Source organism: Telopea speciosissima, chromosome 1, assembly GCF_018873765.1.
Source record: "Telopea speciosissima isolate NSW1024214 ecotype Mountain lineage chromosome 1, Tspe_v1, whole genome shotgun sequence".
NCBI lineage: Eukaryota > Viridiplantae > Streptophyta > Magnoliopsida > Proteales > Proteaceae > Telopea > Telopea speciosissima.
In genome coordinates, this window is record NC_057916.1 from 34,681,303 (window position 1) to 34,969,660 (window position 288,358).

Genomic DNA, 288,358 nt, shown 5'->3' on the forward strand with positions numbered 1-288,358 from the left:
TTTCAGATCCGGATTGTAACCAAATTTTATTCGATTCGATTTGGCTTATTCATATTGACTCTGGTTTGAATTTTTTGTTCTGATTCCAATTCAACACCCTTAACTATGACTATCGATGCCCTGCCCTTGCATCTCTCTCTCTCTCTCTCTCTCTCTCTCTCTCTCTCTCTCATTGTGTCTTGAGAATGGTTCAGGTTCTCGTACAAGAACCTTTCTCATACGCCAGATGGCACACAAATATAATCCAAGAGACTGAGTGAATTCCATTTGTGCGTCATCTAACGTACAAGAATGGTTCTCGTACGAGAACCTGATCCAGCCTCTAGTGTCTTTGGTTCCCTTGTGTCTACATCTCCTAGTTTCTATTTATATTTTTCTAAACTTGGGTTTTTTTTTTTAAATACCTAAGAAATTGCCATGTGGCAAGCATGCAGTTTTTTTATGATAAAAGAGAAATAACTTATAAAAGAAGAGAGATTACATCATGTAATGTCCTAGAAGCAGATACTGATACCTTAGCTCTCATAGCCTTAGAGGCAAACATATGGGGAAAAAAAACTTTGTTGTCCACATCATTACGAAAAACACTGGTATGAACATAAAAAGAGATTTGTGAGAGACTATGAGTGGAGTTCTAAGGCCAGAGATTTGTAGATGGGGCCAGAATCATGTCCTACAAAGCCTGTGAAGCATTCTAAACACTAGTGAATGCTAGTCCATCTTAAATAATTTTTAAAACTTTAAGAAGGCTTCTAGCTTCAGCCTCAATGGAATTGTTTGTCAAGATATTATCCAACTCTATCAAAAGAACAAAAAAAAAAAAAAACCTCTGTAACAAAAGGCCATAATCCCATCCAAAAGTGTTTAGGGAGATATTAGAGTATCTTGCCTAGATCAAAATAGGATACCTTAAGAAGAGAACATCAAAATCCGACAAAAAAAAGATGGGAAATTTACACATACCACCCCTGAGGTTTGATGAAAGGATATTTTCACCCCCCAGTTTTGGAAAATTCTGTGTACCCCCTGAGGGTTGGCAAACAGTAACAAATAAGCCATTTTCGCCAGTTCATGACTGACACTGTTAAAAATTAGACTTGAACTGACGGAATTGCCCTTCTAAGAAGAACCCAAAAAAAAAAACAAAACAAAACTTGCAACTCATCTTGCCCAAAATCGATTGGGGAAGATGAGTTGCAACCATCCCAGCGCCCCATTGACTCGTTGCCACTCAATCACTCCTCTTCAACCTCTTTGCCTGAACCGAATCATCACCATCTTCACCGTCACTCTTTACTCCACCCTCAAACCCTAACCCTAAACTCTGATTTGTTCACCATCACTCCTGGAAATGGCGGAAACCAACTTTTGTGGAGCTCCTCTGATTCTTGTAAACTGGGGGACTGTCTCTACTCACAGGCTAGCTCCGTCCATTGTCGTCGATCTACTCAAGGAAAACAAGATACACAAAGTAAAACTTTTTTATGCAGACCCAGATGCTCTTTCTGCTCTCAAGGGAACTCAGATTGAGGTTATGGTGGGCATTCCGAATGAGTTCTTGTCCATCTTAAGTTCTTCACCGAATGTTGCAGATTTGTGGGTTCGTCAGAATATTTCCAAATACATAGTTAAAAGGCGGTGTTAATATCAGGTATGTTTTATAATAAATTTCTCTTTTTTTTAAAAAAAAATCTATTTACCATGTTAGATGATCAAATGGAGAACATTCTTGAGTATTCATAACTAAACCAGAGGTTGTAGTCATTCTCCAGTGTTTAAACCATAAGAAATACCGAAAATGAACTGGTTCTTCAATGCTTTCCTAAATTTCAGAATGAATTCAATACACATCCCAAGAATCAATACATATAATCCATTGTTGAATAACAGAGTATGAATTTAAAAGGGTCTATTAGCAATTAAAATGATCCATTAGTTGTGCTTTTAATGGCGCATCTCACTATGTCACAGATGGGCAAAATGTGTATTCTAATGCTTTTGATGGCAATTACGACACACTAGTTGCTGCTCTTAACAGAATTGGATATGGTCAGATGCCCATTTCCAGGAGTGATGGTGAACAAATCAGAGTTTAGGGTTAGGGTTTGAGAGTGGAGCAGAGAGTGATGGTGAAGATGGTGATGATGCGCTGGGATGGTTGCAACTCATCTTCCTCAATCGATTTTGGGGAAGATGAGTTGCAGGTTTTTTTTTTTTTTTTTTTTTTTTTTTTTGGGGGGGGTTCTTCTTAGAACTGCAATTCCCTCAGTTCAAGTCTAATTTTTAACAGTGTTAATCATGAACTGACGGAATGGGCTTATTTGTTATACCATTTGCAAACCTCAGGGGGGTATGTAGAATTTTCCAAAACTGGAGGGTGAAAATATCCTTTCGTCAAATCTCAGGGGTGGTATGTGTAAATTTCCAAAAAAGATTAGATTTTCCACTATGAATAATTAAAGGGGACAGATCCTCATTATTGAATGGGGATATTCTCAAGTCGACAATCCATCTGTTAACATTGTCCAGAATCAGCTTCAAAATAGTTGTAATATTATTTGTTCCTAAAAGCCGTTGGTCCATATTGGGCCGGGCCAAGAATCCAGGATGGACGGCCAGGTTGCGAGCCGTGTGGGGAAAGGTCACTTGAAACACAATCCCATCCCATCACCCAAAGGATGAGCCACGTGGCAGATGCTCAGAGGGCACTAACAGAGAGCGACGTCGCTCAAGGAACGTGAGAACGCAGGGCAAGATGGACCCCACCATGGCCGCAAGCGGTTGGGAGTAATGCAGGCTTGGTGGGGTATGTGGCAAGCACTGGTTGAGGCTGGGAATATGGGACCGAGAGAAGTGGATTGTGTGGGGAACAACTGCACGGACTGATAAGCAGAAGAGTCTCTCCTATATAAGGAGATCGACTAATCCAGAAAAGGACACACAAACACACCTGACAAAAATCAGAAGCTTTATTTTACTTTACTTTGCGCTTTTATTTGTCTTTCCTTTGCAATTTGCTGGTTTTTTGTCGTTTTCCTGGATTGAAAGGATGTATGTTCATGCATTTGGAGTGACGCAGATGAACTTGCAAAGTCCACACTCATATCTGGTATGATCGAAATATACATTCATTGTTTAATCTTGTTTATTCCTGTTTGTGTTCATTGGCGCAGTTCTTTCTGTTGGCAATCTGTTAGTTTATTCAGTTTGCGACCTACGTTGTTGGCTTAGTCCAAAAGACCTTAGAGCTACTCAGCCAAGAGGGAGACCGACTTGTCTGGTTAAGAATCAGATCAGGCTATTTCGGCCTCGTTTAAACCTGCGCAAAGGTTCTGACACGACGACGCTATTTGCACCACGTGCACATTCCCCTGTGTGTGAGTTGTTGCGATTTTTTTTCGCCAACAAATATCTGAAATAACAACTCGATTCCTATGCTTCTAGATAAAATAGAGAATGATAGAGATCACACTGAAAACCCACTTCTAAGTTAATTTGGAAGAGGACATAGAAGTGTAGGGATGTAAACGGATCGGATGTGATCGGAGCCGGATATTCCTTGGCCGAATACGGATACCTCTAAACGGATACGGATACGGATCGGATTCGGATTTTCGACCATCCGTTTACATATCGCCTTGTGTAACCCGGACCTTCCTCCCCTAGCGGATACAATTCTCTCTCAATCCATATCTCTTAGATCATGATTCTCTTTTCATCATATTCTAGAACTTGTTTAATCTTCAAAAACCCTAAAATCATTATTTACTTAATTTTTTATTATTAAGTATTCGGATTTTTTTCAGCAATTTTAATCGGAGTATTCGGATTATTTTCCGGATATCTCTAAACGAATACGGATGCCCCTAAACGAATACGGATGCGAATTCGGATTGATTTGGTATCCATTTACATCCCTACATAGAAGTTCAGATTAATAAAAAGACATCTAATTGAGAAGTGAGATAAAAGTTCAATTCTCAACCCCAAAGGTCTAGCAGCCCCAAATTCTTTTGGAGACCACAAGAAAATAAAATTGCAAATTGTTTCTTGATTGGTCTTACAGATCGGGAAGCAAGTATCGATATCCATTCATTTTCCCAAAGTGGCCCGAACAGGAAAAACTTTATGGATCACTCTCCAGTCTCCATAGGTGTAATTTAAAATTGAGTAAATTACTCCCCCCTCCCCTTGATTATACTCTAATGACAAACCCCTCCCCTGGGTTTTGAGTAATGACTCTCCCCTCCCCTGCATTCCCAAGATTCTATCAACCGTACCCATTCCGTTAAAATGGGCTGTTAAGTGATGACATCATCTATTTTTTTAAATCCCAAACTGCCCTTATATTTGTAATATTCCAATAATACCCCCTAACCATATCAAAACCCTAAAAATTTAGCCACCACTTCCGTAGCCACGATCACCACCATGGCTGTATCCACCACCGCTGCCCTCACGAGGTCCAAAATGAGACTGACGCCATTGATGGTGATGATGAGAAAGCTATGGGGATGCACAAAGGAAAGACACTAGAAGATCCACATTACACAGTTCAATATAGATGCAAGGAACGGATCAGGTTCGAAACCCTCCACTGCCTTCATCTTCCATATCTTGTATATGGTTAAAACAGGGAGAGATAGAGAGAGAGAGAGAGAGATGTGAAGAAGAGAGAAAATTCCAATTGAATGTAATAGTGGAAATCGAAGTTTAAAATGGAACCCTATAGTGACGGTAATGGCGATGGTCAAGAGGCAAACAGGAAGATCAAGTTACAATTTTAGAAGTAGAAGCTGCTTTTGCTGAGACAGCCAGAGAGTGAGATAGGGTTTCAAAAATTCTGTCTTTTTTGAGGTTTTGTTTGACGAAGAGGGAACAGATAGAACCTTTGTCTATATCTTCTTCAGATTAGGTGCGACTTCAGCATTAGAAACAAAATTGTCTTCCTATGTTGAGGGGTAAGCGATAACACATCGTCGATTTCAGAGGAGATCTGTAACCTTTACTCAACATGGGATTCATCCAAAACCATACTGCTCTAGACAGCGAAGAAGCTGAAGCGTAGAGGCTAACATTCAGGTCGCTCAATGAAGAAGGCTCTCCCAATATTTCATCTGGTTCCAACTCAGAAATTCGTTTCTCCTGTCGTCGTAATCCCTGTTGATCCTCTAATGGCGACGAGGAGAAGAAAAACAGATACAGGGATATTAACAATAATCAAACTTCTGAATATATCCTGTGTGTCTCCGTTATTCAATGAATAGAATATATATATATATATATATGTAGGTTACAAGGTTCAATCCTATTAATGTTGGGATGAGAATAAAGAAAGCTCCACTTACATGAAGGAGTGGAAAGAAACATAAAATAACAGATCCATTTACATAAGAAAGTGGAAAGAAAGATATAAAAACAGATCCACTTACATAAAGAATAGAAAGGAATATATGTGAGACGTGTGCTCCTTGTGTACCATGCGTTGAGAACGGTAATAAGCAATGAAGAACACATCGTCCGTTCTTAGCTCTGGTTCCTGTTTCCATTGAACAGAGCTCAGGCGACTGATAGCTGAAACAGAGAACAAGCAAACAATGGCGAAATTCGTGACCCAGTAAACTTGAAGCATCATTGGATGAGAAGCGGCCTGGAATCTCTTCTTGTGAAGGATTAAAATCGCAATACCTAGATGCATTGCAGTTTGTACTAGCGGTATTGAATTCAATTCTATACGATTTGGAGTTGCAGGAGGAGGATGAAGAAGAAGTGGGTCAGAGGGCAATATAGTCTTTTTCAACACTTAACAGCCCTTTTTAACGGAATGGGTACGGTTGATAGAATCTTGGGAATGCAGGGGAGGGGAGAGTCATTATTCAAAACCTAGGGGAGGGGTTTGTCATTAGAGCATAATCGAGGGGAGGGGGGAGTAATTTACTCTTTAAAATTTGGCTGAATGTTGAGTTTCTAAAAAAATGTCCACCGTTGGGAAGATGAAATAGGTAAAACTAATCCATTTGGGTGGGTTGAGGAGAAAAACATCTATCTCTAATTATGAAATTAGCAGCCAACTTGGTGGTAAAGTGGTGGGAGTTTAAAAGGTGGGACCACCATCGATCCATAGATTGTGATGAGAAAACCTTTATTATTTCACAAATAGAGGATGAAGAAAAGAAGAGAGAAAAAGTATTCAAATTCTATGAATTGGATGAAATAAAATCGCTAACCTTGACCAAATAAGGAGTCATGGTTGGATTGAAGTGGTAGAAAAGAGTCCACCAGCTGAGGGGGAAACCAAGGATCGGTCCAAAAAAAGGTAATCTATCTGGAACAGGATTCTCTGCAGTACCGACGGGGTGGTAGTGTACATCCGACAGCACAGCAGAGGCCAGGTGGCACCCATGGCACACATGGCCTCTGCTGTGCCGTCAGATGTGCACTGCCACCCCGCCGGTACTGCAGAGGATTTTAATACAATTTATCCAAATTGGATTTTTCGAGAAACCATTCGTTTAAGGAGGGGAACAATGCTCACAACACTATTCACAAATTCACAAGCAATACCCCAGGGATCATCAATCTTAACCCCCTCCCCAGAAAACAGGAATTTAATACGTCGCTTCCTCAGATTATGTTTAGCATGTAGAATGATAATATCTAGTATTTCTATCACCAGAAAAAATATGAGAATTACAAGACTTTTGCAACCAAAACGATTCCTCAACATAAAAAATTGATTGGAGATTAAATGAAAACGTAGAGAGATCATCGAAACTAACCCGGATAAATCCTAATCTTCCAAAATTAAAAAATTATCAAAATACTAGGATCTTAATAAATATATATTCCCAATTGATGGTTCCAGACGGAGTAAAATTAGTCATCAAATTATCATTACCTAACAAACTTGACGGTTCCATGTGAGTGGCCCTGATGGGTCTTGGACGACACTTGTATAAAGACATGATCCGATCTCATCTTTTTTCGATAGGAATTAATTCTTGGGTGATGAAACGAAGGACTCCATCCGTTGCCAGTCCCTACCTTTACACATCAAACGGATCCGGATCCTCTACTGCCGAGCTGCCTCAACTTCCCTATTGCATAGACACAGTAGAGCATGAAATGACTGCCTTACCCCTACTCAGGCAAGGCGCTCAAGTAGGGATAAGGCGGTCATTGCACGTCTCATTGTGTCTTACGCAATATGACGGAGTAGGGGTCGTTCAGTAGTAGAGGATCTAAATTGCACATCAAACACTTGTCATCTCTAGGTGCACCGCATCGTGATTGGTACGCTAAATCAGCACCCATCCGGTAAAGCGACAGATACTCTCTCCGCTTCTTTTATTGGCTTGTTATGTGTGGGGCGATGCGGTAGGTAAGAGACTGATCTAGAGAATCTGGGCTTCCCACTATATATACCCAAAAATAGTAAAAAAATGATATGAATCAAAGTGCGCTGACGCTTGACGCGTGTTAAGCACTTAATTCTGGGAAATATCCAAAGACGGTAGTGAGGGCAATTTTTGTTCCTGACACGTGTCTCTTTAAGATCGTTTATATTGTCCCTGTACGGTACCTTCCATGTTTTATGCAAAGAGTGAACCGTTCCACCTCTCATCAGACTCAATCAGAGAAGGGAGGTGGGAGTGTGGGACCACGTTGTACCTTCAATGTACCCTTCCGTAGGTCAAACGCAGCAGTTAAATAGCATTCCGTCCATACGATTTTATTTATTAAATTTTAATTAGTCAAAATCAAATTAAAAAATTTGACTACAAAGACCAATTAATTAAAATAAATAAATAAATAAAATGTTTGAAATGGGGTTAAATTCTTTTTTCGCTCTAAACGTGTATGATATTAAATATAAAATTAATAGAGTGTTATCTGATCATACGTAAGATGTGATGATTATGTATAAGTACAAAAAACACCTAAAAATAAGGTGATAATTTCTAAACGCCCAATGAACTTTTTGTGTTAAGGAGTAATCATCATACCTTGTGCAATTTTTCAATATATTGAGATATTATGTTAATTCTTTCCACAATCACTAAAGTTGGGAGAGAAGGAAAATCATTGGATGTCTAACATTGTTGCTTACAGCTTACGTGGGTCGAGATCATTGGTACTGTTTGATGATATGATCACAAGCCTCCAACATTGCATCAAACGATCGAGTGGTTATTCTCAATGACATTAGTCTTGTACTCTTTGTGGTGTATATTTAACAATTGATATAACAAATTCAATGGGAATTGAGAATTCATCTTTGAGATTACTTCTTCCTATGGAAGTTTTAAAGTTTGAAGGACTTACTCTTCCAATACTTTGGAAAAAGATGGAGGGTGGATCACATAGTAGAATCAATGTTTGGCCTTTGTCTATGGAGGTTATTTTATAAGAAATATGGTAAGTTCTGAGGTATCAATCCCTTAATTTTAATGAACAAGTATGAACCTAATTTTTTTTATTTTTTTTTGGTTGAAAAAAAAAAAAAAAAAACTTTAATTCTCATGTAGGGTTGCAAGTTTGGCCTTGACGATGGGATCCTACCTTGGCATGCCCTGAGCCAGAACAAGACCTAGGCTGATATACCCTAACAAGGGTAAGTCAAGATTGGGCCAGACCAAGGTTGGGGCCTCAGGTGGAGCCCGATCCAACCCTGTCTTCTTCTTTATCGTTGAATGAGGCATGCCAGTCTGGAATTTAAGTGAGTTGACTCAGAAACCCATGATATTTGATTTGAAGGAAGCCGGCCGGAACGACAAGAGTCACAAGAATCATAAAGCTATTGGTAATAAAGATTTCGTATCAACGCTACGTGTCTATTCCACGTGTATTCAGGGACCCACAACGCACTTACAGAGAATTCTCATGAGGTCCGTCCCTATCACCAACCCCAAACCAGCACTGAAGCGAGGAGGAGGAGGAGGAGGAGGAGGAAGAGGAAGAGGAAGATAGCAGTGAGAAGTGAGGTCACCACTCACCACACACCACTACTCTTTCCCTCTTTATAACCCCCAACTTCCCTCCTTCCTCTCCACTCAGTTTCTCTCACTCACACACACAGAAATCCTCTTCTCTTCTCTTCTCTTCTCTTCTCTTCTCTTTTCTTCCACGGTTATACTTACTTTTACGTCTCTGCATGTAACAGAGCCACCACGAGTTTGACAGAACCAACCACCACCGCAGTGATGAGCAACACCGATTACATGTTCCAATCATCGACGACAACGACGAACCACGTTGGCTGCGTGCATCGCGTGGCAATCCCACCTTCAAAACCCTTCTTCAAGTCACTCAAAGGCTCTCTAAAGGAGACTTTCTTCCCTGATGACCCACTTCGACAGTTCAAGAACCAGTCATCAACTCGGAAGTTTGTTTTAGCTTTGCAATACTTTCTACCAATCCTTGAATGGGCTCCTCGTTACAGTTTCCAGTTCTTCAAAGCTGATCTCATCGCTGGGTTTACAATTGCAAGCCTTGCTATTCCTCAGGGTATCAGTTATGCCAAGTTAGCCAATCTCCCTGCCATCCTTGGCCTATGTGAGTACTTTAATTTCTCCCTCCAAATCGAATTCCAATTCTGATAGATTATTATGAAATATGATTTGTTGAAATCTTTTTGAAATGGGTAATGCAGATTCGAGCTTTGTGCCACCTTTGGTATACGCAATGATGGGGAGTTCTAGGGATTTGGCGGTAGGGAGTGTGGCTGTTCCATCACTTCTCATGGGAACTATGCTAGGGAAAGAGGTGAATTTTCTTGAAGAACCAAAGCTGTACCTTCACCTCGCCTTCACTGCTACATTCTTTGCTGGAGTTTTCCAAGCTGCCTTGGGCTTCTTAAGGCTTGGGTTTATTGTGGATTTTCTTTCACATGCAACTATAGTTGGGTTCATGGGTGGAGCAGCTACAGTTGTTTGTCTACAGCAATTGAAAGGGATTCTGGGTTTGGCACACTTCACTCGTGGCACTGATCTTGTCTCAGTCATGCGTTCTGTCTTCACCCAGACACATCAGGTTCAATTCTCTCTTTCAGTCTCTCCTTTATTTCCCCTGTTTCTGAAAGCAAAAAATTTTCTGTAAAGTTTCAGTGCTCTCCCCTGTTTTTTCAAATTGATTCCATCAAACAGCAACAATCACGGGTGTTTGGCTTAAAAATAACATTAATGGGTTCATGGGTTTTGTTTGTTTCTCTTTGTTTTTCTCAAAAGTAACCAAAAAAAAAACAATTTTTAATAACTTCAACTCTGTTCCAATCTCAGTTCATTCAGGAAGTGGTGCTAATTTGTCGATGACTACTCTGCATTCTTTTCTATTTTTTATTTTTTATTTTTTGAAAAGATCACCCAAACTAAATTGTTTTTTTGGTAAATTGGACCACTAACAGTAGTGGTTTGTGATGGTTGCAGTGGCAATGGGAGAGTGGTGTATTGGGATGTGTCTTCCTCTTCTTTCTCATCCTCACCAAATACTTGGTAATTAAATCATCAAGGCTCTTCTTTTAGTGCTTAATTTGTTGTTAAATGTGGGGGATCTGGTGATATATTAATATTGTTTGATGAAAAGCAGAGTAAGAGAGGACCAAAGTTCTTCTGGATATCAGCAATGGCACCATTAACGTCTGTGATTCTTGGAAGCCTTCTTGTGTATCTCACTCACGCTGAAAAACACGGTGTTGCAGTGGTGAGCATCTCCATCACCTTTTTTTGTTTCCAACTTTTTTGGCGTTCCACTTCCAGCAGTGTTCTTCCATTTCTGTCTTTATCTAAATAAATAAATTATCATAAATCGCTTTTATCTAATTAAATAAATTATTATAAATCGTTGTTACTGCTTTACAGATTGGACCATTGAAGAAAGGGTTGAATCCACCATCTTGGACGAGTTTGGAATTTGGGTCAGAGCATCTGATGCTAGCCCTTAAAACCGGAATCATCACTAGTGTCATCGGTCTCGCCGTAAGTTACTACTCTGAAATCTATATTATATTAACATATGTCAGCCTTATTCCTCTGGTGGAGCCCTGCAAGGCAAAATCTAGTGTATTGAGCTTCTCTCCAAGGAGCCCAGCACGCTCAGGGAGTTTCTAGTTGTTGGGACTGTATTGCATATATATCTATGCATGCACCGAGATGTGTGCAATACAACCCAACCCTTGAAAACCCTCTGGGCACTTCCTGGATGCTGAACTCCCTGCAGAAGAGCCGGATCCAAATCTAGTAGCCCCGTGATCAGAGACATATTCACAACGTGTGATATTGTGATATTTCATAATGGATCTGGATCTGAATGTGGATCTGGTCCATAATACTGCAAATAATTGATCTTTAAAATAAAAAAAAAAATCAATAATGGACTAAAATAGGCCCAGTGTGGTTGGCGTTCCAACCATTCTAGCCTCACGTGGGTGACTTCTTGTCCACTGGAGACTGTAGCCAACCATGAATTGTTGTTGGTTGAATTACTGGTGTAGGTTTAAAATCAACTAGTGTAGGTTAGCTCAGTGCATGTTCTCATAGTTGTGCTTAGGGTGTCAAACCAAGATCGAGCTCCTCTCCAGGAAGCCCAACACCCAGGGAGTACTCAGGGTGCATCTAGTCGTTGGGTTGTATCGCATACATCCTAAGGGTTGAATGGACATGCATCGGGATGTGTGTGGCACAGTTCATCCATTGAATGTCTCCTTGGGCATTCCCTGGGTGTTGGGTCCCCTGAAGAGGAGCCAAATCCATCAAACCGGCCATCAGTTTGGTTTTAATCCAGGGTTTTAGGCATTGATTTCGGATTGGTCGTATAGATCGATCTGAATTGATAATACCGAGGCCTGATCGATACCTTACAGACAAAGGGTATAATTGTTAAAATATGGTATGATATCAATATCTTTGAGGACAAAACCATCCAATATGGCCAATAGGACCGATATGGATACCAGTACGCATTGGGCCGATACTGATACATATTGGTCTAACACATTCTGTTTCAATTCTTAATTGAGTTCTCTTTAAATGTCTCTTATCGGTTTGTAAGTTTATAATCAACTTAATTTCAGTCTTTCATATGTATAAAAGGAAAAGGCAAAAGGCTGGGCACACCGCCAATATAATGTACCATAAACTAACACTCATTGTATCTATCTCGATCTCTTCCCCCCTTTTAAATGATCCCCTCCCTCTATGCTACTTCCCATACCTCCATTGGTGCAGGTCACTAGCTTACTATACAATGATGGTGTGCCTATCCCTCTCCCCAAAAAAAAATTTGATAATATAAAATATTGATTTTTATTTTAGGCTTTTTCGGATTTCTATCCATTCATTTGGTTTCAATCAGTCTTAATTATTGGTCGATCACTCGATCCAATCAGTTTTGGTTTTTCTATCAATTTATAAAAATCAAAATCAATAAACTAATGCAGGAAGGAATAGCTGTGGGAAGGAGTTTCGCCATGTTGAAGGACTACCACATCGATGGCAACAAAGAGATGATCGCCTTTGGGTTCATGAACATCGCTGGCTCTTGCACTTCTTGCTACTTGACCGCAGGTCCTTCCTTGTATATCAATTTATAATTATTATTATTATTAGTATTATTTACCAAAATTCACTTCTCACTATCGAAATTACCACAATGTTCATATTAAAACTAGTAATTAATTATTAACTAATTAATGCTTGGCCGGAATCGGAAATTTCAGGGCCATTGTCGCGATCGGCGGTGAACTTCAATGCAGGATGCAAGACTGCAGTCTCAAACATTGTGATGGCAACTGCGGTGATGTTAACGTTGTTGTTCCTAACACCATTCTTCTACTACACTCCCCTCGTCGTTCTCGCTTCCATTATCACTGCTGCCATGGTCGGCTTGATCGACTACGAGGCCGCCATCCATCTTTGGAAGCTCGACAAGTTCGACTTCGTTGTGTGCATCAGTGCATATATCAGTGTAGTCTTGAGCAGTGTCGAGCTCGGCTTAATCGTAGCGGTATGTATGTGTTTTCTCATCACCCCCATTACATTTTGTTGGAGAATCTAACCCAAAACCTTAAGCATTAGGTACTTTATGACTCTCCAACATTTCAATACTCTACCTCACGTATAGTTTTGCCATGATCAGACCAAAAAATGGATCTAAGCTCTGATACCATGTTAGAGGGTTAAACCCAAAACCTTAAAGCCCCATTTATTTGGTGAGCAAAACCGGATGGGAAAGGAAAAGTCTATGGGTTCTACATATAATGGGGTCAAAGGACAGCAAAGGCAAGAAAAAGGAGAATGGACCTTCTGCACATACGTGTAGGTGCACATACATGTGAGAGGCAACCACATACACGTCCCTTTTATATTTACATAAATACCCCTCTTCACCTTGAAAATGACAATAATGAGACAGATGGTTGCCTCTTGCATTTATGTGCATCTAAATGTATGTGCGAAGGGCGATCAAGGGCTTGCCCTGTTGGTTCGTTGCTCCTTTGGAGAAACAGTGTCGGGAGCTAGATCGATGGTTCAAGTCTCCTCAACGACACCTAGTCCACATTTAATTGTTTTCCAAGAAGTGGAACCTATGGGTCCCCTCTTGCCTCCTTGTGGGGCCATGATGGCCTTTCGGCCCTTCAATTGCACCCCAAAAAAAAAAAAAACGTATGTGCAAAGAAACCGAATTGAAGAAAAAGATAGTAAAAATGAAGTGGACTAATAAAATAATAATAAAATCCATATCCCAACCTTTTCTCACAAAATCCTACCGAATATGGTAAGATTTTCAAGAAGTACTTTGATTTTTTAAATTTTATGGAAAACATTTAAAATATCCCACCCCCAACTTTTTATTCTCACTCCATTTTTCCATCAAATAAACAAACAAGCAAGCCCTAAAGTGTTAGGTGGGAAGAGTTTATTAGGTAAATATGAAGGCACCAAAAGCCTGAACAAACTAATGTAGGACTATAACTCTATATATGACTCCCAACATCTCAACACATTCCATGGAAATATGGAACTTGAGCTTAGACCTATTCGATAATAATTGATCTCTAATAGACTCAAATGCTTGTTGCAGGTCACATTATCCATGCTTAGGATGCTTCTATTCATAGCAAGGCCAAGAACTTTTGTCCTCGGCAACATCCCCAACTCCATGATATACAGAAACATCGATCAATACCCAGTTGCTAACACTGTTCCTGGAGTTCTTATACTTCAAATTGATGCTCCTATCTACTTTGCCAACGCAAGCTACTTGAGAGAGAGGTACTAATGAAAATGATAATTGAAAATTTATCTCTATCTGTACATTAACAACACAATTAATGCTAATTAGATTAAGTTGTTTTGTCGAATAGAATCTCGAGATGGATTAATGAAGAGGAAGACAGGCTAAAATCATCAGGAGAAGCCAGCTTACACTATGTCATACTAGACCTTGGCCGTAAGTAATCAAACCTATAAGGATTAAACTATGTGATTTTGTTCTATATAGCTTCATCTGTCTCGGCATAAAATTTTACGCAGTAAATTTTACATGTCAAAAAGTTTTCCATTGTTTGTTTCCATAAAAAAAACAAGCATTGGAAAACTTTTATACATGTAAAATTTTGTAAGTCAAATTTTCCAGGTAAAATTTTATGCTGAAAAAACAGAGCATAATGTTACGACTTCGATCTAACGTGGAAAAATCTTTGATGAACAGCGGTTGGTAGCATCGACACTAGTGGGATTAGCATGCTCGAAGAAGTTAAGAAGAACATAGACAGAAGAGGGCTTAAGGTATTAACTGTTGGACTCTGTAATTTCTTGTTTAATTAGTGATTATTATGTTATTTTTATGGTGGAAATCAAGTGATTTAATACTTGTTTGATCTTTGATGGGTCATCTTGTAGATGGTGTTGGCCAACCCTGGAAGTGAAGTGATGAAGAAGCTAGACATGTCCAAGTTCATAGAGAACATAGGCCAGGAACGGATATATCTAACAGTAGGAGAGGCTGTGGGAGCATGTAACTTCATGCTTCATACCTGCAAGTCAGGCCCAGTGACACTTGAAACAGTCCATGTGAATAATGTCTGAGCAAAGGCTATTTTAGATCTGGGTCCTACATGTCCACGTGGCAAGAAAATAGAGCACAACCAACCAAATTAGGGTTTCTTTTTGGGAGGGGGGTGTTTACAAAGTGAAATTAATTAACTCCACCTTATCAGTTAAATCTTGATGCTTTTCTCTTCTAAACTTTTTTATAACTTTGTAGAATATATGTATTAGGGTGCAATAATGTCAAGAGGGAATTTAGATTGTTGGTCGACCATCTATTTTATGTTTAATCGGTCCAGTGGTTATTTGTTCTCATTTGGCTGTTTACATATACACCTTATTGTACTTCGAATTCATTGTTTCCAATGTTTCAAAGTCCCTTTATATATTATCCACAAAATTATCCTTCTCTGTTTGTCTGTCCAAGATAAAGCATTTTGATTCATTAATCATATCTTAATTAGATCGAGCTCGTACCATTGGATGAAGCTTCTTCCAAGTGTTGACCTCTCAGAGCCGTGCACTGTAGTGCACCGCCAGATGCCCACAAGATTTTAATCCATGAAATTTTTAGTCTCATATGGATAGTAACATCCATGGGAGTATGGGACCATCACGTACATAATTTCATAGCAAGATTCTGTTTCAAAGAATTCGTATGCACTGACATGGAATCCAAGGCTTGGAATTAGCATAAACATGATTGAGATAGCATTTCTTAAAAGGAAAAGGAAGAATCGACATCCTCTACTTCCGCCTGCCCCTACTTCCGTGTGCACCCTACACACATCGAGGCACGCAAAGACCGCCTTATCCCCGCTCGGGCAAGGCGCTTGGGCAGGGGTAAGGTGATCTTTGAGCATCTCGATGTGTGTAGGGCTCACACGGAAGTAGGGGCAAGCGGAAGTAGAGGATGTGAACTCGAAAAGGAAGTACACGTTGTCAATCCCTCTCCAGTTTCCAAGGATTTTAAAATCTGAGGGTGAATCGGTCCCACAACTGTAGAATTGGTCCCTCAAATCTGAAACCTACGATATGGTCCAAAACCCTGGAATTGACTGCTTTGGAAAGACCTAAACGGACGAAGTTGGGATCGGTTATGGCCTATACTTGACCGATCCAATTCTGATTTTAAAACATTGACATTCTCACTCTCGATGTTAAAAATGCGGACTCATACACACTCCGAATCCTTCTCTCTCCCTCCCCACTATTGGTTTGGCTTGTAAGATACCAATATAAACAGACATGTTAATCCGGCCCTCTCCCTTCTTAATATAATCCCAAGATGAAGATAATTCACTAATCGATCTACTGTTTTTAAGTAGGAAATATCGGGAACAAAGAGCTCAAGACACCTTCAAGCAGGCTTGGAGGGGAAGGAGATGAAAACAAAACACAAAGGCAAGAATTATCTTATCCAAATCAAAATCTACAAAAACTACTCTAAACCACCAAGTAGTTGTAGATATTCACAAAGATGAGAGCTAAAACCATCAGACGGCTCTATTAAATCCCAACTCTCTCTCATAAAAGCAGACAAACCTCATACAAAGATTAAATCCCTAAACAATCATCCTTCCATGTACCATCTATTGGTGTGAGTCTATGTAGTGAAGGTGAAATAATTGATTCTGGGTTATCTATCCGCACGTATACGTACACGTGTGGTTAATTAGGTGGTGACATTAATATGTCGTCCCTTTTGCTTCCATAAATGCCTCTCCTTGTAGAGACCGAATCACCTACCCGTAAGTGTACATTAATTTTATCTGCAGGTGGGTGATGTCTTCTCTCCCACTACTGTCATTAAGAATACATGGAGGGGCATTTTTGAAAGCACAAAAGACAGATGTCATCATCTAGCTAACTGAACATTAAGCATATATGTATGGGTACCTAAAGAGTCGTTACACTCCACATATGGGGAGCTGATCCAAGCTACCTAGTTTCAAACTATTATCAGACTTTTCTACCCAAAAAAAAAAAAAAACCACTATTATCAGACTTTAACCTAATTGGTCTAAAGCCATTATTGACGTCTTCAAACTCCACAACCTATATATCTTCATCTAGTTGCTTATTTCTTAGAAGTTCCATTTTGAATATTCTAAAGGTTCCAGTCTCTTGCTTATTGCTCTGCCGGTGCTGGTAACATCAACTTGATAAAAATCAAATTTCTTCATTCAGAATCCTCTTCTCAGTCCAAACTCCCCACCATATCATACCTACCAGCTGTGACCACCATTGAAGAAGATAAGGTGAGGAAGGCTATTGCCTTTTTATTCCAACCAATCCTTAAAGACAAGGTCGTACCTATATCATATCTACAATGATAAAACAATTCTTTGTTGATGATATTTCAGATTCAGATCTCCCTTTTCAAGGTTCAAAATTTTAAAAAAATGGAGATGAAAAATGTTTTCATGGCCAGTTAATGGTGTTTGATGATGCTGGTCCTGATCATATATATCCAATACAAAAATATAATTGTGAATTTGTGACCCACTCATCACTTTTGATCAGCAAATAGGTTTCCGGCTATGTGGGTTCCCAATTCATTACGTAAACAAATCTACCAAAAAAAATGATTTACTAAACCAATTTGTAGATTTTTGTTTTTAGCAAAGCTTGGTACTGTAATTTGGATCCATTGATATCATTAACAATATATAGAATAATAATTATTGGTTAACCTTTATTAATCAACCTTTTGAAATTTTTTTCTATTAAAAATCAGGGAAGTGGGGAAAGAAGAGTATAAATTACCCACTCTAGAAAAGAATACCCAGAAATTAGAGAATCGTAATCCTCTCCTGCCGCCGCCTGACCGTGCAGCCTCACACAGGCAGGGGTGAAATGACTGTCCTAACCCACCAAGATAGGGTGCTCAGGCAATGCCTAGGGCGGTCATTTCGCCCCTACCTGTGTGAGGCTACACGCCAGCCGCACAAGCAGGCGGTAGCAGAGGATCCAAATTGAAAATTAAAGTGATCATATTGGAAATTAAAGTGATCGTGTTAAAGGCTCCAATCCAAAAGCTTAGACTATTAATGGAGATAGCTCCTTGAGTGTGAAGATATTAAAGACTTACAAATTCCAATGTGGGATCTCTTCATCTCCTTCTTTATTTATTTATTTATTTGGGGTTTACTTTTGTAATAAGACATGGGCTTTGGGCCCAATATGATCGCTCACATGAGGGGGGTAGATCGCAGACGCATAGGGAGGGACCGATCCCTTCCCCTCTTCTTTTCTTCTATTTTAGATTCCCAGAGGGAATCGGATTAGTGGGGGTGCCCAGGGGCCGGGTGTAGCCTATAAATAGGTTATTAGGCTCTAACCCTAGAGAGACATAACAGATTCAGATTCCTCTCCCTCCTCTTCAAGCACTGCATATTCCTAGGGTTTCCATTCGATTGCCTAAGGTTTTGCGATGTGGATTTCTCTCGTCAAAAAGCTTGTAGAGATCGTGAATTGCTAGTAACTATAAGCCGTGTTCGATCATCCCTTCCGTTGCGATTCCACTCTGTTCAAGTAAGATCTAAACTTCTGTATTTAATGGATTGGAATGCTCATAGGTTAACAACTTTCAACACTACCCTTCACAGATCAGCAAAATAAGACTGCATCAAACACGTATAAAAACACTGAGGTAAGAATAGGAATAATGGACAATACCCTAAGGGCTTGCATGATAACACTTATGTTTCTAGGTTATGTTTCTATTCCATAGATAACTTTTTTGTATTCGATTACTAGGTTAAATTTCTTGACCAAAAAAAAAGGGGGTTTGGTATCACATAGTAAATTTTATTTCTAGCTAGAAAAGAAATAGAAACGTGTTTGTTCCGCGTAGTCCAAGTGAAGCCTGAAAATTTTCAGACATCATTACCTGTGCCATGTCTGGTAGAATGGAGAATGTGGAAAGGGGAAGTGTAGTACTGGGGCACATGGAAATAGAGAAACTAACGGTTTTTTTTTATTGCACAAAGAACCTTCTAAACAAATTTGTGCGCTAGATACAGGCCCATTGGTTATACTGAAAATTTCCGAGGAATTCTGATATCTAAATTGCTGTCAATATTTTCCATTTATTCATCAATAGGACTACGAATGGATGTCGAAGTTCGTTCCCCATCTTACTGATCAGCTTGTTGATGACCTGCATCCTATTTTACTTCATTCTTTCCAATTTAAGTAATGTGCTTATTAGGATACTCAATCAAAAATTCCCCCCCCCCCTCATGTGGCATTTCCAGTCCTTCAGTACTCAGATTGCCTTCAATGGTAAGCAGCACTTGTCCAAGTATTCTCTAGGGTAAAAAGTAGATCTGGACATGTCCAAAAGAGTGATAAACGCAGCCTCTCACTTCACAAATTAAGAGCACGAAAAGTCTTTCGATCATTCCAAATCAGGATCAACATACAATAAAGCAAGATCCCAGAACTCCATTGAACTCTTTCTTTGAAACTGTTCTATCCATGAGGTGACCACCAATAACATTGCTCAATCTAGGAATATTCATAGTTGTATTCTCAAATATTTCTCCCAGTTTTCATTCAAAATGCCATAGGCAACAGACAATCTATGGTTTCATGCACCAAAATTAAAGACTCTTGTACCCAAAAGGAATCCATAGGCAAAGCAGAAACAATATCTTTGTATTCCTTGGCACAAAACCAACAATCAAAATCGAAAAAAGAAATAGGACAATACCAAAGTACCCACTGCATGAGAGATCAAAAGGTGAACTCCAGATTCTTGTTCCTTCCTACAAAGAACAATTATATTCGCTACCCTGTACACTATCCCTGTAGATGATCTAAAGTAGTACCTTCCTGTTGGGATAGTTTATCATCCTTCGCTGATAAACTCAGGAATCTTAGATCAGACCAAAACTTTAGTTGAATGGTCCATTCTACTAACAGAATTGGCCTGCAGAATTTGGGCCAAGTCTGATAACAGGTTATAGAAATCTAGAAGAATCCTAGTGCCACTAGGAGAACTAGAACTAGTATCAATCGGCCATAATTCTTAGAATTAATAACAGAACTTCAGAAAGCAATGTAACTGAATCGCAAACTTGAGTTTAAAGCCAAAACAGAACAGAATTGAACCTTGAACAAAATCAGATATCAATGAAAAACAAGGAAAATTATAGGAAAATTTAACAGATTTTCCTATCAAATAGAACTCTAGAAGTTCTTCTTTACCAACATAGGAAAAACAAGTAAAAGTTAAATAAAGAACATTACTTGGCTCCAATAGAGGGAAAAGAGCATCCTGTTAACCACTAAAACTATGAACAAACTGTTTTCTATTTAGATTTAAAACCTCCAAGCAAATATTAACCTCCATCACCCAGGATTGGGACATATAAAGCAACGCAATATGAAAAAAGTTCATGACCCGCTCATTACCCAAATCCACAAAAAACTGAAAGTTCATGACCATCTGGGCATCATTTTTCAATGATGTCCTCGCTATTTGACATATACAATTCCAATACCTTCGGCTTGTCTTCCTCACTTGCTTTCAAGAAGAGACTCGCTGAGTTCTTCCTTTCCATAAAAAATTGTTTCGCACGCCATCTCTTATTGAAATCAATACCTGGAATTGCATCAATTGCAACAGACAGTCTGTCGGCAAGACCATCTCGCGAGTCATTCCCAACTAGCTGAGTGATTGCGGTAGCTATTGCTTTTAAAGGACTTGATATCTTATCAGCTTCCCCCTTCTTTCTCTTCTCTCTACCACTTGTGACTGCTGAACCAGGCCTACCTCAACTACAACTGTTGCTTTCAATGGGAGTTGAAGGTACGCTTTCTTCAGCGTGAATCTTTTCTTGACCAGTAGCATCCATGTTTTCTAAACCCTCAATTGGCACAGAATTGTCACGTACATCTTCATTAGCTGCTACAGATGGGTGTGTAGCTTCCCCCTTCTTTCTCTTCTCTCTACCACTTGTGACTGCTGAACCAGGCCTACCTCGACTACGACTGTTGCTTTCAATGGGAGTTGAAGGTACGGTTTCTTCAGCGTGAATCTTTTCTTGACCAGAAGCATCCATGTTTTCTAAACCCTCAACTGGCACAGAATTGTCACGTACATCTTCATTAGCCGCTTCAGATGGGTGTGTAGCTTCGTTCCTTGTTCCAATCTCATTCCCCAACCAAATTGCAACTTCTAAGTGTATGGGAAGCACGCCATGCTCTCTCCAAAATTTTTGTTCCTTTTTCTGCCAAAAAGTTAAATAAAAAACAAAGTCAATTTGATACACTAAAGTAAAAGTAAAGAAGTTTTTTAATTGATTCAAGGTTAGAAAAAGGTTTTTACCTTAAATTCAGAAAAATGGTGGGGTGCATCGAACCTCATCTCATTTGCGTTCCAGCCTAACCCACTGTTCTTTTGTAGGTCACACAATGCTTTCAGCCTTAGTTTCCATACTCTATAGTGATTTCTACACTGTTCCCATTCATATGTCATTTTAAAACGTACTTTTATGGAATTGGAAATTGCTTGCCATTGGTCTTTCCTCAAGCAATTGTCTCCATTCCTCACACTTTTATGCCGTGTTATAAGACACTGTAGCATGAAATACGATATTTCACTGGGCCACGAAGCAATATCCCGTGACCTCGACAAGGAGGGGTCCGTTGTGTTCATGCTTTCAATGATTGTCTAATGGTAGAATAACAAATAATAAATAAGAAAAAACAATCAACCAAATATATCGACAGTGTCAATAAATAGAGCTTCTAGAAATATAATAGTGAAAATGGCTGAAACTGACTATATTTATATCCAACTCCAAACAAAATTAGAGAAAACAAAATACCAAATATATCGTTGTTGCCGAACTATAAGAAAAATCAAAACAAACCAAATAAAAATCTAGGTACCTAAGAATTTAGCTTCCAAACATTACAATAATTCCACATAAGCAATAAACTCAAACTAAAATAACATAACTCAATCTTCATCATCCACATCTTCATTATCCACAACTCCTACCATCCAATCATCCCACATTTTGTCAGTCATCTCCTCTCGGAATTGTTCCCAGTCAACATTCTCATCATCCTCCTCATCACTAACAACACCCTCATCTTCCAAATTTGATTCTTCATGTGTGGATTGGGTTGGGCACTAGAACTAGGTCCTTCATTCTCTTGAGCAAAAACACTGCTCCTCTTCATCAACACTATTTTGATCAAGAATATAATTATGTATAAGAACACATGCTAGGACAATCTTGGCTTACGTCTTGTAAAGGTACTTTGGCTGATTTTTCAATATCTTGAATCGTGACTTCAATAGAGCAAATGCACATTCAATTACATTTCGGAGTTGGGAATGTCACAAGTTAAACAACTCCTTTTTATCAACTGGTGATAGCTTGGAGTTCCACTACTCTTTCAGATGGTAACGAACATTATGGTATGGTTTCAAGAAGACCTTTTGGTTGGCAAACCCAACATCAATGAGATAGTATTTACCTCAAGGTACCACTATCTTTCCTTCTCCTTCACTATGGGGGGCATCATCTAGTATTCGAGAATCTGATGTGATCCTTCCCAACCAAAAAGTATATATGTAAACTGCATGTCGAAGTCGCAGGCAGCTAGGATATGTTGAGATATATTTCCCTTCCTATCGCGAAATCTCCGATGTTGGTCAACTGGTACCCACGCAGGGATATATGAAACATCTATGGCTCCAATGCAATCCTTGAAGTAAGGATAATATTTTGTTTGCTTATCTATTATTCAATGATGAGTTGTACTTGGAGGCTTCAATAATACTGGGTACAATTTAATTATCACACCTAATACAAGGTTAAAGCACCGACTTATAGTCTCACTAGAATGGCCAAAATTATGCAGAAGCACTCGGTTCTTAACATTGTGACCAATTGTATGTAAAAAGAAGACCATTTGTTCCTCCACTTGCAATGATCTGCTATCATACAGAAGGCCCCTCTCTCTCACCATATGACAAACTAAAAAATGCCACCTACTCATTCTTATTTGGCTTCGAGATGTGATGTCGAATACACCAATAATTCTCTGTCTCAATAAGAACACGGAGAGTCTCACCACAGTAAGGCTCTTTATCAAGAAGCAGTTTACTACAGTGCTCCACTCCTATAACAGCAAGAGCAGCAGTTGCTAAGATAATTACTTTCTTGCGCTTTTGGTAGGCATCATGATTCTCGTGTTGGGTATCCATGTATACGTGGATCTACATTACGAAACAATTATGATAACCGGTGGCTTGTAAACCACAAACAATCTTGAAAAGCGAGGAATCCTAAGAGAAAAAACATATGCCATAGACACTTATCCATCAACCCCAATTCCAATTCCAAGAAGGAAAGAGGAATAGAATATAATCTAGCAAAAAAAGGTAAGGGTATCTTCTATTACAAGAAGCTGCCTTTTCACCAAAAGAAATGTAGATATGTAAAAACACACAATTATGTTGGTAATAGGCCACACAACCCCAAATACACCCTAATAGCTTAAGAATTAGATTGGATAATTCAACATGGCATCAAAACCACCACCAAAAAGACCTTGATAGTACATCTCCTTTGAAGTCATTCATGTCAATAAAGAGTTAAAAGGGTTCCACACTCAGGGAGGCAAGTGTGTTGCTTTTCTGATCCGTAATGGATCAAGTATCAAAATGCAGGATTGCTGCACATAAACATGAAATAAAAAAACATTTCTTTTTCAGTAATCTGTTGAAATGAAAAATATCACCTAATTGAACTCTGTATAAAAAGAGTCGTAGAAGAGGCAACAATAGTCCTTTGCTATAATACCATCTTATATATCCAATAATCCAAAAGGAATGGCATCTTGAGACCATTTCCATTTCAATCAAGACTCAATCCCAGTAATCCTAGAGATGCCATCAGAGATAAATAGTTACACTTTAGGTAGGGGAGAAAAGAACTTCTATTAGCTATCAAAACAATCCCTCACAGGTCAGAGGAGGCAATTCAGAGCCATTCATCAGCCAAAGCTTGATTAGTTCATTATGATCCCTGCTGTAGAATTAATATGATCAACCATTTCTGGTGATATAAGTTTGTCCAATCAGGATTTGTACTGATCTGATTCATTAGATGTAGTGGCTTAACCAATCCACTGTCTATTTGGCGTTTCTACTTGGACAATCCAATAATTTTTTGGATGGTATGATCTAGAATGATCCGGATAGGTATTGCCTAACTAAATCCAATCCCAATACTGATCCTTAAACACTAGTTATGTAAAGATTTTCATTGATGATAGAATTTATAGATGTTCATCACAGCTTCAAATGGATATTCTAATAATGGTGATACAGTACATTGATGATAGAATTTATGGAATTGGGGCTTGACTGTTCTGTCAGGCCCACATGGAACCACCAGTGGATCTGGATGACCAGGTTATCTTGAAGAGGAGTTGAAATTGCTGCATTTATTTGATCAGTCATTAACTTTTGTTTCATATGGTTCACCTATGTTTCAGCCTGGTCTGATTCTGTTATTCTATAGCCCAGAGTATTTATTTACTGTTTACGTTAGTTTTACGGCATTTCCAGTGACAGCACTATTAAGTCAATTGGATGCTTTCAGGGTTTGGGTCATAATTCAATGACAAAATAGAAGTACCTAAGGTTGCAAAATGTTTTATATATAGCCTTCAAATTCCTTTGCTCAATTACTTGAGAAAAAGTGATTTCTTTCTCCTTGAATTTTTTTGCAGGTGTGTGTAGTAGTGAATGAATAAGTGCCCTGACAACTGAAGTTCTAGATTTTGGTCTAGTTAATAGAACACAATTTCTATGAATTTCTTCATTATGTTACCAATTTTCTAGAAGTTCCATACTTTACTGTTGTTGTTCATTGACCATTTACAGGCCATCCTTTAATCTCTATGTTTTCTTTAAACCCTACTACCCTAGTACTTAAATCATGAGATACTATTTATTGTTACAATTGATAAAACTAGTCATGAGTACAACATATTCACAAATAATTTCCCCATACTTAAACCTTAACATGTTCCATCACCCATGTTCAAACCCTACTCTATTCAATGACTTGAATGCTGAGTGATGTCAGGTCATTATGAAACAGGTACAACTTTGCTATCTTATGATCATTATGATCCCTTCTGTAGAACTAATAAGATCAACCATTTCTTGAAATATGACTTTCAAACCATATAAAACTTAATCCAATCAATCCTAGATCTCAATATCAAACTTCTCTAACATAAATTATAAGAAGAAATTTAGGTAACTCTTTAAAAATCCTCATATCCAGTCGGGTTTGTGATAAATATATCAAGAAAAAAACAGATTAAGGCCATCATTTGATAAATAGATCATCACCTTCTCATCAAACAACCAGCAAGGAAATAAATGCAAACTACAGCAAACCCATTTGGTAAATTTGTTCTATAAACATGCACTAAATAGGGATGGAGAGCTTCATCCCCTCCCATGAGAGGTCAGAGAGATTAACAAAAACACAAAAGCATACCTATAAATTGTAGCAGAACTCAACAGAAAACAAAATCATACCTATAAATCAGTCACAGTAGCAGGAAAAGAAGTGGAACTAGAGACCGCCTGGAAGAAAAACACAAAAACCAATGGATTATTCTAGAAACCAAACTCGGACAAAGAAGCAGGGGTATGTGAAATATACAAACTCAGACAGAGAAGCAGGGGTATGTGAAATATATATATATATATATACAGGGACAGAACAAGAGAGAGAGAGAGAGAGAGAGAGAGCAAAGAGGGACAGAATGAGAGAGAAAGAGATTTAGCAATGGGAGTGAGAACCATACCAGGTACAATGGCAACCTTCCACAAGGTGAGTAGTTCGACCTAGCGCAAGAAGGACAAGAAAACCCAAATAAAAAATTATTCTAAAATGGTTCAGGGTTTTTATATTATGGATGGAATTACATGATTTCATTTGGAAACTTAAGGTGAATTCCAAATCGGATTAATTTTCTACAGAGAACATAGTTCCATGGGTTCACATGATTCAAACTCGGATCAACTTAATTAGCAACCAAACGGTTAAAATAAATCAAATTTACGTATCTATAGAAATACTTCCTATAGAATTAGCGAACCAAATGAAACCATCTTGTTACTAAGGCTACGTTTGGTAACAATTCTGCTCTCAAAAAGTACTTTTCATTCATAAGTACTTTTTCTATTTCTGCTCACAGAGAGTAATTACAAGGAGTGGATTGGCATTTAGTAACCAGGAGAAATAAATGTTTCCACAAAAAAAAAAAAAAAAACATGTAGGCACCTTATAGAATCATTTCAACATTCATTATACTTACTAAAATAGCATTTTCACTTATATATTTATGAAAATGCCATTACCTCTAATATAACACTATTAAACCAATAATTGTAGGCATAATTATGAAAATGCCACTGAACTAAAATATCATTTTCACATAAATATTTTTTCTGTTTCTACTCATTTTGCATCTCTTCTAATAGATGAAAAGTTTTTCCCACAGCTTTTCTCTACTAAACCTATGAACCAAAGCTGTATATGAGGATACATCATTTATAAGTCTCTTCTTCAGAGAACATAACAATGCCAAAGCAGGACTCATTTGACCAGACTTGCATAAAGCCCAAAGAATCGAATTGCAACTGCAAAAAGAAGGGGAAAAGCCCTTGTTCGAAAGCACAAAGAGCACATAATACGCCACATGAATTCTTCCAACTCTGCCGAGGTCAGAAACCAACAAATTTGAAGTGGGTTTGGGTGGATAATTCTCCAATCTCAATTTGACAAAAAAAAAAATCAACAATATAGAGAAAAGACTGAATGATAGTATTGTTGAACAGTGATGGCCACTGAGAGGGGGGGTGAATCAGTGGACTATAAAAATCTTTTCCCTCAAGCAGGTTCACCTCCTAGATCACCTGTTGAGATCTTTAACACTCACCACAACCAACCACACATTCTTCTTAAAAGGCAATCAGGCACACAACCACACTCTAACTAGCAATCTTGACACAGTCACATACAACCACAATCACTGATACTGCTGCCAAGAGCTGCTATGTCAACTGTTGGAGATCCCTCACTCAAGCACACTGACTCAATCACAACTGGAGGATCTGAATATAACCACAAAGTCGTATACACACCCCAGCCTGACTCAAAGGCTCTACCAGGTGTGTACACCCATCCTGCAGAAATGCACTTCAAACTAAGGCAAGCAAGCATCCACAACACAGAATAATACGTGCTTCGGCAAATTGCCTACGTGCACGGAGTAATGGTCACTTGGACCTCAGCATCTACTCATCACTAATTTTCCCAGCATAAAACTGAGAGGTCGCACCCACGGCAGATGATGTTTTACTCACACCTATGACTCAGGACATCTAACCTGCTTCTATCCCTAAATATAGAGACAAGGGTGTTACTCCCAATGGTTTCTCCAGCACCCACTGGTAACCAACACTATGTCCAGATGCAACTGGACAACTCAATAAAAACAATTGGGCTTATACAAATGCCCTACAATGAAATCCACATAGCATAGGTCTATGGCAATATAACCTAGCTAGCATATGCAATGGAAATACAGTATATCAAACAAAACAGGCAATAAAGTGTAGAAAATCTCACAACCATGCACTGTCTCTGATCACTGATGTCCGGTGATGGAGTCTGGTAACTCTGGTGGCTTACTGGAATCTTCAATTTCTCCCAATTTGATGGAGAACTAGAATCTTCAAGTGTGCTCTGTCACTGGAGTCCTGAAATGGTTCCTGGCAGTGTGGGAAACCACTGTCTTCTTCCTTTTCTTTCTTTTCCTTCTATTTCCTTCCCTTTCTTTTCATTTCTCTTCTTTTCCTTTCCTTTCCTTTCTTTTCTTTTCTCTTCTTTTCCTTTCCTTTCCTTTTCCTTTTCTTTTTCTCTACCTTTTTTCTTTCCTTTCTTCTTTGTTTCCTCCACGGAATCTAAGATTTGGGGCTTAAGATGGGGCTTCAAACTTCCTTTTTTTCTTCTCTTCGTCTTTCTTTCTTCCTTCCTTCCTTCCTTCTTTTTTTTTCTTTCTCTTTTCCCCTTTCTTCCTTGGCTACAACCACAAAGGGAGGTGCTGAAACTATGATTTCAGACTATCAATGGCTTCTAGGGAGGCTGAACACATGAGATGGAGAGGGTGATTCAAGCCATGACTACACACATCACCTATTTAGGGCTGCAACCCTTTTCCGGCAACCTCTGCTACTCTTCTCTGTTCTCTCAGCACACCAATGGATAGAGCTCGAAAAATTACCCAAAATCAAAAAAAAGTTCACCTCATTTGGCCATTGGATGAGTGAGATATCGGGTTTAGAAGTTGGACCATTCGTGTAGCTTGAAATGGAATCTTGAGGGAGAGTACATGTGCACGCGCAAGTATCATATCGCCGCTTGATTCCATGTAGTGCCAGTGCATCAGCACCATTATCAACCTCCGTCAGATCTTAATTTTGAAATATACATGTTTTTCATACGTCAGATCGCTCAAGATCCCATCCGTCAGATCAATATCACGAGCTAAAGTCAATGTCAAAGGCTGACAGTGGCAGGTGACGTTTCACGCTCCTATTGGCTGTCTCGTACGGTGCCCTACAAGCCGTTAGATCTGTCGGTGAAGGAGGGAAAGATCTTAGACCGTTGGATCTTCATCATTTATATCTTGAATTAACAAGGCTCATGAGATCCTCCCAAAGAGAATCTTTCTAGCCACTTCTCTACACATGCGCTGCACTCAATCGGGGACCATAGGGTCTACAGATCTGAATTAACTGGACCGCACATTCAAATTTTAAAATCTCAGTTGAATGTTATCTTGTCGATCGGAATCTTCTGCATCTTCAACCAACCAAGGAGCCCGAAATGGAATCTAGGCCATAACTTCTTCGTTTTAGCTCCGATTTGAGTGCCGTTTGCGGCCACGTGTCCGTGACGATGAGCACTGCCAATCAAAATTATCCACATCAGCAAAATCCTTACTGATTTTCTCAGGAAACCCAAAAAGAGTTATGATTGACTAAAATGCCCTTCATTTTAAGTGACCAAACGGGAATTAATGTAACTTGGTCCGAACTCGGAATTGCACGATTCCAGTTGCATTTCGAAGAGGACTCGGCGAACCAAAATATTCATGTAGAATGCTCCACCTAGTTCCGTCATAATACCCTCCAAAAATACCGACGAACACACTGCCAGTGCGAAAACCTATGAAATCAACATTCTTAATGCACCTAGCCTTCACCCAAGGCTATTTAAAGCTTCCAAACACTGCAATGAACAATCTTATGCTGCCACAATTCCCGGATGCTCCAACATCATTGCCAATATGTCACAACACTGTCAAATGACCAAAATGCCCCTATGAGCTGTATCTGCACCAAGATGCATTGTGTTGACCACAACAACACACATGCACTGTGTTGACAACAATGACAACCAACACACAGTCACTGCCATCTGCACTGTGTTCAACAATCTCCCCCTATGGAATTGTTGTCAACACATCATGAGCAAAATATCATCAAAAGTCATCCATGCTCATGAGTCTCTCTCTCTCCCCCTTGACAATAATTGCAAAGGGCTGAAGTGGACTGCCTTCCACCTTCAATAGAGACTCCCTCCTTTGGACTCCCCCTAAGTCCAATCTCTACTCCATGTTACTGAGCACAACTGCCTGAGAATACTCCCCCTGCCTGGGATATCTCTGTGCCCAACTGGTGGTCTCTATCTCCTGTATATCTGAGAACACCATCTTTGACCTCAGTACCAAAGAATTCCATTTGACTCCACATGAGTCCAATCTGAAAGCAACAAAAAAATATAATCTCATAAATCCATCTGTTGCCTCTGTCAATCACATCACCTGAGCAATCTCTCCCAGTGTGGGATACAAGCACCTATAGGAGTGCCCACCACATCTTCCTATCCTATAGGTGTGAATTCTCAAACTACATAGGAGTGCCCATACGCATCTTCCATATCCTATGAGTTGAAAATTCAATTGCTCACCTCAAACTCATATCCACCCAACACTACTCAACAGAAAGAGTGTTGTCACAAGTGGATACATACTAACAAATCCATCTACAACTCACAACTGCAACACCACCACCAGCTGTCCAACATAAACCTCTGCATCTAGTCAAACCAACATATCACTCCCCCTGTCACAAGTGCTGAAACATCCAACTCTATCCAAGTCAGACAATCATCATACTCACTGAAGAACTGCACTCTGACAACTGTCTCTGAAAGTGATATCAACTGAAACTCTGACCCATATTGATGCACACAAAACTGACTGCTAGCTGCCACACTCATCAACTACAAACCTCTGACATCACCACTAACTGCTCTGTCCTATGACTGTCCTGAAACTGCTCATCTGATGACTGCCATATCCACCAAATGCAACAACACTGTCGAGAACTGCACTGTTTCAACTGATGTCTCCAATCCAAGCACTACTACAGGAACTCTACTGCAATAACCTGAGTCTTATTGGGGGCACTAATGAACATCTAGTGAGCTTCCCCTCTCTTGTGCACCTAAGTGCACCTAATGCACTGGGAGGTGTGCCCGCTCCCACACCAGTGAGTGGTGTGAGGGGTGGTGAGTGTAGGCCGCACCCCTCGGTGTGCCTCTCTCCAAACTCTCGACCAATTGCCTTGGTCTTACATGCAAACTTCTTCTCGAAGCTCTCTGCTCTCTTCTTTGCTCGTCGCACTCTCTATCTCTTTGTGCGTGCCTCTGTCTCACCGCCAGAACACGACCTCTCTGTTGCACTGCCCAACCGATGGTCTACTCTCTCTGAAGCCTGCCTGAACAACTGCTGAACTAACATCTGTCTTCTGTCCACAACTGTCCTGGCCCTCTGTCCGGTACGGCTAGGCGATGATTGTATCCTGTGTGCCTCGACTCTCCACATACTACTGAGGCCATCGAGAGGGTATTGGGCTGCGATGTTGATCTTTGTCTCTCTGTCTCTGTTCTTTGTCTACTCATCTGCTGTCTCCTAGAACCTCTTCTAGGTTTCACAGTTCTAGAGTGTAAATAATCTCTCTACTGTTGAGCAAGATGAGGGGAGAGAACAGTCCTACAATGCTTGGCCCAATGTCCAAGCTGGTGATATCCGAGACGCTCCATTGATGTCTGCTAGTGGTCTTATGAGAGTCCTCCCTCCATAGCTAGTGGATCCTACTCTCGAGTGCACTCTGCACTCCTGTGTCCATACCCACTGCACCTGTGACAATACCCATGAAAATGTGACTCTCACTAGGGGCTGCCTGTGCCAACCTGTAGGAACCATCTGCCTCTGAGGAAATCTACTGAACCTGCCATGCCCAACTAATCTCTGATATAACATGCTATATCTCCCTGTGTCACCATGTCTGCCCTGCCTCTGCTGGCCTCTGCCTCGAACTCTATACCTCTCCTCTGTATCTCTTGGGTGGTACCTGCGATTTGCCTCTGCTGAGGACTACCTCCACGCTAGCCCTGGTGTCTTTGGAGGTCTCATCGCCATGCCTCGATCTCTCTGTCTCTGTCTCCCTCGGGCTCTCTCTTGAGTCCTCCTGCGAGTGTGCTAGTGCTCGATCTCGTAGTGCACTCAGTCTGTCTCTGCAGCTCTCTTAGATGACTCACCCTGCTCTGTAATAGAATTAGAACTAATGATGGGTGGTCTCTGACAATCTACAGACTGAGCTGGCTGTCTATCAATACCTACAACCATAGATGGGATGGATGTCTGACTGCTCTGAAGCTCCTACAACTGTGTCTGCAATGCTATGACTTCGGCCTGAAGTCCTCTATATCTCTCCTCAAGCCGACTATCACATAGCTCCAGCACTGATGTCTCCAATAATGATCTCAGGATCGTGTCTTTGCCGACTGATCGTCTCACAATGTAAACATCTACTACTCTCAAGCTTTGTCAATCTGTGACCTCGAGTCGTAATCTCCACCTGCAGACTGCTATACATGACATCCCTCCTGATAACCTGAGCCTCAAGCTCCTCCACTATAACTGAGGACTCCCTCAACTGAGCTCTCAAGGACTGGATGGTCTCTCTGGCATCTGTGAGATCTCTGGAGATCTCCTGGTGTCTATCCCTCTTAAGTCTCAACTCACTGAGAGCAGATGTCAGCTCTCCTCTCTAGTCAATCTCTGCATCATCTACCACATCATCAGACTCCTCATGTGAACTCTGAACTGCCATGCTCTCTCTCTCATCAGAAACCATACATACTGGCCTATCCACCTCTGTCTCTGAATGAATAGAAGAACACTCTCCTGATGATCTGCTAGCTACCTCTGATGTTGACTCATCACTAGCTAACTGTACAACTGCTCTACATGGCTCACCAACATATAAGCTCTGAAGTCTATCCCACATAGACTCGGAAGAAGTGCATCCACTAACTTTGGCTCTAATGCTGTCAGTCAATCCATCAAGTATAAGAGCTTTGGCTTTGAAATCAAATTTCATTTGTTTCTTTGTCTTTCCACAACCCTTCTTGACTACCTGATACACATCATAGCCTCCTTCAGCTCCAATGTATGAGTCCATCCTGCATCTCCAAAAAACATAATCTACACCATAGAAGATAGGTGCTCCTGAATCAGAAAATCTGGGACGTCCAAGGCTATCGACTGCTGCCATCACTACCAAGATCACCCTAAGCTGCTGAAGCTAACTGCAGGGACCTTGCTCTGATACTAATTGTTGAACAGTAATGGCCACTGAGAGGGGGGGTGAATCAATGGACTATAAAAATCTTTTCCCTCAAGCAGGTTCACCTCCTAGATCACCTGTTGAGATCTTTAACACTCACCACAACCAACCACACATTCTTCTTAAAAGGCAATCAGGCACACAACCACACTCTAACTAGCAATCTCGACACGCCACATACAACCACAATCATCGACATCGGCCAGCAAGAGCCGCTAAACAAAGGTGCAGCAAGAGCTACTATGTCAACTGTTGGAGATCCCTCACTCAAGCGCACTGACTCAATCACAACTGGAGGATCTGAATATAACCACAAAGTCTTATACACACCCCAGCCTGACTTAAAGGCTCTACCAGGTGTGTACACCCATCCTGCAGAAATGCACTTCTAACTAAGGCAAGCAAGCATCCACAACACAGAGAAATACGTGCTCTGCCTACGTGCACGGAGTAATGGTCACTTGGACCTCAGCATCTACTCATCACTAATTTTCCTAGCATAAAACTGAGAGGCCGTACCCACAGCAGATGATGTTTTAATCACACCTATGACTCAGGACATCTGACCTGCTTCTATCCCTAAATATAGAGACAAGGGTGTTACCCCCAATGGTTTCTCCAGCACCCACTGGTAACCAACACTGTGTCCAGATGCAACTGGACAACTCAATAAAAACAATTGGGCTTATACAAATGCCCTACAATGAAATCCACATAGCATAGGTCTATGGCAATATAACCTAGCTAGCATATGCAATGGAAATACAGTATATCAAACAAAACAGGCAATAAAGTGTAGAAAATCTCACAACCATGCACTATCTCTGATCACTGATGTCCGGTGATGGAGTCTGGTAACTCTGGTGGCTTATTGGAATCTTCACTTTCTCCCAATTTGATGGAGAACTAGAATCTTCAAGTGTGCTCTGTCACTGGAGTCCTGAAATGGTTCCTGGCAGTGTGGGAAACCACTGTCTTCTTCCTTTTCTTTCTTTTCCTTCTATTTCCTTCCCTTTCTTTTCATTTCTCTTCTTTTCCTTTCCTTTCCTTTCCTTTCTTTTCTTTTCTCTTCTTTTCCTTTCCTTTCCTTTTCCTTTTCTTTTTCTCTACCTTTTTTCTTTCCTTTCTTCTTTGTTTCCCCCACAAAATCTAAGATTTGGGGCTTGAGATGGGGCTTCAAACTTCCTTTTTTTCTTCTCTTCTTCTTACTTTCTTCCTTCCTTCCTTCCTTCCTTCCTTCCTTCCTTCTTTTTTTTTCTTTCTCTTTTCCCCTTTCTTCCTTGGCTACAACCACAAAGGGAGGTGCTGAAACTATGATTTCAGACTATCAATGGCTTCTAGGGAGGCTGAACACATGAGATGGAGAGGGTGATTCAAGCCATGACTACACACATCACCTATTTAGGGCTGCAACCCTTTTCCAGCGACCTCTACTACTCTTCTCTGTTCTCTCAGCACACCAATGGATAGAGCTCGAAAAATTACCCAAAATCAAAAAAAAGTTCACCTCATTTGGCCATTGGATGGGTGAGATATCGGGTTTAGAAGTTGGACCATTCGTGTAGCTTGAAATGGAATCTTGAGGGAGAGTACATGTGCACGCGCAAGTATCATATCGCCGCTTGATTCCATGTAGCGCCAGTGCATCAGCACAATTATCAACCTCCGTCAGATCTTAATTTTGAAATATACATGTTTTTCATACGTCAGATCAGTATCACGAGCTAAAGTCAATGTCAAAGGCTAACAGTGGCAGGTGACGTTTCACGCTCCTATTGGCTGTCTCGTACAGTGCCCTACAAGCCGTTAGATCTGTCGGTGAAGGCGGGAAAGATCTTAGACCGTTGGATCTTCATCATTTATATCTTGAATTAACAAGACTCATGAGATCCTCCCAAAGAGAATCTTTCTAGCCACTTCTCTACACATGCGCTGCACTCAATCAGGGACCATAGGGTCTACAGATCTGAATTAATCTGGACCGCACATTCAAATTTTAAAATCTCAGTTGAATGTTATCTTGTCGATCGGAATCTTCTGCATCTTCAACCAACCAAGGAGCCCGAAATGGAATCTAGGCCATAACTTCTTCGTTTTAGCTCCGATTTGAGTGCCGTTTGCGGCCACGTGTCCGTGACGATGAGCACTGCCAATCAAAATTATCCACATCAGCAAAATCCTTACTGATTTTCTCAGGAAACCCAAAAATAGTTCGGATTGACTAAAATGCCCTTCATTTTAAGTGACCAAACGGGAATTAATGTAACTTCGCCGTCCGAACTCGGAATTGCACGATTCCAGTTGCATTTCGAAGAGGACTCGACGAACTAAAATATTCATGTAGAATGCTCCACCTAGTTCCGTCATAATACCCTCCAAAAATACCGACGAACACGCTGCCAGTGCGGAAACCTATGAAATCAACATTCTTAATGCACCTAGCCTTCACCCAAGGCTATTTAAAGCTTCCAAACACTGCAATGAACAATCTTATGCTGCCACAATTCCCGGATGCTCCAACATCATTGCCAACATGTCACAACACTATCAAATGACCAAAATGCCCCTATGAGTTGTATCTGCACCAAGATGCATTGTGTTGACCACAACAACACACATGCACTGTGTTGACAACAATGACAACCAACACACAGTCACTGCCATCTGCACTGTGTGTTCAACAAGTATATCATTTTTGTGCATCTCCTACGTGAAACAAAATGCTTACTCCAATACCCCTAAAGAGAGTAATCCACTCAAAAGAGTATTGTAAGTGAAGGCATATTCAGAGGTGGCCCAAATCTTCTCATCAAACATACACTTCAACAACATTTGTATCAAGGGCCTTTCTTGAATTCAGATAATAGTACATAAAGGAGATATAAGCATAACAGTTGGGTTGTGAACAAAAAAAAAATGCTTGTATGGCTGCATTTGTTAACACTCTCTGGATCTATTGAATCCTAAGCCTAGGATGATATTCTGAAAACCCATAGGGCAAATAACATCACAGTATACAAGCAATTATCTCAAAACCCATAGGCCAAACAAAAATTTCAGTATACAAGCCATACAAGCAGTACACACGCAATATTCTGAAAACCAATAGGCCGAACAAATATTTGCTTGATTATACAAGCAATCTAAATATTAAGTTACAACCAATAATCAGTATACAAGAATCTTAGTTTAAAAAAATTTGATCTTTCGGTATCGCATAGGCCAAACAATTGAAAGACAAACATAATTTACAGAACCCGCACAGCCACAAACGTGAAGGGAAATTCAGGGAAAGAAAAAGAAAAAGAAATAAAAAAAATGGTGATTCTGGAGAACACATTTTACTATTTGAGTGGCAGATGTTAAAGAAGGAATTGTTGCAATGGACTCTGAAAGGGGGGGGGGGAAATTAAGTAAACGGTTGAAGGGTGAGCTTATGCTCGATTAGAGATTTAATCTGTATGGTTCTAGGGTTTGGGATTGAAAACCCAAACCAATAATGGATTTGCAGACAAGCGAATGGAGCGGGAGATGCAGAAGACACACACACACAGAGAAATAGTGTGAGAAGGAGGTGGAGGATGAAGGCCATGGCCGAAAGCATACCTGGGTTCTTGCGTCTGCCTCCTGGATCGTGCGTCTCAGTCGAGAGAGAGAAAAGTGTGTGAGAGTCGAGTCGAGTAGAGGCCAATATATTCGAGGGAGTTTTGATTTTCGAGGGTGTTTTCGTTCGCGCAAATTTGTTCATGAGCGGCAAAAGCCAAAAAAAATTGCTATGTGGAAATTGTTCATTGACAGCACTTTTTGAATCAGAACTTGTTGAACGGACCGGCATGCCAAACGGTATTCTACTCACAATCTGCTAAGCTCCTGAAAAGCAAGAAATCAATGGAATCGTTTTCGATAAGTGTTACCAAACGCAGCCTGAATGGAACGGTTTTTTTTTTGCTTTTTTTCGTAAGAAAAATGGAACGGTTTTGAAAGTTGGTGGTTTTTGGGCTATTTAAATGAGAAACTAGGACCCGTGTAAGATATACATTTACTTATTTAGGATTATTTAATCCTGAAATACTTAATATTTATAACTTATATAAGGGTTATGTCATGATTATAAAGAAAAATTAAGGGAGCGTTTGTTTGCTAGAAAAAAAATGGGGTGGGCAAAAAGGAGTAGGATACTTGGGTAGTTCTCTACAAAATTTCAAAACATTAATTTGTTTGGTTGCACTGGGGTGGAGAACTTAATCGACTACTTGTATACTAGTCAGAAGTTGTTTGCTGACATGGCACATGATTTTTCCCACTCCATTCTTCTCAAAAGTCCTATCTTTTTCGGTGGGACTATGAGGAGAAAGAGGGGGGCTCTATACTCATCCTTGAAATCCTTAGACCAGAAGAAGAAGATGACATTGCCGTCGAAGCTAGGAAATCCTTCTCGAAAATGTCGGACGAATGAGCAACTTCAAGAGATATTGAATAAGACTGAGAATAGTGCGGCAGGGATAGATTTTTCTTCAGCTTATTCCATGTGCCGAACACATCCCGAAGCACGTCCAATCAGCTATCAGGATGTGTGCGACACAACCCAACGGCTGGATGCTGCCAACTTGGGCACTCCTTGGGCATTGGGCTCCCTGTAGAGGAGCCGGATTCACTGGATAGTCTTGGGACCGTTTAATAAAAGGATGATTCAGGGATTAACTCCCTTGGAACTGGAATGGGTAATAAACCATTACCATTATCCAAACTCCTCCCATTTGACACCTTGAGAAGGGTCCAAACCCAAAAGCCTAGACTATAAAGTGGAGATAGTTCCCTATGAAGGAAACATTGAAAACCCCTCTATGGACCATCATTAATCCACTTTTGTCTCTCTCCTTCTTCACTGAATATCCCTTCTTTCAATTTTTATTTTTTTTTTAAATTAATCCACTTATGTCTCTCCTCCTTCGCTAAATATCCTTCCTTTCAAGTGATCTCTATCTGCTTGGTTCAAAAATATTCAAAACTTGGACACAAAAATTGAAAAGAATCCATTGACAGTCCTAAAGCTTAATTAACTCTTTGAGTGTTGTTACTTCTTAGATTTGTATATCCAAGGGTGTGAAGATGCTTACCTCAGACACACCTAAATCTGTAGCGCGAAGGTCAGGACAGAATTGAAGCCCAAGGCCCCCTTCAAATATTAGGTCAACTCTGGGCTGAGACTGTAAGGCCGCAACACATTTCAATTGTTGGGCTTTTATGGCCCAAACCAACTTTCTAAATGCAGTAATTCAATAACAACAGAAAGAAAAAAAAAATAACAACAGCTGTCTAGCGCAATTGGTGAGCTTTGGTGTGCTTCATGCCCATGCTCATCAGGAGGTCCTGAGTTCGAATCTCCTGGTTGTTACCTTCCCCTTCCCCACTCCCCCCCCCCTTTCCTTAAAGAAAAATGTTAAAAAAAAATGCAGTAATTCATTCCATAAACGGGTGCCTCAAAATGCAATGTAATCTTTGGGCTACAACTTCAAAACCTACTCTTTTAATTTGGGATGTAAGAAACAAAATTTTTCGGTCATTCACAATATCAATAGATGGCTTAAGGACTTGAACATTCATCCCCCTTGTATACACCCATTACCTGACCATACCACTGAGCGCACACATCACCTTCCCATCTACAATTTATCATCTACTAACTGTAAACCACACTTACCTGGTTTAATGATCGCAGGAATTTTTGAACCCGCATCTAAATTAGCTCACTGGGCTGTTTAACTTTTGATAGATGGACATCGTATGCTAACAGATGCAGGTTGCTTACGAACAATTGATAGTCTGGAAGCAGGTCTCTATGGTCTTTCCAAGGAGTGGCAAATGGCGAAAGAGGAATCTGTCCAGTTGCAGAGCATATGGACTACCAACCAATGTCTTTATGATTTGCTTAATTTTCCTTTCTCTATCCCCTTCCCGTGGACTTCAATAGGTGTTTATTGTGACTTACTTGACCATTCCATGAACTTTTCTAGGATAGGTATCCATCACTTAACTTTAACACCGCACAGTCAATGCACAGGTAAAACTCCTTAGGCTATGTACTTTCCTTTTGCCTCTTGATATATTTTCTTTTCGCATAAAAAAAAACTTCAGAACCTACTCTTTGATGAAAGACGTTATACTCATAGATTTAGTTCATGGTATTAGTTGTCGTTGATATTGATGCAGATAACGATATGTGTCGGCCATGTTGGATTGTATAGGTACCGATTCCATATCAAGACACTGTTTTCCATTAAAAAAAAAAAAAAATACTACATCCATACTGTATTTGTCGATCTGTATCGATCAAGTAACAGTATTAATCAGTGTCAATATTGATACGAAAGGAAGGTGATATAGAAGGTGGTGTCTCTCAGAGGATTAGAGTAGTTTAGATGAAGTGGAGAGGTGCATCCGGAATGTTATGTGATCGATGGCTCCCTTTAAAGCTTAAAGTAAAATTTACAGGATAGTCATAAGATTGGCTATGATGCGTGGTGCAGAGTGTTGGGCTGTCAAGAAATGTCATATAGATAAGCTAAGTGTAGCGGAGATGAGGATGCTGATGGATGAGTGACAAATCTAAGAAGGATGAAATAATGACTGATATTATTAGAGCTGGCTTGGGAGTAGCCCCGATTCAAAATAAGCTACGAAAAAGTCGATTGAGGTGGCATGGCCATGTTCAACGGAGGCCTTTGGATGCCCTAGTTCAAAAGAGTGACTCAATTTTGATTGAAGGTTCTAAAAGAACTAGGGATAGACCTAAAATGACCCTAGGAGAACGGGTGAGGAAAGAAATGCTTAGTTTAGGTCTTGCTCCAAATATGACATCTAATAGAGATGTTTGGAGGGAAAGGATCTGCAATGCTGAGCCCAGTAATTGTGTATAAAACTGATTTGTTGTTGTATTGTTGTTGTGTTCCTTTCTTTTCCATTACCCTTTAATCTTGTCTTCGCTAGGATCCATGTAGTCGACCCCATTTAGTTGGGATAAGGCTGAGTTGTTGTTGTTTTAATACCGTTACAAAAGCCATTGTATCTACATACTACTTTGCTAAATTTGAGGAATATGTATCTCAAACATTAAGGTTGTGTTTGGTATGTATTTTTCGAATGCACTATTGAGTTGATAACACGTTTTGAGAACACCCCCCCCCCAAAAAAAATATTGTTATGCATGTATTATTGTCATCGATGTTAGAGAATTCGGCCCATTCTCGAATGCACTATCTAGCCCATTTTGCATTATGGTTGAGAATGAAAATAACCCGCTTCATAAATCATTATCATTATTTGTTAGGAATGCATTCTATATTATGATAATGTATTTCTATGAATGCATATCAAACCCAACCTTAAGTATCACTTATCAATTAAGAGTTGCACTATTTGAATAAATCAAATAAACTTTTACCCAACAAAAAAAATAAATCAAATGACATTATTAAAGCAAGAAATTACTGCAGAAAATCCATTTGAGAAGGAGCTTTTATGATCAAAGTATACTATCATACATGTTTATCAATATAGATATGTTGGTTGAATCGTGGGTCACTGTGGGTTAGAGAGAGGGAATGAAATAATAGAATGGCTTGTATTAATGAGAGAAATGCCCCTCTATTTATAATAGAGGGGAAGTTACAAATAATAGAAGCTAGGCGATGTGGGACTAAAACCCACATAGCCAACATAAGCTAATAACACTTGATAACATAAAAATAACCCCAAAAGGACTAGAATACCCCCATGGTATTCTGGTGTACATTATTCTAACACTCCCCCTCATGCTGGATTATACAAATATGAAAGAAGGAAGATCCAGCGTGGACTAAAGAAAAAAAACTCTCTGCTAAAGAAAAACTCTCTCCATAACAATGCTAACACTCCCCCTCAAGTTGGCACATACAAGGTACTAATGCCCAACTTGAATGAAAAATGGGAAAAATATGTTGTAGCAGAATCCAGCTCCAAAAGGAATGCAGCTCCCAAATAGACCTTCAAGAACTTGAAAAAAATAGACCTTCAAACTTGGGCAGACTTGATCAATTGTTACCAATCTTCAACAATTGTCCAGGGATGAATCTCTAACTGATAATCTTAAAGGTAAGTAACTAGGGCAGCAAGCAGATGAGTCAGGCAGCAATAAAGATCAAGCAGCGGAAACAACCAAACTGTAGGACCTCATATGGGCAGGCAATAACCAAATATCTTCAAAACTTTTAACACCAGACTCCCCCTTACGGCAAACGTAACCCAATAACAAGGTAGATACTTATTGGCAATGGTGAAACCTCTGACCTTCTATGTTTTGCACCAAGTGTCCCTGCATGTTCTGCTCTCTGCAATGGCTGCAGGTATACTGTATATAATCCCCCCTCACGTGTAGTGCACGTGGACATAAGAGAGATTAGGTTAGAGATAGGGCAAAACATAACATTCCATAATGGTTTAGTAGCTGCCAAGTATAATGGAAAAAACAAGACATGGTAAAGAAGAGAATACCATTAACTTCCAAGGGTGTTATGGGTAATGCCAAAGGTATGTTTTGGGAGGTGGTGAAGGAAAAACAACAGTGGGATAATGGAGTAGGATTAACTTGGGTAACATAGAAAGCTCCAACCATCGTCCATCAATTAAACAAACACTTTGAATGGAAACCCCTGCAGGGGAGAAACTCCTAACCCCAATATTCAGATCGACAAAATATACCAATCTGATTCAAAGTAAGGAAATGCTTCAATTGTCAAGGCTTATTCAATCTTCAAACAGGGAGGAGCAATTGTGCAAAAGATTCCATGGTAGAAACTCCCACATGCTAGACAGTACTAAGAAGAAATCTGGACAGCAATGAATGGAAGTAGCCTCAACAAAACTGGATCAGATCTGAATCTGTAACAACGCTAGTATGCAAGCTCCAAAGTATGTCGGATATTAACCAGAAAGGCTCCACATGACTGAATAGGTTCGTAGGTGCAACCAAAAAAATCGTGGAACACTGGAGTAATCCCAAATAGGTTGATCTCCAGGGTAGCAGATTCGAGTCTTCAATAATGAAAGAAATTCGATCTCCAATAAAAAGAAACTCAGTCATAATCATAAGGCAGCATGATTCCACATGAAGGCAGCAATAACACATCAACCAGTCATGCTTACAGAAGCCAATCAATAACACCAGCTAGGTAGGTAGTGAAGCTCAAAAAATTAACTAGCAAAATAAGATAAATAACCAGACACATCCATAGGCAGTTGAAGCAGCCAGCCATAGAGTAATAAGTAAGGGAAATAGGTTATAAATTGAAGAAACCAAGCCAACAGAATGAACCGTAATTTGTTTTTCTAAAAAACCTGATGTAAGATGCTGAATAATAGAATACTCCTCTGATATGTATAAGACTCTTCTCAAAATATGAGCTTGATAGGAAAACCCTAACCCTAAAATCGATTGTTGTTAGGGTTTTAGAAAACCCAGAAATTGAGATCGATTTAGGGAAAGGGGGCTGTAATTGCTGATGTAGACATGTAATAGAGGTTGACCAAGGCTGCTAGAATGGAACCTCCAAGGTGAACAATCCATCTCCAGTAAGAGTGAGACTTGATCTTCAAAGGGAAGAGACTCCAAAAAATCGCAGAAGTAGAGCAGGGCAACACCAGCATAAAGGACCTTCTTCAAGCCTTGAACTGATGAAGGAGAGTTCTCTTTTAATGTTAGAACCACCTCCAAAGCATTCGAACAACAGCAAACATCCCTAGCCCAAATCGATTTTTATCAGGGTTTTGGAAAACCTTAAAAATAAGAGATCGATTGGGGTAGGGGTCTTCAAAAAACTTGGATAGGTGCAATATTGAGGTCGATTGGTCTTTGAAGTGGGAGTAATCAGCCCTCCAAAAATTAGCAAAAACTGAAACCTGAAAGTCAGGGTTTTTGGCAGGTAACCAAATTAGTAGGCTAAGGAATTTTTGCTGTAGAAACAAATCCAGCCATCAGAAATGGTCCAAACTTAGGTCGAGTAGGGTTTGTAGTAATAGGGAATCACCCCCAAAAAATTAGCTGCATCTAAAAAGGGAAACCCTAAAATCGATTGGAGTCAGGGTTTTGAAAAACCCTGACAAGTTGAGATCGATTAGGGGATCTAGGCTGGAAAAAATAATATGGAGAGAAAGAAAAGAGGGAAGTTAGCTGTAGGAATAGGGTAACATAGGGCTAGAAAAAGGCTGCTTAGGGTGTTCCTCTTTAGATGATCAAGTTTATCGAGATCTGATCTCAAAGAAGGAGGAACCCCAAAATCGCAGAAGAGGCTTCCAGCTATTTTTTAATAAAAAATGATAGGAGAGAAAGGGGGCAGCACTAAATCATCGATATGATGTTTACCTCATTAGTGCTGCCCCTATTTTTGTGCTGAAAAGGAGAAAAACAGGAGCAGGAAAAAACGAGAAAAAAAGGGAGAAGAAGAGGAGAGATCGATTAGAGGAAAAGAAGGGAAAAAATAGGGTTTTTCTCTCTCTAACCTAGATCAGACCAGCTCTGATACCATGTTGGTTGAATCGTGGGTCAAAGAGAGGGAATGGAATAATAGAATGACTTGTATTAATGAGAGAAATACTCCTCTATTTATAATAGAGGGCAAGTTACAAATAATAGAAGCTAGGCGATGTGGGACTAAAACCCACATAGCCGACATAAGCTAATAACACTTAATAACATAAAAATAACCCCAAAAGGACCAGAATACCCCCACGGTATTCTGATGTACATTATTCTAACAAGATAATTCTCAATTAAGTCTATGCGAGCTCAATTTGAGATTAGGGGTGACATTTCAATATAACTGCTTGGTTACACTAAGATTAACCTTTTTCTCTTTTAAATGAGAATTTTATAGAATAAGCAAGAAGAAAAGGGGCAAAAAGCCCAAGTAGAAAGAAATGTCAAAGTCTTGCCAAAAGAACAAACAACAATGCTAATATACCCTTCCATGTACTTAGATGTGTACTTACTACACATTAGCCTAGCAACTTGGCTAATTTTGTTTTGGCCTGAATTTTGAAATAGGGAAAAAGAATGCTAACCGGTTGTGTAGCTCCTATGCCCAAACTAAGGAGTGCGCGAAGTTACCATTCCACCCCCCATTGAAATTAAAAATCCCATCCATTTTGATGCCCTTACACATACTTTCATTGGCCCCTTGCGGCTACACGCCTAGATATCTTCTCTTGCCCTTTGTAATATTGACAGAGGATCGTCCACTAAACTTCACCCCTATTTGACTTAACCATTCAGTATTTTCAATGGACGCTTGGTTGGTAATTATGTGTTTATTTGTTGCTTATTTTACTTTACTTCTGGCTATTTTTCACACACTTTACTTCTAAATAAATAGAAACTTAACTCATTACACCTTGATCAATCAGATTTGTTGAGATGTAGGGAGTTATAGAGTTATAGTTTTACATGAGTTTGGTTCGAACCTCGATGCCTTCATATTTGTGGAGTTATCTCCACCTAATAGCTTAGATATTGAGTTGGACCCTCCAACAATTGCCACCCATGTCAAACTCCCCGTTTTTTAGGCACCCTTCTCCATATAGTGTTTCATGTAGGGATGTAAACGGATCGGATTCGGCTCGGATAGTGCTATATCCGCATCTGATTATCTTTTGGACGGATTTGGATAGTGCTAAACAGATACGGACACGGATACAGATCAAATATTTTATCCGTTTACATGTAAATATAATTTTTTGATTAGCTATAGCCGATCCGTATCTGTATCCGTATCCGTATCCGTTTAGCTTTCGGACAGATTCAGATAGTGCCAAACGAATACGAACACGAATACGAAAACGGCTTTCGATTATTCATTTACATCCCTAGTTTCATGGGCCTCCATGAGTGCCCGTCAAAGAGCAAACACTATAGGAATATATGAGCTGCAAGTCGTTTGACCCATAGTTTAGTGAGATTAACAATTACCTGATGGCCTAATTAGATAGTCTAACGTATGATCTTCGTTTAAAAAAAATAGAATTGCCAAATAGATCATCTTATTATTCTTTCATTTTGTTATTCATAAGAGGCCTATAGTTTTGTGTTTTCTGGCAAGGGCAGCTGTTGATTTTAGGGTTTTCGAGACCTAATCACTGGACTTTCAGATTTGAGAGGCCGATTTTAGGGGTTTTGAGACCAGTTCTGGAATCGACACGGAACCGCAATCCGATTCCCAGTTTAAAATACTTGCCAAAAAGAAAAACAGATATCATCCAATAGGACATTGTATAAAGTGTTTGTTAAAATGTCTAAAAGAGGTCTTTCACATGGTTTAGTAAACAGTTTTCTAAGTAATCTTCTATGGTATTAAATTTGAGGAAAGATCTTCCCCTAGTAATATGTATTAACCGAACTGGTTTCCAAAGGTAAGGAAGACAGAGATGATGAGTGGTAGACTGAGGAGTGTGGCGGCGCAATGGAAGAGCATAGCAAGGGAAGCAGTGGATCGAACGCTGTTAGTTGCTAAATTTCTCTGTTTCCTGCATGTCACCAACACGTACGTCTGCACTCCTTGTCTCGTACGCTCCTTCTTCCCTTCTCGAAGCTCCTATCCATGATTCCTTATGGTTAATCTTTACTACTGGGTGGTGGTGGTGATGCAGGTGCACGGCCCTAGTATGCTTCCCACTTTGAACCTCACGGGCGATGTGATTTTGGTGGAACGAATATCGACCTGTTTAGAAAAGGTGGCTCCTGGAGACATTGTCCTCGTCCGCTCGCCTGAAAACCCTAGAAAGCTTGTTACAAAGCGGGTCTTGGGCATGGAAGGCGACCGTGTCACCTTCGTCGTCGACCCCAAGATCAGCGATAGATACGAGAGCGTCAATGTAAGTGTGATTCTGATTTCTGCTTACATTGTTATTCTCTTAATTTCGTCTTTGTTTGATTTGATGACCCTTCTAGGTATTGTTTTTACACCATTTCCAGGTTTGGTTTTCCCTAAAAAGTGTGAATTTTTCTTCAATCGATTATGGGTTTTTTGTTGTTGTAAACACTTATTCTTTTGTCCTATAGGTCTGGATGGCGGTTTTAGATTTTTGGATGATGTTTTATTAATTATTTGTATGCACCAAAACCTCCTCCCAGATGGTTTCTTTGTTTTTTAAGCTTCAGAATTTTGTTGGGCCTTTCTGGTTTTTAGTTTTATCATTTTGTAATCAGCTGCTCTCTTCATGGGTTCGTTGTCATGGGCTTTTCAATTTATTGGACTCGCCAGTCCCCATGCATGGTATTTGATTCGGAGATGACTTTTGATTGTGGTTGAGTAGGTGCCTAAGGGGCATGTTTGGGTTCAGGGAGATAACATATATGCCTCGCATGATTCACGGCAATTTGGGCCTGTTCCTTACGGTCTGCTCCTAGGCAAAGCGTTTTACAGGGTGAGTTATGTTTCTTTCTTAGCTTGTCTATTTTGGATTTTGAGACCCCCCCCCCCCCAACCCTCCACCCCAATGCTAATCACAGAGTTTTTTCTTTCACCATGGAAGTTAAGGCTCTCTATTCTTAATTTTTATGGATGTAAGTTTAAGATTATGCCACTCAATTACTTCTGAGCACAACTTGAGATCATCTTCATGTAATGAGAAATTAATTATTTGTCATTCTTTGGATTATTAATCCGCACAGCACTCAATTTTGTCACCTAGAAAATTGAGTGGTATGACAGTTGTTGATATACACAATGTTCTTGACTCTACCTTTCTTTTATTATATTGTTATTAGTAATTTTTTTTTTGGGAACTGGATAATTTGTGTTTTAAGATATTTGTATATTTGAAGATTTTACTGAGGATGTTTGGTCAAGAGTACATGGGTAATGACTAATGAGTAAATTAGCACCACTCCATGTTGAGTGTTTACTTAAATTACTGTTTGCTTCATCACAAAATTATACCCAAAGTGTCAATTTATACATGATAATCAACACATTGCAGCACTGGAACTGACAAACAGAGGATAGTGATCAACAGATAAGTTTATATCAAAACAATAAAATACAATCAGCCCCACATTTGACCAATCCAGAACTTTTTTTTGTTGAAAAAGGTTTGGGGTTTGATACTTTTTGGGTATATGATGCAACAACTTCTAATTTTTATTGTTTTAGTAGCTATTTGGCAATGGCAACTGTGTTTTTAAGTTACCCTATTCTTTTTTGGTTAATAAATTCTGCTCTCCTTATCCCCCCCCCCCCCTCCCAAAAAAAAAAAGAGTTAAGTTTATGTATTAAAGCTTATTCTATACTTTCTTTTATTGTCTTTAGATATGGCCACCTGATGGTTTTGGATCATTAGGACGAGGAGAGTAGCAGTTATGATACCTTGAAGGTATGCTTTAATAGCTTTCTTGTCAATTGTTTGGTTTTTAACTTTTAACATTTGTTTGAGAAGTCCCCAAACTCTTAATCCAGGTTTCTTTTTCTTCCAGAAAGGAAAAAGAAAAAATGTACCTTTTTTTTTTTTAAGGTAAAGTTCATGGCATTTTGAGTTGCTTGTTATGGTTGATTTTTGGTGTCCATAGAATTTTAGATATTCCCTGTTGTTGATGAGCCTACTTATTTGGTTCAGAACTTGTATCATGGTCAATTATGAATCATGCAGTTTGGAGAGTTTTTAAAATATAAAATAGATTTAGTGCTGCAGAAAATAGTGGTGAGAGTGAAATTTAAGTTTAAACATGCGCAATGGGGTTGCTTCAACTCTAGAAATCACATCCTACAGGTATATGGAAAAAAGATTTCGTAAGGTAGCCTGTGCCCTGCTATTATTTCATTTGAACAACTCAGAAGATGGCAAACCAACCTTGCAATGGTTCTATGTCCTTTCATAACACCACACTGGGGTAATCCCAGCCCATGGATTTAAACCCACTTTCTTCAATCTGGGTCCTTGGAACTTACAATAACAGGGAAAGCTGGTGGCCTTGTGTGAATTCTTTCAAGGCTAGGGGCAGCCTGATTCGTTCAGTAGATCCGGTCGGCTTGCCCATGGCCCAAAGGCACCACAAGCAGCTCCAATTTGGCAAGTACCACAATTTTAAGTGAAAAAGAAAATTAGTTATTGATGCCGATAACTCACTTAGAGGGCTTATTTTAGTGGAAATAAGCCTTGGGTTGGGTTAAGTATGCATTGGGCTTTGATTCCATGTGTTTTCTTTGTAATAGGCCACTTTAATGGGCTTAAAATGTAGTTACAGGGTAGGAATAATTAGTTGTTAGTTGTTTTTATTTTCAGCCAAGTTTTAAGCACTCCTATTCAGTAGGAGTATGTTGTAATATGGGTATAAGGGTATAATTGTCCATAGGGCATTATTGTATTTGTACTCATGTCTCAACTATTATAAAAAGGTGGGCTGGTGTCAGTTAGACACAAGTCATTATTCCCCAAATTAACATGGTATCAGGGTAGAGATCTCTCTCTGGGTGGTTCTGACCTAATGCTCTAACCCTAGCACCACCGCCTCTCTCCCTCTTGATCTCCTGTTCATCGTGACATTGTTCATCGTGGCACTATTCATCACAACACTGTTCTAGCTCCCGCATCTCACAACTCTCTCTTTCTCTTATTTTGGGCCGACAAGATCCCCACCCTCGGTGGTGAGTTTTTTCGCACCAGGGGTCTTCTTTGTGGTTTGATCCCTATGCCTTGAATCGGGGAACAAATCTCTATGAGTTTTTCAGATCTGGAAATTTCTTGTTTGTTTGTGGATTCCTTTTGAGATCGGCAGTCATGGCGACTTCAGATGTTCCACTACATCAACTATTTTGGACGGAGTGAGTCGTGGCCCTCATGGTGACTATCCTTTGTTGCTTGCTAGCTCCATCAAGTTAGATGGGAGCAATTACTTGATGTGGTCTAGATCTTGTTTTTTGTCAATCGATTCCTCTAGTTATTCTGGGTATCTCACAGGTGAAACTGGAAAGCTTGTGGCTGCTGGTTCTGTTAAGAGGAAGTGGAGTTCTGATAACTCCCTGGTTATGTCATTCCTGTTGAATTCGATGAACCCTAATATTTCTAGGGATTATCTCTTGATGGACACAACTGCCAAGATTTGGAAGGCAGCTAAGGATACCTATTCCCAAGTAGGGAACAATGCGCAGTTCTATGAGTTGAGGAAGAAGATTAATGAGACAAAGCAAAAAGAGCCGACACTGTCCCAATATTATTCTGAGTTGCGAGGGATGTGGAAGGAGCTGGATTTTTATGATGACTTTCAGGCTATTTGTTCTACTGATGCTACTGCTTTCAAGAAGCATGAAGATAAGCTCCGGTTGTATGATTTTCTGGCCGGTCTGAACATGGAGTTTGATCAGATACGGGCACATATCCTTAATCGTGACCCCTTCCCTTCACTAGAACATGCCTACTCTATGGTTCAGTCTGAAGATAGCCATCGTACTGCCATCTTGCATCCTGTTTCACAAGAATGGCCAGCCTTATATTCTGGTCGGGGCACTGGATCTCAGTCCCGTGGTGCTTATACTCAGTCTGGTGGTTGATCAACTGCCGAGAAAGAGCCTGTGCAGTATGATTATTGTGGTAAGGAGCTGCATACTGGAGACTTTTGTTGGAAACTTCATGGGCGGCCAGCCAATTCCAGGGGCCGTGGTCGCGGTCGTTCCAATCAGTTCCAGGCTAACCAGACTGAGACATATGCGACTTCTGATGCTGGTTTCCCCACTGGTGCTCCCTCTCATAGGATGTGCTGTCTCTTCCGCGATGCCTGATGACCAAGTTAGAGCCATCATCTTCATCTGCAGTCGTTGTTGCCTCTATGCTGTTACTTCTGAGTCCCAGTGTGCTCACTCAGGTATTTCTTTGGTGGTATTATGCATCTGTTTTATCCCATCCTTGGATAATTGACTGCGGTGCAACAATTCATATGACTAGTTCTCCTAATCATTTTTCTCAGTATTCCCCATCATCAGGTAAAACTAAAAGTAAGGGTTGCTGATGGTTCCCTCTCTGCTGTTTCCGAGATGGGGACTATTCAGTGCTCTCTTTTGTTATCCTCGTCTTCAGTGTCGCATGTCCCAAACTTCTCTACTGACTTGTTATCTATTAGTAGTATCACTTGAGACTTGAATTGCAAAGTTACCATTTTTCCTTCCCATTGTCTTTTTCAGGACTTGGTGACGGGGGCAACAATTGGCAGTGGTAAAGTGTGTGGTGGTCTCTACTTGCTCGACAGTGCACCTTCCACAGTTTCCTCGATTCAAGCTCATTACATCGATTCAGTGTTTGCATTATCAGAGTTATATTGGTGGCATCGCCGCTTAGGACATCCCCAAATGAAAACTTTATCTAGAATTTTTCCGGATTTATTTAAGCAGTGTAATCCAAACCATTTTTTTGTGATGCTTGTGTTTTTGCCAAGCAAACTAGAAGTGTTTATTCCATTTCAGGTAATAAAAGTATTGTTCCTTTCTACTTACGCATTATGATGTGTGGGGCCTTGCCCGTTGTGTATCTGTGTTTGGATATCGATGGTTTGTCACTTTTATGGACTGTCATACACAGCTTACTTGGATTTATTTACTGCGCCATAACAATGAAGTTTTTCACTACTTCTAGTTATTTCATTGCTTGGTTCAAAACCAGTATGATGCTAGAATTAAAATTTTGTGCACTGATAATGGTAAGGAGTATGTGGATGGTTCTTTACAATCTTATCTTCCTGCTCACAACATTGTCCATCAGACCAGTTGTGTTGATACCCCTACACAGAATGGAATGACTGAAAGGAAGAACATACACTTATTGGAAGTCGCTAGGTCTCTTATATTTGAGATGCATGTACCAGCGTATTACTAGAGTGAGGCAGTCCTTATTGCTGCATATCTTATTATTCGGATGCCGTCACGGGTGTTGGACTCCCGCTATCTCATTGAGATGCTCACTGGATCTATCTGTTTTGTGGTTCCTCCCAAGGTATTTGGCTGTGTTTGTTTTGCTCGTAATCATCACCTCTATGGCAAGATTCATCCTTTGGGTCTTCGGTGTATTTTTCTTAGATACTCTGCCACAAAAAAAGGGTACAAGTGTTATCACCCCTCTTCTCGTCGTCTGTTAGTAACGATGGATGTGGTGTTTCATGAGACGGAAGCCTATTATCTTGCGTTGGCACCTCTTTAGGGGGTGTCTGCTACTGTAAGAGAAGATGTGCCAATGGTTGTTTCCCTTGATTGCAGTCCTTTTTTTAGGAGGAGAACGTGGATGAGAAGGGGATGGTGACAGATAATTCTATTCAAGGGGAGCCGAAATCTACTCAGAAGGAACCATTACAAGTGTATTTTTATCGAAAGAAAAAAGAAACCACTACCACTGTGTCTGGCCAATTGCCCTCTGATCCAAAGTCCAACATCCTATCAGGTAACGTCTTCCCCTCTGATGTTAGTGATCCTTCTCTTGATCTCCCTATTGTTGTCTGTAAAGGAAATAGGACCTGCACACAACATCCTATTTCTAATGTCATTTCTTATAACTCCCTATCTCCCTCCTATTGCTTTGTTTTTTTTTTTGTCTTCTTTGTCCTCTATTTCTGTTCCTCAGAACTGGGAGAGACTTTTGCAGATCCATGGTGGAAAGATGCTATGGACGAAGAAATGAGGGTACTTGGGAAGAATGACACGTGAGACTTGGTAGCTCTTCCGCCACATAAAAAAGCTTGTGGGATGCAAATGGGTGTATACTGTCAAACAAAAGGCGAATGGAACTGTGGACAAGAACAAAGCTAGATTGGTTGCCAAGGGATTTACTCAGACTTATGGTATAGACTACCAGGAAACATTTGCCCTGGTTGCCAAGATGAATATTGTCTCCGTCATTACTTCTTGTGTAGTTAACTTAGGGTGGGAGCTACAACAACTCAATGTAAAAAATGCCTTCCTCCATGGTGAGCTTGAGGAACAACTGTACATGGACATTCCTCCAAGTTATTTTGGCAAGGAAACTCAAAGGAAGGTGTGTAAACTGAAGCGGGTTTTGTATGGGCTGAAGCAATCCCTCAAAGCATGGTTTGGCTGGTTTCACAGGGCTATGGTGTCAGTGGGATATAAACGGAGTAATGCTGATCATACCCTATTTATCAAGCGCGTTGGTGATTAGGTTACTATCCTTATTGTATATGGTGACGACATTGTCGTCATTGGAAGTGATCTTGTTGAAATAGCTAAATTGAAGGCTTACCTGATCAAGGAGTTTGTGATTTAAGATTTGGGTAAGTTGTGGTACTTCCTTGGTATTGAAGTGGTTCGTTCTACTAGAGGTGTATTTCTCTCTCAACGAAAGTACACACTAGATCTCCTTTCTAAGACTAGAATGTTAGGGTGCAAGCCAGTTGATACTCCCCTTGAAGCCAATACTCACCTCAAGAGCAAAGATGGCGAACCAGTTGATACGGGTCAATACCAGAGACTAGTTGGGCGACTTATCTACTCCCATGCTAGATCAGACATCGCCCGTGCTTTTAGTTTGGTGAGTTGGTACATGCATGATCCCTATTCTTCCCATATGGAGGCATTGTTCTGTATTCTACGCTACTTAAAGTTTGCTCTAGGGAAGGGCATTCTGTTCTCGTCTCATGATCATATGCGTGTAGATGCATATACCGATGCAAACTGAGCTAGTTCCCCATATGATCGACGGTCCACGTCGGGCTACTGTAATTTTGTTGGTAGCAACCTTGTAACATGGCGTAGCAAGAAGCAAGCTGTGGTGACCAAATCTAGCACAGAGGCTGAGTTCGAGCCATGGCACATGGCATTTGTGAGTTTGGCTTCAGGGCCTTCTTCTAACCCAATTCAGCATGATCTCACGAAGCATGTTGAGATTGACATGCATTTTATCAAAGAGAAGCTGGAGCAGGGTCTTAATTTCTTATATCATTTCTTTTGTAAGGTCTGGAGATCAATTAGCAGATGTCCTTACGAAATGCCTCAGTAGTAAGGTTTTTCATCTAATTTTGTGCAAGTTGGGCATGTGTGATATCCATGCACCAACTTGAGGGAGAATGTTGTAATATGGGTATAAAGGTAGAATTGTCCATAGCGGCATTATTGTACTTGTACTCACATCTCAATTATTATAAATAAAGGTGGCTGGTGTCAGTTAGACACAAGTCATTATTTCCCAAATCAACAGTATATCTTAGCCAGATATGTTTGAATGAATTAAAGCTATTGATTGCTGTTAGCATTGAGAATTTGTGAGTTAGATTGGGTGAGATGCCAAGACCTGTGAGAGGCTTCTTTCCCCCCCTCTTCCTCTGTTTCTACTGCCAACTACCTTCTGTTGGGGTTGCTGCTTGACATTGGTACTGATTGGGAGGATCTGGTACCTTGTTTCATCAAGGAACATTGTCCTTCAACTACCTATATATCTTCATCCACTTGCTTATTTCTTAGAAGTTCCATTTTGTATATTCTATAGGTTCCATTCTCTTGCTTATTGCTCTGCCGGTGCTGGTATCATCAACTTGGTAAAAATCAAATTTCTTCATTCATTCATAATCCTCTTCTCAATCCAAACTTCCCACCATATCTACCAGCTGTGGCCACCATTGAAGAAGATAAGGTGAGGAGGCTATTGCCTTTTTATTCCAACCAATGATAAAGACAAGGTTGTATATCATATCTGCAATGATAAAACAATTCTTTGTTGATGATATTCAGCTTCAGATATCCCTTTTCATGCATGTGTTATGCAGGCTTTCTTCAAGGTTCAAAATTTATAAAAATGGAGATGAAAACTGTTTTCATGGCCAGTTAATAGTGTTTGATGATGCTGGTCCTGATCATATCCAATACAATATATAATTGCGACCCACTGATCACTTTTGTTCAGCAAATAGGTTTCCGGCTATGTGGGTTCCCAATGCATTACGTAAACAAATCTACCAAAAAAATGATTTACTAAACCAATTTGTAGATTTTAGTTTTTAGCAAAGCTTGGTACTGTAATTTGGGCCTTGATATCATTAAGAACATGTAGAATAATAATTATTGGTTACACAATTCAAACGAAATAAATAAGATGAAGATCTGCACTTTTTAATCAACCTTTTGAATTTTTTTCTACTAAAAATCAGGGAAGTGGGGAAAGAAGAGTATAAATTACCCACTCTAGAAAAGAATACCCAGAAATTAAAGGATCATGATCCTCTGCTGCTGCCTCCCCGTGCGGCTGGCGTGCAGCCTCACATAGGCAGGGGGAAATGACCCCCGTACCCCACCCGGGCAGGATGCTTGGGCAGTGAGTAGGGCAGTCATTTTGCCCCTGCCTGTGTGAGGCTGCACATCGGCCGTAGGAGCAGGCGGCAACAGAGGATCCAAATTGGAAATTAAAGTGATCATGTTGAAGGGTCTAACCCAAAAGCTTAGACTATTAAATGGAGATAGCTCCTTGAGTGTATGAAGATATTAAAGACTTACAAATTCCAATTTTGGATTTCTCCTTCTTCTTTTATTTATTTATTTGGGGTTTCAACACTACCCTTCACATATCAGCGAAATAAGACTGCATCAAACACGTAGAAAAACGCTGAGGGAAGAATAGGAATAATGGACTCTGAGGGCCTGCATGATAACACTAATGTTTCTGGGCCATGTTTCTATTCCATAGATAACTTTTTGTATTTCTACTACTAGTTTTAAAATTTTTGGCCAAAAAAAAAGAGTGTTCGGTAATGTACAGTAAATTCTATTTCTGGGCTAGAAAAGAAATAGAAACGTGCTTGTTGTTATGCGTAGTCCAAGTGAAGCCTGAAGAATTTCAGACATCATTTCCTGTGCCATGTCTGGTAGAATAGAGAATGTGGAAAAGGTAAGTGTAGTACTGGGGCACATGGAAATAGAGAAACTCACCGTCTTTTTTATTGCACAAAGAACCTTCTAAACAAATTTGTGCACTGGATGCAGGCCCATTGGCTCTACTGAAAATTTCCAAAGAACTCTGATATCTAAATTGCTGTCACTATATTTTCCATTTATTAATCATAAACTTCATCAATAGGACTACAAATGGATGTCGAAGTTCGTTCCCCATCTTACTATTCAGCTTGTTGACGACCTGCATACTATTTTACTTCATTCTTTCCAATTTAAGTAAGGTGCTTATTAGGATACTCAAACAAAAGATGAAACTATCGCCCCCTCATGTGGCATTTCCAATCCTTAACTTCTTCAGTACTCAGATTGCCTTCAATGTTAAGCAGCACTTGTGCAAGTATTCTATCGGGTAAAAAGCAGACCTGGACATGCCCAAAAGAGTGGTGAACACAGCTTCTCACTTCAGAAATTAAGAGCAGGAGAAGTCTTTGGAGCATTCCAAACCAGATCAACATACAATACTAAAGCAAGATCCTAAAACTCCGTTGAACTCTTTCTTTGAAACTGTTCTATCCATGAGGTAACCACCAATAACATAGCTCAATCTAGGAATTTCATAGTTGTATTCTCAAATATTTCTCCCAGTTTCTTTTATTCAAAATGCCATAGGCAACAGTCTTTGGTTTCATGCACCAAAATAAAAGACCCTTGTACCCAAAAGGAATCTATAGGCAAAGCAGAAACAATATCTTTGTATTCCTTAGCACAAAACCAACAATCAAAATCGAATTTTTTTGACTTGGGATCCTATCCGGGAGGGTTTTAGAGTTCTTCCTACCTACCTCCCCCACCAGTTATAGTTATCATAACTTCTTATTAAAGCCCTTCTGTATTTATGCTTTTCTCATTTTTCTCCATATAAACTTGCTGCTGTTGCTGCGTCTACACTATTCGGTTGAATGGATTTTGGATGGAATTGGATCTTGCTAGATCACATTTTGATTGGGTCAAAGAAACCTAAACCATGCTTAAACCACATTGAGATTAGTCATCTAGAACCTAGCTTACTAATGTTAAAAGAAGGGTAACCAAAAGAAAAGGGTTGATTTTGTAAATGTCATGGCATCATAGTGCTAACCACCAAGACAATAATAACTTTGGTATTAGGGAGGAGCAATGTTAGAACCCCAAACTTCAATTACTAGAAGAGGGCTCCAAAGTCATTTTGCCAACACTTCTCCCCCATGGCCTTGATGGGATGTATCTCTGAGGGTTGTGGTACCATTGCTTTAAAGTTGTTCTACTCATCTTGAGAATTGGATAATTTATTGTGAAAGGATTTCACAAAAATTATTGGTTGAGCTTTTATCCAACTTGGCTGGCTTGAAGATTTGAATGCCCTTGAACAATCTGCCATCTTTGTGTGGCTGTTGAAAGTACCTTGGTTTTCTTCTATACTAACCAGCTAGCTCACTTGTTGCATCATCATAGTTAAGGGGTATCCCCTTCAACAAGCTAGCCTCCTTAATTTCTCCTTTAATTTCTGTGTCTATTCTACAATGTTTATCAGTTCTTTTATCATAAATTTATTACTTTTTTAAAGATTTATTTATCTTGAAGCCCATAAGTTTACATTCCTACCCCCCTAGAAATTTTAGAATCACAACCTTTCTGCTTGCAATCCAGGACCAAATATGCCACCAGACTGCATTTGGCCGAAACAGAAGTTTAATCCGCAGGAAGATATCCTCTTTTACTTATTTTCAGACCCCAGCAGGCAGAAGAAACAAGAGGAAGCTTTGTTTCGAGTGTACAAGAGTGGTGTTTGCAATGAAATTTTTGGGATTTCTCTTTGTTAGTACCTTTGCTGAAATTGAGTCAATACTCCAGTTGTTGCAGATTTTCCATGGTTCAATTTCATATACAATTCAATTCTTAAAGCTAAGACCCCCAGAATCCCCCAGACGGTTATACTTCGCTTTGATGTTGTAAGTATAATTTTGCAATATTTGAAGTTTCTTCTCTCCTATTTTGTCATTTTGTTGCTACAGAATTTTTGTACTTTGGCGTAAAATTGTTGAAACAATACTCATATGAATAAATTGCTTTTGTTGAATATGATTTGAAAGGTTACTTGGCCAGGTTGGACTTTCTGATACATGTTTTTTGGGCCAAGGAGAAGTCAGAGAAGTTGTTTGTTAAGTTGGCCTAACACAGCTTCCATCTGGTTTGGCTTGCCAGTGGTGGCTCTTAAGCGATCTAAACAAATGCAAAATGACATGCATGAGTATTGATTAGCTTGGTGCACAAGCCTAGTGCAGAATCATGTCAATGCAGATACGATCGATTGATCTCACTGTTGAAATTTATGGAAATAGAGAAGTAAAAGGTCCTGCACAGCCTGATTAAATGTTTGAAGGTAGAGTGAAGGGTCGATTATTGTGAGATAAGAGCATGCAGGAGCCAGGAGCATAATCACGGTTCTGGTTCAAACCTGGTCCAATTGATTGGATTATTTCTAATGTCTTGATTCAACGAATCTGGCCAGAACCGATCTCAGTTTTCTAAAAAACATGTAATCAGCAAAGAGACACAGATAAAACAAAGAACAAAAACAAAAAGGATTGATGGACAAAAACTTATTATATCACCAAACTGTGAATGAAAAAAATAAAAGGAGGTGATACCAGTATCGTATCATCAATTCCTTGAAGTATTCACTCTTTCTTTGTTTTTTTACTGAACTCTACTCTTGTATATAAGTTGGGTAGTAACCATTGTTCCCAAGCCAATTTTGGATCTTGACATGATGAGTAGAGGTGCCCAAATAAAATAAGGGTTTGTTGGATCAGCCCTCCTCTTTATTTTTATTTTTTTTTTTCATTCCCCAATCTGAGCCCAAAAAAAAAAAAAAAAAAAAAGAGAAAAAGGGTGAACCAGTTAGGGTTCATACCGCCAGACAGAACGAAGATCGAGTGTTTTTCCTTCTAGCAACTTGCAGGTTTGAATCCTAAAAACTCTCGAGGGTTTTTCCTTCTAGCACGGTCGCAGATTAAACTGAAGAACGCAAGGCCAAAGAAGAACTAATATTGTCCTAGAAATATAGAGATGAGAGTAAATGTAAAGAACGCCATTGTTGCGAAAAAATAAGCAGAGCTTCTGCTAATGAAAGAAGGAAGGCCTAATAAATACTCAAATGTAAAATAAAAAATGCAGAAAGTAGGTCTGGTGTGGCTCTCCAATCGTGGGAAGAAGGGAAGAAGATGAACCGAGAGAGGGAAATCTGCTATTTGAAAGCCTCTCCTTTCTGCGTTTTTTTACTCTGATTTTGAATTTACATTCTAATCGGGTTGATAGGATCCGAGTGCCAAAACGGGTAAATTTTTTTTTTTTTTTGGGTGAAAGAGCCAAAATGGATTGGGGATTCGTGAAATGGTGGAAAGCATTTTCCACCACACGATCAGTTTGTGTCATGCTGTGAAGGTACCACTGTACGAAACTACCAGATTAAAGAATTGAAGAGGATTTTTATCTGCTTAGTGGGGCTCAATTAAAATCACACCACCCACAGAAATAAAAATAGGGAAAATTGCATGATTGGTTATTTTTGGGTTTTCATTTACAAAACTGTCCACTCTATGTTTGAGTTAATAAAAATAGACAAAAACAAGTTTAGTTTTACAAAACTAGACAAAACAGTGACTCCCCTTCCTTCCTCGACAGTGGTTGGGACAAGGGTAGGGTTGCAGGGAACAGAGGATGCCTGGGCGAGAAGGCAATGACAGGGGTAAAAATGTCTAAAAAAGTGAGTGTGGGAGGGAGAAATACTATTTTGTCCAGTTTTGTAAATTTTAATTTGTTTTTGTCTATTTTTGTTAACTCAAACATAGGGTGGACAGTTTTATAAATGAAAACCCAAAAATAGCTAATCATGTAATTTTCCCATAAAAATATCACCTTGATTTATAGAAATGCCCCTTTACCTTTCCTTTTAGCCTAGGAAAGACTACTTACTAGAGTTGATATGACCAAATTTGCACAAAAACTACACGTGTAGATCATTTACCTAAGTAGCTAAATGAATGCCATCTATAAGAAGATTAAGGGCTTTTGATCATGTCGGCAGGAACGATACACACAGAGAGCTTACTGGAGCCAAAACTAAGCCTCTTGATATGACTCTTTTAGACTATTTAGGCATTACCTTTTGTTGATCATCCAATATTGATATGTGATGGCTGCATTGATAGCGCTACTGGCCTTGTTGGTTTGGCTGTGGTCTATTTCACTAATTCAGAATTTAGTTTTGTATCTATGAGTTGTGGTTATGCTGGGGATGAGCTGGCTCAAAAAACTGTTAATTAGCAAAGGGATTCCATAAAGTGAGTATTTAGGTGGATAATATTGAAATTGTGAACTCTTTTTTTTTTTTTTTTTTTGTCCATCAAAAAGCCTTGTGGCCCAAACAACTTTATTCAAAACAAGAAGCAAAGTCCCTCCTCTTGAGAAGAGAAGGATTTACAACAAAGGTAGGTGGTTTCATCCACCAAACAGTTAGAGAGAGACAACAAAGAAGCACCCCTAGCTAAAACATGGGCCTCTTTGTTAAGCATCCTAGGAATATACATGAAAGCTATGGAAGAAAAACACTCACCTAACCCTCTAATATCTGCCACAATCATTACAGATGCCCAATCTAAGGAAGATGGAGCATTATTCAAATGGGCAATTAGCGTTTTACAGTCGGAAAAGATAGCAACACAATCCAGCTTTATACTCCGAGCAAGAAGCATAGCATCTCTGATAGCCTCAGCTTCCATCGCCATAGCCGAATCACTGCACCCATGCTTACACTTTGCTGCCACAAACGATCCCTTGTGATTGCGAATCATCACCCCTCTTCCACCTAGACAAGAACCAGAATTCCAAGCTCCATCAGTGTAAATTTTATACCGATTAGGATTAGATATAGGACACACAATGTTTAAAGGAATTGGCATATCAAAGGTCTTAGTCTTCTGGTTGCATATTCCCAGCCTTCCTTCCTGAACACTTCGGAAGAAGCCCTGTATAGTGTCATTTAAAGAGAGGTTAGTATGTCGGAAAATAAATTGATTTCTCGATTTCCAAAACCAATTATCCTCTGTAGGTGAAATACATATCGGAATTCTTAGAATAGCCTGAACCTCAGTCTGACTAAAAGCCTGTTTTAACAAAGAAACATCCCATTGATAAGTGTGGGGAGAAATTAGATCAGACACATGCAGCATACTAGGGTTGACTGGGCTCATGATATGACCATTTATCAAAGATGGGACCCAAGGGTCCTTAAAAGTTTCAATGGTCCTACCATTCCCAACTCTCTTTCTTAGACCTTTTAACAAAAGATCACATCCCTTTAACACGCTCCTCCACCCCCAAGTGCTTATGTGCCCAGCCTTGGCATCCAAGAAGTTGCATAAAGGAAAATATTTTCCTTTTAGCACACGAACCCAAAGAGTTGTGGGGTTTTGAAGGACTCTCCAAGCTTGCCGAGCAAGTAGGGCCTGGTTAAAGCATCTGAAATCCCTAAACCCCAAACCACCCTCCTTTTTACTAGTGCAAAGATGATCCCATTTCCGCCAGAAAACCCCTCTCTCTTCACTATCCTTCCACCAAAACCTATTAACTAGCCTAGAGAACTTGGAATAGATGGACCCAGGTTGGCTAAACATAGACATTACATAAGTAGGTAGACTCGTGGCAACAACCTTAATGAGAATCTCTTTCCCTGCTAGGGATAAGAGGGAACTCTTCCACCCTGCCCATTTGGCCTGCAAACGATTCATAGCCTCAACAACTAGGGACTTCTTAGACCTGCCCAAGTTTGTGGGAATCCCTAGGTATTTCGCCAAGTCAGGTACCTCCATCAGATTAAACACTCCACAAGCCTCAGCCTGAGCTACAAGAGCAGTAGTAGAGCTAAAGGTAATACAAGATTTTCGAAAATTCACCTCTTGCCCAGATGCAATGCAATACCTCCTTAGAATATCCGAAATAACATGACAATCACCTACTTTAGCTCTAGCAAACAGTAAGCAATCATTAGCAAAGAATAAATGGGATATGCTAGGGCCATTCCTACTTACTTTCACTCCCAAGAGCTTATGAGTGGCTTCGGCTTGGGATATAGCACAAGACAAAGACTCTTGACACAAAATGAACAGGAAGGGACTTAGGGGACAACCCTGCCTCAACCCTTTAAAAGGCTTAAAATGACCAACCACTCCCCCATTAAACTTCACAAAATATTCTACAGTGGAAATGCATTGCATAACCCAATTAACCCAAGTACTATTGAACCCCAATCGAAACAGTAATTTCTCTAAGAAAATCCATTCAACTTTATCATAGGCTTTACTAAGGTCCAATTTCAGTGCCATAATTCCCTCCCTCCTCTTGGAATGCTTCATATGCAATAAAGTCTCATGAGCTACATAGATATTATCCGAGATAGCACGTGAGGGTATAAAAGCACTTTGAAAAGGACTTACTAAAGAGTTAAGGATGGGCTTAAGTCTATTCACCAAACATTTTGCTATTACCTTGTAGATAAAGGAACAAAGGCTGATGGGCCTAAATTGACTAGGTTCCTCAGGGCAGCTCTGCTTAGGTATGAGGACAATTGCAGTTTTATTGAATTCTCTAAGCATGAAACCAGTGTTAAAGAAATGTTGCATAGCCTTAATCACATCACTGCCAACAGTGTCCCAATTAGCTTGATAGAACCTCCCTGGCATACCATCAAGCCCAGGGGCCTTAAAAGCACCAATTTGGAAAACAACACTTCTAATCGCATAAACAGAAAATGGTGCACACAAGGCATTATTCTGTTCCACAGTAATACGGGGATAGGTGTGCTGCAGGAAGTCATCTATTTGAGAGGGTTGGGAGGAGGAGTAGACATCTCAAAAATAATTCACTACCAAAGCATGCATATCATTAGCCTCATTAATCCAAACTCCACTACTATCCTTAAGGCATACTATTCTATTAAAATGCCTTCTTCTAGCAGTAGCAGTATGAAAAAATGAAGTGTTTCTGTCCCCTGCAGTCAGCCACTTCACCTTTGACCTTTGGGCCCAATAGGACTCTTCCTGTTTCAACAGAGTTTCTAATTTATTGGACAAATGGGCTTCTTCCTTCCATAATGTGCCACGGTCTGGGTCATTTTGGATAGATTCTAATTCATTCCTTACCTTGCAAATTTCTAATCTAGCGTTACCAAAAACCCTCCTACTCCACCCCCTAAGATGGTCTCTACACTTCATCATTTTCTTGTACAGTTTAAAGGCATCAGATCCTGTGGAGGTGTACAACCAAGCCTTGCTAATAACACTCTTAAGGTTAGGGTGATCCTCCCATTTTGCCTCATACTTGAAGCAATAAGACTGTCTCCTAACATTAGACTGGAAATTAACAGAGACAAGTGTGTGGTCAGATCCCCCCATAGCATGTCGGTGCACACTTACATTATCAAAGTTGCAGGAAAACTCACTATTACCCAGGCATTTATCAATACTAGACATAATCAGGTCATTACCACTACGTTTATTAGACCAAGAGAAAGCAGGACCCGAGAAAGGTAATTCAGATAAGTTGCAATCAGCCACAGCATTAGAAAAATCAGCAAGTTGGGCAACAGTTTTAGGTAAACCTCCAACCTTCTCTTCTGGCTTAAGCACCTCAACAGTTCAGAATCAGATTGTGAACTGGATTCTGCTAGGAATGGAGGTTGGGTGGCCTTGAGATCTATTCCAAGTCTTACTATCTATTTTATTTTTTACCCAAAAGATGACTATTGATGTAATCTGTAAAGATCCTAATGTGGTTGTTGTAGCTCGTCAAGTTGTTTACAAAGCTATTATAACTAGGACTTCTACTTGTTACCCAAAAAACTAGGACTTCTACTATAGTGGATGCAAATGTTCATGAATTTATATTTCAATAACGGTTCTTTTATTTCTCATTAAAAAAGGTGGGGGGGGGGAAACTACATCTTGATTATGTCAAAAGAAGTAGATGATGTTTGTCCCTCGTAAGGTGAGACTTCTGCTCCACTCAACAAATCTATGTTTCTATAATGTGAACTTACATTGCCTCAAGACTTACATCTGGTATTCATTCAATTAAGTTAGATTATTGTGCAGTCGGAATGGTTCTTAATTGAATCTAGTCTCAAAGGAACAATCCTAGAATCGTCCTATTTATTAAGGTTGTGTTTGGTATGCATTCTTGGAGTGCATTTTAGGTTGATTTTGCATTCTCGGATGATGAAAATAGTAGTTATTATCATTCGAAAATGCGAAATCGACCTAGAATGCATACCAAACACAACCTAAAAGTTTTCAAAATTAGAATCTGGTCCCATTTGATAATGGGATAGTTTGATTCCAGTTCTTTAACGATTCTAGGCACTCAAACATTCAAATAATGTTCAAAATTGCTAAGTATACAAATAGTTTCTCAAATATAAAAATAATTGAATATATTCTTGAGTCTTAAATTTGTGGTTAGTTACCAATTCCCTATCCCCATTGTAGAAGAAAGAAGATGAAATTCCTTCCAAATAACCTCTTTTTTTTTGTTTTCTGGTAGAACCTTCCAAGTAACCTCAGACTTGGTCAAAATGAGCCACTCTCCATAAATACATAAACAATACAATAAAATCATTGAGAGATAACTAAAACCGTGTTTTGGTGAGATAGTAAGTCATAACTCAGCCTATTTCCTTCCTACTCCCTTAGAATATGGATCACATAAGTGATGTGGGTTCTCATCTTTACAATTAGCGACCATATAATTTCTAAACAAAATCCTCTAAGTCAATGAACACTTGGATGACCGTACCACAACCACCAATCTGATTTTGTATTCTACCTAATAATTTGGATTTAAATTATTCCAATAGGATCAAAACTTCTTTCATCCATGGTGAAAAGAGAGTCTCTTCAACCACTGGATCTGTCCTTTTGATTCGATTCAAAAAATGTATTTCAAACATTCATTAATAGGAAGCGGGAGTTAATGATAAGACCATGTCCTAAGAATCACTTCTACCAAAAAAAAATAATGTTCTAAGAATCACAATTAGATCTGTAGAACCAGCCGATTCATATCAGAATTGGCCGAGCCTGATCCCGATTCCTACCAATCTAGAATGGTCGATCCAGAGCAACAACCAAGTTGGATTTATAGGGTTCAAGTCGATCATTCTGTGCTGGATTTTACCAAGTTTTTTTTGTTTATGGTGAAAAGAGAATCTATTTAGCTATGGCTTCTGATTCGTTCTTCGTTAATAGGGTGTAGAGCTAATGATGAGACCACGGTTCTTAGAATCAGAATCAGATCAGCGGAATCAGTCGAGCCCCATCCTGATTCCTATCGATCTGAAGTCGCCGATCTATGCTAAATCTCTAGGGTTTAGGCCGAGTCCAATCGATTATTGCTGAATTAGAATCGGAATTGAAATTGAATGAGGCTAATCATGTTGCCGATTTTTACATATTTAAACCTTGGATGAGACACTCTATTTTAGGAGTTCAACCATAACATTAAATCTCCATGGGTGAAGAGAATCTCGCTTCATCTTGAATGACAAAAAACTTATGCCATTGCAATAAACCCAAGATGAAAGAATTTAGCTCGTCTCCAGGGGGCGTGCGCCCAGGGTGCTTCCAGGGTGCTTCCAGGGGGCATCTAGCAGTTGAGTTGTGTCGCACACATCTCGGCACACACCTAGGGATGCGTGCGACACAGCCCTATGGCTGGTAGCTCCTTGGGCGTTCCCTGCTCCCTGGAGACGATACTGATCAAAATGAAAAGCCACGCTAACTTCCTCATTTCTAATTTTCATATTTTAGAAGTAACAATGAGGTAAAGTCTTCTTCATCTTCTCCTTCGAATGAGCGTGGTGTGATCAGGTAGACTCTTCTCCCTTGACCTTACCACATTTATCATTTTGTAAACATTATCCTTAGAGAAGCCTTCACTATGGGTGAAGTAACCTCATTGGCCTCTTGGATCATCATTATGTTGTTGTCACCTATTGATAAAGTCGAAACTACCCTCCTCTATGGCCATGATAGTACTAATTCTTTTTTTTTGCTAAACATGATCGTACAAACTCTGTAGTGAAGGAGTTCATCCTTCGCCATGGATGAAGGGAAACTCGATCGTATTACTAAGGTCTGTTATATACTAATAGCAAAAGAAACCTCGTAAGGTAGGTATATCCACTTGAAAGGCTCTCAAGCCAAAGAAATTCATTATTAAGGGCTTATATTTGATTTCTAATTATGAAAATTTTTTTAACATCATTAGGAATAAATTATATCCATACAGGACACCTTCATTGCTTCCCTTAATACATATGTCGGTGATCAAAGCAAGAGAATGACAATGGAAGGCTCAAAACCTCATGGTCTCAAATGGTGGCGTAAGAATTTTTTGTTGAATTTTCAATCTTGGGAGTCTTTTTTTCTTTCCCTTCTCAACCAAACACACCACACGGTGCATGAATAAGTGAGAGGGTCATTTGACCTTCTCCAATCTTAACTTAAGTTCTCCTTTATTAAATGATTGAGTTTTCCTTCTAGGTGAAAGAGAATATCTCCGAACAAACCAGACAGATCTTTCCATTCTTAATAACTTTTTTTTTTTTGAGAGGGGGGGGGATATAAATCTTTATTGGGGAAAAAGATCTTTGCTTGTGGTGTTTCCAATACCCTCTCACAGGGCACTATGAGATGATGCCTCTATCTCCCTGGGTGGATATTCAGGCGTGTTCCCCCATTGGCCCAAACGCTTGTGTAGAGACCATGTGACCAAATAGAGATATCTTGCCCCTTTATCTTTATCTTCATAATTGAACACATTGCATGGAACATGAATGAGTGAAAGGATCATTTAACCACAAGTGTAAAAAATCAGGATTAGATTGGCTGAATCAGCCTGTTCGGATTGGTATCGATTAAGACTGTTCCCAATTTTGTCTAATCCAACTCAATAGATCCCCTTCCAAAAATTAGGGTTAGGGAATACTTGGGCCAATTGTTATTGGTTCATCACTGGTCATGAATTCATGATTGATTCCGATTTGATCTTGATTGGAATCTGATCAAATCGGAATCAACTGAGACCAATTTGGATCTTGATTCTGGATTTTAACTCCTAATTGACCTCCTCTTATTTTAGCTTTTTCTTTATTAAAGGATTGAGTTTTTTCGCTAGCCACGGTAAAAGAGAATTTCTTCATATATTAGTTTTGTTGGTTGGATGAGACTAATGAATTAGTGTCAAGGGCATTTTGGACTTTCAACAAGAGAGAGAGAGTAATTACGACATCTGTGTAGTAGAGTTCTCTTTGTCTGGTGAAGAGAAACTTCCTCCTGATCAAAGCAAAAGTTTCCTCATTGGCTGTGTGTCTCTTGTCTATACACTTAATCTTGCGACACAAAAGGATCAAATGATAAATTCCGACCATTGGATACCTACAAGATGATTTGGATAGACCACATATCAAAATTTAGATTTAAATTCAATCATTTATGCCCATGTACTGGCATCTATTTCCTGTTTATGTCCATCCACACCTATTGGTACTCTAATCAAATTTGATTTTTCAATGCTTCAGTTTCAAAATGGCGAATTGGGCTTGAACATGTGCTTAGAAAACCTAATCCCGTCACTAAAATAATCAAATGATAAATATTTTTTTTCCTTTGTTAAAAATGATAAATTCAACAAATTTTATTTCCTAGTAATAAGAAAAATCATTCATTAGACTTTCATGGAATACACAAAACTTTTTGAGCAACTAGTTCATGAAGTCAAGGAATGGAATACAGTCAATCTGTCTTACATGAACTTGACAATATTGCCTGTTTTTACTAACTCATCCGCAATACCATTGCATGCATGTCCTGGGAATACAAGAGAATAAAATTGACAGAAAAGAGGTCATTATAAAGATAATGTCCTGGATAAATTCAACAATTGGATACCTAAAGAAATTGTTAGAATAGATCAACATGTCAAAAATTTTTTTATGCAATATGTCTATCCACACTTACTGATACTTTTATTGACCTTAAATCTCTTTTAGACTAAAACTTTATACCTTCGGAGGAGGGGGAGGGGGGGGGGGGGTTGGACATGACGTGTGATTAGAAAACTTTGGGATGTATCTACCCACAAAATTTATTGAGTAAATTACTCAGGTCTTTCTTGTACCATGTCTTAATTACAGTTAGCATTCCTAAGTTCACAACAATTACTCTTATCCACATTCTGGGTTGATTAAATTACTTAGACCTCCTTTGTACTTTACTCTATTTCCAATCATCTCTCTTATATTTTTCACCAATTACAAGGGACTATTGACAGTTAAGGGTGTCAATTTAGAACAAAAAATGAAATCAACCATTTAAAAGCGAATCAGACCGATCTAAACTGAATAAAATTGGTTTTGATTGTTTTTTCTAAATCTGAAATATTTCATCAGTACTGTTCAATTTCGGTTTCATGATCAAAACCACCAAACCGAACCGAATTATATTTATTTTCAAATCAAATAAATCATATTTTTTAATGTTTTAATTAACATAGATGATAACTTTTATTCCATTTTAATGTTTGAAAACAGTTTAGAGGATTATGACTCTAACAAACAAAAGGATTCTTTTGTTGTAAAGATATTAAAAATTTGCCCAAACATCTATAATAGGGGCCAAACCAAATACGAAGACGAATAAAAACCTAACCATGTTGGTTTGATTCTAGTTTAGAAACATATGTTTCTATTCGATTTTTATTTCCACATGTTATATCTTGAATCGAACCAAAATCGGACCGTAAAACCGAAACAGAACATATTAACAAGGGACAGTTAAGTAGGAATATAATTGTTGTAAACTCAGGGGTGGGGTGTAGGGTGCTGATTGTAATTAAGGCACAGTACAGATGAGGGCTGAGTAATTTACTCAAATTTATTTAAGCCCACTCATGAGTGAGTGAGGCACCCGACCAACGCCTTTATCATGTGAACCGCCATGAATTTTTATCTGCTTTTTTTTTTTGGTACGAACCGCCATATAACAAAAACTTTTCTGTTTTCTAAAACTGAAATTTTCCTTTTCTTCTACCCAAAAAAAAATAAGAAGAAAATTTCCTTTAATTAATGAGCCATTAAAATTGCCCTCCTTTGCATCCTTTAAATGTCGATGCCAAAGTCCACATTCTAACACAGAAATCATCCTACAGTAAAAATGCCTCAACTTCTCTACAAAACGAAGAACTCATTCCCAAACCTCTCATCTACTTTCTGGTTCTTCTTCTCCCTCCTTATCGTTCTCAAACCTTCCTGTCAGGCCACCCAATCTCTTCCAAATTCCAGACTCCTCAACGCTTACAAAGCCCTCCAAGCATGGAAACATGCAATCATCTCAGACCCAAATAACATTACTTCCAACTGGTACGGCGAAAAAGTCTGCAACTACACTGGCGTCTTCTGTACATTCGCACTAGACGATCCTCACATAACAACAGTAGCTGGAATCGACTTGAACGGTAAAGACATCGCTGGTTCATTACCAGAAGAGCTTGGCCTTCTCACCGACATAGCTCTGTTCCACCTCAACTCTAACCGCTTCGGTGGAACAATCCCCAAAAGCTTTTTCAACCTTCATCTCCTCTATGAACTCGATATCAGCAACAATTGTTTCACTGGTAGCTTTCCTTCTGTGATTCTCTCTCTCCCTTCACTTAAATATCTCGACCTTCGATTTAACGAATTCGAAGGTTCTGTTCCTTCCACCCTCTTCGATTTGAAACTCGATGCCATCTTCCTCAACGACAATAAATTCCAATCCTCCATACCAAACAATATCGGTAACTCTCCAGCTTCTGTGATTGTGTTGGCGAATAATAAATTCACCGGTGGCATTCCCTGCAGTTTAGCTAAAATGGGAGGGACTCTGAATGAGATTAGTCTCATGAATATGAGTCTAAATGGGTGTTTGCCTCGGGAGATTGGGGAATTAACTAACTTAACGATTTTCGACGTCAGCTTTAACGATCTGGTTGGGCCGTTGCCGGAGATGACGGGAGGGATGAAGGATTTGGAGGAGTTCAACGTCGCTCATAATAAACTGTCCTGTAAGATTCCGGCGAGTTTATGTTCATTGCCGAGGTTAGCGAACTTGACGTACTCGTATAATTACATCAGCGGTGAATCGCCCAAATGTTACAATATAGCCGGTAAAGAAGATCGTCAGAATTGCATTCCGGGTCGGCCATGGCAAAGGTCTGCACAGGAATGCAAGTCCTTCGTAGCACACCCTCTGAACTGTGCAAATTTTGGCTATTCGGCAATAAGTCCATCACCATCTCCGGCGGTGGCTTCGCTGATGCTTTCACCGGTTTATTTGGACGATCAAGATGATCTTACGAATGTGATACATTGATCGAAAACCCTTGTGTTTTATGTTTTCATCTTTTTTAAATAATAAATTGATCATGATTAATTCACCCAACAAAAAAAATTTTGATCATGATTTCTCAGCAATGAAAGTCTGCTTCTGCATTTTATTATCGAGTCAATTTTGATTGTTCAACTGATTTGCATGGCAGTTAGGATGGAATGCGAAACACGTTGAGTGGTATGATGATGGGGCCAAACAAGCGTTGGTGGCCCTATAATTGAGAATGGATCATCTGCACGTACCAACAGCATGTACCAACATGTGAACACACTTGTGAGAGCCAACCATCTGTCCTATTTTTGCCACTTACAAGGGGAGGATGGGTTTTTATGGAAATAAAATTAAAATGTAATTGGCTCTCACATGTATGTTCACTTGTTGGTACATGGGAAGTAGTTTTCTGGTGTCTATCTCTCTCCTCCTCAAAACAAGGGGGTAAATATGTCTTTTCATATGAGGAGGAGAGAGATAGACTCATGGGAGTGCCGGCATAGGCCACACTCTCAGATAGAGAACTTTCTCCCTTTAATTTTTTATCTTCGAGTGTGGTGAATTGCCTATTGCACCACACTTGAGAATCCAACCGTACACCCAACACTTCAGAGGATAAAAAGACACCATTGCCCATGTTTGTACGGTTGGATTTGGTATTTTCATAAAGGGAGAAAAAGAGTGTGGATCTCTATTACAGGGATTTTATCCTCAGTGCAGTGTACTGCCCAGCAGCCCAGTGCATCACACTTAAGAATTTGACCATAAAAACATGAGCAGTGGCGTCTCTTTAACATAGTCAGTGTTGGGTGGACGGTTGGATTCTAAAGTGTGGTGCACTAGGTAGTGCACCGCACTTGAGAGGATAAATTTCCCCCTAGTGATCCAGTGCGTCCAGTGCGCATCGGACGGTTGAAGCTGTCTGATACGTGCCCTGAGGACAGTTCTAGCTGTCCAATACATGCTCTACTTTTTTTTTTTAACACACTAGTATGTTGGAGAGGATTTTCATGCGAGAAAAACACTACCAGGTCATTTGGTGCGGCCCAGCATCTGGCAATGGGTTGCGCACCGCAACAATTGGATGGCATTAGCTTTCTTTTTCTTAAATTTCTCTTGATGTTTTAGTGGACAAATGACCTTTTGTGTGTGTGTAAGGTCTTGTTTTTTTTTTTCAAATATTCAACAGTTTTTGTTTTCAGGATCTGTTGATAACTCAGTACTCTTGTAGATGGTCTTTTTCTTTCCATTAAAAAAAGGGAAGTAGTTTTCTGTCCAAGAGTGTGGCCTACGCCAGCACTCTCATGAGTCTCTCTCCTCCCCATATTAAAAGACACCTCTACCCCCTTGTTTTAAGGATGAGAGAGATAGACTCATGGAAGTGTTGGCATAAGCAACGTTCCTAGACAGAGTTCTTCTTCTCCCAACCCGAAAAAAAAAGAGGGAAAATTACATGATTAGCTACTTTTGGGTTTTCATCTATAAAACTGTCCGCCCTATGTTTGAGTTAACAAAAATAGACAAAATCAAATTAAGGTTTACAAAATTGGACAAAATAGTGTCTCTTCCTACCCCACTTACATTTTTAGACATTTTTACCCCTGTCATTGCCTTCTCGCCCAGGCATCCTCCGTTCCCTGCAACCCTACCCTTGTCCCAACCACCGCTATTCTCTGCTACTCCAAGTAACAGAGGAAAAAAAAGAGATTTTTCATAAGGGAGCTTCCGAGGAAGGAAGGAGAGTCACTCTTTTGTCTAGTTTTGTAAAACTAAACTTGTTTTTGTCTATTTTTGTTAACTCAAACAAAAAAGTGACTCTCCTTTCTTGAAAGTAGCTAATCATGTAAATGAAAACCCAAAAGTAGCTAATCATGTAATTTTCTCAAAAAAAAAACCGATTTGCATGATCACAATTGGTACTTGGTAGGAGTGATGGTTAAACAACTTGAAGGATGTTGACTGTAACTTTAGAATCATTTCTTAGACCGTTAGATTGGAATCTAAGAATAGTATAAGAAATACACAAATACCAGAAAAAAGAGCCAAATTTTCCGGTGCAACTTTATAGCGTTGCAGGTGCAATAAATCAGCATCCTTAAAGAAATGAGCCGTACATGTATGATCTCCAACACCACCAGCTAAGATTTCGAAGTTCTTTCGATGAACGATCGAGGCCGACGATTTTGTTGGTCACGCAATCCTAGGGGCTAGGGTCTATTTAAGATGATGGACCTCAACCTCGTAAAATACTATTACCCACGAGCCCACGATCTACGGGAAGTTCGGGATTTGTATTACAGTGGCGTACATGTGGGGCGGGAGAGGGTTGAGCATACCAGCATCCATTGCTTCACTCTCCGTGTCTGTGCTAAAACCCTGCAAACTAAAACCCTACAACTGTAACTATACCTTTACAGAAACCCTAGTAATGAAGACCGCCGAAGAAGCGGATGTTGGCATTAACTGTTACATCTCTCAGCTTCCTGGATTTCGCGGCGTATTGAAACAAAGGTTGTTTCCCGTCTCACTTCTGATTTATTTTCCTCCCTCCTCCACTCGGGTTTATTTCAGTTTGTGCTCAGGAGATGAGGACATCAAACGAGAAGTAAAATGAGCCAATTATCTTCTTTAGTAAGCCCTTTTTTTTTCCTGCAAAATTTTGTGTAGGTATTCTGATTTCATCGTTAACGAAGTGGATTCCGATGGAAATGTTGTTCATTTGACCTCTCTGCATGCCCCTCCGGAGGTAACATGATTCGCTATTACTTATTGTTTTCATTCTTCCATGGATGCATATCCTTAAGTTTTTCAAATTTTCCTTTCTTATGGTAGAGTAGTTCTCATTCATTTGATTTATCAGACTCTGGAGGAGAAGGAAAAGGAGAAAAGGAAAAGGAAAAGGAAACCTCTGATAAAAACGATAAAAGTTATGCCACTGAAATCGAATTGTTTAGATCCCTTGCTGGTGATTCTGATACCGAATCTTTGAAAGTTTTAATAGATCAAACCATAGCTGGTGGTGACAGTGACAATGGCCCGGTTACGCTTTCTCCGGATTCAGATAAAGCCCATAGGACGGCAAGTTTTGAATTCGACCTTTTTCTTTTATTAGAGTTCATTTTCTATGGTTTCAGGGATTCAAATTTTAGTTTTGATGCCTTGTCAGGCCGTTCATAATTTCTTCAAGGAGCATTTCAAATTCCTTGTCACAGACACAGTGGATGGACCAGATTCCACATCAAAATGCATTCGGGTGAGGTTGAGCTCAGGAGGGCAACATAACAGGGGCAACAATTCAAGGAAACGGAAAGATAGGAATGATAAGCCATTTGACAGTCGAGGTTCAAATGATTGGCCAGATCATGTTGGTAAATTCCTCAGGTAAACTGTTACATGACTCATCTTTGCCTCTGTTAAGTTTTTTGCTTATTTGCTTAACCATCTATTATAGCTCATTCTTCAAAGGAAACACATTACTATAAGGGAGACATGAAACACTGTTTTTGGCCTGTGGAGTTTCTTTCAGTTGACCAGTTTAATTGTGTCTTCAAGTCTTCAGAAGTGATAAATTTTACCCCTTTTTTATAGTATTTGTGTTTTCAATTGTTTCCACGTAAAGGACACAAGCTAAATAATTTCACGTTGGGCTGCAGATGCCATAGTTTCTTAGTGAGTTTGCACTCAGCAGCCTCATTTGCACTTCCGAGGAGAAGTAGAGATTAGCGATGTTTGCAAATACCAATGGCTTGTTACTAGAGTTGACAAAGAGATCTTCATATCTGATGTTGTTTGGTGATTTGGGAAGATTAGTGAATGGTTATTTGCTGCATGTCATTTGGGATGATTGGTCCTTGAACTCTAGCTCATCTTGTTAGGGATGTCCGCACTTTTGCATATTCTACAAACGTCCACTCTAAGAATCAGTGAACTCTCTGGTGGATGATGGAGCCTAGAGTGTTGATAGGTTTTTTATATACATTGGGAACAACAAGGTTTTATGATACGCTGTTGTAGGGGTTAGTTGCTTCATTTTGTTGTGTATTGTTCTATTTGCCTGCTAAATTCACTGTCATCGGCTTTCCAACTGAGCTTTGACCTCTACTTCATTTCAGTGTTTCCTATCATTTGGTCTGGTATAGCTTTTAGTTTTTTTGCTTATATCATTTCTACTCAGGTTTCATCTCTATAAGGAGAATAAGGACACACAAGAGGCTTTGGGGCTGATAGGAAAGATGCTCGGCATCCAGGTACGTTCTACATCACCATCTTTGCTCTATAGAAACTTTGTTTGGTTGTTTAGAACACATCTAAGAAAGCTTCTTCATGAGTACATCTTTACCTTTTCACAATCAGTTATACAATGTCGTACACCACCTCATAAAGGAAAAAAAAAACCATAGGTTGAGTAACACTTAACAGAGAACTTAAAAAAGATATTACAGTAGTAACACAACCCAAAAAATAAATAAATAAATGGATCAGTTCATTCTAATGCAAGAGTGGACCTCGAACCAGGGAAACCAGCGGGAGATCGATTGCAGCCAGGATCAACACAATAAGGATGAACAAATTGATTAACTGAAACTTTTATTGTTTTTTTTTTCCTTTCGGTTTACAAATGAAAGAAGAACATAGAAAAGTATAAGAAGAAGAAGAAGAGGATATAGAGAAGATAGAAGAAGAAGGGGATAGGGGAATGACTCTCTCAGCCTGGGTCTCTCACCTACAGCTACCCCAACTGTTGAAACAAGGAATTTCTCCCATAACCGATGGCAAGCTTGGCCACAAATTCTATTCTCCAAAATCTGTTTCTATTACAAGAGGGGTTGCCTATTTAATGGAATAGGTCAGCTAACAAAATTAGAAACTTAAGAAATAGTAACCTCTAAAAATAGAAACCTAATGAAAATAGAAACTAGGATTTATAGTTCAGCTCAACATGCAAGGACAAAATTAGAAACTAGTAAATATAGCAACTACTGAAAAAAAAGAAACAAAATTAGAAACTACTAGATACCTAGACTTAATAACTAAGAACCAAGTTAATAGCAACTCCTAATAGAATATTCCACAAACATCCAGCAGCTAATCTTCACACCAGCTGTCCATATCAACCCCCAAATCACTGTTCAATAACTAAGAAACTATTACAAAAATAGGAACCAAGTTAATAGCAGCTCCTAATAGAATATTCCACAAACATCCAGCAGCTAAGCCTCACACCAGCTGTCCATATCAACCCCCAAATCACTGTTCACACGGACAGTAATTTTTTTTATAAATTTCTATCTTGGTCTCTTATCTTCTTCATGCTTCTCTTTGGGCTGGGGCTGCCTTAGGTGATGCTCCATTGAACCAACAAAAACTTGCCACATCATCAGATCAGGCTGCCTCTCACAGCAGTCAAATCCCACAACCTTGCTGGGCGGATTTAGGGGCTTGTTCTTGCGGGTACATATGGACTTGTGATCTACATCACACTCACAGGCTTTGTACAGACAGTACAGTGGTGGGGTCACTCATGCCGTCAACCCAACTGCCTGAGGGAGTTTATCCCATCATCCGAATACTTGAACCCTTGACACAACAAAAGAAAGAAAAAGTGTCTAGTATATTTATATCTCCTAAAACCCCTCATTTTGACTCTATAAAGTGCCTTCCGGGTCCAGCTACTAAGGTAAAGGAGGGCGCTTTCCTGTGTTGCACTGATAAAAAGAGCACGACAGAAGAACTTGAAAAAAAGATGCTACGGGTGTAGTTGTAAGAGCCTATGAGCTTTTATGAGCAAAAGCCAGTTTCAGGATACTGTGATTAGTAGTTCCCTCATAGACTTTGTATGGTGGTTGGGTCACTCACGCCATCGGACCTACTTGAGGGAGTTTAGGTTTGTGAACCATTAAATGTGTTGAAACCAAATATATCTAGCTCTCTCCTGTTACAACTGCTTATCCCAAAAACTCAAGCTGTTAGGTAAGAGCTATAAAACAACACCCCTCGGCACACACACAATAAGGTGTAGGGGCACAATAAACTCCCTCAAATAGTTCGTCCGATGGCGTTTCACCATCACGTGTCACCAAGGGCATAGTTATCAAGGCATCGAGGCTCCTTGGTCGCCTAAGCAGGCGCCTTGCCGTCTTGTTGGTGTCGCCTTGATTTTGAACCCTCTCCAACGTCATGGTTGCCTTGCCGCCTTGATAACTATGACCGAGGGGCACAAGCCGTAGGGGCATAATAACACGCAAAAAAAACCCCTCGCACTTACCAGGGATCAAACACTTGACCTCTTGGCTCTGATACCATGTTACAATTGCTTATCCCAAAGCTTGAGCTGTTAGGTAAGGGCTACAACAGTGTCTATCAACAGACAACAATATCCCCCTCTTCCCCCCGTCCCAAAAAAAAAAAAAAAAAAAAAAAAAAAGACTAGGTGGGAAAATAATAAAATGATTGGATTGCAAGAAGGGTTGTTGGTCAAGGTCGCAAGGTGTTTTTCAGTCTCTAAGATATAAGGAGTTTAGAGGACACCTGCTTACTGTGGAGATTTGCATTATTGAAGAATAAAATCAAACTTCTTTAATGTACAGAATTCTAAAACTTGTACAATTTTGATGGCCAGGAGCATGGGTCATATGAAGATACAATGTATGCTATTGTCTATATCTCTTAGTTGTAAAAAACTCTTGGATAGGATCTTGTGTTTGATTTACATATGGTCCTCTATTTGTAGTGTTGCTTTGAAAGGTTTTTGAATTGGAATCTCTTTTTTGGGCTTGGACATTAATGAACTACTAGGTGATGCAGTATCCTGTCAGCAGAAAAAGAGGATGAAAATAAGTTCCCGAGGGTTGGGCTGGTTTGGTCCAGATCTGAACCTATTTTTGTTTTGGTCTGGTTCATTACTGAATCAATTTTTTTTTACCCCAAATCACCCCTTGCATATGGAGATATCTAGATTCCTTAAAATCAGTATTGTTGGGATTCAGTTGAAGGAAATCTATTGCTCACAGTACTGGAGTTCCTAAATTTTAGAAACGTTGTCACTATTGTAAATCTTGGGAGTCACTTAGGGGGTATATTTCTTCAGTTTTCAGTATCCTTATTCATTTGAGTTGTTCAGCTAGGGTATTTCTAACTTAACCTACGCAGGAGGGAAGTTCCTTTTTCTGTTTGTTTTCCTTTTATTGAAGTCACAGTCATGTTGCAGTCCATGCATGAAAATCCTTGTTAGTTTAAAGGGCGTACCCAGTGCACGAGGCTCCCGCCACTGTGGGATCTGGGGAGGGTCATAATGTATGCAGCCTTACCCCTGCTTTGCAGAGAGGCTGTTTCCAGAGACTCGAATCCGTGACCACTGGGTCACAATGGAGCAACCTAACCATTGCACCAAGGTCCACTCTCAGTTCTTGTTAGTTTCTGTTTTATTTTCATTATTAGAGTCTGTTTTATCCAAAACACTTCCTTGTTTGTTTCTGTTTTATTTTATTTTCATTGTTAGAGTCTGTTTTATCCAAAACACTTTGTTATATATATGTAAGAACTAAGAAGAGGCATTACCTACCTCACAATTTGATTAATGGGAATCAATTTAGTTTTATTTTGATAGTGAGGTTGTTGCTTGTTTCTCTCTCTCTCTCCCCGCCCCATGATTTTGGGGATTTCCTCTCTCTCCCTCACCATCTGGTTTCCTCCCCTTCTTTTTCATCCTACGATCTCTTTCTTCTCTTCCCCATTGTCTCTCTCTTTCCCACCATCAACAAACCCATCTACTCGATCTGATGAGGAGCACTTCCTTGGACTGGCCCAAACCTGTTGGGGAGCCTAGATGGAGATGAACCGGGTCCCAATCTAGTTTTGGTCCAATAGGATATTATAGTTTATTTATTTATTTAGATTTATTATTTGGATTTATCTTAAAATCTTTTGCTTTACTTTGAATAGGCTATGTAGTGGTAGAGTCCATTCCAATTTTAGGCTTAGAGTTTGATTTCCATTATAGTTTAGATTGGGATTAGGAGTCTTTTATAATTTTTTTTATATATGTAAGCAGTGTAACCAAGAACACAGATTTGATGAATGGAATATGAGTTGTTTGCCAGTAGCATACGTGGCTTAGTGCAGCTTGGTTGTTGTTTTCTTCTCCTTCCCCCTTCCTGCAATTCTGACCATTTCCTTTCTTAAGGTCAGCTCTTCCCCAACTTTCTTCTTCTTTTCTTTTCTATTCTCTATTTCTGTTTTAAACTCTTACTTGTGAGTACCCTGTTCTAGCAGTGGTCGTAGCTACCCACAACTTGAACCTAATCTCCTACATAGCGCACCTGTTCTCCCCAATATTTTGGGCAGTCCATCACCCTAGGGTGACCTAAATCTTAGTTTCCAGCCCTTGGTTTCATCCCTGCCATGAGATACCCATTTAGATCCACATCGGAACCTGCAACGTCCGCTGGTTCTTGTTTCAGAAACGCTCTATTAGCCTTTAAACTGTTGAAGCGATTGGTTGAATGCTGGAATCCATATGTGAGGGTTTGTAGCCTTATTTTGAAATTTCGAATCCATGGATGGTGATTTGAGGGAGTTCTTCTCTTGAGATCAAGTCTGGTCACCGGTTTAAGGTTGAAGGCTATACAGTCTTTCCACCCTTTCTTTTTATTGTTTTAGTTTCCAATAATACCCTTCCCTTTCTCTTTTATCCTCTTGTGTCCTTTCTTTTAACTTTGTTCCAAGTGTACTCTTATTCTATACTTCCTAATTCTCTGTGTGTCCTTTGCTTTATTCTAAGTGACCCTCTCTTATTAGGATAATTATGGGCCTGCCACTCTCCTTTAACTTTGAGATATTTACAATTCTGGCACTCCATTCTTGATTTGAGCTATTTGGTTGTTGGGTGGAGCCATAGGGAACCCAAATAAGGTTTTGTGACCTGGGTTCCACATCATGATCTGCATTAGACATCCATTATGTTAGAGAATGTATCTCTCGGTTGGACCTCCATAGATCTCCATACTGTGGGGTTTTCTGTCTTGGGTTGTTAGTTTGGTCGACATTCTTAGGACTCCTACTTTAATTGTAGTTTGTTAGTAGTTGTTGGGTTTCCTATTTTGTTTATAGTGTTAGCTAAGTAAGTTTCTCTTTCATATTGTAACTCTATGTCAAATTATACATAAATATAGTGGCTGGGTCAATGGAACTGATATCCATCATCTAGCCTTTTCTTCCTTCTCTCTCAATTCTGTCTTCTTCTTCTCACCGTCTTCTCTATCTCTCCTTTGTTTTTGGTTGTCTGGAGTGCTATCTAATTACATGGTATCAAAGCACATCTGATAACCTTGGGTAATACACAAATCCGGGTTTGAAGATCTCCAGGGTTTCTTGGTTGAAGGTTGCAGCAACCTATGCTGCTTGATTTCTTTTATAGGCCCTAGTTGATGATGATTCAGTGATAAACTAGGGTCTCTATTGTTATTTTGTTGGCTTACATGGAGGGAGCAATCGATTGAATGCAGTATATTTTTTTTCAGACTCGCAGCAGTCCTGGATTATAAGGATTTTGAAGAGATACAAGAGTCTCAATTCCTTTTGATCATACTAGCAGATTATTCTCAAATTATCATGTTTTATTCTCTCATACAAGAGGGTCACTCAATCCAAAATAGAAGATCAGCTTTGCTGATCATATATATCAGCTGCTCCCTTTTCCTCCTGGCGATACCCTGTTTTAGGGTAGATTTTCAATCACATAGTTTGGCTGATTAAACTTTATTGGTTCAGCAGATCCCATTAAGTTTTTGGGGTTTTGTTTACCTCATATAAAGGGCCCTTTGATCCTTGTTTGATGTTCTTTTAGGCCTTCTTATCTGACATTCAAAGGCTGGTTCTTCACACCAGCGGTACTCTATTATTCTAGGAAGATTTCAGAATTATTGATTTTGAAATTAATTCTCATCTGGTATTTTTTGCCTATATCTGTGGGGTTTTATTCCTCTACTATAAAAGGTCTCTCGACCTTCAATTGGTGTCAATCAGACATCTCTGGAGCTTGGTATTTGAAGTTACCTATTTCTGGTTTTCTAAGGTTTCTGATTTCTCATTGTACATGATGGCTGAGCCTAAGACTACCACGGACAATGTCAATGACCAAATTACTACGATTAAAGTCAATGGAGTTGGAAATTATCTGTTATGGGCTTAGGTAGTCAAGGTCTATATTAATGCAAAGGGCAAACTGAAGTATCTACTATCTGATCCCCCATCTGCTGATTCCAAAGACCCTGCTGATATAAAAATCTATGAGTGGATGCGTGAGAATGATACCCTCCTAATATGGTTATGGAACAACATGGATCAGGCCATTGCAACTAATGTCATGTTTCATTCCACTTCTAAAGGAGTGTGGGATGACCTGAAGTGCACATTCTCCCAAGAGAAGAATCTTACTAGGGTGTATGAGTTGTGTGAGAAACTTTTTACCTTCAAGCAGGGGGATAAATCCTTGAATCAATACTTCAACATTTTTACAGGCATATGGGAGGAGCTCAATATTCATTAGCCACTTACTACAAATCTGGAACAGTTACAACTTCAGCGTGAAGAGTTGTATCTTGCCAAGTTTATGGTTGGATTGAAGCAAGGTTCGAGAACTCGGAACTTGGTACCAACTTGACCCTTGGAAAAACCGAGTTGGTGCATTTTTTTTTTCCCGACTCGAAGCCTCAGCTCGTTGGGTTTTAGACCTAGTTTGGGTCTGAAACTTGATATTCAGCCTATTTTAGGCCATTTAAACACAATGGTACCATCAGATTTTTCAAAAACAAAGTCCAAATATGAGTTTCACTTCGGACCATAGTTTGGTAGGCGACGACATTCTAAAATACCCTACTCTACACATAGTTTAGTAATAGAAAATAATCAAAACATTCAATTCATGTAAAACAACTTAAATAAGCATTAGAAATGTTAAAGTGTACAATACATCAATCTTTAAACAAATGTTACATAAAATGTGATATGTTAATGTATTCAATCCCAACCATATCCACATAGAAATCCCATGTCATAGTGTTGTTGTAGTTTTGCACATAGTTTGCCGCAACACTCATATAAGTGTTGTCATCAACATATTCCAACTCCTCTATCCTAGGGTATAGAAGAGGCGGAGGCGGTTGGTTTGGCTGGTAGGCATCTTGTTGCCTAAAAATAGATGGATCCTGCTAAAAAATGGGATCTGAGGAATGTGCTCGTGGTCGGGTTGGGGGCCGTGGGATCTGTCTTGTATCAATGCTTCTCCTCCTCTCATCTTGTTGCGCTGGTGCAGCTGAGCCAGATCCACCAGCTCCTCTTGCTTGCTCATATCTTCTCATATTCTTATAATGCAAACTTTGTTTATTCTCTGCCAAAGTCTGCTAGTAAATTCTCCACTCAGCCTCTGATTCAAACTCACCAGGTGTAGGCCCATACTTAATATCATCTCCTCCATGGATCTCTACACCAGGCCTCTCTAACACTGCCTCATTAAACTCTATTTGTGGTCTTTCCCTCTCAGCTTTCTTTGCTCGTCCTCCACTCAATTGTTGGGCCATAGCCACTTTCACTCGGCTCGGAACATTTCTGCATGATGCAACGTCCTTACCTGTACCAGCCAAATGTTGTTTTAACCTAGTGGCTCCTCTAGATAGCAACTTTCCACAATAGTTACACTTGGACTTCTTTTTATCCTCTGACATCGGGACTCCATGTTGCCATGCTATATCAACACGGTCCCCCATTGTATACCAAATGTCTTACCCTTTACACTGTTACATAAAAAAACATGTATTAGTAACTATTAAAGACTTAAAGTATTGTATTCGTAACTATTAAACATAATGTTAAGCTACTAGATCAATCAAATAGCTAACTCTTATTTATTCCCTAACCTTAGTATCTATTAAACATAATGTTAAGCTACTAGAACAATCAAATAGCTATCTCTTATTTATCCCCTAACCTTAGTATTTATTTCTTAATTAAATAAAATTTAGAATTTTTATTAAAAATATTTATACCTTAAAGTATAAAATATTATAATGTAATGATGTATTTGACACCATTTGAAGTTGGACATTATGTACATATGTTGTGCATAATTTTCCAACAAAAACAGGTATTTTTTCTTAATATTATATAATTTTTTACAATTTTAATAATATATTTATTAATTCTGAAAAATAAAATTTTTTTTTTTATGGGTGAAAAAATAAAATGACTCCATGAGGTTGTAGAGCATCCAAAGTTGTCCAACATACATGAAAAACACTTCCAAACAATCACTATTCATCTTATTTTTTTCAATTTCTTTTTTCAAAAAAATCTTTTTTTCTTTTGGCAGAAAATATAATAAAAAAATAATAACAGAAAAAAAATTCGTGCTCCATAAAGTGATAGATCGTCCAAAGTTATGTAATATATTTTAAAATGACACGAATCTACCAAGGATTGAGCAATTTTTGTTTAAAAAAATAGATTTGGGGAAAAATAGTTTGCCTTTGAAAAATCCTTCATATTTGTGATGAATCTTGAAGATGTGTAGTTGAATCTTCAAATGTGCAGCTAAATCACCTGTCACGAAGTTCAAGTCTTGAAATCCACAGGTAAAATGAAGAAGGAGCTTCAAATGGGGAAGAAGAGAAGAGTTTTGAGAGCTTTGGACAGAACTTGACCGAGATATGTCGAGTTCTATCGATTTAGGTAAGTAAATAAAGTGGTAGATGGGTCATTTAATGGGTCAACCCGAGATCTCGACCCGATATCCGAGATCTCGGCGAGATCTTGTACTTCAAAGTATCGTATTCCATCTCGTCTCTGCTTCTCGAAAAACCTAGAAACTCGCCGAGATCTCGCCGAATTCTCGAACTATGGATTGAATCCAAATTATCAGTTTATTAAAGCTCAGTTACTGGCTGGGGAGAAGGTATCTACTCTCAATGAGTCCTTTGCAGGCCTTCAGCGTTTTTTCAGACCTCCACACCATGATACCTCCCCTAAAGATAGTTTTGCGTTCGTTTCTTGTCGTGGCTGTTGGTCTCATTCTTATGGGAGAGGTCGTGGCTCATAGGGAAGATGAGGCCGTGGTGGTCGTAGTATAGACGGACAACATGGTGACAGACTTGTTAGACAGTGTTCTTTTTTTTTTGTGGTAAGTTGAATCATACTATCGACACTTGCTAGGCAAAACATGGCAAACCAAATTGGGCTCTACAATCCACTATTACTGCTGCTTTTGATGGCAATTCCGAGAAGGTGTCTTCTGGTGACACCAATATGGCTTCCTCATCTACAACTCCAAAATCCAGTTTTGGATCTCGTGATGATTATAGTCAAATCCTTAAGCTCCTCTACAACCTTCAGTCTCCTACTGGTGCATCCTCTTCTATTGCTATATTGGCTTACACAGGTACATCTACCTTGCTCTTTACCATATCATCCATTCCTTGGATAATTGATTCAAGGGCCTCTACTGATATGATTGGTAGGTCTCATTCCTCACTTCACCTCAAAAGATTGCACATCCCTCTGGAGTTATACTTGTCGATAGTTCCTCCACTCATGTGATAGCTTCTGGGTCTATAACTTTACCTTCTTTTCCTTAGCTAACTCATGTTCTTCATGTTCTTGACTTACCTTTAGACCTTATATGTCTGTTAGTCAATTGACAAAATCCTTGAATTGCTCAGTCACTTTTTATCCTACCTATTATATTTTTTAGGATCTCCAGAAAAGAATGACGATTGGTGGAGGTCGTGGGAGGGATGGCCTCTACTATTTTGATGCCTCTACCACTATGGCTACTTCTGCTGCATCTCCACTTCATTGGCACTACTAGTTGGGACTTCTTTCCTTTTCCAAGCTTCAACAAATGGTCTCAGTTGCAAGAAGATTACTTATTGGGTGTGAAACTTATGAACTTTGAAATCTTCATCGTACCTCTTTCCGTACCTGTGATGCTCCTTATAGTTCTTTCTTGTTTTCTTTAGTTCACTTTGATGTGGGGGTTCTTGTCGTGTCAAGAGTTAGTTATTTTTTGTTTACTTTGTTAATTTTGTTGACGATTACTCTCGTCTGACTTGGTTATATTTCTTAAAGGATCGTTCTGAATTCTTGTATTTTTTAAAACAATTTTATTCTAAAATTAAAACTTAGTTTGATGTGTCCATTAAAGTTTTTCGGTCAGATAATGTGTTACAATATACCCAAAGTGAAATATCAAACTTTTGTATTGTACATGTGATGATACATCAAACTAGTTGTTCTTATACCCTCAACAGAATGGTGTAGCTGAACGAACTTGAAATTGCCCGTTCCATGATGTTCCGCATGAATGTTCCCAAATATTTGTGGAGTGATGTTGTTCTTAGTGCTTGCTATTTAATCAATCGTGTGCCTGTTGTTATTCTTGATAATAAGTCTCCATTCTCTCTTGTTTTTCCCGATGCTCATCGGTTTGGTTTGCCCCCACTTTTTCCTTGGCTATACAAGCACTCAAAAAGGTTACAAATGCTATGACCCTATTACCTGTCAATTTTTTGTCAGTGTTGACATAACCTTCTTGAGTCTATACCTTACACTTTTGTTGAGGGCCATCAGATTGATGCTGATTTTTTACTCCCTACACTACTTTCTGCCGTTATCCCTTTTATTGACCATACTTTTGATAATAGTGCTCTAGCTAAGAAATTACATGCATACAAGCGCCATAAAAAATCCACTATCACGGACCAGGCTGCTTCTTCATAACCGCCCTCTACTTCATTAGATCTTTTGCTTGACGATCCTTCATCTCCTGACTTATCCATTGCACTTCGTAAAGGTACTTGAACCTGTACACAAAAGTGATGCAGATCCTAGCCTTCTCGAATTGAAGAAGCCACCCTAAGCCTAGGGTTTTAGTAGGAGCCTTAGTTTAGTTATTTCTATACTTAGTTTTTTTGTGTTTTTAATTGAACCGGTTTAAATTGGTTGCATCCAATTGGTTCAATTGGTCTAATTTAAGTGAAGTGATCCTATTGGCTAAGAGGTTCTTATATCCTATTGGCTAGTAGAGAATCTTCTTTTATTTTAAGTAGTTTAAGTTGTTCTTCTTAAGTCATTAGGGGTAGATAAGTCTTTTTCTTTTAAGTTTTTAAGTTGTTTTTAAATTAGTCCACCTCTCCACGATTTAAGTGAGAGATTTGATTTGTAATAGATTTAGGAATAAGGCCCTTTGGCCTCTTATTTAATAAAAAACCGTGGGAGAGGCTCCCCCACCAAGTTATGTTTAAAAAAATCGTGCCTTTGCTGCTGCTGCTTCTCTTCTCAGAGAATTGCCTTGTGAGTAATATCAAGGTTCCCTTATGAGTCATATCAAGGGTGAGGGCTGGTGGACTCCGGCGACTCCTTGCATCTTGTAGATCGGGAGGTCCTTCTTCTTCTTCAATCAAGTTTCTTCAAGGTTGCTGCCATTGAAGTTCTTCCATTACAAGTAAGTTATTACAGAATTCTGCAAATACCCTTCTTCTTCTTATCCTCTAAACTAGACCCACATTCCCCAATCGATTCCCTACACCCTAGCTTCATCTACTGTCCATTAAACCTAATTCCCTCCATTAACTTCAACCTAGTTTCATCCACAGCTCCATTACCATCATCCCTACACTCGACAGCAGCCCCTGCTCCATTCCACTATTGCAACCATAATTCCCCTTAAACCCTAATAAAGCCCTACAGCCCTTAAACCAGTCTAGACCTAACCAGCCATCAAAACCCAATCAAACTTCAGTCGAACCACCCTCTCACAGCCTAGAACACTCGATCCAAAGCCCCTCTCCAAACTGTCATCCTAAACCCTAAATCCTCTACTTTCCTCCTAAAACCCGAAACCCTAAACCTAGAATTTCTGAAATTTAAAAACTTATTCAAATCTAACCAAACCTAGTTCATTATGACCTTTAAAACCTGCCTAGTTTAATCCTATAAACTATTTTCCCATTACCTTACCCTAACCTCAGAATTTTGACCTGAAACTACACTGCTGTCTTATTGTAACTGCTGAACCAGCAGCCCCCTTAGTTCCTTTTACTGTTGATCCTATTACCCTGGCTCCTAGTGGGATTACTCCTACCTAGGACTACATCAAAAAGTCTCAGATTGTTTATCCTGTGTCTAAATTTGTTAATGTGACACATTTTCGTCCTTTAATTTGTAAGTTTGTCCTGTCCTTGTCTACTATATCTGATCCTGCTAAGTACCAATATGCTTTGCTACACCCTTGTTGGAAGTGTGCTATGGATGTTGAGATGGATGCCCTATTGGATAGTCAGACTTGGACTCTTACAGACTTAACCTCTAGAAAGGAGATTATGAAATGTCGTTGGGTATACACAGTTAAATATATTCTTGATCGTTCAGTTAAGCATCTCAAGGCTCGGCTGGTTGCAAAAGGGTTTACTCAGACTTATGGTGTTGATTATTTGAGACTAATCTCCAGTGGCATGTCTTAACTGTGTACGAGTTCTTATCTATTTAGCAATGAATCTTGATTGGCCTCTGTTTCAGCTAGATATTTATAATGCTTTTCTAGTTTTCTTTATGGTGACCTTGATGAAGAAGTTTAAATGGATCATCCTCCAAGGTATGTTGCTCAGGGGGAGAATGCGTCCTAGCGTCCAAGGTATTTCATCTTCAAGCCTATATATGGGCTGAAACAGTCTCCACGTGCTTGATTCGATAAGTTCAGCAAAGTTGTTAGTGGATATGGCTTTATTCAATGTTTTCCTGATCACTCTGTGTTTGTGCATCATCAAGGAGACAAGGTTGTGATCTTAGTTGTATATGTTGATAATATCATAATCTTAGGTAATGATTCCTCTAGCATTGAAGAGGTCAAGCCATATCTACATTGGCATTTTTTGATGAAAGACTTAGAAGTACTCTGGTATTTTCTGGGTATTGATGTTGTTCGTTGCAAGAAAGATGTCAATTTATCTCAAAGGAAATATGTTCTGGATCTTCTATCTGAAACTGGTATGTTAGGGTGCAAACCGGTTGACAACCCTATTGATCAAAATCTGAAACTTGGGGTGAATGATGGAAAATACCTTGAGGATAAACATCAGTATAAAAGACTAGTTTGAAAATTTATGGAAAGCCCTAACCATGCTCATTGGGATGTTGCTTGTCATTTTCTAAGGTATCATAAAGGTGCTTGTGGCAAAGGTCTTATTTATCGTCTTCATGGTCACACTGAGTTTATAAGATATTTTGATGTTGATTGGGCTGGATCTACCAATGATCGTCGGTCGACCACTAGATATTGTACATTTGTCAATGGTAATCTTGTTTCTTGGCGGAGTAAGAAGCAGACTATTGTGGCTTGATCAAGTACAGAGGCCGAGTATAGAGCTATAGCTCATACTGCAACTGATTAGATGTGGTCGAAATCTCTCCTACAAGAATTGGGGTTCATGACTTCTGAACCAATGGAGATGTATTGTGATAATTAAGTTGCAATTTATATTGCTAGCAATCCTGTTTTTCATGAGAGGACTAAGCATATTGAGGTTGATTGTCACTTTGTCAAGAATGCGGTTATGCAAAGGATCATTTCAACTCCGTTTGTCAACACCGGCAATCAACTTGGTGATATATTCACAAAGGCGTTGTTTTGACCTGCATTTCTTCGTAGTTGTTTTTAGCTGGGTATGGGAGATATATACTCCAGCTTGAGGGGGAGCATTAGAGACTGTATCTCGGTAGGAGGTCTATGGACCTCCATAGACCTCTAACCGTGGGGTTTTCTGTCTTTGTTATTAGTTTGGTTGACATTCTTAAGTATCCTACTTTAATTGTAGTTTGGTAGTAGTTGTTAGTTTCCTATTGGTTTATAGTCTTAGCCAAGTAAGTTTCCTTTTCATATTGTAACTCTATCTCAGATTATACGTAAATATAGTGGCTGAGTTGATGGAACTGATATCCATTGTCTACCCTTTTCTTCTCTCTCTCTCTCTCACTTCTTCTTCGCACTGTCTTCTCTATCTCTCCTTTGTTTCTGGTTCACTCAAATGCTATCTAGTTACCATTCATTCCTTTGAATTTATGTCTATTTGCCCATATGGAGTCATTTTTCATGTTAATAATTTTCCCTTAGTTTTTTTTTTTTGGTATTTAACAATATTCTGCGAAGCAGGGGGTAAGGCTTTGTACATTTACCCCTTCCAGACCCTGTAGTAGCGGACTAGCGGGAGCCTCGTGCACTGGATTGTTCTTTTTTTATTTTATTATTAGACAATATTCGACTCCTGTTGAGAATCATATGAATTATTTAACATGAGACATGCCTTTTCCAATGATGCCAGACAAAGTGACAGCCTTCAGGTAATGGGACCAACTACGGATGTCATAAACAAAAATGCACCAAACTGAAGGAGGAGGTGGGGTATGAGAGAGAGAGAGAGAGAGAGAGAGAGAGAGAGAGAGAGTACTGAAGAGATGTATTCGTTGTTGTACTTATTGGACATTTTTCCTAATGAAGTTGTTTATCAAAATAATTAAAGAAAACCATAAACTGAAATAAATTTCTAAATTATCTGCAATTTTATGTCTACACTGCCCCCTTGTGTTTTTTAAGATTTTAACCGGTTCCCCAAATAAATGTATTTCTACTTAAGAAATAGACACCGAGTCAAACTCCTAAAATTCTGCATCCTAAAATAGAAATCCCTCCTTAATTTGGCACCCTATCAGGAAATGGTCATAACTGTCCCTATGCAACTGGGAGGCTAACATTAAATTCTTGTTGGAAAGGTAATTGAGTAAGCTTTCATAGCTCCAAAGCCATATTCAACAGATAAGTTTTGACCACATAAAAATATTCCAGAACGAAGGTGGCAAAACTAAATGGAAATTTACCTATGAAATTCTGGACATCTGTAACCTCTAATGAATTGAATATGGACTTTCCCAAGAAGAACCATCATTTCGAAGCTTGTGATTGTACTGCATCAGCCAATGTCTCTTCGGAAATACCTCTTTCCATCATCATATTTGATGTCTTGTCGGTCCCAAAAGAAAAATCATTACCCGTTCAAGAACATTAACTGTTTTCATGCACTGCCCTTGCTTTGCTTCCATGTAATTTGGTGCATGCTCGGGCATCAGAGTCAAAGTGCATGCATCTCATAGTAGTTTTGCAGATAAAGTGTATACAAAATTCTATTAAATACTAACAATGGTGGATAAAAATTCTGTATTTTTCAACTAGGAAGTCTGTGAATGATCGATAAAGTGTTCTGTATTTTTTGTTTGCGACTCTGATTTGAATGTGCTTTATTTTTTCTTTACAAGAATGTACAGATAATAAATAAATTATGAATTCATCCTGTTATGTTATGTGCTTTTGGAATGCCTACTTTCTTGACTTATTTCATGCATATATTTTTTGGCAGCAAAGATCATTTGGATTTGCAGGTACAAAAGATAAGCGCTCTGTGTCGACTCAAAGGGTAATTTTTTGCCCCCTCTTCTCGTTATGCTTTCTAGTACCTTGGTTGATGCGGGTGAGTAGTTATGAGCCCAGTACAAGAAAAAAAAGAATGTGGAGCACCCTGATGGAGCTGCTATTACATTATGGTAACCACAATGTGGTGTTTTGAAACTGGAATAAACAACTAGCTGATTGACTTTTCTACTGTTTTCTGGTCTTTATTGTTGTATCTTTTTTAAATACGTGTGCTTGCTATTGCAACTGTTTGATGAAATTCCCAAGCCAGTTTATTCTCAGTTGACTCCTAGCATGGTCAGTATGAAAATCTCTTCCCCAACCCGAATGCCTGAATTCGTTTTGTTTCCACATGCAGTTTTCAACCATGTTTCCCTTCCATTACCTTCCTGTGTAGATGACTTCCTTCCCTACCCCTCCACCCCAAAAGATAAAAAAGAAGAGCAGTGTCTGTTAGTTATCGTAAAGGGGTCAGAGTTCCTCTCATTTGAAATAGCCAGGAGATCATTGTGTACCTTTTTAGGTGTCAGGATAGTGGGACTGTCAGAGGTTTTGATTTCAAAGTGCTAGATTAGCTGATGTGATACCAGAGGGAGTTGAAGTTTGACATGCTATGCGGAAAATGCTAAACTATGTTTTAAGGATTTGCAAGTGTTATGATGATTTACTTTTCTTTTGGTATTACTGTTTGAGTTCCTGGGAACATTCTGCATATTACTTATGACAAAATGACAATCCTAATTTCATTTAGAATCCATGGATCTGGGTCCTCATAAAAGCAATTATTTTTTCCCTTTTGCAGGTAACGGTTTTTAAGCAACATGCAAGAAGATTAGCTGCTCTCAATGACCGGCTGATTGGTATCAAAGTTGGAGATTTTTGGTAGGACTTGAGTCTTGTGTCATTGGCCTTTTAGTTTATTTTATTTCATTTTTTTTATCATGGTTTGAAATTTCAATCAAAATGATCAAAATTCCATGAAATTTTTCGGTTTCGACCGAAATCGAAATTGCGGTGTTGAAATGGACTGAAGTTTCTTCGAAATATTTTGGTTTTGACAGATACCAGAATGGTGTCGAAATCCAAAATTTAAAGCTTTGTTTTTCTTATGCCCGATTATTGTCTTATTCAAGAATTCATTGTTGTCCAGCCACATCAGAGAAGGACTTCTTCTTGGTCAGCTCCTAGGGAATCGGTTCACTATTACATTGAGGTGAATGTGCTTCCCTAAATGCTAACCAATTCTTTTACTGGATTGCTTTCTTGTGTTACACACTCACTTACATATCTTCTCAGAGGAGTTGTTGCAGATTCTGAAGATACTATAAAAGCAGCTGCAGATGCTTTAGGAAAGAAGGGGTTCATAAATTACTTTGGTTTGCAAGTAATTCCTTTATTACTTTTAGATTCTCTATTTCACATTGAAGATTACTTCCTTCTCATCATGGATACTAGATGCAATCCTTATAATATTTTGTGGTAGACTTGTAAAGGGGTTAACCATCACATTGCAGGGTGTTTCACACCTAAGAGTTTGCTAAGGCTAATTTTTGATAGTCATCTACCTGATCTATTGCATTCATTTGGACCAAATACAAATGGAGGTTCTAAAGAAGCACAAGATTTGATGGTCATAAAAAAAAAGTGTATCCCGTCCCCTTTGCATGTTTGGTGCATTTAAGGCACAATGGCTCATGTAAGGAGGTTGTTTAAGATCCTATGATTTTGATGCTAGTCTGCCCTCTATTATATTATGACATTTGCAGCAGATTTTGCCTTGTTGTGGAGGTTACAGGTCCCCTCAAGACCTAAGTTTCACTGATTTTTTGTCACTGATGTTCTGAAGTTAACTTGTTGAACTGATCCGCGAATGGCTTTTCAGCGTTTTGGAAGTGGTTCTGTACCAACTCATCTCATCGGGGCAGCATTACTTCGTGGAGAGTGGAAAACTGCTGCAAGCATGATTCTTGATCCAAGAGAGGGGGATATCCTTTTTGAAAAGCAAATCTTGGTTTTTTGTTGAAACCGGAATGGTTTCTTGGATAAAATTTGATGCATGTAAACAGCTGAAGCCTTGTTTTCAGTAACTTAATCTTGAGAAAAACAACGTGAAGCCATCAGGAAGGTGCGTGAATTCTATAAGGAAAATGGGGATATTGAGGGGACCCTCAGGCAATTACCCCATCATTTGGTTGCTGAGAAGGCCATAGTAAGTTACTTTCTATGAATGTTTTCAACATGTATTTATGTTGTTTGGAGTACACCACCTATTTGTTAATGCTGTTTACTTGGCAGAGAATAAGGAATATTTGTTTTGCTGGATTTTCTATTATATCTTATTGATGTTCATGACTTTAATGGATATTTTTCTCCTAATTCTACTGTTTTGCCTTTGTATGATTTGGTGATTCTGTCTGTGAAACGATGAATCTTGAATACATATATGCTTGTGAACTTCATCTGTCTTTTAAGCATAGTTCGAGAACTCGCGAGATCTCGGCGCGCCGAGTTTCTTGGTATTTCGAAAATCCGAGATTAGATGGGGGTCGAGTTACAAAAGTACAATATCTCGCCGAGATCTCGGTTTGACATAGGAAAATGCCCATCTAGGTCCTTTATATGAGTGCCAGATCTCGAGATCTTACTGGAAATTCTTGGTATACAGACACCTATCTATGCCAGGAACTAAGACAGACAAGACAGACAAGACAGACATTTATTTTGTATTTCATTTACTCAAGATATTATTCATAAATAAGCAAATACCCCCTATTTGAATCCAATAAAAATAGTTAAAAAATCAGATTCCAAAAGGAAAAAAAGTCAACTCCCCAGTTCAAGAACAAAAACTAGATTTTCGGCGGTAGGTGCAATTTTCAACTTTCTAATACTAGGGTTTTTCTCAAATCAAAAAATTCCATAAATCTTATTATGGTAAAACATTGCTAAAAACCAAAAGTGCGGTAAAATATTCATTTGTTTTGATGTCCAAAAAACTATTTTCATTCAGAGAGATTTTGACAGCATTCACGCACACCGAATTAAGTTTGATTGGTATATAACTCTTTCAATATAAATCATATTTTAGCAATCTTGGACTTGTTGGAAAGCATTGCTTAAATCTGATTTATATTGAAGGAGTTATGTACCGGTCAAACTTATTTCGGTGTGCGCGAATGCTGTCAAAATCGCTCTAAATGAAAATAGTTTTTTGGACATCAAAACGAATGAATATTTTACCGCACTTTTGATTTTTAGCAATGTTTTACCATATTAAGATTTATGGAATTTTTTGATTTGAGAAAAACCCCAGCATTAGAAAGTTGAAAATTGCACTACCGCCGAAAATCCAGTTTTTGTTCTTGAACTGGGGGGTTGACTTTTTTTCTTTTGGAATTTGATTTTTAACTATTTTTATTGGATTCAAATAGGGGGGTATTTGCTTATTTATGAATAATATCTTAAGTAAATGCTTGCATTTACTTAAATGATATTAGGCATAAATAAGTGTGTTTGTCCTGTGTCTGTCTTAGTTTCTAGCATAAGTGTCTGTCCTGCTTTCCCACTAACTGAAACTCCTATTTGGACTTTGTTTTTGCAAAATCTGATAGTGTCATTGTGTTTAAATGGCCTAAAATAGGCTGAATATAAAGTTTTAGAACCAAACTAGGTCTAAAACCCATCGAGATGAGGCTTCGAGTCGAGAAAAAAAAAAGTGCACCAACTCAGTGAGATCTCGACTTGACTCGGTTTTTCAAGGGTCCGAGTTGGCACCGAGACCCGAGTTTTTGAACCTTGCTTTTAAGCAACCATCACCTTGTCATCCAAAGTGCCCCCATTGCTGTCATTAGTCTTTAAAGATCTTTATGGATTAGTAATGTCCAAAAAACTTCAAATTCTTTCTTTTGATGTTGGGGATTACTTGTTTCATAATCACCTTCACAAGTTTGATGCATCACATATTTCTCCAAGTTCATTCTACAGTGGTAGTGGGGTAATAAACCCCCTCATTCTGTGTCTGCTTCTGTATTTATTTACATTTAGTTCTTTTTTCCTTTTATGCTGTTCTCATAGTGTTGAGATGGGCTACTTTACCCGATAGGGGTAACTTAGTCCTTATTGTTTTAGATATTTTATTAGTTGTTTTATGCTTTATTTCTATTTCTGTTCTTTCCCCTCTATCCGATCTCTATTTTGGGATTCCTAGTTGTAGTAGGAATTCCTAATAGGAATAGGACTGGGGGGGCACTCCTACTTTGATTATGATTTGAGATTAATATAAATAAGGGGCTGGGTGATCGATTAGATCATTCAAGCACTCAATTCCTAAGGCTGTTAACATGGTATCAGAGCCAACTCTGATCTAAGAGCATCTTTTCAGGTTCTTCCCCCTTTCAGTTTCTGTTTTTTTCTTTTTTTCTTTTTCTCTCCACCACTCTCGGCCTCTTTCTCTCCATCAGGGCAGCAACTATGAGGTGATCTAATGCAAATTTAGCTGCTGCCCTCAATGTCACCTCATTGAAGATCGAAGAACTGTGGTGTGACCTAAATCTGCCGGCAGGATTTTTTCCATCCTTGGAGATCGAGCTATCCTTTCAACTGAAGTTTGATTTCTGCCTTTTTTGGAGAGTGATTCCTGCTCATATTGGTCTACACCAGCCCCTGTTTGAAGATTGCGGAATTGGTTTAGATCCAATCCCTGTTTGAAGACTGCAGAATTGATTCAACTCAGCAATTTTTTTGCAATCAGGTTTTTTCTTCCTAAATTTGTCAAAATTTAGGGCTTTTTATTGGCTCATGAGAAGGAGCTAATTTTTGGAGGATATCTTCCCTACTATTAGAGGGAAACTCGACCTAAGTTTCAGCCCATTCTGTCGGTTGGAAATTCTGCAATTTCAAAACCCATCATTCTCACGCGATTCAAGGTTTTTGAAGATCTGATTTTTCTGCTTGGCTGAATTATGTGTGACTCAGAGATGACTAATGCTACTTCTGGAGATGATCATACTAGGAATGACTTTGTTCCCTATGTTGCTGCAATTAAACTTGATGGTACGAACTATTTAATTTGGGCCAGATCATTATCCTTAACCGTAGCTGGTAGGGGACTTACTGGCCATCTTACTGGCACCACCAAGCAGCCTACTGAAGATGGTGCTGCATGTACTAAATGGGCTGCCAATGATGCTATGGTGATGTCATTTGTTTTGAACTCTATGACCACTGATCTTTCTAGTCAATATCTCCTCCTTGACACTGCTACTTAGATATGGACTGCTGTCAAGGGAACTTATGGTCCATCAGGAAGTGGTGCTCAAGTTTATGAAATCCGAAAGACACTCCAAAATACTACTCAGAAGGAGATGTTTGTCACTAAATACTATGCTGCCCTCAAGTGTTTATGGCAGCAATTGGATCATTATGCTCAGTTTCACCCTACTACTACTGCTGACATTAGTGCTTATCATTCTTATGTTGATCAGTTTCGAGTCTATGATTTCCTGGCTGGACTCAATAATGACTATGACCCTATTCGGGTGCAAGTCCTTGGTCGGGTTCCTTTCCCTACTTTAGAGGAAACTTTTTCTTATGGTCACAATGAAGAGACACGAAGGGCTACCATGATGATTACTCCCAAAGTTGAGAGATCAGCCTTACAGACTGCTAGCTCCACTCCTGTTACTTCTTCTGACAGTGTTGCTGCTACTACTACTACTACCAAAGAGCTTGTTAAGTGTGAGCATTGTCACAAACCTGATCACACTAAGGCTCAGTGTTGGAAATTACATGGGAAGCTAGCTGATTTTGAGGCCAAACGTGGTCGTGCTAAGTCTAAAAACAAAGCCAATCACACTGAAAGTGTAGCTCCAATTCCCACTGTTGACATCGGTTTCTGCCAGGAAGAACTCCAGGCTCTACGTCGTATGTTGAACTCATCCGCTGCCTCTACTACGTCTGCTGCCAATTCGGGTTCCTTCTTTGCCCGTACAGGTGTTTCCTTCGCTGGTCATTGTGCATCAGTAGTTTCCACTCCATGGATCATAGACTCCGGTGCTACTGATCACATAACAGGTTCTTCTAGCCTTTTTAATGCCTACTCTCCCGCTTCTGGTAAGGATAAAGTCAAAATTGCTGATGGGTCCCTCTCCTCCATCTCAGGGAAAGGATCCATTGGTTGTTCTCCTTCCCTTACCCTGTCCTCTGTGTTGCATATTCCCAAATTTACAACTAACCTTCTTTCCATTAGCAGGATCACTAAATCCCTGAATTGTAAAGTGACTTTTTTTCCCACTCACTGTGTTTTTCAGGAACTGGACTCGGGGAAGATGATTGGATCGGGTAAAGTGCATGACGGATTGTACCTGCTTGATGGCGATCCTACACCTACCCAGGCTTTACCTTCAGCATCTTTCTCTTCTGAATTACATAAATGACACTCTAGGCTAGGCCATCCCCCTTTAGGTACTTTATCACATTTATTTCCCGCATTAGTTAAAGACTGTAATAAGGAAGACTTTTTTTGTGTGCCTTGTATCTTGGCTAAACAGACACGTTCAACTTATCCTATTTCTAATAACAGATCCTCTTCCTTATTTCATGTTGTTCATACTGATGTGTGGGGTCCTAGTAGGAGAACTTCCCTGTCTGGACATCGGTGGTATGTCACTTTTATTGACTGCTATTCTAGGTTCACTTGGGTCTACCTTATGCACACAAAAAATGCAGTTTTTTCATGTTTTCAACACTTTCATCAACTGGTTAAGACCCAATTTAATGCCACTCTTCAAATCTTGAGGAGTGACAATGGGAAAGAGTATATGGAAGGTTAGTTCCAAAAATACCTTGCTGCCCATGGAATCCTTCATCAGACCAGCTGTGTCGACACTCCAGCCCAAAATGGTGTGGCTGAGAGAAAAAACCACCACCTCTTGGAGGTGGCTAGGGCTCTTATGTTTGCTCGCAATGTCCTTTCCCTTTATTGGGGGGATGCTATTCTTATTGCAACCTATTTAATTAATAGGCTGCCCAGTCGGGTTCTTCTTTCCAAGGCCCCTATTGAGCTATTACTTAGCTCTTCTTCCTTTATAGTCCCACCTAAGGTGTTTGGCTGCGTTTGTTATGCCAGGGATACAAGGTCCCCTAGTAAACTTGACCCACGTAGTCTCCGTTGCATTTTCTTAGGTTACTCTGCTACACAGAAGGGGTACAAATGTTATTACCCTCCATCGCGCAGGACTTTTGTCAGCATGGATGTTGCCTTTCATGAAAGTGGTCCATTTTATATGTCCCCACCTCTTCAGGGGGAGAGTGCTAGTGAAGATGTGCTGACTATTGACTCTCCACCTCCACTTCAGTCTGTATACCACGAGTCTGAACCAGTTCGGCCTGCCCCTAGTACTCTCCTTGAGTCATGGGGAGAGGTTCCTATACAGGGGGAGACTATTTCTATTCAGGGGGAGCAATCTACCCCTGTCCAAACTCCTATCCAGAGGACTATTAGTGAATTTCAGAGGAGGATTGATGACAGTATTGTGAAGACCTATGCAAGGAAACATAAGCAGGTTCAATCAACTGTTGCTCCAGTACCCATCCAATTGCCGAACCCGGATCCAGAACCTGCCTCTCCACCTGGTAATGTTCCTTCTCCTGAATTACCTATTGCTCTTCGCAAAGGTGTCAGAACTTGCACTCAGCATCCCATATCTCATGTTGTTTCTTATGATTCCCTTTCCCCATCCTTAGTGCGTTTATTTCCTCTCTTTCTTCTGTTCGTATTCCTAACAATTGGCAGGAAGCTCTATCAGATGGAAAGTGGAAGGCAGCCATGATGGAAGAAATGGAAGCCTTGAAGAAAAATAACACATGGGAGCTTGTGGTTCTTCCACCTGGGAAGAAAACCGTTGGATGTAAATGGGTGTTTGTGGTGAAACAGAAAGTGGATGGCACTATGGATAGGTATAAGGCACGACTCGTGGCCAAGGGGTTCACTTAGACATACGGCATTGATTACCAGGAAACTTTTGCACCTGTTGCAAAGTTAAATACTGTTCGTGTGTTATTATCTTGTGCAGTCAACCTTGGATGGGATTTGCAGCAGCTAGATGTAAAAAATGCCTCCTAAATGGAGCACTGGATGAGGAGGTGTATATGGACATTCCACCAGGGTTCTCTTGTGACAGAAAGCAAGGAAAAGTATGTAGGCTGAAGCGTGCACTTTATGGGCTGAAGCAGTTACCTCGAGCATGGTTTGGCCGGTTCCACAAGGCCATGATTTCTGTGGGCTATAAGCAGAGTAATGCTGATCACACACTCTTTATAAAGAGGGCTGGTGAAAAACTCACTGTTCTTATAGTCTACGTTGATGATATAGTGGTTACTGGCAATGATGGTGATGAGATCAGACGGTTGAAGACCTTCCTTGGACAAGAATTTGAGATTAAAGATCTAGGGAAACTACGATACTTTCTTGGGATTAAAGTGGCTAGATCTTCTAAAGGCATTTTTCTCTCCCAGAGGAAGTATGTCCTAGACTTATTGGTTGAAACCGGGTTGCTAGGTTGCCATCCTTCAGATACTCCTATGGACCCTACTGTTCGCCTCAAGGAGAAAGAGGGTGAGCCTGTTGATAAAGGCCGGTACCAAAAACTTGTAGGGAAGCTGATTTATCTCTCACACACTCGTCCTGACATTGCTGTCGCCGTGAGTACTGTGAGCCAGTTTATGCATGATCCTTACTCTTCTCATATGGAGGCTGTTCTTCGTATCTTACACTATTTGAAGTCAGCTCCTGGAAAAGGAATTCTTCTGTCTATGCATGGTCATCTACGGATAGAAGCATACATTGATGCTGATTGGGCTGGTTCTGCAGATCGCAAGTCTATTTCTGGGTATTGCTCCTTTGTAGGTGGAAATCTTGTCATATGGCGTAGCAAGAAGCAAAATGTAGTTGCTTGTTCTAGTGCTGAAGCTGAGTTTCGAGCTATGGCACAAGGTATTTGTGAGTTACTCTGGCTTAAAGGTTTGCTACAAGATCTTGGTGTTCCTATTCGTCTTCCTAAAATGTTGTATTGCGACAACAAGGTTGCCATCAGCATAGCACATAACCCAGTCCAGCATGATTGTACCAAGCATGTTGAGGTGGATAGGCATTTCATCAAAGAGAAGTTAGAAGATGGGCTGATTTGTATTCCCTTTGTGACATCTGCTAATCAATTTGCTGATATCTTCACCCAGGGATTGTCCAGGAAATTGTTTCATTCCAATCTAGTCAAGTTGGGCATGATCGAAATTGTAAAGAGATGAAGTAGGGATGTTACCAGATAGCAATACATATCAGAATTTGATGGTTGCGCCACTCTCTCCGGCCACCCCACCTCCCTCCACCACCTCTACCGCCCCCACCACTCTACCTCTCCTCGCCTCTACCACCGCTGCTCCCCCCCTCTCCTCTCCTCTCCTCCCTCCATCACCATTACTACTTCCTTACCTTCCGCCACTCCTGCTCCTGCAAATAGCTGGGCTAACCACTACTTCCACCGCGACTCACCCTCCTCTGCAACTTCCCTTCATTTTGTCCAACCTTCTTCTGAGAATGGCGCTTCTTTCGCTCACTGCCCTATCAGTCTGTTAGCTCCAGAAATCAACAAATGGAATGACTGTCTCGTGGGCCATTTCCTTGGGGCCAGACCCTCCTTCAATATTGTCAAAGCTTCCCTCTCCAAACAATGGAAAGCTCTTGGAGCGCTGGACCTCTTCCTTCTTGATAATGGAGTATTTATCTTCAAATTTTACTCCCCCGATGTCAAAGCTCGAGCCCTCGAGCCCTTGCTGGCGCCCCTTGGATGGTTGGTTCCAAACCAATTTTCCTTCGCCAATGGACTCCTTTCATCCTGCTCCACAAGGTCGACCTCAGCACCATTCCCTTGTGGATTACCCTCCCTGGCCTACCGCTGCACTACTGGAGTCAATAGTGTCTCAGCCGACTTGGCTCGGTCATTGGTATTCCGCTGTATTCTGATGATCGAACCTCTAAGATGCTCAGACTCTCCTTCGCCCGTATCCGTGTCGACATCTCTGCTGCTTGCCCCCCCTCCTTCCTCCATAACCATCGTGGAGGATGACAGTTTCTATATAGAACAGCCTGTGAAGTATAACTGGTTGCCGCCTTACTGCATGCATTGTAAAGTCTTTGGCCACCATTCCTTGACCTGCTCAGGGAAAGCACTTGCAGTCCCTACTCCACCGGATGCTACCCCAGAAGCTACTGTTACTTCTGAAGATGCTGCTACAGCCCCTGTTTCGCTTGAAGCTCCCTTTGCTGTCTCTGTTTCGCCTGCTGCTACAACTATCGCCTCGCTAAGTTCTGAAGACCTCGTTGTCCCGCAGCACTTACCTTCCGATGAACCTTCTCTTCGGGGAAGATCCTCCTCCCGTCGTTGCAAATCTTCCCGCCGGCGCAAAAATTTTCGTCAAGCTGTAGCCTTGCCGGAGAAGCCTCTTGGAAAGGCTGCCCAGATGGATGCCTGCTCTTCGAAACCTGCTGTGCCCCTGACCTCTGCGCCAATCATCGTTGCTTCTTGTGGAAAAGAGACTCTGCAGACTGCTCCCCTGCCCTCTCTACTACCCTGCAAGCTCTCCGGTCTGGCTTTTTCAAGCTCTCCAATAACCCTTGCTAGCTCCTCGGCAGACGCGATTTCCACTTTGATGTCTAGGAACTCCTCGGAGCGTGAGGACTTTTCTGCTGATCGAGGAAGAGCTTCGTCAAGATCTGTCTCCATCACTGAACGCTCGAACCATACATTGCCTCTTTAAGCTCCCTCTGCTGCTGACGATGTCTCTGCCCCCGAAGATCTGGTCAACGGTGCCTTCTCTGGAGATAGAAACTTGCCTCCAACGCTTTCGTCAGGTTTGCATTCCCCCCCCCCCTCAGCCCCTTTCCCCTTTTTGTCGATCCCCTCCCCTTCCACCTTTTCCCTATTCTCAACTACCCCCTTGCTCCCTTGTCCTCTTACTTTTACCCCCTGGCCCCACTTTACCATCTCCTGCCAAGTGTCGTCTCAACTTTATTTCCAGCCATCCCACCCCCCCCCCCCCCCCCAACTTAAAACCCCTTTCTGGCCCATCTACCCATTTAACACCCATCTGGCCCATTCCCGCTCAAGCCCATCAACCCTCTGCTAATACCTCTTCTCCTAAGCCCTTTAGTCCTAAAGCCCATTCAACCTCCACTAATTCTACCCCCATCAAGCCCACACTCTCCTCTAAATCCACCAGTTTTAAAGCCCTTAAAACATCCACTAAACCCACCCCCCTTAAGCCCACCCTTTTGTCCAAACCCACCAGTTCCAAAGCCCTTAAAACCTCCTCTAAACCCATCCCCCTCAAGCCCACCCACTCCAATCTTCGTTCTTCTTTCCCTTCTAAACCGAACGCTCCTCCCCTCTTCATCTCTTATTTGGCCTACAATGTCCCCATTATTTCACCCCTAGCCCATCTCCTCCTAGCCCATCTCCCTGATCCACCTCCCCGGCCTCTCCTAGTCCGGTCCATATCTGAATCCCAATTCTCCACCCTTCCTTCGGACCCCCCTCTTGCTCCTCTAGATATCTCGGTGCCTTTGCCCTCACCTGCTGTCCGTCCCCCCCAGCCCCTTGGTCTTACTCGACCCTCCCCCCTTGGCGCCCCTTTGTTCGCGACCTCGCTATTGTCTTCTCCCGTAGACGATACCAGAGTGTCCCCCTAGGTCCTCCCTCCCCTCTACCCTCTAGTCATGTCCGTTGGTTTCATTTGGAACGTTAGGGGCCTTAATTCCCTAGCTAAGCACCATGAAATTAGATCGTTCATCCACTCCTCTCACTCCTCCTTTTGTGCTCTTTTGGAGACCCGAGTCCTCCAAGAGAATTCCTCCCGTATTGATGCCTCTTTAGCTCCTTCTTGGTCCATGCTTTCTAATTACAGCCATTCCTCTAATGGCCGTATTTGGATCCTCTGGAACCCCTCTAAAATCCACATTTCCATCTCTTACTCCTCCTCCCAACTCCTTTACCTCCACCTCTCCTTCCTAAATTCCCCCTCCTCCATCTTCCTCACTGTAGTCTATGCTCACAATTTGGCTGCAGATCGTTTAGCCCTTTGGAATGACCTCTCTCTCCTCAAATCTGGGATTAATTCCCTCCCTTGGGGTGTAGGTGGTGATTTCAATGTGGTTAGATCCCAATCCGAAAAATTTGGCGGCCGTCCCATTTACCTCCCCTCAGTCAACTCCTTTAATGATTGCATTGAAGATCTCGGTCTTGACGACCTTCGGTGGTCAGGGTCTCCTCTTACCTGGCATAACAGAAGGATTGGCCCTGACCGAGTTGCTTACAAGCTCGACCGCCTCATTAATGACTCTTGGCTCACCTCCTTTCCTCATTCGCATGCTACCTTCCACCCTCAGGGCTTATCCGATCATTGTCCTTGCCTCCTTCTTATCCAGCCCTATTCATCTTTTGGCCCTAAGCCATTCAAATTCTTCGACATGTGGTCCTCCCATGCTGACTTCTAAACCACCTTTCTCCAAGCTTGGCGCCGTCCTGTTCATTGTCCCTCCCTTCCCCTCCTCGCCTTCACCTCCAAGCTCCGTCGTACCAAAGCAGCCCTCAAGCGATGAAATCTCTCCACTTTTGGCAACATCCCTTCCCGCCTCTCCTCCTGCCGTTCAGATCTCGCCCGTGTCCAATCCTCCCTCCAACAAGATCCCTCCCTCCAGGATCTAGCTTTGGAGGAGAAAAAGCTTTCCGAGGAGCTTTCCTCTCTCTCCCTCGAAGAAAGTTTTCTGCGCCAAAAATCCAGAATCAAGTGGCTCGAGTTGGGAGATTCGAACACAGCCTTCTTCCATCGCTCTTTGCGTGCCAGGCTGAGTTCTAACACCATCACCCAACTCATCTCTTCTGATGGGACCACTATTTCCTCCGTCTCTGGGATCAAGGCTGAAGCTGCCTCCTTCTCTTCTCTTTTCAATCCCCCTCCTCACTTCGTCTCTACCCTTGCCCTTGCTCTTATCAACAAATTTGTCCCCCCTTCTCTTTCGGACTTCCTTCTATCTATCCCCTCGGATGACGAAATCTCCAAAGCCATTCTCTCCCACAAAGCTAACAAAGCCCCTGGTCCCGATGGCTTTAGTATGGGTTTCTTTCTCAGTTGCTGGGACTCGATCAATGGTGAGCTCTTTAAAGCCATCCGTAGCTTCTTCTTCAAACCCAGTCAGCTGGCCCAGATCAATCAAACCTTGCTCTGTCTCATTCCTAAATTGGATGGAGCCCTCCTCCTTGTCTGATTTCAGACCCATCTCGCTGTGTAACCTCCTCTACAAGTTCATTGCAAAGATCCTCGCCAATAGGATCCAGCGAGTCATCCCTGATCTGGTCAGCCCCAGTCAATCTGCCTTCATCTCGGGCCGAAGCATTGCAGACAATATCATCCTCTGCTCTGAGATTGTTCGGGACTTCGACCGTAAATCCCATTCCCCTGCTGCTCTAATGAAGATTGATTTGCACAAAGCTTTTGATTCTATCCGTTGGGATTTCATTTGCAACTTGCTCATCCAAATGGGCTTTCCTAATGCTTTTGTGCGCTGGATTCATACCTACATCTCATCCCCCTCCTACTCTGTTCTTATTAATGGCTCCCCTGCTGGTTTTTTCAAGTCTTCGGTTAGTATCCGCCAAGGATGCCCCCTCTCCCCCTTCCTTTTTTCCCTTGCCCTTGAAGTCCTCTCCAGGAGCCTCCAATCCAAAACCGATCTCCATCTCATTTTCCCCATCCCCAAATGCAAGAACATCAACCTTACCCACCTGGCCTTCACTGATGACTTGATGATTTTCTCCAAGGCCTCCCCCTCCTCTATTGCTGCCATCATGTCCTCCCTCCGCTTGTTTGAAGACCTTTCTGGGCTTCGAATAAACCTCCTTAAATCCAAACTCTTCCTCGCTGGGATCCCTGAGTCTGACAAAGATTCCCTTCTTCGTCTCACTGGCTTTTCTCTAGGCTCCCTTCCTGTCAAATACGTTGGCCTGCCTCTCATCCCCGCCAGGCTTTCCAGCCATCATTGCACCCCCATGCTTGATAATATCCGCAAGCGCCTTCAGCTCTGGAAAGGCAGACTTTTATCCTATGCGGGTAGGCTTAAATGTATCAGATCAGTCCTCCAATCTTCATACATTTATTGGTGTGGCATCTTCGCCATCCTTAAAGCCACCATCAAAGCCATTGAGAACCTTTTCTGTGCTTTCCTTTGGAAAGGGAAAGAAACCTCAAAATTCCTGCATCCAATCAGCTGGAAATCTGTCTGTCTTCCTAAGGCTGAAGGAGGCTTAGGCATTCGCCGCATTCGGAACTCCAACAAAGCCAGAATCCTCAAGCTCATCTGGAAAATGTCTTCCAAGCACGATTCCATCTGGGTCAAATGGGTCTACTCCCACCTTCACAAGAATGATTCCATTTGGACTGCTCCTTAATGCCCTGACGCGCCTTGGGTTTGGCGTAAGATCCGCCTTCTTCGGCCTCTTGCCCTTACGGCTACCTCCACCGCCATTGCTAATGGCTCCTCTACCTCCCTTTGGCTTGACCCCTGGCATCCCTTAGGCATTCTTTACAATGTCTTTGGCCCTCGAGCTGTCTACTCTTCTGGTATCCCCAAATCTGCCCCCTGTCTCTCATCATCTCCCTTGGTTCCTGGTCCCCTCCTTCTCCCCTCCCCCCTGTTCTATCCCAGATCTGGTCTGCCCTTCCCCCCATTCACCTTCTCACTCCTACCCTTGAGGATAAGGCAATTTGGCTTCCTTCCCCCTCTGGCAGTTTTACCACTAGATCAGCTTGGAACTTTGTCCGCAACCCTTCTGCCCCCGTCCCCTGGTATAACCTAGTCTGGTTCAAAGGCTCCATCCCCCGCCATAGCCTTACAGTCTGGAGATCGCTTCACCTTTGCCTTCCTACCCAAGCCTTTCTCCTGCACCGTCACATTCCTACCCACCCCTCTTGCACCTTTTGCTGGAACGGTTTTGAGGACACTGCCCATATCTTCTTTGATTGCCCCTTTTCCTCTACAATCTGGAAAAAAGCCTTCTCTTCCATTTGGTACCGAAGCAGGAGGCACCTTCCATTTGACCGAGAATGCATCTGGTTGACCAAAGCCTTTAAAGGCAGTACCATCTGTGACAGTATTGGCAAGCTTGTTTTTGGCTCTGTTGTCTATCATATTTGGATGGAGAGGAATCTTAGGAGATGGACTTCCAAATCTAGATCTTTCGACTTGATTTGGAAAGACATCTCTTTCGAAGTCTTCTCTAAGATCAGCACCATTCCTCACCAGTCCCTCATGGATACCCCAAGGAACAGGCACATTATTGTTACCTGGGGTCTGGATAGCAGTATGTTGCAGTCCCCTTCTAGTTTAAGGAGGACTTGACCCTGGTTTTTGCTCTTTTCTCCCCCCTCTCCTTGTACATTCCCCCCCCTTCTTTTCTCCCTCCGGCCCCCTTCTGGGGTTTGGTAATATATACTTATTCACCAAAAAAAAAAGTTGGGCATGATCGATATCTTTGCTCCAACTTGAGGGGGAGTGTTGAGATGGGTTACTTTACCCGATAGGGGTAACTTAGTCCTTATTGTTTTAGTTATTTTATTAGTTGTTTTATGCTTTATTTCTATTTCTGTTCTTTCCCCTCTATCCGATCTCTATTTTGGGATTCCTAGTTGTAGTAGGAATTCCTAATAGGAATAGGACTGGGGGGGCACTCCTACTTTGATTTTGATTTGAGATTAATATCAAGAAGGGGCTGGGTGATCGATTAGATCATTCAAGCACTCAATTCCTAAGGTTGTTAACACATAGGTTTCCATTTTGGACCCAAAGTTGGTTATGTTAGGGGTTTGGAACCCAAAAGATTTTAAGGTTTTGATAGGTGAAAGAAAATTAGGTTAATTTGGGTTTGAGGTTGTAGGGTCAAGGAATTAGAAGGAGAAGAGGATCGGGTACTGTTATTTATCAAAACAAAAAAAAAAGAGGAGAAAAAAGAGGAGGATCTGGTACCAAAGGTAATTAATGTGAAAATTTTTGGATGGAGTAAAAGGAATAAGAGCATGCCGGGTTGGATTTAGTGGGAAAAAAGAAGGAAAGATAAGACTAGGTTATATGTCAAATTGTCAATAAATCTGCCCACCCACAAAAGATAAACACTTACCCTTTTTCTAATTTCAAGATATTTGTTCTATTCTTTTGGAATGACATAGAATGTGTTGAAGATATGTCAGACAAGTGGAAAAAGAATAAGGGTGGTGTTGGAGAGAAGAAGCGATTGCCTGGGTGTAAACGCACAGGAAAGGGTGTTTAGGGTTTATCCGCTCTTCTCCCTTTTTGTTGGGAAAGAGAGGGTCGGGTTGGTGAGTCGCCACATAGATCAGTGTCTAGGACACAGAAATTTCTCTCTCCTTTTCGGGAGAGAGGCTGACTCCATAATGGTATGGTCTGGTTCAGAGAATCTGGTAATGTGTCAGGTTACGGACACGGGTTGGTGTTAGGCACTCGGTCAACTCGGTAAAAACCAGTCTTTCTATGCCTCATACTACCTAACAATTACATAATCATTCAAGAATGAAAGAAACAAACTAGTAAATAATTCTACTAACTAACATGCTTGAACTGCAAATAAACTGCATTAATCCTATCTAATCAAGCTAATTGCACTATTAACATGCATATACATATATTTCATCTAATTTAATTAACTACACTAATTTAAACTAATTTAATCTAACATGCATTCTACAATTAATCTAACTAATTTACACTAATTTAAACCAATATGCAAATTAATTATTCGGACTAATTTATTCTAATTAAGGAAAAGAAAAGGAAAGAAGAATATTTATCCTTGACTCTTGATTTTGTCAAAAGGATCTTCATGACTCAGAGTGTAGGTCCTTTTTCAATGGAATCTTTCCTTTTTCCTGACTTTCTACACAATTCTATAGTCTCTCAGAGCCTCAAAATTTCTTGGAAAATATTATAGAAAATCCTGCGGAAATTTGTACTATTTTTGGATTTTAGTCTTTCTCTGTAAATTTCCAATATTCTAGGGCTTTCATGGATCGCGAATTAGCAATTTGAATAAGGAGGTTTCTATTTATAGAGGGCATTCAAACCACATTTCCCACATCCTGGCTGATGCTTGACTATTTTTAGTCCTCTGCGGCACCGCGGCCCTGCCCTTGTGGCACCTCTAATCTTGCTTAAAACAGGATTGTTGGTTGGAAAACTTTGGACAGTCGTAACTTTTGATCCGATGGTCTGATTTTCACAAACCAAGCATCGTTATGAAGCTTATTCTGAATACTATCCAATGGCATTAGAATGGGGCAATGATTAAGCCAGGATCAGTATTGAAAAAGTGCCCCAAGTGTGTTCACTTGATGGGTTTTTGAATGAATAAATGGCTAAATCAACATTTATTTCACACCATATTTTAGCACAGGGTTTTTTTATTTATTTATGATAAACAGACCTATTTGCAGAGTTTGGACCAGTTTCGTAAAGAAAGGAAGGGCCCACCTTATACAGAAGGCAATTTGGTCATTTTTTTCAGAAAAAAAAACATTTTTTGAGAGTGAGATGCCAAGTGAGGTTCCAAGAGACTCCTTCCATCACTTTTGCAAAGATCCCCATGGTGACAAAATGCCGTGTCTACAGTGGGGAGAATGAAAATGGAAATGAATGTATTAATGTAGTGGAAAAGATGGTTCAGTGCTGCCATATATGAGATCTGCCTTGACTGCTGAAATACTGACCAATGAGTTTCTCCTGCTGGAGTAGTAGGTCTACAGCCCTCCTTTTTTCTATCTGTAAAACATAATTGTTTTGCTCCTCTTAAACACTTAAATTTTGTGGTTTAGTACTCAAGGTGATGTCATGTGGGCTATACTGATGCTGGCCTATAACATAGAAAGGAAAATGAGAAGGGAGGAGGAAAACTGATACAATAGCATTATCATTGCTGCACCTGCATGACTTGATTTGGAAACCCCCAAACCAACGTAAACTGGCGAACTGGACCCAAACCTGGCTTATAAGGGTTGGTAAGGGTTGATTTAGTTATTTGTAGATATTCTTGTAATTGCATTTCTATTTTATTTTAGAGTTGGATGTATACATAGGCATTGCGTTGAGTTGTTAGTTTTCCTAGTTTGAGAGTAGTTTCTATTTTTGGAGTTTTATTTTCTTTATATATGCGTGTAATCCATTTGTTGAGAGAAGAATGAGATATTGACTTTTCTACTTCCATGGTGGGGCTATTAGTCGAGTGGCCTGCTCTCTCTTCTCTCCCATTCTCCTTAGTCCTTGGTTCGGCTCCTTTCCCCTCTGGTAATTTATTGCTCCTTTTTCTCTTTCCTGCTTCTCCTTCCTTCGTTATTCTTCTCATCCAGTTCTTTATTTATATTCTGTTCCATAGTTGTCATGGCGTCGCCTAGGCGTCCAGGCGCCTTGGTCGCCTTGTTGGCGTCACCTTGCGTCTGGACCACCTCCAATGCCTTGGGTCTCCTAGACACCATGACAACTATGCTCTGTTCCATCTTCTTTTCCTGTTTTCTATTCTGTTGTACCGATATTGGCAGTCCTGACTTTGAACTCACCCTTTGTGGCTCCATTGGTTCGGGCTTAAACCTGGAGATTTATTTATCTAATCTAGGGCGACTCTTCCTGTGCAATTTGGTTTCAGAAACTTGCTTGAATGGTGAGATAACCCCCTGAGATCAGATCCGCTCTGTTTTTGTCAAGCATCGCCTTGACTCCTTGTTGGGGTTGCCCTGACATCCAAGCCCACCCTCAAATGCCTTGGATCGCCTAGACATCGTGACGACTATGGGTTCAACCAATTAGGCTTAGGTGATTCTCTGTTGGAGGTTTCAAAAGTGTTTGATATGGATTCTTCAGGCCATAGTTGGATCTTCTACTTGGGTTCTACCTAGCATTTCAAAACATGGAATTGGAGATCAAATCGGATCTGAATTAGCCGGAACAGTCCCAAGAACCCTAGAATCGATCCTCAGATTTGAAAACTCACCAATTCTAGGGTTTCTTGGCATGAATTAGCCGTATCGGTCAGCCAGAATCGGGATTAGTCACAGCCGATTCCGATCCAATTCCCGACTTTTGAAACCGTGATTCTACCATGCGACTCTTGTGGTTGTGGTTGAAAGGTAGAAGAAGATGCAAATTGTCCGAGATTACAAACAAGGGCATATTATGTAAAATTACTTACCCTTCGTTTCTATTTACTCTCAATTTATTTGAAAATTCCAGAATAGCCTTTTTACTCGGCATTTATTTGCAAATTGGTCCTTCCATTTGTTACCTTACATTTAAGGTGCTAAGTTGTTCCCGAATTATGATATTGCCATTATCCTTGATTAATTGAGGTTTATTATTCAGGATGGGCCCATAGCAACCCTGAATTAGGGTTTTGGGAACCTGGGTTGCATTAAAAATCTTTGATGGGCCTATGATTTTGAAGAAAAAAAAAATCGTAACTTTTAGTTCCATATTGTTGAGAGAAATTGAGCTGAAATATTTATATTTTCTTATATTCGTCAAGCCCCAATGAGTAAATGCGATGCAACTCTTTCAACTTGCGTATCCTACAAGAAATTGGACCAACTCCCACTTGTCACAGAATTCTGATGAGGCCATCCCATGCTGATCCCTGATGCAACACGCCAATGCTGTAGCAGCTGTACACTGGACCATTCCCCATATTACTCGGCTTCCAAATGGAAGTAATGCACAGGAAAGTTATGGCTATCTGCATAGTTTTCAAGGTTTCCTAGATGATGAGGAGCCCCTTTAGGTCCAATGCAACCAGTCGCCTTAGGTGCCTAGGCTCCCAGACGCAAACCTGATGATATTTCCCTCCACATGTTATAAATTTCAACCATTTCTCATTTCCACCCTTATATGTTTCTACATTCATTGTTTTACCCCAATTATGTTCCATATTCTGACCTTTGTAAACCTACATTATATGTGTATATATGTAGTATATTACAAATACCTAGAAAATATGGCCTAGGAATAACATATGGATGTTGCATTTGGTGCCTTGGCATCACATAGGCGTCAAGGTGGCTGGCCACCACTGTGGCTTGCCTTGGCACCATGACAACTACAGCTCTATGTTGTGACACATTCTTTTAGTGGAGGCATTGAGGAGACCTCTTTGTGGAATCCCGTCAACCAAATAGTGGGTGACCATCCCTCAATGTTGCGTTATGTGCATGGCAGGCTTTCATAGTTTCATTCCTATTTCTGGACTAATGTGAATATAGTATCTCCAACTATTTTATGAATTTATGAATATGAATTGTTTCTATGTTGTTGTAGCTCGTGCTTAATGTAATTTCTTTTCTGCTTTTCCCAACCAGCTTCAGTGTTTAAAGAAATGTCCTGGGAACTACTTGCAGGCCCTAAAGTCTATTCCAAGGACTTTGAGAATGATGTAAGTCTGTGCTTTGCCTTGAACAAAGCTCAATGCACTTTCTTAATTTGGATCTTACATCCATGCGGATATTGCTATAACATTAGCTTATTGAGTGAGGATACATAATCTGGATGATTTCTGTATACCTGTCATTTAATTTAATTTTGTTTATTTATTTATTTCAATGGTAAATTATTTTTCTTTTCTTCCCAGTTAGCTATTAGATAGTTGTCTTCACGCTTAGAGAAGTAGGTGTTGAGTGTTGGGAAGTGAAATCGACCTTATATGCAGCTTTTGGCCCTAGTGATGAGTCCGGATGTTACACATCCTGCTGCCCGTGCAAGGAAATATATTATGCAGCTAATAGACAAGGTGAATGTTTTTGTCACTAACTCATTATTCTGATGGTTGATGAGGTATATTTGATATCCTCTATTAGTTGATTTGAGTACCAGAGATTCATAATGATGGTAGTGGCAAGAAGCCAAGAAGAAATTCAAGGATTATCAGTAACAATAAAACAATTGATGCAGAGTTAAAGGTGTATTCAAGGAGGAATAAAGGCCATAGGCAGGCCAGCAAGTGTTTAACCAGCCCCACGATAGGTTTTAACTTGAGTTGTTAGTCGGGTCCATTTGTGCCCATTTACTGATTATCACTTAAGCTCATTAAGAGCTTAAGAGGACCTATCAGCCAGCCTTATGAAGAGAATTCTGTTGGAGGATTTGTGGGCCCACGTGGCATCCACATGGGTGTTGCTACAAGTTATTTAGTGCCACAAGTTATTTAGTTTCTAAATTTGTAACCAGCTACTTAGTTGTTAAGTTAGTAGCTAACTAGCTAAATAGTTGTTTCTCTTTTATTTACTTTCTATTTCCATGTAATAGCTTTGCATCTTATTCTAGAAGATCCCTAAATAGATTGGCAGCCAAGTAACCCTCGCTCACACATAAGGGCTTATCATCCGTTTTTGTAATTGGTTGAATGCTATTATAAATAAAAGAGGAGGGGCATCTTGCCCATGATTTTCATGAACAACATTGTGCTCTCTTTGAGTTTTTGTTGCTGTGGAGATTCGCTTGCAGGCCTTAGGTGGCGATTCCTATGGTTTGAGCGGGGGTGATACCAAGTCATATCCTCTACCCTTCATCCCTTATATTTCTCTTTCTTATTCTCCCTTACTGTTCTATTGATTCCCAGCACTTTTTATCTCTCCTACCATGGTAATCTTAGATACAGTCTTCCCTTATGTTCTCTTTGTTATTCTTAATATACTACTCTGTTAACCCTTGTTCCTGCAGGTTTTATTTTTTATTTCCTCTTCTACAATTTTCTGGATTAACCTATTATACCAGTAACTTTGTCTTAATGTTTCTCTTAATATAACCATTGGATAGCCTTCAGTTTCTGAAATAATCTTCCCTTCCCTCTTCTCTACAATCGACCAGAACTTGGCAGTAATCGGATCAGTAGATTGGGAGTTAAGGATTATTCTTGGACTACTAATTCTGTCTTTTATCAGTTTCTATTTTCTGTTGGTGTTTGTTTATTTTAATCCAACAGTTGGTTGACCTCGATATTTTAAGCACCTAGCCTACCCATTAGTACCTCCATTCAGTCCAAGTTTCAGCCCCATTGGTTGTGGGATTGAGAGATCTATTCTGCCCAATTTTCTGTTCACAACTCATTCTTATCCCAACTAAATGGGATTGGCTACATGGATCCTTACCAAACAAATTAAGGAAAACAGAGGTCCTCACAAAGTGTAAGTAGAATAAGAGGAATAAAAAATAAAAATGAAGAAATGAGATAAATGGAAAAAAGAAAAATGAGAGTAAGAGGAAAGAGGTAAGCCTAGGAAATCAGGAAAATCTCAGCTACCTGGTGTCGACAACATGGATCCTTGCCCTCCAATAGGCGCTATCTGAGGTCATACTTGGCACAAGACCCAGACTCTGCATGTCATTCTTCACAACCTCACCTATGATCATTTTAGGCCTGCCCCTAGTTCTTTTAGCTCCCTCAATTGGGATCAGGTCACTCCTCCTTACTGGGGCGTTCCCAGGCCTCCGTTGCACATGGTCAAACCACCTCAGACAACATTCTCGGAGCTTGTCGCTGAATGGGGCAACTTCCACATCGGCTCTAATGCTTTCATTCCTCACTGTATCCTTCCTAGTTTTGCCGCACATCCATCTTAACATCCTCGTCTCTACAACACATAGCTTCGCTATATGGCACTTCTTTACATTCTGCCCCATACATCATAGCAGGTCGGACCATAGTCCTATAAAACTTTCCTTTAAGCTTTAAAGGAATGTGTTGGTGACATAGTACTCCAATCGCCCCTCTCCACTTCATCCACCCCACTTTAATTCTTTGTAAAACATCATCATCTATATCACCTTCTTTGTATATGATTGATCCCAGATATTTGAAATAGTCACTTGGTGGTAAACTGGTAACTCTCTCTCCTCAATTTTCACCATGTCATCATGATGTAGATCAAAACCTGAAGAAGAGGCCAAAACACTGTTCACGTGAACAGTGGCACAACCCCTTATTTTGCTTTGGTGGAATATTATTAGAAGATCCTGTGGGGGCCCAAGACCAGATCATGTGAAGATTTTTTTGAATGGTCAATTTTGTCTCTGTGTGGGGATTTAGAAGTTTAGTTTAGTTTCTAATTTTAGATTTAGAAAGTAGGCTTAAGTTTCTATTAATTAGACTTAGTTTCTATTTTATGTTTTCTAATTTTGAAAGAAGTTAGTTTCTATTTTTGTCTTTTCTTGGGAAGCAAGTATTGCTTCTATTTATTTGTAAGGCTGTTTTAGCCATCCCTACGATTTATGAAGATGAATAAAATTTACTTTGCTTTGCTGGAAGTGAGCTTTCTTTCTCAAGTTGAGTGTTTAACTTGAAGGGCTGCAGGAGCCTTGCTGGGAGAGCTAAATCCTCTTATCCTTACTTTCTTCTCCTATCTTCTCTTCTTATCCCACTCGATTCCCTTAACCTGCTGCTTCCTTGAGATTGCTGCAAGTGCTGTGAAGACCTCTGGAAGATCAGAATCAAGTCCCAACTCCCAATCAAGATCAGATCTGTTGCTGCTGCATCAATTCAAAGGGAGACTTTGAATGCCCTGTGGCTCTGTTGTTCTGCCCCGGTTTTGCTGCAGATTTCAAGCTTGGATATCTCCCCAACCAGCCACTTAAATCAATTGAGATTTGGGGGGGCTGAATCACACCATCAAAGGCTACATTCGATCCCAATTTTAGCTTATTCTGCTGGCTGGATTGTTATACAGCATTTACCTTCTAATTCTGAGCTTTACCTTCTATTTTCAAGACCAACTCAGATCTCCACTTCTGACCATCAGAATTGGACCAAATTTGGAGCACAAGACCTACTCAGCCCATGCTCCATTCGACCTAAGTTTGACACTGTTCTACAGGCTGGTTTGATCTCTACCTCCTAAGTTACTAATTCTGGCTTTATAGCTATTATGATGTTCTGCTGCAACCTGTCTACGATCCTACTGTAGAGTTGTTCTTAGCTGAACCTCATCTACATTACATCATCCATCATAGTGTGGCTAAAGTTACACAGCATATGGCCCAATTTTCTGCCATATACTAGTAGTATTGTTTCACTGTGATTCTGGTTTTCTCTAGTAGGTTTTCTGGTGTTGTCTTTTCATCCTAGCAAACCTCATCAACAACAATAATGATTTAATTAATAGAAGCCACTAATAAGGTTCTATAAGTTTCCCCTCATTTCAGCTCTCTAAATATGGTAAAAAACCTCCTTTTTAATTTCCTCACTCCCCCCCCTCCCCCCCCCCAAAAAAAAAAAAAACAACGAACCTTATAGGTGCCATTCTGCCAGTCTGAGATTTCTGTCCACCGGATGTCTGTATCCAGTATCAAAGTTCACTGCTTGTTGGAGTAGCAAAGATTCTTTCCTAGGTCATATCTTGTGCTACTGAGAGAACATATTTCTCTTATTTTCTCTCACCATTCGGACCAAGCTATCTCAAGGATTCCACAGAGTTGTGACTTAGTTTATTTGTCTATCAGCCTTACTCTGGTGATGTTCTGTGATGTTATTTTGCATTAAAACAATATTTCCTTGGGAAAACAACCGTTAAGATAGGCTTGTCTACATGGCCTAAATATCTGCGTCATGGTAAGCTTAGCTGGCACCTAATATTTTAGACATGTTTCCGCATAATTTTTGACTCATCTGGTAAGTTTTAAGCCAAAAGAATTCTGCTACATGGAGATAAAGATTTATGAGAAATGGTTGAAAAATCAACTTTGGACAGTTTGGTTTCTTAATTTGATAATACAAAGGAGATATGGCTATGCATGGTGTGCTATACTATGGATATGGGACATTACTTATCACATTGCCAATCTTGAGGGTAACCCACATATCCAACAGTTGTATTGGAGAGGTCAACCTTACTTACCCTTGTCCTAAATAGGTGGACTTGCCTTAACAGGGCCTGTTAGTATTCATTTTTAAAGTGATCAAGTGCAACTTGCTAAGCATCCGACTGTATCTTAGATCTGTTACTTTAGGATATAAAACTGGTTATGTGGGAGACCAAATATTTCATTTTTTTTTTAAATTACAAACTTTACAGAAAAACTTATTAAGGCCAACTTACAGACATGTTTTCTAAGTTGCTGCCGGTGCAAGGCAGCCAGCACCAGAAAAAACCCTTGCCGAACCCTTTTACATGGGTTCTAGAACCTTATATTTTTAATGTTATGCTAGGGCGTTCCCTCTAGAATAAGCGACGCGCTACACTAAGACCTGGTGTAGTGAAAAGTGAGCAAGGGTTTCTTTGGTGTCCCCTATAAGTGACACTCGGCGTCAGCACCCGGATGTGGTGTCAAGTAGGCAAGGATTCTCGCATCGTGGACGAGTGCGGGTAAAGAAGCTTGTCCAAAAGTGTAGGATTAGATTAGCATCTTGGAACATTGGATCTTTAACGGGTAAGAGTGTAGAATTGATAGATGCTATGAGATGAATATGGATTAACATAGCTTGTATTCAAGAGACTGGATGGAAGGGTAAAAATGCTAAGGAGTTGGATGACTTTAAACTTTGGTATACGGGGGATAAAAGTAATAGAAGTGGAGTGTGTATAGTAATGGATAAAGATTTAAAGAATGATGTGGTGGATGTTAAAAGATTTGGAGATAGGATTATATCCATCAAGTTTGTGTTGGAGAAAGGGGTTGTCAATATGATTAGCGTTTACGCTCCTAAAGTAGGATTGGATGAAAGTTCTATGTTACAATTTTGGGGACATATGGATGGATTAGTGCAAGGTCAAGGAGAAAAAATTCTTATAGGGGGTTATCTGAATGGACATGTTGGAAAGATCATAGAAACTATGAAGTTGTACATGGAAGATATGGTTTTGGAGAGAAAAATGAGGAGGGGATCTCAGTTTTAAATTTTGCTGTGGCTTATGATTTATCCATTGTAAACACTTTGAAAAGAGAGAGGAGCATTTTAATTTCCTTCAACAATGGGCAAATCATAGTAGCCAAATAGATTTCTTCATAACTAGAAGGTTTGATAGATTATTATGTAAGGACTGTAGTCTGTAAGGTTATACCAGAGGAGAGCCTAACCACACAACGTAGAGTAGTGGTCATGGATATGTGCCTCACTACACAGAATCGTAAGAAAGGTGAGCTTATTTGCCTTAGGATAAGTTGGTGGAGCTTAAAAGGAGATACTTTGAAATCATTTATTGATAAAGTGGTTAGAAAAGGAAAGTGGGACTTTGAGGGAGACACTAATATGATGTGGAACAATATGACTACTTGTATTAAGAAGGCTGCTAAAGATGTCCTAGGCGAATTGAAAGGAAAATGTCATTCCTCTAGGGAGATTTGGTAGTTGGATGATGAGGTTCAAGCAGCCATTAAGACTAAGAAAGATAAATTTAAGACATGGCAAAGGACTAAGGATGTAGATGATCTAAAAATGTGTAGATTTTCCAGAAATGAAGCTAAGCATATTGTGGGAAAAGCAAGGGGAAAAGGCTATTTATAAGATAGCTCAAATGAGGGAAAGGAAAAGTTAGAGATCTCGACAATGATAGATGTATTAAAAGTGAAGATGGTAAAGTACTAATAATGGATGAAGAAATTAAGGAGAGATGGAAAGATTATTTCTTCAGCCTACTAAATGAAGATGCTTTGAGTAATAGTGTCCCGGAAGACTGCATTACCCATCAAGACACCAAATGTCGTAGATATATATGATTAGGGTGTTTGAAGTAAAAGAAGCTGTAAGGAGAATGAAATTAGGCAAGACACAGGGCCCAAGTGAGGTCCTAATAGAAGCATGGAAGAGCTTAGGAATCTATGGTTTATCTTGGCCAACCAAGTTGTTTAATAAGATTATTCTTACACCGAAAATGACAGATGAATGGAAGAGAAACATTGTGGTTCCGAGATATAACTATAGAGGTATAAAACTAATGAGTCATACTATGTGATTGTGAGAGAGGGATATTGAAACTCGCCTGAGACAAGATACTACTATTACGGAGAACCAATTTGGTTTTATGCCAAGAAGATCCACGACAACTATTACGGAGGACCAATTTGATTTTATGCCAAGAAGATCTACGACAAAAGCTATATACTTAATCAGGAGTCTTATGGAAAGATTTAGAGATTGCAAGGATCTCTATATGGTCTTTATTGACTAGAAAAAGTTTATGATTGAGTCCCTAGAGAGTTAATATGGCGAGTACTAGCGAAGATATATATTTCAAGTAAATATGTTGACATAATTAAAGATATGTATGATAGTGTGGTGACTAGCGTAAGAACTGTGGGGGGGGGGTCAAGGTAGATAATTTATAATTTCCAATTACAATTGGGTTACATCAAGGATTAGCTTTAAGCCCTTATTTGTTTGTGGTTATCATGGATGATTTAACTAGAGACATTCAAGATGAGGTTCCTTGGTGTATGCTTTTTGCTGATGAAATTGTTTCGATGGATGAGACAAAAGCAAGGATTAACGCCAAGTTGGAGTTATTGAGATCAACCTTGGAATCATAAGGTTTTAAGACAAGTAGAATGAAGATGATTATTTTAGGTATATGGGCTCAATCATAAATAAAGAAGGTGATATAGAGGATTTTGTTTCATAGAGAATGGATGAAGTAGAGAGGTGCATCTGGAGTGTTGTGGCAGTCATATATCGCCTATGATGTATGATGTGGAGTGTTGGGCAGTTAAGAAGCATCATATAGATAAACTCAGTGTAGTGGAGATGAGGATGTTGAGAACTTGAGATGGATGAGTGGCAAAATTAGGAAGGATAAAGGAATAATCATATTAGAGCTGATTTGGGAGTAGATGTGATACATGATAAGCTTTGAGAAAATCGTTTGAGGTGGCATGGCCTTGTTCAACGGAGGCCTTTGGATGCTCTAGTATGGAGGAGTGATTCGGTTCAGATTGAAGAAGAGCCAGGGGCAGCCCTAAAATTAACCTAGAGGAAGTGGTGAGGAAAGATATGCATAGCTTAGGCAGTTAAGCGTTGTATCAAGTATGACCTTGAATAGAGCTGATTGGACAGCAAGGATCCATGTACCCGACCCCATTTAGTTGGGATAAAGTTGAGTTGTTGTTGTTAGAGACATTTTTTCTCCTTCAAACTTCCGTAGCTTCAAATGGCGACGAATATTGTAGATACGTAGGCACACATATCTTTCTAAACAAGATAACATTTTTATTGCTTGTATTTTGCTTTGCATGTTGTATGGATTAATAAAATGTGTCCTCTATTTTTCCATTTAGGTATGTGCATAGTTACCAAAGTTACCTGTGGAATCATGCAGCAAGTGTTAGATTGCAAAAACATGGTATGTGTTCTTTTCTCAGTTGGTCTTTTTGAATGACTCAACTATTCTTAAACAATGTTAGGGGAGTTACTCTTTTTTCCTATTGATGTTAAAACTAGAGTTGGCTTACTCAATTACTGTAGTGTTCGTTAACTGTATATGAAAGAAAGTGTTGAATAATGTAAACCAGAATACCGTGGGGGTATTCTGGTCCTTTGGGTGCTTTAGTATTATGTTTTATAATTGTTTGTGTACTGCCTAGCTGTATTGGCTAGGCAGGGGTATTTTGGTCATGTAATTTCATATTCCAGAATTATAAATAAAGGTGCCTGGGTGATCACAATAGATCATTCAAGTTTTCTCAGTTCTGTTTTTTAGTATTCTAGTTTTTGAACATGGTATCACAATAGATCTCCCCCTTCTCCTCTCCCTTCTCCCTTCTCTCTTCTCTTCCTTTGATCCATTCAACCCTTTTTAGGGCAGCACCCATGAGGTGATCCATCTATGGTTCGAGTGCTGCCCTCCATCTCACCTCAATTTTAAAACCTAATTCAGATCGATAGCTGCTGCCATTATCTCTCTCTGCGATTCAGGATTGCTTCAGTTTTTTTGGAGATCGATCTCATAACAGTTGGGAGATCAATTGGTTTCTTTGGAGCATCAATGCAGGCCTACGACAGCATCTATCCTCTCTGATTTCACATTGATTGAAAACCCCACAGCTGCAGCCTCTTTCCTCTTCTTATCGATCTCAACTGTCAGGGTTTTGCAAAACCCTGACACTTTATCGATTTGGTTCTTCTAGGCTGCTGTTTGGGAAGATTTTTTGAGGGATTATTCCCTGGTTATATTGCTGCACTCGACACTGTTTCAGCCTTAAATTCCTGCTGTTTTTTGAAGATCAGAATTCTGTCCAATTTCAGATCGACTACTGCAGAATTTTTGAAATTCAGTTTTTTTCAAAAAACTCGAATTTTACCTTGCTGCATTATGGGTGACTCAGAGATTACATCAGCTGCTACTGGAGGAGATCAGACCAGGACTGATTTCTTGCCCTATGCTGCTGCCATAAAACTAGATGGTACCAATTATCTGATTTGGGCCAGATCCTTATCCCTCACTGTGGCTAGCAGGGGACTCACTGACCACCTTACTGGTATCACCAAACAGCCCACTGAAGAAGGGGCTGCCCGCACTAAATGGGCAGCTAATGATGCGATGGTGATGTCTTTTGTTCTGAATTCTATGACCACTGACATTTCTAGTCAGTACCTTCTCCTTGACACTGCGACTCAGATATGGACTGCTGTCAAGGGTACTTATGGTCGTTCAGGGGGTGGTGCTCAGGTTTATGAGATCCGAAAGACTCTTCAACACACTACCCAGAAAGAGATGACAGTCACCAAGTACTATGTTGCCCTCAAGTGCTTATTAGCAGCAACTGGATCACTATGCTCGATTCCTGCCTACTACTGTTGCAGATATTACAGCCTACCACACTTATGTGGATCAGTTTCGAGTCTATGACTTCCTGGCTGGACTTAATGATGATTATGACCCTATTCGGGTGCAGGTTCTTGGTCGGGTTCCTTTTCCCACTTTGGAGGAAACTTTTTCATATGTTCACAGTGAAGAGACAAGGAGGGCTGCTATGATGATTACTCCTAAGGTTGACAGATCAGCTTTACGTAGACTACTGGTTCCATCACTACCGACACTTCTGCCGATAATGTTGTTGCGCTTCTGCTTGCTAGTAAAGAGCTTGTGAAGTGTGATCATTGCCACAAACCATATCACACTAAGGCTCAGTGTTGGAAACTTCATGGGAAGCCTGCTGATTTTGAGAGCAAACGTGGTCGTGCTAAATCTAAAAACAAGGCCAATCACACTAAAAGTGTAGCTTCAGCTCCCACTACTGACATTGGTTTCTCCCGGGAAGAACTTCAAGCTCTCCGGCGTCTGTTGAACACATCTGCTGCCCCCACTACATCGCTTGCCAATTCAGGTTCCTTCTTTGCCCATACGGTGTATTTCCTTTCTTGGTCATTGTGCATCCGTGGTCTCCACTCCTTGGATCATAGACTGCGGAGCTACGATCACATGACAGGTTCCTCCAGTCTTTTTAATACCTACTTCCCTGCCTCTGGTAAAGACAAAGTAAAAATTGCTGATGGGTCCCTCTCCTCCATATCTGGGAAGGGCTCCATTGGTTGTTCTCCTTCATTGACTTTATCTTCTGTGTTACATATTCCCAAGTTTACTACTAACCTTCTCTCCATTAGTAGTATCACTAAATCTTTAAAGCTGCAGTGACATTCTTTCCTACTCATTGTGTTTTTCGGAGCTGGACTCGGGAAGACGATTGGATCGGGTAAAGTGCATGGCGGATTGTACACGCTTGATGGAGATCCCGCATCTACACCGGCTTTACCTTCTAGACTTTGTTCACCAGCATCTTTTTCCTCTGAATTACACTTATGGCACTCTAGACTAGGACATCCACCTTTAGGAACCTTATCTACTTTATTTCCCGCATTCGGCAAACCTTATTATAAAGAAGATTTTTTTTGTGAGCCTTGTGTCTTGGCCAAACAGACACGTTCCAACTATCCTATTTCTAATAAAAGGTCATCTTCTTTATTTCATGTTGTTCATTCTGATGTGTGGGGTCCTAGTAGAAAAGTTGCTCTTTCGGGTCATCGGTGGTATGTCACCTTTATTGATTGCTATTCTAGGTTTACTTGGGTTTATCTGATGCACAACAAAAGTGAGGTTTTCTCATGTTTTTCAGCACTTTCACCAGCTGGTTCAAACTCAATTTCATACCACTATTCAAATTTTACGGAGTGATAATGGGCGAGAGTATATGGAAGGTCGGTTCCAAAATACCTGGCTGCCCATGGGATCCTCCACCTGAGACCAGTGTGTTGATACTCCAGCCCAAAATGGTGTGGGTGAGAGGAAGAACCGCCACCTCTTAGAGGTCGCTCGTGCCCTTTTGTTTGCCGGAATGTCCCCTCGGTTCATTGGGGGATGTTGTTCTCACCGCCGCCTATTTAATTAATAGGCTGCCAGTCAGTCCTTCACTCTAGACCCCTGTTGAGCTACTACTTGGCTCTTCCTCCTTTATTGTTCCCCCTAAGGTGTTTGGTTGCGTGTGCTATGCCCGGGATACCAGGTCCCCGGGCAAGCTTGAACCCCGTAGTCTTGGTGCATTTTCTTGGGGTACTCTGCTACTCGGAAGGGGTATAAATGCTATCACCCTCCATCCCGCCGGACTTTTGTCGCATGGATGTTGTGTTTCATGAGCGTCTCTCCTACTATGTGTCCCCACCTCTTCGGGGAGAGTGTTAGCGAAGATGTGTTGATTGTTGAGCATCCTCCTCCACTCCATCTCATAATGAGTCTGTTCAGCCTACTCGGTCCTCCCCGAGTCAGGGGGAGAAGTTCTTGTTTAGGGGGAGCAGACCACTCCAGCCCAGACTGAGGTTCCTGTTCAGGGGGAGCAGACCCCTCAAGCCCAAACTCCTGTCCAGAGAACCATTAGTGAATTTCAGAGGAGGATTGATGTTAGCACTATGAAGACCTATGGAAGGAGACATAATCAGGTTCAATCCATTGTTGCTCCTGTACCCATCCAATTGCCGAACCTGGATCCAAAACCTGCCTCTCCACCTGGTAATGTTCCTTCTCCTGACTTGCCTATTGCCCTTCGCAAAGGTGTCAGGACTTGTACTCAGCATCGTATATCTCATGTTGTCTCTTATGACTCCCTTTCCCCATCATTTCGTGCTTTTGTTACTTCTCTTTCTTATGTTCGTGTTCCTAATAATTGGCAGGAAGCTTTATCAGATGGAAAGTGGAAGGCAGCCATGATGGAAGAAATGGAAGCCTTGAAAAAAAATAACACATGGGAGCTTGTTGTTCTTCCACTTGGGAAGAAAACCGTTGGATGTAAATGGGTGTTTGTGGTGAAACAGAAGGTAGATGGCATCGTGGATAGATATAAGGCACGGCTCGTTGCCAAGGGTTTTACTCAGACATACGGCATAGACTACCAGGAGACCTTTGCACCTGTTGCAAAGTTGAATACAGTTCGTGTGTTGTTATCTTGTGCAATCAACCTTGGTTGGGAGTTGCAACAGCTAGATGTTAAAAATGCCTTCCTGAATGGAGCACTGGAGGAGGAGGTATACATGGACATTCCACCAGGGTTCTCTTGTGACAGTAATAGAGGAAAAGTGTGCAGGCTGAAGCGTGCACTGTATGGGCTAAAACAGTCACCCCGGGCTTGGTTTGGTCGATTCCACAATGCCATGATTTCTGTGGGCTATAAGCAGAGTAATGCTGATCACACACTCTTCATCAAGAAGGTTGGTGAAAAACTCACTGTTCTTATAGTCTACGTTGATGATATAGTGGTTACTGGCAATGATGGTGATGAGATCAGACAGTTGAAGACCTTCCTTGGCTAGGAATTTGAGATTAAAGATCTAGGCAAATTAAGATACTTTCTTGGGATTGAAGTGGCCAGATCTGCGAAAGGCATATTTCTCTCCCAAAGAAAGTATGTCCTAGACTTGTTGGCTGAAACCGGTTTGCTAGGCTGCCACCCTTCGGACACTCCTATGGATCCTACTGTTCGGCTCAAGGAAAATGGGGGTGAGCCTGTTGATAAAGGCCGGTACCAAAGACTTGTAGGGAAGCTGATTTACCTTTCACACACTCATCCAGACATTGCTGTTGCTGTGAGTGCAGTGAGTCAATTTATGCATGATCCCTACACTTCTCATAGGGAGGCTGTTCTTCGTATTCTACATTATTTGAAGTCAGCTCCTGGAAAGGGCATTCTTTTGTCCTCACATGGTCACCTACGGGTAGAGGCATACACCGATGCTGATTGGGCTGGTTCAGCAGATCGAAAGTCCATTTCTGGATATTGTTCTTTTGTAGGTGGAAATCTTGTTACCTGGCGTAGCAAGAAGCAGAATGTAGTTGCTCGTTCTAGTGCCGAAGCTGAATTCAGAGCTATGGCACAAGGTATTTGTGAGTTACTTTGGCTTAAAGGGCTGCTACAAGACTTGGGTCTACCTATTCGCCTTCCTATGATGTTGTACTGCGATAACAAGGCTGCAATCAGTATAGCACACAACCCGGTGCAGCATGACCGTACCAAACATGTTGAGGTGGATAGGCATTTCATCAAGGAGAAATTAGAAGATGGGCAGATATGTATTCCCTTTGTGACTTCTTCGGATCAGCTTGCTGATATCTTCACCAAGGGTCTGCCTGGAAAATTATTTCACCCTAATCTAGTCAAGTTGGGCATGATCGACATATTTGCTCCAACTTGAGGGGGAGTGTTGAATAGTGTAAACCAGAATACCGTGGGGGTATTCTGGTCCTTTGGGTGCTTTAGTATTATGTTTTATAATTGTTTGTGTACTACCTAGCTGTATTGGCTAGGCAGGGGTATTTTGGTCATGTAATTTCATATTCCAGAATTATAAATAAAGGTGCCTGGGTGATCACAATAGATCATTCAAGTTTTCTCAGTTCTGTTTTTTAGTATTCTAGTTTTCAACAGAAAGTAATGAGCCATTGTTGAACTTTTGATAAGCAATAAATAGTGATAGTTGTCTACTTACACCTACTTATTTTGATGCAATTTAAAGCTGAGTTTTTGATGCAGATTCATCACCAAAATAGGCTTGTTTGTTTAGGAATAAGTCTAGGGTTGGGTTCTATACATGTTGGGCCTTTGATCCCATGGGTTTTCGATGTAATAGGTCACTTTTATGGACCTAAAGTATGGGTAATAGGGTTGCATACGGGATTAGCCGTTTTATTTCTCATACTTGGTTTTATTTTATGTTTTAAATTGAACCAATCCAAAACTGGTTTGAACCAGTGGTTCAATTTAAGTGAAGTTAGAATATTCTTTTTAAAAAAAAATAAAATTCTCTAGGGTTTTAATTTAAGTATTTAGTTGGGCAGGATTAGGACACTGTTTTTGAGTCTATTTTAGTTTCCTAGTCAGTTTAGGTTACGGGTTACCTAATAGGTTAAGGATTGGGTTAGGCCTTTCCTTTTTAGAGTAGGAATCTATTTTTGAGTCTTTTATATAAGGTTGTAAGGGGGACACATATTGAACACGAATTTTGATAATAATGAAAAGCTTTTTCCGTTCTTCTCCATTGAAGATTTTTGCCTTGTGTTTGATCAAGGCTGGTGGGATTGGTGTTTGATCCAGGATTGACACCTTGCGGTGTGAAGCCCGGGTGGTTCTTTTGAAGCTCTACATTGAAGTTCAAGTTCAAGATCAAGATTCAAGATTAATTCAAGATCCTCTAACCAACTGAGCTGCCCTTGCAACAACAGTAAGTTTGATCCATCCCATCAATACCCATTCTTCTCCTAATCCTCTAAACTGCCCCAAAACCCTAATTTCCCAACCCATCTTCCATTCTTAACAAACCATTCAGCTAACAACACCTTCACATAATTGGATCAAGTATTCTCCTGCCCAATTGGAATACTCGAACCAAGCTGTTTTCCCATTACCCCATTCAAACCACAACATCTCACCTATTTCTGGAGGTCATCCCATTATCCAAATTCTTCACAAACCAATCCAACCATCAGAAACACACCATACTTGAATTGAATTTCATTCCCTACACTAGGAATAAGCGATCCAAACCCTAGCCCCAAATTCCCATCCTAAACCCTAGATCCCCCTCTTCTTCTCTTTTTCAAAACCCGAAACCCTAAACCTAAGTTGCTTCCCATTCAAATTTACACACTTCCATCCATCAAAACATCTCAGGACCTTCACTGATAGACTCCCCTACCTTGACTTGACATAACCCTAACATCAAACCCTAACCCTAATTTCACCAAAAACCCTATTTTAACCTAGCCGACTCACCTGTTCATAACAGATCCTGGTTGATTGGCTCCTAGTTGGTCCTCTACCAATCTAGGACTACATTTCTTTCGCATGAACATTTATACCATATGTTGAGCACAAACCTGTAGTTTATTTAACATGATACTGTAATGCCCTGCAGCTTTTTCGTGATGTGTTTGATTGGAACCATGCTTACCCAACGACAAAGAGAAGTCACCAGCTTTGCTTTGTTGACATTGTCTTAGGGTGTTGGTAGTACAGATCCTTGTTCCCCTGCTTCAGACCTGTCTTCACCTGCTAACTAACTTGGTCTATAGCTCTATATTCATAGAATGTGGATTAATGCAAATCGAATGATGGATCTGCAAGTGATGGGCTCACTTAAGGATTGGAGGAAGAAAATTTTAATGTTGAAGGCTAGATTTGGACAAATCTGACGGTCAGATCTTAAAATACTGCCATACCCATGAAAATGGTACAACTCTGAAATTTAATGCAGTTTCAGGAAAACCAGATTATTCAGGAAATTACCAAACAGTGGACTCGGACTGTTTTTGAAAGTAAATATTTCTGAAATTTCAGTCGGTGAAAGAAACAATGGGACAGTGAACAGGGGGTGAAAAACTATTTTTGTATCACTTAAACTCACTCTAATAGGGGCTGTAACAACTAGATTGAACTAGAAAAAAAATATTTTAGATAGGAATACAAGTGGTGTGGGCCTGCCATCAAGGAAACGGAAAAGAGAGTATGGAATCCAAACATGCAATTCAGAGGTCAGCGAGGTGGAAAATTAACTCAAAAACTGTAATTTTGAGAAATAGTGGAACTTGAGCCAAAAACTGGGGATCACTTATAGATGAAAAGGGAAGAAACTGAAGAAGGGGGGATATTCAGGAATAATGATGAAAGAAGAGTGACGAAAATCATAGGAGTGATCAAAGCTAGAAGAAGAGACGAACCGAGAATCAGCCAGCAGAATAGACCATGAACAGTCCACGCATGCACCAAAAACTCACAATTTCATTAGTATCAAAACCATGACCAGTAGTGGGATAGAGTTAACATATTTATAAGCAAAGAAAACTAACATTACAATCTTATCTAGGGCTGCAACTGGGTCAGGTTGGGCCGGGCTTTATAGAACCCTAGCCCAACTGATGCAGCTCCAAGTAGGAAGAAGAAGAAGAAGAAGAAGTCCTGAGCTTAGGGCTTAAAGTGGGGAGCCATAGGTTAGGTTTACTTGCTAGTATTCTCCATACTTAGTTTAATTTTTCTGTTTTTAGATTGAACCGGTTTAGAATTGGTTGTATCCAATTGGTTCAAGTGGTCCAATTTAAGTTATTTAGCTAATTAGTTCTTAACTTAAGTTTGTAGGGGTATCTTAGTCATTTTACTGTTTTAATTAGTTAAGTTAGAATTAAACCTCTCCCTTCCATGATTTTGTGAAGGAGAAGTCTTTAATTTGTATTAGGATTTGGCATTAGCCATATTATAAATAAGATAAATCGGGGAGGCTCCCCCACAATTGAAAATTTGAAAAAAAAAAAAAAAAAAGACTGTTTGCTGGCTGCCGATTGCTGCTGCTGCTCCTTGGAGTGTTGCCTTGTGGATCTATCAAGGAAGAAGGACAGGTGGATCTCCTGTGGCTCCTTACGCCGTGACGGCTGGGAGGTTCTCTCTTTGAAGGTGGCTCTATCCTTCATCCCTTATTCAGACTTGCTGCCAGTGGAGTTCTGCTGTAAGTTTGGATCTTAATTTTTGTTTTCCATTCATCCTCCCTCCCCAATCGATTCCCCCTTTGTTTTTATTTGATTTTCCCATAAACCCTAATCTGACATTGTCTCTGTGAAACGCTAGAACCTGTCCAGCCTTCATCCTACATCTGTTTTTCACCAAAATCAGATCACAGCCTCCCCATACCAATCCCTCCACTCCACCAGACCTGCAGCCCATTCTGATCAGTCCAAACCTTAGTTTCCCCTACCACCATTAACACCCCAAAACCCTAAAATAGTCTAAAACCTGTACAGCCTATTTTAACCATCATAGTTGGCCTAAACTTTGATCGAACCTTGTTCCCCCTGTCAGTAAAACTCGACCTCAGTCCCAGCCCAAAAATCCCATCCTAAACCCTAGTTTTCAACTTAGATCCTAAAACCTCAAACCCACACCCTAACCCTAAATTTCTGAAATTTGAATTTTGATTCAAAACTTATTAAAATCTGTTTTAATAGCTTCCCCTAAGCCTGCCTATTAGAATCAGATATACATTACTCCATTCCCCCATACCTAACCCTAGAATTTAACCTAAAAACCCTAATTCTGCCCAATCAAACCAGCAGCCCTTTTAGATCCTATTGCTTGGCTCCTAGTAGGTTTCCTACCTACCTAGGACTAGGACTAGGACTACATTACCAACCCTATGTCCCCTTAGCTGGGCCAGGCCTGACTCGACCCTGACTCAGGGCCAGAAAAACCCAACCCTGACCCGGCCTCAAGGTCGGGCCGGGTTGACCCTGATTGACCCTGATCATAGGGAGGGGAAAGAAGTGCATGGGCTAGAATGGGCCGGGGAGAACATTATCAATTTTACATAAAATAGCACTATAATAAAATGTATTATATCACTTATTGTTAAATCTGTGCCCAAAACCCGGTTTAAAACCCGGTCTGACCACCGGTTTGGTTTGAACCTTTTTGTGTAGAACCAGGAGCGGAGTACGCTCGTGAACTGTGGGCTATGATACTCAAACCATCCCACAAGATTGTCGATTGTAGCTCGGGGGAAGTCGTCGAAGATAGGTACATCGACAGATAGGGGAAAGTTCGTCTTCGAGGGTGCATTCCTAGAATTTCCTCATTCCGAAGGTCCGCACGCCCCGCGCTCGGTGTACCCGTTCCCACTTACAGATGATTGGGAGTAAGTCAGTATCCTAATAACTCATAAGTATAAATACTAGAATGGGTTTAGAACTTTATAATTCTTCTAATCATATTATGGGCCTAGTAGTATAATGGGCCCAATAACTTAAAACTTGACCCAAGGATAACCTCTACCCCAAACATGTCCTAGCAAATGGACCTAAAGACCTAAGACCAACCAAACAAGACCTAATGCCTAGATGGGTTATTAGGAAACCTAAATCACTATTCACCTTACAATACAACTCAAATCGTGGAGATGAGTAGAGAGAAAGAAAGAAAGAAGAAGAAGAAGAAGGAAGGAGAAGGAAGGGGCAGGTGAAGCCCAACCTACATTCTTGGTGAGCCTTCTGTCTCTCTCTCTCTCTCTCTAAACCCTATTACTTCCTTCCCTTCTTCACTCATTAATGGGGGGTTTGATGATGAATCTCCTACCATTAATGGTCTCACCAACCTTAGGGTGGAACCATTAATGGAAGAGAATTTATAACAGCGAGTGGGGATTATATAAACCCCTAATATTTCACTGTACCTCCTTGCTTGAAACCCCAACTTCTATGGGTAAACCCTAAATTTGAGACCAATGGTTTGGGGATCTATCCATCTAGAAGGGGTTGATGTTCATAGAACTTGGATTAAGGCTCATGGAGAGCTTTATGTTTGTTTCCACAAATCTAATGACCCTCCCCTTTGGACCCTCCAAGTCTTGATGCCAAAACCCTAGAAGCACCCTTGAATCGCAACCCATTATAGGGTTGGGATCATGGAGTGTAAACTATAGCCAAGAAGCCCTAAATAACCCTAAGAATACCCCATTTTAGCCCAAGACCTTGGGGCTGCAAAACCATTCTCGGAATGGCATGAACAGCGAGATTGGCACATGGACAGGCACATGCTGTATGTGCTAGCCCCTAAAATGTTGTAGGTGTCGTACTGCAAGGGGACAAGCACATGGATAGGCACATGCAAGTGCCGGTCCCTGAGAAACTAATTCTGTTGGTGGAAAGTCCCGAGAGGGACAGGCATATGGACAGGCAGATGACATCTGCCGGTCCTGGCCTTGCTGTATATGCCGGTCCCCTGTTTTCAGCCTTGTTTGATAACTTGTGGGGCCCAATTCTTCTGGCCCTAAGACACTAACCTCACCCCACATTGTACACCCTCTTTAGGCTGACTCACCCGGCTCGGAGGCGTATTAGTACGTGGGACGGTGTGCTTGGCATCGATTGTCGATTTGAAGAACTCGGTATTGACGACTGACCGAGAACCAAGGTGAGTGAGTTAAGCAAACGTCTTAATTTATGGAATGTTTGTGTGTCGTGTCTTGCGAATGCCATTCATGCATGTGTGCTCTATTGTATAATTATTGTTGATAGGACTTTGCATTCTTGTCTAGCGATGTTCACAGTAGGATGATATACACGTTTAGATGTTGATAGGACTTTGCATTCTTGTCTAGCGATATTATTTATTTTATTGCACTATGGTGCGAATGGTATCGGATTTGGTTAGGGGACTCGGGTGCCGGTTGGTGCTGGACCTGGGGTTTCCATAATATGGAATTACTCATGACATGTAGATCTAGGGCTTCGGAAGCGGGATCTAAGTGCCGGTTGGTGCTGGGCTTGGGATTGCCGTACTTGTAGTTGCATTAGAGTTGTCCATTGCATTAGGTGGAAACGAGATGGTGACCGGCCGACTGCCTTCGGTATTCACATCTCGTACTTGTATGTGTACATATAGGCTAGAGGGGTGAGAGGATAGCCGGCCGACCGTATTTCGGTATCTATGGACTCGGCCTCTGGCCTATGCACATGCGTACCTCACTCATACAATAGATGAATGCTGGCTAGGATAAATGTTTACCCAGTACTATGACCCTTACCGACAGGGGGTTAGGTGTCGGTCAAATTTGTGGGTTCCGACCGTATTTCGGGCCGAACGTCAGGACGGGATTTGATTTGGGGGTTTGCGTATATCTCTTGGTGGTGACCGTTACGGCAGGCTTTCAATGCAACTCGGGTTTGTCATCGCCGGTATACCATCCGTTTATGGTACCGATGTCGGGGATGCTACCTAAGGTGTTGCTATAGTACTATACCTGACTTAGTTGTATTGTTAGGTGGATAACAATAAAACTATACATCATCATTCATTCATGTAGCATGATTGTAAACTGTATGTGATGTACGGTCTACCTTGGTGGTATGGAACACCTTGGTATCCGTCCATCATGTACGGTTTGCAGTCAACCTCATTCATTACTATCTGTGTATGCTTGTGTGGTTTAGCCACTCATTGGGCTTAGTGGAGCTTACTCCTCGAGGAAACTTATTTTTGGATGATGCAGGTACATTTGAGCAAGGTAACGCAGAGTACGAGATTCCTGATGTTGGTTACGTTGATTGGTGGACTCCGGAGAGCGTGGAGCATGGTCCGGAGTGCTGCTGTGGGGTGTGTTCCTCGGTGGGACAGTGATTAATGGCCGGTGGTGTAGAAACAACGGGGGTCTCTCAGGTTCGGGATGGATGGACCGGGATCTGAGAGACCCCCGTTGTCTCTGCAGTGGCGACTTTACTGGGGATTGTCAAACTCCCGATTAGACCCTTTTATGTAGCAAACAATTCTCTGTTAGGACTTACTATGTTAATTTATTTTTCATATTGCATACATTTATCTCACACACATACATTGCATGGTCTGCTTCTACACCCCCGTGGTGTCACTGTAAGGGTCCCTTATGCAGATTTGGGCCGCCCCCAGTGGCATCACAAACCTTGATACCGTGCCTACTTTAGTTTTCAACTTATCCAATCAGTTGAAGAGCTACCTAGTGATCTTTGGGACATACATTTAGGTGTGTCCCGAAAGGCATTATGGTAGATACTTCAATTAATTTGATCAAGTTGTTCCCTAAAGTGGTATATGAAGAGGAAGAGCCACCGTACTCACGGACACAACTGTGATGGGTACGCTGGCGATCCTTGTCAAGGGGACCCATTTTTCAACCTTCCATATTTCGAGCATGCCCATAGTTTGGGAGCCTAGGAACGACACAACTAATTGTTACAATTGTTTAAGGTTCAAATTGGAACTCTTGTAAACAGCTAATATTACTCTATCATGGTTCTTCAGATACTAACGGAATTTCAAGGTTCCACCTTTTTCATAGAAGTGCAAATGTTGTGTTTTCTGTTGGTCAATATCCTATCTACCGTATGGTTGACGAGGTATGGTGATGCCGACATAACCATCGTAAGATGGCTATACTGAGGCAATGCCTACATAGTCAATCAAAAGTGGTATACATATTTTCGGTCAACAGAAGATCGCATGTTTGTGTTTTGATGCTAGGGGTAAACCTTGATCATCTCCATTATTTAAATCTCTGAAGCACCAGATTCGTATAATACCAGCTGTCAGGATCTTCTAATTTAGACCACCCTGTTTGAGGTCCTCAATTAGGAATCTTTCCTACTTTTATCATATTCTAAATCGTCACAAAGTTGGGATTACTCCTAATTGAGCTAACTTTGCTTGGTATGTCTTTAGCCTGTGTCATATTAGGAATTTATCGTTTAGGCTTCCACCCTGACCAATAAAAAGTCATGTAAAATATCTATTTTTATTTGAAATAACCATTGTTTAAAGTCAAAACCAAAAGACTTAGATCAAAATTTTGTTTATTATACTTTACTTATCGTCGCCTTAAATATCCTTATCCCTTTCCTTTTGTCATCCATAGGTGTCGATATTCTGTCTAGTCGTGTCCATTTCATTAGTCCCCTTCCGTTTTTCCACATCCTCCTTGTTTTGGGTTACCATTTCAAAACCCTAATCCACATATATATATCTTCCATAATTAGGGTTATCATCTTAGAATCTTATTCCATACAAATCTTCCTTGTACACATCCTCCATGTTTTGTGTTACCATTTCAAAACCCTATTCCACACATGTATATATCTTCCATAATTAGGGTTATCATCTTTGAATCTTATTCCATACAAATCCTCCTTGTACACATCCTCCATGTTTTTGGTTATCATTGTAAAATTTTATTTCACATGAGTAATTCATGTGAACATCTTTCATGTTCTGGGGTAATCATCTAAAATCCTCTTCCATGTGAGTCTTATGTGTGAACATCTTCCATGATTCGGGTTATCATTCAAGACCCTATTTCACACGAGAATATCCCTCTTGCTTTGGGTTAACCTCGAAACCCTAATCTGCACTAGCTTTCCATGTGTCCCTATTCCACACAATTTTCTCATGCCACATTTCATGATTCAGGTAAATGCATTAAGACCTTGACTTCTACATCATTTGCATTTCATATTTTGTATGATTCAGGTAAATACATAAGACCTTGATTTCTACATTATCTGCATTTCATATTCTGTTTTGGTTGATGGACACATCACCCAGGCTTGAGTTTAGCTTCAATCTTTGAAAAATCTAAACATATACTTCATTGGGGCCAAACTTGGGACAAAGGGATCTCTATTCTAACCATCTTTGGATTCAATGCATAATTTGAATTTTGATTCGGCATCATTCTGGTCTTAGGATATTTTCCATCAACCTACTTTCCAAAGATCTCACCAACATCCATTCCTAACCTGCGTCCCCTTTCACTCCGCTCTTTAACAGAGTATACCAAGATTGAACCTTAAGCACGAGTTTTGGTGGAGGCCCTCTTCTCACTAGTTTGGAATCATTGGAAGTTCGGGTAGCCAATATGGAGCAGATGTTGTCCAACTTGACTGTTATGGTGCAAAAACTGATGAATTTAGCAGAGTCGGCACAATTACCATATCTGAGTCGTCAACATGCTCCTAGGATTATTTCCCCTAACCTAACTTTGGAAGAAGATCATGTTAGGATAACGAACTTTGATCATACTTTGGAAGCATCTGAAATTGAGGCAGAGAAAGCATCAAAGCTAGAAAGTCTTAAGCATACTTACATAGATGCAAAAGGAAAAGGTGTTGGAGAGGTAATATCATCCCCTAGGTGGCCTACGCAACATAGCAAACCAAAAAGCCCAGAACCATGGCAACCTTCTGAATCTTTGATAGCACTACATATTCCAGAGCAAGTTTTGTCATATAGCCTTGAAGGACAATTCACAAACTTGGGGATACCCTTAGAGAAAGTTTTCATCAAATTGTTGTAAACTGGTTTGATAACCAAAGCAAAACCTATATCACTTCCGGGCATAGAATGGAATGACCAAAGCTCGTACTGCCACTACCACTCCCAGTGGGGTCATGCAACCAACAACTGTATCTATCTGAAGCAGGCAGTATAGGATCTTCTCGATGCTGAGAAATTTGAGATCCGATTTGGGCAACTCAATATGTTTCCTAGTCCTTCACCCGGAGAAGAAAAGTTCACTGATTTGGGGTTGTCGCTTAGTGCAGTATTCAAAGATCTACTCAACCATGGGTTGATGATGCCAACTCTTCCTAAGGACATTCCCATCCCTACTCCGAAATGGTACAAGCCAGAGTTATATTGTGCATTTCACATGCAAGCGGGGCATGCCACTAATGATTGTGAAGATCTTCAAAGAGAATTACAAAATCTAGTAGATGACAGGAAGATTCAAATCCCCTCGCTTGGGACAAAGGTTGCTATTTCCTCTGCATCAATATCAGCACTGCCTTTTGTCAAAAAAAGAGAATCCTCCTCGTCCTCACCACCCAAAAAAGCAATATACTAACTTAGGGATTTCTTTAGGAGAAGCCTTCACCATATTGTACAAGGCGGGTTTGATCCATATGTCTGAGCGGAAACTACCTAAAACATAAGGCCAAGGCCAATGCCAATATGGTACAAACCAGAGTTATTTTGCACATTCCATGCACAAGTGGGACATTCTATTGACGGGTGCTTCCAGCTTCGGGATGAAATAGAATATCTTCTCAATCAAAAGAAGATCAAGATTCCTTTAGGGCGGTTTTAGCGACAACAAAGCGATGACATGATCATGAGAGAAGATGATTGAGTTTGCTTTCATTTTTCTGAGTTACCCATTCAATGGGTTAAACTTCATCTGCCTTACTGTTTCTCTTACAGTTTTATCTTTCAGAATCTTGCAAAAGTTGTTCACCATCGAAATCAATGAAATGTGCTTACTTTCCAAATCTTTGTCTCGTTATCTTTCATTTCAAATAATATAGGTTTGTGTGTCGCAGCATTGATGATGGAAGTTTCTTAAGCTTTCCATTCGTTTGATCCCCTTCAAAAGAGCCTGAAACCTAGAAGGAGGTTGTCACATGTGATCAAAAAAGGGAGGCCGTCTTTGGTCGCTAGTCTTTACCAAACATAAATCCCAATCATCATAATCCTTTGCTCACCCACATTGAGCCTTAACTTTTTCTTAATAAAAACTTATATGCCCACCCATAGCTTGCCATCCCCATTACCTTCACTCCATCATTACCTATCATGTCCCCAGGATTTGTTGACAACAAGAAGGTAGAACATTTCCACAGAAAAGAGAAGAAAGGAAAGATGATCATCAACAACACATTATTGAGCCTGGATACTAAAAGATCTTGAACTTTCCATACATCTGATCCCGTTCAAATGAGCTTGGAGCTTAAAAGGGAATCTTATCTCATCAAACCTATTAAGGGAGGCCATCCTTGGCCGCTAGCTATCCAAAGAAGTCCTAAGACGTTAAAACCCTCTAGCTACCCTTTTGAGCCTTAGCCTATTCTTTGGAAAACTTATATGGCTCACCTATAGCCTGCCATTCCAATATCCTTCAAACACTTGATCCTATCATCTCCCAGGGTTTAATTAAGACATTATACCAAAGCCCATTTTTGCCACAGGGGCAAACAAAAATCAAGAAAGTCAATTGCCCCCAAAAAAAAAAAAAAAATTGCAAAAGAATTTAATAGATCAAACAGTGGCATAGAAAAATCAAAAGAGTCAATAACCCAAACAGGGGCAAAGAAAAAGTTGCAATTCAAGGAAAAGAGTCCCATATCCTGTTCAGGGGCAAGAAAGAGGACTCTCACAGAATAAAAAAGGGAGTTCGATTCTCAGTTAGACCCTGGGAGCATACTTTGAGCCTTTTACCCTTCCTTTGGAGCCAAGTCCTAAGCCCCATTACAACCTAATGAAGTCCTCCTAGGCCATATGCGGTGAGGTTTTCCTCTAATAGCTTTGAGCTCACCCGGCTATGATGGAACTTAATTATCAAAGCTTTTACATGTGTCGAAGGAACGCAATGTTCGAAAAAGAGCAAGAAAGAAGAGTCTCTTACAAAACAGAGCTTGAAGGAAAGAAACAAAGCGTGGTCGAGCCAAGAGTTGTCAAATTCTCAGTTAAATCCTGGAGCATACTTTGAGCCTTTTACCCTTCCTTTGGAGCCAAGTCCTAAGCCCCATTACAACCTAGAGAAGTCCTCCTAGATTATGTGATGACGAGATCTTTTCCGACGACAGTTTCGGGCTCACCCGGCTATGATAGAGTTTAATCATCAATGTTTTGACACTAAAGCCATGTCTCTTTTCACCGAACTACGTTTGACCTGATCCCTCTTCAGGGTACGTGGGCAGTTTGGCACATACTTTTGCTGAGCTCGGTCTCCATCTATTTTCCAAAAAAAATATCATCGTCTTTTGGAATCCCTCTTCCTTGAAATACGTCTGCCTTGTCACATCCTGGTTTACTCAAGAAGCTTATCTCAAGCACAAAATCCGATCCTTTTCATCTCTTCCTCTCATTTTTCCATCTACATGTTCCTTTTTCATTTATTCAAAACATCTGTCTCATGATTAATGCAAGGATCAATGATAAGATTGCCTTAGTGCTCATGAAAGAGCAAGAGTAAAAGATCTTCCAGTCAGTGGGGTAAAAGATGAGAGCAAAAGAGGCATAATGATACACAATATGCAGGGGCATAGTCTAATACCGAGAACAACCAGAAACAGATATTGTTATGTTTTGCAAGATGTAAGGTCCCTCAGAAAAATCCGAAATCAGTTACAAGGTTGCCTCATTGTAGGGACAGTTCATTAAATAAGAATTTCAAAAGGGTGACTCTCGTTCCAGTACAATCGACAAGGAGAAGTAAGCTCATACTTTTTCACTTTTGGTTCAATTTGGATTTACTCTACCGAAGAGAGGGAATATCCACTTCATTTCAAACCCATACATACCATCACTTATTACCACAAGCCCTCGTGTTCATCATCAACCCGTCCATAGAACACTCTAAAATCACCCCCTGTAATCCTTGACTAGAATGATGTCAAATTGAAATCATTTGCATTTAAATCCGTTCGAAAATTTGTGGATCCCTCTCGAATAATGGTGTGCCCCCTTTCTTTGATGCCTAATACCATAAACGGACCATTGGCTATTGGCCATATGAAATGTCAAAATTCTCGTGATGGAATCTGGGGCAATACTCAATGTTGGTTTGTCTTCCCTTGTTAAAGCTTTGTTTGATTTCTATCTTTACTTTTGAAAAGACATAAATAATGTTGTCAAAAATCATCATTCATACATTCCTGCATAAGCATAGACTTCATCAACCCTAGATAGTCTGAACCAGTCAGTTTCAATCATGATCATGCATTTGTCACAACACTATCATGTCATTCTTCATGGACACACAATTGACAAAACCCAAACAATTGAGCCGTTCATGATCTCATCAATCACCATTCCTTAGTAATTTAAACCATGGGTAGATCATCATTTGTCATCCTTCATTCTTGATCAAAAACCTTTGTAGCTAGTCATTTCATCTTTCACTCCATTTTAATCCAAAACCTTTGTAGATAATCAGTCCATCTTTCACTCCATTCTTGGTCAAAAACTTTTATAGCTAAACATTCCATCCAACACTTTCATTGTCATTTCATATTTATACTCTTATAATCAAAATCCTCCATAAGAACTTCCATATCCAATCATTCCATCTTTCTTTTCATGGCCATAGCCTTCCATTGTCAAACATGATCATGAGAATCTACAGCTCACCATCCCACACTTAGATGGTCATTTCTTCTGACAATTTCATAATTAAAAGCTACCATAACCGATTATTCCATTCCTGATCAAAGCTTTTCATTTTCGCAATCCACAACTTCCATACCCAATCACAGTCAAGTGTATCTATATCCCATCATTCCTTCATCTTACGCTTTCATGATTAAAAGCTTCCATAACCGATTACTTCACTCTTGGCCCAGAACTTTTGTAGCCAATCATCCCACCTTTCACTTTTCATGACCAAAACCTTCCTAATCGGTCGCAATCGTGAACATCATAACCTACCGTTCCATTTTGCACTTTCATGATCACTTTATATTATGGTTTCATTGTCTTACCCGTCATTGATTAGAAGTTCCCATAGTCGATCACTTCATCCCTGATCAAAAGCTTTCATTCCATCCACCTCATCAATCCTCGTAGTCTTGCTCTTAATTCCCCCCTGGAAATCCTTTGGTTTAAAGTGGAAATGCTACCCTCGGATTTTCAAAAGGCCTCAATCCAAGCCTAAATCAATCAAATCAATCCAAATCAAATCAATTCATGTCTATCAAATCAATCAAATCAATCCAAATCAAAGCAATTCACCCAAGCCTAAATCAATCAAATCAATCCAAATCAAATCAATCAACCCAAGCCTAAATCAATCAAATCAATTCAAGTCTATCAAATCAACCGAATCAATTCAAAGTCTATCAAATCAATTCAAGTCTATCAAATCAATCAAATCAATTCAAGTCTATCAAATCAATCAAATCAGTCAAATCAATCAAATCAGTCAAGTCTATCAAATCAATCCAAATCAAATCGATTCAAGTCTATCAAATCAATCAAGTCTACCAAATCAATCAAATCAATCAAGTCTATCAAATCAATCCAAATCAAATCAATTCAAGTCTATCAAATCGATCAAATCAATCTAAATCAAATCAAGTCAATCCTTAATTCTAGTGTAAACTTTTAGAAAATCCTTTGGTTTAAATCTGAAATGCTACTCTCGGATTTTTTTTAAAAGGTTTCAATCCAAGTCAATCAAAGCCAATCCTTAGTTTTAGTGTAAACTTTTAGAAAATCTCTTGGTTTAAAGCCGTAGGGCTACCCCCGGATTTTAAAAAAGGTTTCAATTAAAAAATTTTATGTCAGTCCAAGTCAAGTCTTCTAGTGCTTAATTTCAGTATAAGCCTCTAGAAGCATAGTTCGTCAGCCTTTCATTCCGATTTAGTCCTCCTAACCTCGTCAGTCAAATAAAATCCTAAATCTAAAAAATTATATACATAAGTGGCAGCAAATTTGGGATTTCTTTTCTTTACCCTCGCATCATTTCATGATCCGCGAGTAAAGAGGGGCCTTTTGTAGACACCTCAATTTTGCTCGCAAAATATCCCTAAAAGCCATAAAATATCCAAGCCACCGATGTCCCCTCAGATAAGATTAACCTGCTAAAACTAAAATAAAAAATCTAAATCAACCCAAACCCAATCAAACCCAAACCATTCTAAACCTAATTAGCCCAAGCCCAAATCAAGCCTAATAAAACCCAAATTAAGTCTAAATTGGATTTGGGTTTTATTAGGCTTGATTTGGGCTTGGGCTAATTAGATTTAGATTGGTTTGGGTTTTGATTGGGTTTGGGCTGATTTAGATTTTTTATTTTAGTTTTAGTCGGTTAATCTTATCTTAGGGGACATCGGTGGCTTGGATATTTCATGGCTTTTAAGGATATTTTGCGAACAAAATTGGGGTGTCTACAAAATGCCCCTCTTTACTCGCGGATCATGAAATGATGTGAGGGTAAAGAAAAGAGATCTCAAATTTGCTGCCATTTATGCATATAATTTTTTAGATTTAGGATTTTATTTGACTGATGAAGTTAGGAGGACTAAATCAGAATTAAAGGCTGATGGACTATGCTTTTAGAGGCTTATACTGAAATTAAGGACTGGAAGACTTGACTTGGACTGACTTGAAATTTTTGAATTGAAACCTTTTTGAAAATCCGGGGGTAGCCCTTCGGCGTTAAACCAAAGGATTTTCTAAAAGTTTACACTAGAACTAAGGATTTACTTGGATTGAAACCTTTTAAAAAAAATCCGGGGGTAGCATTTCAGCTTTAAACCAAAGGATTTTCTAAAAGTTTACACTAGAATTAAGGATTGACTTGATTTGGATTGATTTGATTTGATTTGATCAGGATTGATTTTGATCGATTTGATGGACTTGAATTGATTTGATTTGATAGACTTGAATTGATTTGGATTGATTTGATTTGATAGACTTGACTGATTTGATAGGTTTGAATTGATTTGATTTGATAGACTTGAATTGATTTGATTTGGATTGATTTGATTGTTTTGATGGACTTGAATTGATTTGATAGACTTGAATTGATTTGATTTGCATTGATTTGATAGACTTGAATTGATTTGAGTTGATTGATTTGATAAACTTGAATTGATTTGATTTGATTGATTTAGGCTTGGGTTGATTGATTTGATTTTGATAGACTTGAATTGATTTGATTGATTTAGGCTTCGATTGAGGCCTTTTGAAAATCCGGGGATAGGATTTCCACTTTAAACCAAAGGATTTCTAGGGGGAATTAAAAGCGAGACTACGAGGATTGATGAGGTGGATGGAATGAAAGCTTTTGATCAGGGATGAAGTGATCGACTATGGGAACTTCTAATCAATGACGGGTAAGACAATGAAACCATAATATAAAGTGATCATAAAAGTGCAAAATGGAATGGTAGGTTATGATGTTCACGATTGCGACCAATTAGGAAGGTTTTGGTCATGAAAAGTGAAAGGGATGATTGGCTACAAAAGTTCTGGGCCAAGAGTGAAGTAATCGGTTATGGAAGCTTTTAATCATGAAAGTGTAAGATGAAGGAATGATGGGATATAGATACACTTGACTGTGATTGGGTATGGAAGTTGTGTATTGCGAAAATGAAAAGCTTTGATCAGGAATGGAATAATCGGTTATAGTAGCTTTTAATTATGAAATTGTCAGAAGAAATGATCATCTAAGTGTGGGATGGTGAGCTGAAGATTCTCATGATCATGTTTGACAATGGAAGGCTTTGGCCATGAAAAGAAAGATGGAATGATTGGATATGGAAGTTCTTATGGAGGATTTTTATTATGAAAGTGTAAATATGGAATGACAATGTAAGTGTTGGATGGAATGTTTAGCTATAGAAGTTTTTGACCAAGAATGGAGTGAAAGATGGAACGATTAGCTACAGAGGTTTTGGGTTAGAATGGAGTGAAAGATGAAATGACTAGCTACAGAGGTTTTTGATCAAGAATGAAGGATGACAAATGATGATCTACCCATGGTTTAAATTACTAAGGAATGGTGATTGATGAGATCATGCACGGCTTTATTGTTTGGGTTTTGTCAAATGTGTGCCTATGAAGAATGACATGATAGTGTTGTGATAAATGCCTGATCATGACTGAAACTGACTGGTTCAGATTATCTAGGGTTGATGAAGTCTATGCTTATGCAGGAATGTATGAATGATGATTTTTGACAACATTATTTATGTCTTTTCAGAAGTAAAGATAGATATCAAACAAAGCTTTAACAAGGGAAGACAAACCAACATTGAGTATTGCACCAGATTTCATCACGAGAATTTTGACATTTCATATGGCCAATAGCCAATGGTTTGTTTATGATATTAGGCATGAGAGAATGGGGGCACACCATTATTCGATAGGGATCAACAAATTTTCGAACGGATTCAAATGCAAAATGATTTCAATTTGACATCATTCTAGTCAAGGATTACAGGGGGTGATTTTGGAGTGTTCTATGGACGGGTTGATGATGAACACGAGGGCTTGTGGTAATAAGTGATGGTATGTATGGGTTTGAAATGAAGTGGGTATTCCCTCTCTTTGATAGAGTAAATCCAAATTGAACCAAAAGTGAAAAAGTATGAGCTTACTTCTCCTTGTCGATTGTACTGGAACTAGAGTCACCCTTTTGAAATTCTTATTCAATGAACTGTCCCTACAATGAGGCAACCTTGTAACTGATTTCGGATTTTTCTATGAGGGACCTTACATCTTGCAAAACATAACAATATCTGTTTCTGATTGTTCTCGGTATCAGACTATGCCCTTGCATATTGTGTATCACTATGCCGCTTTTGCTCTCATCTTTTACCCCACTGACCGGAAGATCTTTTACTCTTGCTCTTTCATGAGCACTAAAGCAATCTTATCATTGTTCCTTTCATTGATCATGAGAGAGATGTTTTGAATAAATGAATGAGGAACATGTAGATGGAAAAATGAGAGGAAGAGATGAAAAGGATCGGATTTTGTGCTTGAGATAAGCTTCTTGCGTAAACCAGGATGTGACAATGCGGACATATTTCAAGGAAGAGGGATTGCAAAAGTGGATGATATTTTTTTTGGAAAATAGGTAGAGACCGAGCTCAACAAAAGTATGTGCGAAACTGCCTACGTACCCTGGAGAGGGATCAGTTCAAACGTAATTCCGTGAAAAGAGACATGGCTTTAGTTTCAAAACATTGATGATTAAGCTCTATCATAGCCGGGTAAGCCCGAAACTGTCGTCGGAAAAGATCTCGTCATCACATAATCCAGGAGGACTTCTCTAGGTTGTAATGGGGTTTAGGACTTGGCTCCAAAGGAAGGGTGAAAGGCTCAAAGTATGCTCCAGGATTTAACTAAGAATTTGACAACTCTTGGCTCGACTACACTTTGTTTCTTTCCTTCAGGCTCTGTTTTGTAAGAGGCTCTTCTTTCTTTCTCTTTTTCGAACATTGCGTTCCTTCGACACATGTAAAAGCTTTGATAATTAAGTTTCATCATAGCCGGGTGAGCTCAAAGCTATTAGAGGAAAACCTCACCGCATCTGGCCTAGGAGGACTTCATTAGGAAATAATGGGGCTTAGGACTTGGCTCCAAAGGAAGTATGCTCCCAGGGTCTAACTGAGAATCAAACTCCCTTTTTTATTCTGTGAGAGTCCTCTTTCTTGCCCCTGATCGGGATATGGGACTCTTTTTCTTGAATTGCAACTTTTTCTTTGCCCCCTTTTTGGGTTATTGACTCTTTTGATTTTTCTATGCCCTTGTTTGGTCTATTGAATTCTTTTGCACCTTTGCTACTTTTTTTTTGGGGCAATTGACTTTCTTGATTTTTGTTTGCCCTTGTGGCAAGAATGGGCTTTGGTATAGTGTCTTAATCAAACCCTGGGAGATGATAGGATTAAGTGTTTGAAGGAAATTACTATCAAAACATATCAAATCGAAATCTAGAACAAGAACTCCTCGGATCAACGAGCAAGCAATCGCTCCAAGACTCCACAACAACACTTCCTTGGCTCCAGCGTAGATTTAGGATGATCGAATGGTCAACTCCAGTTCTCCATTCTTTCTCCCTTCCTCTCCTCTACTCTCTCTCTCTCTCTCTAATTCCCTCTTCCTGAAATTTCGGAACCCTAAGTTTTCTCTCTTTTTTCTCTCCTCTCTATTTTCTTGCTCTCTGAAGAACGAAGAATTGATAAAAAAAAAAAATGAATTTCCAAAATCAGAAGAAGACCCTCTCGTTTCTGACTTCTTTGCTTTTATACTTTTTTTCAATTTTTTTTAGCTTTTTTATTTTTACTTTCCTAAACTACCCTTCCTAAATATCTAAAGTTTGTTTTCTTCCTTCTTTTTTCTTCTTTTTCTTATGACCGAATTGCCCCTTCTTTTACATTTTTTGGCCAAACTATCCCTTTTTAATTGGATTTGGGTTTTATTAGGCTTGATTTGGGCTTGGGCTAATTAGATTTAGACTGGTTTGGGTTTTGATTGGGTTTGGGCTGATTTAGATTTTTTATTTTAGTTTTAGCCGGTTAATCTTATCTGAGGGGACATCGGTGGCTTGGATATTTTATGGCTTTTAGGGATATTTTGCGAGCAAAATTAGGGTGTCTACAGGTAGCCATCTTTTGATACACTTGATTTATTCCTATTTGATTTATAGGTGTATTCTTTTGATTCCTTTCATGATAGATGTATTATTTATACAGTAAGTAATACATAGGTTCTGATTGGAATGATCTGTAATGGGAGGGTAAACTTAAACAAACATTATATAAGTTATCACATTGGTTCTGTAAACTATGATATTACTATTTTAACCTGTTTTGATCTTCTGTGGTCGTGTGTGTGAGTTAATCCTGTATATTGCATCTGTGATTTTGGCAGTTTGAGAGCATATTGGTACGCTCCGGTTGCATTCCCCGTGGTTCAGGAATGGGGGCGTGACACTTATTGTCTTCATATATAATATATTATATAAAAAAATGTTTTTGACGTTTAAAGTTTATAATGTATATATTATATCAATATATATTTCATAGTATAACTTAAATCAGGGTCGGGCCGGGCCGGGTCAAGCTTAGCTCGAGGCCTCAACCCTAGCCCGACCCAACTCTGACTCAGGGCCAGAAATTTCCAGCCTTGTCCCGCCCTCAGGGCCAAATATCTCAGCCCAGGCCCTATTCGGGTTGACGGCGGGTTCGGGCCGACAGGGCCAAACTTGCACCCCTAATCTTATCCATATACTTAATCCCGTATACCGAATTAAGACCCCAATTATGGGCTTATAAAAGAAGCCTATTACATCAGTAAACTTAAAAATAAAAGCCCAAGGCCCATAAAACTCATATGGGCGAAAATAAAGTCTTTGTAAACCCAATTAAACAATCTTAATTGCATCATGGATACGCAAAATATTGTCTTGGGATCATAGTTCGTAATCTCAGATCGGATTGGTATCGGTCTCAAGACCAATCCGATCCACATGTATGGACAAGGGTAAAAAGGTTAAAAAAAAAGATTTTTTTACATAAAACAGGGGCAAAAATGTCATATTTGGCCTAAGTTTGGGTGTTCCCGATTTGATCCAGCCGATCCGACTCAAGACATCGATCCGGATACCGAGATTATGAACTATGCTTGGGATTCAGCTGAGCAAAATTGTCTTAGCTTGTTGAATCTAATCCACCCCTAACACCCCTCCCTCTCCCCCCCGAATAAAAAAAAAAAAAACCCTTGAAGTAGTTGATGAAGATAATACAGCGCTATTGAAAAGTGGTTTTATTTTTTGGGTATATTTCTAGTTCTTAAAAACTTTCTTCTGTGGCAGGAATTGACCAAGTAGTGCCTGGAGATCTGGTGTATTGTAAACGAGCTCCTACCAACACACTGATGGAAGCTTTTAAACCAGAAAGTGAGGAAGATAATGAAAATGATTTTAGCCATATAGATGAGATCTCAGAAATAACACCTCCTGAAGGAAAGGATACTCCTGTGAAGGTTAGTAACTCAAAATCTCTATGTTGCCTATGCTGTTTGCACAGGATTTTATGCAGGTAATTATGTATTTTTAAGTTATTAGACATCTTCGTTGTAATTTTTACTTGTACACTTTAGTATAGTGTTTTTATATTGTAGGCCACATTGTTTCCAGTGCTATGCAATAATAATCTTGTATGACTATTTCAACTCAGGCCAGACATATCTAGGTCAAAATAAAAGTTTGGTAGAAACTAATATTGGTAGCTTCTATATTTTTCTTCTAATCTATCTACTGGCAGATCTTGAATGCAGAGGATCTACTTGGAGACGACTATAAAATTGATGATGTCATACTCCCATTGCCTGGGTGAGAGCAGCTAAGAAACCCAGTCAGATCCATCTAGATTCCAGGTGATGTTGGCCTTAAATTGAATTTTTCTTTAATTTCTTTCAATTTTTTTCCCTTTATCCTTGGCAGTTCAAGGGTGCTCTATCCGACGAATGACATTGCTGAAGTTTATCATGATCTGGCAAAGAAGGTGCATTGTTTCCTTACTGCTACAATTTCTGATCTATCCAATAGCTGCAGCATTTTCTTTTCACTTCCTTGGTTCTTGTGGCTGCAAATTTGTTATTTACTAGAGAGTTTGGAAATATACATGCTTCTCGATTCGCAGTTTGTGTTTTTATCTTGCCAAAGTTTATGTCAATCTAATGGAAAATTAAAGAATTTGCTTACATAGTTCAACTAAATCCATTCACAGTTTATGGATGTTCAGAAATTAGTCGATTAGGTAAACTATATTCCTGTTATATCTGGGCTACAAATTATTTTTCCTGACAGATGTTGCAAAACAACATTCAAGAAGGGTTGTGACCTCTGCTGATAGCGATGTTATGCTCATATTCACTTGGTAATTCCACCCTTAGCAACGAAAAGAAAATAGCTATCACATTCTATAATCGAATTGGAAACTTTTAAGAAACTTCTTGTGAAAGCCTGGGAAGTAACAAGGAATCATCCTAAATAAGAGATCATATACAAACCTTGAAAGTGAATGGTCTTTTCCAAGGAAACATGGTGGGGGGCGGGTAGGTAGGACGAACCCTAACACCTCCTGGACAAGATCCCAAGCAAACCCAAATCAGAACGTCAATCCAAAAGTCAATAGAAAAGTCAACCTTCTCAGATGAAGGTTAAACTTTGACAATCAGTCACAAACAAGTAGTAGGGATATACTTCAGAAGATAGGAGTAATCTAATGGTCAGATTGAAAGTAATTAGAAGAAACACATCTGAAATTGAGATTCAGCAGAAAGAAGATTTCATGTTAAACCAAATCCGAGAACCAGAACAGCCCCCAACATAGTTTGTGTTTCACTCTATATAAGTTCAATCAAATCCTAAAATCTGGATCAAATCCAATGGTCTGATTTGAAGTAATTAAGAAATCTCAGGTCTGGTAATATAAGGCTGGATTACAGTAATCTAACCCCAATATTACCCACAATGTAATAAAACCCAGTTAGTAAACAAGCCCCTTAACCGCAGGTCAGTCTATGCTCAACAGCCACAAATAGAAGGTGTAAAAGAATAATGATATTCACCCAGCTGATGGACCTTACACTCAGGTCGAGTCTAGGCTCTGTTAGGGTGGATTAGCCCTCCAAGTTTAGGCTAATTCTTATGGCCAGATGTGATGATATATGCAGGTCACAAAAATTGATGGTAAGGACTGAAATTAAGTATCAAGGTTTTAGACAAACCAGTCAGCAATTTGTTTCCAAATCAGAGTCGAAGGTAGTTCTTCAAGTGAGGAATTACTTCCCCTAATACGATACTGATTAGGAGTAAGTCTGCAGGTGATCAGTCACTTAAACTTGCAGCAGAACTTGAAGTGGACCAGGGAGCCTCAGGTGCAGAACTAAGGAGTTCTGAAACTCTAAACTACAAGCTTCAGAATATGGTCTCCTGGTGATCGAATGAAGGACTTGGTGATGAGATTAGAACACCAAAAACTACAGCACAATATGATGCAGGGCCATCGGCAGTCCCTGCCAAGCCCAGCCCAGGCCCAGTCAAGTACACCAAGATGTGCCATCTGAGGCCCAGGCGCAGGCCCCCTTGGCCCCCTGATTGAGCCTGCAGCCCAGGAGAACCAGACAAAGCCTAGACCTTGCATGGTCTGGCCAAGCCTAGCCTGCGTACAATTTTTGTAATGGCCAATGTGTGGCCCAATTTTATTTAGTCTCTTATTTTTATGTCTTTTCATATATCTAGGTAGTTAAGTGTCTTTTCATATTCCTAGGCAGATTTATTATTTTCCTTGTTCGTAGTTTCAAGTCTTGGAACAAGTCTCTAGTTTTCTTGGGGTTAGTTTCAATGTTTTGGGGTTTGTTCTATGTATGGGGGGTTGTTCCTAGGTGTTGGAATTTCCTCTAGCTTGGGAATTCCAATAGTCTATTTATTAAGATTCATCTAACCAAAGGTTCAACTGAACCTTTGCCTCCCCTATATAAAGAAATCGTGGGAGCCTTCTTTGGCAACGGAAATTGAAAAAAAAAGAAGAATTTCTCTTGAAGATTACATCCTGTGGAACTCAGGTGGGCTGTGGATCTCTTTTGGAGGACCTAGGTGGACTCCTACGGTGGGGCTCTTGTGGATCTCTAGCAGCCAAAAATTATCTTTAAATTTCTATTTATCTTCTTTCTCTTCAATTTCAACCATAATCGTTACCATACCCACCATCAATCACAATCTTTCTTTCCTTTTCCCTTTAATTTGCAGCCTTCCTCTTCATAAAACTCTCAGTGGCCCTTTCTCTACTTTCCATTTAACCAGATCTCGACCCTGGTGCAGTCAAGTAAGGCTGCTGCCAGGGTCGAGATCTGGTTTAATGGAAAGTAAAGAAAGGGCCACTATTGAAGAGTTTTATGAAGAGGAAGGCTGCAAATAAAAAGGAAAAGGAAAGAAAGATTGTGATGAAGTTGTGATTGATGATGGGTATGGTATGGATGATGGTTGAAATTGAAGAGAGAAAATAAACAGAAATTTAAAGATAATTTTTGGCTGCTAGAGATCCACTAGAGCCCACCGTAGGAGTCCACCTAGGTCCTGCAAAAGAGATCCACAGCCCACCTGAGTTCCATAGGATGTAATCTTCAAGAGAAGTTCTTTTTTTTTTTCAATTTTCATTGCCAAAGAAGGCTCCCACGGTTTCTTTATATAGGGGCGGAAAAGGTTCAGTTAAACCTTTGGTTAGATGAATCTTAATAAATAGACTGTTGGATATCCCAAGCTAGATGAAATTCCAACACTTAGGAACAAACCCCAAAACATTGAAACTAACCCCAAGAAAACTAGACTTGTTCCAAGACTTGAAACTACAAACAAGGAAAATAATAAATCTGCCTAAGAATATGAAAAGTGTAGGTGGAAAATCCAACACCTACACATAGGGCACAACGCAAGTGGTGGAGGTAACGCGGGCATGCCAGAGCCTTTGACGCAGGCCCAAACGGAACTGGAAACGGCTTGTCCGGGCTTCCAACTAGGACGAAACGGCCTGTTCTAACTTTCGACCAGGACGAAACAGCTTGTTCTAAGATGAAACGACCTGCTCCATCTCCCAGCCAGGACGAAACGGCCTGTTCTAACTTCCATCCAGGCTGAAACGGCCTGTTCTGACTTCTAACCAGGACAAAAAGGGGATCTTTCCGTGCCTGAGTAGCTATAAGGTCTTCTGGGTGAAAGAAAATTGCTATGGACGAAGCAAAGGAAGAAGATTGAAAATCAAAGTTGCTTATTTGCAGTCTATATCCGATTGGAGTCATTACTACTTGTAAAATCCGACATTGATGAGGTTTACAACTTGGTATTTATACTACAACTATTCTACGACCAAATCGCATAATCTCCCAAAAACGGATTTGATGAAGCTTCCACAACTCTGCCAGCCATGGATTGATGGAGCTTGCAACTTGATGTTAATGGTCGCCTTCTGAAGCACGGGCCAAAAGACAAGATTGTTGGAGTTGTTCTCCAAGCATCTCCCAAAAACGGATTTGATGAAGCTTCCACAACTCTGCCAGCCATGGATTGATGGAGCTTACAACTTGATGTTAATGGTCGTCTTCTGAAACATGGGCCAAAAGACAAGATTGCTGGAGTTATTCTCCAAGCATCTCCCAAAAATGGATTTGATGAAGCTTCCACAACTCTGCTAGCCATGGACTGATGAAGCTTGCAACTTGATGATGATGGTTGTCTTCTGAAACACGGGCCAAAAGACATTGTTGCTGGAGTTATTCTCCAAGTAAGACCTATGTGAATGCCCCTTGAAACACAAGCCAATAAGGCATTGGTGGCTGGAAGCCAACTCCAGCAAAAATTACAGGGAAAGATGAAAGACTACATCTTGAAAGATAAAATAAAGATAAAGACTCTTGTCTAGAGTGTGTTGTTGATCCGTTGGGTCCCTTTTCTTTTTGCTTGGCTTAGACATTTACTTGGTAACTCCCATAACCGACACTTCCACCTCCTTCCTTGTATTGGGGCCACTTTCATTCCAAAGTGCTAATCTCCTGCGCCATGTGGTCCTGTGGGGTTTGTAACCTCCCACCATCTATAGTCATGGCGGGTCTCACCTTTCCACTTTGTTATTCAAATTTAAAAGGGTAACTCTTTGATGGCAGCATGCAATGCACGGCCTTATGGCACATATAACCCCGTTTCTCTCAGTCCCATATTTCCTAGCCTCAATTAGCGCTTACCATGTGTCCCATCAGGCCTGTATTACTTCTAACCGCCTGTAGCCATGGTGGGGCCCACCTCACGCTGCGTTCTCATGTCTCTTGGGCGATTTCTCTCTTCTTCCAGTATTCTCTGAGCACCTGCCACATGGTTCTGCCTCTGGGCTGATGAGATAGGATCGTGCCCAAGTGTGTCACATCCATACGGCTTGCAGCCTGGCCATCCATCTTGGATCCTCGGTCCGGCCTAATATGGGCCAACGATTTTTAGGAGCAAACAGTGCCCCTCACAATCCCATTTGAACAAGGCCACATGAGTTCGAATGGGATTGTCAATGTGTTTTTATCAGTCTTAAGTTTCGGCCTATTGACCGAAATACGATGCCACTGTCACTACTCGCTCCGCTCCTTTTGTTGATTCCGGCTTGAGACTGATTCAAACAACATCACCATTCATTTATTCATGTACTATCACCCTGACCGGCCGTGTTCGGCCATTATTGTTGGGACCGCTGCTGCTGTTGACCGAAGTGAAGCGGTTGTAGTGAGTGTCATTAGAAATGCCTGCACGGGAATCCTAATGTTTCAATTCACCGGCGAGGGTTGCAAAATTTGCCAAAGTTGGGTTCCCTTGGTGGATGACTTGTTCTTCTTCACCTCCCTTCTTCGCATGGCTAGAAACCTGATTTTTTCATGGAACTCTTCTCTTGCGCTTGTGGTGACCAGCGGAGGTGTGAATGGCAACGTTGGGGTCGTGAGGCTGTTTGTACTAGGAAAGATTTTTCATGCTCACAACCTTATGCATTGAGTTGGAGATGGGACCCTCCTTCTGGTTCTCCTTCCACCGTTAATTCTCCATCTCTTTTACCATAAATGATATAGAGGGGAAAAATGGAGATAATGGTGGGGATTAAGTGGATAAGAAAGTGGTATGGATCATATGGTGGGGATTAAGGAGTAAGTAGGTAGGAGAGTGGGATATAGTTATGGTGGTTCAAGAAAAAAATGGAGATAACGGTGGGGGTTAAGGAGTAAGTGGTAGCATGTGGAGGGAATTAGAGGTAGTTTAGGGAGAGAGATAGGAGAGGGGAACGTGAGATTTGGGATAGGGAAGAGAGAGTTTAGGAGAGATTGGAGTTGTGGGTGGCATGTGAGAGGAGAGAGAGTGATAATGGGAAGATGAGAGATAAATGAGAGATTTTAGGAAAGAACGATGGAAGTTGTGGAAAGCATATGAGAGGAGAGAGAGAGAGAGATAATCTGACTTATCTTTAACTACCCACGTCTTGTACTCCACCGAGCTGAGTAAATCGGCCTTTTGCTTTGAGTATACCTCAGATTTCCCTTCTTTTTTTTTTTTTTTTTGGTAACAGCCTACTCTATTGCAGAAAACGTGGCTATGCAGCAGATTTCTGCCGCCCTTGCCCCTTGCTTGGTGTCTGTAGTTTTTCGTTGGACAATAGGCTGACGGCCAACCAAAACACTAGCAGCAAGGCCAGTACATAAACCGTGCCCCTTGAAGATGGGTTGCGGTTTCCCGATGCTCGTCACAACAGGACTTGCCCCTGATTGAGCACATCTTTACTGCCTAATTTGGGACTGGATCCCCCTTCATCAGCATTTCTTCTTCCTCAAATCATCACGATTTTGCTTTCTGGAGTCCCACCGGGTATGCCAAAATGTGTTGGTAGAAAATCCAACACTTCCACACAGGGGCACAACACACGTGGTGGAGGCATTGTTCGAGAACTTGTTTCGTTTCGGTATTTCGGGCTGACCGAAATATTTTATTTTTCTGGTATGTTTTAGTAGGCCATTTCGGTGGGTTTTTGGCCAAGTTAAGGCCTGAAACTTCATGGAAACCCTATTTTAGGCTATATAAACACATCTAAATGTTCAAATTGCAAAAATAGTCACCCAAAATGGTGTTTTGGACAAATAGTCACCTAAAATGGTGTTTTCGACACCGTGAAGTTGTAGATCGGCTTCCGGTGTCTAACATATATTTATTTCATCACAAACACACATATTGATCATGCATTTCCCTAAAAAAAAAATCAATTTTCAGAATATGGTTTTACCTGAAATAGTGGAAAGGCTTCACAAATGTGCTAAGAAGTTTGAATCTTGTGTTCTCCAATTGGTTCCGGCGTAGATGCGGCAAGGATTCAATTGGGAAGTGGAAGAATGGAGAAGAAATGAGCAAAAACCAAGCAAAAACCAAAAAACCAGAGCTGTTTTGAAGTCTCGTTTCAACCGAGACTGACGAAATTTGGTCTTTTATATAAAGGGGTTTGACGAAAAATTCGAAATCTCTCCAAAATCTCGAGATATCACGAAATTTCGAGAATTTCGCTCGAGATATTGTATTTTTTCGATTCGAAGTAGCATTTCGTTTCGAGCAGCTCAAAATTTACGAAATCTCGATCGAGATTTCGCGAGATTTTGAACTATGGGTGGAGGTAACACGGGCGTACCAGAGCCTTTGAAGCAGGCCTAAACGGAACTGGAAACGGCCTATCTGGGCTTCCAACCAGGACGAAACGGCCTGTTCTAAATGGCTAAACGGCCTGTTCTAAGATGAAACGACCTACTCCATCTCCCAGCCAGGACAAAACAGCCTATTCTAACTTCCAACCAGGCTGAAACGGCCTGTTCTAAGAGGCCAGAAACGGCCTGTTTTGACTTCTAACCAGGACGAGAAGGGGATCCTTCCGTGCCTGAGTAGCTCTAAGGTCTTCTGGTTGAAAGAAAATTGTGATGGACGAAACAAAGGAAGAAGATTGAAAATAAAAGTTGCTTACTTGCAGTCTGTATCCGATTGGAGTCCGTACAACTTATGAAATCCGACATTGATGAGGTTTACAACTTGGTATTTATACTACAACTATTCTACGACCAAATCGCATAATCTCCCAAAAACGGATTTGATGAAGCTTCCACATGAAGCTTCCACAACTCGCCAGCCATGGATTGATGGAGCTTGCAACTGATGTTAATGGTCGTCTTCTGAAACATGGGCCAAAAGACAAGATTGTTGGAGTTATTCTCCAAGCATCTCCCAAAAACGGAATTGATGAAGCTTCCACAACTCTGCCAGCCACGGACTGATGAAGCTTGCAACTTGATGATGATGGTTGTCTTCTGAAACACGGGCCAAAAGACATTGTTGCTGGAGTTATTCTCCAAGTAAGACCTATATGAATGCCCCTTAAAACACAAGCCAATGAGGCATTGGTGGCTGGAAGCCAACTCCAGCAAAAATTACAGGGAAAGATGAAAGACTACATCTTGAAAGATAAAATAAAGATAAAGACTCTTGTCTAGAGTGTGTTGTTGATCCATTGGGTCCCTTTTCTTTTTGCTTGGCTTTTGTCTTATATAGAAGACATTTACTTGGTAACTCTCATAACCAACACTTCCACCTCCTTCCTTGTATTGGGGCCACTTTCATTCCAAAGTGCTAATCTCCTGTGCCATGTGGCCATGTGGGGTTTGTAACCTCCCACCATCTATAGTCATGGCGGGTCCCACCTTTCCACTTTGTTATTCAAATTTAAAAGGGTAACTCTTTGATGGCAGCATACAATGCACGGCCTTATGGCACGTATAACCCCGTTTCTCTCAGTCCCATATTTCCCAGCCTCAATCAGCGCTTGCCATGTGTCCCATCAGGCCTGTATTACTTCCAACCGCCTGTAGCCATGGTGGGGCCCACCTCACACTGCGTTTTCACGTCTCTTGGGCGATTTCCCTCTTCTTCCAGTATTCTCTAAGCACCTGCCACGTGGTTCTACCTTTGGGCTGATGAGAGAGGATCGTGCCCAAGTGGGTCACATCCATACGGCTTGCAGCCTGGCCATCCATCTTGGATCCCCGGTCCGGCCTAATCTAGGCCGACGGTTTTTAGGAGCAAACAAAAAGACACTTAACTACCTAGATATATGAAAAGACATAAAAATTGCACGCAGGCTAGGCTTGGCCAGACCATGCAAGGTCTGGGCTTCGTCTGGTTCTCTTGGGCTGCAGGCTCAATCAGGGGGCCAAGGAGGCCTGGGCCTAAGATGGTGCATCTTGGGGTGCTTGACTGGGCCTGGGCTGGGCTTGGCAGGGGCTGCCAATGGCCCTGCATCACAATAGGACCTCAGTTAACATAGATCAGCAAGCAGAATTCAGCAACACGAAATTAGAAACTAAACTACCGCAGGTGTATTTGATCTTCCAAACCAGCAAGCAATCCTTTCAATAGTTGTAGGGCTTAACATGGACCTCCTACAAGTCTGTAAACTCAGCTAGATGTCATGGATTTTGTGTTACACATTTGGAAGTCAAAATAGAAAATAAAAGAGAAAGAAGGGAAATTGAGCAACGGAAGCAGGATAGGAATAGGAAAGGTCAGCTATCTCAGCCAGGGCATTTCAGCCTCTCTCAGGACAATGGAGTTGCAAAACAGCAATTCTATTCAACATTCAAATCATGGGGAAACCCCTTGGGTCTATTACAATATATAGGACTAAGTTACTAAAAATAAACAAGGTTTTAGGTCTCGGTTTCGCCACTGCTTTTGCCAGGCCACAAAACCTAGATCTTGGCGAAATCATGTATTTTTTTTTCTCGACTCAATGGTAGGTTTCGATGGCCATATGAGTAAGATAGGGGCTGAAACTTGACACTCCCCTATTTTAGGCCTTCTAAACACAATGGAACCGTTAGTTCTTATAAATTCAAACCCAAAATGGTACTTTGACTACGGACCCTAAGTTGGTAGTCTACGGCGTGCATGGTCTACCCTAGGCTATTGCACACAGAACTCATATAATTAAAGTAGAATTGCAAAACAACTTACATAAGCATTAGGAACTAAAATACATCAAACCATAAACCATTTAATTAATCTTCAATGAATCAAGCTTTGGTGAGGTATTAAAGGTGTGATTTGCCAAAAGAAATGAAAAAAATCACCCAAAGATGGAGTTTCCCCTTCACAGAGGCAAGATCTCGTCGAGTTGTGATGTTTTATAAGGTGTAATAAGGTCTGGTTCGGTCGAGTCGAACCCAAACTGAGAAATAGCTTGAGATCTCGGCGAGATACCGAGATCTCAGTCGAGTTATGGTTTTAATTTTGTATCGCCTGTAATCTCGACTCGAGATGCTGCGAAACCGAGAAATAAGCGAGATCTCGCCGTGATCTTGAACTATGAAAATAAAAAAAGAATAACTTGCTGTTTGAGTGACTCTTAACTTAGTTGTTGTTAGACAACCATTACAAGGACAATTTGACTTGCTAAAATAGAAACAAAAATGTTGAAACTAAAAAGGAAAGTAACTTAACTAAATAACTCACTAACTTGTTACCCGAGTCAGCTAAAAATGGAAACAAAACTGAACTCCTAAATCCCCCATGCATAGACAAAATTAAATCTTCTAATAAAGCCTCCACACAATCTGGTCTTGGGCCCCACAGGATCTTCTAGAAGCATTCCCACACAAAGGCAATATGGGCTGTGGCACTGTTTATGTGAACAGTGTTTCAGTCTTTTCTTTTTCCTGATTTGATCTACATCATCTGGTTTACAAAATAGACAGAATTCAGGTGATTTTGTATAACAGTATATCTATAAGTCAGCTCAGACCCAGGTCGAGAGTCCCTTTTAGGGAGGCTTTGAAGATCCCAAAAGCTTGTCCTAACCTTGTAAGTAAATCAGTCTTAGGTGATCATAGTTGTCAAGCCCATGGAACTAAATCTCGGTCGAAACTGCAGGTTTGACTGAGATCTCTCGGTTTCTCGAGACAAGTTGAAGGGGGAGTTTAAAAAATGCAATGTTTCAGCTTGTTCGATCAGTTTCTACCATATTTCGGTAATTTCACCAATTTCGACGTGAACACCTATATAAATTCACTTATTCCCATCAAAACTTATTAATATGCCAGAAACTAGGACAGACACTTATTTATGCCAAGTATCATTTAAGTAAATACCCATTTACTTAAGATATTATTCATAAATAAACAAATACCCCCTATTTGAATCCAATAATAATAGTTAAAAAAATCAAATTCTAAAAGGATAAAAAGTCAACCCCCGAGTTCAATAACAAAAAACTGGATTTTTGGCGGTAGGTGCAATTTTCAATTTCTAAATGCTAGGGTTTTTCTCAAACCTAAAAATTTCATAAATCTTAATATGATAAAATATTGCTAAAACCAAAAGAGCGGTAAAATATTCATTTGTTTTGATGTCTAAAATTCTATTTCCATTCAAAGTGATTTAAAACAACATTCACGTACGCCAAATTAAGTTTGACCGGAACATAACTCCTTCAATATAAATCATATTTAAGCAATCTTGGATTTGTTGGAAAACTTTCCTACAAATCTTTCAAACAAATACAAGATTGCTTAAATCTGATTTATATTGAAGGAGTTATGTTCCGGTCAAACTTTATTCGATACCATGTCCAAGAACAATATACACTATGAAACTTGGGTCAAAACTACTTAATGCAGATTTGGGGTTCCAAAACCTTATTGGATTGCTTATGGGCCCACCCAAATAATAGGATTCAAGTAATCAAGGCTGATGGCAATTTTGTAATTAATGGAAATTTAAAAGAAAGCAAATAAGCAAAACAAAGGAACAAAACTTATGTAAGTGATGGGGGGCAAATTTGGAATCAAATATAAATAAGGGATAGTGGGTAATATGGGTAAAAGAAAAGGGTACTTTTGAAAACTATGGAAAAAAAAAAGGATTAATACATAAGGATTAGGGAAATCGAGAAATAATGGGAAGGGATATCGTCTTTTTCAACCTCACGAAGGACCTGCAATGGCGGAAAGACCAGCAATTCAAAGGGCTGCTGCCTCTAGGAATCTGGGAAAAGAGTCGAAGCTGCCATTAATCAACTCAAATGACCCGTGAAAGTAAGATACAATTCATGTAATCATTATCTGGTGGTGAATAGGGCTTCAGATTTGGTTTTGGTGCAAGGGCTCACCACAAGAGATGAATTCTGGGAATAAAATCATGTAGGACTGGCTCGCTTCAAGGTGGTAAACCAAACTTTAAAACTCAGAACCAATCGATTGGTGTAAGGTGTAGTGAGCAAGGTTTTCTTCAAACTTGGTACTGTCACCAAAAGAATAGGGAAGTGAGAAAAAGGATAGAAGAAGAGAGAGAGAGAGAGAGAGAGCACGGAGGTCTCAATCAAACATGAAACCTACTCTAAATTGGGAAACTAAATCCTAGTACTTATCTCCTATTAAAATAAAAGATTGCATGTTAATCCCGAAATAAATAAAATCCTAATAGCCAAAGACACCCAAGTTGGACCCAGTTCATCTCAGTCTGGATACTAGATGGGTTTGGGTCGGTCTAGGGCAGTGCATCTGCATCATTACAAGTATTACTTTGAGTGTTCTCTACGCGAAACTAATGCATGGATTGGGTTCAAAATGTCAAAAATAGGCAGCACAACAAGAATTCAGGGCAAAAGAACTACTTTTGGGCCTCGAAACCAAGGTTCGAGTTAGGCTGGTCGAAACAAAGATTCAGAATCTTGGTCAAGGCGGCAAGGTGACCCAAGGCAGTGGAGGAGTGCCTAAGCGCTTAGGCGACTAAGGTGCCCAAGTGTTATTTTTTATTTCTCCTCTTTTTAACATTATTTAGTATGTTACAATATATACCTTATATCATCAAAAATCAACATTAAGCCACTTCAAGTTGTCAAAATCAACACTAAGTCACAACCAATCATAAAAAATCAATATTAAGACACATCAATCATCAAAAATCAACATGGAACTAGAAGACAGCAAAACTGAAGAAGCAAGCTATTGGAAGTTTCAAACAATCAAACATACAGTTGGTTTATACTGTTTTTGGAATTGACCATTGTCATGGTATACCTAGTCTCACATTTAGTTTATATTGTTCTTAGAAAATATGATCTTATCTATAAGTAATTAAACTGCTCTTGATTTAGAGAAATGTTCTTATTCTCCAATAAGTTTGACTGGTCAAATGATTTTATTTTTACATGAGACTTTTTGTATTAAGTAAAGCACAAAACCAGCTTTCCGACAAATCTAAGATTGCTTAAATCTGATTATATTGAAGGAGTTACGTTCCGGTCAAACCTTATTTGATGTGCGCAAATGCTATCAAAATAGCTTTGAATGAAAATATTTTTTTAGAAATCAAAACAAATGAATATTTTACCGTTCTTTTAGTTTTTAGCAATGTTTTATCATATTAAGATTTATGAAATTTTTAGATTTGAGAAAAACCCCGGCATTAGAAAGTTGAAAATTTCACCTATTGCCAAAAATCCAGTTTTTTCTTGAATTGGGGGGTTTACTTTTTATCCTCTTGGAATTTGATTTTTTAACTATTTTTATTGGATCCAAATAGGAGGGGGGTAGTTGCTTATTTATTAATAATATATTAAGTAAATGTTTCATTTACTTAAATGATATTTGGCTTAAATAAGGGCCAAGGCCTAAGCGATGCCTAGGTGGTGCTTGACAACTATGCAGGTGATCAAAGAAGTCAGATTGAAAACTGATCAAAAACAGGGATACCACAAGTAGGTAAATAAGAGATTAATGAGGTCTAAAATACCAGGAATTGATCACCAATAATATAAGATCTGATGATGAAATCTAAAGCAAACCAGAGGTTGAAAACTAAGAAGAGGAATGCTAATCGATGGGTTAATAAATCAGTACCTGGATTGGAAGAAAACAGAGTAGGTTTGATAAGGGGATAACCAAGGTTTCCCACCCACAGGAGCAGATTCCTTCTGTCCTAGCTTCACACCATAATTGACTGAATCACACAGCAGAGTTTCATAGCTTCAAACTTCTAATTTCTTAAATCGTGAGGAGCCCTTGGCTCTACAAGTTTATAGAGGAAAAAAATCAAACCTATTCCTAATTTGACTAGAAAATAAAATCCTATTAGCTATTAGCAATCATAAGACAAATAGGAAACTTAATGCTAAAACAAAACAACTCACACACAAGTGAGGAAGTTTCGAATTATAGAAACAGCTTAAATTAAAAAAAGAATAGCAAACTAAGCCCATGACTAGGCTGGACTGAGCCCACGAGATGGCTGGACTTAGCCCCTATCGAGCTGGGCCTAGCTCTTCTTTCAGGAGTATGTTATATATTCCTTCCCTGCATCAAAACATCTGCTGCAGGGAGATAGGGAGATTGAACCACTTTTGACCAATCGGCTACGTAGAGATTTTCTAGAAAGCCAGATGGTTATGGTGTTTGTCATAAAATGTGAATATTTGACTCTTGACGCATGTCAAGTGTCTTGTGGACTGATACACCTGATGGGTTGACCAATCGGTCCCATGGACTGAGTGACCTAATCCAAATAAGGTATGATATATTTATATATTTGTGATATGTAACATAACAGTAATGAATGCAGCACAAGCATGGTGTCTTCTTTGATGGAAAACATATTAGAACTATGGTAAAGTATCTTGGAGCCAAGCAAAGGTTCTTGCCCCCCCCCCCCTTTTTTAAGTAAATGACCATCTGGTCTTTTTAGTTATCAAATAGATGGCTCAATCGTTAGTATGTGTCAAGGTCAGAAGCCATTACTTCTATTCTTCCTTATTATCCACCAAAAGGGAAAGATTGATGATCTTTGACCTAGTTACAAAATTCATCACTAAACAAAGGATAATGGTAACCCTACCATTAACCATGGTTCAAGAACTCGGTCGAAATTGGCAGTTTCAACCGAGATATCTCCATTTCGCAAGAAATCGAGACGAAACCAAGGATCAGAATCACATGTCGCATGGTTTCAACATTGTTTCGACCATATTTTGGTTCGCAAGTTTCGACCTAAACACATAAATTCACTTATCCCCATCGAAATTTGAGGAAACATAGCTCGGAACCCGGACAGACATTTATTTATGCCTAATATCGTTTAAGTAAATGAAATTATTTCATTTAAGATATTATTCATAAATAAGGAATACGCTGTAAAAATTTATTTCCATTCAAATCAATTTTAACGTTTTCCAACAAGTCAAGATTGCTCAAATCTGATTTATATTGAAGGAGTTATGTTCCAGTCAAACCTTTTTTGGTGTGCACGAATGCTGTTTAAAATTGCTCTGAATGGAAATAAATTTTTAGACATCAAAACAAATGAATATTTTGCCACTCTTTTGGTACTTTGCAATGTTTTATCATATTAAGATTTGAGAAAAACCCTAGCATTTCAAAGTTGAAAATTGCACCTACCGCCGAAAATCCAGTTTTTGTTCTTGAACTGGGGGGTTGACATTTTATCCTTTTGGAATTTATTTTTCACTATTTTTATTGGATTCAAATAAGGGGGTATTTGCTTAGTTATGAATAATATCTTAAGTAAATGAAATAAGTTATTTCATTTACTTAAATAATATTTGGCATAAATAAGTTTCTGTCCTGGTTTCGAGCCCCAGGTTTCCAAGAATAATATACACTACTAACTTGGGCCAAAACCACAAGTACCATTTTGAGTGTTCTTTTTGCGAAACTAATGAATGCCAAAACTAGGCAGCACAGAATAAATCAGCGCAAACCCATAACTTCTTGACCTCGAAACCTTGGATTCGAGTTGGCATGGGAAAAGTACCAGGGTTTCTGGCTGGTCGAAACCAGCCTCGGCACTGAGTTCTTGAACCTTACCATTAACTATTTCATTTATGAATTTCATAGTAATAGAAATACATGTCCTACTAAGACAGAATTTGTAATTTATTATCCTTTTGCCTACCAGGCAAAGATTTACCTCCGTCGAAAGGCTGATCATTTGGATCAAGATTAGGGTCCAACTACATTGCATTTTCAAAATCCATGTTGTATATTTGAAACAAGTTGACCTCCTTGCTTCTCTCATGGTACAATCCTCTTCCTTCTGAGTCCCCCTTCCTCCTTGGTCTATAGAGACAAAATCTAGGACTAGTGCCAATAGTTCATCACAGAAGAAATGTCTTGCCGAGCTGAGATCATTAACTAGTACTAAAGTAATAGAAAAGAATTGCCTTTTCTATATACTTTATACTTTCTCTGGTGCCGTTGCTACCACAAGGCTTACGCAATCGATCGCATCATATAGTTACAGTGAACTTGGGCACTGAATGGTTTATATATGAAACTAATTATCTTCTTATTTTATTTGTCATGAATGCTCTTATCATTGTATAAATTCATTCCTTTGCATGCGCAATCCAGGATGGTATCAGCTTGACTGAGTGTGCACACAATATCAAGTAAGTTAGTGAAGTCTGTCTTGTTAATTTATAGCATCTACTCAGTTTTTATGCTAACTGGAATTAATGTGTGCCTGCTCATATCAGGGAATTCTCGATAACCAGTATGACTGGTGGTTATAGACGGGTAATTCAGAAGCCTATTGATTTTGAATGGTAAATAACTGATCCCTTGTACTGGTTTAGGACTGGTGATTGGGTCTGGATCATTTTAAGTTTGTAAACTGATGCCTTTTGTTTTATTTGTTGAAGGGAACTGCTCCACTACACAGATATCAATCTACCCCTTGCGGAGACTGATTTGGACATTATTGCAAAATTTAGACCTGCAAACATAATTGGAGAAGAGGGTTTAACTGATGCAGATGAGCCCAAAGTACTCTCTGTGAACTGTGAGAACTCATCAGAGAATGCTGAAAAACAAATAAAGTCACTGGAATTTAACAACATGGCTGATGATGAGAAAGAGTTGGGTCTGCCAGAAGCCAATTCAATTGATAGTTCTGATACTCAGGAACCACAAATGGCTCTCAAATTTAGCTTCACTCTTCCCTCATCTTGCTATGCTACAATGGCCGTAAGGGAGCTGTTGAAGGCATCAACATCTGTATGTATTCTCTATCATATAATCTTTGCACTTCTTTTTGATATCTGTTTCCGAATATCATAGCCCAGACACTTGGTTCTGTGAAATCATTGTAGTAAAGGACCTATCTGTTTGACATGTCAGCATGCTTATTGAACAATAAGCGTGCTGGTATCTTATCATGTAATAAACTGTGGAGAATGCAAGTACATGTTGTAAGGAACTACCTCCTAATGGGCAGGTTTAATTTAGGCATTTTGCAAAGGTTAGCAGTCCGGAGAAAAATTAGAGGATTTATCTGAAGGCTTGGCCAACTTCTTTGCGATCACTCTGCAGCTTTATCCATTTTAGCATATAGGCAAATTATTCCTTCTTCTTTCAATTTTGATATTTTTAAGTCCTATTCTTCCTGGTGGGGTAAAAAGTTTCTTGGACTAGATATACTAATGGCATTGATCCTTACATGACACATAGGCCTGGGTAACAGTCTTCTGTTCCATGTGAATGCAGGTGGCTTTTCATAAAACCTTGAACCAATGAAGTCATGAAGATGTAGGATATCTGGAATTTTATAAGTGGATTTTCTGGGAGAAAGAAAAGAAAAGGTAGCAACATATGAAGAACGAGGGATGATCTGAGAAATGCAAGTAAGATGTACTCTTCTCCCATAAGGATCTGAACGGTCTAATACCAGTAACTCACTGCTAAAAAAAAACTACAAATAAACATACTAATAGTTTGATGTCTAATGGACTCATCTCCAAGGCTTCATCATTTAGTTTGCTCTATGTTCTGTCAATTCGAGGCCTGCCTTTTTACCACTCAAATGAGTATTTTGAACAGTCTCCAAGTTCCATGTGGTAATCTGAGGGATACCAACCTGTGTACCATTAAATTCAAAGTCAAGAGTGTCATTGTTAAATTAAAGAAGCATAGACAAGAGACTAAATAGGTGTACTTTATTCAGGATTTTCACCAGATTAATCATTTGCATATGTACCTCTCGGCTCTAGCATGCATGTTGGGGATTGGACATAGTGGCTCCAATCTTCATGCATGTCACACTAGTAGATCAGGTGGTGATTATTTTTGTCTGTCCTGACTCTCCCTCTTCCCCCCCCCCCCCCCTCTTCCTCTCCCTCTCCAATTGATGGGGATTTTCATTTAGTATGTTGTGGGAAGAAAGCTTTTTTTCAGGTTGGGGGAGGCGGTAGGCGGAGTTTAGATAGATAAGAAGGCATGCTGTATAATGGCCAAAACAGTATAATGTAATATTAGCCAGTACAGGGAAAGATGGGATGTAACCGCCTACAAGCTGGTATAATGTAATACTAGCATTGTATGTGGCAAACTTGATCCTAGGCGGTCTCATTGGTACCATAGTACTAAAACTCATTTTGTCTCGGTCGAGATTTCGAGAATTTCAAGTATCTCGGTCGAGTCGAAACGAAATGCAACATCGAATTGGAAAATGTAATATTTCAAATATTTCAGAAATTTGGGTGAAATTTCGGAAATTTCGGTCATCTTGTTTCGGAAATTTAGGAAATCTCGGTAATTTTGGTCATTTCGTTTTGGAAATTTCAGAAATCTCGGTCATTTTTGGCATTTTAAACCCAAAGAAAAAATATCATGTTTCGACGAAATTTTGGTATTTCAGAAATTTCGATCAGACAGAAACACCAAAACGAAACGAGATTTAGTACTATGATTGGTACAATGTAATATTAGTTTTGTATGAGGCAATCCTTGGTGATCTTGAACTCATGACTTACAGTGCAATGCTGCAACCACTTCTTGAAGCAATTCTATTTCAGCTATTTCTTTCATTTATAAAACCATTTTACAATCAATGGAAACAAAGCTCAGATTACTACTATTTAGGGCCATAGTACTTTGGTGGATCTCCATGGAATGCGATTATTGGCCTGCTCATTCAGATCAATGACGTCTGGTACTTTCAGTAATTGCAACCTGCACAAGGAATGTGTGTTTCTGTGCATTGGAAAAATTAGAATTGGCATTGAAAAATGAGGGGGAAAGAGTGCTTGTTTGTACGTGTCTTTCGAGTAATGAAACATATGAAGTATCAAGATCCTTTTTGTAGGGTATAACACTCAGCAAATGGCACAGTGATACTGATACACTAGTGGAGTTGGCCATTCTTGTATGTGTCATTCCAGATATTCTATGCTAACAATTATAGTAATTGTCAACTGAACTGTTGAATGTTTGGATGATTTCTGATAACTTGATAAAGGTTGTAGGTGATGATGATAATAATAATTATAATTATTATAATAATATAAAAAATTCAGGGTTGGATGATTAGAGTCATTTAATTCTTCTGTTTATCATGAAGAATATAGAGCACTCGATGACAATGAAAATCATGGTATATTGCTTTGGTAGACAAGTCTTTTATGGCAGAATATTTCATGATGATCCAAGCAATGGTGCCTTTTTAAGAATTGTGATAATTTAAACTACATTATAAAAGTAAAATCTTTAAAAAAAAAAATAGGACTCTTTGCTTCTTTTCTATAAAAAATATCTCACAATATCCTTGATCCTTATGCATACTTCAAAGAAAATGTGTCTGTTGGATTCTATGACAGAGAGTAAAACTCAATGGAAATTTTCTCTACATTTTTCTTCTTTACCTTTTCTTTGTCATGAAAAACTAAGTTGCATTTAATTTTGTTATCCATTTCATGATCTCCTGTCTTCTATTTTGCATTTCATTGTTATTTATTCTGCTGTGTTTTCAGGTTCCTGCAATGTACTTTTGCTTCGGGGTTTATGGAACTTTTGGTGTCAGCTATTGCTGCTATTTTCTTTGTACTGAACTTGGTCTGGGAGTGTCTGCCGTAGCATACACCTACATGGATTGGTTGCTGTAATACATAATCCCCATGAGAGGTAAAAGAAAAGCGAAATTTGTACAACATGACTAGAACAATTAACTGGTCAAGTCATATGTTGCGCATGCTGGAACACTAGCGAATATATTTTGATCTGTCCGGTTTTGATAGTCATTTGTGTTTATGGGCACTTTTAACAACAGCTGCCAAAGTTTGGGCTTTGCTATAAACCTCAGAGAATATGTTAGGGACATCGTTGTCAAGGAGACACAAGGCATTAGAGGGGCGCCTAAGCGATAGGTGCCTGCCTAAGTGCTCTATGTGTGATATATATAATTCAGTAATGATAATTGTATGTTTAGGGAAGTAGTTTTCTGTCTAAGAGTGTGGCTTTGCCGGCCTTCTCATTTGTCTCTCTCTCTCCTCTTCAAAACAAGGGTGCAGAGTTTCTTTCACATGAAGAGGAGAGAGATTGACTCATGGGAGTACTGGCATAGGCCATACTCCCGGAATGATATAATTATGCTAATAATGATCTAAAAATAAAAATTATATATATTTATAATCTAAGCTTATTAATAAACATATATTAATATAAACTTGTGAATTGTCAAAAAACTGATATAATATAAAGCATGTTGTCACATGGGCAAAGGCAACACTTGGATGTTCAAGGCGTTCTGTGACTTCTGTCGCCTTGGATCCAAGAAAGTGCGACTTTATGGTTTGGGACAAGCGTATGGACATGTCACTCGTATTTTTTTTGTCTAGGTGTCTAGGACCTCTAAAATAAGGAAAATGAAAATACAATTTTTTTCCCCAACCGGTGATTGGCTTATCATGTTCATGATGCTCACATAATTAAGCTGAAGTTTATCATTTTTTTCCTACTGTGGGGCTGGCTTGCTAACCAAATCAATGATTTGTGGTAGAAAAACTCTTACAGATTCCACAACTATGGGGTTCAAGCTGGTTGGGTCAGGGTTGCGGAACTGATAAATTTTGTACAAAACTGAGCCTGAGCACGAGTTTGCCTCAATGCTGTTCATTTTGGTTCAAACTTGAGCTTAAATTTTGCTATACTTGCATTCTTATCCCACATGGATGTGTAAGATTTTTTATTTTTGTGAAAAGATAATTTATTGATAAAAGGAGCATGAGTCACCGGGCGCTTCTCCTTCACGTAGGAGAAGGAGTCAGGGAGTGCAGACAGGCCAAACAGTCAGACATGTAACTGACAAAGCTTTCCTAGTCAATGTATTAGCTATGGAGTTGATATACCTTGGAATACATAAAAAAAGAGTATTAATCAAAAGAGAGACATTCTTAATATCTTCAATGATTGGCAAGCAAACAAGGGAGCAAGATTTTGAAAGCTATTAGAGTTTGAAGGAGACTTCGATTTAATTGCCAAAAATGAGAGGGCTAAAGGCCTAACAATGTTGACAAGTCAATGAGAGGCTTCCCATTCAATTAACGATGTGATTAGCAGAGCCTTTTCATGCAGTTTGGAAAAGGATTGCCAAGGTAAGACTTCTTGAGTTCCCCCCACCCCTCCCCTCCCCTCTCCCCTATAATAGGTGTTAGAAGATTTAAAAAAAGTTAATACGTGTTTTGTCAATTTTTTCTTGGATCAAGTCCTTAAGCCACTGTGATAGAGAGTCCCTTGAACGCAGCTTTTCGGATGGGTGAGAAGGATCATGCAACATGAAGAGGATATTATTGACTTTGTCCAATAAGGGATGTTTAAGAACCCTAGGATGATGCCTGAACCCTACACCTTACACCACGGGTGTAGGAAAACTTTTTCCCTTTTGCATATAGGAATATTTAAATGTTGAGGAATGTAAAATACTAAAAATATAAGGAAGGTGCCATGGATGGCAGTGGAAATATAATCGAGATTGACCATTAATGATCAATGTTGTTTTAAGAATAAAAACACGAATCCTAGAATCGGCTGATACCCGTGAACTTGAACCATGCCCGAACCAACCTGTTGTTTGTCTTGGTTTAACAGAATAGGTGGGTCCCAAACACTTCATCGGCCCCCTTGCCATTTCACTGCAATGAAAAGACTATTTTGGTCATTTCGTTGACGGGCTTTTTTGTAGTTTACGGCTGTGACCTATTTAAAATCGATTCATTTTGCAATGTCACGGGCGAGAGGGGTTAGGGTTTTTTTTTTTTTTTCTCACTTCTAAGAGTGGACTGTGCGCTCTGCCTTTGAAGAAGCTACCCTAGTTACCTTATCTCCGTCGACAATGGCTGTTGGGTACGTCGTCTCTCTCTCTCTCTGTTTCTCTTCTGCAGTATTTGTTCAAGGCTACTAACTTTGCTTGTTCTTGTTCTACAGGAAGAATAAGAGAATATCGAAGGGAAAGAAAGGAGGGAAGAAGAAGGCGTGAGTTCATTGAAACCATAGCAACGCTCAGTGTAGATCTTTGTCCCATTTTTTTTTAAAATGCTGATAGTAGTATGTTTCAATTCATATTTTATAGGGTTGATCCCTTCGCTAAGAAGGATTGGTATGATATCAAGGCTCCTTCCATCTTCAACAACAGAAATATTGGGAAGACCCTTGTTTCAAGAACGCAGGGGACCAAGGTCATGAATTTTCGTTTTTGTCTCAACCATTAAATTCATGTGGGATATATTATCCAAACTCTCTATCATTTGTATGAATCGGCGTACCAGAATCAGAACTTTAGGGTCGGTTTATTTGGAAATGATGGTATTACGTAATGCAGCTGTTTGTGGAAGTGTTAGTTACTAGAAATCTTTAGTTCCAGTTATTAGTCTCAGTGTGTGATGACGTAAGGTGATGCAATGTGTATGATGTATGATGTTTAGGGAGATAAAAGATGTTCTACTTTCTGAGTTGCCATCGTTGATAATAGTCAATACTAGCTTGGTTGCAATAAGTATAATGGGAGTTATGAAACTTTGATTTGAGATGCATTACAGGTACCAGAAATTTAGGCTAGCATTGCTGGGTATAATTGGAAATAAATGATGAATCAAAATTTTACCAGTTTCATAATTCCATCATTCGTTTCTTTTCCTATCCAGCATTTTGTTGCTCCACATTTGTATCTACATCTCCTTGTAGTGTGTTCGAGCTAGTTTTGGTGCTTTTTGTGGAAGGGACCATTTAATTTATTTTGAAGCATCTGTTTCATGCTATATGCTTCTTAATGGTGCTGCTGTTTGGCATGTTGATGGATGGACTATTTTGACTTTAGAAGTACTCGGGAATGTGAACCAAGTGATTTATTTTACGTTTTGCAAAGAAGCATAATAGTATGTGTTAGCCAAACCCTTATCCTCCAGTACAGGGCTATTTTTTCCTTGTGATATTTAATTTTGATTTATTGTTATTTTTGTGAAAAAGAATTTTTGGCATATATGTGATTAGAACGAACTAAATTTAAATGATTTTGTTATCTCACAGATTGCATCTGAGGGTCTCAAGCACAGAGTATTTGAGATTTGCCTTGCAGATCTTCAGAATGATGAGGATCAGTCTTACAGGAAGATCCGATTGAGAGCTGAGGATGTGCAAGGAAAAAATGTCCTCACTAACTTCTGGGTAAATTCAGGACACTTAAGTTTTTCAACAATTGTTAAATTATTTTATGAAGAAAAATGGAAAGGTACTAATGCAATAAGGATCGCTCAGGGGATGAATTTTACGACAGACAAGTTAAGGTCTCTGGTGCGTAAGTGGCAGACTTTGATTGAGGCGCATGTAGATGTGAAGACTACAGACAACTACACTTTAAGGTTGTTCTGCATTGGATTCACAAAGCGGAGACCAAACCAGGTTAAGCGAACTTGTTATGCTCAGACAAGCCAGATCCGCCAGGTGAAATTGATTTTTATGTTTTCTTTTTCTCCGCTTCAATGGGTTGTATTGTTCATTACATGGTATTTTTGCATAATGATGTAATTTGTTTTGGGAAAATTTCACAAACACCCCCTCTAAGTATTCAATATGTCACGGAATTACCAAACTTGGTCAAAATGTCAGAGACACCCCCTATTTTATGACTTTATTTCAACTTAGTCCACTCCATTAGTCTCTGCAGTTAAGTGTCTGTTAACTTTTTTTAAATGGCAAAATTACCCTTACCTGTGAAATCCCCATAATACCCTTAAGAGTAAAATCCCAAATACAAACCATTCTCTTCATGGGACCCACCATTTCTTCTTCTTCTTCTTCTTCGTTTCTTTCTGCTCCACCGCTGCAACCTCTGACCACCACCGATTCAAGAACATCTGCGTTACTGCGTGTCATGATGGGCAGTGGACACCAAGTTTTGCCATCCATCCCACTTGCATGGTGTGTGGGCCATGGTGTGCTCCTCTAATTAGATGGGTAAGAGTGTAAGATGAAGCAATGGCTATCTGAATTCCGAAACCATTGGCAAAAAGGCCCATGGGTTAAACTCAGTTTCAGTGATCCTGTCCTATTTATAGTTTCTGTGTCTACCTTACTCTTTCAAGTTCATTTTAATCTGCTTTCTCACAGGTTCACAATCCATCTCTTCTACTTGATTCTTGAGATTCAAAGAGAAGCAATAACAGTAGCGAGTGGCGAAGAACAGAAAATGAGTTTGACAAGCAGAGCTTGGATCGTGGCTGCAAGCGTTGGGGCTGTAGAAGCAATGAAGGATCAAGGGTTCTGTAGATGGAATTACACCTTCAGATCCCTCCAACACGCCAGGAACAATTGCGGATCTCTTTCCCAGACCAACAGATTTCTCTCTTCTTCCTCTTCTACAATAACGATGTCTAAGAAGATGGTTCCGAGCGATGAAAAAATGAAGCAATCGGAAGAATCTCTCAGAAAAGTTATGTACTTGAGTTGTTAGGGTTCCAATTGAGGCGCTCCAAATCTCTCTACTCCAGAGCTGTATTACTCCTATTTCGTCCATTCTGTAAATACTAATTGAGAGAACCTTGATTTGATTATGGAAGACGAGGAAGCGGGCCGTAGCAGCAGGTGGTGGGGTGGTGGTGGTCGTGCGGGAAGACAAGGGTGTGGTGGTGGCGGCGGTGGCAGCATTGGTGAATGGTGATGGTACCTTAAACGTAATTTGTCAAACATTGGGTACCTAACTTATAATTTTATCAAACATTAGGTACCTTAAGTGTCATTTACCCATTTTTTATTTAAATAACTAAGAGGGTAAAATTGACCTTTTAACTTTGGGTGGTAACCTTGCTTAACGTGAGGGGGAAGATTGCCATTTTGACCAAGTTTGGTAAGCCCATGACATATTGAATACTTAAAGGGGGTGTCCGTGAAATTTTCCCATTTGTTTTTTGTGTTCATTGCTTTTTAGGTTATTTGCTGTGCTTGTACTATGCAAACTGTATTAATTCCCGTTTGGGTCAACTGAGTTTTGGTTGAGAATGTGTAATTTTAACCAGTTTTTTATTTTGTGGTATCAGATTCGCCGTAAGATGACAGAGATTATGGTAAACCAAGCAACCTCATGTGACTTGAAAGAGTTGGTACAGAAGTTCATCCCAGAGATGATTGGGAAGGAGATTGAGAAGGCCACCTCCAGCATTTATCCTCTACAGAATGTCTTCATTCGGAAAGTCAAGATATTGAAGGCTCCCAAGTTTGATCTTGGCAAGTTGATGGAGGCAAGTGTTACTTTTAACTTCCTTTGTTTTCACCCAATTTTGGAGATCAGTATTGTTTCTTGTAGCCTTTAAACAGATTTATCTTTTTTCCGCCTTGTAGGGCTTCCTTATTGTTGTCATCCAACTCAAGAAATTTTTTTTTCCTTAACCATTAACAGTTCCAGCTTGCCAAAGTGTACAGTTCTTGCATCTGTTATTGTATGAGATTAGAAAATCCCAGTGCCTACTGTCATTGCCAATAGTTGGGCTTCCTATTAGGTATATTGTCTGGCTGTCCATGCCCACTCTCCTTGGATTCAATACTTAGAAGGTACTGAATCTGCTGTGTCTGAATTGTTCCATGAACCTCTGCATGTTGTTATGTATGCATAACTAACTGGTCTTGATCAGGCCCTGAGTTCTAGTGTTTGGTTTTCTAGGAACGATAAAGTAAGAAATGAGCATATTAGAGCTGACTTGGGAGTTGTCCCGATCAATTACAAGTTCCAAGAGAGTCGTTTGAGGTGTTATGGCCACATTCAATGGAGGCCTAAGGACGCCCTAGTAAGGAGGAGTTATGTGATCCCTATTGAAGTAGCTAAAAGAGCTAGGAGTAGGCCTAAAATGACCATAGGAGAAGTTGTGAGGAAGGAGATGCATAGTCTAGCATATTGGAAGGCAAAGATCTATGTAGCATACTCCATTTAGCTGAGATTTTCCTGACTTACTAGGCGGTCCTCCTCTTTCCTCTTTCCATTTAAGCAGACCTCTTTTTTTAAGCCCCTGTTTTCCATACTTTGTTCTGTTTGGACTTTGGATACATATAGCCGACCCCATTAAGTTGGGATAAGGCTGAGTTTTTTTTTTTATTGTTGTTTCTTGGGCAGATATATCTATATCTATCTCTTGAAACCTGTAATGTACAATTTAGTCTTAGCATCAATCATAATTATTTCTCTTCTTGGGGAATGAGTTGAACTATAAATTGTGCAAGTGATCAGTGAACTACTCTTCAAAGGCAGTCCTACTTGCGTTATTGAGTTCTAATTGGGGTCAAAGAACTGAATGACCTTTGTATCTTTTTGGGCTAGAACACGACAAATTTCAAAGATACATTGGGGTGTTTCCCAAGAGGTGACACCCTTCTACGAGAGAAATTAATTGTGTGCTTTTTTGCTGTGTTTCATAATTTTATTGTTTGAAAATTCTTTAATAATTTGGTCATTTGGGACAATGGTTGCAGGTTCATGGAGATTACTCGGAGGATGTTGGTGTGAAGGTTGACAGGCCGGCAGAGGAACCAACGGCAGAGGAAACTGAGGTAGTTGGAGCTTAAATGGAGGTTTTTCATCCTTTTTTTTGTCATTTATTTAATTTTGGAAGTCTCATGTATCCGTAGAGTAATCGAGAAACCTCACCAGACAAGGATTTTGGCTTTAGATTGAGACGGTTGATTGATTTTCATTAAAAGGAACATGGTTTTTGCCTCCCAATATATTAATCTTGTAGTTTCGGTAGTGTCTCTCCATGCAGCAGGTGCCACTATTCCTGCCATTCTATTTTATTTTTTTGTTTTTTGGGTTTTGGAACATGGTGTTATTTGTCCATCAAGGCCGTCTACCATGCGGTGGACTTATGTTTTCACTTTATATTTCAACTCTTAGAACTGAGCTGTGCGCTAAATTGGTTGCTATCTACTTTACCTAAGTACCAAAAACGTGTGAGCTCTTGCATGGTAGATGCAAACCGCCCGTTTGTGCTGGTCCAGCACGAGCTTTGCGACATCTTCGTGGATGAGCTAAGCTACTTTTTAAAGTTTTGAGTTTGGGCAAAAGATCAAATGTGTAATGTACTTGTAATATCTGACTGCAGATTTAGCTGCTTAATCAGGGTATCCATTGCTTAATGTCACTGGAACCCTTTCCAGCGAGTTGCATACATGCTCTGTTTGTTTCGATATAAAATAGGTCCAAATAAAAAATTTTGGGAAGCAGTTTTCTGTTGGGAGTGTATCCTACGTCAGCACTCCCATGAGTCTCTCTCTCCTTAAAATAAGGTGGCAAAGGTGTTTTTTCACATGGGGAGGAGAGAGAGAGAGACTCATGGGAGTGTTGGCGTAGGCCACACTCCCGGACAGATCTTTTTCCCAAAAATTTTACCATAAAATTAAATTTGCCAATGTTTGTTTTGAAAACTTTAAAATATTTATGTGAGAAAGTTCTTTGTCCGGGAGTGTGGCCTATGCCAGCACTCTCATGAGTATCTCTCTCCTCCCTATGTCTATCCCTTCGTTTTAAGAAGAGAAAGACATATGGGAGTGCTGGTGTAGGCCACACTCCCGGACAGAAAATTGCTTCCCAATATTTATTAATTTAAATTTTATCGTACAATACATTTTAGCCCTACATTTTATCCAAAAAAAGGGTCGACAAATTTTACAGCAAAAATTGACATAAAATTTTCCCCGCAATTGTCTCTTGTGATTTCACTCAACACTTTTTGGGTGTTAGCATCTCTTTGAGAACCAGAGTTGCAACTAGGGGTATAAATGAATAGCCGAAATTCGTTTTCGTATTAGTGTTCGTATCTGTTTAGCACCATTCGAATCCGTCCGAAAGCTAAACGGATGCGGATACGGATAGGCTATATTTACATGTAAACGGATAAAATATCCGATCCATATCCGTGTCCGTATCCGTTTTGCACTATTCGAATCCGTCTGATAGCTAATCGGATGCGGATGCGGATATAGCACTATCCGAGCCGAATCCAATCCGTTTACAGCCCTAGTTGCAACTGAAGAATGGAAATGGATGGCTCATTGGTTTGGCTCTTCCTTCTCTTCCTCACAACCCTCACCTGCCCATATGGTGCTCTCCTCTTCCATCTCTATTGCTCCACTACTGCCTCCTGCGGCATCATCTTTGAGTCCAAGCTATGTCCTCTCCCTGTCTCTTCCGTCCCTCCATCCACCTGGCCTACCCCATCTCTGGCTCCTCTGGCGTCAATGAGATGCTCAAATGCACCGTCCTTGCTCTCTTCAACCCTCTCAACCTTTACGTGGTCCATCTCGACCTCGATTCGACTCCCAAGGAACGCATTAATTTCATCAGAACGCATTGAGCTCATCGACTTGCTCAGTAAACATTGGGTCCTCGCTTCCGCGGGTAACATCCAATTGATCACCAAGGCCAATCTCATCACCTACAAGGGTCCCACCATGGTCTCTAACATGCTTGATGCTCCACATTGTGTTCTGATTGCTGTGGTTTGTCATTTGTAGAGACTCTGATTACCCTCTCGTTACTCAATCTTAGTGCCTCTGATTACCCCCTTGAAGGAGGTTGGCGATTGGGACTGGTTCATCAATTCCAGAGATTCTAAGTACCCTTTGTTACTCAAGATGGTTAGTCATTTTCGGTTTGTTTTAAACCTTTGATTGATTGGTGCCTTGCAGTGGTTAGATCTGTTGCACACGTTCTTGTATTTGCCCCGGGATCTCAATTTCATAGATCATACCAGCAACATTAGATGGATGAATAACCCTTTCTATTCAGGTGGCTAGACGGACAGAAATCTAATTCAGTTGTGTACGTTGTGTTCAGCAGCGAGTGCAAGTTCAAAAAGGAACAAGAGTATGAGATAGCCCATGGGCTTGAGCTTCTGACAGCAGAATTAAATACCTAATCTCATTACCGTGGTGCGAGTGGATGTGAAGCGTGCACATCAAGTGTTTGATAAAATAGCTAAACCATCAATTGCATTGCAGCTTGTATAAGGTTATAGCGAAAGCAAGAAAAATTTTACATCATATGTTACCTCCTGCAAATAAACGTTTGAAAATTTTTCAACATGTAAAATTTACACGTAAAATTTGTCATTATAAAATTCTCTTGTACACCGAAACAAATTCTAAGATGGAGAGTTTGCAAACAGTATCTCTCTACCAAAATCCTGTTAGCAAACTCTCCATCTTAGAGAACCTTTTTCCTATACAATATTACCACCGATTGATTATCTCATCGCAGGGCAGCTCAGGTTCTCGTACAAGAACCATTCTCATAGACCTTAGTTGCCCTAGATGGAATCCACTCACTCTTTTGGATTCCATCTGGGCAGGTAAGGTCGTACAAGAAGCTGAACCAACCTCATCTCATCGTGTTGTTATTGTGGTCTTTGTTGTAGGGGGTATAGACACGGTTCTAAGTATTAATATCGGATCCTTCTATACCGGTTTTGCACCTTGCCAATCCCAATACTGTATCAGTGACACTACAAACAAGGGATAAATCGGATGAAAAACCTATTTTTAAAGGAGGATCAGGGGCAAATTTATCCGTTGTCAATACCAATCTGATACCGCATCGATTTCGAATTGACCGATACCCATTCTAATACCGTGCACTAAAACCATGGGTATAGTAGCTTCTCTCTCTTTTCGTTTCTGTACCAAATAAAGGGACTAGGATCCTCTACAATACCGGCGGGGCAGCAGTGCACATCCGACGGCACAGCAGAGGCCAGGTGGCACACATGGCACACATGGCCTCTGCCATACCGTCGAATGTGCACTGCCGCCCCACCGGTATTGTAGAGGATTTTTATCACAAATAAAGAAGTTACATTTTACATATTCTGCAAGTTGCCGAGAAAAAACCAAACAAACAGGCAATGAGAAACAAATGTTATTTTAATCTGAGGTTTGATTGAACCGTGACATCAAAAGTCGCGGTGTAATTGTCATTAGCAAGAGGATTGAGTTCTTGAAACTAAACACAGCTTAGGTTTTTTCGTCGGACTGAGAGTTGGGTGCGATCTTAAAAGAAGACAATCCGACGGTCTCGCGGCTCTTGAGCTGATCGAGCTGCTTGCTGCCACGACGGAGCAGATATTCAATGTAAATGAAGTTCTTGCGATCCACGATTCTGGCATTCCGGCGGAACTCACCGGAGACGGTCGATTCGATGCGACTCCGCTCTTCGGGGGATTTGGTACGAGCTGCTCTCAGAAACCCTCTGTACAACGCCAACACCTGCTTCTGCATTCCTGATAGCTTTACTACACCACCCTTTGATCCCATCGTTTAATAACCCTTCTTCTCTCTCTCTCGATCTTGTCTCTAATTATCTTTTCCTGTTCCCCAATAGAAATCAGATGATATTAGAAACTTAAAATACCAGAATTGAATTTTCAAAACTTTTTCTTTTTCTTTTTTGAAAAAATGCAAGCGGAACAAATTCATTGAAGTTGAGGTTGAGGAGAAGCTTCGTCTCCAAATCTATAAAACAAATGGAGAAGGGAGCAGTCAAGATCTAGAAAGACGGGTTTCAATGCTTGAAACGAGCTAAAGAGAGAGATTGACGGATGACATACCTTGGTGCTGGATTGCGCAACTTCGCCAGCGAGGTAACGCTCGATTTGGGGCCTGGGAAGAAAACATAAAAGATGGGGTGGTTTATTTAATTTTGTATGGATCCACAACAAGCCGTCGACTCAGCCGTTCCCGCTATACTTGGTCGATCTTGCGAGTTTCGAAAACCGATTCGCATAAGACAAGTCAACGAGGATTATATGAGTTGCTCCATCTCCGAGTCAAACACACCGACTTTTAAACACATGGTTCCAGTTCGACCCTCCACATTAGGGGATTTTTCAGGTCAACTCAAGCCGATCCAAGCTTGCTATTGTGATTAGTTGTTTAGGGTTTGGCCACATGACATGCTTGATGGCCACTAAATTGTGATTGTGAACGCGTTTAATTTGTTCCCATTACAAAACAAGACTTCAGTGATACGTAAGAGAATTGAATGTGTGTTCGAGGTAGTAGTGACTGGAGCAGCTGTTGCTACTGAGACCATAGAATGCAAACTATTTTCGAATACGAGTCAAATTAGGGGTGTCAACCGGTCGGTTTCAGTTGAGTCTAATTGGTGTTAACCAATTTAAGGCTTTGCATCGTTTCCGCCTGTTTAGGTTATCAGGTCTCCTGGGTTAGGGCATGGACATTTTTCTATTTGGTTGGTCGGTTTTCCGGTCCTTGATCAAGCTAAAAGTAATTGGGATGATCAGGCTTTTAACGGGCTAATTGATTAATTGGTCTATAAACATTCCTTAAATGGGCCATAAACAGTTCTTAAGCGGTCTATAATCGGGCTGAATGGCTTAAATGGGCTATAAATGATCTGTTATTTGTCGGTCACAACATTTGGTCGGTTCCGATCAGTGACCATTGGGCCACTACCTTGCATTGTGAACAGCCAATTGTTGATTGTTCAGTGCTTGAGCCTGACACATTTAGTAATCAATCGGGCCAATCTCAGGCTTCAAGAGGTCGGTTCAAGTCGGGCCAAACTGTGAGGCCAACTTTTGACTCCCCTAATAGGAGTGCTGTTTTTTCTGGATGGATTGAGGTCAATGTTAAAAACTAGAATTAGGATTTGGATTGGAATCGATCAAAATCGACCCAAAATTTGTATGAATTGGTGTAAAAATTTCCTAACCCTAGTTTACGTGTAGAATTGATTCGGGCTGGATAGGCCTTGGCCCATTGGATCCGATTAGTAAATCCTTGACTGAGAGGCAGGACTTCATATATAAACTAACGAGAAAAGTTCTCCGTGGGGAAATGTACCGTCCTTCCCAGACACAGAAGGGGGCAAAATGAGTGTCTCGCTTCCCATGAAAGACAAAAATCCTGCCCCCATGATGCCAGTGGGCACTCTCTCATTAGCCTTGTGCATACATAGGAACCACGCTCTCCCGCAGAGAACGTCAACCCATAACCTAAATAGCTACCATTGATTGATTAGGTGGGGTAAAAATTTGTGTGTATAGGTAGGCCAAGTCCCGGTCAATAAATTGAGTTGATTTTCAATCCAAGTGGAAATGGTCATGTGGTGGACTAGACCTTTCGAAAACCCATCAAAAGATAAAGTTTTGAAAGATAGTTGAAATAAATGGGTCGATCTAGAAGTCATTATGCCTAATGAAGTGTTACATAGGTTAGTCCATGTTATAGAGAATCGCACATCTATCTCAATGGTTTTCAAATATTAGCTCAAAATAAATAAGAAATGTGATTCAAACTTTGATCTAGAGTTTTAATAAATGATGGCTAAAATTATAAAAATGTATAAAATGGAGATGAATCTGGGGATTCCTACCAACACCCTCACATATTAAATCATAGGATCCACACTAAAACTTTTTCCCCTTGGAGAAAATGTGTTTCCCAAAACGAACGAATCCATCTCCCACCCTCTCGATTGTACGATTTCTCACTTAGTCTGAGAACCTCTACCCTTTTATGTGGATTTTGTTCAAATTTAAAAAGCAATTCCCTGATCATTTTCTAGAAGGCGATCCAACATTAAGGGATGTATTGGTATGATTTCTGTTTCAACTTATGAAATTTAGAGGTCATAAATTGAAATTATGATGTTTAGTATGATTTTTTCACTTTATTCATGAATAATTGAAATCAACTTAATCCGAAATAGTAAAAAGGACCGAGTTTCCCTCCACCCACAGTGAATGGAAAATCCCATTTGTCGAGGAGTGGGAGAGGGCAAGGATGAGTCTCAAGAGGTATTTTGGAATATACTAAAACCCTAGGAGGGATTTGTGCCCAAAGCCGAGACCTGTTTTAAATTTTGAATATTGAAATTGAAATCAATTTCAAATATATTTTGTGTTCCTTTAATGAGCATGTGTTACTAACATGGATAAATGTACCATTGACATGTTTAAAATGAAATGAAAACAAAATCACCCTATTTCATCGTTGCCACCATCAACCTTTCCAACCCTGCCCCTCCGCCACCACCACCATGCTTCCCAGCTCTCTCTCTCTCTCTTTCTCCCAAAGAATTATAGAGAATCTATTCTCAGAAATTGAACTAACAAATATATTTCTTATTCTTGAAATATTTCAAATTGATTCAACCAAAACAATTCTATTTATTGCCTATTTCATGAAATCAATCCAAAATTGAAATCGAAATCAACATCATACCAAATCAGCCCTAAGATCTCCAACTTCAAGTTACAGAAATTGGTCAATTCACATTGTTATACGGTTTGCACTACTTGCCTAAGTAATAAAAATTTGTCCCATTCTCCCACATCATTTTCACGACATTCTTAAAAAGCAGAGGAATTGTGTTTGAAATCTTGATATACACAAGGTACAAGGACAGTTGATCCAGCCCCACTCGTCCAAAATCATTCAATTTGTTTCTCTTTGGACAGACGCAAACAGAATCATCTATATTTGCCAAGTCCAAAAGCCTCCATTTTTTCTTTGTTTGGGTTATACCACTATCACGCAATGTATAATGTATAAATCCTTCACCTTGGCTTTCCTCTCTTCCTGCTAATTAACAGTTTTAATGTCTAGAAGTCCCAAGCTGACACTGTTAACAAGAAACCCATCATAAACAACCCAGAGAGGGATTTCTCCAAATTGTTGATTATTATTGATGATAAAGATGCAACCAGACAGGATCAAAATGCATTGGGCAAAGGTGAGAAACTTGGAATGATTAAGCAACTCAAAATTATGCAGTATAGAAGGAAAGGAGCTCATATGAGCATCTTCTTTTGATTACCAGACCCCGCATGTACAATTCTATTAACTAGAGCAGACAATTACAAACATCCCGGGAAAAAATGGGGAACATATCTCTAGATGTAAATGCCATCTCTAGGAATGAAAGTTTAGACAATAACAATAGAAAGTTTTATCAAAATTCACAAAGTTTACCATGAATATGCTTACCACTCTAGTTCTTTGTTGAAGGTCTGGCACAAGCACAAAATGTAACCTTCTTTCGCCTGGGGCTGCTTCTGCCACCGCCATAGCCATACAGATAGTCCTTCAAGAGAACCCTCCTTTCTGGGACTTTTAGTAGTCCCTTGCTTCTTCTATACTCCTCAAGCTTCAACAAATCAAATTGGATTTTCTGCAACTGAACTTGCAACCGTCCAATCTTTTCAGACACTCGCCGTGCTTGTTCTGAGACTCTCTTCCTTCGGACGTTTCTAGTCTCCTCCATTTCCAACACAGACTTTTCATCAGAGGACAAGAAACCCTCTTCAGCACTCTTAGTCAATTTGCTGTTAACATCAGACAACTGCATGATGGCCTCTTCAACTTCCTGTAACTGCCCTTTCACAGTATCATACTCAATATCCTTGGAATTTTTGCTCTTCCCCGACATTTCCACCTTCTTTTTTACTTCTTCCAATGTTATGTAAAGATTCATCAACTTCTGAGCATCAGAAGCAAGTCTCTCTAGGATCTTCCTCCTGTTCCCTTGTTGATGTGGCTCTGTTCCCCTACTAGATACCTCTAGTATGTCAACGCCCAACTCCTTCTCAACTTGCAACTTTGAAAAGGGATGCTTACTCTTCTGTTCCTTTACACCAGTCTCACCCTTGGCAGGTGCAGATGGCAGCTTCTGTCCCTTGTCAACTGTAAGATCTAGGTTGTAGTCATGTTCAACAGTTTCCCATATCTCAAGCATGTCATCATCTGTCTCAACATTTCGTTTCTCGTCCAGGGCATTTTGTCCAACTCCATGGCCACAGAATGACTGTTCAGAAACATGATCAAGTGGAATATCTTTCATCAGTAGCACATTCTTTACCTTTGATATTTGGGGTTCTGTTTTCTGTAGATGGCCATCATTTGACTCATCCCTGAGTTCAGGGCCTTCTAGTTGCAAGACAATATCCCTGCTTGTTTGAACTTCTTTTTCTTTCAGGGAGCTGGTCCTAGATTTTAACCCTTTGATCTCTTTCTTCACAGCCACTTGCTTGTCTTTGTCTAAGCTTTCCAGCACTGCAAGCCTCTCCTTCTCCATCACTATCTTCTCAATAGCTTTAACCCTATTCAGCAATGCCTGCAAATCAGAAACTCCATTTGGCAGCACAGCACAATGATCTCCACTCATCAGTCCTTGGCTCTTATCATGATATGGATTTTCCAATTCTACATCCTGGAAACAAGTGCATGAAGTTATATGATGCAGTTAAGATCACTACAATAAAAAAATGAAATATAGGTGGAACCATAGAAAGACTGAAAGTGCTAGAACAAGCTCCATTAAGTGGCAATTGGTGCTGGGACTAAGAATCCCAAAAAGTAATGACCCACCTAATAATTTCAAAAATTAGTAATAATATTGGAAGACACTAAAACCATAAAGGAAAAGAGACGCTCCAATATCATGGCATTTCCTTTGATGTTTTCTATTAATTCATATTGAAGATACAAGGTAATCCAAGGTAATATGGATGAGGAAAAACAGAAAACGAGAACCTGAGGGGAAGAATTTTCTACACAATTCTCACAATATATTTGAATGTTAGAGCCTTATAGGCCCATCATGCGCTATTGGTTTAACAAGTGGGTGATCAACTGGATCCTAATGCCAACTGCCAGCCAAAATTTTGACTGACCTATCTAACTGATTGTTTAACTTGGTTAAAGCTAGTCTGGACAGAAATTATTTGTCCAAATTGAAAAGTAGGGAGTGTCCAGCTTGGGCAATTCAGACAAATTTACCCAGTTTTGTCCAAATTTGAGACACTGAGATATATGAGTTGTTTAAGTAATAATTGAGTATTGACCTGGTTGGTAAGAATTGTGTCACATCCATTAGGTTTCAAGTTCAAAAGTTCTAACTACCATTTTTTGGCATTGATCTTGCTTCATTATACTTCAAAACAACATAAAGAGGGAAGTTAATAATGCACTTCACTTGACATTTTAGACAAACCAGGTTGGACATGGACATATATCTTTGTCTGGAATCCAAGTTCCGACTGGGTCTGGGTTGGCCAAATAGCCAGAGATATGCCACATTATCCAATATGGAGCCTGATTAGTCCAGATTTTTGCTACCCTAGTGATGCTACTGTTTTAAATCTCAGACTATACATGGGAATCCACTCAGTTTTGTAAGTAGTCATATAGTGTCCTTTATCTTTTCTTTCTTCACTGTCCAAATCCAACATTGAACAGCAGATATCAGTCAATATAAAGTGTTCAATGATGTCTATTAAAACTTAAGGTAGATAGCCTCTCAAGATTTTGAGACCTCATTATAGCTAGGGCTGGAACAACTCAAACTGAACCATGGATTCAACCCATGAGTTTCTGAACAGTGGAATTAGTCTATACCATAAGCAGAGAAAGTAACTTACCGTCGGTTCCATCTTTGTCTGCAAAAGAGCATGGTCTTCAAGAGATGAGATACTATCCCTCAAGGAAACTATGACAGGCAAATATGCAGCCAGCTCAGCTTTGAGTCCTCCATTTTCACCGTCCAAAACAGAAAGTTTTCCATTCATCTGTTCAATCTCTACTGTTTTTGAAGCACTTTCACGTTCAAGGATCTCATATGCTCCAATAAGCTCATGAACCTTCTGTTCAAGTAGAGCTTCGCGAACACTGGACATCTGCAGGTCTCCATAGAATTTTGCAGCATCAGCCTCTAGGAGTATGACTTCATTTCTTCTCTCTTGCAGCTCATAACTAAAATATTTCTCTGCATTTTTAAGTTTTATGGTTTCCTCACGTAATTTGCTGAGTTCAGATTCAAACTTCCTATTTGCTTCATGAATGCAACCAATCTCCACCGTCTGACGGCTTTTATCTGCTGATAGCTCAAGGATGTGCTTCTCTTGCTCCCGTCTTAACACCTCAGATTCATTTAGTTCCTTCTTCAGATCCTCAACATCTCTAAATAACATTTTGTTCTCACTTGCTGCAACTCCGATCTTCTGTTCTGCAACTGAAAGTTCCATTCCCTTCTGATAAAGTAGATCCTTTCCCATCATGATTTGATGATGCAGTTGCTCATTTACATTCCTGACTCCATTCATCTCATTCTCCAATTCCTCAGCAGACTTCTTGAGATGCAGCTTTTCCCTCTCTACTATTTCCAACTTTTCCACTATTACTCTAATCCCACCCTGGAGGCCACTGTTAACTTCACGAAGACAGTCCAGATCTTTGCTAAACTCTTCCAGTTTCACAGCTTTCTCAGTGTTACAGCCCTCAAAAATCAAGGAGAGATTTTCCAAAGCAAATGTTTTACCAAGAAGAACACTTATTTCCTCTTCTAGCACGTGTGCCACCTCCTTTGTGTCTGACAACTCCTTCCTCAAAACTCCATTTTCTTCAACCGATCTGAAATTTTCATTTTGGGATACTAGGTAAGCCTCCTTCAAATCTGAAATTTTAGCCTGTAGCTTCTCCATTTCAGATTTTAGTGTCTCCTCCCGGTGCTCTCCCATCCTGATTTCTGATTGTAACTGCACATTCATCTCCAGAAGTTTATGTTTCTCATTTTGCAGAACCAAAAGCTCCTCCATCCGGAGTTTGAACTCCTTATCAAGGGTGTTCCTTTCACGTTCAAGATGTGCTGTCTCCAGTCTCATTTGTTCTAGCAAAGTAATCAGAACCAAATTTTGAAATGACAGCTGTTGCTTCTCATCCTGAACTTTCAAGAAAGAACCATTTGCATCTTCAATTTTCCTTAAAATATTCTTCAGTAGCATTTGATCCTCTCTGATCTTATCATGACTTGCATAATCTGTATCAACTTCAAGGGAATTCAAGATCTCAATAATTCCTGTTCTAAGCTTCTCAATTTGGTCAGACAGGAGTTTTGTTTCTACATGCAGTTTGTGATTTTTTCCTTCCAGTTCTGAAACTAATTTCTCTGATAACTTGGAAGCCTCAAAGTGTTTCTGACACTCGATAAACAAAGAGAGATTCTTTTCTTCCATGTCTCGGATAAACTTCTGCAGGATGAAGATCTCAACCTGAGTGTTCATGGATCTGTCAAGTTGTTCCTCAATTTCTTTCTTCCTACATAGACCTTGTTCTTGCAGGACATGCATATGCTTTTCTAGAGCAGCTAACCTAGTTTCACTTGACTCAGAAAAAATTGCACGTTCTTGTTTTTCTAGGTTCAAGGAGACACTTAGCTCTTTAACTTGACAAAGTGTGGTTTCTTTCTCCTTCTCCAGGCCAAAATACTTTTCTTCTAATTGTGTGCATTTGTTCTTTAGTTCGGCCAGGCTTTGCTGAACATTTTGTAGCTGAGAGACCACAGATTCTTTTTCAGAAAGAAGTGCAGACTTTTCATTATCAAGAGAGTGGCAAGATTCTTCTAAGATCTTCGCTTTTGTCTTCGACCCTTCCAGTTCAGCAACTGCATCAGAAAGGGAATTCTCAAGTAATGTGCTCCTCTCTAGGAGCTTTTCCACTTTCTCAGCCATAATCTCTAACTGGGAAACCAGGCTAGCCTTCTCAGCAACAAGAGCAGATTTTTCTTCTTGGAGAGACTGGCAGGATGCATCTAAAAGTTTCACCTTCTCTCTCAATCCTTCTAACTCAGCAGTCACATCTGAGAGGGAATTTTCTAAAAGAGCATTTTTCTCCAGAAGTTTCTCCATGTTTTCCAACTTCTCCAAAAGAGTTACTTTTTCGTCTCTGCCTCTCTGACAAATTTCTTTCAGCTTTAAGTTCTCATCCTGCAAGTTCTTCACAGCTGAAGCAAAGGACTCGGGGTTCAAACCCAATGATTTAACTTGCTCCATTATACTCAGGAGGTGCCGGTTCAAGTCATTTATTTCCTCTTTCAGACAGTAAATCTCTTGTTGAAGAGCATTTCTTTGATCCAAGCGAAGTTCAACCTCCTCTTCAAGCTTTCCTTTTGTCTCCTTCAAGTCAAAGATCTCATCCTGCAGACTCTTCATTGATCTGGCAGACGATAAGTTCTGGTCCTCCAGGATCTTGTTGTCCTCCTTGATTTGTTGGACTCTGTCCTCCAAACCCTGCTTCTGAAGCTCCACATCCTTCAAAAGTTGAACAGTCTTTTGGAGCTCCACTGCCAGATTTCTCTGCTCTTCCTGAGATTGGGAGTGCAAACTCTGCATGGTTCTGAGAGCAGCATCCGCCTGCAAGAAGTGCACGTGCTCTTCTTGTATGCGAGTGTGGAATCTCTGCAACTCTTCATGCTTCTCTTTAAGTTCCTCAGTTTGCATCCCCATCTTCCGTACAAAAGCTTCCAGCTCTGACCGCAGAGTTTGATTTATACTCTCCAATACAAGACAATGTTCTTCAGAGCTGTGTAGTTTTGCTACCCCTGTTTCTATCTCAGTGTTAAGTCTTCTGGCCTCCTCCTGTGCATGAGTTACTTCACTCTCCAGAATAGATATTCTCTCCAACCACTGCTTATACTGAAGAGCAGCTGCTTCCTTTTGTTCCTCTAATTTAGAAAGTGCTTGCTTTAGTGTCTGGACTTCAGTTTCAGCCCTTTCAGCTCGCTCATTAAGCTTTTTTACTTCCTCCTCGGCAGAAGAGATTTTGCTCTCCAAATTAGATATTGTCTCTAAACATTCCTTATATTGAAGAAGAGCAGCTTCCTTCTCATTTTCTAGTCTGGCAAGGACTTTCTTTAAGTTTTCAGCTTCGGTTTCAGCTTTTCCTGCTCGCTCGTCAAGATTTTTGGCACCATCTTCTGCATCAGTAATTTTGACCTCCAGACTAGATATCCTCTCCAAACACTGATGGTATTGAAGAAGCCCAGCTTCCATATCAGTTTCTAGTTTGGAAAGCATTTCTTTTAAGGTTTGAACTTCTGTTTCTGCTTTACTTGCTCGTTCATGGAGTCCTCTGGCACTATCTTGGGCACTTGAGACTTCAGTCTCTAAATGGGATATCTTCTCCATACTTTGCTGGTAGTGAAGAAGGCCTGCATCCTTCTCAGCTTCCAATTTAGCAAGAGCCTCTTTAAGTTTTTGAACCTCCATCTCGGCTTTACTTGCTCGGTCAGACTCTGATGTAATTTGGGTCTTCAGATTCTGGTTCTCAGTTGACAAGTGAAACACACCATCATGGAAGTTATGTTCTTGCCCATCCACCTCCTGGAAGTTCAGGCCTTTTCTCACCCTAACTTCTGCAACCTTTGCATGATTCGGCAACACTTCACCTGACCCAAGCATATCATTGAGCTGTTTCAACCCCCTTTTGCTTGTTTCAGCATCAGATTCTTCAGAATAGCCTCCATTCCTTGTCATGGTATGCAACTGTGATGAGGAAAGCTCGAAAGCATCCTTGTGCAAGTCGTCAGGTTCATACAGTCCACGTATAGGACGTGGTGTCTTTGGTGTGTGAGGCTCAGCCTCGGTGGTGGAAGAGCCTGCAGGTGAATCGTCAGCCAGCACAAAGGGAACTTGGTCAGGAAATGCTTCAGCCATGGTACGATGGGCTTGACGGAGTGCCCCAGTTGCATGGTCATATCTTTCTGCCAAAGCACGATATGCTCGGTAGAACTCCTCAATCATTTTCATAAGTTCTGGACGCTTTCTGTAGTACATCTCTACCCTCCCTTTAAAGGAATCTGCATCTTCTTCGATGAGCTTGATCATTGCTTTGACCTTAGCATCCATATCTGTTCAAGTACACATCTTTAATCAGTGGCCAAACCACAAATGCTTTAGCAGAAAAGACAAAACTAAGAAACCACAGATTATACATGATCATAAGCAACTTTAGTATGGATTCAAGAAGCATAAAACTAAGTGCTCAGATCCCTTGAGAAACATGTAAGGTCCATGATATAACTTCAGGGGAAAATACTCATAATTACATTGATGAACCACCAACAAAATTGCACCCTTACATTTATCAAAAGAAATGACATGTCACAACCTAACTTGACCAACCAACAGTAGAGAAAAGTTTTTGTATTTTAAATAACATCCTCAGTTAACTTGACTCAACCTCATCCCATCTTTCCAGTTAAGCTCAGCAAATATTGCCCGCAATTTCATGATTAAAACAAGCCACAAGGTTCCTCACCAAATCAACCAACATTCTTTTCAGCCTTTCCCATATGGAAGCTTTTCAAAATGATCCAAAATGGCCTCCCTCCATTATAACAGATTAAAAAAAGAAAATTTCATCAATAGAAGCAAAACTGTATCCAGCCATATGCTCCAGCTTCTTCTTTCATTGTTATCAATAAGAAAGTATAGTTTGTTGAAAGAAAGACAGTCCACCCTGGGGCAGGCTCAAATAAACTTTCAGGAAGAATAGCAGATTAGAATTGACAACTGAATTACAATCCCTTGTAATTTATCGAAATATATCTTGAGAGTTGGGTGTGCCTTTTCTATTGCTTATGCCACACTACCTAGGTCAGTCCACCCCTCACCAAAGTTGACATGAGGCCCACCAACATTTTACCAGTCTGCAATTCAAGAAATTCCGAATTATGAAGCCCTCACAAGGTCAGACCATAATTATAATCCACTATAAAATCATGTCAAACCATCAACACCAGCATTTGTTTTCCGTAGATAGATTACAAAAATTTTAATCAGTGTAAAAAAAGCCCTTTATTGTCTAGAAATTCTTTTCCTGCATCTTTGTTAAGTTGTACAGACCTACTCATTCACTTAGAGAGCTGACCCATTTATAGAACTTCAATACTCTCAAGGTCTGCCACCTCACTAATCACATTCAGAACAAAACAGAGCAGACCCATTTATAGAACCCTTTGCAATATTTGGTTCATGGTATGTTTTAAGATGAACAGAGCACAGAACAAAACAGAGTATGTGGATGTAACTTTAGCAGAAATAAGAATGAAAGTGCGGTAGTAAGAATTGATGGTAAGAAGACACCTTGAAGTGGTAATTGATACCTAGGTTCAATAAAGATGAAAATATTGAGATAGATGAATGGTAAAATTAGAAAATATAAAATAAGGAATGAACACTATTAGAGGTAATCTAGGAGTAACTCCAATACATGATAAGTTGAGAGAGTCGTTTGAGGTGGCATGGACATGTGCACGAAAGAACCTTAAATGATTAGTAAGGAGGAATGATATGATTCAAATTGGAAGAGCTAAATGAGTTCGATGAGGTCGAAGATGACTTTGTAAGAGTCCATGAGAATATACATGCACAAATTAGGGTTGACATCAAGTATGGTTTTGAATAGAGTTGAACGGCAAAACATGATTGAGATGAGGCTTAGTTGAGTTGTCTAGGGAGTACACTATAAATTCTCAATGTTTTTTTGTTATTCAAGAACTAGAAAATTAATTTCCATATAACCACATTTCCCTTAGATCAGTTTAGTGAAGAGGAATTTCTAAGGACTTTGAAGGCATATTTCACAGATTGCCATGTTGTTTCTTGAAAGGCATATAATGAAACTTTTATGGACTGAGTTTCCTTTAAGAAGAGACCAACTTGTACAAGATTGCTTTTCCTCTTCCTCCCCCTCCCCCTCCCCCTCCCCCCAATTCAGTGGTTGTCATCAATAAATTACAGGACCTGGCCATTCCTCAGGAAGAAATTCCAAAATGGTCCCACCTTACTCCTACAATTTTCAGCTCAAACTAAATACATTCCATTGATGGGGACATATGAGATCTTGATAACTAAGCAAAGTTGATATCTTTGCGGAACACACTGTTGCAGAATATGATATCAACTTTAAGCACAGCTATTTTCAGGAGTTTGGAAATTACAATAAACTCCTCGTTCATAAATAGAAAACCCAAGTATGTTGGGAGAAGGCTAACTTGAATTAGGCTGAGTTGAATTCCACTTCATGAACTAAGAAGTTCAAAGAACCATACATAGATCTGTTAAATACACATTGTCAAGAGCAATACTTTGCCTTGTCCAACTCAATTCATGCCTCCATCATGGTTGATGGAAATCAAATCTTAAGTTTGTTTAGTAGATTCCTTTGGTTCACATACAGGATAACAGAAAATAGATGAAAGATACAAGTTGACAGTTCAAGTGCCCACTTGACTTAGAATTGCAAGGATCTCTATGTAAACCAATTATAGAATTGTGCTAGGAATTATGCAGAAATTCAATAACACCACCAATATTGGGTAGCGATGGTCAATGAGACTGCCCAACTTCTTTAACCATGTTTGGGAGCACAACATGTCGGGCTGGGGTCATATTTCCGTGCCCTGACCAGTTAAGCATCTTATATAAATATATGAATTCAATATATAATTAAGCACAGTCACATTCCAATGATATTTTAAGTTAAGTAAAAGAGCATCATAGCTACACAGAAAGTAAGTTAAATTTCTCTCCTGTTTTTTTTAACTTGAAGGCCTAACGGTGCTTCCCTGAACTGAAACTGGCCTGAGCTTAAACCGGAAAACCCTTGTGAGTTAAGCCCATTCAACATCTACAAATAATACCTTCTCTCTTCAAACATAATCAGGAAGTCCAAAGCATCCAGACAGAAACACTCACAAAGAACTAAATCACATTCACCACAGAAAATTAAAAGAAAAAAATCATCTACTCCCTTATTCTTTACCGAAGAACAAAATTTCATGCGACTCGCCTAAGACGAAGTGATTCTCTTATAACTTTTCTTTTTGCCACTACCATCCTTTCTTGGCCAGATAGAATGGTCACATGTAGCTGATATAGAGCAACTGGGCAAAGTGACAGCAAAGCTGCAGAGTGGAAATCAAAGGATCCACAATCGGGAGAACCCAAAATAAATGTTATCTTAGTTCTCGGACTCCGTCTAAGTTGAGAGCAAGGCTATGAAACACGGTTATCAGGTACCATATCGGTTACTGCCAATACCGATAAGTATCGGTTGAATCAGTCCGTATCAGTCTGATTCGAGATCAAAAGGTCACTTTGTTATCACCGCATCGGCCGATACGGCCCATACAATACCGTTACTTAGAACACTGGTTCAGACTTGAGACTTCCCATGAATGTGTTTTAGGAAAACCAGAAACTTATCCACAAAGTGAAAAATAATCCGTTAGTATCAGGTTTCCCATGAACAACAACAACAACAATAACAACAACCAAAAAACGTTAATTTGATCTCAAGAAAAACTACACGGAAGGCAGCTAGGCAACACACTAAATTTGTCAGAAAACTCCAACCAAACCAGAACGGAGAGAAATACCTGTAAGATTTTCCTGAAGCCATTTGGAATTCTTTGGGCTTATATGACTATCCCACCACCAGGAGTACAAGCGTCTAGAGTCAGACTGTAACAAGGTAGTTGTCATGACTGCAGCCAAGATCACCAACGTAATCTGTTCTGATCTGGCCAAACTCCGATCCTTGTACCAGTTAAAAAAATCCAAGTAAGGGATCCGAGCCAGAATCAAATTTGATTGGATCTTAAAACCCCGATTTGGAAGTGAAAATAAAAGGTTTTGAAGCTTTCAATGTGTCAGTCCCTGTGCCTGCTTACAGAGATAAACAGAAGAAGATTAATACATCAGATAGAGATAAGATGAAATAAGCTTCTTAAGTGCATGCTTTACATAATCCATAATTGCTTACATAACAAGCAAATTACCTGATTAACAGACCACAAGTCCAGAAAGTTTTGAAAACTACAACCCTTTCCTCTCTTTTCAAACTCGTCAACAATACCTGATCGACAGACAAATCCGAAACAGAAGATTAGATAACATAAAATCTTGGATTTAATAATCCTAGAAGCTATAACACATCAATACTAGCAGAATATCTCACTTCACAAGTTACCGAATTACATGATCATGCAAAATCCAGAAACCAACGTGAAAATTCACTGAAACTCCCTCAATGACCAAAACTAGGAAGAAGAAAAGACTGAAAACCAGATTAACAATTACACCATTGGAACCACCGATCAACAAAACCAAGCCAAATAACCCCAAAAAAAAAAAAAAAAAAAAAAAAAAAAGAAGGAAAGAAAGAGCGCAGAGAAAACAAGCTGAGATCAGAAACACGCCCCATAACCCAGGGAAAAAGTACAGAGAAATGAAGTTACCATCAAATAAACACAAAAAACATAGTTTTTCAAGCGTAAGGGATCAAAATCAATTCTTTATGAACTGGAAAGACGAAGAACTAACCATAAAAATCAAGAATTGATCTTAGAGTTTCTGCAAGCAGCTGTGATTACAGTCGAACAGCTGCTTTCCTCCCTTTTCACCCCATTGTATGAGATAGATTCTTCCGTCTCTCTCTCGCTCGCTCTCTCGCTTTCTCGCTTTCTCGCTTTCTCGCTTGCTTATTCAGTGTTTGTGGAGTTTTCGACAATTGTTGCCGCAGAATATTAGAAGTGGAAGAAACAGTAGCAATAGAACAGAGTAGGGGACTATTTCATCAAAAAGAACAGAGTAGGGGCTACGGAGTCGGACCAGAGTCTAGAGAGAGAGAAAGAGGGAAGTTTTACCCAATTAAAAAAGATTTTTCCTCTTTTTTCTATTTTTAAAAAAGGATTTTGGAGGATTTTTTCCTTTTTAAAATCATAAACTGCCTAAGAATTAGAGATATTCTGATTCGACGGCCAACGCGCGCGAGTAAACGAAAAATCAACCCAACCCATTGTAATATATAATTAATATCTCAACCATCTAAATGAACCCCACTGTTAAGTTAAAACATGCCGTGCGCGTGCGTCGAGTTTGAGCTTTCACGTTTCTTCTGTTTCTTCATCAAAAAAACAATTAGAGCCGAACACGTTTGGCAAGTTTAAATGTTTTTTTCTTGTGTTCCTAACCATACCCAACTTCATATTTTTTTCAATTTTCTCTACCTTCTAGTAGCTGTAGTTTGACTTCTACATTACATGCCCAGCAAAAATGAATTTTTTTTTGTTTTCCTGGTGTAGAACACTAAAAATGACCTTGACACATAACAAAATTATGTTCTCTAAATTGGAGGGTTAGTCTCATATTTAATATCCGAAAAGCATGTGTGAACATAATATATTTGTGCCAGTAACAGAGGCGTTTGAGTTTTGTATTTACATATTTTCTTTTTTCTAACCATGTGGGTCTTTTATTGATAAAACTGTTTCTCATTTATACTCATCCTCCATTGTTATTGATGTGAAAACCCTTTCATTATATTCAAACAAATGAACTAGTATCTAATTTAATTTATGTTAACATAATAAAAAAAAGACTCGTTTGAATGATCCGAGTTTGATAAGCTTGTTAAGCCAGCGCATCTGATTGTGACATATGAAATTATGATATGTCAATTCTAATTGTGGAATAATTAGTATATGTCTTAAATTAATCACATGTCAAGTTTTAGTGTAATTCAATCAAATACCCTTCCGTATATTCACATGCATCTCTGTGTATATCTAATTATTCATACATATTCCCAGTATTTCAACAACCACTATACATATTCTCATAATCCTTATTTTCAAACTTCAATTTTGCTATTTGACAAATGTTCTTTGGGATAAAATGTTAGTTGTGAGTAGGAAATATTAGACTTAACTTATCTACAAAATTTGAGCTCCATCAGATCCGACATATAGCACAAATTTCAGTTCCCTTGATAAATCTATCTAAGGCTAGCCATTCTAATAAGTTTTGCCTTAACCTGTTATACTGAAATGCTAAGTCTAATAAGTTTGTATAAAAAAAAAAAAAAACCTCTGTATAATGATGGCATGAGAAATGCATTAGCCAAATTAATATAGATTATATTAAAATTTATGTATGCTGACTCAATTTGAATGATAAACAAATATTAGTCAAAATCATCTGATTCATACTTGGAATAAGTTTATTAAGGTGGTGCAATCTTTTTTGTCATATATATAGGAAACAAGTTTTGGATTGTCCTTATCTGATAGATGACTTAAGAAAGAGAATGAATATTGTTGAACCATCAAAAGTTATAATTATTAGGTAAACATTGTAGATTGCATGGAATCTTCCGGTGACAAAAAATCACAGTTCCAATTAATTCATCTAAAACTCCAAATGTTGCCTACAAATCATGAGTAAAATATGATCTTTAATTTGTGAGTTTAGTTAATGTAAATGGAAGTAAATTCTTGTTTCAAATTCTTAATCAGAGTTTAGTGTTCCAATTATATTTATAATCACAGTCAATAAGGTTAACATTGCATTAACATATTCAATTATATAAATTATGGGAAAAAGAAGACTGCCAGGCAAGCGCCTGCTACCCAGGCACAAGAAGGGAGAAATGTCCTCCCTCCCCTCCCACCCCCGGGTCGTGGGTGATAAGAATCTAGTCATTGGGGTGTCTTTATTCCCTCTACCTTTTATTGAATAAAGTCTAAAATATCCTTGACACTATTTTCGGAATCTTATCCCACCAGCTAGTGGTGTCGAAAAAACAATCTGAAGTGCTTCTTGTATTTGGGTGCAAGGATCGATACAAAACCAAAATTGACCAGACCGACCATTAAGGTTGACCTAAACAAAAAACCTATCGAAAACCAAAAACAAATAAAAAGTATTTTTACTTACATTTTTTTTCTGGGAAAAAGATCTCTATCTGGGAGTGTGGCCTACACCAGTATTCCCATGAGTCTCTCTCTCTCTCTCTTCCCCATATGGAAAGACACATTTGCCCCCTTGTTTTGAGGAGGAGAGAGATAGACACATAAGAATGCTGGCGTAGGCCACACTCCCAGATAGAAAACTACTTCCCTTCTTTTTTATATATGAAAAATAGAATTGAAGATGGACCGATAATAGCTCGATAAGAAAACCTGAAATTGAACATATTGAAATCAAAACTCATCTTAAATGTTGGGCTTCACTTTAGTTTGGGTCAATACTTGTATAAAATCGATTCGACTAATCAAAACCGAACCGAACCAACCATTTGACACCCTACAACCACTGGGATTCATTATATCATGTACTTCCCCAACTTTAATGGAGAATCCCTGGGATAATCATGAATTTAATAACAAAGAGAGGATAGTTTGGTAAATTCACTGTGTATGACACTATGTGGCTGATCTTTGATCTTTCGTCTGTTAATGGTGGTGGGACGGCGTCTGGACGGTGGTGCCGGTCGTCACTTTCCGCCACAGAAATTCGCAGCACAAAAAAGCTGATACGTCAACCATAGAAAGATTTTAAGGTACGTCTCTCTCTTGCTTTCTCTTTTTTTTTTTTTTTTTTTTTTTTTTAATAGTAAAATATAGATGATAAAGTTCATTTGCTGCAGAAAAAGAATGGAAATTTAAATTTAAATTTAAATTGATTTGATGACTGTATGTTTTGTTCCTTTTTCCCCAAACTTAAAATTAAATATTTCCAAGTAACTAACTGATTGTAGTGTTTTGATTCAAATAAAACTTGTATGGAATTAAAGAACTTATCTTTAGAAAAGGAAAGAAAAGCCCCTAAAGAGTAAAGGCTAATGGCAATGAGCTGTGGGACGGTGAAGATGGCCCAATCAGTTTAAAATTAGGCCCACAAGTTAGGCTTTTTTTTTTTTTTTTTATAATTTATTGCATTAATTCAATTATAAAATAGTTGGTCTTCTCATTTAAATGATAGGCCCCATAGCCCATCTACAATGGCCCACCTTGGACCTTCTTCAGATTTTTTATTTATTTTTTTATTTTTTTGGAGAGGGATGGCTGTGACGTCTGAGTGCAGTTTCCATCAATGAAGGAAACTGTACACGAAGCATCCAATAGGAAAATGGGTTTACTGAGGAAAGAGAGTGTGAAGGGGGGGGGTTCACGGATGGAATGTGAAAGGGCATTCGTAGGTACATGTACACACCAGCGTCCTGGTAGTTAATAATTAGGGGGGTTGGGGAGGGGGAACATTGCCTAGTTGTGTAATCCTTTCGTCCAGACATAGGAGCACATGAAATTATTATCCTACCCCATGAAATAAAAAATCATATCTATGTTGATATTGTTATGCACGTGCTCTCATCGGCCCCTACTCTGGTGCATCATCCACTTGATCAAACATTGATCTTTTACCCTAATTAGGGAGAGGGTTCCATTTCTCACACTATCTGTGTGGGGAGAAACTCCTACACCACACCAATGATGATATGAAAAAAGAGAAAAGAAAATGACATCATCCACATAGGACCCACATGATCAGGGTAAAGAGAGCAAACAATAAAAAGAAACATATAAAAAGACAATAGTACATTGGTAACATGGGAAGTTTGTTTACCCTCACTCACCCATGGACCCTACTCTCTCTCATGATTTTACGTATTGGTATCAAATCGGTTGTATCAATCGATTCCTATTGGGATTGGTCATGATCGATGTTGATACCTAACCGATACGTATCAGTGCTATCGGTCAAAAAGGTGTTTTTCTTTGCATTTATGGCCTATATGGATCGGATACAATCCGATCCATGTTGGTATTGTATCCGTATTAGCAACAATCGATGCTAATATTATGCACTAAAAACCTGCTCTCTACTCGTTAAAACTCAACTCTCTCCATTGGACGATTCAATTTCCCACCTCTCTCATTAGTGGGAAACTACACTCTGACGTTGTAGCAAACAATTTCTTTAACTAATAAAGGAAAAGTTTTTTGATTAGGAAAAGTTTTTTGATTGAGAGAACAGAAATAGGCGATCGCAAGTTTGGAGCAATATACCACAAAAACGGAATAAACTCTTCCCTATATGACAAAATGTCTAAAATACCCTCACAATGAGGATTTAAATCCTTCCCATGTCCCCAGACTATTGAATCCCTTCCCTAATTAATATGATGCTTGAACAGAGAAAGTTGGTACAGATAGAGACATTTTTTTGTGTTTTTCCAATTTATAATCCAATAATATGTGTTGCATACGTATGTCTATACATATATATTCCAAAAGTCCATGTCATTGGGAGTTATAATATTCTTGGTGACTAGTTACATAAAAGGACATTCCAAGTTGAATTATTGAAGAAAGGATAAGCTAGCTAATTAAGAATATTTTATGGGTTTGGATTGTTTAGTCTAATTCTTGTAACTGTTGATGAAGAAACAATTTGGACTTTGTAGGGTTTTGATTGTTAGGTATTAAAGAAAAGTAAGTTTGGTAGTCACATTCTATATGATTCATCATATGGGAAAAAAAGGAGTTTTGGGTTTTGTTTTGTTCTAGAAAATATGAAGGATTTGACAAGTGAAAGAAATGCATTATCTATTTTTATATACCTATATAATCTATACAAAATAGGGGTTTTAAACCCTTAACTCTATATTTCAAGTGAGCTGTATCATAAAGCAAGCAAATAGTTGGTTAGTGACATTTGAAGACTCTCTTCAACCTCCAATTGGATCGACTGGTCTATCATAAAGCAAGCAAATAAAATAAACTCTCTCTCTCTCTCTTCATTATTTATTTATTTTTTTTAGTTACCAAAAAAAAATTTATGTTCAACTGTGAAATAAAATAATGATGGGAGAGATTGATTCTGAGCATGCGGCACAAGGGAGCGCATCAATGAGATGTTACAAAACAGTATCATCCATAGGAGGATAACAAGGTCATTTCATGTGAGGAAGAGAAAGATAGACATGAAAGTACTAGTGTATCCTACTCCAATGGTTCAGAGAACCTTTTCACTATAATGAAAAATAAGGATGTTAAGGGGCACGATAGATAAATAAAGGAGGAAGTTTTTTTTCACCATGCATTGAAGGAATTAATCCTACAACCATCAAAGGCTATACTTCTCTGTCCTCTATTTTACGAATGGTCGAATATATAGACTTCTCCATTATAGCATGATATCGTCCCAACGCCTTTTAAAGGGAATCCCTTGATCGTGGGCTCATGGCTGAAGGAAAACTCGATCCATAAATAAATACATAAATTGTATATTTTTCATAAAAGGTATGGTGACGGCCGTCCACAAACGACCTTTGTTAGTAGATAAATTGATTGTAAGATACAACAAGAGATAAAGGATTAGTGTTTGATCATCCTAATTAGGTAAAGATCATATCAAATCATGTTAGATTTTTCTTAAGTTATGATTTTAATCTTTGAAACTTTGATTTTAATTTACTTAAATTGATGCTCATTATTCTTGTAGCAAACACTCCTATTGTTTCTCCAGTTTATTGTTTAGAATTTAGATACAAGCTATCATTGGATCAATTCTACAAGTGGTACCCTTATAGCAGCCTATGTAGAAAAAAATAATAATAATGGAGAATTCTTTTCAAGTGGGTCTTTTTATTCCTGTCAAGGAGAACAACGTGATTTAAAGAATAAGACTAGATTAGAGGAATCGGCCAATTTTATTTGGAGTCAACTAACCCGATTTCAAATCCTTTTTTTTGAATCGGTCATCATTCATTTTTGGCTTGCTTCCCCTTTTTTTTTTTTTTTTTTTTTTTTTCAAAGTCGATACGTGAGAGACCATCTAGATTCTAGACCAGCAAGGTGCTCAATTCCCTTCTTCACATCATCTATGAAAATTCACCATGTGCGTGAGGTTTTCAATATTCATGAAAGCAAATTTGGTATGTGCTCTAAAAATAAAGGGCTCATGTTCTCTCTGCCGCAGCACAAGCTGTGCCCAGACACATGGGCCTACCACTCAAGGGGGCAGGGTGGTCATTGCACTCACCCCCATGTGTCTGGGTGCAGTCTGCGCCCTTGACACAGAGAACATTCTCCCAAAAATAAAATACAAATATAATAGCAATTCATTTTCTGAAGAACATTCAAAGGATAGCCAATCTGCTAATTGTTGTGAGTCCGTTCATATTTCTAAATACCTGATGTCTTTTTCGAGTATAGTCATGATACCGTCTTCAATTGTTTTGGCCTCCGCTTCAACTGTTGAACTTAAAGATTCATAGTAATAGCTGATATTAAACTTGATCCTCATTGAGAAATAGACAAGAAGCCCAACCCGCCTCTTTGGTGGACCGAAGAAAACCGCCATAAGTGATAAGAAAAATATGACCCACCATTACATGCAATTAATTGAATTGAAGATGTTGATGGAGAATCAGAACAAGTGTCATCCACCGAGATATTAAAAATAATAAATGCTGAGGGTTTTGCTTCTTTTTATTGAAAATAACGGAATTCCTTTATATGACTAAATGAAAAACATCACTATAGAACCAAGGGTTAAGAAAGACTTACTCAAAGTGGTGAAAAAAGTCTTTAGAATTAGATTCTAAAAGGATGTAATTAAAAAAGTTTGTAAGGGCTAGAAATCGTTTTTTGGTTGTGTAGCACATGCACTAATGCAAGGGCCAATGAGAGCACACGTAAGGCATCAATATAAGTGAGATATTGGATTTCATATGGGAGGGTGGCAGGGTGTTATTTTCACTTGATTCTGTGCCTAGCTGTATAAACCATACGACGAGATACCGTTCTTTGTCCCTAATAATAATAATAATAATAAAATTCATTGAATGGGTGTACACTTGTACATTACATTAGCTCTTTGGAAAACTTTTTCCTAAAATAAAATAGATGGGAAAGGATTTTTTGAGCAGGGAGCACACTTGATAGGTGCAAAAGAATGATATTTTACATAGGAGGCCAGCTAGGAAACCTTTTCCGATATTAGATTCATAATGTGTAGCTTATAGAATGTGAACCAATACCAAGTTGGGGGAAAAAATACTAACCAAAAGATAATGGACCTAATGGTGGGGAAAAAAATACTAACCAAAAGATAATGGTACCTAATGGTGATTGACTTTGGAAAAATATAAACTGAAACCCACATAACTTTCATGTGGTGTATGTATCAAACACTCATATTATGAAACTGAAAGGGGAGTTTCTCCTTTCAATTAATAGACTCTTTAAATATTTTTTTAGGGAAAAGGAACGTTAACCGGTATTGTGTCTAGGTGTGTACTTATATCTTGTGCAAAATTATCGGTGTTGGCTTTGATTCTTTTTACTTTCCAAGGGGTAATACCGATCTTTTTACATTAGATTTTATTTGACACAGGTACACGTCGAGACACACCTCCGATGAGCAGTGGAAATTACGAGGTGATAGACATTTTTTTTATATAAAATAGTGACAGACTTAACAAAAAAAACATGACAGAGGTTCACTATTAATTTCACTTCCTAAACAAACATTTGGGCTTCTACCGAAAAAAAAGAAAAACATTTGGGATCTTCTTGGAAATTGCAATCCCTATTAAAAGTCAGTCAACTTTCTCTAATTCTCTCTTAGAGACATCTTATAAACGTGGGTCTTCCCTAACCTTCACATATATATATATATATGTTTTTTTTCCAACTCTCACCAAGGTGCCCTAATTGGGTGTATACTGGCATTGGTGTGGTATAGGAGATTCTTTTTACACATCTCCCTTAATAATTGGAGTTAATACGACAAGGTTGAGTGAAAACCGAATGAACCAATTGGTAAAATCCAAATTAGATTGAAACCCAAACTTTATCGGATGGTAATCTACCAGTGTAGTCTATTTCAATCCGTCTTCACCAATCCCTTCTGATGATTGCAAGATATTGAAGACAAAACTTGAGAAGAAGAAAAAATTGTTTCTAATCATGTTAGAATTTGCGAGCTGCTTGTCTCTTTGCATTAACAAGGAAATTGTGGACAATAATGATAACAGAATAGAATGAACACCCTGAGAACTTTGGATTTGGGTTTTTAAAAATGAATACAAAATCTAAATGATTGCGATAGATCAAAATGATTAAAAAAAAGATTAGGAAAAAAAAAACCAATAAACATCAATTGTTTCCATTAATATATATATTATGAAAAAATCGAAACCAAACCAATATTAACTCGAAAATGGACTGATAAGAGCATGTTAAATCAACCTGATATAAATTTTGAAACCAAATCTTACCTTAACAGTAATTCAAACCAATTAAAACTAAAGAGAACTGACCATTTGACACCCCTAGGACATGGGATTGGGGTTCTAATTTTTTGCAACCCAACCCTAAGCCATCCCAGTGGTAGGCCTTCATACATTACACTATGCATAAATTTTAAGTATAGGCCTGTACTTTATAATCAATGAATACCAATGACCCAACCCCACCCAATACTTTATTTCTAGACTAAGAATAGAAAGATGTAAAAGCCCATTCTGTTTCTTGAAGTATTACTAATAAGGTAAGGTTACTACTTCTTGGAGAAGTTCAGATTATGCTTCAAGTAATATCGTTTGAACCAAATTCAGATTCATAAACCATTAGACTCATTGTCCATTATACCGTATTTGGATCCACAACCAAAGTCAGTCACCTGTGTTGCTGTCGAGATTTGTCGGACTGTGTTAGCAAACACAAGAGCCAAGAGATAGAGCGGAAGAGTTGGCCAAAGCGGACTCCAACGGGGGACTCTCGTTACCTAAGTCAGATCCCAGAGAAATAGCAATTGCGGGGCTAGGGATGGAGGGTGAGTAGCAGTTCTAAAGAGTGATTGAATCTAAGCGAATCGGGATGGAAAATGAACTGAACCCCTTACCTTGATCACTGTAGTTCTATCTACATGGTCTTGAAAGAATGTCGATCTCTTGTTCGTGTAAGCCTCACTGTCCTCTGGATCACATATTCTTCGGGTTTCTCTGGCGGGAGGTCTGAGTGGAAACAGTTAATGGAATTTGTCCGTATTGGCAGTTGGCATCGTGGAGAATCTCCAACTAACTGGCCACATGTAAAGCTTCCTACTCACGCATTTGGCATGAGGAGTCGAGAGTTAACCGGTCTTCTACTGTCCTCAGGCTTGTTGCTCATGCTTTGCTTTTTGCCCGAGATTATTACACGTGTCACTCTATCATTGGATGTTCAATCTTGTATGTATCAACATGTAATCTGTAAGCTTTCATTCCTTCCCCTTCCCAACACCATTACTGAGTACCTAACTTATTCTCTAAACCCAGAAAGAGGCCAGGGGGGAAAACATCACATGAGCTCTCTATAAGTCACATTCTACTTATATTTTTTGCTTGTAGTGGAGCAGCTAACACCTACAAGGCTACATCTCTTTTAGATTCCAATTTTTTTTGGTAAACAATGAAGACAAGGATTTTAAAAGCGGAATTGAGGATCGAATCGATCTTCGTTGGATCGGAATTGATCTCAAAAACCCTAGAACCAACCAACCCTTTAAATTTGAAAACCAAACGATCTAGCCCCAAAAACCTTTAAATCGACAGCTTCAACATGTTCAAAATTAGAATTGATCACAACCGATTCGACCAATCCGATTACAATTTTTGAAATTATGAATGAATATTAATCTGATTTCGATTAATACAAGGATAGACGTAAAGGTTTACCATAGATTTAAAAATACAATAGAAAAATTAACAAGAATTAACTAACCACCTTTGACATTGCCATCAGCAATTTTTGGACTATAATAAAGTCTAACAAAATTTAAGTCAAAAGGTCTGTTCACCTACTCAGATGTCCCTAACTTTCAAAAGGTTGTTGGTCTGCTATTATTATTTTGTTGGGTTAATAGTAAGCAAATGTGAAGGAGAACCATCAGTCCCCACTGACCAACCTTTTGAAGTTCATAGTTTGAGTACTTTTGAGAAAGCATGTGAACCTCTTCCTCCACCAGCTCATCATCCCCTTTTGCTGTAATGGGTTATATAGAAAATGATCCAAATAGGTCATGGATCTGATACCAAAGGTACACCTGTGCCATTTCAGTCCTTTTACATCCTAATCCATAATCCGAGCAGAATCTCAAATAACTAATCCATGTATGGATGGAAGATGATAGTTTTCAAAAATCACAAAATAAATCTAAGTTATTCATTTTTTTCAATTTTTTAAATCTAAATTATATATTCTTATTCAGAGTTGGGAGAAAGCCTATAGTATTGATATACATGCATGAACATACACGAGATATATGCTAATACAAAAATAAGGTATTTGATTCAATTAGATTTTGATATTTGATAGGTGACTAATCTAGACCATGTCTTCTCCATTCAACGATCAGAATTGACATATCATCTGTCCATGTGGTTGAATAGATGCCTTGTGATTTTTGAAAAAATAACAAACTTTTGTGAACAACAATTACGATTCATAGCCTCAGTAAAAGAATTAAGTTTCTCTTGATGAACCCAAAAAAATTTTAAAATGGCAAATTGATGCGGTAATTTCAAATCGTTAGAAAAGAGCGGATTGGATAAACCCCTTGTTAATTTCACACTCCTAAATATTAACATGCATCATCATGTATATCCATGAATGTCCGTGATACTCCAACCATTAGTATATATTCTCCCATAATATTGAATTTTTACTGTTTTATTTTGTCACTTAAGAATTCCGTTTAAAATGAAACTTAATATGTGAGTAATGGACATAAGGATTTACCTATCCACAGAATTTGATCTATTTATATGCAAACTAGATAAACTTATCTAGTCAGACCCGACAAGTTATACTTTGCCCTACTAATAAATTAACAAGTAAATTCTTAAGTCTAGTGAGTCATATAGATTGGATTATTCCTCTTGGTAATCATGGTCAGGAGAAGTGATTGGATCAAGCTTCTCTTTACTCGCAATTTTTTCACTGGGGCCATCGGTCCCATTGATGCATTAGAGAAGTGTAATTTCGACTTCATGCATAGGGGTGGTATAATAATGATACAAGACCCCAATTAAGGGTGTTATTAAATTTAAACTGAAAATCAGAACCAAAACTGGTTGTTTAAAATTGAACATTGAGGCTGTGTTTGGTATGCATTCTAGGTCGATTTCGCATTCTCACAGAATAAAAAATTAAAAATTAAAAATAAAAATAAAAACTATTTTTATCATCCGAAGAAATCAACCTAGAATGCATACCAAACATTGCCTGAATCTCCAAAAAAATTCAGTTCATTTTTAGTTTTAAAAATTGAAATTTCTTCAATTTGAACTTTGAACTTTGAACTTTACCGATTAGGAACTGAATAAATTGATTTTCTTTCCAATTCTCAAATTGTGTTCCTCAACTTACTACTTTCTTTTCTTTTTTTTGCTCGATCCCATTCTCTCCTTCTCTCTCCCTCTTTTCCTTCTTATCTCTGACCACCCTCACTCTTAGTGGTTTATTTACAACCAGAGAAGGCAGCAGAGAGGACGCCAAAGAAGATGGAGATAGCCCTTCAGAGGAGGAAGAAAAAGGAAGCCAAGAGTAGATTTCATGCAAAAAAACAACTCAAAAAGAGTATATTAGGTTCAGTTTACCTTCTTTTTTTTAATATGGGGAAGAACCAACTCAGGAACTGAAAGCCCCAAGTTATAAATCTCATGGTTTTCTGAGAACCAGAATATAACCGAATTGAAAAATCAAAACCAACCGATTGACACCCTTAAATATAATGAGCCACATCACCAGTGGAGATGGGATTTGGAGAGGGTTATATCCTGGTTCTTTATGCCTGTCCAAGGAATAAATTCCTAACCTAACCTAACCCTACCCTACCCATTCTAACCTTGGTTTGGTATGTCCTAACCTTAAATAAGCCCAAATCTACCTGTCAAAATAAAGGATTGTGTCAAATAGAGCCAGGATTGGCTCAACCAAGTTGTGCATTACTGAATCATGTCTCCCACAAGTTGTATACCATCGAATTTTGTTGATGGAATGATTACACATTACCCGATTAGGTCTGAAAATGTATAATTTAATGCCCTTCCATGTGGGATGCAAAAAATGAAGCATCCCAATCTTCTACAAAATGTCTTAGATCCACCCCCTTTAAACTCAATGGCACCATTGCCCAGCCCTTAATCAATCCCGAAGCCCATTAACTGTTTTTTTTTTTTTTTTTTTTTTTGGGGGGGGAGGAGGGGTGTGGGGTTGGCGCGGGGGGTGTAAAAAAAGCCCATTAACTTCACTTTCTTGAAAAGGCCCTCCACCTAGAAGGCTAGAACTGCAACTCCAGCAACCCTAATGCTCTGGTGAAGATCATCCATGTACAAACAAGCTTCCAACTGCCCAAAGCATAGCAGCCCAAGAATAAGAATGTATGTAATTTATAGTAGCCAAATGCAAGCTCGCTTCCCTTACAGTAATTATAAACACACAGATCCACAACCCACTAATAATCTATTATTCACTTTTCATACTAACACCTTGACCTCTGAAAAAGACATAGCAAAAGAGCAAAATTAAAGATGGGTGAAAGATGTAATCCCTGACTTTGATGCAACCAGCTAACCAAAGTCCCATGTAAACTTCCTGAGTCTATGGTTGATATTGATTCCAAAGGCTGCATAGGCTCTGGACTGTGGAGCATGTTTGAATCAAACTTGGGATACAACAGTATAGAACCAGTAAATAAACAAAGGAAACATGAAGCTCTTCAGAATATAATAACAGATGATTTTTACACAGGCAGCTGGATATTACAATGTAGGTGCAAAGATAACGCCATTATTATACACATACGATAAGCCAACTACTCGTATAACTAAAACAAAATAATACTTCCTGCCCCACAATTAAGATGTCACACTTCATTCAAACTTCAATGGAAAATCACTGGTTTCATGATGAGGGGTGAGCGATGGGAATGAAGGGATGGATTGAAGTATTAACTTCCGCCCACTCCGCCGACCAGGAGACATTCCAAATTCATTATGAGGAGGTGACACCCGCTTACGATTGGGAGAGACGGTCTTTATGCCACTGATAGGTGAACAATCACCTCTTAGGATCTCAGGGGTTTCATCTTCTGTAACAGTCTCACAATGTCTCTCAAACTTGGATCGAGGCTGCATAAAATCTGATTTTCCTAGTCTCCTGTTGGAATGTAGCCGAGGAGATGAGCCAACAAGTACAGATCTTGGTGGCTTCCTACTAGAGGAACAAGGCAGTGGAACCAGCGGTCTGGGATACAAGATAATGTTTGATATTTAGCATGACACCCGAAACAAAATGAAACCAATCTACCCAACAACTAATTTAAAACCCAAACCTGCAAATCTGGAAAGATGGCGTAATTGGCAGAACAGAGTCTGAATATCTCTCTTCATCCTTCTGGACTTCATTATTCTGTACACTTCTATTTGGCCCATTATTTTCACAGGTTTCTGTTTCTTCCTCTTCGGGTTCTGCTTCTTCAATTCCTAATGGAACAAATCCTGCATTCCAAAAGAAGGAAAATATGAAAGGAAATGGATTAACTACAACTAGGGAAATAACCACATGCAATACTAAATAGGGAAAACGGGAAAAAGAGATGGAAGAGAGTATCCGGAGATGTGACAAAACCTTCAGAATGTACTGGATTTGGGTAACCAATCTTGGATTGAACCCAAAATTGTTGGGAAAAAGGAAACTAATCAATTTTTCCCAAAAGAAGACGACATAGTAATCAATTTAGAATGAAAAAGAGTGAAAACATTGGAACATTCTACACTTAAGAATTTAATGAGGGGTTTGGGGGAGGCTTCTGGAATTCCCTATTTCATATTTATAGACAAGTGGGATACATCAAACAAACACTCACCATCCTTTCTGCCAAATGTATTCTTGCACCCTTCACATCTGCAGTTGATTGAACATCCAACGCCCCCCTAAAAGAGAAGCCAACATACCTGAGTCAATGACATACTAAATAGAAAGCAAACAGAATGAGTTAACGGGCAGAACCTGATAACATTCACAGTATTTCTTTAAACAACTGGATTTCTTGCAATTGCATCCTCTTTTATGCCGGGCAGAAGCTGGAGTTTTGTTGAAATCATCCTGCAAGGTTAAAAACAAATCCTCAATTGTCAGATCGACTCAAATTTGCCAAGTTAGAAACTTTTTCAGAAATAGAATGAAAAAGGTTGAGATTTCCAACCCCAATTTCCAAAACAGGCTCAGAGCTTCTAATCACTTTGGGTGCAAATGCAAGCGGGTTGCGGGATTCAATCTGTTTGCGAGTTGCCAGAACAGTATCTTCATGGATAGGCTTGTTAAAGCATTCTTGACATGAACAAGGCTCTACACAATACACACCGGCAGCAAAGCATTCACAGTAACTGCATAGAAATTTTTGCCTAGTTAAACAATGAGCACATCCTAAGAAAGAGGGTGGGGGCAACTTCTAAGTTCACTTAATTCAGACATTGATAAGACAGCAAAAAATTACAAATGCCAAATTTATAAAATACCAGTGGCAAGCCTAGATGTAACAATAACATTTGACATTAAAAAAAGGAAATAACCAGATGATCTCATAACTAGCAGAATTAATATTGTATAGTCTGCATTGAATTAGAATACCATGACTAAGTATGCAATCCTATGAAAATTTACGAACTTACAGCTTCAAGCATTTCGACTTCTTACAGTTGCAACGCTTGCATGCTTCACTTTCTCCAACATTTTCCAACTTGCACCTGCATATTATGAAACATCAAAAACTCCATAAAAAAGTGAATCCAGTAGCAAAAAGACATTATGAAACAGTAATTCCACCAAAAAAAAATAATAATAAGTTATCCACACCTCTTTTTTGGGCTACTAGGGTTAAACTCTTCATTAGCTCCAAATGTAGATGCCTGGGAAGCATCTTGCATAAGCAAACTTCCATTGTCAGCTGGACCTATTTCTATTCCCATAGAATTCAGACCCAAAGATTTAGTCAGAGTTATCTGACCAGATGCGACAGAGTGGAAAGAAGTAATGGAACTTCTCATGCATATTATTTGCCCTCCAGAAGTCAAAGTTTCATGCTTAACTCCACAATCCTTTGAAGTAGTTGCAAGGGCATTCAAGTGCAAACCGATACCCGGTAGCATGCATGGTGAAGAGTTATTTCCAGGCTTTATAGGAACCAATTGTTTATCATCAGAAGCTTCTACATCAGAATGAGATGAGACTGAAGAACTACTTTTAGAATCATCACCCAAGTTCTTTTTTTGAGCTCCTGCCATCTCAAATACTAGACAGCGCCTTCTCATAACACGTTGATGCTGTGCGTCAGGCTACAAAAAAACAGATTAAACCAATTAATTTATCACTGCAATTAATAAACAACCTAACGGCCAGCTAAAAATTAATCAGTTCAAAGACTCTAATTTCAAGATGACTTAATTCGTTTTTCTTTTTGAGGGAGAGGGGGGCACAAGGAACATCAGGACGTAGAATACAGACAACACTCGTTACGGACTTATTCTATTCCCTTCAATAGAGAATTCAAGATGCCCATAAAAGTATCCCTTGATTCCATATAAAACACTTTCTAGCCAGTTACTAAAGATTATCATATTGCAGGTCACCTTGGACAGAATCTGCATGGTTCCATACTGACTTCCACAGGAATTACTTAACAGGGAGAAAAAACCAATCGTCAATATTTGTTAATGAAATAACATATAAAACAGTTTCTTTGCAGACAACCTTAAAGAGAATGTCAATGATTTAGAAGCTGTGACAATATCAAAAGCTAAAACCAGTAATCACAATCAAGGAGAAGAGAGAAGAAGACAAGAGACTACCAAAAAAGATATAGCAGTCAATGGCTATCGGCAGTCCCCTTACATTGACACATTGTATATATAAGTTATCAATTACTACACCGCAAGAACTAGAAACTCTTCAGTACTTGCGGTAGTGGAAACCTAATAAACCTTAGCAATAACTAGAAAACAATTAAACATAAATACTAACTCTAACAACAATCCAGTTATCATGTTTAATGAAAATTACATAGGGGTTTGACAATAATACCCCTATGGTACATATCTTAACACTCCCCCTCAAGTTGGAGCATATAAATCATCCATGCCCAACTTGGAATTGTTTTTCTGGATAGCAGAATTAAACAGAGACTTGGTAAACATATCACCCAGCAGATCTGTAGAAGAAACAAATGGAGTAACAATCAATTTCCTCATAACGGCATTGCTAACAAAATGACGGTCAACTTCAATGTGTTTGGTCCTTCCATGAAACACCGGGTTGCAGGCAATGTAGATAGCATCTTGATTATCACAGAACATCTTCATAGGTTTAGTAACCAGAAAACCCAACTCTTGAAACAGTAACTTCAACAACATCAATTCGGCTGCAGTATGAGCCATAGTCCTATACTCTACCTCAGCACTGGATCTAGCCGCAGTTGTTTGTTTCTTGCTTCTCCAAGTAACAAGATTGCTACCAATAAACATACAATAATTTGAAGTAGATCTCCTATCACTTTCAGTACCAGCCCAGTGTGCATCAGAATATCCGACTAAATCAACATACTCATGAGGTCAATTAATGAGTTTCATGAAACCCCCTTCAGACACTTTAAGATACAAAACGCTACCGCCCAACGAAGCTTCTTATGTGATTGCATAAACTGGCTAATAACACCAATAACAAAAGATATGTTAAATCTAGTAACAGTTACATACTTAGATAAATGAGTTTCCTAACTCGTTTAGAAGCAACCATATCAGTCTCGGACAAGAGGTCTAACACATATTTTCTCTATGATAGACTAATACCTTTCTTACTTCTTAGCACCTCAATACCAAGAAAATACTTAAGGACACCCAAGTCTTTCATCTGAAATGCTGATGCAGATAAGGTTTTTTACCTTTGTAATCCCAGATACATCATCCCTAGATATGATAATGTCATCGACTTACAAAACCAAAACTACCACTCTAGAATCCCAACGCCGAACAAATGTAGAGTGATCAGAATAATATTGTGAGAATCCGCACCGAGTAACAGTTGAACAGAACTCGTCAAACCAGGTGAGGTGACTGTTTTAAACAATAAATTGTCTTGTGTAGCTTACAAAACTCAGTGAGCATTCTCCCCTTAAGTAACATACCCTAGACGTTGCTCCATGTACACTCATAGAGATCACCATATAAGAAGGCATTTTTTATATCCAACTAATATAGAAGTCAGTTTAAATTTACAGCTAAAGAGATAAGTACAAAGACCAAATTAAAACGAGCAACATGTTAGAAGGTCTCAAAATAATCCACACCATAGGTCTAAGTATAACCCTTCTCAATCAGACATGCCTTACGCCATTTAACTAAACCATCTAGGTTGTACATTATGGTGTACACCCAACGACACCTCACAAGATCCTTACTTGGGGGGCAAGTCCACCAAGCTCCATATGTAGTGAAAAATAAAGGCATTCATTTCCGTTTCCATAGCCATTTTCCACCCAAGATGAGATAAAGCCTCATGATGGGTTTTAGGAATGGAGTTGGTAGATAATGAGAAAGCAAAGTTATGTAAAGGAGATAGAAGGTGAGATAAAAAGAAATTGTATAGGATAAGCACTCATGGACTTCGGAGTATAAGAATGAGTACCTTTGCAAAGAGAAACTAGTAAATAAGCAGGAGACGAGGAGGAAGTAAGAGCTTCAACTGGAGATTCAGACCTTGTGGTGTGCTGGGAAGCAAGAAGAACCAAAGTAGATTGCACTGCCCTCTTACGCCAATGATACACTTTTAGTTGAGCAAACGATGTAGCAGCTGGAGTATCATCAAAAGGCACAAGAGTAGGAATAAGAGTTGCACGAACAACATTTGTGTCAGGAGAAGAGCTAGTTGCAGGAGGGGAAAAGGATGAAGTATTTTAAAAAAATGTAACATCGGCATTGACAAACTGCGATAAGTAAGAGGATCATAACACTTGTACCCTTTTTGAGTTCTAGAGTAACCAGAAAAAACATACTTGACAATTTTGAGAGACAATTTTATCAATGGGAGTTTATAAATTATGAACAAAGCATAGACATCCAAAAACTCGAGGCTAAATAAAGGAGATTTTGGAAACAAAATAGAAAATGGTAAATCATTAGCTAGTACAGAAGAGGGCATTCGGTTAAATAAAAGCGGTAAGAACGGCATCACACCAAAAAATGTTTGGAAACATGCATATGAATCATCAGACACTGAACAATCTCCAATAAATGTCCATTTTTTTCATTTAGCAACCCCATTTTGTTGGGGTGTATAAGAACAACTCTTTTGAAGAACCATACCATGAGTTGAACAAAAGTCAAATATCTCATGTTGTGTTTTATCATAATAAAAAACTTTAATAGAAGCATCAAACTAAGTCTTTATTTCATTACAAAAATCTTTAAAAATAGGGAAAAAACTTTAAATGATCTTTTAGCAAATACACCAATGTCAAATGAGAATAATCGTCCACAAAAGTAATAAAATAAGAAAAACCTAATCTATTTTTTGACACGGCGGGGGCACCAAATATCAAATATACAAGAAAATAAAGGATTTCTAGATGTACTACAAGATGGAAAAGATGATCGATGATAACTTCTCGAGTTCACATGCTTCACACTCAAAGCAAGACACAAATTCGCAACTAGGAACCATATGCTAAAGTCTAAATAATGATAGATGCCCCAATCGAAAGTGCCACTAAATAGGGGAAAGGCCACCCAAAGTAGTAGTAGCAACAGTAAAGGGTCCAACCCAATTCAAATTGTAGAGTCCAACCTGCTCAAGCCCTCCACCAGCCGTCCTCCTTACCTGAAGGTCCTAAAAAACACAATAAGATGGATAGAAGGAAACAGAACAGTTAAGAGATTTAGTAAGTTGACTAGCTGATAAAAGACATAAAGGTAATTGTGGTACATGAAGGACAAAGGACAAAGTCATGGATGTAGTAGGTGAAACCGTTTCATGACCAATCACAGGGGTAGAGGACCCATTAACAAGAATTACAGGTTAAGGGTTATGAACTTTCTATAAAGAAGAGAACAATTCTAACTTACCAGTCATATGGGTAAAAGCACCAAAATCAATAATTCACGGACTGGAAGTGATGCAATCCCAGGGTTCGCTATGGACCCACCCAATTCAACAAAAATCCTAGCAATAAAAGGGAATGGCAATCTTGTAATAACAAAAATTTCCCAAGGGTTAAATTAGGAGATAAAGGAGAGAGGACATAACAGGGGTAAGTAATTATTTTTCAAGAGCAGACTTGGAAGCAAAAGGTAACTAAGAACTAAACAGATTAAGATGGGAAGAAAGGAGCAGTATTGGAAAGTAAAGGATTAAAGGCTTTAAAGCAAAACCCACGACTTGGGGGTTAAGGTTGTCTTCAACCTCAAGACTAACCTAGGAGGCGGAAGACAAGTTTCAGATATTTAGAGATAACTCGTTCACCAACCATAGATCGACCTGAAATTTTAGGTGTTTGATCGTTTCACTCAATCCTGCTGAATCCGACAAGTACCACTCCAAGAGTTCGAAAATTAAAGAAATAAAACCTGCAACTCAAATACGATGGTGGAATAGAAAACAAAATTCCTGCACCAACCTGGTGCTCACAATGGGTAAGCTCTCGTGCTCTGCTCTCAAAATCATTAAGTTAAATTACCCTTGATTATAGGAGGAGGTATTAGATTCTGAGTTAAGTAATGGAGTTCTATAAACTCCGTCAAACCAGCAACTACCGTCAATATAATAATATGGAGAACAATAATAAAGAAATGAGAAGGAAAGGAAGAGGGTAACAGAAATTTAAAGAAGAGTTCAGTTCTTAGAAAGAAGAACCTGAGACAAGATCAGAATTGAGAGGAGAAGAACGAGAGATGTGCACCACAGCTCTTGGCAGCAATGTTTTTAAAACTTCATTCCAATTCTAAAATCACAATTTGTCCAACAATGGACTACATGCACCTATTTAAAAGTTGTAACAAGAAACCAAACCTATTCAAACTCTAAAACTGAAATAAAATTGGACTCAATTTCAACTTGCTAACAACAACTATAACAGGAAAGATTGTTAAGAGGTTGCCCAATTGATGAATATTGAGATCCTCATACATACCCTTGAAAGCACTGAAGTACTCATTCGAAGACTTGTCCTCCTATTTGAAATTAAAATTTTTATCATACAGGTCATATATACGGGACATATTATTCTCTTTGGAGAAGCCTTCCTTCAAGTCATCCCAAACTCTTTTTGCAGTGATGTGGAATAGAATATTTGCCACAATAGCTGGATCTATATTGTTCCACAACCATATGAGAGGAGTTGCATTCTCACGCATCCACTCCTCATAGGCTTTGACATCAAAAGAATCATTGGGATCATCAAAAGGTATTTCAGATGTGAGATACTTCATCTTCCTTTTAGCATGAATGTAGACCTTAACTACTCAGGCCCATAATAGATAACTATTAACTCCATTGAGTTTGATAGTAGTGATCTGGACATTAACACTGTAAGTAGAAGCTTTGGGACCAGTCATCATGCACAGCAGAATAACACAAGGGGAAATCAATAAAATCAAGAAGACAGAATTCTGGCCAGCCCCCGAAAATTGAAGTAGACAATGTTGTATCGATCTCTAAGCCTGAAGATATATAGTAAAGCAACCGAGGAAGAAAACCCCACAATCTGACACTGATTTAATGAGAATCGAGCAACCAGTAATCAATATATTCAACTCTGAATTTAAAACACCCAAATTTTGGGTGATTAAAAATTACTTCCAATCCGAGAGGCAGATCGCCTACAAATCAAGGTCAAAGGACCTTCCAAAGAAGTGGAATAAAGCCCTAGAAGGAAATCTGAATATGATGGCAAGATTCAGATTAATTTCAAAAAGAAATTTTGTAAACAATACCCAAAACAGGGTACCACCAGCAATAGAGTGAGGAGCTTGAGCTTCTTCAATGAGATTAAAAAAAAAACTCTGATCAATCTTCAACTAGGTATCGAGTGTTCACAGTTGATGGCTCAATACAGCCCTAAAAATTCAAGTAAAAATAATGGTCAGATTGAGAGTACCAAGAAGGATCGATTCAGTCAACAAAAAGGACATGAAACAGGTCCTGCAACGATAGAACTTCAATAAACCTGATGTAAATAGACAAATAACTCCATGGAGAATCTGTTGCAAGCAGTAGTCTTCATGTAGATAGCATTACCAAAGAGAACACTAGTTTTCTATTGATATAAACTAGGTCTTCATTGTAGAAAATTGCAGCGTGGCTGCATACCACAAGAGAGAAATTCAAACAGAATCTCTCAAAACAGTATTATTGGTGATTGCAGGTACTGATTAAGATTGCTTTGATACCATGTGACAATATCAGAAACCAAAACCAGTAATCACAATCAAGGAGAAGGGAGAAGGGAGAAAATAATGGTATCAAAACCTAGGACCATGATGTCAAAGGTTCTACAACTGGATTTAAACACAAAATTGGAAAGTGGACATCAAATTAAACCATAAATCTGAAGATTCTTTGCGGCATTTTAAGACAAAAAATACAAAAAAAAATGACACAAACAATTAACCATTCAATTTCCTACATATTTGTTAACTAACCTAGGTTCTAAGCCTCAGTTCTACACTTCAGTTAAGGATGAACTTTAGACCCCAAAGAAGAGCACATACTTCATAGCAGTTATGGAAGCCCATGGAAATCCTGTGGAAGACACAAAAATTGATTGGATATCATGGAAGTGATGGAACCTTAACATGAAGTTTCACAAAAAAATTGAATAAGCACCATACGCATCCAGTGACCATTCCGAAAGCAAGAAACCTAAATTCCTATATGCATAATTTTCCTTCTACCATTTTAGTATTCAATGACATGGGTAACCAAAACTACCGTGCATAGTACACCCATAAACTAGCAAGTGTAAATGAAATTAACAAAAAAACTTTAAATTCATAACATAATCTGACACTTGAAAGGATGACCATCAGAGTGAAAGACATGTCAGCTTGAATCAGGGTAGCTATCTAATATAAAAAATTGGCAGTTGTTGATTCATGAAAGAAATAAAAACTTTGAACCAAGACGACACATGGAGAATAAATTGTTAGTAAATTCCTATCCACTCATACAGACAGATTCATAAAGTAAAATGAATTGTTTAAAAAAGAAAGAAAAGCTCAAAACATTTACCTTGCCACTAACTGAAATATACTTTTCAGCTTTCTCATCAATTCCCTCACTTGGACCACTATTCATTTGCTCAATTGAAAAAGAACTGGATGAGACATGTAGAGTTTTATCCATTTCCTTCTGCTCCCTAACTGCTTCTGATCGAGACTCGGTATCCTCCATTTCATGTTCTTCCCAAGAGCCAGCCAAACCCATGGGCTGTGTTTTCTGCAAGTCATCAGTACTACCATGTAGGAGCTTTGACCCAAGAGAAGCAAAGGAACCAATCTCATGATGAACTAATTCCAGGCTCTGCTCCTTTGGAGCCCCTGCATCGACGGAAGCGTCAAAAATTAACAGATCAGAAGCATTAGAAATCAAATTTTCCCAATCACATCCGGCCCCTTCATCTTTGTTTTCATAGACCTGACAAATCCCCTGTATTTCTACTTTACTTTCAAATGAATGCTGTCTTTCTTCTGAGACCTCTTGACCAAAATGAACAAGTGATGCTGGTGTTGCAGTGATCTCTGGCAGAGGGTCCATATTAATTCCATGGGAAGGCGTTGGGTTACAATCAGGGCTACCATAGTCATACTTCAAATTACTTGGCAGCTCAATAGCCAGATTTGGGGGCTCGCTAGATGGCACACTAACTTCTGTAATAGAACTCCCTGGATCAAAACTTTCCTGCAGTGCAGAGCTATCGGGGAGTTGAACAGAATCCAAAACTCCCATGCTAGTATTGCCTTCATTTCCATTACCAGAAAAATCAGGCTTTGACAGCTCTGATAAATGATGCCTGAGAAGTGAGAACAAAGAAAAAAGTTATGAAACACTTAATATATATATAAAACTGAGGCACATTAGTTTTCAAAGTGCATGAATATGAAATGAAGCAGGAGTCACCTTCTTAAAAATCTACGCTCCTTGTGTGAAATGGCATGTGGCGAAGTAAACACGGATGGTACCGACGCAAAAGTGAGTGAATTGAATGTTTGAGCTATATGTATAGACTTAACAGGTTTAATAGGAGAAAGGTTGTTGATATAATGAAAGACAGGAGAGTCCTGCAAGTGAACATAAGCATTCTTATGGCAAAGTCACAAGACTTTCAAAGAAAGAGGAAACCATCACCAGAAACAGAGAATAACAAAAATAAAGAAAAAAAAATATGATGGTGAATAATAATGTGCACAAAAAAATAGGCCTATAACTAAACTGGATCTGCAGGTAAGAAAGTTTATACGATTAGGTCAAATTTTATAAGTCAAGGATGGAACTAACATAAATTTTTGGTAAATTAACTTAGAACCAGAAATGGAAAGATAAATATGGGTACCGCCAGATCTGCATTACCCAAAATAATGGGTGAAAGATAGGGGAGCGAAAGCAAGAGAAAAATTACAACATCAACTGAAGTCTGAAGAGAAGCAGAAACCTCAAGCTTAAAAACTTCATTAGACGGGTAGTACTAAAAAAGTTGAAAGTCACGAGGAGGAGGAGGAGGAGGAGGAGGGGGGGGGTGAGATGTCATTTCTGGGACATGAAAATTTCCTTATTTATATTTAGAAAAACAAAGAGATATTGAAAAAATGTAACGCCAAATGGGTTGGCGAATTAGGATGCATGACCACAACTTCTCCAAAGGAAAGATAACCTACCTGGAATCAGAGCCTAAACCATCCAAAATTAAAGAGCGCAAGAAATCCTCAAGCACATCACGGAAATAGAACGGAAATGCATTCCACACTACGAACACGAAACCCTAATCCGACTAAAAATTGCCAGAGAGGAAATAGAGATATACTTAGAAAACTAAAAAAAAAACATGCAGAGACATCAAAGGTCAACTCTTCAAGATGCAGCATGATATCTAACGCCCAATTCACCAAAACATCTAAAAAAACCAGAAATTTTTTGGGAAAACATCAGGAGGAACGATATCTAGGGTCCAATTCACCAAAAACCATATTTTTTTTAAATTAAAAAAATGTCGGTGATGTAAAATCTCATGGAAAAGGATCATAATAAACACTCAGAAGTCAGTCCAGTTCCATACTTCCATGGGCCTGGAGACCTGAAGAAAGGAAAAGAGAATTTCGGACAAAGCAAAAACACCATCACAAAATCGACCGAGGAAATCCAAAAAGAAATATAGAAAACCGTCATTCGTCAAGAACAGTAACGAGAGAGAAAGAGAGGGAATTGAAGGCAACCGGAAAGACAAATTCACCTCGAATTTGGAAATTGGAGTGCCGATCTGGTTTCTCTCCGGCGTATCCATACCGAGAAAGAAAGAGAGTGAAGGTCGAAGAGCCCAGAGCTCTTCTACATCTCTCTTTGCGCAACTGACTCTACTTCTTTTTAGACTTTTTCTCACTCTCGCTTCCACTATCGAAACGATAGATTCAAGAAGAGTGCCAAGGCGGGAAGAGAAGATTTTCTCGTGGGTATAAAACTGACCCTACCAGTTACCACCACCCACACGTCACACCCACATAAACAAACAAACCACGTCACCACTACACCTGTACATTACTCTTTTTTTTTTTTTTGTTTCCTTCCAGCAAAACAATCCAGGAGTATAGGTTGAACCAAGGAGTGGAATGTCGTCAAACTGTTTGACACGCACACGATAGAACCCTAATTACAAAAGTTGATTTAGAAGAGATCCTAGCAATATCTACAAGCTCCAAGTTGTACGATTCCACTTGGACCTTAACCAAGCATTCACTAATAGCATTGGGCAGAGCTAAGGTTTCAATTGGGTACGGAACCGGGTATTCGATTCGGATCTGATTTGGTTCCAAGCAGTGACAGTGGAATCCAGATCCAAACCAAGTCTTAGAACGGTTCTAAAATTGAATACTCTATTCGTTCTTGGATGGTTCGGTTCGGATCTGGTTACAATCCGATTCTTGTATTCAGTTCTTATCTGATTATTACATCTGGTTACTATATTCAATTTAAATCCTATTATGCCATTCGGTTCTCGTTCGGTTTTGATATTCACAAGACAAAGCAAAGCAAAAGTTTGAGATGAAAATATATGACTTGTTTAATTAAAAGAAATATTGAGAATATTTTAATTGAAGGATTAAGTTAACCATGTAACCGTCAATTAGAGTCTTTTAAACCTAATAAAATATTAAAGTTTTATGTTAATTTTTAAGGCGGATATTCAGTCCGGATCTAGATAGATCCGCCGGATAGGTGGGTAGATCCGGATCCGATCCAAACTGACTTATAAAGATATTTTCAGATGGACTTAACCATATTAAATTCAGTCCGGATCAGATCCGGGTATTCGATTTGGTACTTGGTTACTGGTAACTCATTGATAGCCTTAGGCAGAGCGGCTCGCAGAGATAGACTGGAGAGCGCCATACTACCGTCTTATCTCCATAAAAATAAAAAATCTCATCTATGTTGATGCCCTTACGGGTGCTCTCATTGGCTCTGTGCAAAGGCAAGGACCACACGACTAGGTAGCGGTTTTTTCCCACGACGCCAATCCACTATAAGAAAGAATTTGCAGACTACATTATAGATGGTTTGGAGAATGGTATCATTCTAGCCATAAGAGGAGAGAGGATGTCGATGTGACTCTCATTATTTATTATCTGAAGGGGAGATATTGGAATCTACACAAAGGCAGCGCATGCTTCCCTTTCTTGTAGAGAAATATCAAACAATCTATATATAATAGAAAATATATGGATTTTACTTAAACATTTTTCTTTGAATATGATTTCTAATTGAAAAGGCAAATTGACCTTTAAGGGTTTTCCTTAAAAAAAAAAAATTTGAGGTTTAAGGCGTTTTGGAGAACAAAACAGACTTTATGAGTTCGTGGACTCCTTCAGCCACGGGCTCTGCCATGATCGAGGCGTTTGGATGGTGTCCAGGGAAAAATATAGGAGTACTATCGGCCTTGTACATTAAGGGGGACATTTTTCTTAATTCTCTATAAAATAGTTAGAAACATTTAGGGGGAAGTTTTCATACACGGCCGTGTAAGCATGCACAGTCGTGTCCCCTCTCACAAAGAATTGGAAAAATCATAAACCCCATCCATTAATTAATGCCTTGAAACTCCCACTCTCTCACATACACGGCTTACACAGCTGTGTATGAAAACTTTCCCCATTTATTTATCATAAAATTTGATTTATTTTTTACGGGAGCAAAATTTACAAAGAGAATCACATGTTTATGGATTTTGTTTTGGCAAATAGAATCACATACTTTACGAAATTTGCTTTGGTAAATTATAATTGTGTAATTTGACTGAAAAATATTTTCCCCCTAAAATTTTCAATATCTACAGAGCATCCTTTGTTGTGGATAAATGACCAACAAGCATTGAAAAAAAAACATCTTATATTGATATTTAATAGCATATTTACTTTCTAGAATAAATATTTTAAAAAGATCACATACAATTTTTTTTTATTTAACAAATTTCAAATAAATATTTAAATTTAATATTTTACATGAAAAACAAGAAAAATTTTCCCAATGAGGTCCAATTTGAAGTTTTGAACCTTATTAGTGTTTGGCCAATCTGAACCTTATCACCTCCAGTGTGTTTATATGTTGTACCCTACAACTCACAGTAGGCATGTGATTTGCCAGTAATATTAAGCCATCACGCACTTCGTTGCTTGGAATTTAGGTGTTACCCTCATAATTATTTGACTATATTCTTGATGTAACGGATGTAAAGCAATGAACGGTGATAGATCAACTTTGCATTGGGATCCACCTCCGTACTATCCAGCATTTCCCACTTTGGTTATTCCAGCATTTTTTTTTCTTATATTGGAAAATTTATGGTAGGGCTGATGTTCTTTGTGCCGTAGTGCAGCCTGGGATCAAAATCGTCTCCAGGGAGCCCAATGCACAGGGTGCTGCCAAGGAGTATCCGGCGGTCAAGATGTGCTACACACATCTCGGTGCATGCCTAGGGATGTGTGTGGCACAACCCAACGGCTGACAACACCCTAGGTGTGTTGGGCTCCCTGGAGACGAGCTAAAATTCTGCAGCCTACGCCCAAATACATGGGCCTACCATTTAGGGGGCAGGGTGGTCATTTTGCCCACCCCCATGTGTCTTGGCGCAGCTTGCACCTCCGCACAGAGAACATTTGGCCTTTATGGTATTATGAAAGTTTGGAGAAACTTTGTAAAGTCACAAAAAATGAAGTATGCATGCATTCTCACATTTTCACAAAATTTAAATACTACAAGAGTTGTTTACCCAAAAAAAAGATACTACAAGAGTTAATATTTTGGTAAATTATAATACGTAAGGGAGAAACCCTAGAAATGGTGCCTTAGATTTGAAAACCCAGCAATCCACTAAGAAAAAAGACTAGACTTGGCCCGGTCAAAATGTACAAAATCGAGATTGGTTTACCTCATTGAGAAGAAAAAGAGAAAATCGGTGACCCTATATTAGGTGGAAGTTTTCCTTCAGCCACAGTGATTCAGTGAAGAGTTCACCCATAAACCTATCATCAAAATTAGTGCTCTCTTTATTTGTTGGAGGTCTAAAATGCCCTTCATTGTTTCCAAACACCCATCCAATACTCTCCTTATTTGTTAGAGGTCGAAAATGCCTTCATTGTTTCCAAACACCCATCCAATAGTAATGATGGTCATTGCCTTTTCCACTATGGCTTAAGAAAAACTCGATCCCCTATATCATATCAAATGGCCATATCATTACTGCCTAACACTTCTTTGATGGCACTAAATTTGAACCATCATTAAACATAAGATCGAGTTTTCTTTCACCCACGGTGAATGGGATCCCATTCACCATAGGGCGGGAATGGGTATTGAGAGTATATTTTAGAATATATTAAAACCCTAGGAGGGATTTGTGAATACTACGTACAATGGTGGATGAACCGTTCTCCGTATGGGTGGAGGAAAACTTTGTCCTTAAACATATATGTTACATAAAACATACATGCCTCTCTTGCATGGGCAGCTTATAATTGCCACATGGCATCTCACCCCTTACCCAGGTCCGACACACTTGCCATTTGGCAAACTAAAATCTTGAAAATTGTCTAAAAAGTAATAAAGTAATTAAATGACTAAAAATATAAGGGGAAACCCTAATACAAGTTGAGCCACATGGTTTGGTTGGATTACCCAAAAACTCCAACATTAATGTAGAGTATTATATGTCCTACACGAGTGTCTTCACTCTTCATATCTTTGATTTATGCTTATGGACTATGGAGTGGTTGCTTAGGTTTATGGTTTCAATAAGCTCACATTCTACCTTTACCTTTTAACTTTTACTTTTTGCAAGTGAATTCTGGCCAACTCAGAAATGTTATTTACTTCTTTTCTTTGATTCTTTCTCTCACTTTCCCTTATTTTCTTAGGGTTTCTGTTGTTATTTTACAGGAGCAAAGTGGTCCACTTGGTTGAAAAGGTCAATCAGGAAGCCCCAACAACTCCTACCCTCCTTCCCTCCCTGCCTCAGTAAAACAACCCTATCTCTGTTCTTGAAGTCTTGGGACCTGGGACCTGGGACCTGGGACTTGGGACTTGGAAGAAATCATAGTGTCCACTCGTGCGCACTTTAGCACGTGCCATGTGACCTACTCATGAGTGAGAGAGAGTGTGAGTGGGTTGACTCATGGCTTATGAGACATCTGCTGAAGCCCTTTATTTTAGTGTTCCAAACTGATATGTAACCATGATTGCACCATTTAAGTAAGTCTCTACTGATTAAACTGGGTAAAGAAAAGCAAAAAAGGAAAGACACCCATTATTAAGTATTGGATGATAGTTTTGGGTTCCATGCCATAATCCATAAAAGATGAGTTTGTATTATTCTACTCAGAGCTCTAGTTAATTAAGCTTTGGCTTTTCTCAATTCAGTATTTCCTTTTGTCTTTCACAGAGAGGACAGATTCGATATTTAATCCCTCTCTCATCGATAACAACAATCTAATTAACTCACATTGCCACTTCGTTGTTAGTAAACAAGTTTAGTTGATGACCAGTTAGCTACGCCAACCCTTCTAATTTCCAAAAACTATAATCTGTTTGTGTCACTGTGTGAAATTTACTAAATTTAAAAGCTGTGAGAACTTGTGTCACTCGGATTTTGAAGATTTCTAAGATTCTAAAGATTGATACCATATTGGATTTCAATTTATAAGCGCGAATTATTAAGTAGAGGGATTTAATTGGCATATGAAGACATTAAACCACGGTGATTGGGAATTCATTCACTGCGGATTTCTTGATGGGTGCGAGTGGGTATTTTAGATACACACTAAAACCCTATAAAGAAAATATGATCACAAGCCTATTATAATTCCAAGGGGGATTAATGTACATATGAGATCATTGGATGGATTGTTGAGGTGATCAACTGTTTTACTCTTGAAGTTTTTATAGATTTTTGTAGCTGTTCCCCACCCCCCGTCCCATGATCTTGTGTATTTGATTGTTGGAATGAAGTGAGGGAAGGGGATTGTAACTTTTTAGGTAGTAGCTTTAGCTGGTCCATGAACTACTCCAGGCCGGAAAATGAATTGCAATTGAGCCAGGGTTGGGTCTATTCAAGGGCAACAAATTCTAAGTCCAATCAACCCCATACAAAAGGGACCAATTAGGGGTGTCCACCGGTAGGTTTCAATCGGGCCTTAATCGGTCCTATACATCCGATGCAAAAAATACGGTGGGCTACAACTGCAAAGAAGCATGAACTGAGCAAACTCCTTGTTGGTGTGTCCCATAGAACCCCTCAAACCCTACAAGGCACCCGAGCTAGAGTTTGTTGACAACGGTTCACCTCTCTTGCTAACAATCGATGGTTGCCTGAGAATGGACCCATTTCTAGTTACCTTTTTTTATTCAGATGGGCTGCTTCAATGGGATATTGGTGATTTGGTGTACATCTTGGTACCATATTGGATCAGAATAGTTTATGAAGTCCATTCTCAAATCTCCAAGTCAGTGTTATATGTTTTAAGGGTGAGGGTCTCGTACAAGGGCGGTGAATATGCACATTACAATAAATGAGGGATTGAAAAATGGTATCATCAATATGGGACTCATATGTTTACCCAAAAAAAATAAAATGGGATCCATATGATCAGAATAAGAAAGAGAAATGTCTGAAGGACATAAAGCAATCCGTACATGGGCAGTGTATAGTAGCAATCTTTTTCAAGTTTACTAGCACAATGAAGCATGTGGCTAACAAGTTCACAAGTAAACATGTGTTCACAGCAAGCCCATGTGTGCTATCATATATAATAGAGATTTTCTAGAGTGTAAAGATAGATAATGCCTCCTAGACTGATATCACACATGGGCAAACTGAACCAGATGATATCACCTTCATTGCAGGGAGTGACCAAGGCTGAGTTGGGGGAGAGGGCAGGGCGGGGAGATGGGTTGCGCCAGCAGTAGGGTGGGGGTGGAGTTGTAGGGGGGGGGGTGGCGGAGTTGTAGGAAAGGGAGTGGGGGTGGGGGCAGGATTGCAGGGAAAGAATCAAGGAGAGAGAGCACGCGTGGGGACAGGGTGATAGGTTGAGTCAGCAATAGGGGATGGGCGGGGAGATGGGTTGTGCCGACAGTAGAGGTGGGGGTGGAGTTGCAGGAAAAGGGATGAAGTTCATTGGTTACTGGGGGTTCCGGTGGTGCTGTCTAATCTCAATGGAGATGGGGTGGGATTGCAGGAAGAAGAAGAAGAAGAAATAAGGGTATTTTGGTCATTAAATGAATTAGTCCTTATTTACGTCACCACTTAACAAAGACACACTAACGGACTGGAGCTGTTTGTAACTCATTTTAAACTATAGGGAAGATTCGTATAATTTTTTAAAACACGGGAGCAGGGGTGTAATTAGGCCATAGTTTAGGGGGAGGGGTGTAATTTCCCCTTATATTTTTTTGGAAAATTGTTTTTTGAGCTAGGGTACACTAGGTCTAGCACCCTTTATCTACCTCCTCACATGAAATGACCATGCTACCCTCTTATCTATGAAACTAGCCACACCTGAAATGACCATGCTATCCTCCTATCTATGAAAATAGGCTATCTAGCCACACCTCATTGGTGCACTTATTTATGCTACTTGCTCATACTACTTTCTTCTTTTTTTGATAAAGAGAATTTATTAACGTTGGAACAAAGTTATTAGCTTCTCTAAGAGTGTGAATGAAGAAAACATTTAGGAAAGCCTGAGACAATATCCTGTAGTTGTTGATAATGGTAGCAATTTTCCAAGGAACAGCCTGAGATCGATCTTGAAGAATGTTCACAACCAGAAGATTATCACTTTCCACAATGATCTTCGAAATACCCAAAGTTGAAGCCATCCGAAGAGCATACCGAATAGCAATTGCCTCAGTAACTAACGCAAAATTACTATCAATACCTTGAGCAAATCCGCAAATGAAACTTGAATTGGGCGACCTGCAAACACCTCCAATACCCGCTCTTCCTGGATTGCCATGACTCACACCATCAACATTAAATTTAAAGAAAGGCTCTAGAGGGGGAATCCATCTGACCAATCTTGTAGCAGCTTGAGTGAATTGTGGAATCGACCGCATGAACTCTTTGGTATTAGAGATAGCGCCTAAAATGATCTGTCTTGCATTGAATGGAGATTGCCTGAATATCAAATCCCAATACCCAATCCAGATTTGCCAAAAAATATTGCACAAAAGAGAGACCTTAAATTTATCATTCCTGTTGTTGCTGGTGGCCAAAGATATAGCTGATAAGATCCCAACTCCTATATCCATGTTGGAAAAAAGATCTGAAAGACCCACTTGCTGCTAAATACTTAAAATCTCTGGACATTCAAAAAATAGATGATTGGCCGATTAAGGGGAATTATGACAAATGAGACACACAGGGTTTAAGTTGAACCCCCTCGAATTGAGCAAATCCGGGAGCGGTAATTTCTGATGAAGAGTTTTCCAAAGAAGGTGTTGTATTTTAGGAACCGTGGGGAGATGCCACAATTTCAACCAGTAGGAATATGAAATATTAGAGAATCCACTAACGGCTATGGTATAGGCTGAAGCAACAGTGAAGCGGCCAGTTGATGTACCATTCCACACAAGGCGGTACTCACAGGGAAATATTGAAATAGGGATTGAGAGAATGCTGAACGCTATGTCCGGAGGCCACCAACGAAAGATCCTTTCTCTTATCCAAGATTTAGAAGATTGATCAATAAAGTAGAAAACAGAGAGAGGAGCATTGTGAGGGAGAGGGAATGGAGCAGATGAGGGAGGGAAATTGGGGATCCAAAAATCGAGCCAAGGATTAATCGATCGACCATTGCCAACTTAGAAGAAGGATCCTTGTCCCAGTAGATCCCTAGAAGAGCAGATAGACTTCCATCCCTAGGAGGAGTTAGAAGAGCATTTTGCATCGAAAAAGGTTGTGAAAGGGAAGTATTTCGCTTTCATGAGTTTGGACCAAAGAGAGTTTGAGGGTTATAACAGCTCCCAGCCTTTCTTGGCTAACAATGCTTGGTTCATTATGGCCGACGATTTCACAAGCCCCCTTGTCTTTTAGGAACACAAATTGTATTCCAGGAGATTGTGGGAACCTATTTGGAACAGCCATTGGACCAAAAAAAGCTTCTACTGATGCGATCCAGAGATTGGTGTATGGATAAAGGAAGCTTGAAACAGGACATGGTATAAAGGGGCATAGCTGAGAGAGTAGATTGCACAAGAGCGGTCTTCCTTGCAGGACTAAGAAATTGGGTCTTCCAATGTTGAAGCTTCTTGGAAACTCTAGAGGTAAGATTATCACAATGAATCTTAGAAAGCTTCTCGCTGATGTAAGGAATCCCTAAATAAAAGTCCAAGGAAGAGGTGGGAATAATTTGAAAGAATTCTCTCAATTGTCTCTTAACAGCTGAACTCACTGTAGGACTGAACGGTGCTCTTGTTTTGTTTGAATTCAACGCTTGTCCAGAAATTCTGCAAGAATCCTGAAGAACTTCCTTTAATGCTCTAGCCTCGGTCATAGAGGCCTCACCAAACAGAATAAGGTCATCCGCAAAAGCCATGTGTGAGAGCTTCTCTCCTCCCTTGCAAATCTGGAGCCCTTTAATTCTGTTTTCTTGAAGAGCAATAGCCAATTTGGTGGATAAGACCTCTGCACAAAGGACGAACAAATAAGAAGATAGAGGATCCCCTTGCCTTAGTCCTCTAGATGGTTTGAAGAATAAGAGCGGAGAACCATTGAGCAATAAACATAACTGAGTAGTTTCTACATAGAACATCACCCTCTGAACCCACACAGCATCAAAGCCCAAATGGAGGAGAGTGCTACAAAGAAAATTCCATTCCACCCGATCATAAGCTTTACTCGTATCGACCTTGAGAGAAAAATAGCCCTTGCTACCTCTTATGGTGTTCTTGATTTTGTGCAGCAATTCATGGCATATAAGAACATTGTCTTGAATATGCCTTCCTTTAATAAAATCATTCTGGTTGAAAGAGATAAACTTGTTCAAAATAGGTCGAAGCCTGTTCACCATAATTCTTGATATGGCCTTATATAGATGAAGTTACACAAACTAATAGGCCTGAATTCATATATGGGGGAAGGATGATCAACTTTTGGGATAAGAGCAATGTAAGTCATATTGAGAGGAAGATTGAAAGTTCCAGAAGTGAAGAAAGTTTTTATGCATGAAATGACTTCGTCACTAACTATATGCCATGCATTGTGAAAGAACATTCCAGAATATCCATCAGGACCACGGCCTTTATTAGAAGCCATGGATTTGATGGTAGCAACAATTTCTTCATTGGTGACTGGACTAGTAAGCCTTCTGTTATCTTCAAGAGACACTCTACCTCTGATCGGATCAAAGTAGGAAGAATCAATGATAGGACTCGAGGTGGAGTAAATATCTTTGAAAAAATTCATGAAAGCTTGCCCCATATGTTGCTCATCTGAAATTGTAAGGCCACCCACATTGATAAATCGAACCTTGTTTCTAGCTCTTCTCTTCAAGGTAGTAAGATGAAAGAACTTGGAATTTTATCTCCATTCTTGATCCAATTATCTCTAAACTTCTGCTGCCACAAAATCTCTTCTTGGTAAGCCAACTTCCTTAAAGAAGCTAAAAGAAACATCTCATTCAAGAACCATTGGTTGTCTCTATCTCTAGGCAAAATATTGTAAAAAGAAGAAAGATTTTCCTTAGCCTCTTCCATCTTGCGGAAAATATTGCCGATATGATTTCTATTCCACTCCTTGAGATTTCCTTGTAAGGTATTGAGCATATTGCAGACTTTAAAAGGAGAGCCTCTAGAAATGGGAATAGACCACTTGGAAACAACTTCCAAAAAACTCGGTTTAGTCAACTAAAAAGCTTCAAACAGGAAAGGTTTAACAATACAAGATGGAATTCTATCAGTACGGAGGATGATGGCTTTGTGATTAGATTAAACAACAATATCCATTGAAACAATAGCATTAGGGAACAAATTAAACCACTCCGAATTGACAAAGAATCTGTCAAGTTTAGCTTCAATTCGTCTTTCACCATGTTGACGGTTATCCCAAGTAAAACTATAACCAGAGTGACTAATTTCGAAAATGCAAGCATTGTTGACAAAATCATTGAGTGGAACCAACTGTCTTTGAGATAACGGTCTTCCTCCCAATTTATCATCCACACTTAAATAGGAATTCCAGTCACCAGCAAGGACCCAAGGATTACTGATGAAAGGGGAAAGTTGGAGAAGAGAATTAAATTGTTCAGCCCTTATAAGATATTGGCAGCTCATGTAAACAAATGTTAGAGTCCAGATTTGATGAATGCCCCCAAAATGCATATTCGCATGCGTACACCACGTACTTTTCCATAGAACATTATAAGCAACATTGTTGGACCACATTAGAATAATACCTCCTGCTCCATTGATGGCTGGAGAACATTCAAAATGAGCGAAATTTAGAGAACAACAAAATCTGAGCAGGTTCGAACTGGATTTTTAGTCTCTGAAAGGAAGCATACATCAGATCTATATTTAATTATAAGCTGACGGATCTCCCGCTTAGTCGAGGGTCGACCAATCCCTCGACAGTTGAGCGCAATGACATTCATATCTCCATGGGTGACTGTTTTCGTCCTACCACCAAAGCCTTAGAAACGATCAAAGCAGTAAAAATCTCCATTTTTGCTCGCATTGAAATAACATCCACATCAACCGAGACCAATTGCATAATGGGTATAACTAACAAGGAAGAGTACACGACAGCTAAACTCTCCACGAAGGCTAACGAACCAGCATAATCAGAGAAACCAAAGGCAATCAAGAACACCACGAAGGCGAAAGAACCAAGGGGAAGGAGAAAGTGTCACACGACTATACCTCAGAAGCACTCACACAATAGAGGACTGCTAGGGGGGATGAAGAAGATTAAACAACCCTTCCTCCAAAGCCATCCGTAAAAATACCATGGAGAATCATTGTAATACTAGCCCAATAAATCTTCCAAGAGCATCAGCCATAGAGAGAATGAAGCAAAAGCCTTGATGTAAGGGGTAATAATGAAACCATGCAAGAGGCGTGATGCAAACGCCATAACAGAGAGCAAAGTGAAATTCTCCAAATTTACAAAGTTTATTGGAATTCACATACAATAAATGAAATCCCAGAAGCAATTTAGTAGCTAAATCTGAAGAAGAAGAAGAGAGTTACATGAAAGATGATTCCCAAGTAACGAAGATAACCAAAGAAAATCTGGGAGATCTGTGCCAATTCAAGCATGAAGTTAGACCAAAAAAGAACCTCAGTGTGCAATATTGCTCTAGAACTTGATGCAGAACGAGACGAAGGGAGATCGAAAAGTCCGCTTGAAGATGAGCTCTTAATGATAATCCAAACACAAATTAACAGATGCCGACTTCCAATAAAATATGTAAAATTAGTAACCCCATCGAGCATAAAGACCAGGTAATTTGGAAAAAGAAGGCTTTTGAATCTCCAAGCCAAATGGGGAAGAAAATAAAAAAATAGGAAAACTAAGAAGCTATTAAGGGGAGCCTGGAAGTAGCGGAGAAGAGCACAGTGAAACGCCTAAGCATCTGAAGATTCCGGCAGAGGAAGCAGCAACCTTGAAGAACTTTGGAAGGTCCGCTTGAAAACCTCGGTGTTTCCGCTCTAAGGGAAGTATTAGGTCTATTTTGGTATCTCTTAAGAACGAACCTTCATGGATTTGGGGACTCGATACTACTTTCTCCCATATTATTTTTTTTTGGAATTAGTTTTATGTCTGGGAGTATGGCCTACACTAACACTCCCATGTGTCTATCTCTCTCTTCCTCAAAATAAGGGGGCAAAGTGTCTTTTCATATAGGAGGAGAGAGATAGGCTCATGGGAGTGTTGGCGCAGGCCACACTCCCGGACAAAGTTCATTTTCCCTATTTTTTTCCTTTGGTGTCATTCCCCTAGGAGTGTTAATGTCCAGTCCAAACCCGTTGAACTAATAAAAAGTGACTGCAAAAAAAATCTGAAACGTACATTAATTGGGTTGGTTTCAATTTTGGGTTTTCATGAAATTGATAGAAATCGGACCAACCAAACTAGAAAACCTTGATAAAAAACCAATACAAACTTATATAAAATTAGTGGTGAAGTAAGAATTTGTTATCCTTTTTTACTTTTGTCTTATTCCTAAAAGTTATTTAATACGTGGATAAAAAAATAGTTTTCAAAAAATTGAAAGTTCCTTTTTTTTTTTGGTAAGAAAAAATTGAAAGTTACTTAATGTAGTATTTTATGTAAAATGACAATATTTATCATTGTTGAAAAAAAATGTTATCTTAAAAAGGCAAAAAAGTAAGATTACAAATTCTTAGTTCACCACTTTGGTTACACTAAGATTATGAAAAAAACTTGGCGACCCAATTTCACCTGCAATCTTCATCCTCTGCTCTGAAGCCCTCTCTTCGGTCATTGAACACGCTGAAGCGTTGGGTACATTCCATGGAATTAAAGTTTGCCACAAGGAACCATCCATTACACTTATATTGTAAGGCTACAGGCCATTCCATTAATCTTCAAAAGTCAAGCCTCACATTCAGCCCAAATACCCATGAAAGATTTAAGAGATGGTTTTTCCGTGTTCACAAATTACCCTATGATGATGGATTCTCAAAATATTTGGGATTGCCAACGGAATTTAGAATCTCTATAAAAGATCTCTTTGAAGATGTAAAGGAGAAAACACTAAACAAGCTTCAAGGATGGAAAAGAAAAAATCTGCTCTCACATTCTGGTAAGGAAGTCCTCCTCAAAGTAGGGATCTCTCTTATGTCAAACTATGTTGGAACCCATTTTAAACTCCCTGCTTCACACAATGATTCCATTAGAAAAGCAACCTCTAATTTCTATTGGGGAGATTCAGAGAAAGAGTCTAAAATCCATTGGATTTGTGGTCAAGGTTGTGTCACCCAAAGAACCGTGGTGGACTGGGTTTAAAGACTCAAGGACACAAACCCAAACTTTCTTGGCAAAAGTGGCATGGCGTCTATGGTCGTCCCCTGACTCTTTTTGGGCTCACTTTATAAAATCTATTTATTTCTCTAACACTGATTTTATAAATGCAAGATTGGAAAATAAACCATCATGGGGCTGGCGAAGTTTGTTAGAAGGGAGAAACACCTTGATGGCGGGGCTGATCTGAAGCATTGGAGATGGGTCTATGGTTGACATTTGGAGTGATAGTTGGATTCCAACTCTACCACACTACAAGATCTCGCATTCGCAGCCACCAGAGTGTACATTGTCAAGGGTATCCGAATTAGTAGATCCAACCTCTAAAACTTGGAGAACAAATCAATATTTTCAATCTTTAGAAATCACTGCAATCTCAAAAATTAAGCTTAGTGTCTTTCCAAGAGAAGATAAGCAAGTTTAGGGGCTTCACGGAATGGTATTTTTACTGTCAAGTAGGTTTACTATCTTTTGGTGAGCATTAATGATGAAAAGACTCTAATGGGTCCATCCACTTCTCGCTTATATCAATGGGACCAAATTCCTACGACTGTTTGGAAATGCATTTGGACACTACAAACGCTGCCAAAGAGAAAATCATTCATGTGGAGAGCTTGTAACGATGGTTTAGCATCGGGTGAAGGCCTTTCTTCTCGTCGTGTTCCGATAGATCTTGCTTGTCATAGATGTGGTGTGGCCAAAGAATCGAGAAATCATCTCTTGTTCGAATGTCCTTTCGCCAAAGCAGTTTGGAGTCCTCTATCCTATATTCCTCCATCGGATAGAACACCAAAATTGCCAGAATGGCTGAATATTTGGGATCTATTGATGCTCCAAGACAAGAAGGTTACTCGAGAATCTTTCTCTCGTGCTTCTTTTATATGATGGTATTTGTGGTAGGCTAGAAATGATGGAGTATTCAAAACAAAAGAGTGGACACCAATTGAGGTGATCTCTGCAGTTGAGAGAGCGTGAATTCCAGTCAGTTAGTATCTCTCTAAACCATTCTCAAAGCAATTTGGGTGCCAATTCAAGCCATGGTAATGACCGGTGGAAGACCCCACCTTTGGGTTCTATAAAGGTGATCACTGCGATGCTGCAAATCCAGAAGAAGATATTGTTGGCGAACTGGGCATTATCTTTGGGGATCACATTGGCCGCCCTCTTAGGCGCTCTCTATTTCCTAGGTCTTATTCTCCTTAATCATAGGAGAAGCTCGTGACCTAGGAATCATAGATCTCGTTGTTGAATCAGACAATAAAGAGATTATTGACTTTATTGAAGATCTAGACCGAGTTCCACCTCTTGATGTTGTAGTTGTTGTTGATGATGTTCGCGAGTTCTGTTTTGATTTTGTATTTGTTTCTTTTTTTTTTTATTCAACGAGCTATGGATGTAATTGTAGATGCCTTAGCAAGGAAGACCCTGTCTATCATACGTATGATAGATTAACCGATCTCCACTCCGTGGCTTGACGATCTTTGTTTGTGTGAGGCCACCAACTACAAATGATTCTCATCAATAAATCATTTTCGTACCAAAAAAATTTATAAAAAACCAAAATCGAATCAGTAACTATACGATAATGGGCTGATAAGGGTCCATTAAGACAGCTCGATAAAAGACCGGATCGAATCAAACCGAGATCAAAACCAAACTTTGTCTTCACGGTTTGATTTTGATTTCACCGGACCGAACCAACTCATTGATACCCCTAGGATTTAGGCAGGTTAAAGAGCACTACCAAAAAAAAAACAAAAAAAATCCAAAACCAGCATGTTAGGTGTTGGGAACCGGACCACGCATCCTCCACGTAAGCACCAGATCATAAGATTTATCCTTACCTAAAAGGAAATTAATTTAAAAAGGGTCGTACATTTATTCTAAGTTTTCAATAGTTGGATTCGCATCTACCTGCTACATTCAATTACATAAATATCCCTCGAGTGCCAATCTAACCATCGATAGCTCGATAGAACCTACATTCCTCTAAACTATTGGTTTCTTTCCTAATTAAAATACATCATTCTCCTGTTCTTTACTTCTTCTTGTCACATTTGCAGAGCTTCAATAATGTCGTTAATGGCCTCCATAATTCGTCGGAAAATTCATCTACATCGGCTGGCGCAAAACCACATCCTCATACACAGAAATTCTTTATCGTCAACAGCGGAAAAGAAAACCCAATGCATAGAGAAAATTTTAATTGCTAACAGAGGAGAGATCGCTTGCAGAATTATGAGAACTTCGAAGAGACTGGGTATCCGAACCGTTGCAGTTTATAGCGATGCAGATATAGACAGTCTTCATGTAAAATCTGCAGATGAAGCTGTTCGACTCGGGCCACCTCCCGCTCGGTTGAGCTATTTGAATGCTTCGGCTATTATTCAAGCTGCAATTCGTACTGGTGCGCAGGTAATATACTTTAACTTGCCCTAATTGTATTTGTCTACTTTGTTTATTTTTATTTGTGTGGCCATTGGGATAAGATCGCATGGAGAGACTTCTGATTGAAATTACTTTATCCATGAAGTTCAGTCAAAGTTCGATGTCTTACCTGCATCGATAATTCGATTTCAACATGTCATTCAGTGACCAGTGATGTCCTGAATAGTACTCGGTGCTGTTAACTAAGGGAAGGCATGTGGAAAATATCAATTGGATATATTGAACAGATAATAACGTATTTTGTAACCTTAAAATTCTTCTTTTGCCCTTTTTATAGAAAGGCAATATTAACACAGTTTTTGAGGTACAGAGGTAGTGCTTAAACGAATGCTGCCTCTGTATTCAAATATCTGGTTAGTTATCATCTGTTGATATTTAACACTGATACTGATACCCTATCTCAACATGACAGCATTAGTAGACTGGATATTGGGGTTAGTTGGTCACTGACTTAGTGTCTCAGGACATAAAGAGCCTCTGCTGAGGCTGGAGTTGAACCAGACTGAATAGAAGGTGTAGCAAATTATGGGAGCTGTGCTATGATTTGTAGCCTTTGGTAAGAGGGTAATAAAATGAGAGTTTTTGAAGTTCAAAGTAAACCCTCACATTAAGTCACTAAAGGAGCTGAAAAATGGTACTTAAGTGGGCTTCAAGTTGTATTGAATCCCAAGGAGTGGATATTTTATCAAAAGCATTGGATTTTTTTTCTGCTTATTAGGGGGGGGGGGGAGATCTTTTCTGTTCAATGTTCTTACAACCGATGTCTAGATTTTGGGGCCTTGTACACTACAGTAGAGGCTTTTCTATACCATATATAATTCACTTTGACTTGTCAAGAAAAGGAATTGGATATGATCTGCTCCGTATCTGGTGTGTTACAAGCTTGGATATATAACATATTTGCTATGAGTAAGCCACTGCTTGCTACATCTCTTACTTTAAAATTGTTTACAGAGTTGTGATGTTTTCTGACATTCTTTGGGAATAAATTTCGAATTATTTTGTTTTTTTACTTGTGACTATCTTTTATAAATCTACATCAGTCTAGCATCAAGTTATTGTTGGTTGAATTCAATTTGATAGCATTGGTAAAGATAACTGATGGCTTAGGATTGAAGGAGTTCAGTGTGGGTATCTCGTATTTAGGCTATCCACCCAGGCTATGGTTTTCTGTCAGAAAGTGCTGAGTTTGCTCAGCTATGTGAAGATGAGGGGCTTACATTTATTGGACCTCCTGCATCTGCAATAAGAGACATGGGTGATAAAAGGTAAAGTTTAATATCTTCTTCTGTAGTCCCAGACATATTTGTACATGAACGAGTTCATGAGTATGTGTATATGTGTCAAATCTATGTATGCATGAATGGATTAGAGTACAGAGCATGCATACACAAAAACACACAGATGCATGGTTAAACTATAGTTCATTCAATGTGTAGACAGAAATTTCTTATTTTTCAAATCTTGGTGTGCCTACCAGTGCGTCAAAAAGGATAATGGGTGCAGCAGGGGTGCCAATTGTTCCTGGATATCATGGCAATCAGCAAGATATTGACATCATGAAGTTGGAAGCAGAAAAGATTGGATATCCTCTCTTGATAAAGCCAACCCACGGCGGTGGAGGAAAGGTTATGCTTGTCCACATTTCTTCACCAATTTGAATGTATTAGCGACTCTTGTATTGTCCAGCATTAGAAATGTAAAAATTCATTGGGGAAGGTATTCTAGCGATTGGTACTTTGTCTCTTTTGGTGCATCTTACTCCCTAATAATTACTTGGCGTAACCTGTTGGTGAATTTCACTACTGTGGGATCATCAATGACATATATTCCTAGATCACTTTTGGGTGCCAATCATTGGAAATATAATACAATAGGCAGTTTAAATATGGGAAGTACATGAAAGCTAACAGATCAGTCCCATGTTCGTCTCCTCCCATGTGGAAACAAACTCCCCAGAGCAAAATGAGGAATCAAGGTTATGCATGCCATTTTCTCAAGCAACCTCAATTCTCAGAAAGCACTTCAGTGCTCCAGATCATTCATGTTCTAAGTCCTCTGATTTCTTTTGATATCTGCATGTAAATCCATGTCATCCCCACTAAGTAGAATATTATCACAAGTCTGAAACTTTGTCTTCATTGATGTAGCTTCCTCATCTGTTCTGTGTGGAGATTTTTTATCTCCCCTTCCCCCTGCATATATATATATATACACATTCCTTATAGTGCATTCTGGATTTACCTCAAGAAAAGAAATGGAAAAGTTTTTCTGTTATTATGGTTGGAATTGATTATGTTCCAATAAATCCCTCACATAATTGTTTGTGCAAATATTGACTTCTATTTTCAGGGTATGAGGATTGTGCAAAGTCGAGATGAATTTGTTGAATCCTTCTTGGGAGCACAACGTGAGGCCGCTGCTTCTTTTGGTGTTAGTACCATTTTACTGGAGAAATATATTACTCGACCAAGACATATAGAAGTCCAGGTAGTCTTTGATATTGTTAACCACCTTCTATTCAATTAGTTAATGAGACTTGGACTGTAATGCCTGGAAAAACGTTTTTTAGATTCTTCCCCCACCTCCCTTGTGCTTTTTTATAGATGAAGTGTCTGGTTCAAACTGTTTAACAAATTTCACGGTTTGCATATTCAAATAAATGATATGTATTTATTTGTTAATTGTTATAGATTGTAACTTATCAGATTCACTTTGACTTTGATTAATGACACAGATATTTGGGGACAAACATGGTAATGTTGTACACTTATATGAAAGGGATTGCAGTGTGCAGAGAAGACACCAGAAAATAATTGAAGAAGCACCAGCAGTAATGCACACTCCCATATTGCTTATTTAGGATTTTATTTCGAGATTTACTGCATCTGTAAGAGAATCTTCTTTGCTGCAGCCAGATGTTGTTAACGAATTTCGCTCCCACTTGGGTGGAGCTGCTGTTTCTGCAGCTAAGGTGATGTGCTTCTGATATTGGATTCCTGAACTTTTGTAATATCTGTGGCCTTTTGTGGTTGACATAAGCTATTACGAAGAGGAGAAAAATGAATTTCTGAGATTTTGTACACCTTAAATTATCGAGTGTTTATTTTTATTGTATAAATTATTTACAGGTCTTTTATAGAACTGCACTTGAACTTAAAAAGTTTCTAAATTCCATGATAAAATATTGTTTTTCAAGTAATAAAATAGGAAATGTCTGCTTCCTGGTTTCATTTGCAAATACTGTAACCTCACAAGATATTCTAATACTGAATTTCTGTTTATGTCTATATAATTTCCTAGCTCTAAGCGGGTCTAAATTAAGTAGACCATACTCAGCATAACATCAGGATACAGAAGCTTCCTAGGATAGACCTGAAGAAGACACAGAACGGTTATGTATTTAGAGACCTATATACTCAGTCTCTAAATTAAAAATTGTCTTTTTGGATTCATTTAAAGTATTTTGAGCTATGGCTCAGTAAAACCTGTGTAAAAGGGAAATTTTTTAGTAAAATCCTAACGCGTACTGATTTATGAAACTTCCTTTCGCGTGGCTTTTACCTAGAACAAACGGAGCTTAAGGAATTTTAGTTGCAACTAATGAATAAAATCATTGAAGTACAATTTTAAATCAGAGTAAAAGAGCTGTAGAGGAACCTTCAATCACTATTAGAAACACGAATGACAGATGTAATGAAAACCTGAAGACATTGTGTTGGTAGAATCGTGGGCTTGAGAGAAGAAATAAAATAAAAGAATGGCTTAGAATGACTTGTATTAATGAGAGAAAGGCCGCTCTATTTATAATAGAGGGAAGTTACAAATAAGATTAAGCTAGGCGATGTGGGACTAAACCCACATAGCCGATATAAGCTTAATACACTAAATAACATAAATAATACCCCAAAAAGATCAGAATACCCCCACGGTATTCTGAAGTACATTATTCTAACACTCCCCCTCAAGCTGGATTATACAAATACTAAAGGAAGAAGATCTAGCTTGAACTAAAGAAAAAACTCTTAAAGAAAAAAAACTCTCTCCATAACAATGCTAACACTCCCCCTCAAGTTGGCGCATACAAGGTACTAATGCCCAACTTGAATAAAATGGGAAAAATAAATTGTAACAGAATCCAGCTCTAAAATGAATGCAGCTCCCAAATAGATCTTCAAGAACTTGAAAAAAAGACCTTCAAACTTGGACAGACTTGATCAGCAAAACAGGACTGGAATGTTTTCCAAAAAGGCAGCTTTCACCAATCTTCTATTGCTGTCCAGTGATGAATCTCTGAATTATAATCCTGAAGATAAGTAATTAGGGTAGCCGGCAAATGAGTCAAGCAGCAGTAAAGATCAAGCAGCGGAAACAAACAAACAACCAAACTGTAGAACCTCATATGGAATATCTTCAAACTTTAAGGCCAGCCAACCTCCCCCTTATGACAAATTTTAATCCAATAACTAAGTAGATACCCATTGGCAATGATGAAATTTCTGACCTTCTATGTTTTGCACCAAGTGTCCCTGCATGTTCTGCTCTCTGCAATGGCTGCAGGTATACTGTAGGTATACTATATATATTCCCCCCCTCACGTGTGGTACACGTGGACATAAGAGAGATAGGGCAAAACATAACATTCTAGAATTCTACAATGGCTGCCAAGGGTAATGGAAAAAGAAGTAATGGTAAGGTAGAGAATACCAGTAACTTCCAAGGTGGTTATGGGGAATGCCAAAGGTATGTTTTGGGAGGTGGTGAAGGAAAAAACAGCAGTGGGATAATGAAGTAGGAGTAAATTATACAACATATATAGTTCCAACCATCTTCCATCGATCAAACAAACACTTTTGATGGAAACCCCGGCAGGGGAGAAACTCCTAACTCCAATATTCAAATCTGAGAAGTATACAGATCTGATGTGAAGGAAGAAAAACACCATGCTTCAAGGCTTGAGCAATCTTCAAACAAGGTAGAACAAGTGTGCAAAACTCCAATGTATAAACTCCCACATGCGAAATAGGACTGACGAAGATATCCGGACAGTAATGTAGTGAAGAAGCTTCAACAAACAGGTGGATCAGATCTGAATTAGTGAACAATGCTAGGACCAAGCTCCAAAGTAAGTCAGATATGAACCCGAAAGGCTTCACATAACTGAATAGGTTCGTAGGTGCAACCAATAATCGTGGAACACATTGTAGTACTTCCAAATTAGTTGATCTCCAGGGTAGCAGATTCGAGTCTTCCATAACGAAAGTAATTCAATCTCCAATAATAGGAAACATAGACACAATCATAGGGCAGCAGTATTCCACATAAAAGTAGCAATAACACATCAACCAGTCATGCGTACAGAAGCCAATCAATAACACCAGCCATGTAGGTAGTGAAGCTCAAAATAACCAACAAATAGAAGATAAAGAACCAGACATATCCATAGGTAGTTGAAGCAGCCAGCCACATAGGAACCAATAAAAAAATAGATTGATAATTGAAGAAATCGAGCCATAAGTGTGAACCTGAATTTTTTCAGAAAAGAACTGATGAATGATGCTGAAATTCATGTTGAATACTCCTCTGATATGTATAAGACTCTCCTCAAAAAATTAGCTTGATAGGACAACCCTAACCCTAAAATCAATTTTAGTCAGGGTTTTGGGAAACCCTGAAATTGGGATCGACATAGGGAAAGGGGGCTGTAATTGTTGATGTAGACTTGCAATAGATGTTCATCAAGGCTGCTAGACTGGAACCTCCAAGGTGAACAATCAATCTCCAGTAAGATTGAGACTTGATCTTCAAAGAGGAGAGTTTTCAAAAAATCGCAGAAACAAAGGGTAGCAACCATTGCAGGAAAAATAGACCTCCTTCAAGCCATGTATTGATGTAGGAGAGTGCTCATTTAATGGTAGAACCACCTCCAAAGCACTAGAACAGCAGCAAACATCCCTAGCCCAAATCGATTTTTATCAGGGTTTTGGAAAACCCTGAAAAGAAGAGATCGATTGGGGTAGGGGTCTTCAAAAAACTTGGATAGGTGCAATATTGAGGTCGATTGGTCCTTGAAGTGGGAGTAATCAGCCCTCCAAAAATTAGCAAAAACTGAAACCTGAAAGTCAGGGTTTTTGGCAGGTAACCAAATTAGTAGGTTAAGGAATTTTTGCTTTAGAAACAAATCCAGCCATCAGAAAGGGTCCAAACTTACGTCAAGTATGGCTTGTAGTAGTAGGGAATCACCCCCAAAAATTCAGCTGCATCAGAAAAGGGAAACCCTAAAATCGATAAAAGTCGTAAAAAACCCTGACAAGGTGAGATCGATTAGGGTTGGGGCTGGAATACTCAATAAAAGATGGAGAGAAAGAAAAAGGGAAGTTAGGGTAATAGAATAGGGTAGAAAGGGGCTGGAGAAGGGTGCATAGGGAGCTCCAATGGTGGAAGATCAGTTCTCCAAAAAATTTTGAACAGCTCCAATATCGCAGAGAAGGACTCCAGCAGGGTTTTTTAATAAAAATCGATAGAAGAGAAAGGGGGGCAGCAACTAAATCATCGATATTCTGTAGTTACCTCATTAGTGCTGCCCCTAAACAAGGTTTAAGAAAAAGAAAAAACAGAAAAAAAGAGAAAAAGCAGGGAAAATAGGGTTTTTCCTTCTCTCTAACCTAGATCAGACCAGCTCTGATACCATGTTGGTAGAATCGTGGGCTTGAGAGAAGAAATAAAATAAAAGAATGGCTTAGAATGACTTGTATTAATGAGAGAAAGACCACTCTATTTATAATAGAGGGAAGTTACAAATAAGATTAAGCTAGGCGATGTGGGACTAAACCCACATAGCCGATATAAGCTTAATACACTAAATAACATAAATAATACCCCAAAAAGACCAGAATACCCCCACGGTATTCTGGAGTACATTATTCTAACACATTGCAATGAAGATCTGATGCTGATCCATTGCAACGATCTCCTGTCATATCTCATGAGAACAGTTTTCAGTGGAATCTTCTTGAAACTATTTTCTAGAACAAGAGTAGGGTTTTCATCCTTCTTGTCTTTGAGAAGGGCTGTTCCTTATGTTTTGCTAATTTATAAATAGTAAATCATTTACTAAAAATAGAAATATAGTAAAAGAAAAAAATTGTTATAAAATTAAATTTAGGAGTATGCTAACATCTGCTGCCTAATGGGACTGCATCATCACTTAGTCTCGAGAGGCTTTAACTAAATAGCTGAACATGCCGACGTGTCATGCAAGAAATTGGTCGCCAAAGACTTATTTACTTGAAGAAGGCTCTAGACATTGTCCAATTAGGTGGTGTAACTGCTACTTTGGACCTCATTAATATAGTGATGGTTCTTAAAAGACATCCTTTCATCCTTTTCTCTTTTTCCCACGTATTCCTGTGAGTTCGTTCCTTTAGTGTTTAAAAGTTGCCTGGCAATGAAGTGTGGTGTGGCACAGGCTTAGTGTCAGCTATAGACCCTTAGGTTCATGACATAATGCCCATTTGCTTTCATAACCTCATATTTCTGATCATGCACTGTGGAATACCTGGTAAGGGGACTCTTGTGTGTTATATTCACCACTGGGTTAAATTCTTAAAAATTCAGGAATCATTTTTTAACATGTCATATCATCATTTCAACTGATTTAGAATCTTGTTTGATGTTGACTGGGTGAGAAGGCAGTTGATTACCACAATGCTGGCACTGTTGAGTTTATAGTAGATACAGACTCGGGCAAATTTTATTTCATGGAGATGAATACCCGTCTTCAGGTGCATCACCTGTTCTCTTTTATCTTCTTCTCCTTGAAGCATGAAAGGTAATAAAGAGTTCTACTTGAGAGCATACATAACTTTTGCAGGTTGAGCACCCTGTGACTGAGATGGTTGTAGGTCAAGATCTTGTGGAGTGGCAGATCCGTGTTGCAAATGGAGAACCTCTTCCCTTGAGTCAGTCTCAAGTGCCCTTGAGAGGTATCAGTGTTCCTTTCTTGCTTGCATAGAGAATGTTAGCCTCATTTTTAAAAGCATGAAGTGGCTCCCAATATTACTGGTGAACATTCTGAGATCATTTCTAACCTCATTTCAACTAATCAACCATCTTCCATCAAATCATGTTATCAAACTCAAATGCGAATTCTGGCTGTACTCAACATATCCAAGAGCTTGTCAAGAGTATATGCTGGGAACATGTTTCCGCCTGCTGATCCACTATGCACTGAACCTTTGTCCTGCAGCAAGATTATTATTATTTTTAAAGTTTGATCTAATTTTATAGAACCTTGCCACTGATTCATGACTCTTAAGATGGAATATGCTATTGTTTGTATGAAGTCTTTGAGTTGCTGATGTCACAACTCTATGACACGTTGCTCTGTTTTCATACAGAAGAAAATTGGTTTGGTCATTTATGTAATTTAGTCCTCCTTGAACATGCCATATGGCTAATCGTCTTTTGCCCATATGGAGCTTTGTATTATTTCTTCGTTCTTCATTTTTGTTGTGTTTCATATGGTTTTCAACATGATAACCGAATGAGTTGTATATTTGAGCTAGATTATTCAATTTTGATAACAGGGCATGCCTTTGAAGCTCGGATATATGCTGAAAATGTTCCAAAGGGATTTCTCCCAGCAACAGGAATCCTCCATCATTACCGTCCTGCCCCTGTTTCTCCAACAGGTACACACACATTGCAGCCACAAAAGTCTGATTCAAATACTAACAAAATGAAATTTTAGTTTTCCTAGATGATATTTGAGTTAATATTCGAGTATGTGAAGAAGTTGTCTCCTCGTAAGCCCATAGTCATGCATTCTATGTGATCGGGCACTACAAGTCATGGGTCTCAGTTACGGAATCTGTCACTCCAAGATCACCTAATCAAATTATCTATTCTATCCTTATGGTCCATAGATAATTTTTGTATATTGCTGATTTTTTTTTGGCAGTAGAGGGGAGCAGGGAGAGAACGGTATAGATTAGACGGTCAAGGTCATCCAGTTGTTAATTTATTGTTCAGTCATGGCTTGCTTATACCTCTATTATCAGTTTTAGGGATTTCTCTTTGGCATTACTTCTTTGTATGCTTTAGTTATTTTTGGATCCACATCATTGGGCAGTTCGAGTTGAGACGGGAGTTGAACAGGGAGATGCTGTCAGCGTGCATTATGATCCAATGATTGCTAAACTTGTGGTATGGGGAGAAAGTCGGAATGCTGCATTAGTTAAGATGAAAGATTGCTTGTCAAAATTTCAGGTACTAGTAGTGCTCAACTTTCCTCAGCTGTACATTGCGAAATAAAATTTTATGTGTCCATCAAGTATGGTTTAAAGACTTTCAACTGCATAGCTAGAAAAGTGAGCTGGCAGATTTCCTGGAACCCATGATGGGTCACTCCTAGGATATTGCCTAGGTCAGGATTGGACCTAATTGGATCACAGTAACTGTATGATCTTTTGGAGAAACAGATGGATATTCCATCTTTTGGAGCTTCAGCATAAAACATGGTGGTCAGGATTTTCTGACCAGTTTCATTTCTGGCAAGAGATTTAGCAGGACAATCCCTTGTACATATGTCTAGCACTATTTTCATGCATATTTAATCCTAATAGACTGGTAGCTCATTCATCTTTGTTAGAAAGATATAGTTCTGCTGTCTTGCAAGTTCAACACTTATCTAGACATTGTACTTGCTTTTATTAAAAAAAACATTTAATATTGTCATAGTTTTATGTTTTCTTATTTTTTTTATTTTTTTTTTAAAGAAATTTTTTATATAAGAATTAATGTTCCCGGATTTTTTCAGGTTGCCGGCTTGCCAACCAATATCAATTTCCTCCAAAAGCTTGCTAACCATTGGGCATTTGAAAAAGGTTTAGTTGAAACCCATTTTATAGAGCACTTTAAAAGTGACCTTTTCATTGATCCACATGATGCAATAGTACAAAAGGATGCATATAATGCTGCTAGATTTGGTGCTGCCTTGGTTGCTGCTTGTATTTGCAAGGAGCAGACAACTTCAAAGGAAAGTCTTCCAGGTAAAGTTGGGGGCTCCATAATTCCTTCATGATTCTTGTTAACTGTTCAAGGAAGTTCTAATCTTTCTGACCTTGCTTATGTAGGGGGCAACAGTTTACTCTCATTATGGTATGCTCATCCACCTTTTAGGGTTCATCACCCTGCAAAGCATACAATCGAACTTGAGTTAGACAATGAATATGATGCCAGCGGGTCAAAGCTTTTGAAGCTTTCTATCACTTATTTGCCAGAAGGGAACTATTTTGTCGAGGTACTTCCTTGTAATTTGGATAATAGATGGTTCTAGTGGCTGGTTGCTATACTTCAAAAGTTCAAATTTGTTATGTCCTCAGTTTCCATTTTCTCTGGTACATTTATTCACTTTTTCCTGTTAGCTTCCCTCGTTTAATCTGAAGATATTCTGTGCCAACTCAGTATATTGTGCATGTTGCTACAGACAGGTGATAGCGATTTCCATGGTTTGGAAATCAAGGTCTTGCACCTAGGACACCATGATTTCAGAGTTGAAGCTGATGGGTTACGCATGGACATTTGTTTAGCTGTTTATGCCAAGGTTAATTCCTTTCTTTACAGAAGGTTTTTGTGGTTCTGTCATATTTTTTTGGTGTGTAGCACCAAGTTTGAGTTCACATTCTCTCTCTTCTCCAGTCCAGAAAATTCCAACCTATTATGCTTTCCTTCTCCGTGTACTAATAATGCATTGTCTTGTTACTGGCAGTAGTTAAATGCGTGCATGCGTGTGAATCTGGGGGGGGGGGGGGGCGGGGAGATCAAGTTTTCTTTCCTCTTGACCTTTGAGTGAAATACAAATTGCTATATTGAGTCATGATATGATTGAGTATCCATTTCTGTGTCCATCCATATTTAGATGGCTATCCATCTCTGTGTCCAGCCATATTTAGATGGCTCTTCATGTTGATACATCTCAACAAGGGAAAACATGACTTTGAGTATCCATTTCTGTGTCCAGTCACATTTAGATGGCTCTTCATGTTGATACATGTCAACAAAGGAAAACACCAAAATGCAATAAATAGGTAGTCTCTGTAACATAGTGATACTCTCTCTCTAAACACAAGCACACACCACACATGCTTCCATTGATGTAGATTTTCTGGTTTGTGCTGGCAGGGACATACTAACCAAATTCATATATGGCATGGTAAGCATCATCATTATTTCAGACAGAGAATAGGCCTTGAGCTGTCTAATAATGATGAATCTGACCATAGACCAAGTTTGGAGATAGCATCCCACCCTCAAGGGACTGTGGTGGCACCTATGGCTGGTTTGGTGGTTAAGGTATTGGTTAAGAATGGTGTAAAAGTGGAGGAAGGACAGCCTATCTTAGTCTTGGAGGCAATGAAGATGGAGGTCTGTACTAATGCAAGGGTCTATCTCCACAAATTTTAATTTGAATAAGAATGTGAAACAAACTGAGATGTTCCTGATGGTGTTTCCTGTATTTTGTTTCAGCATGTTGTCAAGGCACCACGTGCTGGAAATGTCCATGGACTTCAGGTCACAACTGGCCAGCAGGTCTTCGATGGTGGTGTTCTCTTTAGTATTAAGGTAACTCTTATGTTTTGCTGGAGATACCATGAGCAAATACAGAGATGCCCGTGGAGATTATCAATGATGCTTGCTATTTATAAGCATAAATCTTATAGAAATTTTGGGTACCCTTTTCAAACCACAAGGGCATAGGTTCTTGACTCTACTTCATAACTTCACAGTTATATTAGTTCTTTTGGCTTCAAGACTTGAGGCATAATAACTGAATGCATCTCTTTGAAATTATGGAAATAACCAAATGAAGGTGAATTAGCCCCTTGTGAAGTGATACTCAACTATTTTCTTATAAAATCCCATGGTCTTACTTTTCCCCTTGAAATACAATGTCAGGAGTTGGGAAACTATTAACTCTAAAAACTTAATTCAACTGAAGCCTTGTCCCAACTAAATGGGGTCCTAATCTATTCATGTCTTTGCTCACTTCTCATATAGTCATTTCAGGTGGAGTTGTGAAACTTTTAGCTCTGCCAGATACAAATATAGATTAAGCTCTTGAGAAGATAAAACTGCCTTCCTCCTTTGAAATAGAATTTCACTATCTGGTTGTTTTGGTCAAACTCTGGTTCTTGTTTATATTTCATGAAAGCTAGAAGCTACAATCACATTTCTGATGTGCTTGATGATTTCCAGATTTAAAATATTTTTGTTTCTCATGAAGGTCTCAGATCCATAAAATTTTAATTTGTGGTATCTGTTCTGTATATATTTTCAATGTAAGTGTTTTGATTGACAAAACGCATATGATAGCCAGGGCTTTATAACATTTTTGTGATAAGTTTAAACGTCAGCTTACTCTTTCATGGTTTATGAAGTGCCTACCTGTGAAGAACTGCCCATGAATAGAGATGTATTTGTTTATGCATGCTGAAGTGATTCATACCTCTTCCAGGATGAATAGCATCTGGCACTGAGATCCTCTACCAAAACAAACCTTTATCTGACAAAGCTCGTTTCGTGCTTCAATGGGTTTTGGGAGTTGACTAAGCTCGGCAGCATTACTGTGGTATGAAAATAATTTACACTGAAGATGTTAAATGGTATTTTCCCCCCTTTCTTACCCCATTGAAATCAAGGCTTGGGGATAAGCTGTCACAATTGTAATGGAAGAAACCTTGTATATTATTTCCGGTTTTTCAATAAAATTCTGGATTATGCACTTATGTCATTATCTTGTCACCTTTTATTTTACAAGTTGTTACCTTACGTCCATACCTCATAAGCATGAATTTCTATTTATATATTTTTTGGTTGAAGCATGAATTTCTATTCATTGATATAAACTATCATGACTCATGACTAAGTCAGCATTTAACTATTTTGGATTTCTTGCCTGTTATACAGTTTCACACTGCTTCCTTCCCTGCTCTGTGCGTTCACATCAATGATGTCACCTGGAGGAAAAAAAAAATCAGTATCAAGAAGAATAGGTTTCATTTGATTAGACTTTGGATGCTTTTTAAGTTATCAACTTGGTTAATGTCCTTCATTTTAGTGACTCCACAGGAAGGGGATCTCTTTCGTGTAAGCTACAGATTTGTTGGGCACACCCCCAATACACTAGAAGAAACCTCACTGAATCCGATTTGTTTCATCCTTAATTCCTATGCATACCAATGCAATTATGCAAGTGAATCACAAGATACCGAGGATGAAAACGATTGTGGTGATGAATGTTGCATGCGCTGCTTATTTATTTTTGGCAACTTGTGTTCAATTCATGCATTGTCCCTTTTCCTGCATTTCAAACTAACTATTCATGTTTATTATGTTACTTACCTGTTTGATAAAGACTTGGGTGACACCTCGCTTATACCAACATTTCACCAAATTGACCCAAACTATATATTTTATACAAAAAAGAAAGAACCTTTGTAACAACAACAATATTTCTGCAACTGTAGGCCGGTTGGACTTTGGGGTTCCATCTGATTAAACATAAGATGAGGCATGTTTGATGAGAAAGGACAATGAAATATTTTTCTAACTTCAGTTTGAATTGTTTACCAGCAGTTTTCCCTTGGCCACCCCTCCTTGAGGCATGTGCTGATCCACCTCCTATTTTTGGAAAGGAGACAGCATAAAGAATGCCAGAGTTATCCTGCAATTACCCTGGGCCCAAATGCTGGAAAACTCTGACTCTGTTTGTTTACAGGTGACCACGATGTAAAAGGAAATATTTCACATAGAATCTTTGTGAAAAATAAGGTTTGACTTTGAAGTTTTACTTTTTTGGGTTTTTACCTGGAAACTGAGGAGGAAAAGTCACATACATGATACATTATAGCCAATTATCCTTGGAAAACAAAGATATGAAACGATTTAATTGTTTGGAATTTTTGCAAGATTAAGATTTGTCAGTATAATCTTCTGAGTGTTGATGTAATCCGTAAGCCCTATTTGCCATGGGAACTACTACTTGACCAAAATCCTGTGGACTAAGAATTGACAATTGAAGAGGGAAGGGAGGAGGAAAGAGGAGCCATTGAAAGGGAAAGTGAGCCAAAGTGAAATGCAGGAAGTCATTTAACCATGGTGAAAAGGGAATCTCTTCAGCCATGAAGTGTCACAATTCACAGTGGGCCCCATATGTCATGATATTGTTCTCTTTGATTAAGGTTTGTCGCACGATTTTAAAACGTGTTATTCATGTCAAAGTTAGCCATCACTTATATAGACATTCTATGGTTTAAGTATAGTCAATGTGAAACTAAATTCCGTGGCACAACAAGCCACGGGATTTGAAAGTGGGGTGTGGAGTCTAATCATAATGTCAAAATCAATGTGGATGAAGAGATTGTCTCTTCACCTAAGGTTATAAGAAAACTTCCACTTTTCACCTTGGGTGATGGAAAACTTTTGCCTTATTATCATATCTAGGGTTTTATAAACATGATATCGTGATTCGAGCCACTTGTCCTATTCGGCCCTAACCTACATCAGCCTACGTGCATCAGGAACCTTGTAGAATTTGAGGGAGGAAGTCTTAAAAAAATTATTTGACATAGATTAGAGGTGACCCCAAAGATGAAATGGGATGTCTATAATGAAGCTCATGTAAATTGGCATAAGGCTGACTTGAGGTGAGTTTATAAGATTAGATCGTGACATTACAATCACTATGAGATTGACATTTTTATTATATTTTAATCTACTAGAGTTGGTAATCTTTCTCATTATTTTCTTATCTTATTAGTGACTATATTATTAAAATATTTATTTTCTATGTAACCTGGCATGGTTACAAAGAGTTTGTAACCATCTTTTTGTGCCCCTCATGATCTAATGTGGACCAAAGAGGCTTGAACTGCCTTGAAGTGAGCTCCTTTTTTTTTGTTGGTAGAAGAAGTGAGCTCCTTCGCACATTACCATTTTAGATCTAGGAGTAGGGATGTAAACGGATCGGATTCGGCTCGGATAGTACTATATCTGTATTCGCATCCGCATCCGATTAGCTTTCGGACGGATTCAGATAGTGTTAAACGAATACGGACACGGATCGAATATTTTATCCGTTTACATGTAAATATAGCTTTTCGAATAACTATAGCCTATCCGTATCCGCATCCGTTTAGCTTTAGGACGGATTCGGATACTGCTAAACAGATGCGGACACGGATTCGAAAATGGATTTCGGCTATTCATTTACACCTCTATCTAGGAGGTTTCAAACGGCTGTATTGCAACAACTATGTTGAGGAATCGAAATCTACGGACCTGCATGATAATACTTCTGTTTCTCTATTTTTTTGTTATTGATAAAAAAAATATTAGAAATTTGTTTAATAACATCTTTTTTTTTTCCCTGGGAATGAATTAGGACAAAAAGTAATTGGGAAATAGAAAAAAAAAAGAAGCTCCAATTTGGAATTTCTCTATTCCATAAATAAAATGGAGAAATAAAGAGGTAGGGGTGTTTGACCCATCTCCACGAGACTACACTACCACCACCACCACCACCATCACCTCCACCTCTACCTCCACCTCCATCACCACCATCACTGTCACCACCAACACCTCCTCCACCACCCCCGCCATTGCCACCGCACCTCCTCCATCACCACCGCCACTGCCACCGCACCTCCTCTATTACCACCTCCGCCGCCACCGCCACTACCACAGTTCCTCCTAAAAAATTTGGTATTCACTGGAATTTTTAAAAATTTATCAAAGTTTAAGAAAACATAAATTATTACGCATAACAAACGCGTTTTTATTTCTTTTCTAGCCCAGAAATAGAATTTACTAGCGTTACCAAACCCCTGTCTTTGTCAAAAAAATTGGCTCAATAATAAAAATACAAAAAATTATTTATGGAATAGAAATGGACTTAGAAACAGAAGTGTTATCATGCAGGCCTAGATTTGAGTATTGATTCAAAAAAGCAATCAATTTGTAGGGTATATGTCTATTCCAACCAATTCTGTCAGTCAGAATCAGAATCAGCAAAAGTAGACCGGGTCTTTTTTAATCTCGAGTCTGGTCCGGTCCATTTTGGAGTTGGACCATGGTTTTAGTACACGGTATCGGAACGGGTATTGGCAACACGCAAAACCAATACGATATCGACACGATATCGGCCTGGATCGGTTGTATCAGACAATATTACCCCTGAAATTCCTTAAAAATGAGTTTTCAACCATTTTACTCCTTACCTGTACCGTGTTATTACCACGGTATTGGTATCGGTGACTAGCAAAACCGATACGTATCGTCCGATACGAAACGATACGATACCGATACCTAGAACCATGAGTTGGACCCTTCATGAATCATGATAAGTGGTCATCCGCAATACACTCTACGATGGTCCCACCTAAGAGAGGAAGACCTACTTTCAAATGGTGTTGTTCGCACTTGCTTCTTTGATAACAGACTTTGACCGTTGGATTGGCATTTGAGGATGGATACCTGTCAGACGGTTAACAGAAAGTCCGCACGTAAAGCCTTTCTCATTCTTAGATCATTTTCTCTTGCTTTCATTTCGCACGGTTTTTCTGGTGGTGTACGGATTCTACGGAAGTCACGGAAGTAACGGAACGCTCGGATTCCTCGCCAGGGAATATGTCGTAAGCTTTTGCTCCGTAAGATCATCTGACAACGTTGATTTTTTTACCCTATTTTTGGACTTTATCAATCAACGCCCTCTCCTCAGAAGTTCGTGTTCCTTTGGATTTTCTGTTTTTGTCTGTTATAGGTCTCTGAAACGGTCGGTCGCTGCAAATTTACCAAAATCTCCTTTACCATCTAAGATTCCTCAATTGCCCATCCTTAAAATGTCCAAAACATCCTTCAGCTCCTCATCATTTATTTACCCAACTAATTTCCTTCCATTATTATTCCATAAGATAGAAAACTACTCATGTTTAGGTCATGTTTAGACGGATTTTCATCGTCTCAAGTGCAGTGCACTGTCCCGTGCATCTTTAAAGTTCATTGGACGATAACCATAGAATTTGAAAGGATAAAAATCCATTGCACAAGTGAGGAGCACCATTGGATGCATTTTAAAGGTGCACTAGTGCAACGCACTTTAGAAGATAAAAATTCTATTCAGACTTTACACATGTGTCAAATATTCTCTCTTTCTCGTATGAAATGACCTCACTGCCCTCTCATTATGAAACCGTTTGGTTGCACCTCTATGCTGTTTGTTCAAAGAATTCTCTCCAAACAAATATATAAATGATGGAAAACCATTCTTAAGGATACCCACACATTATCTGGCCTAAATCAACACGATATTATAAATTCAGCCTTTTGATTTATACATGGATTTTTTTTCTTCTTTCACTTTCTATAAAATAAAAAAAAAATAAATTATAAATTAATAATTTTGAGAGATACTTAATGAGGGCATTATTTTAATAATGACATCATGTTAATGCATGCTTCAAAACATGGAGGATCATTTATTTTTGTTTAATAATTTAAATTTTTTTTAGCATATCCACCTTTTGATGCTAAATTTTAAGAGTATTTCAAATTATCTAAGCTTCTTTCGGCTTCATGAGATTATTTAATAAAAAAAAAACCATGACTATGTTACAAATGACTCTAGGGATATATATATTTCCATGAAAGATAAATGACCCATAATGGCATGATTTGGTGGGTCTAACCTACTTGAATAGAAATCAGTTTATTAATTATATGATCATTACTTGGAAATTTTTATTATTTTTTAATCCATAGAGACTATGAAAGGTTGAGAGAAGAGTGGTTCAAGAACCCTGAGATAATTTTACATGCTAGAATTGATTGGGCTAACTCCTTTATAAATTTTGAAAAAATGTAATATAACAAAGTATCCATTTCCAAAACCATGGGTTTAATTTGAACCGTTGATTTTACAAAAAAGAACCCTAGAAAACAAAATCAAATTTCACATTCCAACTAAACCAAATGGCCACATTGTAATATTGTATTAGATTTTCCTTTATATCATTTTAACCATTAATATGTTTTTTTCTTTAATTTTTTAATTATTTTTAACTATAATTTTGTCATATGGAGAACTCTAATTGTGCTGAAATTACCGGACTTAATTGTGAAGGATAAGAAATTTATGATCCTAACACAATATGTTTTTATCCATAAGAAATCTAAAATTAATTAAAAAGAAGATATTACTGACACAAAGTTTTGCTATTTTTTCAAATATCCCAAAAGCATTAATTTTACCACATGGATAGATGATATATCTAGTATGACCATTGGATATGGAGGACATGATCTACATTAACTGCGTGTAAAATTCCAAAGTCTAATGCAATCTACTTGATCTATTTTGTATTGGCACACATCTAGATTATGTTCATATATGTGTACAAGTACAAATTTTAATTCTCTCCAATTCCCTAAAATGTGCAATGCGGCAGTTCGGGGTGGAGATGGCGACATATGGTAGTTCAGACTTCCAACGGTCCAAGCTCATTGACTTTTTTTTTTTTTTTTTTTTTCTTTCTATCTTCTCGAACTCAGTACCATTGGGTGTCTAAGCTGCCAGATGTCGACATCTCCACCCCAAATTGCCGCACTGCACACTTTTAGGGAATTGGAGAGGATTATTTTCCTACTAGTACCTAGACATTATTGGGCACTCTCCCAACTCAGTGAAAACAGATCCTTTAGATTTAAAAAATAAATAAAAAAATGGATAACTTACATTTATCTTGTAATTTTCATAAACATCACAATGAATAATAATAAAAAATCTAATTAACATAATCTAGAGTGTTTAGCCACATAGTTTAAGATAGAGAGAGAGAGAGAGTACAACGAGTACTTTTCTATTTATCTTTCTATCCTGGTTTTTTCAGAAGGTCAATTTAGTCTTCTAAATAAGATAGACCATGATATATCGGTAAATTCGTTAAAAGAAGAGGGAGGGAAGAGACCTTTCAGCGGTCTATATCGTCATATCGTGTCAATCGTCACTGGGGTTTGCAGCATTGAATGAATCTTAATATTAGGTTTACCCGCGCCTTTCTCTCTACTTTTTTTTTTTAATGGACAATCGGTGCTCCACGCCTCCACCTTCCTCTTCCTCATCTTCCTCCTTTGTTTCTTCTAGTTCTTATTCTTCTTTAATGCTTTATTTTTGTTTGTGCTTTGATTGATCTTTTTCCTTTTTGCATTTCTTTAAGCATCTTCCACAATTGATTGAGCTGCTGATGTCTAGAATGATGTCATGGTTTCTGGAACTTCTTCTTTAATCTCGCTGTTGTAACGCTTTAGGTTTAGTTCTTTGGTCAACCCCTCTTTCTTCTCCCTTTCCCAAAAATTTACTTCATCTATTTTACTTTCCCTTTTCTCTTGATTTTTTCTTGGGCGGCTTGGGTGTTTCTAGACTCTCGTATTTGGTTTTGGAGAATTTTTTGTCTGGCCTCACTAGCCGTAGGATGTGGATGTGGATGTGGGGTGTTCAAAATTTTCAATTTTAAGTTTCCTTCCTTTCTCGCTCCTTGGGTTATTACTGTTTAGAGGTAGGGTTTGGGTCGTTTTCATAGGATTTTGATTCTATTTTTTTCCTTTTTTTGGTAGAAAAGCTTAGGAAGTTGGTGGGGATTTGTAATTCAGAGTTTGGGACTTCTAAAGGTCAAGATCTAGTGTTTTTTTCTTTTCTTTTTTTTTTTTTTTTTTTTTTCTCTTTTGGGGTGGTGGTTGGTCCTTGTTTTCTTATTTGTCAGTGTTTACAATTCTTCATTTTGGGCCTTAGGTCGATATTGGGGAGTAGTAATCAGGATCAGTATGTTCTGAGACAAACTGAATCGATTTATTCCCCCTTTCCCTTCTTTCTTCTGGTGCTTTGATCGTTCTACTCGTGTGTAATTGCTAGGTCAATATTTGAGGGAATTGGGACTCGAACTGGGATTTTGATATTGGGGATTCAATGTGTTTCTGATTTTTGATCGATGGATGCTTGACCCAGTGAGAGTTTTTGTTGTAAGGTTCTACAAAGAATTTAAGGGAAAAGGTTGAATATTTAAAAGAAAAATTCATAATTTTTTTTGGCTGATTTGGGTGTTAACCTTACCGGGCGTTGATATAAATTTGATTTTAATTATTGTGAAAATTTCAGAATTTCATTGAGTCTGGTCTTTTTAGGATGAAAGACTATTCGTAGTTTTGTCACCTTGGCTGCAATTGATAGAGATCCCCCCCAGCCCCCTTTTCTTGAAGGTTTTTCTCTGGTAATTGTGCTTTCTCCTTCTGTTTTTTTTTGGGGGTATTTCTTTTATTTCAGTTAGAATTCATAACGATGGATTTGAAGACTGTTGAAGAAGAGGGAAGGGTTGAGACAGCTGAGAAGGTTAATGTTCAGGAGGGAGGCTTGGGTTCGAAGGTGACGGGTGTTGGAAATATTAGTAACAAAGATATATTTTTAAGAGCGGATAGGATAGATTTGAAGAGCTTAGATTTGCAGCTGGAGAAGCACCTTAGCAGGGTGTGGTCGAGGGAACAGCTTTCACCGAAGCCAAAGGAAGAGTGGGAAATTGATTTATCTAAATTGAATATAAGATATGTTGTAGCTCATGGGACTTATGGTACTGTCTACCGGGGCGTTTATGATAGTCAGGATGTTGCTGGTAAATATGATTTTCTCCCTTCCATCTAAATTCAGTGCGTTTAAGTTGGATTATTTAAAAAACTGATTTCTGGTAACAGAATTTGTATGCTCCTCCTTTTTCTTTCTTATCATTATTTTTTGTGGATGTCTTACTATGTGTATCTGCTGCTACGTATTAATGTGGTATTGTGGTTAGCATTTACTTTCTGGGATTAAGGAATTCCATATCAATCTGTAGCCTGTTAACTGCTTCCTTAGTAACTTGGTGTAATTCTTTGAGGCTGAAATCTGCCTCAGGATTTCTCTGTAAGAAAATTAATTTGCATGCTTGAATATCTGAGATCTTATAGGTTCTATGTGAGAATGTTCTGAGGTAGTGGTCAAGAAATTGTTTATATGTGAGTTTTATTCAAATTCTAATTATATGTTAAGTAAGCATGCCGTGCTTCCTCCTTTACCCCATCCTTGGTATTATACATGGAATTGTCAGGTTTTAACTTCTGTTAGACAATTTTCATCATAGAAAGTGCCTTTGTTTAGACACTATAAGCTGTTTATGGGTCATGATTTGGTATCATAGACATCAACTTGTTATGTATGGAGAACAAAAAGCTTAGTAGTTTCGGCATTAGTTCTTGCATTGCATGTTTAAAGTGCCTAGAAGATTAGCATACAAATGTCGTTGAGAAACGTTGAGTCATATGAAATGCAAACTTTGTCAAGTGCAAATGGCATGAAATTGAAATAATTCATGTGGTACAAACTGGGAAGAACTACTCTTTGTAGTCATACCTATCTTGAATAAGAGTCAAAGGAAAAGATAAAAAAAAAAGGATAGAAATTGGTTTAATAGAGGAAACCTGGCCTCAAGAAAACTTACGTGTTGGTTGGGTTCAAAAGCTCCCCTTCCAATAATTTTATTTCATTAAATACTCATCCAACTTTTTAATCCCTACGTTGAAATACAATCCAAAAAAATTAGGAAATAATCTCTCTACCCACAACAACCTAGACTACCTACTACACCTCTCATAACCCTTCCAACGTGCAATCCCAGCAAATTAGGAAAAACTACCCACTATAGAATCGGCCAACAAGGAAACCAACTCTAACTAAAAGCTAATTAACAAGATTTCAAGTATTAACAAGCAATGGCAGTGTGGCAAGGGGGAGAACTATCTTCAACCAGGACCGACAGCCTCGCTATCGAGAACCAATACCTTTCCAGATGCAAACCGCTAGGCGGTAACCCATAAATTCTCCATCCAAGCACGAAGCAGTGAAAGTATGGCTGCAAAATCGATTCAAGATCAGCAAATCAATTCAACCATAGCACGTATTGAAGCACTTAGCAGCAACAAGATTAGTGGTGTTGCTATCGAATCAGATCAAAGAAATACTTAGCGGAACCTAGCAGCAGAACAACCTTCAGTCTACAAACGATAGTAGTATATTTTCAATCGTCTCAATATACGAAACCCTTGTTCAGGAACAGTAGAAATACTTGATCACTCTCAATAGCAGTAGCAGCTGCAAATTGATAGGCACATGCTTCATCATACAAGAATCTTCATTGAAACCAAACGAATCTAGAAAACTAAAAACGACTCTCAAACCGGCAACTGGTTATAGCTCTGATACCATGTTAGAAAACCCTGGATCAGAGGAGGAGAAGAAGAAGAGGTAGAATAGAAGAGAGACCTGTGAGAGAGAAGAGCAAGTTGCGTGAGAGATGAGAGAAAGGCAAAATCGGGTGAGGTTTCAAGGCTCACCTCTTAGTAATATATATAAAAAGACTTACATCCTAGAATAGAAAACTAACAATAGACTCCAATTAGGAGACTGACCTATAAAGAAAGTAACCAACTTACCTTAACTAAACTACTAATAGAGGGAAACCAAAACTGACACAAGCTATATAAATAAGTGTACATGTCACATATGTACCCCCACGATACATATGGTCATGTACACCTTACAACACCACTTGGTAGACTTTAACAACAAAAATAAAAAAAAGAGACCTAACAATTGCATGCCTTTAATTTCTGACTTTGGTTCAGAGTCTTGAGAAATCTTAGGTAATTCTTTCTCTCTTCACCCCCTCTAGGAAATGAATGTTCATTAACACCCTATCAGCCTGTCTGTACTGTGGGAGGCAGAAGTCATGCTAGTTTAAGGTGACTGTTAATTCCTTAATAGGAAAATATTCTCCTAACCGACGGGGTGGGATGGAATCTCTCACGCCTCCCTATGCTTCCACTTTATTGACTGTCGAATCTCCCTCTTTTCATCTTAGTTGTTCAATCCGTTGCTATTACAATCCTACTCTCTCCATCGCTGTTACACCCTCTCTCCCTGCTCACCACTGCAACCCCACTGCAAAGACGTTAAGAAATTGGGTTTTTTGTGTCAACGCAAGCAACCAAGCAAAGCAAAACCGAGGAATGGATGAATAAGAAGAGAACAAGGACAACCCAAAAACGAAAGCAAAGCCTCGCCTCTGATCCTTCATAATTTCTTCTAATCTCTTCGATGGAGTGGAAGAGAGGAAAATCCGTCAGCCGGCAGAACTTTTGCTCTGTGAATTTGGCGATTCTGGTGGGAGATTGCAGTGCGGTGGATCTGCCTCAGTTGATGGCGGTGAAATCAGCTTCGATTTCTGAGTGTTCTTCACTTCAAAGGGAGAGACATTCTAACCTATCACAATGATTTCCCACAAATCATTCGTTGTCTCGGAGACAATAAATCGAAAACAGTTGGCAAATTTACAATGTGGTCTTGGAGTACACCTCGTGCACTGGGTACGCCCTTTTTTTTCTTTTTTCTTCGAGTACACCTCCAGAGGTATTCTAGCATACCTGGTGAAGAAATCTGATGGAGTGCATTACACGAGGTCAATTCTCATGGGCTTCGTTGCATTCACGAAAAGGGCTTCATCCACTGTGACATCAAGCTTCGGAATATCTTCGTCTTCTCTGCTCTTGACAGGCTGAAGCCAATGATAAAGGTAATGTCATCTTGCTAGAGTCTAGTTCGCTGACTTAATTTTTGACATCGTTGAGGACAAGTTATTTGACGAACACTGAAACTCTTACATCTTTGATGATAAGGAGTAATCTTTTTTGGGCCTTCTTTCCATGATCCCAGCAACTAGCATTGCTGGAATTTTCTTCTTAACCACTTCAACAAGATTGAAACCTTTATCAACCTTAAGCTTTTGAATAACTTTGGGTTCAGGCCGTTCAGCCTCACTAGGGTGACAACCTCCAATTTGGCCTAAAAATGCAAAATTTGCACAACTAATTAAGGAAAATATTACAGATCTCAAAAGAGTTGAGAATTCCATGAACATTTTGAGGTTTTGCAGGTCATAAAAATCTTATTAATTGACATTTTGGTGAAAACTTGGTTTGTTAGTTGGTCCAACATGGCATAATGGGTTGCTTGGGTCAACAAAGTTATAAAACACTGCTTCTACCCCTCAAGGGCATAATAATGGGGTATTTTATTCAGCTAAGGATTAGGGTTAGAAAACCTCATGTAAATTCAGAATCGAAGGAAGTAGGAGCCAAAACCAGCAACTGAGGTTTAATTAAACAGAGAAAAGACAAGTTTGATGTGGTCAGAATTATGGTTGAGTGGGTTAACAGGGAAGGAGAATAAACCCTTAAAGTTTGAACCAGATCCAACAATCAAAATTGAGTATAGTAGGAGATCACCAAATTAAAAACTTGTTGAAACTGGAATTGCAGATTAGTACCCATGGGGAAACAACAACTAATGTGTACAAATAGCAAGTTTAGACAAAATAGAAAGTAGGTTAATGAAAATATGCTCGGCCTCTCACCTAACTGTGGAGAAGGAATCCCACTAACTCCAACCTTGGCAGCCCACAATAGAGCAATTCCGAATCCCACAGAACCATGCTCTCTCTCACAGAACTCAAACAAGGTTAAGGCTAAATTGTTTCTCAACTCATTCGGGTGGGTATGATCCCCTCTTTAATTATTTCTTCATGGAAATAAGCAAAATGCAGGAAGCTTCTATCTGTGATGCAGGGCATCCACCAGCCAATAGGCCAGCATGCCTACTCTTCAAAAAATACTTATGCAGGCCCATGCCCAAGCCCATGCCCAAGCCCAGCACATAAATCTCGGCCTAGGCTGGCCAGGGCATTTCTGGCCCTGCGGTTCTGCTGATGTGCATCTAGTGGCCTTGCTAGGAAGCCACTAGAGTATCTCCTAGTTTTTAGTACTTGTCTTTTTGTATTCCAAGGCATGATTATGAGCCTTTTCTTATTCGTAGGACTATTAGTTAGTCTTTTCAATTCCTAAGTAGTAGTCTAAAGACTATTAGTTAGTCTTTTCAATTAAAAACCCATTGAATCCACCCCCTCAAAAAAAAAGAAAAAGAAAAAGCAGCGGCAGAGAGACAGTGAGAGAGTAGCACTAGACGTTAAGAGAGTAAGACTTATCTTGCGGGGATATTTTGGGCCGTCTTCGACCTCTAGAGAGTGAGAGTAGCAGCGGCAGTGTTTGAAATCAACAATGGACCCAATTGGTGAGGACTTATCATTTGGAAAGGTGAAAGATTAACTCGACTTCTACCAGTGGACAATCAGCGGAGAAATTTGAGGAGATCAGCACGGAACTTAGGAACCAACAGCAGGAGTTCGACCTCGACTTTGACTTGGTCTTCAACTTTAACAAGAGGACTGCAACTTCAAAGGAGAGCTTGATGCTGCAGTCAATTTGCGGTGAGAGTTCTGGAACTAGGTGTGCACTTTTTTTTCCTCTCATGATATTTGTCTCTCGCTTTCTCTTTTTTCCTTTCTTTATTTTTCTTAATTCGGTGGAACCCTAAAAGGAGGGGAAGGTTCGAATGGGGTCACAAAGGGGAGGGAAGGCTATCCATAGGTTTTAAATGAGGCAGCAGGTTTGGGGGCTTCCTGTGGGAATCACAGGGATGGGTTAATGCAGAATAGCAAGGCTACAACCAATTCTACAGGAGGATCGTAAACTCTTCAATGAACAGCAGCATCCACATGGGTGTTTTGAGTCTTTCTTCAATCAGCAACTATGATAGCATGAAATCTTCTATTGAATTAATGAATTCCAGCAGTAGGTTGGAACCTTGGTTGATCGCAGATTTGCATAATAAAAAAAACAGAACAGAAACAAAGAAGACAATAGAAAATAGAGGAGGAGGATACGGTTGGATCAAGTATCCCACTCCGGATCTCTCACCCACTCACAGGTATAGGCATCTCACCCTCCCCACTGCATTTGACAGGCTTTTGGTCTAAACCAGCATAAATATCTTTTTATTCAAATCGTTGGAGGCTGAATATAGCCCCTGTTTATTTATAATAGCCAAACTGAGTTTCTTCCTTGCGTGGAAACCATAGGTCTCGAGGCGGCAAGGTGACCATGGCGTTTGAGGTCCTTCCCAAGTGCCTTGGTGATAGGGCGGCAGCAAGGAGTCGCCTTGGCGTTAGGGCAGCCATAAGCATAGTACTAAAACTCGCGAAATTTCGGTCGAGATATCGAATATTTTGAGTATCTCGACCTGTCCGAAACGAAATGCAAGTCCGATATGAAAAAATGCAATATTTCGAATATTTCGGTAATCTCGTTTCGAAAATTTCGGAAATCTCGGTCATTTTTGGCATTTTACGCCCACAGAAAAATATCATATTTCGACGAAATTTCGGTATCTCGGAAATTTCGGTCAGACCGAAACACCGAAACAAAACGAGATTTAGTACCATGGCCGTAAGGCGTCGCCTTAGCGAACAAGGCGTTCTAGTGTTCTTTTTTTTTTTTTTTTATATAAACATTTTATTTGGCACAAATTGCATATGAAAAATTATATAATTCTACTTTTTTGCTAAATAAATATTAAAGAGTCAAACCAAAGCAAGATATTCATAAAAAAAACAAATTAACAAACTAAGTTCATCATATTATCATAGCAATATAGCATATAAATATGAAACAACATTATAAATTATTAAATATAAAGAATAAAAGGCTGTTAAATTATTATACTTACCCCTATTGAATAATAAATAATACACCATTGAAATTTGAAACTCAAAAAACTAACGAATAGAAACTACAAAGTTACAAACAAAAGGCATATAAGAAGCACAAAAAAATGAAAAGAAAATCAGAAAAAAAAGAAATTTGGAAGTGATCACTGATTAGACTAATGACGAAGAGAAGAACGGAAGAATCAGGCATGAAAGAGAAGAATTGAAGAACAGAAACCGGAAAGAGAAGAACTGAAGATGTCGCTGGAGTAAAGGAAGACAGCCGGTGCCGCTGCAAAAGAAATAGAGAGATGGTTAGAAGAAAAGGGTTTGGAAGAAGAAAAAAAAGAAGAAAAGAAGGCACAACAGTACAATACTTACCGGTGGGGGCAGGAGATGTCACCTGAAGCCGGTGGAGGTTGGAGATGTAGCCGGTGGGGGTGGAGACTGGAGAGGTTAGAAAGGGTTTAGAACTTGGAAGAAAAGGGTTTAGAAGGAAAAAGAAAAAAAAATAAAATAAATAAAGCACAATACTTACCGTCAAGGCTGGAGATGTTGCCGGTGGAGACTGGAGAGGATAGAAAGGGCCAAAGGGGTTTAGAACTTAGAAGAAAAGGGTTTAGAAGGAAGAAAGAAAAAAAAATAAAGCACAATACTTACCGTCAAGGCTGGAGATGTCGCCGGACGTCGGTGGAGGATGGGGACTGAGAGCCGAGAGGGTCTGAGGAAGATGCCGCTGCTTCTTCTTCTCCTTTTCTCTTTCTCAGATTCTCTTCTTTTTTCTGTTGGATTTTGGTCTTGACGCTTGAAGACGTGACGGTGAAACCGTGAAAAGGGTAAGTGAATCGATTTTTGTATTTTGGTCTTTACAAGTTTACTTTAGGTTTTGTGTTTTTTTTTGTTGTTGTAACATATGATTCCATGCTTCTCAGAGCATGGAACCAAAAACATAAAACCAGTGAAATTTTGTCAATTAGAATAACTTAAAAGCCATAAAAAAAGGAGTCTAAAAAAAAGGGCCCAAGGCGACCGACCAGCAATAAAGGCGTCCTAAGGCACTTAAGGCGACGCCTTGGTTTGTAAGGCGCTCGCCTTTGTGACATACTGTAAGGCGTCCAATCGCCAAGACCCTGTAAAACTGCCTGGACGCCATGGCGACGCCTTGGTAACTATGCTTGGAAAGGAATCCTGGTCATTATCCTATTTAGAAACTAAATACAAGTAAATATAGTTAATTAACGAAATAGAAAGAATCCTAAACCAGTAACTACCTTTACGAGAAAGAAATCCCTCCAAAATAGAAACTATCTGTTAGTCTCCCACGCAAGGACTAGATAAGAAATACAACTACGGTCCTAAATTATAGGAAACTACCACATCTCTAAGCAGCTGGGCCCACCAGAAATTTTCTCACGCAATATGGCTTATTGGCAGCATCTTTCTCTAACGCAAGCTGGCATGGGTCCCACAGAAAATCTAAAAATAACCTCCTAGATATGCTGGGTCGATTTGGGGGGGGGGGGAATGAACCTGGACATATTATTATTGATTGCTCTCAACCAGCATCGATCAACATCAACTCCCCCATCTTGAAAAAAAAAACCTCGTCTACGAGTTTGATAGAGATGCTCCATCACACCAACAAAAACCCACCACATCAGCAGACCAGGCTGTCTCCCACAGCAGTTGAATCACGCAACGATACTGGGCTGGTCTTGGCCCTCTTGGGTCCTTGTTCCTGCAGCTACACATGGACCTGTGATTTACAACAGCTCTCCCCATCTTGAAACAAATCTTGTCCACGAGTCTAGTGGAGTTATGAAATCAGCCTTGCATGATCGGCCTTCATTGGGAAGTTGAGCTCAACAATTGACAATTCCACCTGTTGTCCAATTTGGCTCTGATACCAAATAATGTAGAATAGCTAGGCTACAACCAATTCTACAGGAGGATCGTAAACTCTTCAATGAACAACAGCATCCACATGGGTATTTTGAGTCTTTCTTCAATCAGCAACTATGGTTGCATGAAATCTTCTATTGAATTAATGAATCCCAGCAGTAGTTTGAAACCTTGATGATCTCAGATTTGCAGAGAAATTTAAAAAAAAAAATAATTAAAATAAAATAGAAAATAGAGAAGAATGATAGGATTGGATTGAGTATCCCACTCTCTCCGGGTCTCTCACCCACTCACAGGTATAGGCATCTCATCCTCCCCACTGCATCTCGCAGGCTTTTGGTCGAAACCAATATAAACATCTTTTTATTCAAATCGTTGGAGACTGAATATAGCACCTGTTTTATTTATAATAGCCAAACTTAGTTTCTTTCTTGCGTGGATAGGAATCCTGGTCATTATCCTATTTAGAAACTAAATACAAGTAGATATAGTTAATTAACGAAATAGAAAGAGTCCTAAACCAGTAACTACCTTTACAAGAAAGAAATCCCTCCAAAATAGAAACTAATCTTTAATCTCCCACGCGAGGACTAGATAAGAAATACAAGTAAGGTCCTAAATTATAGGAAACTACCACATCTCTAAGGAGCTAGGCCTACCAGAAAATCTCACTCAATATGGCTTCTTGGCGGCTTCTTTCCATAGTTGTCAAGGTGTCGCCTTGGTCGACTTGGGCACCTAGGCAGACTCCTTGGTTGCCTAATTGGTGTCGCCCTGGTTTTTTTACCCTCTCCAACGCCTTGGGTCACCTAGACGCCGTGACAACTATGCTTCTTTCTCTAACACAAGCTGGCATGGGTCCCACAGAAAATCTAAAAGTAATCTCCTAAATATGCTGGGTCGATGGTTGGGGGGGGGGGGGGAATGAACCTGGACATTATTTTTGATTGCTCTCAATCACCATCGATCTACATCATGGGTGTACTTCGGGAGTCAAAAGGGAGGGGATTGGGGAAGGGTGTACTGCTGGGGTGAATTACTCAGGGAAAAAAAGACAGTAACGGGTACTTAGCAGAGGGAAGTGAAAGATTGATGGGAAGAAAGGTGGGGAACTTAGGCTCTGATACCAAATTTAAATTGGTGGAGGGCCGGTTAGAGAGAGGAGCCTGAAATAGAGTCTCAGAGTTGCAGGGTAGATAGGGGATCACCCATTCATCACACACTTACATAGGGCAAGCCCAACCAAATTTCTATTCAATTCTCTGTCCATCGGTTACAAGCAATGCCATTATTTAGAGATGTAAAACACTAAGACTCATAGCTAGACTCAAGAAAAATGAAAAATAACTTGTAATCGAACTCTTATCTGTCCTACCTATTCAACTCAAAACAAATAAAAGACTTGAAGAATAACTAAACTACTTCCAACCCTTGTTGGACCAAAAAACCCGGGTTGGACTGATTCTTGGTTTGGGCCTCTAAAGTGGGTCATGTTTGTCTAACCAGGCTAGAGCAACTGCATCCCCAGAATTTTGGTTGAGTGGGTTAACAGGGAAAGAGAATAAACCCTTTAAGTTTGAACAAGATTCAACGGCCAAAATTGAGTATAGTAGGAGATTACCGAATTAGTAACTTGCTGAAACTGGAATCAGAATTAGTGACCACAGGGGAACGAGAACTAATGTGTAGAAATACCAAGTGTAAACAAAATAGAAAGTAGGTGAATGAAAATAGCAAATAAGGAACAAAGTAAGTTGAGAGTATAGGAATAGAAACTAGACGAAGATAGGAGGGAGGGAGGAAGGATATGCTAGGCCTTTCACCTAACTGTGGAGAAGGAATCCTGATGCAGTTGACTTGTGATCTACATCAGCTCTCCCCTTCTTGAAAAAACTCGGCCTCGAGTTTGGTAGAGATGCTGAATTTGACTTGCATGATGAATCTTCAAGTAGAATGCAACAACCGTCGATCTTGAGCCGCCTCTCCTTAGCTCTGATACCAAATAATGCAAGAGTGGACCTCGAACCAGGGAAACCAGCGGGAGATCGATTGCAGTAGGATCGATATAATGAAAAGAACAAATTAAAACTGCAACTCTTTTTTTTGTATTGCTACTTTTCTGTTACATATAAAGAAGAACATAAAAGGGATAAGAAGAAGAGGAAGAAAGGGATATAGAAGAGAAGGGGGGGGGTAGGGGAATGGGCTTTTCACCCTGGGTCTCTCACCCACAGCTATCCTAGCTGTTGAAAGTTGAAACCATAGTTACCAAGGTGTCGCCAGGGCGTCGCCATGGCGTCCAGACTCCTTGGATGCCTTGGACGCCTTGGACGCCTTGCCGCCATGACGGTGTCGCCTTGTTTTTTCACCCTCTAAAATGCCATGGTCGCCTTCCCGCCTTGATAACTATGGTTGAAACATGGAATTTCTCCCTTAACCGACAGCAACAAGGCCAAAATATTCTTTTCTCTAAAACTTATCATTCCTTACAGTAGCGGACCTAGTAATAGCTTAGGCAAGCTTACAAAATAGAAGGTTGAAAAAAGAAACTTCCTAAAATAGAAACTAACTGAAAATAGAAAGTAGGAAATAAGAAACTGCTAAACCTAGCAACTAGTGACAATGGCAACTTATTGAAAATATAAACTAACTAGAATTAGAAACTACTAAAGCTTTATATATTAGCCTTCTAAAACAGAAGGAAGAACACTAAAATAGAAACTAAATAAAATTAGAAACTATTAGGCAGCAATAAAATCTGTTTTGTCTTGCTATCTTTAGTGGGGCCCACAGAATCTCTATTTGCTTGGATTTCCTTCTCCATACAAGGCTTATGGATCATAACACTGTTCACGCGAACAGTAGTTCGGGGTACTGTTCATGTGAACAGTTACTTTTATTTAATTTTTGAAGTCTGTTTTTGTTCTTTCTTCATGCTTCTCTCTGGGCTGGGGCTGCCTTAGGTGATGCAGTTAGATTCTAGGTTTAGGAAATAGGAAGGGAGAAGAAAGAAGTTGGAGGAGGAAGAAGATAGCAAGAGAAGAGAGAAGAGAGAAGAGAGAAGAGAATATTAGGCTGTAATCGATTGTGTTGGAGAGGCTTCTCCATACACCATATATTCATTCAATCATAACTAATAGAGAATTACATCCACCTCCCTAGGGAGGTATAAGGGAAATAAAGTAGAAAAACAGAATTACATAATAAGGCAACTAGTAATAGAACTAGTTCCTAAACTACCTCTATTACATGACTTCTAACACTCCCCCTCAAGCTGGAGAATATATATGATGCATTCCCAGCTTGCTTAGGAAAGAGCTAAATTGAGGAGAGCCAAGAGCTTTGGTGAAGATGTCTGCCAGTTGATCACCAGTCTTCACAAAAGGAGTACAAATACAGCCAGAGTCTATCTTCTCTTAATGAAATGCCTATCAACCTTAATGTGCTTAGTCCGGTCATGTTGAACGGGGTTGTGAGCGATACTGATGGCAGCCTTGTTGTCACAGTACAATCTCATGGGTCCTTCAGTGTCAAATCCCAGTTCCTGAACCAGTCTTTTCAGCCAGATGAGCTCCCACACTCTATGTGCCATAGCTCTAAATTCTGCCTCGGCACTAGATCTGGCCACAACATGCTGTTTCTTACTACTCCATGTGACTAAGTTACCTCCCACAAAGGTACAATAGCCGGAGATAGATCTCCTGTCTGTAATGGAACCAGCCCAATCGGCATCTGTGAAACCTTCCACTCTCAAGTGGTTGTGCCTTGCATACAACAATCCTTTCCCTGGAGAGGACTTCAAATACCTCAGAATGCGATACACAACATCCAAATGGCCACTCTTGGGAGCATGCATGAATTGGCTGACAACTCCCACTGCATAAGAGATATCTGGCCGAGTTATAGAGAGATAGATAAGCTTCCCCACTTGCCTTTATTACTGCTCTCTCTACTGCTTCCATTCCCAAGAATGTCATTGATGTTATGTCTGACCCAAAGTGGAGACAAGCCATGTCTGAGGAGATGATGGCACTTGAGAAGAATGGTACTTGGCAACTTGTTGACCTCCCCAAGGGACGTGTCCCAGTTGGATGCAGATGGGTCTATACAATCAAGTATAAATCTGATGGCAGTATTTAGAGATACAAAGCAAGGTTGGTGGCCAAGCATAACTCGATAAGAGTTCTTTTATCCTTGGCTGCCAATAAAGATTGGCCTTTATATCAGTTGGGTGTGAAGAATGCCTTCCTTCATGGTGATTTGGAAGAGGAAGTGTACATGCACACTCCACCAGGCTTCAAGATGCCTTCAGCTGAAGGGAAAGTGTGCCACCACGACCACGCATACCAGGAGGACAACCATGGAGAGACCAACACCTATCCTTGGTGTGTCCAGTGCGTCCACAATGATCACATTTAAATCTGTCTCGCCCAACTCCACTGGCACCAACTGTCTCCATAGTACTAGCTTCCTCACGGTTAGGGGGCCTCTACCACCTCCATGGGTGTCTCGAACAGAACTAGAATTGAGGGCTGACCTCTCAGATGATGCTGGTGGTGGTGCCATAGTAAGTCGCCTGGTCTCTTCACTCTGTAAGTAACTACAGACTTCACTAAGAGAGGGAAGGGGAGACCGGCCTAACAGCTGGAGTCTAACTGTCATAGTCAGAGTTCAGACCACCAAGCAAAGAGAAGACACGCTCTTTTTCAAGAGTCAGATACACCTTGGCTTCATCCTCTGGGTTGGTCAAATGAAGGTCTCTGTAGTGATCATACTCTTCCACAAGACTAAGGAACGCACTGTAGTACTCAGAAATAGTGCTGTCACCCTGTTTCAATGAGTGGATTCTTTGATGGAGCTGATAGACCTTGGGAGTGTCACCTACTCTGTCAAAGGCCACAGAGACATTATCCCAAATAGCTTTGGCAGTTTCCTTCCTTATAAATCTTCTCCCAATCTCGAGCTTCATGGAGAAGATCAACCATGTCATAACTGTAGAATTTTTAGTCTCCCATTTATCCAAAGTAGGTGAACCAGCTGTGGGAGCCTTGATAGAACCTGTGATATATCCAAGTTTCCCCTTACTCCTTAGCAAAAGTCTCATAGAATGTGACCAATCTAGGTAATTAGTACCATTAAGCTTCACAAAAGAAATCTGTTGATGAGTACTCTCATAAGCCAACTGAGGGACAACAGTGTGGTGGCTGTGAATCAGCAGTACCAAGCACAGATGTATCTGAATCATTCATGATGGATACCAACAATAAACGAGATCACCAAAGGCAAGTGGGGAGTACACACTCAACCCAAACAAGCAAGAAGTCCAATAAGCAGCCTAGGATAGCACACTGCCGAAGCAGTCCTAGCAGCAAATTTCTAAGAGGACTTAAATCAAGCACTTCTAGTGCATAACAACAGTAGTCCAGTAGGCAGTCCCTAAGAAGAGGCCTCACAAAGGCTTGCAAGGTGTAGTAATAGCGTCAAACAAGTAAAAAAGCCTCACAAAGGCCGTGCATACACATCCCTCAACCAAGGGAGCATCAAACTACAGCTCGAAGCAAGAAAAAAGGAAGTAAACACTCTCGGGTTTACCTGGGCAGAACAGAGGATCCCACACAAGGAGCAAAACTGCTCATATAGCTTCTTCAATCAGCAAGGGAGATCATATCCACTCTCATAAGTGTCCTTGGGTGATGCAAGTGGGCCAAACCAAGACACAAAAGGAATCCGAGAATGGCAGCAGCTGCAACCTGAAACTGAGACTGGCGGAACTTGGAGCAGCAGCTGTGGGAGATCCAAATCTCCAAAGAAGCTTCAAAAGGTCTCAAGTAGATCCTTCAATCATCAAAAGAGGCTAGAATGAGCCTATTCCATATTCTTTAAGCAAAGCTGTACACAGAAATCTCCTCTTTGGAATCCTTAGACACAAAGGATTTCAAAGAGAAGAGAAAGAATGAAAACAGGGACTGAACACGACTCTCAAACCTTGAGCCTGCTCTGATACCAAGTTAGATTCTAGGTTTAGGAAATAGGAAGGGAGAAGAAAGACGTTGGAGGAGGAAGAAGTTAGCAAGAGAAGAGAGAAGAGAATATTAGGCTGTAATCGATTGTGTTGGAGAGGCTTCTCCATACACCATATATTCATTCAATCATAACTAATAGAGAATTACATCCACCTCCCTAGGAAGGTGTAAGGGAAATAAAGAAGAAAAACAGAATTACATAATAAGGCAACTAGTAATAGAACTAGTTCCTAAACTACCCCTATTACATGACTTCTAACAGATGCTCCATCGAACCAACAAAAACTTGTCACATCATCAGACCAGGTTGCTTCTCACAGCAGTCGAATCCACAACCTTGCTGGGCTGGTTTTGGGGCTTGTTCCTGCGGGTACATATGGACTTGTGATCTACATCATGTAGACTCCTATAGGAAGACCACCACTGTCGGTAACTTGTATACCCCTTCCCCTTGTGTTTTTTTTCCGATTGACCGCAATACCCCTCCTCTTGTGCGAGTTGACTCCACTACCTCTTTTTCTTTTTTTCTGTTTTATTTCCTATTAATTCCCATAATACCCCTGTCCTCCTTTATTCCTTTTAAACTCCTATTATATTGTTCTTCCAAGTATTCCCCTCCCTGTCATGGTTCCTCTATGTTTCCTATTTTGTTTTTTAGTTCCCTATAATACCCGTCTTTCTCTCTTATCATCCCCTTAAATTTTATTTGTTCCAAGTAGATTCCGATTCTTTAATTTTATTTTACCCATCATATCCTTTCTTTGGTCTGCCTTGGTAACCCTTTAAGATTCCTTTTAATTACAAACCTGGCCATGGACTCTTTTGTGTTCAAATTTAGAGGGGGGGGGGGGAGGAGATAGCTCGCACACAGCCCGGAGGCTACTCAAACCACAATCAACTATTCCATTCTATTCAATCTAAAATTTCATCCTAACAGGAGAAAACCCAACTAACAAAGGAAACCTAGTAAACTTAGAAACAAACTTTAACAAGGAAACAATCTCCTAAGATTCCTAAAACTCTGACACTTGCAAACGTATCCCACTTTCTAAAATTGACTGAATAATATATTATCTACCTAAATAAAATAAATTCCTAATATCCTACTAGATCCGATACTCAAACTGGACCCGGTTCATCTCCATCTCCATTTGGATACCCCACTGGGTTTGGGTCAGTCCAAGGTAGTGTATCTGCATCAAATCCCACCAACTCCCACCTTGGCATCTCACTAAGGTATCCCAACTGCAGCCCTCATTAGAGCAGTTTTGAATCCCACATAACCATGCTTTGTCCTCACAAAACTCAAACAAGCTCGAGTCTAATTTATTTCTCAAATTGTTTGGGTGGGTGTAATTCCCTCCTCTTTATTTATAACTTCATGGAAATAAGTAAAATAGGAAACTCATATATATGGTAGGGAGAAACTCTTACAACTTAAAGTCGTCAAAATAGAGACTATTTTGGAACTTCACCGGTGACTGGAAGTCTGGAATGTAGGACACCTGTCCAGCCTTCTAGAAACACTTCTAAAATAAAGAATACAACTTACTAAAGTAGAAACTAACACTAATCCCGTATAGATCTTAAAAATAGAATATTTGAGCATATAGAATTGGCCCATCTCAATATAAAACTCAATAGTAATAAGCCTATGACCCATATAACGCATTGGGCGCTCAAAACTAATCCTATTGGTCCATTCTTGGTCCAATCTAACCCAACCGATAGCATGGTTTGGTGTTGATCTTATGATTCTTCTGAATTGCATCAACTCTCCCCACCTTGGAAAAAGCTCGTCCATGAGTTTCGTAGTGATGCCAAATAAGATGCGTATGATCATCCTTCAATCAAAGGTAGAATTCAGCAACCCTCTATGTCGTCCCATTAACATAGTGGCTTTGTTGTCCCTCCATAGCTCTAATATCAAGCAATGGGTATTCTAATCACCTAAGGTTAGGGTTAAAACTTAAAAGACATCATCTAAGGATGAGAAAACCTTTAAGTTTGTACCAGATCCGACGGTAAAATTGAGTATAGTCGGAGATTACCAAAGTAGTAACTTGCTGAAACTGGAATTCATTATTAGTAACCATAGGGAAATGACAACTAATGTGTAGAAATATCAAGTGTAAACAAAATAGAAAGTAGAGGAATGAAAATAAAAACTAAGGAAAAAAGTACGATTACAGTATAGGAATAGAAACTAGAAGAAAATAAGAGAAGATAAAAGGAAGGAAGGATATGCTAGGCCTCTCACCTAACTGTATAGAAGGAATCCCACCAACTCAACTTTGGCACCCCACCAAACTTTCCCCATTGCATCCCATAGTAGAGCAGCTTTGAATCCCACAGAACGATGCTCTGTCTCTCACAGAAGTCAAACAATCTCAAGGCTAATGTTTCTCAAATTGTTCGGGTGGGTATAAATCCCTCCTCTATTTATAACTTCACAGAAATAAGCAAAATAGGAAATCCCTATGTATGGTAGGGAGAATCTCTTATAACTAAAGTCTTCTTCAAAATAGAAACTATTCTAGAACTTTAACAAAATAGAAAGTAGGGATTGGAATGTAGGACACTTGTCCAGCCTTCTAGAAACACTACTAAAATAAAGAGTACAACTTGCTAAAATAGGAACTAACACTAATCTGGTATAGGCCTTAATAATCTAATATTTGAACTCACAGAATTGGTCCATTATAATAGAACCCCCAAAAATTGTAAGCTCGTGACCCGTTTAACCCATTAGGCACTCAAAATCAAACCTATTAGTCTATTCTTGGTCCAACCTAATCCCACTGATAGCTTGGTTTGCTGCTGTTCGTCTTGTTCTTCTGAACTGTATCACATAAGAATGACAGTTATGCCATTTTCTGGTTCCACTATAAAATTTCAGGAGGTCATCATTGTGTAAAAACAAAGTTCAATTTAATGAACTAAGTGTTAGATAGTTTGGTGGTACTTTTATATTCTTCAAAGTAGCATTTCTTTATTTTGCTTGTTTGGGTTGACTAAATTTTCAGCATTGAATGTGAAGCAAAATACACCGCTTGTCTTGTAATGTCTGTACCCTATTACTTTAATTGTTTAATGGATGAACAATTTGGGATGGTCAGAAAACAGGCAGGACTATCTTGCTGGATGGGGGGGGGGGGGAGTATATAAGATTTTCACAATGCATTAGTTTAGGTATTGAAAGATGTGTATAAATCCTTGCTTCTCTTAATGGTTCTTAGAATGATTGCTAGTATCCCCTTTCCTTGGATTGGGATTCATACATTAAGAATCCAGTGTGCAATTCAATTATTTTTCTTCATTGCGCAGCTTAAAGTACAATTACTTAATTGATTACTCACTGCTTCATATTACTTGGTGTTATGTTCAATGTTATAGTGAAGATATTGAATTGGGGAGAGGATGCTATCGCCACAACAGCTGAAATTGCTAGTCTTCGGGCAACATTTCTACAAGAGGTTGCTGTGTGGCACAAACTTGACCATCTGAATGTTACAAAGGTAATGTTCCTGTATGCAATAAGCATGATCCGATTCGTAAAACTGCTTTGGTTAAATCTTCTTGTTGTATGTTAATCAACCTACAAGTTAACATTCTTTTATTTACTCTTTAGAAGAAATCACTCTTTTTTATGCTCAAAAGAGTGCAGCAAGCAGTTACTTTTACACATTGTATGGGTTAAAAGCTCAGTGCACTAATCACACAGTCTTTCTTACAGTTTGTTGGAGCTTCAATGGGAACTTCAAATCTTAAGATTCCTTCACAGAATGCTGCAAGTGACTCTCATAATTCTCTTCCTTCTAGAGCTTGTTGTGTTGTTGTGGAGTATCTTCCAGGAGGGACATTAAAGCAATTTTTAATAAGAAATAGGAAAAAGAAACTTGCCCTTAAAATTGTAATTCAACTTGCTTTAGACCTCTCTCGAGGGTTAGTGCCAGTTTCCTTTGACATGAATTCAAAAGTTATCAGAATGAGTTTATGAAAAATGGAGACTAATGTTTGTCGTTTGATTTGCAGTTTGAGCTACCTACATTCCAAGAAGATTGTACATAGGGATGTTAAGACTGAAAATATGTTGCTAGATGCTGATAGAAATCTAAAAATCGCAGATTTTGGTGTTGCTCGTGTTGAAGCTCAAAATCCAAGGGACATGACTACTGAAACTGGCACCCTTGGGTATATGGCCCCGGAGGTACTCACGACTTGTAACATAAAATGTGATGTCCATATGATATGATATAGGAAAAGTTGTAATTATTATTTTTTTTGTTACTTGAAGAATTCTTACACACTGTTCTCTATAGGTACTCGATGGTAAGCCTTATAATAGAAGATGTGATGTCTATAGCTTTGGTATATGCTTATGGGAGACATATTGTTGTGACATGCCATATGCTGATCTTAGTTTTTCCGAAGTCTCATCTGCAGTGGTTCAGCAGGTAATATATCTTTACCTTTAAATTCACAAGCATCATGCATAAAGGTATACATATAAGACAATTCCTTACCTTAGTCAAGAGAATTCTTTAGTATTTTATGTTTGTGATAGAACCCAGCTGCTTGGAACATGTTTAATTGATGTATTAAGGTATACATATAAGACAATTCCTTACCTTAGTCAAGAGAATTCTTTAGTATTTTATGTTTGTGATAGAACCCAGCTGCTTGGAACATGTTTAATTGATGTATTTTGCTTAAAGGAGTGCTAATTCCTTGAGCAATGGTTGCCTTATTATTTAATAGGGTAAGGGTTCCTACATTGTTCACTTAGGAAGCGTTACCTAAATGACCCTAAAATCTGCCACGTGACAAATTAGATGGGACCCAAATTATGTGAAACATGTAAACCCATAGGTTCTTTGCTCACATGTTGAGTTTCAGCCAATAGTTTTCCAAGTGGCAATATAGAGATTTGAAAATCAGGATTATGAGAGAGTGAACAGTAGTGGTTGGAGTATTGTAGGCGTGGATGGACATACATGGGGATTGGGGATGGATGTCAATACGTAGAAGGATATTTGATCAAGTTAGGGCTCTAAAATTTGACATGTGACTAGTCCGTGGACTACACCCTCTTTGTTATATGGTCAGAATTGCTACATCATTTGTCCACAAGGCTCAAAATGGTGGATTTATTTAGGAATCCCCTAAGTGAGGCTGTGTAAGGGGAATTTCCCTGTTTAACAATGTTATGATTGTTGTTTGGGTTTTAGGGGTCATACTTAATAGAGAAGCGTAAGCAGGTCCTGGCTGGCCTAATTTCCATAAATTGTGAAATATCTTGGTTGACAATATATACAATAGGATTTGCAGTTTACAAATTTTGATAGATACAATTTACCTACTGGATAAAATAAAGAATCCATTATCTTCTCTTTGTACCATCCAAGGAGTGCCTTGGTTTGTTCTACCTCACTATTTGTATTTCAATTATCGAAAAGATGTAATGTTATGCTTTTCTTTCCACGTTCTTGCAATACTTATTGAAGTTTGTTACAGTAGAGTAGATATTATTGGTTTTTCATGGTCTATTCGCATTATAAAGTTGATATACGCTTGAATGTTAAATTTATTGATGTGTCTTTGACAGAATTTACGGCCAGAAATCCCTAGATGTTGCCCAAGCTCATTGGCCAATATCATGCGAAAATGTTGGGATGCAAATGCAGAAAAACGCCCTGACATGGATGAAGTGGTGAAGTTGTTAGAAGCAATTGATACAAGCAAGGGAGGAGGCATGATACCCGAAGACCAGAATCATGGTTGTTTCTGCTTTAGCCCTGCTCGTGGTCCTTGACTCTCTTCTCTCTTTTCTCATGTGTTGGTAAAGGAGCAATAGGGCAGTTGAGCAATTCTCCTGATGGTTTGCCTTGTCATGAAAGTAGCTATTCAAAATCTCAAATTGCTAGCTTACCAATTAGGCTCTCATTGTGTATAGACTATAAGATTCGGTCGCTCATGAACATATATGATCATTGAAAATTTGATGAGTTTGCAGCCTTCTGTATTAATTGTTTTTTTTTTTTGTTTTTGGGGTGGGGGTTCATTATCAAATTGGTTAGAAAGTGATTTCTGTTGTACCTGCCGCAATGCTTTGTATTAGGTCAAACTTAAAATTGTAAAAGTGTAAAAGATACAACCTAGATCGATCCATCTTATTATAACAATTTGGTTCAATTTGGAAAAAATGAAAGGGAAATGAAAGAAGGGGAAGTGAAGTGAAATATGCATTTTTTGTAATATATATTTCACTTCTCAAGATAATATTTGTATTTCCTTTGCAATCAAACGGAGCCTTTGGTATTTCAGTATAAGTAGGATCATACAAGGTCTGGAGAAATGTGAATTTCTGTGTTTTTCATTAAAGTTAATGTCTGACAAGCTATGGGATGGCCTTACCATCATGTAATCTCATTAAATGGTGTGGTGGTTTATTTTGTTATAATGAAAGAGAAGGGAATTGAAATGGATTTAAAAATGAAAAGGAAAAATTTTATAACCATGATTATATAATGTACTTAAATTCTTACCATTTACTTTTCATTTTCTTTTTGAAGTCAAAAGAAAGTAAAGTTTAAAATCCATATTTAGAATGTGTTTTTGAATATATTATACAACCATGTTAGGTAATGATTACAAAAGATTTCACTTCGATTTTTATTTATTTATTTATTTATAATTGAATAAAAAAACTAAATTAAGAGATCAATGTAGTAATGTTTTCTAATTACCGATTTAGGTCCTTTTTACTGCTAACATTCAAAGATGTATTTGGTAGTCGACACGTGGGTTAAGCATTATTATTATTATTATTATTATTATTTTGGTAAAAAAGATTAAGCGTTAATTATGAGTTGCGAAAGGTGAGGAACATTTTTCTTTAGGGTCCTGCTCTCTGTAATATTGATTGGTTACACTGAGCCTACCATCATAGCGAACTAATACTATATTTTTCATTCCAATATTTGCCCTCATTAAGGTGATCAAGTTATCACTTCTATGACTCTTGAGGATTCTGATAACTGCTTGCACTATTATTTGGTCAATTACCTCCAAGGGTTATTAAATGTGGATCGTTTGATCATTATCTCAAATGGCAACTATGATTGAAGGATTGGTGAGGTGGGTTGGTCCTCAATTTTTCTATATAAATCCCAGTTACTTGTGGTTTTTGTGAACTCTGGATATGCGAGGAGGAGTGCGGAGGACTCACAAATCATGAGAATCTTACAAGGATTTCACGAGGCAGGAAAACAAGATTGGGAAGAAGTAGATGTCTTGATTAAATCCAAGAGGATATCAGACTGGCTAGGTCAAGGGAGTAAGCAAGATTGGCCATTGGATAATTGTGTTTTGTTATTGGATGAGATTATGACTACGAATTGTCAGAAATTTAAGATAAAAAAGGAAGAGGACAGAGAGATGGCCTGAGTTGAACGAGGTCGTTCTGTCCTTAAGACAGTATTTGCACACTATTACTGCAAAGGGTTGCAACAAACCTACCTCCCAAGATAAAACAAAATTGCTATGCTAGAATGACTGAACTCGTGGGTTATATATGGGCTACAACCATTGGGCTTAGTGGCTGTTCGGATAGGTCACAACCAATGGGCTCAACATTTGTTCCAAGGGTTGCACCCCCTTTGACCAGTCACCGATCCAACGGTCGGATCTTGATCTCCCCTTTGATCAGATACGATCCAATGGTTGGAACCTAACAATTGCACTGGTTCATGGATCGTTGCTCAACCTAAGTGCAAAGTGCACCATCAAAGCGTCACATTGTGTCTCGTGCGCACGTATTCAGACGGACACCGTCCTCACTCGCAAGTGCACCGTACAATCCTTTCTGATCATAGTATGTGATAAAAGACCATTATCACATATAACCTAAGAGAATTCTTTCTCCAAAACCGATGTGGGACTAAAATTCCCACATCAATTATTTGAAAAATTCCAACACGAACTCTTTTAAATCTATAAATATTTGAAAGATTGATAGGTCTATGGGTGAACTAACACATGTTCTGGCTAAGAAGGCCCGAATAGGTAAGTTAACCTAATGCAAAGTGGGAATGAATCAAGATTATGTATCAATCCGGAAGGAGAGAAGGAGAGAAGAAGAGAGAACATTGAATCGATCTCTGAACAAAATCTGGGATGATAACAAGAAATAGGTGCTATGACAACTATTATGTATGTACACCACCCATCCATATCTAGGGTAACCATCATCATCTATACTCAGAGGACCAAAATATGTGAGCTTTTTTCTATTTTTTCTATCTTTACCTAGAATAAGCCTTCCAGACAAACAACTAGGATGGATCTTTACATTTAGATGATACTCATCATTACAAAGAAGTACCCTGTCTTTTCCCATTTGATAGATCCATATTGATCCATGTGTCTTTTGATATGGGGATCCGGCTCCTCTCCAGTGAGCTCAACGCTCAGGGAGTGCCCAAGGGCATCCAAGGGTTGAACTGTGCCGCACACATCTCGATGCATACCTAGGGATGTGTACAGCACAGTCCAACGGTTGGATGCTCCCTGGGCATGCTGGGCTCCCTGGAGAGGAGCTCAATGATATGGAGAGAGAGAGAGAGAGAGAGAGAGAGAGAGAGAGAGAGAGATCTGTGCACGTTTACACCTATATGGCATCTTACTAGGCCCAGACACAAGGGGGGCAAAATGATCGCCCTAGTCCCCAAGATGCCAACGCACGCTCTCATTGACTGCCACGTGCATGTGCGCTTACACTCCCCCACAAAGAATGCTCTCCAAACAAAAAATGTTTATCCACTCCACTAGGATCCACAACACTCTAGCTCCAAGTGTGCGTGTCACTTTTTCACCCACATATGGGACCTCATTCATTCTTGGCAAGAAACGAAATTCTAGGGATTGGCTCACCACAACTCAATAGAGTCTATCAAATGACGAAAAAATCATCTTGGGGTATTTATGCCAACATGCAAAGTAGGAATGAATACCCTTAGGCCATAGATTACATACATGGATGTGTAAGTATGTATGGTCATGTCTCCTCTCACATGGAATTGAAAAAGTCATAAATCCTCGATCTATATTGCAGTCTCAAAACTCCCACCCTCTCACATGCACAGCTTACACAGTCGTATATGAAAACTATCCCCATAGTCCCATAGCCTTATTAGATACCTTTGTATTTTTTAAGTACATATTTATGTGAGCTTATCTTGCATTGCTTGTGGATTTCCAAAAGCCAACTTATCAAATTTAAAATGAGTGGTTACAAATTAAGACGTTTGGAATCTTTAATGCTCAAAGAGTTGCAAGCCCTCAAGGCTGCAGAAGGCAATTTCTTGGGCTTCTTAATGGCTGCCTAAATGCTCACCAAACAAGCACAAAGTTGGTCAAATAAGTTAGCTAGAGTTCTAAGTTCTCCCATATATAGGTGAGGCAATCAATTGAAGTTCACAAACCATTATAAAGTCAGTTTTTTTTTTTTTTCTTTCCTCATAAAAAGTATAATTTATTGTAAACTAATGTTTTTATGGGCAAGAGATCTTTACTTGGTCGCATGGTCTCTACACAAGTGTTTGGGTCAATGGGTGAGCACGCCTGGGTATCTATCCATGGGACAGAGATATCATCTCACGGTGCCCTGTGAAAGAGTGTAGGAAACACCACAAGTAGAGATCTTTTCCCCTTTTTTATCATCTAAAATTTATATAATATTTGACAACTTGAAAAATCATGAAAACTAAACTGTTAACAATGATGATTTTTTTTTTCCTTTTCTTTTGGTGAGGGTGGTAGTGATCGGTTATGTATATAATTTAGGGTTGGGAATATATTTATTATATTGGTTCTCATCCTCAAATCTTGCTGGATATCATATCTTTGTAATCCTTTCTTTAAGATGCTAGCTTCTTCTACGGTTAGAATAATTGATCTGTTTCACTATTTCTAGATTGTGATGGCTACTTCCACCTTTTATCCTTTTCTTAGGCTGGGTTGTTTGTTCCATGGATTTAAATTTTGGTATTGGTAATGGTATCAATCACGATCAATACCAATAGCCATAGTAATATTGATATTGATACAGACCATCCGTGTCAAGCTGGATCAGACCATTTTATCCTCAAATTTAGATAAAAAAAAAACTAAGGATAAAATGATCATTTTACCCTCAATAGATATCAACACTAACGAACTATATCAGAAATCGATATCAATCGCCAGTGATATTGATACGTATCAATCGATATGATACATCAATACAATACCAATACTTAACACAATATTTTGTTCTAAACTAATTCAAAAATGAATGGACACAAAGCATTTTATTTTCTTGTCACAAACCCATAATCTACTAAAAAAAATTGTCAAAAACCCACCCAAAGAATAAAAAAAAAAAAAAAAAAAAAAAAAGGAGGGATTGTTGTATTCCATTTCATCCATTAATGGAGATTCAACCTTATCAGTTAGTGTCATGGGTCATGAGAGGATGAGAATAAAGAAGTTGGGTTTCCAGTTTCCACTCTCTTCTGTCCCCCCAACTTGGTTAACACAAAAGGTTAGAAGAAATGAATAATTCTTACTTATCCTAATTATACCATAAAATAGAATCAAAATCAATTAAAAGATAAAATGGGCAAAGGAATATATTATATACGAAGGTGACGCGGCATTTGGTCTCTCCACTTTCTTTTAAAATGGCTTTTTAATGCCTAATGCGGGGTGATTCTGATTCCTCTCTCTCTCTCTCTCTCTATCTATCTCTCTAAGTCTCTCTAATGTTGTCTTCTTTTAAGGGTTTCCTGCAATCCTTCCATGGATGTCATTTCAACCCATGATTGGACAGCTGAACTTTCCCATCTTAATGGCTATGTTCATTTGATGCTCTGAATGTAGCCCATATCCTTGCAATAATCAATCAGGTGGGGTGGAGCCTTAGAAAGAGATTTTTTTTTTTTTTTTTTGGTTGTTTTTTTTTGTTTTTTGTGTAAATAAAATTTTTTGGCTTATTGTCTTTTTGTAGGTGTGGCGGAGTCTAGAAAGAGACTCAATGGGCCATTCTCAACTCCAATATCCCCCTCCTCATTGTGTAGGTGGAATGAGACGACAGATCGAAAGATACGTATATAAGTAGGGAATGAATGTGGACGTGACTAGACACATGTTCAAGTAATTCATATTTAAACGAGTTAATTGATTAATTAGATTATGTTAAACAAAACATAAATAGATTTAATCAGGCTAAATTATCTTAAATGGAATAATCAAAATATAAACGATTGGTTATGAGTTGATCACAGTTGGATGACTATCAAGTTGGTGCTTGAGGCGACACTTATGTAATTAGTCTTTATGTCGAGCCCACCGATACTAATCAACTTTTGACACCCGTAGGTGAAAAGACCCAATTGATATATAAAGATACCCAGAATCCTATATTAAATCTAATGCTCCTCCCTATTTGTGTGAAAATTACATATAAGAAACCTTCCAAGCTTTTGAAATTATTAAATACCCTTTTTCGTTTCTTATTTACTTTTTTTTTTTTTTTATGGTAAAAGTAAACCCTTCTTTTATTTTCCTTCCACGAGCAGCCATGAGCCACCAGACCGGACCAGACCGGCCACCACCTCTTAGGGCCCTTAAATAGGCTCCGACCTCCTCGGCCAAATGCCTTTCTATGTCTTCCATTTCCACTTTGGCAGTTTCTTCTAAGACTTCCAACTTAACTAGGGAGAAGACTAAGAACTTCATTTTCTTTCCTCTTCGAGAATTCAAACTGATGCCATTAGAAATCCCCCCCCCCCCCCCCCTCTCCCTCTATTCTTCTCTAGCAGTCTCCTCTTTTCTTTTCACAAATCCCAATTAAGCTCTCGTCCCTGGCCATCAATAAGGACTGAAGGCAGTTCTGAGGAAGAAGGATCTGTTCCCATGTATTCGGGCCTGACAGCGTCCCCCTGTGATCTTTCATATGGGGTAATGAAATGACCATCTGCCCCTCCCTTGGATGCTCGTGTGCATATTCCCATGGGTCCCTATACTGGCGCAAGACCCACCCAATAGGATAGCAAACCCCTTCCTAAATGGACATTCCAATTTTGATTTTAAGAAATATAATATTTTGGATTAACCAATCGGTCTCAGTTTAACCAGATAGACCGATCAATTGAATAGACCGAAACCCAACCAATTAGCCAAAAAATAAACGAAAAAGAACGACTAAACCTACCAATTAATGACCGATTAACCCAAACTGAATAAAGACTGAAAAATTGACTGACCGTTTATTAACCGGTCTCGATTTTAGCTCTGAGAACGATTATATACTCGATCGATTTCGATATTTGGTTTAAATGTGCAGGACCGATTAGGGCCGACCAAAACTGATCCGATTTTATTTATTTGTTTAATTTTTTTAAAAGTAAGGTAGAGTAGAAATTCAATAAGAAAAAAGAGAGATAGATATATACAACAGTGTCAAGGCAATTAAAGGGTTTGTATGTTTTCAAAATATACATATCTTGGTAGCCTAGGGAAGGAGAGATTGTCCAAATTAATGGGCAAAGGCTAGAAGGTAGCTAGGTAAAGGAATTTGAAAAAAAAAGCATAGTTGATAGAAATAAGGGAAAATTACATGATTAGCTACTTTTGGGTTTTCATTTACAAAACTGTCCACTCTATGTTTGAGTTAACAAAAATAGACAAAAACAAGTGCTCGCTTGATAACCTTATGGGTGTTTTTGTTCTGGTTATGTGCTGAGAAACAGCAAAACAGTTTTTTCATTTTTTGTGCTGAGAAACCGTTTTTGACCCGCTTGGTAAACTTGTTCTTGGAAACAAGCAAAAATTTTAAAAAAAAAATAAAAAAATAACAAAAGGATATGTTTGGCACACTTTTTCAATTTTATAAAAGAGCAAAGTGAAAGAATATAGGAGTTTTTATCGGGTACACTTTTCCAATTTTCAGCCAAGAAACGGCAGAACATATTGGACATGTTCTGTCAAAAGTCTTCCAGGGAATATAAATTTTGATTTATATTTTCAAAAACAGTCACAAAAAACACTTCGTTATCAAGCGATTTTTAAGTGTTTTTCCGTTTCTCAGAACGAAAAAACATCAAAAACTGTTTCTCGTAAAGTTACAAAACTAGACAAAACAGTGACTCTCCTTCCTTCCTCGGCAGTTCCCCTTTGAAAAAATCTCTTTTTTTTTCCTCTGTTACTTGGGGTAGTAGAGAATGGCGGTGGCTGGGACAAGGATAGGGTTGCAGGGAACGAAGGATGCCTGGGCGAAAAGGCAATGATAGGGGTAAAAATGTCTAAAAATGTAAATGTGGGAGGGAGAGACACTATTTTAACCAGTTTTGTAAACCTTAACTTGTTTTTGTCTATTTTTGTTAATTCAAACATAGGATGGACAGTTTTTATAAATGAAAACTCAAAAATAGCTAATCATGTAATTTTCCCTAGAAATAATTCAAATCAAATGTGGATAAATGAGTCACTTTCAACTTCAACATATGGGTTTAGTCAGAGACATCATGAAGGAAGGAGAGATGTGTCAAACAATGGATAACCACCAGGTGGACCCAACAACCATCACATTAACAGTACTTGATAGCATTCCCCTTATGGATGGATGGACCACTTATTAATAATAATGTAAAACAAATGGATAATCATCTATCCTTTTTAAGTAAAGGTCAATTGTATTATCTTTTTTTGGTGAAAGATCAATTTTATTATCTGTTGTTCTTATCTATATTTTTGAGTTTACGGTTCATATATAAGAAGGGAAAAAGTTCTCTGTCCGGAGTGTGGCCTACGCCAACACTCCCATGAGTTTATCTCTCTCCTCTCATATGAAAAGACACTTCTGCCCCCTTGTTTTAAGGGGGAGAGAGATAGACACATGGGAGTGCTGGTGTAGGGCCACACTCCTGACGAGAACTTTTTCCCTTCTTATATATGAACCGTAAACTCAAAATATAGATAAGAACATGAGATAATAAAATTGATCTTTCACCAAAAAAGATAATACAATTGACGCAATCTTAGGGTGTGTTTGGAATGTATTCTTGAATACATTTTAGGTTGATTTCGAATTTTTTGAATGATTATCATCGGAGAATGCAAAATCGACCTAGCATGCATACCAAATGTAGCTTTAGTCTTCAACAACCCATGATCTTAAACATCTGAACCCACTATTTATTTAACGTATATTTATCATTTCATTTTTTCAACTTAAACATTTTGTGGGTTCATGGGTACCCTACTTATTAGTTCTTACATAACTCTAGTATATATTTTTGTTAAGGAGAATGAACTATATAACTATACTTTGAAATAAGTGACTGTTGTTTACCCAAACAAAGAAATAAGGACTTGTTGGTTTGACGGACAAAAACAAGAGTGGGAACTATGTATAATGGAGTAACCCACCCAACAGGCAAGAGAATTAAAGGAAAGGATGAAAATTTGTTTTTTGTGGGTCCCACATTAATAAAATAATCAATTCTCTCCCTTTTCCCCCACAAAAGTCTATCTAAATGGGTGGGATTTTGGAGAGAGATGAAGTTGAAAAAATATGACTGCGACGATAACATGGGTTTTAGTGTTTTATGAAAAACTTACCTTATTTTCCCACCCTGCTTTTCTCCGCCAAACAAATAGCCCCTTTGTGTTTGGAATCGTATGATAAACATTTGGAAATTAAGTTTGCATTTGATATGATTTCTTAGAATGTATTATCAAACTAGAATGCATTCTTAGAATAAATATCAAACACAATATTAAGTTTACTAATATTGAATGGGCTTTTCTCCGCCAAACAAATAGCCCCTTTGTGTTTGGAATCGTATGATAAACATTTGGAAATTAAGTTTGCATTTGATATGATTTCTTAGAATGTATTATCAAACTAGAATGCATTCTTAGAATAAATACCAAACACAATATTAAGTTTACTAATATTGAATGGGTAAAGCTGTTTGTAGCCGAGGTTTTCGTTTGTAACCTAACTTTTGTACCCTTTGTCAGATGGGTATCAGTTCTTGGTATGTGGGGATAAAAATGTCATTTTAGTTGGCATGTAGCTTGCTGTCACCAAAAACTAAGAATTACAACTTTAATCGTCCATGGAGGGTAATAAAGTCATTAAATTAGAAACATGGTCAGGCAGAGCTTCCCAGGGATCCCTGAGCCTGCAACTCTCTCCCCTTCTTAGGCAATTCGACGACATTAGAGACTCGTTTAGGGAGGGCAACGCTAATTTCTCTCTCAGCTCAGCTCACTGGGTTGAAGTTGGGAAGAGCAGACCCAAGATTCATCAACTATTTCAGCAATAATAGAAAGTACCGTTAGCAGGTTGTGAATGTTTAGTCTTCGGATTGTCAAATGCACTCTGCTCTTCTGCTCTCCTGCTATTAAAGGGAACATGGGCGATTATAACTCACAAACGATGAACGACAGCCGGAGACAAAGAAGAGGAAAAGCTGGAGTGAGCAGGATGAAATTGTGAAGGGATTAATGTAAATTTACCAAAATACCCTCTCAACTGAGACTATTACCTTTATTTGGGGAGGAAACAAGGGGTCTTGTGAATTTACATATTCAGACTCTTTAAATAGTTGACACATCATTCTATTCTATAAGGATAGAAAAAGTCTGATTACAAATTCTGTTTGTTGTAACCTTCTTGGTTACAAACAGATGCACCCATACTGAATTAGTAATTATTTGACACATTTAATCACATATAGAAATGCAGATATGGAATTACCCAAAAATAATTAAAAAAAAAGTTACATACATAACTTATAAGGTCACTCATCCCCTTCTACAACTAGACCATACACTTATGCAAATGCACAAAGTATTTGTTGGACTATAACCATCAAATCAAAATGGTGGGTGCCACCCACCATGTTAACATTTTTGTCACTACATGAAGGTATCTTAAATTTTTATTTAAAAAAAAAAAAATGAAGATATCTTAATAATGACTAATGGAAAGATCATTTTAATGTATAGTTGAAAAATCACTCGATCTAGTCACCTGAGTCGAGTCGAGTCGAGTCAGAAAACCTGATTTGTCAACTATACTTTAATGTTGATATTTGATTGACAAAGGTATAAGAGAATTTGGTAATCAATGTTAATTACAATTAGATTGAAATTTTAAATTATTACTCTTTTAGTATAATATCTTTTTTTTTTTTTAATGATGGTAGATTCTCTTATTTCATATATAAACTGTATTAATTATTGTATTAAATAACTTTCAGTTTTTTGAAAATCCTTTTTAATACCTATATTAAATATTGTATTAAATAACTTTTGAGAATAAGTCAAAGGGCAGTTAAAAGAAGGTTACGTCTTAGTTAACCACTTTGGTAACAAAAAGTTGTTTTCATAGTTAAATTACTAATATTCTTATGGGTTCCCTATTCTTATATGCTTATAGGGACACATCTTATAAGTGTATTTAGAACATGGGAAAAAGAAGGCTGCATAGCTTATCTGCTAGAGCCTTCCTATACCTATTTTTCGCCTTCCCTCCTATAAAATGACATATTTGTCCCTATTGTGGGAGGAGAGAGATAGACACAATGAAGCACTAAAGTATACTACACAGTTTGGTTGCATTCTTTCTCCTTTGCTAAATATAACTTTCTTTTGATTGTCTTTGTCTTATTCCCAAATATTCATTAAGTTGAGGTTAAGATACAGTTCTCAAAATAATTTAAAAGTAATTTACCATCATGCCATTCTCAAGAATTGTCAGTATCTCACACATTCGTTTCAAGAACACATATGCAATGATAAGATTGGCTTTTATTAAAAGAAAACATGAGTTATTATACTAGAAGAACAAAACAAAAAAAAAAAGATATTATTTGACAACTTAAGGGGGCGTCAATAAGAAAGTCTCATACATCTAACAATATAAATTAAGTTTCTTATAGTATGTTGTAAATTAATTTATTAAATACAAATTTATAGTTGTCAAAGAAAACTTAATCATACAACAACAACTCAGCCATATCCCAACTAATTCAATGGGGTTAGCTGCATAGATCATTGCCCTCCATTCAGCTCTATTCAAGGTCATACTTAATACAAGGCCTAAGCTGTGCATGTTTTTCCTCACCACTTCTCCTAGGATCATTTTAGGTCTGTCCCTGGCTCTATTAATTCCTTTAATATGAATCAAATCACTCTTCTGTACTAGAGGCTATGCTACTTCAAACGATTTTTTCATACTTTATCATGCATCAAAGCTACTCCCAAATTAGCTCTAATATGATCATTTCTTATTTTATCCTTCCTAATGTGCCATTCATCTATCTCAATATCCTCATTTCCGCTACACTGAATTTAACTATATGATGGTTCTTAACCGCCCAATATTGTACACCATATATTATTGGTGGTCAAAAGATTCTTAATCTCTTCACTTCATTCATTCTATTTTAATTCCATGTGAAACATTATCCTCTATATTACCTTCTTATATTTATGATTAAGTTTAGATTCCTAAACAATCATTTTGCAGAAACTCTCTCTTATCAATTTTCACCACTTCATTATTCGTCCTAGAGTAATTAAAATTACACACCATATACTTCGCCTAGTTTCTACTTATCTTAAAACCTTATGATTCCAAGGTTGATCGATCTCCATAACTCCAATTTGATGTTAATCTTTGTTTTGCCTCATCCACCAAAACATTATCATCAGCAAAAAAACATACACCAAGGACTCTTAGCTTGAATTTCTCTGGTTAAATCATCTATGATAAACGTAAACAAATAAAAGAAATATTGCATCGTAAATTTTAACTAAGGTCGAATGAAATATATGTAAACTGATGTGATTTATATTGCCACATCAATCAACTGTTCCTTACCAGTTGAGTTGGAGGAGTATGCAGATCAGGTATCCATCTCTCCCTATGCCTGAGAGAACAAGGAATCAAAAGTGTCATACTCATTGTCGTCGTTGCAATTACCATCATCTTATAAAGTTGAACAAATACACTAGTTGCCGATCCTAATGAGGGTAAGTTCCATTATCCTTTACTTCGGTATAATTTTGGCTTACATGTATAAAGTCTATTCAAGAAGTAGTTGCAACCTTAAGCAATAAAATTAATACTTTTTTTTTAATTTTTAACAATGGGATATAATATTCTATTATACAGAGGCAAAAGTTTTTCTTCACGCATGAAATTACAATAAAAACGTAGATTATAAAATTAGCAAGTCAAGCTCGCCAACCACAATGTTTGGTCCCAACTCATTGAATAAATATATATATATATATATATATATATATATAAAATACCAGTGGTAAATATTTTGTTTATATTGTATAATTGTTCTCAAGATAGTTTAATGTAAGTGCTCTTTCGTTTTCCCTTCCCTTAAAAAAAAAAAAAAAACAAAAAAGAACATTAACAATTACTTGGGAATATTAATAAAAAACAATGGAATCAAGTTGCTTTATCTACAAGGGATTTTCTTGAACACTCCATAATGTGTCAAATAATGTTTTGTTGCCATCAAAATGTTGAATTGATAAAAAGCAGTGGAATAAAGTTGCCTTATCAGCATGGAATTTTCTTATTGACACCCCATAAGGTGTCAAATAATGTTTTATTGGCAACAAAATGGTGAATTAAGAAGTTGTAATTTTAATTTCCTTTATCTTATTCTTACAAGTGATTTATTCTAATATTTCGCGTAAAAGTAAAAAAAGGTTTTCAAAAAGTAAAAGTTATATATTTAATGTAATATTTATGTGAAACGACAGGATTTACCCTCATTGGGGGAAATAGTGTGTTATCTTAAAGTCCAAAAAATATAATTACAACTTATTATTTTATTTCTACCAAAAAAAAAAAAAACTTATTATTTTATTGGTAAACTATGTTTATAACATCTTATTTTACCATTTTGGTTAGTTTTCCCTATATAAGCCATATTATAAGGAAAATAGAAGGTTGCCAAGTTGTGTGGCTCCCATAACCAGACACAGGAAGGACAAAAGTATCGCCTCGCCCATATGAAATGAAAATCCCACCCATGTTGGATGTCCTCGCGTGCACTCTCATTCGCCCTGCAATGCAGGGGTCATGCAGTCTAGCAACGATTCCCCTCCCATATTATAAATACATTATGGGAACAAAGATCTCTAATTGATGTGTTTTCTATGCCTTCTCATAGGGTACCGTGAGATGATGCCTCTACCCTCTGGGTAGATACCCAGGCGTGCTCACCCATTGGCCTAGACGCTTGTGTAAAGGCTATGCGATCAAGTAGAGATCTCTTGCCCATCTTTTGGTAGCTCAAAAAGGAAAAAGAAAAAAAATAAAATAAAAATAAAGCTAATATGTCATAATTGGGAACTAGGTTTTCTGACTCGTCTTGCCTTTCAAAAGACTTGGTGACTTGGCCCCGTCAAACCTAGTCAGAGTGAGTCATGTATTTTTTATTTTTAAATTAATGTACAATGACTCAGCCAGAGCCTTAGTTTGTTCCTTGTTTAAGGGTTTTTTGTCAATAATTTATGGATTTGCCATTTTGCCTAAGATAATAAGATAATGACTGCTGGGGATGGTTTCGTAATTTCCCCTTTTAATTTTATTATTAATTAAGAGTGATAACTACTGTAGTCTATATAAAGTGAACAGTTCGTGGCGATATGAACAGTGCTTGAGTTGTTGTTGTGTCTATATAAGGACGCGCGCACTCTGTAACGTTTTATCAGTCGCCAGCTCGCCATTAAACCTCGTAACGTGTTTGGTGGGTGGGGTTCGATACTGATAGAGATGGGATTCGGAAGCGTGGAACCCTCGTCGGTAATGTACGATTTCCTGGAAAAATCCGGCGGTTGTGCCGTTATTGATGGTGGCCTTGCAACGGAGCTCGAACGACATGGCGCTGACCTCAACGATCCTCTCTGGAGCGCTAAATGCCTCTTAAGTTCCCCTGAACTCATCCGAAGGGTAATAATCATCTCTTGATTTCTCTTTCCCCCCGTTCATTTCTATGTGTGAGAAGGTTTTTTGTTTTTTTAACTTGATTCATGATCCTTGACAGACCCATTTTGCTGTTTTTCTCTTTTTATGATGTTTCTCGTCTTCTTTTTCGTGCAGGAGAAAGAGCCCTTTTTGTATTGTTCGAATATTACGTTTTTATGTTCTAGTTGTTTATGTGGAAAGAAGTCATATTATGTGAATGCGTGTTGTGAGTAGAGGCGAAGGAACCGTATACTTGCATCATTTCATGGCCTGTTGCTCACAAATTGTTTAAACTCCGGCAAAGTTGCTATTAGTTACGGATCGAATTTGATGTACTTTATTAGAGTTATATGTTGGAGACCTTCCTTAAAGAAGTGACACAGCTAATTTTCCTCAAAAGTACAAACCTAGGCTTATTTGTTTGGCTGCTTTTCCTTGCTAATTTATTCATTTCATTTGCTTTTTCTCTAGTTTTATATACCTTAGCGGAGCCAGTTGAACCAGAGGTTACTAATATGAGTTTAGAGCTATTTAGGAACTATAAAATCCGGACAATAACATGAACATGGTGTCTAGTTCGATCCTACTCAGTTTGAGTTACCTCTGATGTTTTTTAGGCACATTTGTTGGTTGGGTTTTTATTGGTGGAGGGTGAAATTTTGAAGTTTCCAAATTGTAGAATATTTTCTGTTTCTACATTTTATTATTAGCTTACTCTCTGTTTTGTTCTGTTTTTTTTTTTTTTTTTCCGGGTTAATAATCAAAAGTCCTGTTGTAACTTTTTCTGCTCTCTCTTAATGGAACAGGTACACCTAGATTACCTTGAAGCTGGTGCAGATATTATAATCACAGCCTCTTACCAGGTACTTGGATTGTCTCCCTTTGTTACTGATATTACCCAATAATCATGTTTTAGAGTAGTGTTGAAGTTGAAAGAAGAGGATTTGCACATGTGGCAGGCTACCATTCAGGGCTTTGAGACTAAAGGCTTGTCAACGGAAGCAAGTGAAGCTTTGCTACAGAGGAGTGTCAAAATTGCGCTGGATGCACGCAATATCTATTATGAGAGATGTAAAGATTGTATAACTAATGATGCTGGAAATGAAAAAATTTTTAAAACACGTCCGATCTTAGTTGCAGCATCTGTAGGAAGCTATGGTGCTTATTTAGCTGATGGATCTGAGTACAGGTGGGTTTTTATTGAAGGGAGTTGCCTAAGATAAGTCTATGTATTAGTTTGCAGCTTGACAAAGTCCTATTTCCCAAGAGTTGGTTATAAAGAAGTTTGCTCCATCAATAAGATTAAAGATGCCCCCCCCCCCCCCCATGAATATATAAATGTTTATTTGTTCTTTAATTTTGTATTTTTAACGTAATATAGATGCCCCATGTTCGCAAGCCTTGGCGCAATAGTTAAGTTGTGCTTCTTCGCATCAAGATTTGTTGATGGGCACTGTTGTGGAAGAAGTAGCACTAAACTGGTTTAATATCAAGGGCTCCATTTTTTTTTCAAAAAGTGGAAAGAATATATAATATTAAGGGTCCATAAGAATTATATTGGGTTTTAAGAATCCTTATTTTCGTTGGTATTCATTGAGTTATAGGTCTTAACCCCATACAAGCTTGACCCATAAGACATGGTGAGGTGTATATTTTTTTCCTCCTTTTCATTGGGCAACTTGTTTTCTTTTTCTCTCTCTTGAGGAAAAAAAATCACTAAGATTATGGTAGCTTAGTTGGCCTTAGTTGGCTGCTTTATTTCTTCTTTTTGACTGTAGGGCTACTTGTACTGGACACAAGTAATCTCTCTGAACTTCTACTTGGGTTGAGCATCTCAAGCGGGGCAGCTCAGAACTTTTTATTAAAATTGGGTGGCTTAGTTGGGAGCTTTATTTCTTCTTTGTGACTGTAGGGCTACTTGTGCTGGACACAAGTAATCTCTCTGAACTGCTAATTGGGTTGAGCATCTCAAGTGGGGCAGCTCAGAACTTTTTATGTTAATTGGGTAGCTTTTTCTTATTCAATTTTTTAATGATGATTCTTCTTGCTCCTTTTTGTGTCATGTTTCAGTGGGGAATATGGAGATGCAGTTAACATAGAAACTTTGAAAGATTTTCACAGGAGAAGAGTTCAGGTTTTGGCTGGTTCAGGTGCTGATCTAATTGCATTTGAAACAACTCCGAATAAGCTAGAAGCTCAGGTATTCCTAAAATGCTTGTTGACTTGTGATAACTTGGTTCATCTATTTATACTTGGGCAAAGACTTGAAATGTATTATGCACATAAGGTTTATCATTGTCACTCTATCTCATACTATGACTGACTGACAAGCTCAATGAAATGAACTGTCTGATAAATTGTAACCCATCTGATGGGGCATAGGCTCAGATTCACTAATCTGAATATTGTAATCTAGACCCAAATTTTGGATGGCCAAAGTAAGTCAGATCAACATTTAAAGGAAATGTTAATGTATAAGGTTCTTTAGTCCTCTTTTTCTGCACTTTGACTGCCTACTTTAGAGTTGCCAATTATTCGGTGGAAAATTTTAAGTTATGGGAGTAAATTGAGATTGATGAGTATCTGAAGGGGGGAAATATTTTGAAATCGACCGGATCTAGATGATTTTTGTGGTTGCACCTATCTTAGTTTGGTCTGATCTTTTTCTTTGGATTTGGCTTGGTGATGCAGGCTTATGCTCAGCTTCTTGAGGAAGAAGACATTAATATTCCTGCATGGTTTTCTTTTAATTCCAAAGATGGTGTCAATGTGGTTAGTGGAGATTCTTGGCATGACTGTGTCTCAATTGCTGATTCATGTGAGAAAGTTGTTGCTGTTGGAATCAACTGTACCCCTCCTCGATTTATTCACGGACTCGTTTTATCTGCCAAAAAGGTACAATCCTCCAAAGAGGGGTTCTATATTGAGTTTTTTAAGATTAAGAATTTTACAACATTTTTTGGTGCTCATTTAGCACTGCATGCCTCATCCAAGCAAACTCAGCACTCTCATTGACGCCTCTTGTTATGTGCCACTTTTGCTTTGCCGTGTTGAAACCACTTTTAACTAGTGTCAAACATTAATATATATATATATATCATCTGAAGCTTAAAAAGGTCTAATGATCCTCGAGAGAAATGGTGGTCTAATTGTACTAATGATATTGTGCAGCAAGTGCCCCCCTCTCCTCTCGAAAAGCAGAACCATCCAGAAGAAGAGTTGTGTTAGCACTAGAAAATCTTCGGCTACACTTGGGTAGACCCTTGCAATCCCTAGGTCATTGTGACTAAAATGATAGCTTATGCACTGTCCAATGAAAATAAGTACAATTGTGGCTCATGTGAAATCCAACATGAAGATGAACATGATTCTTAGACTGCTTCAGCAAGTAAATTTGAAAATTATATTTTGATATTTATATATGCCTTGCTTTAAAGAAATTGGGTCATGAGAAAATATTCCTAACACATGACAATACGAAAGCATATCCAGCGAATGCACAAGCGTGGAGAGCCTGAAATCACCTATAAGTTGTTAAAAATTGATTATTCCCTCTTGGTAAAATGTCTTGTTTTTAAAAATTCTATTTGTTTTCCTGGTTGATCGTGCAGGTAACAACTAAACCAATACTTATTTATCCAAACAGTGGTGAGACATATGATGCTGATCGTAAGGATTGGGTGGTAAGTTTTCTTGTCTACTCTCTTTTTATTGATTTCAATTTATGAGTTGCTTCCAGTGCCAGACAAAAAAAATTGTCTAGTTAATCACTGCTTTTTATATCATCCATCTGAAGCAGTGAAAATGATTGTCATACTGAGAACTTATTCGGATGGTTTGGGGGTTCATAATTTGATTCTTCTAAGATGTATATCCTAAAGAACCTGTGTGGTTACATTTTCATGCCCTGGAAACTCCTTCTGGTCTTGTACCTCCTAAAAGGAAAGGTGTACCTCCTAAAAGGAAAGGGGAGGGGGGCGGGGGGGAGGGAGATAACTATTGTTATTAAATGATGTAGATGTTTTCTGGTTTACACTTATTCATACAAGGGCCACCAAAATGTTTACAGATTTCTTTGTATCAGATATCAGAATCAAATTGGACCTTATAGCTAGTGTTTCCATCCAACCAATGAACTATCTAATTGCTACAACTGCAGCTCAAGTGCAAAATTCAAATCGTCAAGATGTCGAAGCTTCCATTTTTCATGGATTAATAGGGAGTACCCAGTGCACAAGGCTCCCGCCACTACGGGGTATGGGAAGCATCATAATGTACGGAGCCATATCTCCTCTTTGCTGAGAGGCTTTTTCCCGACTTGAACCTGCGACCTAGTGGTCGCATTGGAGCAACCTTGCAGTTGCGCCGAGGTCCACCCTCATGTTTTCATGGATTAACACATGCACCTGA

General features: G+C 39.1%; 12 protein-coding genes and 1 long non-coding RNA gene across 18 annotated transcripts in view; 10 read left to right on the plus strand and 3 right to left on the minus strand.

Annotated features, from left to right (window-relative positions):
- Positions 1–9,203: 9,203 nt before the first annotated feature.
- Positions 9,204–15,093, plus strand: LOC122649185 (sulfate transporter 3.1-like). The gene is made up of 11 exons (XM_043842561.1): positions 9,204–9,555; positions 9,653–10,032; positions 10,425–10,490; positions 10,585–10,698; positions 10,857–10,973; positions 12,434–12,560; positions 12,713–12,999; positions 14,077–14,267; positions 14,360–14,445; positions 14,707–14,783; positions 14,898–15,093. The coding sequence occupies exons 1-11, from the start codon at positions 9,204–9,206 to the stop codon at positions 15,081–15,083; spliced, it is 1,983 nt and encodes a 660-aa protein (XP_043698496.1). The 3' UTR covers positions 15,084–15,093.
- A 30,191-nt stretch (positions 15,094–45,284) lies between these two features.
- LOC122656907 (mitochondrial inner membrane protease subunit 1-like) lies at positions 45,285–56,906 on the plus strand. The gene is made up of 5 exons (XM_043851601.1): positions 45,285–45,459; positions 45,544–45,768; positions 46,210–46,320; positions 47,205–47,268; positions 56,454–56,906. Exons 1-4 carry the CDS (start codon positions 45,322–45,324, stop codon positions 47,247–47,249), a joined length of 519 nt encoding a protein of 172 aa, XP_043707536.1. The 5' UTR covers positions 45,285–45,321; the 3' UTR covers positions 47,250–47,268; positions 56,454–56,906.
- An 11,164-nt stretch (positions 56,907–68,070) lies between these two features.
- LOC122648772 (leucine-rich repeat extensin-like protein 6) lies at positions 68,071–69,271 on the plus strand. The gene has a single exon (XM_043841996.1). It carries the CDS (start codon positions 68,075–68,077, stop codon positions 69,269–69,271), a length of 1,197 nt encoding a protein of 398 aa, XP_043697931.1. The 5' UTR covers positions 68,071–68,074.
- A 2,297-nt stretch (positions 69,272–71,568) lies between these two features.
- LOC122666065 (multisubstrate pseudouridine synthase 7) lies at positions 71,569–160,609 on the plus strand. Its single transcript, XM_043862178.1, has 20 exons — positions 71,569–71,791; positions 71,948–72,026; positions 72,170–72,358; positions 72,447–72,661; positions 73,455–73,527; positions 88,735–88,791; positions 89,590–89,669; positions 89,938–90,000; positions 90,084–90,171; positions 90,670–90,772; positions 90,893–90,996; positions 109,245–109,318; positions 117,145–117,209; positions 143,237–143,406; positions 143,688–143,755; positions 143,867–143,927; positions 159,397–159,434; positions 159,522–159,590; positions 159,687–160,041; positions 160,531–160,609. The coding sequence occupies exons 1-20, from the start codon at positions 71,589–71,591 to the stop codon at positions 160,558–160,560; spliced, it is 2,184 nt and encodes a 727-aa protein (XP_043718113.1). The 5' UTR covers positions 71,569–71,588; the 3' UTR covers positions 160,561–160,609.
- Positions 143,934–157,473, plus strand: LOC122666074. The gene is made up of 3 exons (XR_006333494.1): positions 143,934–144,469; positions 146,817–146,821; positions 157,351–157,473. It is a non-coding gene; the product is annotated as an uncharacterized LOC122666074 (long non-coding RNA).
- LOC122666054 lies at positions 159,014–167,855 on the plus strand. The gene is made up of 4 exons (XM_043862168.1): positions 159,014–159,020; positions 162,490–162,493; positions 165,684–165,690; positions 167,461–167,855. Exon 4 carries the CDS (start codon positions 167,498–167,500, stop codon positions 167,759–167,761), a length of 264 nt encoding a protein of 87 aa, XP_043718103.1. The 5' UTR covers positions 159,014–159,020; positions 162,490–162,493; positions 165,684–165,690; positions 167,461–167,497; the 3' UTR covers positions 167,762–167,855.
- On the plus strand, positions 165,018–184,031 carry LOC122666028 (40S ribosomal protein S3a-like). 2 transcript variants are annotated; one of them, XM_043862152.1, is made up of 8 exons: positions 165,041–165,159; positions 165,241–165,288; positions 165,386–165,491; positions 166,339–166,476; positions 166,567–166,752; positions 168,345–168,545; positions 169,768–169,885; positions 184,007–184,031. In XM_043862152.1, the coding sequence occupies exons 1-7, from the start codon at positions 165,149–165,151 to the stop codon at positions 169,858–169,860; spliced, it is 783 nt and encodes a 260-aa protein (XP_043718087.1). In that variant the 5' UTR covers positions 165,041–165,148; the 3' UTR covers positions 169,861–169,885; positions 184,007–184,031. The 2 variants fall into 2 exon arrangements, with proteins under 2 accessions (XP_043718082.1, XP_043718087.1); XM_043862147.1 differs by lacking the exon at positions 184,007–184,031 and having other exon boundaries at positions 165,018–165,159; positions 169,768–170,041.
- On the minus strand, positions 173,284–173,634 carry LOC122666043 (succinate dehydrogenase assembly factor 1, mitochondrial-like). Its single transcript, XM_043862160.1, has one exon. The coding sequence runs from the start codon at positions 173,602–173,604 to the stop codon at positions 173,305–173,307; it is 300 nt and encodes a 99-aa protein (XP_043718095.1). The 5' UTR covers positions 173,605–173,634; the 3' UTR covers positions 173,284–173,304.
- On the minus strand, positions 177,095–192,846 carry LOC122666013 (protein NETWORKED 1D-like). Of its 2 annotated transcripts, XM_043862136.1 has the most exons (7): positions 192,836–192,846; positions 188,478–188,610; positions 187,934–188,010; positions 187,532–187,817; positions 183,405–183,997; positions 179,736–183,374; positions 177,095–178,525 (listed from the first exon to the last, which is right to left on the minus strand). In XM_043862136.1, the coding sequence occupies exons 4-7, from the start codon at positions 187,635–187,637 to the stop codon at positions 177,308–177,310; spliced, it is 5,556 nt and encodes a 1,851-aa protein (XP_043718071.1). In that variant the 5' UTR covers positions 187,638–187,817; positions 187,934–188,010; positions 188,478–188,610; positions 192,836–192,846; the 3' UTR covers positions 177,095–177,307. The 2 variants fall into 2 exon arrangements, with proteins under 2 accessions (XP_043718071.1, XP_043718067.1); XM_043862132.1 differs by lacking the exon at positions 192,836–192,846 and having other exon boundaries at positions 187,532–187,820; positions 188,478–188,671.
- Positions 192,847–201,689: 8,843 nt separating this feature from the next.
- Positions 201,690–213,658, minus strand: LOC122643728 (protein tesmin/TSO1-like CXC 3). Its single transcript, XM_043837319.1, has 10 exons — positions 213,483–213,658; positions 212,156–212,316; positions 211,268–212,048; positions 203,845–204,324; positions 203,662–203,738; positions 203,196–203,376; positions 203,000–203,095; positions 202,857–202,923; positions 202,323–202,488; positions 201,690–202,234 (listed from the first exon to the last, which is right to left on the minus strand). The coding sequence occupies exons 1-10, from the start codon at positions 213,531–213,533 to the stop codon at positions 201,862–201,864; spliced, it is 2,433 nt and encodes an 810-aa protein (XP_043693254.1). The 5' UTR covers positions 213,534–213,658; the 3' UTR covers positions 201,690–201,861.
- A 15,149-nt stretch (positions 213,659–228,807) lies between these two features.
- Positions 228,808–242,017, plus strand: LOC122639507 (methylcrotonoyl-CoA carboxylase subunit alpha, mitochondrial). 3 transcript variants are annotated; one of them, XM_043832375.1, is made up of 16 exons: positions 228,808–229,199; positions 230,379–230,500; positions 230,713–230,860; positions 231,585–231,722; positions 231,970–232,065; positions 232,147–232,206; positions 236,924–237,016; positions 237,106–237,217; positions 237,821–237,925; positions 238,366–238,502; positions 239,053–239,284; positions 239,369–239,535; positions 239,722–239,838; positions 240,417–240,659; positions 240,762–240,889; positions 240,956–241,095. In XM_043832375.1, exons 1-16 carry the CDS (start codon positions 228,858–228,860, stop codon positions 240,990–240,992), a joined length of 2,277 nt encoding a protein of 758 aa, XP_043688310.1. In that variant the 5' UTR covers positions 228,808–228,857; the 3' UTR covers positions 240,993–241,095. The 3 variants fall into 3 exon arrangements, with proteins under 3 accessions (XP_043688310.1, XP_043688316.1, XP_043688323.1); XM_043832381.1 differs by lacking the exon at positions 240,956–241,095 and adding an exon at positions 241,750–242,017 and having other exon boundaries at positions 228,809–229,199; positions 240,762–240,857; XM_043832388.1 differs by having other exon boundaries at positions 229,073–229,199; positions 230,343–230,500.
- Positions 242,018–249,533: 7,516 nt separating this feature from the next.
- Positions 249,534–269,905, plus strand: LOC122639531 (serine/threonine-protein kinase STY13-like). Of its 2 annotated transcripts, none has more exons than XM_043832397.1 (6): positions 249,534–249,949; positions 267,289–267,410; positions 267,629–267,837; positions 267,928–268,102; positions 268,215–268,349; positions 269,501–269,905. In XM_043832397.1, the coding sequence occupies exons 1-6, from the start codon at positions 249,622–249,624 to the stop codon at positions 269,705–269,707; spliced, it is 1,176 nt and encodes a 391-aa protein (XP_043688332.1). In that variant the 5' UTR covers positions 249,534–249,621; the 3' UTR covers positions 269,708–269,905. The 2 variants fall into 2 exon arrangements, with proteins under 2 accessions (XP_043688332.1, XP_043688338.1); XM_043832403.1 differs by having other exon boundaries at positions 268,215–268,344; positions 269,496–269,905.
- A 13,826-nt stretch (positions 269,906–283,731) lies between these two features.
- LOC122639546 (homocysteine S-methyltransferase 2-like) overlaps positions 283,732–288,358 on the plus strand; it is a 6,012-nt gene continuing 1,385 nt past the window's right edge. Inside the window, exons 1-6 of the mRNA XM_043832414.1 lie at positions 283,732–283,933; positions 284,755–284,811; positions 284,908–285,137; positions 286,019–286,148; positions 286,640–286,843; positions 287,560–287,631. Of these exons, the coding sequence (XP_043688349.1) occupies positions 283,757–283,933; positions 284,755–284,811; positions 284,908–285,137; positions 286,019–286,148; positions 286,640–286,843; positions 287,560–287,631 (870 nt within the window). The 5' untranslated portion in view covers positions 283,732–283,756. The remainder of the gene's footprint in view (positions 283,934–284,754; positions 284,812–284,907; positions 285,138–286,018; positions 286,149–286,639; positions 286,844–287,559; positions 287,632–288,358) is intronic.

Excerpts from the sequence above, each read along its gene's own strand:
- LOC122649185 (XM_043842561.1), top strand. The coding sequence starts at position 9,204 with ATGAGCAACACCGATTACATGTTCCAATCATCGACGACAACGACGAAC. Across the intron at positions 13,000-14,076 it reads AGCTCGGCTTAATCGTAGCG|GTCACATTATCCATGCTTAG; the intron begins GTATGTATGTGT and ends TGCTTGTTGCAG. Across the intron at positions 14,446-14,706 it reads TGTCATACTAGACCTTGGCC|CGGTTGGTAGCATCGACACT; the intron begins GTAAGTAATCAA and ends TTTGATGAACAG.
- LOC122656907 (XM_043851601.1), top strand. The coding sequence starts at position 45,322 with ATGATGAGTGGTAGACTGAGGAGTGTGGCGGCGCAATGGAAGAGCATA. Across the intron at positions 45,460-45,543 it reads ACGTCTGCACTCCTTGTCTC|GTGCACGGCCCTAGTATGCT; the intron begins GTACGCTCCTTC and ends GTGGTGATGCAG. Across the intron at positions 46,321-47,204 it reads TAGGCAAAGCGTTTTACAGG|ATATGGCCACCTGATGGTTT; the intron begins GTGAGTTATGTT and ends TATTGTCTTTAG.
- LOC122648772 (XM_043841996.1), top strand. The coding sequence starts at position 68,075 with ATGCCTCAACTTCTCTACAAAACGAAGAACTCATTCCCAAACCTCTCA.
- LOC122666065 (XM_043862178.1), top strand. The coding sequence starts at position 71,589 with ATGTGGGGCGGGAGAGGGTTGAGCATACCAGCATCCATTGCTTCACTC. Across the intron at positions 72,662-73,454 it reads CATGTTGGTAAATTCCTCAG|GTTTCATCTCTATAAGGAGA; the intron begins GTAAACTGTTAC and ends ATTTCTACTCAG. Across the intron at positions 90,773-90,892 it reads TCTTGATCCAAGAGAGGGGG|AACGTGAAGCCATCAGGAAG; the intron begins ATATCCTTTTTG and ends CTTGAGAAAAAC.
- LOC122666028 (XM_043862147.1), top strand. Across the intron at positions 166,753-168,344 it reads AGACAAGCCAGATCCGCCAG|ATTCGCCGTAAGATGACAGA; the intron begins GTGAAATTGATT and ends TTGTGGTATCAG. Across the intron at positions 168,546-169,767 it reads ATCTTGGCAAGTTGATGGAG|GTTCATGGAGATTACTCGGA; the intron begins GCAAGTGTTACT and ends CAATGGTTGCAG.
- LOC122666054 (XM_043862168.1), top strand. The coding sequence starts at position 167,498 with ATGAGTTTGACAAGCAGAGCTTGGATCGTGGCTGCAAGCGTTGGGGCT.
- LOC122666043 (XM_043862160.1), bottom strand. The coding sequence starts at position 173,604 with ATGGGATCAAAGGGTGGTGTAGTAAAGCTATCAGGAATGCAGAAGCAG.
- LOC122666013 (XM_043862136.1), bottom strand. The coding sequence starts at position 187,637 with ATGACAACTACCTTGTTACAGTCTGACTCTAGACGCTTGTACTCCTGG. Across the intron at positions 183,998-187,531 it reads GCTTCAGGAAAATCTTACAG|ATATGGATGCTAAGGTCAAA; the intron begins GTATTTCTCTCC and ends GTACTTGAACAG. Across the intron at positions 178,526-179,735 it reads AGACAAAGATGGAACCGACG|GATGTAGAATTGGAAAATCC; the intron begins GTAAGTTACTTT and ends ACTTGTTTCCAG.
- LOC122643728 (XM_043837319.1), bottom strand. The coding sequence starts at position 213,533 with ATGGATACGCCGGAGAGAAACCAGATCGGCACTCCAATTTCCAAATTC. Across the intron at positions 212,049-212,155 it reads GAGCGTAGATTTTTAAGAAG|GCATCATTTATCAGAGCTGT; the intron begins GTGACTCCTGCT and ends CTCACTTCTCAG. Across the intron at positions 203,739-203,844 it reads CTAGTAGCCCAAAAAAGAGG|AGGTGCAAGTTGGAAAATGT; the intron begins TGTGGATAACTT and ends TTCATAATATGC.
- LOC122639507 (XM_043832375.1), top strand. The coding sequence starts at position 228,858 with ATGTCGTTAATGGCCTCCATAATTCGTCGGAAAATTCATCTACATCGG. Across the intron at positions 229,200-230,378 it reads CAATTCGTACTGGTGCGCAG|GCTATCCACCCAGGCTATGG; the intron begins GTAATATACTTT and ends TCTCGTATTTAG. Across the intron at positions 237,926-238,365 it reads TGCCCCTGTTTCTCCAACAG|TTCGAGTTGAGACGGGAGTT; the intron begins GTACACACACAT and ends ATCATTGGGCAG.
- LOC122639531 (XM_043832397.1), top strand. The coding sequence starts at position 249,622 with ATGGATTTGAAGACTGTTGAAGAAGAGGGAAGGGTTGAGACAGCTGAG. Across the intron at positions 267,411-267,628 it reads ACCATCTGAATGTTACAAAG|TTTGTTGGAGCTTCAATGGG; the intron begins GTAATGTTCCTG and ends TCTTTCTTACAG. Across the intron at positions 268,350-269,500 it reads CATCTGCAGTGGTTCAGCAG|AATTTACGGCCAGAAATCCC; the intron begins GTAATATATCTT and ends TGTCTTTGACAG.